Here is a 288,358-nt window from a genome sequence, read left to right as displayed (position 1 = left end):
AATTGTGAGTATAAGCATTCTGAAGTTGCATAAGACTGTTCTCCTGTTCCCCTCCTCTTTCTTCCTTCTTCTCTTCCCCCACTTTTTAACTTGCCTCTACACCCCCACCTCCCCTCCCCTTCAGATTGGGCATTTCATCCATTAATGTTCTTTAAATCAGAGGGAAGTAGGACCTGGCTTTCAGCTAGCGCTAACTCTCCCCCATTGCTAAAGAAAAAAGTGACACTCTTTTCACACCTGTGAAGATGGACCACCTGCCTCATGAACAAAACAATTAAGGTCAAGGCACTGTGTGCCCTATCTGTGCACATGTGTACATACACAGAAATTGTGGTGAAATATGTATTGCGTAACCTTCACCGCGCTCACCGTTTCTGACGTGCAGTTCAGTGGCAGCGGGCACATTCACATCATTGTGTAACGATGACCCCTGTCCCTTCTAGAACTTTTTCACCTACCACAACTTAAAGTCCGTTCCCGTTAAATAACAACTCCCCTCTTGCCTCTCCCTCCAGCTCTTGGTTACTGCTATGAATTTGATTATTGTAGGTACTTTGTATAAATGGAGCCGTATAATATTGGTCTCTTGTGTCTGGGGTATTTCACTTAGCATAGTGTTTTTAAGGTTCAGACATCTTGTAGCATGAATGTGAACTTCATTCCTCTTAAAGGCTGAATAATATTCCATTTTAGGTATATAGCACATTTAAAAACTATTTTATTTATTTTTAGAGAGAGAGGGGAAGGGATGAAGAAATAGAGGAAAAGAAACATTGATACAAAAAGGGAACATTGGTTGGTTGCTTCTCTCCACACCCCAACCAGGGCCTGAACCCACCACCTAGGCATGTGCCCTGACCAGGAATCAAATCGGTGACATTTTGCTTTGGGGAATGATGCCCAACGGGGCAGGCCTACTGCACATGTTGTTAAGTCATTTATCTGCTGATGGACATGAGTTGTTGTCATCTTTTGGTCATTGTGAGGATTGCTCCTACAGACTTTGGTGGACAAGTACCTGCTTGGGTCCCTGCTTTCAATCCTTTTATACCTAAGAGTGGAATTGCTGCATCATATGGTGATTCTGTGTTTAACTTTTTGAGAAACCCCCAAATTGCTTTTCACAGCAGCTGCACCATTTTATTTTCCCACCAGCAACTCATGAGATTTCCAGTTTCTCCATATCTTCACCAACATTTTATATTTTCTTTTTTTTTGATAAGTACCATTTTAAGGGGTGTGTGGCCATTCATACATTTTAAAGATTTTAAAAATGATACTTTGACAAAAGAAAAGTACTATTATGGTAATGTTTATTTACAACCACAATTTTTGGTTAGTTAGGTGGTTATTTTGCTCATTGAGAAACTGTATTCAGGAATGCAAGTTTGTAGGACCTCTCATGATCCAGCAAGAGTCCTCGACTCCATCTCTCTGCCTCAGAGCACTGTCTTCCTCAGTGTAGAATATAGAACTGGTCCAGCCGAAGGGCGAGTCCACCCTTGACAAAAATTCTGACAGCTTGGAAAGTATTTATTCAGTATTCTGTTTTATTTTTTATATTGCTTCTTACAAGCAGCAATTATTATATAATCTTATTTTTTTACTGACTTGTTGCCCGTGTCAGGAACCAGGATATAAACTTCTGGAGAGTAGGGGCCTTGTTCATCACGGTCAGGAATGTCATATCCAAAGTATCTGAAACAGTGTTGGTTGAATGAAAAATTATGAAGAGAATATGTACAGACTCCAGGGCAACAGATTAGTAAATCATTAAAAATAATTTTATTGAGCCCTGGCTGGTGTACCTCAATGAATTGAGCACGGGCCTGCGAACCAAAGGATCGTGGTTCCATTCCCAGTCAGGGCACATGCCTGGGTTGCAGGCCAGTTCCTGGCAGGGGACACACCAGAGGCAACCATACATTGATATTTCTCTCCCTCTCTCCTTCCCTTCCCCTCTAAAGATAAATAAATAAAATCTTAAAGAAAAACTTTATTGAAGAGATTAGGTCACAGAATGGACAGATTGAGTCCTTGATTAAACCTTCTCTGTCAAACACAGTAGTCAGTAGCTTCTACAGTTTTTAAGCACTTGAAATATGGTTGGTATAAATTGAGATGTTCTCTAAATGTAAAATACACGGCACATTTTGAAGATCCAGTATAAATACATAAAACATCTTGTGAATAATTTTATATTGGTTACATATTGAAATGATACTATTTTAGCTATATTGCATTAAAAGGGGAACCAGGCCTAGCTCTAAGCTAGTGTGATTTTAATTGATATTAAAATTAATTTTACCCTTTTCTTTTACTGTTTTAGATGAGGCTACTGAAACATTTAAAATTACATGTGTGGCTTGCGTTACATTCACTATTTCTATAGGACAACTGTAGGATTAAACACTTAGTTATGATGTCACGTGAGCCATGGCCTGGGCTTAGTGGTGAGCCCTCCCTGAACTGCTTGCTGCCCCTTCCACAGCAAGAGACTCTTCTAAGCAACACGGGGAATGGGTGGGCTCCAGCCCCCCTCACCTTTGGCACATTCAGATGCTAGTTTTGGTAAGAAGGAGGCAAATGCATTGGCTCCTAATGCTCCTCTACGCTTCTCTGGCATTGGGTATAGAGAAGGAGAAAAGGGATTCCCTGGGCCCCTTTCACAGCCCCTTTGATATGCAGGGTCAAGGTTGGGCTGTTAAAGCAAGCAGGGTCCCTGATACCAGTGTGCCCCCCCCAACCGCCCTGATGAGACCCAAAGAAGAGAAGTTGTTTGTTAGGACACCGAACAAAAACCTCCCACCTCTCTTTATAGCAGTACAACCTTTCCTGCTCTTGCTACTTTTCCCTAAACCCTTACAGTCATTTTCTCTAAGTCCTACCTAATTTTGCACATATTCTTAGCCATTCAACATCCACACCTATCATCTCATCAATGCTGGAGATGCAGCGTTTCCACCTGTGTAATTTTCAGTAGGAGAAGCCTACCAACGAGTGGACATTACATAATAAAAAAGTTTGCTTTTTAATATAATAAAGCAACTCAAAATGTGAACAATGGCAATATTCGTACATTTCTTCCAGTTCTCGAAAGCTGACACTGGTCACCGGCTGCAAAAGCCTTCAGCCTCCCTTTCAGGGAAGTTTCACGATGGGCCTGAGTAAGACCAGAGGTATTGTTCTTCTGCTGAGCGCTGTGGTTTGCAATCAGCGGCTTTATTCTCAGAGGCGGCCAGTGGTGAGGAGACTCCCCATTAAACGATTGCCAACCCTGGCTCTGCCTCAATGCTGGAAACTTGGTGCACTTGACATTTGCAAAATAGCATCAGTCAGCCTCCTGCTTAGGTGAATGTTACTTACTTTCATCTGGAAGTTCTACTATAGGTATACGTTCTGTGACAAGTATAATGTGTTTATGAGCATGTCCATAATAAGTTATTGGAAATAGCTGTGTGTTTAATTCTCCTTTAATATATAATGTTTGACTCCCGTCAGCCATGGGTTCTGTTAAAAATATTTCAAAGTTTGCTTACACAGTGGTCTGCGAAAGCCTTCGATGATGACCTAGTGGTCTCACTATGGAACTAAGGACGCAGGATTGTGGGAGGCCCCTGGAGGGTGACGGGAGCTGGGGCCGTGTAGGGTGGCACCTCATCTGTTTGTGGAGAGGCAGGTGTGAGACTTGCTCATGTTTCTCACAACAAGGTCAGGAGGCCAAGACTATTACATAAGAATAATAGGACGCTGCAACAGGACATTTCGATCTATAACTTTAGGGTTAAAGACACGGATGTTTAGCACTTACTTTATCAAGGGGCTTCCTCCATAAGCAATTTGTTAATACCCTGTGGGGGTTGGGTTGAGGGGGGCATGTATTTTGCACCAGTTTTCTCACTTCGAGAGTTGAAATGGCAACTGGATGCCCATGTACAACAGTTGCCCCTTACATCAATCTGTCCCCACACCAAACCTCTCCCTTATCCAGCCAGGGAAGCTCCCCTCTCTGCGGTCCTTCAGACCTGACCCCTGACACCTCCAGGGAATGGCCTGATCCCAACACGCATGGGGGAATGCACGCCTTTGGATGGCACCCTCTTGAATGAGCAAGTCAATGAAAGTGCCACTTGAGGGAATAGATTTATTAATGATGCTATGAGTCAATCCTTACGTACACAAAGTTACCTACAAAGTTTGCCTTCATTCTCTACAGGAAAGAAGACTAAACTGAAAAAAACGCAGGGATGCTTTCCAGCCACGTGGAAAATCCAAGTGTTCAGTACTTCCTGCCAGATCATTGCAATAACCTGCTGGTCGTCTCTTCACCTCGCCCCTAATCCCTGTCCTGTCCTTCCTCATCACTGCAGGAGAGAAAGGCATGCCAGGCCCTCCAGAGCCCAGTCCGAGCCCCCTGCCGCTTTTCTAAGTAAACTTTCCTTTCAACTAAATTTGTCTGTTATAGGTTTACAAATGTGTCGTCACATTCCTGCCCCTGCACCCAACCACAGGAGTAGAAGCTCCCTCTTCTCCGTCCACATTGTCTTTTCCCTTCAAAGCCCAGCTGTTTTCCAACACTGCTCAGCCTCCCACGCTCCCTTCTTATTTCCAAGGGGAACGGTTGTAATATTTAGTGTTCGGGTCCTGGTGGAGCATTTGTCATGCCCTAGCACATATCAACTGGAGACAGTTCTCCACAGGCCTCTCATGTTTCTGCACATCTTGCAAGCAGAGACACTGACTATCTTTATTCTAAGTAGTTATATAGTGAATAATCCTGAAATACAGGTGACCCTTAAACAACCCAAGGGTTAGTGGCACTGACACCCTGCACAGTCAAAAATCTATGCATGACTTTTGCTTCCCCAAATACTTAACCAATAATAGCCTACTGTGGACTAGAAACCTTACCAATGACATAAACCATCAATCAACACATATTTTGTATGTTATACGCATAATATACTACATTCTTATAATAAACTAAGCTGGAGAAAAATTGTTATTCAGAAAATCATAAGAAAAAATACATTTAGAGTACTGTATGCATTTATTGATACAGTAAGTCTATGTCATCTGCTTATAAGAAAAATTACCTGTCAGTACCTACATCAGTTTGCTCTTACATGATATAAAACATCATAGATGTTCTATGTATTACTAACGCTGGACATCAAAAAAGAAAATATAACATGAAAAGGAAGTAATTTATTTACAGGCAGAACGATTCATGCATTATGATCTTTTATGGTATCTGAATATAATGGATACAATTACTTCACAGGAATAAGTAAATCTCAAAAAAAATTTTCCAATATGTTTATTTAAACAGTCTGTCTAGAAGTGGACTCACAGAGCTCAAACCCATGTTATTCAGGGTCCACTGTTCTGAGACAGAAGTGGCAGTTAGTGAGCTCTCTGTGGACACGCTCATCCTGGCAGACGAGTCTGTTTAGGTCGCAGCCTTGCTCAGTTTTCTCATGCATAAAATGGGAATAAGAAAATATCCTCGGTACTAACTGCCTGCTTATTCTCAATCTCATCCTCCTTCGTTCCTCTGAAAAGTAGGATAACTGGAAGATTAGAGACTGTTGCTACATGAGTGGAGTCTTAGGGGATCAGTGCCTCATTTCTAGCATTTTTGGAGGAACAAGAACAGCTTAAAGCTGCCCTGGCTGGTGTGGCTCAGTGGATTGAGCGCGGGCCCGCGAACCACATGATCGCAGTTCGACTCCCAGTCGGGGCACATGCCTGGGTTGCAGGCCAGTTCCCAAAAGGGGACGCATGGGAGGTGATCATGCATTGATATTTCTCTCCCTCTCTCCTTCCCTTCCCCTCTAAAGATAAATAAATAAATTTTTAAAAAAAAGAACAGCTTAAAGCTGATTCAGAGACATTTCTTAGAGAAACAACTCTAAACATTTTGTTGGATGGGACTATTTTGTTGGATGATTCCAAAATTAAATAGAGGCAAAATTGTGAAGTAGGCAAAGTATGTTTATAGTTCCTTCTGTCTCCTAATTTCAAGCCCCTTCTTTCTCCTGATAAGATGTCCTTTCTTGGACACCAGTATCCCTTTGCTGGTCATGGATGCTCTGGGTAAAACCTTTGTCTTCTGAGAAAGCCCCATGACCAGGGCTGAGTCTGAGCTCTCATCATCTTACCTCTCAACCATCTTCATCAAAACTTCCTTAGCCCTCGCTGGTGTGGAGTGTCATCCCAGAAACCAAAAGGTCATGGATTCTACTGCTGGTCAGGCCATATGCCTGGGTTGTGGGTTTGATCCCCAGGCCAGGAACATCCAAGAAGGCAACCAATCAATGTTTCTTTCTTTCATCAATGTTTTTTTTCTTCTCTTTCCCTTCTTCTTGCTCTAAAAGCAATGAAAAAAATGTCCTTGGGCAAAAATAAAACAACAACAACAACAAAAACCTTCCTTATGCATGAAGCTACCCTCAGTTCTGACTCTTCTCAAAGATCTGATAAGATGATTTACTCAGAGCTTAAGTAGCTAGTTACATTTTTGTGTTACCCTATCCAAGATAATTTGTAGTACCTAACATGAGAGACTTTAAAGCCAAGATACCATCAAGAAGCTCTTTTAGTATCCTTTGCCAAGTTTTCCCATGTAATTGCTACCTGAAGTAGGTTGCCTGAGCAGCCAGCATAGAAGGCTTTTTGAGACATGTACAGAGACGTTTAAATACCCACAAGGCTTCAGAAATGATGCCTTGGTAATTTCTAGTCTTTAATTTTTTGAGTACAGGCTGGTATGGAATCATTTCTTTATAGTTAAAAACTATATAAATATAAATATATATAGTTTGTATGTATAAAGTATATATACATATATATTGCTATATATAGTTACGTGTGTGTGTGTGTGTGTGTGTGTGTATCTCCACCTGATCCATCTGCAGGGCTAGCTTTGTCATGGGAGACAGTAAGCAGATCAAGTAGAAGATATATTCACCACAAGACCCCAAAGGAAAGACATGGAAGCAGTGGAGACATATGTGGGAGGCTGAAGCCAAGAGGCTGGGAGCAGAACAGCTGGGTCTGCGGTGGGCAGAGACACAAAGACTTTTTGACAAGGGAAGCTATGTGCTGGGAAGCCAACAGACACAAACCAAAAAAAGATTCTCCATGTACACTCTGCAGAAAGGCCTTATCGCCCGTCACACTGGAGTATTTTCAGCCACACTTGCCTACAGGGATAACCACAGTGTCAACAGTATCCTCCTTGACTACAAAGGACAACAGTGACAAGTCTCAGGGCCCTTTACACTTGAAGATAGCATTGGTAATGACCGAATGTCATATTTTCTATTGTCAACAGAGCTTCTCAAGTTATTTATGATATAACGACTTGTATTAGATCACCCCCTCTTTTAGCTGCTTCCCTGCGGCATGTCATAAAGAAAGTGAGGCTCTTGTCAGCAGAAACTTGTCTTACATTGCCTGAACAACCGCCGCAACCCGCATTCCCAAACGTAAGCTTGGGACCTCTCACTCTGTTAACCTCTCCACTTCAGCCTGTCTCTCTGGTTTCCCCTGGGAACTTATCAGTGGCACAAAATGATATCTCATTCTTCATTCTGGAAACTCTGAAAACCTTCCAAAAGAATAAATCACTCTATGACAGTGATTTTCAACTGGTGTGCCACAGCACACTGGGGTGCCGCAAGAATTTTTATTTTTATTTTTAAAAACTTTAATTTATTTTTTAGAGAGAGGGGAAAGGAGGGAGCAAGAGGGGAAGAGAAACATTGATGTGTGAGAGAAACAGCAACCAAATGCCTCTAATGCAAGCTTCAACCAGGGAAGGGGCCTACAATCCAGGCACGTGCCCTGACTGGGAATCAAATTGTCAACCTTTTAGTTCATGGGTTGGTGCTCAGCCCACTAAGTCATACCAGCCAGGGCGGCAAGAATTTTTAATACATGCTTCTCAGGCTGGTGTGGCTCAGTGGTTTGAGAACCAGCCTGCAAAACAAAAGGTCACAGGTTCAATTCCCAGTCAGGGCACACGCCTGGGTTGTCCGCCAGGTCCCCAATTAGGGGCACACAAGAGGCAACCAATTGATGTTTCTCTCACACATCAATGTTTCTTTCTCTCTCTTTCTCCCTCCCTTCCCCTTTCTCTAAAAATAAATATATGAAACCTTAAAAAAATAAAAATAAAAATAAAGCATGTAATACCTATTTATTTTTTTCCAATCTTTTTTTATGTAATTATTTTTCAAGTAGTTTTCTCTCTATTACTCTCATCCCATCCCACCCCCCCCATGGTCCCCCCCTCCCTCCCATTTCCACCCTTCTCAGTTGTTGTCCATGTATCCTTTATATATGTTCCTCTAAATCCTCCCCTATTTCCCCTGAAATTCCATCCCCTCTCCCCTCTGGTCACTGTCAGCCTGTTCTCTTTTTCAGTGTCTTTGGTTATATTTTGCTTGCTTCATTGTTTTGTTGTTTAGCTTCCTGTTAAAGGTGAGATCATATGGTATTTGTCCTTCAACACCTGGCTTATTTCACTCAGCATAACGCTTTCCAGTTCCATCCATGATAATACCTGACTATTTAGTCAGGGGCACTGACCTCTTTTCCCTTAGATTGTCAAGTAAAAAATGACAACAGCCAACACAACAATACCATCCAGTGTGAATGAATCAAAATCATACCTATTTTTTTTCAGACTATCAAAAAACCCCTATTTTTTGATGTGCCACAGGCTTTTAGTAATTAGTTTATATGTGGCATGAGATGAAAAAGGTTGAAAATTGCTGCTCTATGAGCCTTCTTAAATACCCAGATCAAACCAGGCCTGTAAGGATTTTTGAAGAACCTGCACAAGGAGGTTATTGTATGTGTGTACAAACAAATGACACAATTCAATGGTTTAATACTATCTGCCAAGTTCAACTACTGCAGAGCAGCTGTGCACAACTGGAGGCCATAAATCAGCAGCAGCATACTTTCATCCAATTAAGAGAGTTAAATAAGAAAAAAAATCTACAAATTAAGATGTGTCCAGGACATGGATGACATCGTTAATTCCTCTCTGAATACAAAAATAAATAAATAAATACGTCTTTATTTTGCTGATGTGAAGACTGGGGTTTCTTTTCTAGGGGGGCAAGTTTTCCAGCAGGTCAAATCCTGGCATAAAACTGTGTTCTTAGGAGGGCCATTTTAGGCTCGTCGGTTTGTCTTTCTATAAATAGTAGGCAAAACAGAAGAGATGACTCAACCTAAAAAGCCGTAGTTCTTTAAAAGGATTGGATGGGTAAGCCAGGATCCCAAGGCTTTCCTGGGAAAATTATAACCATATTGTAATTCTGGGCCCCATACAGTTATAGTTCCTGTCTCCATACAGTTATAGTTCCTTTGTTTTCTATCTTGTTCATCTGCAAGAGAAAGGCATAGAGCACTGGCCTTAGGGCCGGACCTATGGATGCCTCCACCCAGCTGTGGTAGGCCTGGCTGATAGGCTTGGTTAGAGAACCCAGGTCAAACTAAAGCAAAGAAAATTTGCATTATAATAAAGTTGGGTTCACTGCTGGATAGAATGACCAGCCATCCCAGTTTTTCTGGGTCTTAGAGAATTCCCAGAATGCATGAATTTTAGGGCTAAACCCAGAAAAGTCCTGGGCAAACTAGGACAAGTTGGTGGCCCTAGTTGAAGCCTAAGTTTTAGGCTATTTAGGAAACCTGAATTATCCATTAATCTAAAGGAGCTGATCATTCTTAGCCTCTCTTTCGCTGAATGATATATCAATACTAACAACCTAGGCCCCAACAGGCACTATATACAGTGTTATAGATGCCCAATTAGTATTTATGGAGAGCTTTGCATTCAGCATTGTGTAATATACACAGTAGGGATAAAGAGGAAAATGCAATGAATGTCTCACTTTCTTATAATTCCCCTTCATAGAGAATGGCCAAGCAAACCTCTGTTAGCTACGACAGGATCTTGCAATTCACAAAAAGACTTGCTTTTATCTGGAGTCTGGGGTGCTTTTGTGGGTTCTGCCTCTGCAAGTGGCCCCATGGCCATTCTGAACAACTCACAAGATCAGTATCAGTGACCATGAGTAGCGTAAGCTGGCAGAGGAAGGGGGGAGAGAAAATGCTGTATCTTCATAAGATATAAAATTATTTTATTTTCTGCCTGACTCTCTCCATGGACAATTTTTCAATAAGCATTCAAAAAACATCATTTGAATAAGCATAGTCAAAGGAACTACTAAGAAGAAATATACCCGTTTGATTTGGGGATGTTTTCTGTTTAAAAACTTTATTTTCTTATAGTCAGACATATTGAATTCTTATATGCAACTAATAAAAGAAAAACAATGTTTTTTAAAGATTTTATTTATTTATCTTTAGAGGGGAAGGGAAGGAGAGAGGGAGAGAATATCAATGTATGGTTGCCTCTGGTGTGTCCCCTGCCAGGAAATGGCCTGCAACCCAGGCATGTGCCCTGACTGGGAATTGAACCACGATTATCTGGTTCGCAGGCCCGCGCTCAATCCATTGAGCTACACCAGCCAGGGAAGAAAAACATAATGTTTTTGATGACTGACACTATGCATGATGTGTGGTTAGAACTGAAATTTTATTCTTCCTGATGAGAAAAGCAAAACTTTTTATAAACAGACATATTTTTAAATTAAAAATACTTTTATTGTAGAGAACTTAGAAAATCCATGAAAATAAAGTAAAAATTGAATTAGCTAAGTTATTATTGTTATTTCATAAAGTTTCATCCTATTTCTTTACTGAGCACATTTATTTCTTACATAATTGGAATCATTATGTATTTCTTACATAATTGGAATTCATTTCAGTATTCTGTTTTTTACCCTTTGTCATTTGTGTTTCTGGTATTTTCATGTGTTGTTAAGAATTCTTCCAAATCAGTGTTTGGTTCTGGACCCTGATACAGTCTTAAATATGATTGAATACCCCAGAGAGCCTTTGTTTATGTTATACTTATTGATAGTGACCATATTAGCAATTCAATGGAGAAATTTAAAATATATATTTACTATTCATCTTATGTTAACAATATTCTTTATGAATATTGTTTTTTATGTTTTTAATATATTTCAAATATATCTTTGAATGTATTTTCAAAAAAATCAGGGAGGAGCATGACATTGTTTTAACAGCTTTCAAATTTTCTTAGTCTGAATGAACAGAAGACAGCTATATTCTCCTATCTTCTTTTTCAATCAGTCTGTTTAAATATATGAATAAAATCCATCCTCAAAGAGACATATAGTTGGAAAAGCGATGAGTATTATAATAGCCTTTTCAAATTATTGTACCTGTTCTCCTTTGACACTATACCACAACTGGACAAGTGGTAGTTTCTTTAAGGTTGCTTACAACGTGATATCTGAAACCACATCAATACACTTTGTTGTCCTGTGTCGCTAAGGTCTATCGATCTATCTTGTGCTTTAAATGGATCTCTTACCCATGTATGATTTTATAAAATTAATTAGTAACACCACTGATCTCATCAGAAATATCTCCAAGTATTGAGAAGCTATCAATCTCACAGCAGTGAAATGGATCTTCCAAAATAAAATTTTTTACTTGAAGGCTCTAGTTTTATCATTGTCAACATTCCTTGAAGTGAGTGATGTACTTGATTCCTTTTAGAGAAAATATCTGCCAAGATTCACTCTGAGTAACCACAGTCTATCTGTTAGTTATTCTTTTGAGTAAAACTGACATTCAATGAAAAAAGAGGCCAGATAAGCTCAACACACAAACAAGGACACAAGTGCTCATCTTCCAGACAACTGTTGGAGTTTGGTACACAGCAAAAGTGCTTTATATATGTGTCCAATTTGTTTCACAGAATATTAAACCATGTATACTCAGGGTTGAGAGTGGATCAAAGTAATCATTTTTGCTGATTCTTCAATAACATTTTTAATTGAAACGCACTATTTCTGGGTTCCTGTGAGTGCATGGCATTGATGGACACAATAATTATTAGTACAGTCGAATGCCATGCCCTTGTTTCATGCAAGGACACCAGCAGCTCTACCCACCATTGTCTTAGCACCATTAGTGCAAGCATCAACCCAATGAATACGGCAAATAATGCTCTATTATTATTATGAAAATGATCTCGACCTCATAGACCAATTGAAATATAATGCTTATATTGACTAGAATTAACCCTAAAAGAGAAAATAAACAGTAGTATCTTTAGGGGCATTCAGGGGGATCATTACTTTTACTTCTGTATTATCAGAATTTTAAAAAATGATCTTGTATGACTTTTGGAATTAATAAATTTTTTAAAAAATTGGCTTGGAAATGTTTCCATCAAAAAAGTAGGGGTGGGGGTAGTGCTGGAATAATGTCTCCAGAATTTATTATGTGGACCCAAATCTCCTTGATAATCTCTTCAAAGTCTGGTGAAATATCCTCTAAAAAATCCTAGCAGATTCTGTAACTTGCATGAAAGTTTTCTGTACTTTCTGCAGTAAACATAGTGTAGGAATTATAAGTGTCGCATGTAAGGTAAGAACATCATACAACGTATATTTTTAAAGTATTTTATTTTTTTAAATTTTTATTGGTGTTCAATTACAGCTGTTCCCATTTTTACCCCATTGCTGTCCCCTGCCCTGCCCATCCTACCTCCCTCATTCAATTCTTCCCTACCCCATTGTCCTTGTCCATGGGTCCTTTATATGCATGTTCCTTGACTTGACCCCTCCCATTCTTTCCCCCATTATCCCCATCCCCCCTCCTCTCTGGTCACTGTCAGTTTGTTCTTTATTTTCATGTCTCTGGTTCTATTTTGCTCACTTGTTTGTTTTGTTGATTAAGTTCTACATATAGGTGAGATCATATGATATTTGTCTTTTACCTCCTGGCTTATTTCACTTAGGGTAGTACTTTCTAGTTCCATCCATGCTGTCACGAAGGGCAGGAGTTCCTTCTTTCTTTCTGCTGCATAGTATTCCACTGTGTAAATATGCCACAGTTTTTTGATCCACTCACTTACTGATGGGCACTTAGGTTGCTTCCAGCACTTGGCTATTGTAAATAACACTGCTATGAACATTGGGTTGCATAAGTTCTTTTGAACTGGTGTTTCAGGACCTTTAGGGTATAATCCTAGCAGTGGAATTGCTGGCTCAAAGCATTTTCTATTTTCAAAGTATGTAAATTCTCCCCCACATGTTTCATGAGACACCTAGACAGAATGCTGGTCTGAGTAGAACACTGTTTTATCTTTCCTTGTGGCTTGGTATTCACTCTTTCAAGAGTGAGCAACATGTTGAAGATCTGCTCCAGAATTTTCCACTCATGGACACCAGTATTATAGGCCCTGTAAAGGAGATCCTCTAGGCTTCTTTAGCCTTAATTATTACATAAAACCATGGTTCTGAATACAAAGGTGGCATTTTACTGCTGTCCAACTTTGTTGGTTCAAGTCCTATATCGCATCCCTCCTATTCTGTGGTGCTTTCTCTCTCTCTCTCTTTCTTTCTTTCCTTCTCTCTTTCTTTCTTTCCAATTTATTTATCATATGTATTGGGGTGGCATTGGTTCACAACACCATACAGGTTTCAAGTGCACAACTCAACAAAACATTATCTACACACAGCATCATGCCCGTATCACACAAAGCAAAGTCTCTTTCATCCCTATTTATCCCCCCTTTGCCCACTTCTACCTCCCCCCACCCCCTTTTCCCTCCAACTATCTCCAGATGGTTTTCTGCATCTATGTGTTTTAAATAATATATATATGTTTTTTAAAATCTCTTCATTCTCTTGTTCACATGTATTACTCACCTATCAGAATGTCTTCTAAGGGCTCTGAAAGTATGGATGTTAAGAGGGAAAACTAGAAGCCTCAGTCCACTCAGGAAGATTGGCATTGAAAAAGATTATAAAAACCCTCACGCTAAACCAGAAAGAAATCCTTGACTACTTCTCATTATTCTCAAAATCAGCACTTTTAGGTACTTTTCTAAACTGATACTTCTTCCAATGTGCACTATTATACATCAAGCATTGTGTTAAAAGATAAATATTAAAAGGATACAAGAACATGAAGAAATATTTTTCAAATTCCTATCCCATCTGTCCTACAGGACTCCGTAGTTTGAAGTTTCAGTGATGACTTCCAATTTGTCATGAGTTTCACGAGGTGAAAACTAGATGGGAAGCAGTCACAGCAGTTTGAAGAGTTGTCATGGATGGATTTGCCCCAGCAGTGACTCCCAGCCATTAGCAGGGAGCCCTGAGAGACACATCTGAGAAATGGTTGCCTCCAGGGAGTTGCACAAAACAGGTTGAGAGTCAGAACAGAAGTAAGGCAAGATGGCAGGGATCCCAGCAGGGTTAAATACTGAGTTTCAAAGCTGACAGGACTCAAAGACTTGAGGAATTAAGTACATTTTAAAGATTCAGACAGGCAAGGGCCCTGAGTCCAGCTTTCAGGAGTTCAAGACTGGAAATAATATCATTTAAGCCTTCTTATTCAATTCAGCAAGTATTTCTTGAATAATTATTGTGTACAGAAGTTGTACATATCACTTAGGTTTTCTTTCTCCTCCTAAATGATTGACTTTTTGAGGACACATTTTGTATTTATCTTCTTAATCTTCTCCATACCTGGCACAGTGGTTTGCACACAATACACAAAAAAAGTTTTTGAAATGAATAAATGTGTGAATAAATGAATGAATGAAGTTAGTTCTGTTTCTGATGCAGTCATCTTTCATATTTCATTAAGAATGAGCATAGTCATACACCCAAAATCAGTGAAAAATGAGAGGCCTACAAGTGTTCCTAGTTCATAGGTAGAATAAGGTCAAGGGCGCTGGGATTACAGAGAGATTCTCGCACCAGGAAGTGTTAATGTGATAAATATTTAATGCATAGCCTCTAAACATTTCACAGCTGAGAATAAAGTCAGATTGCCTGGATTAGAGTGGTGAAGTAGTGCTTTGCCTTTCACTAAAGCAAATGTTTGAGACTAAATCTCATCTTAATTAAAGTAGTCACACAATAAAATTTGCTGTGTAAGAAGGCATTTTTAATCTATTTTATATGGTAGCATGCATGTTTAGGTGAAAAACCATCTATTTCAATTTCAACTTTCATTCACCCCTCCAAATGCAGCTCAGCTATCATCTCCTCTAGGAAACATCCTTTGATCATCTCTCTGACTTTCTGTGTCCTCATCTGGGTTAGAAATCTGTGCTGGGTTGTCCTCTCAAAATTACTGTCCGCCTGGAACCTGTGAAGGTGACCTTATTTGGGAATGTCTGTCAGACACAATCACATTAAGATGAGATCCAACATGATTGGTGTCCTTCTAAAGAGAAGAAAACTTGAGCCCAGGCCAGAAGAGAAGATGGAGGTAGAGATCGGGGAGATGCATCTAAAAGCCAAAGGATGATTAAGCGTTGTCAGCAAACACCAAAGGCTAGAAGAAGCAACAAAGGACTCTACCTGAGAATCTTCGGAGGGAACATGGCTGTTCCCACACCTTGAGTTTGGGTTTCTAATGTCAATTTCTGTTGTTTTAAGGTGCACAGTTTGTGGTCATTTTTAACAGCAGCCCTAGGAACCTAGAACAGAGCTCTTTTCCTTTTATATCTATTTTACATACAACCCTACCACACCATTTTGGATGTCTTTTCAACTATATGTGTCCCCTTCCAGATTATGATTTCTCGGAGACAAAAGCAGGTCTTACTCATTTCTGTGTCTTTATACCTAACACAATATCTAGAAAAATAAATGTTATTATAGGAAACTGATTGGGAAACTGACAATTCTAAATGTCCACCAAAATCCAAATTTCCCATGCCTGCCAAAATTTTAAACTCTCACTGTCCCATGTCAAAACCATGTCCCTTCCCTTAGCGACAGTTGCACCCCACTCTGCCACCTACTCCTGCATGAGAAGCAGGAGAGAAGTAAGAAAATATGGAATGGCATGTTAATAAAAGCCACTTAATAAAAGCCTTCAGTAGATTTAAAAATCTTACACAGAATTCCGTAGTGGACAAAAGCTAGAAAAGGAATTCTCCACAATAAACACTGAAAACCACTGGCCCAAGCCATAGAGTATTAAAAAATAAAAACGAAACCTGGAGGGTTTACCAGTTGTCAGTCAGCAAAACCAGGGAGAAAGTAAGCAGTTTGTTTAGGCACCCTTTAAAACCTACATCTCCCGATTTTGACAGAAATATCGCAATATATTTGAAGAATTATGGCTAACATCTCAGAAGCCCCTCTCTGAAATCTTACCTAGAGATGTTCATAGGTTGGCTAGTTGAACCAATAGGCATAAAGGACGTTAAGTATCCATATTAGAACCTAAGAGAAAACCAGTGCTCTGGAGAAAATGTCACATATTTTTCTTCCAAGCAAAGAAACAAGAATAAATGAGCACATCGTGTCTTGTCAAAGGCTCTCGTAGGAGCATTTCATGGTTGGGTGAGGGCCACGTGCCCATGCTGTTCCTGCCAGGGAAACGGGACGAAAATTATCCGTCTGTAGCTATAGTGAGAGGTAAAGGTCTGTCTCCACGTATCTGCCCCAAATAAGAAGGCTTTTGTCCGTTGTAGTGCTTTCTGTGTTATACGTATACCCCCCAAATCTTTAACACACACACAAAAAGTGTACTCCTCAATTACATGGACATTCCTGACCAGAGAGAAGTGTTTTTTCACGTTGTAATTTTGGGGGATCCAGTTTCCTTCTGAGGCCCTGCCATTTTGGAATATGGTTTCTGAAGGCCCTGCCTGTCTTTGCATTTTATCCGGCAGAAGAGGAAAGGAAGAGCGTGGAGCAGCTATCCTGGGAGGCTCTTAGGGGACTCGGCCCGGAAGTGTCCACACCACTCTGCACACATCAGCTCAATACTCAGTCCCATGTCCCCATCTAATTGGAGTGGGGGCCTTGGGAACCATGCATGTGCCAGGAAGAAGAGGAATCTGGTTTGGTGATAACTGTGGTACAGTAGGCCTATGGATCAACTGAAGAAAAGTTACATTCAGCACAATGTTTGCAACCGTTCTTTCCTTACAAATGTTGGCACAGCCTGGGTTTTTTTTTTCTGGGGGCAGGGGTAGGGGGTGTTGTTATTTAATCATCTGTGTTTCACATTGTCTTTTCCTACAATTAAAATTGTGGCAGCCAGGCAGGAACTATGTCTAAGTCATGTATCTTTAACACGTAAAAGGACAGATTGTCATCAACCTACTTTGAAGATATCAGATCCTAATTCAAACAAGATAAGTTTTTGGTAATTCCTAGCTTCTGCCATAGCTTTCTCTCCCCCTCTTTTCTTTCCAGCTAATGTATGACCCAGCAAGTTACCACTCTAATTGGCTATTATTCAGTCATCTCAAAAGTAGAGTTAATAAGGAAGACAAATGGGTTAATAAGGCCCTTTTGTTTTTCTTAACAAGTTCCTCACAATCTAAATTTTAAATTACAGACCATTATTACAAATTTTCCCTTACTTGATGACATCTGTGTCTAAATGTTTAGGCCTTTTGGAGGGTTTAAGTTATTGCATTAAATACTGCCAGACAAAATAAGTTGCTATATACTTTATTAAATGTGCCATTGAGCAAATGAGGTTTAAAAACTGCTTGTGTGAGTGTGTGTGTGTGCTGTCTTACTCTTACTATGTCTTAGATAGTAAATTGTCCTAAGATTACTCACTAATAGGACTGCATGCTCTGGGAAGCTGGGGTAGTGTCTGCCTTTCTTAAGTCAGTGGACAGAGTTTGTACAATAAAAAGAAGACAATGAGAGCAGGAGCTGATGGTAACAAAGACATAAAGACTGCCTTTTATGTCTTCCTGGATTCCATAGAGAGGAACCCCAACCTCATTACTGGGCAATGACCGCTTCTGGGTAATTTGGGTGTGTGGGCAACAAACAGGGAGAAGGGAAAGCCAACAGCAGGCTTGGGCTGCTAACGATTCTATTATAGTCTTTGGAGATGCTTAAATGAGTGAAGCAATTAAAATCAACAAGCCTGGGAAGCTGGGAAGAGAACTAAAGAGTACTTAATGAAAATCCAAGCATATAGTTAGTCGTAGTATCTATATAAAGCCTATGAAGGCAGTGGTCCAGCCAGGAATTAAAGTGTCTTTTAAGCCCTAGCATAATGCCAGATGCTCCTATAAACGGAAAAACAGAGAAGCACGCCTGCACACAATTTGTGTACAGCTGCGTACGCAGCATCAAGTTTACCCATCACACATACACAAATAGTTAGTGCATTTTTTATGGGCAGTATACATGTTGATATAAAAAAAAGAATGCAGAGAATGATTGTTTTGTTTCAGTGTGGAGGTGAACTTTGATGGAACTTGGAGCATTTATTACCATGATGAATGGCTGTCTGGGGAGTCATTTCCCTGCCCTCCCAGCCGGAGTATAGAGCTGCAGGGACAGCGCTGGGTCAGAAAGGGGCGGAACAATAGGTTCTGTGAGCTCGGGAAGCTGAGGTTGCCCTCCCTGACTGGGTGGTATGAGCATCAGTCCTGAGCAGCACATAATTCAGAGGAGTGATGGATTCTTGCGGAATGTGGAAATAACAAAGGGGGGAAAATAAGAGCAAATTATGAAAGCGCACTGGAATCACCCAATGTGCTGAGGATTTTTCGTGTCAACAGATTTCATTCTTGAAAAGCCACATGCCTGGTGAATTTCCTGATCCAATCCAGGACCCGCTATTCCACATGAAGCGGCCCAATGACGGTACTCAAACTGGACGCCATACGGTGACTGGCCAAGTGGATCAACTAGAAAACAAGTAGCTTTATCATCCCTTGAATTTTTCTTAATTTGTGTGTTTGTTCGTTCGAATTTTTAAAGTTTTCATACAGTTCGACCAGGGTGCCTGGTTCATTTCAGGCCCTTCCCAGCAGACCCAGGGGCAGGGACTGCCTCTGCTTCTCTCTGCCTTCCCTTCGCCCGGGGCGGCCAAGGGCAGATTTCTGCTGCACCCAAACTTACACTTCAAATCGCCCTTGTTTTTCTTGATCTTAACAGATTTGGCATCCTTTCCCCGGGCTGCGAGCGAAAGTTCTTGATTTCCTCAGTTGTGCAGATGCGATGTGAGGAGGCGTACAGGGAGAGGCCTTACACAGCCCAAGAGTTGCCCTTTTCACCCGAGTTTTTGAAAAAAATACCGAGGCTCTCCCTGGCTCTGTATTCCATTTCAAAGACACAAACCAAGTAGACAGATCCTGGCTGAAGCTAAAGGAGACTCTTCCCTGCTGCTGATCTTGGCTATGTTCTTTCATTTAGTTCGTTTCCATTTTCTTGATAAGCTCCTGGCAGTAGCTGTGGACACACATATGTGGCTGTTTCTTTAAGTCGGATGCTTGGTCCCTCTATCTTAGAGTCCCGGGAAGGTAGTGGAATAGCTCTACGCTGGTTGAGAAAGGCCCACTTCAGGAATCAAATTCCAGCGTCCCGGCAGCAGACGCCCTCCGAGCTCCAGCACCCAGGCGGAGATGCTGTCGCGGGGCACAACGCGAAGCAGCGGGGCTGCGGCGCTCTGAGGCCTGATGATTGGCTTTGACACTGGGTGGAGAGGATCAAAAGCCCCTCAAACACCAGCCTCCTAGGATATAGCTCTGCTGTCTTTTTTCTCTTCCAGCCCCGTGTTTCCCCGTTGCCTCCTGCCAGGAGAGAGACTGTCAACACCCGTGGTGCTCCAGGCTCAGAACTTTCATGGGAAAAAACAAAACACTGAATTCTGGACCTACGTTCTTAAAAAAAAAAAAACCTGAAAAGTTTTTATTCTATATAATAATGGGTCCTAAACCTGTTATTCATCAGAATCCCTTGATCACATGAGGTTTCCTAAAAACACCAGTTCCAGGGTCCCAACACAGGCAAGTCTGGCTCCCTGGGCCTGGGTCAAAAGCAGCAATTTATCTTTTTAATGCTTCCCCAGATGATGTGAATGATCAGCCATATTTTGGGAACCAGAGGCTTAGTGTAGTTACTTTTTTAAACCAAATATTTTAAAATGCACCTTTGGAACATATTGTTTGCGTTTTACTCCGAATTCCAATACTTGACCAACTCATACTACCTCCGTCTCCGAGTGGCCACGGTGCGGTTTTTTCATGTGGCCTATATGGCCCTGCAGGGTCCACTTGCTTCCATTTTAGTAAAGTGCTGAACCGGGGTGCCTGGTTCATTTCAGTGGATGGGAAAGAATTCAGTGGATGGGAAAGAATTCATAATTCTATTTTTATAACACCCCACAATACCTCCTATTATCTCGAGGGATGCTGTAAAATTCAAGTTGAAATTCCTTTGAGTTCTCTTTAATGTCTGAAGTTTGAAAAACTTGCTTTAGGCCCAAGGCAAGAATTCAAGGCTTTTCCTCCCCTACCTCCTCTACTCACTCACCATCCTCTCTCCATCTCCGAAGCCTGTGGCGGAGGAGCTCCCATTGGCATTCTCTTTCCATTAAGCCCAGTTAGGAACAGAGACACCAGGCTAGCTTTTTTAACAGAGCGAGTCTGATATGAAAAGTTGTTGCAGATGCGGGAGGGCTCTGTGAAGAAAATGGAAAACTAGGGTACCGAGAGATGGGTGGGGAGCAGCTCCCACTCAGGGAAGAGGTTGGAGGTACCGGAAGTGGGAGTTGGGTCAGAGGCACGTAGAGCTGGAGCCTAGGTCTCAGGGTGGGGCAGTGCCAGGCCCTTGCTTGTGCCGCAGGTGTTGGAGGAGAGGCCTCTTGGATCTGGAGCCCTGACCCACAAGAGGGGCACCACCTGGAGCCGCTGCTACTTCAGACAGTTGGCAGTGAGGTTCTGGGAGCACGGGGAGAGCGGAGGGCAGCAACTGACTATTGTTGCCCAGCTCAGAGCCATCAATAGGGTGACACCTAGAATCAGCACGCAAAAAGGAAGAAGAAAAAATGCCCTTCCTCCTTGCTGTCCAGTCCCCCTCAGAGGCACCCCAGTTGGAAGGCAGCTGACCCGAAAAAATGACCAGTCTGGACCCCTACACCACATAGCGGAGGAGAGAAGGGAATATTTGGAGCTGGGAGACAGGATTGAGTCAAACACAGCATCAGACAATCCTTTGGGTCGAGAGAGCAGTGAAACTTGCATTGGCAGGAACAAAGTTAAAAGCTTTTTTTCCCCACCACTATGCTTTTCTTTTTACAACTATGCTTTTTTGATGGTTAAATAAATTTTGAGAAGCTGTAATTATAATGTCATTAGCATATTAAAGTAGCTGAAAAGTCCTGCAGTAAAGGAACCTGTTTGATTTGGCTTAACTATTTCTAATATGTATTTAGCGTGAAATCCTTATTTTTTAAAAAGATTATTTATTTATTTATCTTTAGGGGGGAAGGGAAGGAAAGAAGGAGAGAAATATCAGTGTATGGTTGCCTCTCATGAGTCCCCTGCTGGGAACTGGCTTGCAACCCAGGCATGTGCCCTGACTGGGAATTGAACCGCGATCGTGTGGTTCGCAGGCCCACGCTCAATCCACTGAGCTACACCAGCTAGGGCGAAATCCTTATTTTTTATATTTAATATTCCTCAGAATGTGCAAACTGTGTTGTAAATGCTGTTCTAAAAAAGGTACTATTTATGTTAGTCTAAACTTAACCTGTTTCTAACCTATTAGCTTCTAAAGCTAGGAAGAAAGAATAAATCAAAATGATACGGAAAGAAAAATAGAATTTTATCTACAAAGTATTACCTGTAACTATTCCTCTTTCATGTTTTCTGTTTCTGGCAAAAGGGACACCCCGCTCTGCCCCCAAAGAATCCTTCACTCAGTCCTTAGAATACACCACGGCCTATCACACACAACCATCACCAGTGCCACAAAGTCCGGGACAAACAGGGAAGTGTTGTATGAAACGAGACGATTCATCCCGCAAGCCCGGGGGAGCCCAGCTGTCCTTAAACACAGAGGGGAGCTTGGAAATGATCCCAAGCTCCCTGTGGGGCACAGGGTGGCTCTATTTTTATTCAAGGAGATAAAAAAGTAACTCTATGCTTCTAGAACTTTTAGGACTATGATTATGTCTTCCCTCTTCACGCTGGCCTTGGGCTGGAAGAGGCATCCAACTGTAATGCCTGATACAGACTCAGCCCAGCTGAGGCCATCTCCGGCAGCTGCAGGTGAGTGGGCAAAACATGATGTTTGCAAAGGCAGGTGCTGAGGGAAAAAGGAACAGCCAGGATGGAGAGAGAGGAGAGGGAGAGGAAGGGGGTGGGGGGGTGGGAGAGAGGAGGAAGTAGAGGAGGGGGAGGAAAAGGGGAAGGGAGGGAGGGAGGAAGGAAGGAAAAAAATAACTGATGATATTTCAGCTTCCTGGGGTTCTGGCCGTATTTTATTCCCTATTACACATTTCACTTTATAACACCACAATGCCCAACCAATAAAATGTTCCCATTATGTTATGCTAATTGGAATTACCTTTGAATTGGAGTTCATTCATAAAAACAGCTGATTCCTATTTTGGAAATCAGGAAATTTCTTAAGCAAAAAGTTTGAATTGATTTTATTTACTTCTTTATTCCATTCCTAATCCTAAAAACAGGTACAAAAATGTTCCAAACAATTGAATGCAAATGAAAGCAACCATCATATGACTTCATCTTGCTTCCTTTCATCATGACCTGCTACCTGCAGACCTCACAGGATATTGCATTTATATTAAAACACATAGGCCCAGTCTGGTTCTGAGGACGTTCTCTGTCCCATTCATTTGGGAGTGGATAAGTATGGACAGAAGACTCTCAGAGTTTAGTCTCCAACACCCACACGACAAAGGACAGAAGTTCCTGGAGCAAAGACAAGAGTGACCAAGTCTGGTTAAATATGCAGAGTTCCAGAGATTAAAATCTTCAAGTTAACATCCTAGCAGACACAGTCTCTCTGAAATTAGATTTCTTTCACGGGATCTGGCTTCACTTCAGTTAAAACAACACTTTCGAAAGTTGCCCAGGCAGCTGCCAATCACAGCCTCCTTTGAAGGTGACCTTTAAAGGTTGCTTCCATTTGCACTGCTTTACCTTAACGAACCCCATATCCTCCACCTTCTAAATGCATTGGCTTTGCCTTGCTTCTCTTTCATTTGGTTCTCCCTCTTTCCACCATTTGGAAATTAATCAGTCTGCTTTCCAAGCTTGTCTTCAGCTGATTCCAACTTCCCTTTGCTGGAGGCCCACAACTGAAGGCCAGCAGTTCTGCTCACTGAACCCCAAGTCTGTGCAGGAGGGGGTGGTCTGAGTATAGCATGGGGGCCCTCTGGCCCATGAGCAGAACTCTGGCCCTGAGTTATTTCATAGGTAAAATGACACAAAGTAACCCCTTCAGAGACCTGAAAAATGACTCTTAGTAAATATTTCAGCAGTATTTGTTTGTTCTCTTTAACAATTTTGAATATGCTTATTTTATCATCTATTTCTGAAGATCTTAGGGTCTAACAATATCGGTTGTTCTTGCTGATGATTCTGGATTGTTTCTTCATGTAGTAGTTTGTAATTTAGAATCGTGAGTTCATGGTTGGTGGGATTTTATATATAGAAATCCTACGTAGGATTGAAAATATGTCTTTTTAGAGAAGGCTTTTAGTTACTTTTATTGAGGGCACCAGTATTGTTATGCTCCTGAGACCATTTCTACGCCACTTTGTTCGATAATCTAGGCTCTCCAAAGAGTGTAAATTCAAATCCTAAACTTTGAGTGAGGGCAGCTTGAGGTTCTCAGTTTTTTTCAGATTCTAGGAGTTTTTCTTTCCTTTCCCCTTCCCCAGAATAACCAAGTTTGTAAAGCCTCCCTCTGGGAGGAGATAAACGTTTTCCGTCCTCCCCTTTCAAAGATGTATTCAAGAGTTCCTTATATGAGGGTCTTAGATCCAAATTTCTGCGCTTTGTGGACCCCCAAATTTGTCACTTGTACCTTCACACCATTAAAACCTAAATCCACGGTTGACTAGACTGGCAAAAAATAAATCCAGAGCAGTTTATAGATCAATTTCTAGAGTATTTCCTTAACTTTCTTGTTAGCACTTAGAAGCACACTTGTTATATATTCAGTATATCTAAGCAATTTTTAGTAAGAGAGTTTACAGATTATCTACTCGGCAATATTGCTAGAGATGAAAGTCCTATGTTGTTATTTTCCATGTATTTGTACTTCTAACCTATTTGTTCTTGTTATTGGCCAAGATTCCTTTGTGTATAAAATTACTTCTGGAAATAGATTTGCTCCACCACTTTCGATCCCTTATAGACAGTCATTGAACACATCTCCTCAGGTAAAGTGAAAAGCAGATCCACGCAAGTATCTGCTGCCCCCCGCAAAAAAACCCCCAAATCCCAGTCAATATGGCGAGTGCGGCCCCTCCTTTTGTTCACCTTTCACAGCTACAGTTCAAAGGTTATTTGGTACTCCCCCAAACGAAACACAGAGTAGGCATGCTTCCTTATGGGAAAGGTTCTTCGGAACGAGAGAAAGAGAGAAAGCCAGACAAAAAGAGAGAGGGAGTGAGGGAGGCGGGGAGGGGAACAAGGACCTCATTCTCAAAGAAGTCTAGGCTCTTCCTAGGAAAATCAGGGTTTAGGCCTTACGTCTAACATATAAAGCTCTTTCCGTTTCTTTAGCTTGACTTTAATGGAAAACTTTGAGTGGGAAAATGCTAAGGCCATGCATTTATAACATCAAGATTAATTTTCAATTTGATCAATTGAATCAAACTTAACCATCCAGTTTTAAAAAATATATTCTTTTTATTGAATTGAATACTAGTAATAAGGATTATTTAGAAATGACACTGATACTAGAAAATTGGACAGAGTAATACAAATCTCATATGCTGGATAGAATACTCACAAGGCCTTATGATTTTTAAAAGCTACTCGCAATGCAATTTTTATCATAATTTTATAGATTTTCTTAAGAATTGCATTATTTAGCCTCTCTTATGTATCTGTTTTACTGATTCCCAGTACAGAAAGTGTTTGGATCTAGCCTAAATTCTTCCTTCTGCAAATCAAACATATTTCCTCTTGTTGTATTCCTAATGGAGACCAGATTCTTACATAATAACCTTTCATCTTCCTGAAGACCCACCCACTCGGCAATGCATTCCATTGCATCGTCTTAGTTACCCAGCCACCATCACGGATATCCTGAAGGGAAAAGTTCAAGATCAAACGAGATGTCTCTCTTCATAAACCAACAAATATAATTTCTTCCTTTTGAGTTTTATTAACAATGAGAATGTCTCTTCCAGTAACACACTGAAACCAAAGGTGCCACAGAAAAGCATCACTTTTAAACCCCAAAGAGGCTTGGAAGTGTTACTCTACTCAACAGTTTCCGAGTAACGCTGTTTGTGAAATAATTACAGTCTGAGTTTTTCTGTCATCAGAATCAAGTGGTTGGCTTTCTAATGACCCCTTTTGCTTTCAGAACGCAATGATCCTGACTGTTTCTGGCATGCATTCTGTTGTTTTATGGGGAGACTTTGATTTCATCTCTATCACTCTTTGACGCTGCTTTCAAAATGAAGTGACATGGAGTGTTAATTAATTCAAAATTGGTCAATCTGGATAATTAAATTTCATCACCTCTATTATTAACCACTTACCCTGTTTCTCAGCTCTTTCCCTCCCTCCTCCCCCTAACACATAAAGCTTTTTATTCTTATTAACTTTTATTCTTATTTTTATGTCCGACTTTTCTGGATATTTACACATTTCCCCCCCATATAGATCCTCTCTCTATCTATGTCCATTAATCCCAGAGTAACCGTGTATTGATAAGATTACAGAAGACAAAATTAATAACAAATGGAAGTTATTATTTATTAAGTACTTCTTATTTCCCAGGGTTTCTATTGGGTGCTTTACATACATTATAAATTTAATACATTAGCAACTTGTTATGAATTCCTTACAGAAAGATATGTTGCGATCCTAACTCTCAGTACCTCAAAGTGTGACCTTATTGGAGAGAGGGTCTTTACAAGGCTAAGTAGGTTAAAGTGAGGCTGTTAGGGTGGGCCCTAATCCCATAGGACTGGTGTCCCTATAAAAAGGGGAAATTCAGGTAGAAAGACACATATACAGGGAGAACCCCATGTGAATGTAAACACAGCCATCTACCATCCCAAGAGGAAGACCTCACAGCCCTCACAAGGAACCAGAAGGAACCAACTCTGTCAACACCTTGGTTTCAAACTTAGCCTCCCGAACTGTGAGGTAATACATTTTCACTGTTTAAGGCTCCCAGTTTGTGGCGCTTTGTTATGCAGCCCTAAAAAATCAATGCACAACTTTACAATCTAAGTCTCATTCTCTTTTTATAAAGAAGGAAACTGAGGCACTAAAAACCTTAACCGGAGACATATGGGTAGTAATTTGCAGGACTGTGATTTAACAAAGACTCGTTTTGTTCTACAGCCTGGGTGCTTTCCACTGTATCATGCTGCCTCCAAAATTAAGTCGTCATTTTTACCTGTGTGTCTAAGAAAGCACGCATTGCACTTGGGCTTACGGAGCACACCTATAATTGTACAAGCAGGGTATTTTTATGTGGTTTCTCTGTCTTGGGAGTGTGTTATCACAGGAAGTTCAAGAGGTGGGTAGATCCATTGGCCTGATCTGGGAAAGCAAGGTTATTTATTCCCTGGTACCAAGGGCAATAGTTACTTTGTCCTCATGCAGAATTGAAAAGCCGAAGACTGACATGTGGGAGGGGCTTGAGAAGGTGAAAGACTTTGTGCTTGTTGGCCTGACTAAGGCTGCACATGGGGAATGGAAGGATATTTTTCTGAGAGAGCATCCCAGCTTAAGTTGGGAGGGAGGCAACAAGGTACCCAGAGGGCAGGTGGTAACAAATAACAATGACAAACAAAAACAAATACCTAGGAAGAGAGAAAGATTTCCCAACTTTAAATAAAACTTGAATCCAAGGGCCAACAAAAGAAGCTATTACCTACAGAGGTGTGGACTGTTCATTCACTCCACAAAGGTACTGACCAGGGTGGAGAATGGGCCCTGAAGTTCAGCCTGTATTCCCCCTACCAAGCTGTGTGCCACAGAGCTGTGCTGTGCCTGGTCAGCCAGAGGTGCATTTTCTCCTAATTTACACAAAGGCAGCCCAGAGGCTATCTGTGGCCCTGGCCAAGAAATCGTTATCTCAGAGTTGGGGCATTTGTATCAGCCACTCAGATCATTCCTCTTTCTGTGGACCAGAGACCATTCATTATTGTACATTCAGAAAGCAGTACTTCATAGACGTGATGGTTTTATGCTTTTGAGATTTTTTATTTCCCTTAAAGTTTTTATTTACTTTCTGTTTCTATTGCTTGGTAGTCCTTCTTGCTGAACTAACAAAGTAAAGAAGTGCAATTTGTGTTTTTGCTTTTTTCAGATGGGGACCAAAGTTTGAAGAGAAGCAACACTCGGGGAGGGCAGTGTGAGCTAGCAGACCGGAGAAGGGCAGAAACTGGCAGCAATGAAGTGCTGAGATCCCCACTAGGCCCAGCCCACAGTGCAGAGCAGGCCAGCAAACGCCCTACGTCTCCTTTGCGTCACTGTCACACGGGAGCTTGTTCATTCACCTAACAAATATCTACCAGGTGGCTACTATGTGCCTGGTATCATTTCTAGGGCAAGGTCTGTGTTCTCTTGGAGATTAAATTCTAGACTGGAGTGGGAGGAAAGGGTAAAGACAGACAATGAGCTAAAATATATATAGAATTTAATGGATGAAATCTCCCCCTCCACAAAACCAGCAATAGGCATTTCTCTTTCGCATTCCTTGGTATCCTTCTTAGCCAGAGCCATCTATCTGCCAAGGAATGGGCAGGGGATGCAATAATGCAGTAGAAATGCAAAATGATTTAAAGATTTAATCTTTAGTTGCTGACATCCAAAAAGGATTTCCAAGTAAGATAGTAATCCTTGAAATACAGGTTATTTTGAACAAACCCTATGAAGAGGACTGACTGAAGATTTCAAAGATTTTTTTCTTTATAATTAGTTTTATTATGTTTATATTCATATTTGATATTTGAAATATGAATGTATGTCAAAATAGTTAATTTATCACGGGCCTGCGAACCACACGATCATGGTTCGATTCCCAGTCAGGCCACATGCCTTGGGTTCCGGGCCAGTTCCCAGCGGGGGGGGCTCACGAGAGGCAACCATACATTGATGTTTCTCTCCTCTCCTTCCCTTCCTCTCTAAAAGACAAATAAATAAAATCTTTAAAAAATAAAAAAATAGTTAATTTATAAAGATTTAATTATAGATGTTCCTTGTAACAAGTGCAACTTATAAGAAAATAAGTGATAATTAACCAATGTAGAATTTTAGTTTCTATATCTCCACTATGAAACTAGAAAAACAGATACTCTATTTCGTCTTTGCATTTGACCAAATATTTATATGACTGACTGGTCTATGCTAATTATTCTTTATTACTCATAGTTTCAGTAGTGTGAAAAATTTTAGTGATTTTATTCATGCTAGCAATTTAAATGGGTAAAACTATAGATCACAGAGTTTTGAGCATACCTGGAGCAAAGAATAGGAGGATATGAAGTGGAAAAAGGTAAAAGTCCAAGAAGTGGGGGAAGAAAGGAGAAGAGGGAGTCAGAGTCCAGTCTTTGTGTTCTCTGCCCCGTTTCCTGGGGCCCGACCTCAAACATCTGGGCGGGTGGGGAGAAGGGTGTGGGCGTTCGGCTCACTTCCTTGTGCAGCGCAGGGAGACTCCCAGATAGGGTCGTCAGATAAACTACCAAGAGCCCAACCAAGTTCGTATTTTAGGTAAACAACACATTCTTTTTAAAATATAAGTACCTCTCATGCAATATCTGGGACACACTTACACTAAAGTCTTTCTCTTGTTTATCTAGAATTCAAATTTAACTGAGCTTCCTGTTCTTTTGCTAAATCTGGCAACTCTAGTCCAGGGGACCTTTCAACCTGGGGCCCCAGGCCCCAGTGGCCTGGGAATGATGGTGCAGAAGTATCGGCAGGATTGTTGACAGCTAGAACTAAGGAAGGAAGCTGTTCTTAGGTGTTACCTACATCAATAAATATTACCTATTATAATCATAATGCTATTGTGAAATATCCTCTTAGGTCCCTGGAGAAGACGCAGGGGTTGGGGAATGCAGCAGGCCAGAAGAGAAGAAAAAGAGCTAATATTATTCCAGGGGTGTATTGGCACCGGGAAGGCTTATGTAAGATAAAAAGAAGTTGGTGAGGCATACTGGCTTAAGGAATGAATGTTCTGAGTCCAGCCCTCTTGTGCATCTCAATGGGCCTTGAGCCAATGGAATAAAAGAATACAGGGCTCTAACAGCACCAGCAACTGTATAGACTGGCACATACAGTAGCATGCTATACTTCACTTAGGGAAAACAAGAAGACACCCAATAGATGTGTGAGAGACACAGAAATGCACGTCATTTCAATTAAGTGGATGGAAATAGTATCACTGTGTTGGAAACCAGCTACCAATGAAAACAACCAGAAAATTCCTTGTTGTTGAATGAAACTCAAGAAAAGCAATCTTTGAACAGCTTTGCCTTCTGAGTTCATGGCTAAACCTTTGTAATTAGTAATGAGAAATCTTTTGGAAAGTGGGAAAAAATGTCCTAAGACCAAAAGAAGGAAGTCAAAATGGTGGTCATGAAATTGGCAACTTACTGATAACTGCTTTTTTCTCCCCTTTAAAATATACTCTTACTTCTGGTTTCACTCAGCCTTAAAATTTTCTTTTTTTTAAAGATTTTATTTATTTATCTTTAGAGGGGAAGGGAAGGAGAGAGGGAGAGAAATATCAATGTATGGTTGCCTCTTGTGTATCCCCTGCTGGGAACTGGCCTGCAACCCAGGCATGTGCCCTGACTGGGAATCGAACCGCGATCCTCTGGTTCACAGGCCCGCACTCAATCCACTGAGCTATACCAGCCAGGGCTTAAAATGTTCAAATGATGTTACAGAACTATGAAAGTATTCCCACAGCAGTAAATTCTTGTCCGCTGAGAAGTAGTAACGTGTATATGTAATTTTCTTTCTCGTTATTGGGCTAGAACTTGCGTAATTGGCAGAAAAAGATGATGACTGACAATTTCTACACAGCATGTAATCTGCTTCTGTTTGTAAACTCACTCAGTATGATGAGCTTTACCCAGTTGTGAGGCTCTGTGAATATAGACAGTGGCCTTGCATGTCGATGATCCAGAAGGTTCATCCCACCTGGGTTGCTTTTCAGAGCAGAGCTTTGTGCCAATCAGACACATCCTGACCTGACATAGCCAAAGGTTCCATTATTTGCGTTAGTGAGGCTAATGCAGGTCAGTAGAAGAAGCAGCTAATACGTTCTAGTGGCATGTGGACCCAATATGGAGATATCTCTTTGTAGCAGACTGAATTGTTACTGTAAACTCCTTACATCACTGGTTTTTGACTTTTAGAGGGAAAGGTACAATTTTGATTTTGTTAAGAAATAAGACATAAAACAGAATAGCTAACTACTAACAGTATGAACATGATAAAACACAGCAAAATAGGTCATTTATGCTGTGCTCAGATAGCTGAAGTTTTTGTGGTCTGCTCAAGTTCTTCCCTAAGAAATTCCCTCAGTATAAACTGATTGTATGTGAAGTTCTTAACAGAGGGATTGTATTCACAGCAAAATACTGCAAGGAGAATGTTATTAAAAGAGAAATAAAGAGAATCACACGATGTGAAAATATTTATTCACATTAAAGGAGAATACAAATATAAGGTTTTCTTGTTGATAATATGAACTAATTGTCAAATTTAGAATAATTTCCCCAAACTGCCTAAAATTTAACTTTCTTTAGGAAACATTTTTTCATCAACAATAAAAGTTAATGTGCTATGCTAATTAGGGAAGACTGGTTAAGGTACTGAAAAGGTTAACCAACTCTTCTTGGGAACATTGTTTTATTTCAATGAAAGAAAAAAGTGATGGGTCCAGTTGGGTTATTGACCTCTAGGAGAATAATGATGACTTGGATTTCCAAGGCTGGGATCAAGTGTTATCTATGCCTTAAAAACATCAGCAAAAGACTTTAACTAGGGCAACAATGATTTTACTTTAAGAAGCCTCTGAGACAACTTCAAGCATTCCAACATTTGCATCATAAGGATACCAGAAGGAGAAGAGAAAGAGCAAGAAGTTAGAAATCTATTTGAAAAAAAATAATGAAAGAAAACTTCCCCAATTTGGTGAAGGAAACAGATATGCAAGTTCAGGGAGCACAGGGAGGGCCAAACAAGGTGGATGCAGAGGGGCCCACTCTAAGACATGTCATAATTTAAAAGGTCAAAGATAAAGAGAGAATCAAAAGCAGCAAGAGGAAAGTAGATAATTACCTAAAAAAGAGTTCCCATAAGACTGTCAGCTGATTTTGCAAAAGAAACTTTGCAGGCTAGAAGGGACTGGCAAGAAATATTCAAAGTCATGAAAAGCAGGAATCTACAACCAAGATTGCTGTCCACAGCAAAGATATCATTTAGAATGAAAAGGCAGATAAAGAGCTTACCTGACAAGAAAAAAACTAAAGGAGTTCATCATCACCAAACCATTATTATGTGAAATGCAAAAGGGAATTATTCAACAAAGATCAAAACTATAAATAATAAAATGGCAATGAATACATACGTGTTGACAATTGAATCTAAAACAAATGAAGCAAACAAGAAGAACAGAGACGGAATCATGGATACGGAGAATATTTTGATGGTTGCCAGATGCGAAGGGGGAATGGGTGAAGAGGTGAGGGAATTAAGAAGTACAAAGAAGTAGTTACAGAATAGCCAGGAGATGTGGACTAGAGTATAGGAAATGAAGTAGTCAAAGAATTTATATGCATGACCCATGGACATGAACAATGGTGTGGGGATTGCTGGGTGGAGGGGTTAAAGGAGAAAAAATCAGGACAACTGTGATAGCATAATCTATAAAGTAGAATAAAAAACACCTGTAAAGGACTTTTACTAGGCAACAATGTTGGCGATTAAATCAAATGAGTTGTTAAAAATATTTGAAATTAATAAAATCGCTTTTTTAAAAACAAAGTTACAATTAGTACTTTAATAATTCAGATTTCCCCCCAACTCGTCTACCAGCATGATGTTCATGGTGGTTTCTTCTCTTTTTTGTGTGTGAAGTAAACCAAGATTGTTCAGGTCTTCTTGAAGGGGGCTCCAAAGGAGAAACAGGATCCTCTGAATTGGTGTGGTACAAAACAGCATACTCTGGCCCTATGCAGATAATCCAGACCTTAGATAATCTCTGACAGGCAATTTTAAATTGATTGTTCAGAGTCGTAATTATGGTGAGTAGACTTGACTTTTAAAATATAAAATAAAAATGCAAGATATTGATAATGATTGTATCATATACAGTTTATTTATGACTTATGACAAAACTTTATCAATTCAAGTCACTAGATAAAGCAAATGTCAACTGGTCACTTTTCAAATGTTTTTTGATGTCAGATAGTTGGAAACATATACAGAATCCTGCCCTAGAGAGGTCAATTAGTTAACAATTTAGAATCATCGTTTTTCATTATCCCTACGACAATTCTTCTCCCTTTTGACCTTTTCAGTTCTAGAGATGCATCTTCTAATGGCGATCCATGGAAAAGTATGGGTGGGGAGGGGTGAATTTATTGCCCACAATAGTACCAAGTGTATGGCTCTGAATACTCTCAATAAATTCTTAACAAAGTAGGGACTTGATCAATTTTTGCCTCCTGATCATTATCACATCTAATCCCAAGTTGCTGAAACCATAAAACCATCTGAAACTACCAGTGATCATAAGTTATATTTTAAAAATTAATGGGAGGATTAATGCTGACTCTAAATGCACATGTGCTTTATTATTCAGCCTCACAAAGCAGTTGAAACCCACAGCTGTTGATAATGCGTTTGATTTGCCAGATCTTGTAACAGTCCGCTTACTTTGCCTTGAACATGGCATTTGTACCACATTAAGGTTTGGCAAGCTTAATATTTGCTAACCACTGGCAAATGTGAACATGCTATAAAATATAAAAATATATTTCAGCCAAAGCCATTATCAGGTATACATATTTATTTGGATTTGACTAAGAACCTCTAATTTGTTCACGCACACTTGGCTTCTTTACATTCTGGGTGGTGAATTTACTTGCAGTGAGTACACTACGTGCCTAATGGTTCACTAAAGCTCCACGTGCAGCAGAGGAGGGAGAGAGAGGAAGAAAGAAGTCCTATTTTACTTCGGTTCTAGTGAAAGTGAACCTCCACGAACTCATAGAGGGAGCTCTTCCACTGTCTGCTCCGCTGCTCTCCATCCGCCCACCAACATGCTCCACACTAAAAATATTTCTGAGTAGTGTGCGTATCCTCTTTCATATCGTCACGTAAGAGAATCTACCCTTGCACTTATCTTGCTATAAACCTCAAAATATTGTAGAATAAAACTATGTTATCTAGCTATTCACCAACACAAAGATCAAGAAAATCATCATCACTAATACTCCCACACAGTGGAGTTCTTCAGTCTGGAAATCTGCACCACTCCTGGAGACAGAACAGGCGTAGGTAGTATATGGTATTGAGATTACTGTCCAGTTTTGTTCATCCACACATCTAGACAAAGACAGCCAGAGCAACAGGCGTAACAGGATGGAGTTTGTGACTCAGTCACACTCCCTCCCCCAAAGGGTCAGCATAGAAAAATAATTTATTAACCTTCTCAATTACTGCCTAACCTCCCTAATTAATCGCCCCCAAACCTCTCAGATATGGCATCCCATATTTATTTCATGACATGTTGTAAGGTAGAAAAGATAGGAATTATGGAATTATCATTTTCATCGTACAGAATCTGAAGGAAAGGTCAATTTCATGGCAAGACCAGAATTAACATCTGTTCATCTTCGCCCTCCCTCCATGGCTACCTTCCAGTGTCTGGTGACCGAAGCCATGTATTTTTTAAAGGCTTTATTTATTATTTATTATTAAAGAGAAGGGAAAGGAGGGAGGAAGAGAGGGAGAGATACATTGATGAAAGAGAGAAATATTGATTGGTTGCCTCTCATACATGCCCTGATCGGGGCCAAACCGGCAACCCAGGCATATGCACTGACCAGAACAAAACCGGCAATCTTTCGCTTTGAGGGACAATGCCCAACCCACTGAGCCACACTGGTCAGGACTGGAACTATCTTCTATGCATACTTTTCAGTGCCCAATTAAATGGACACATGAAATATATAATTGACACTGCACTGAATATATATATCTACATTTCAGGTTTACATTGAATTTAGTTCCATCAAGGAAATAAAATCAACCCTCTCAAACAAACCAAAACAAAATAAAGAAACAGATCCTTTTCCTAATCATTATTTACGCACTCACTCACTTACTCAGTGATTATTGAGCTTCTACCATGTTCTAGATGTTTTCTTGGATATTGTTCACTTCAGGGAGTGAGATAATATGTAAAAATACTTATCACAGTGCCTGATGTGTGGGAGGCAATCAATAAAATCAAATCTATTTTCCTCTCACGTGTTTATGCTTGAACTAATTAATCAATCTAAATCAATATTCAATCAAAAAATTATTTGCATAATTGGTGACACCAATTGGTGTCAGCATTCCCTTATACCCTCTATGTAGCTGTGTACTAAGACACTTAGTCATGAGCTGTTGAGCCAGAGCAAATAAACCACACTCAGGCAGAATCCAGGCTTGGGATTCTTGGCTTGCCTCTTTTTATTGTAAAGAACGAGAGCAAAGGTCAGTAAAGTAACAGACTTTACTAATAGTAACAGACTGCATCTGTAAACGAACACATACACACACTTGGGGGAGGCTGTGTTGTTAATCCAGGCAAAGAGCTTTGCAATTAAAAATAAGCACTATCTTTTCTGGTTGTTTGAATTTGACTTTTATTTGTAAGCAACTTATAAATTTATAGAAGTAGATACAACATTAAAGCCAATAATTTCTGGCTCATCCTGCCTCCTGTTTTCTATTCTGACTTGGTTTTTTTCTGCCTTAGTTCCCAAGACTAGGGCATCTCTAGAGGAGAAAGCAATCTGAGCCATTATCAGTTTTTACCTTTCAGCAATTCTCGTGATCTATGACAATTGCTACCACCGAACTGATGACGCGGCCATCCACATGAATCCCTGAGACATCCATCCAGGGTGAGTAGATCTGTACACACACACACACACAGAAGTCGTTACAGTTCCAAGATATTTAAAGAACTCATCTATGACCTCTACTGGTCGTGTTATTAAAATACAATAGCTACCATTTTTTCAGAAGTGCTTTCATATTTTCATTCACCCACTTCAGAAAAAAATTTTAGCACCTACTACGTGCCGGGCATTGTTTAAGGGATGAAAGTTAACAGACAAAAAAAACTTGCTTTTTAAAATCCAGCTGGGGAGACATTTAAACTATACATATGCATTACAAATAAGTTAACTGTATATTGGAAGAGAATAAGTGCTTTTGAAAAGAAAAAAAAGTCAGTCAAGGTAAAAGAAATCCAAAGGACTGAGCAGCAGAGCCAGAGCACCAGGCTGCGTAAGTAAAACCGGTGCTCAAGGTAAGTGTTAGTGAGAGAGGCGAGTTAAGGAAAGACTTGAAGGAGGTGAGGCGGTCAGCAACGGAAGACCCAACACACAGGTTCCCCCGTGAGTTAAATTAGACATCATCCTGGGAGTGAGGTTCTTTTTCACAGCAAGGCCCCAGACAGATCTAGGAGTCCGATTTTTCTGTTCAAAACCTGTATTGGTCAACTTTCGCTAGAACAAGAAACAACCCCAACTTCTCAATGGTTTAAAAAATGACTCATCTTACTCACATTTCACGAGGGCTGCAGGTGAACTGTGGGTCAGGTGTGACTCTGATGGGCTCAGCTTAGCTGACTTCAGCTAAAACCCTTGTGTGATCTCATTTTAGGAGCCAGGATTGAAAGACCAATCCCCCCTCTAAGGCGTGTTGTTCTTGCGGAAAGGGTTGGGGGGAGGGAGCCTAATCAAACCACAAAATTCAAAGCTTTGCTCGCATGTGGCACCTACAGGCTCATCCACAGTTCATTGACCAGAGAAAGTCAATCTGGCCAAGCTGAACCCAGGAGTACATATCTGGCCCGTGCACAGAAGGATGGCAGAGAAAAGGAGGGAATAAATCATTGTGAACAGATAATAGCTATAACTTGAATGAGTTACCCAACCTGTCTGAATCTAACTTGTCAATTTGTGAAACAGAAATAAGAACAAACTACCTGTGAGGAATAAATGAGATGTTTAGAAATGTATTTGGAATAATAGCTGGCTTATAATAAGAGATCATAAATCTATCTTTTTTTTCCCCAACGGTGGTATCATCACTCCGGCCCTATTCTTTGGGAGGCTTGCTTAAGAGGCTATAGGGATGTGATAGAAAATTGAGGAGCCTAGGATTCAAGAAATCTAGGTACAGTTCTTCCTCTAAATCCTGGGTAAATTACCAATCTGTAAAACGGGGCAGCGGTCTAAATACTCTCTAACGTTCCTTTCTAGTGCTAGAGATCCTTAATTTGCGGATAAAACATTTACTGTAGGTCCTTGTTTTTCCTGTAGAGCTGCTCTTTAGTTCTAACACCAGGTGGCGCAAGAAAACAACTTAAAGGAAAAGAAAAAGGCTTTTCTTTTGGGGGGCGTGGAAAACAGGAGGGTTCTAGACTATTATTAGTTTCTTCTTATAGATTGTCCTAAAGCAGAACCCTTGCTTATGATAGTTCCTCAGAAAGCACTGCTTGGATGAAATGGCATCCAAACATAAAATAAGCACTCTAGTCCTAGAACCTCATACTTGAGAGCACCTCGGGAACCCCAGGCAATTTCTAGGGTTTGGGTTTGGAAGCTTCCCTCTTTTTGAGCAGAAGTCCGAGATGATCGACACAGCGCTTTAGGATTACACAGGTAGTAACCATGTGATGGGAGCAAGGAGTGTTCGGCAAGGGGGGTGGGCAGTTGTTTAGTCCACATTCAGGGGTGAAGTATCGTAGTGGGAATGAGCACAGAAACGGTAAGATGTTGCAGCAACAGGATCTCTAGAATTTGGCAGCTATTTACGTAAAGAGACTCCAAGTAGGATAAGTCATTGTGAAAAATGACTCTTGGATAACTAGGAACACGTTAGAGCCACTGATTGAAAGTGGCAAAATGAGTTTGGAATGGCGGAATTGCTATTATTCCTACACTTCTCATATACACAGAGAAGAAACCATGAGAATTTCTGCCCTCTTGGGTACTGAGATCACCCCCTGGTGTGCAAATGCTCATCCTAAAAGGGCCAGAAGTGCCTGTTGAACTTGCCTGCTGTGCAGAGCATTGAAATGATCCAATATGACATTTGGTCTTTTCTCAAAAAATGTTTTCTTACACGTGATTTTACTGATGGTAGTTTAAAATCCCTGCGGCATTTTTCTGTTGAAAATGGGGAAGGCTATGCATGTAAGGTGCCAGGAGTATATGGAGAATCTTTGTACTTTTCATTTAATTTTGCTGTGAACCTGAAACTGCTGTAAAATAAAATTTACATAAAAAGTCCTGGAAGATTCTGGGAAGATGGTTGAGTAGGAAGCACTAAGAATCTGTCTGTCTCCCCTTGTAGACAACAAGTGGATTGGCAGAATCTGTCTGATGTAATTATTTTGGGACCCTGGACAGTATATTGAAGGTTTGCAACTTCCGCAGGAAGACTTGGACATTTAACGTGGGTCCGTGGGTCCGTTTCAGCTCTTAGCACTGTAGCGGCAGCCCACTTCCCAGCCCTCGCCACGAGGCAGGCAGCTGTACATACGTCCCTGGGGCAGCTTTTACAGCTCGCAGGAGCTGGGCTGGGCTGGAAGAACCCTGTCTTCCCAATATCAGGGATCTCTGCTCTGATCCCTGATGGCTGCTTCTGATCTCAGATGTGAAGACAGTGAGGCAGGCAGCCATTATTATTGCACCTCCCCCCACTAATGCAAGTCCTGCCCTATCTGGCTGGAGTGACATCCAGATTTAAAGGCGTCTGATCTTTTTTTTTACCCCCTTCACTTTTCTTTTTCCATTGTTGATAGTTAGACATTGAAGACTAGAATGTTAAAAAACAACTGCTTGTATGGGGAATATTAGAAAGTGACTGGGCATGCCCAGGGTTAGGCTCAGAAAAGACCAAAGAAGAGCTACACACACACACACAAGGCAAACCGTGGAAAGGAGAATCTGATTTCCAGAGTTACCACATTATTAAATTCAAGTGTTCAGTTTTCAACAACAACAACAAACACAAGGTGTAGAAAGAAACAGGCAAGTTTGGCATATGCAAAAAATCAATAAAAACTGTCCCTAAAAATGATCTGGTAGCAGAAATACTAGACAAAGACCTTAAAGAATGAAAGGAAGATTTGGGGGGAAAAAGCAAGAAAACAATGTGTGAACAAAATGGAAATAGCAATAAAGACGCCCTGACTGGCGTAGCTCAGTGGATTGAGCGAGGGCCTGTGAACCACTCGATTGCAGTTCGATTCCCAGTCAGGGCACATGCCTGGGTTGCAGGCCAGTTCCCAGCAGGGGACTCATGAGAGGCAACCATACATTGATAGTTCTCTCCTTTTCTCCTTCTCTTCCTCTCTAAAGATAAATAAATAAATAAATCTTTTTAAAAAAGACATAGAAAACCTAAAGAGAAATTCTAGAGCTGAAAAGTACAATAACTGAAGTAAAAACCTCACTGGCGAGATTCAAAGGCAGATGTGAGCATGCCAAAGAAAAATATTAGCAAACTTGAAAAAAGGACAATGGAAATTATTGAGTCTGAGAAACAAAAAGAAAAATGATTGAAGTGCACGGAGCCTCGGAGACTTGTGGGATACCATCAAGTAGACCAACATACACATTATGAGAGTCCCAAAAAGAGAAGAAAGAAAGGAACAGAGAGACTATTTGATGAAATAATAGCTGTAAACCTCTCAAACTTAATGAAAGATATGAATATAAACATCCAAGAAACATGACAAACTCCAAATAAGATAAACTCAGATATCCACAGAAAGACACATTATAATCAAACTTTCAAAAGTCAGAAACAGTGAAAATCTTAAAAACAGCAAAACAGAAGCAAATAATCACATCCAAAGATACTCAATAAGATTATCAAGCAGATTTCTCACCAGAAGGCAGTAGGCTGATACTGTCAAAGTGCTAAAAGAAAAATCTTGTTAACCAAGAATCTTATACTGGGCAAAGTTGTCCTTCAAGAGTGAGAAAGAAACTAAGCCATTCCATAATAAAAGTCTAGGGAGTTTGTTCTCTGGACTTGCCCTGCCAGAAATGTTCAAGGAGTCCTGTAAGGTGAAATGAAAGGGCACCCATAGCTATAATAGTAATCAAATATGTGATGAAATGAGGACTTCAATAAATGGAAATACATGGAAAATTATAAAAACTATTATTATTATAATACTGGCTTATAAATATAATTCTTTGTTTTCTACACAATTCAAAGACTAATCATTAAAAAGATAAGTAGTCTAAAAGTTACTGTTACTGTGATTTGGATTTGTAACTGCAAATCCTGCTTTCTATATTGAGACTAACGTGTTTAAAAGAATTCATAGCTTATGTTTTGGAACATGTTATGTACAAAGATGTAATTTTATGATATCAGTAGCTGAAAGGGATAGAGATGGAAATGTAAAGGAGCAGAGTTTTTGTATGTTATTGAAGTTAGGCTAATATAAATTCAAATTATAGTGTTATAACTTTAGGTAATTAAATGTAATTCCCATTGTAACCATAAAGAAAAGAAAATATACACAAAAGAAAATGAGAAAGGAATTTATACATTTCACTATAAAAAAATCAACTAAACACAAAAGAAGGCAGTAATGCGGGAAATGAGGGATTAAAAAAGCTATAAGGCATTTAGAAAACAAAAAACAAAATGATAGAAAGAAATCTCTCCATAGTAATTATTTTAAATATAAATGGATTGAACTCTCCAGTGAAAAGGCAGAGAGTAGCAAAAACGATAAAAATGTATGATGCAACTTATCTACAAGAGACTCACTTTAGATCCAAAGACACAAATAGACTGGAAGCAAATAGATAGAAAAAGATACTTCATGCAATAGCAGCCAAAAGGCAACTTGGGTGGATATACTATCGGACAAAGTAGACTTTAATTTGAAAAAGTTCACGAGTCAAAGAATGACATAGTATTTTTTAAAAAGCTTTGATATAGCAAGCAGATATAACAATTATAAACATATGAGTACCTAATGAGAGGCCATGAAAATAAATGAAGTAAGAACTGATGGAATTGAAGAGATAAATGAAACAGTTTTACAGTAATAGGTGGAGACTTCAATCTCTATTACAATAATACACAGAACAGACAGACGTAAGAAACAGACACTAATGCAATAGATCAACTAGGTATAACAGACATATACAGAGTACTCTACCCAACAGTAGCCTGCACATTCTTCTCAAGTGTACATGAGATATTTCCCAGGATAGACCATATGTGAGGCCACAAGTTAAATCTCAATAGATTTTTAAAAGACAGATGTCATATAAAGTATCTTCTCAGACCACAATGGGTGGAAGTTGGAAGTCAATAACTGAAGGAAAATGGAAAATTTTGCAAAAAAAACTGTTGAAATTAAACAATACACTTAAAAAAATAATGAATCAAAGAAAAATCACAAGGGAAATGAGAAAATACTTAGAGACTAATGAAAACCAAAATACAACATGCCAAAATTTATGGGATCCTGTGAAAGAGCTGCTAATGGGAAAATTTATAGTAAACACGCTAAAAACAAGAAAATTGGAGGAGCATGAGAGGTCTCGCTCCCTTGCATATGTCATCAGTTTGACTCAAATATAGTCTTATAAGAAAAATAAAAAGGATCTCAAACCAAAAAATCAAATTTATAATTTAAAGAATGAGGAAAAAGTAAAACAAACTAACTTCCAAAGCTAGCAGAAGGAAGAAAATAATGAAGATTAGAGCAGAGATAAACAAAATAGAATTTAAAAAATAGAGAAAATCAATGAAAACCAAAATTGGCTCTTGAAAAAGATGAACAAAATTGACAAATCTTTTGCTACACAGAGTAAACAAAAAATAAAAGAATCCAATTACTAAAATCTGAAATAAAATGATATTGCTATTGATTCTATAGAAATAAAAAAGATGTAAGAATATATTATGAACAATTGTATGAAAACACTTCTTAATGTATTCCATGAGGCCAGCATTATCTTCATACCAAAGCCAGACAAAGAAACTAAAAGAAAAGAGAACTATAGAGCAATATCCCTTACAAACATTGATGCAAAAATTCTCAACAGCGTAGTAAAATGGTTATGCACCATGACCAAGTGAGATTGATTGCTTGAATGCAAGGATTGTTCAATGTACAAAAATCAATTAAGGTAATATACCAAAATAAAGGGGAAAAACACAAGATGATCTCAATTGATGCACTAAAAAGCTCTTGAGAAAATTGAACACTGTTTCATGGTAAAAACATTATATAAAATAGGAGTAGATAGAAACTATCTCAACACAATAAAAACTATAGCTGTTTTTAAAAAGCCACAGCAAACATCATACTCAATGGTGAAAGATTGAAAGATTTTCTCCTAATGTCAAAAACAAGACAAGGATTCCCACTTTCATCACTTTTACTCTACCCAGTACTGGATTCTAGTCACAGCAATTAGGCATGGGAAAGAAATAAAAGCATCCAAATTGAAAAGGAAGTAAATTATCTCTACTTGTAGATTACATGATCTTATATGTAGAAAACCCTATAGATTTCTCGTAGAAAAAAACTGTTAGAACTAATAATGAGTTCAGCCAAGTAGCAAGATACAAAGACAACACGCAACGATTAGCTGCAATAGGAAAAGAAAAGTCACAAAAACAATTCCACTGATAATAGCACGAAAGAAGTAGAGTACTTAGGAAAAAACTTAACCAGGAAGGTGAAAGACTTATATAGTAGAAACTATGAAACATTGATGAAAGGAATTAAAGAAGACATAGTAAACAAAGCGCATTGAATGTTCATGGACTGAAAGACCTAATATTGTCAAAATGCAAATACTGCCTGAAGCAACCTACAGATTAAATTCAATCCATATCAAAATTTCAATGACATATTTTTTGCAGAAACTTTTTTCAAAAATTCCAAAATGTATACAGAATCTCAAGGGATCTTGAATACCCAAAACAATCTTGAAAAAAGAAAAGAACAACAAAAGTGAAGAGTCACACTTCCTGATTTCAAAACTAACTACAAAGTAATTGAAATAGTGTGGTACTGGCATAAAAACAGACTATATACTAATGGAATAGAATAGGGAGCCAAAAAATAAACTCTTGTGTTCATAGTCAACTGATTTTTTTTAACAAGGATGCCAAGAACTTTTAGTGGGGGAAAGAACTCTTTTCAGCAAGGGGTCTTGAGAAAACTGAATATCCACATGAAAAAAATAAGGTTGGACCTTTATTTAATATTATATATATAGATATATATACTCAAAATAAAGCAAAAACCTAAATGTAACACCTAAAACAATAAAACTCTTTGAAGAAAATATAAGTCAAAAGCTTCACAACACTGGATTTGTCAAATAATCCTTTGGATGTGACACCACGTTAGACATCACAACAATTTTTAAATTTTGTGCATCAAACAACACAATCAAAGTGAAAAGGCAACCCACAGAATGGGAGAAAATATGATTTGCAAATCACATATCTACTTAGTATCTTAGTATAATATATACTAAACTCCTAAAACTCAATGACAAAAAACAAATGGCCCAATCAAAAGTGGGCAAACACCTTGAATAGACATTTCTCCAAAGAAGATATACAAATGGTCAATAAGCACATGAAAAGATGCTCATCAACACTAAACATTAGGGAAATGCAAATTAAACCTGCAGTGAGATACTATCTCATACCTATTCAGATGACTGTTACCAAAAAATTAAAACAAGAGTTGTCCAGGATGTAGAGAAATCGGTACCCCTGTGTACTGTTGGTGGGTACAAATGCTATAGAAAACAGTAATGGAGATCGCTCCAAAAATTAAAAATTGAATTACCATATGATTTAACAATTCTGCTTTTAAGTGTATATCCAAAAGAATTGAAAGCAGGGTCTCAAAGAGATATTTGTGTACCTGAGTTCATAGCAGCATTATTCACAATAGATTAAAATGTGGAAGCAATCCATTGATGAACGGATAAGCAAAATATAATACATAGATACATGTAATATTATTGGATCTTAAAAATGAGGAAAATTGACAGATTTTACTGTAACGTGCATGGTCCTTGAGGACCTTATGGTAAAATAAGGTGGTGACAAGAACACAAACACTGCATAACTCCATTTGTATGAGGTCCCTAGAGTAGTCAAAATTCACAGAGACAGAAAGTACAATGGTGGTTTTCAGGGACTGGGCATGGGGGAGGAATGAGCCGTTATTGTTTAATAAGAATAGGGTTTCAGTTTTTCAAGATGAAAAAAGTTATGGAGATGATCGGGGGTGATGGTTATACAACACCCTAAATGTATTTAAAACCACTGAACTGTACCCTTAAACATGGTTAAGGTAGTAAATTGTATGGTATGTTTTTACCACAACTTAAAAAATTTGAACAAAACACACAGCAGCAAATCTAAAAAAGGCTAAAAAAGAAAGAAAAACTCTTGTGACACTTCTCTCGTCTCTTGTAAGTTAGTGTGGCGATGTCGTTACGTGGTACAGCAGGAGGAGCAGTGTCTTTAGGGTGTGATAGGCTGAGGTTTAAATCCTAAAGTCCAGCTCTATAGGGTTATCACCTCACTTCTCCTGTATAAACCTGACCAGAGGACAGCAGGCTTGTGTTGGCTTCTAAAGGACTCTATTGCCTTGAGCAAGTCACTGGATGTCTCTGAGCCTCAATCCCATCCATAACCTTGGGGAAATAGCATCAATCTCACAGATTGGTCATGAGAAATAAAGGTAGTGTCGCTGTAGGGTAAGTAATCAGTAAATGTCAATTCTCCTTCCCATCAAAGAAAAGTCCATTAGGATGGCCTTATGTGATTCTGTCAGACAAACTCAACATCAGCACAGTGACAGATATAATGGCCTTGGTTAACTATGGCCACTTTTTGCAAGAAATCCCGAGCTTTTATGATGTGAGATACTAAAAGTAAATTTATTAAGCTGGCCTGTCGCTTGAAACATGACACTCCCTGGTCCACAGTAATTAAAGGGGAAGAAGGAGTTACACAAGGCACCTCTGTCCTCATTACTCAATCTCTACCCAACTGAAACCTTGCTTCGTAAGACACCAGCCACAGCCCCTGAGAGCAATAAACATACTGAATTGCAAACCCCACTTTGCCATCTCTCAGAGCTTTTATAAATCTCAGTTGCAGGAGATGTATTTCTTATTTATGGAGTGATTATTTTGAGAGAATTTTTATAATAGTCATCATTAGTAGTCCTTTGGCCAACTTTCTAAATTGGGAGAAGAAATTTTTATGCAGTAATTTTTCTATTTTTCATTTAAAGGGAAGATAGTTTGCTTTTTTCAAGGAATATAAAGCAGTTTCTGGGATGAGAGACTAGCAGATAATGTCCACGGTTGGGTCGCTGCTGCTTCCACCTCATTCTGGAGGTAGGCACAGACTATGAGTCACCAAAAGACCAATGGACAAATGTCCTACAGCAAACAGATATGCAGTATCCACCAAGGGGTGTCAACTCTTCAGTGCCTAGGAAGGAAACAAGAAAGCAAGAGTAATGGATGGTGCTCCAGCTTTATAACATTCAGGGGTGAGAACACCAGAGCGAGTCACAGAAGCTCATATTCTCTCTGATGGGGGGAAATGGGCAAAGTTCTACGCCCTCCCATAGCTACTGTGAGCTCAGCCGACAGAAACAAGCACCATTCAGTCCTGTTCTGGTGGATGAGAACACTCCACCCTTCTTCGCTGAACTCAATCACTCCCCCTTTCACGCTACTTGATCGAAGGGTGCAAACTGTGTTTGATGGTATAAGCCCCCCTTTCCCACTGTGTGCTGAAGGACCCTTGGTACACCATCCATGGCCTCTGCATGACCCACTCTCTCCAGAAAAAGAGGAAAGCAAGGACCACAAGGAGCTTGTTTTGTTACTTGTGACACTATATGGTCACAGTGTGATTATAGATGCAAGCAATGCAAACTGTTTCCTAAGGGTCAGGGCTGTGAGACACTAGAGTGCATTACAGAGAAGATCATTGAGAATTACCCTGGGCTGATTTTTCAAAAGCAAGCAGGGAGATGATTTGGGGGGGTGGTTTGTGTTGAATTTAAAGAGAGGCACAGATGTCTGGGAAGTAGGCCCAGGGTGGCTTGGGTGGAGCCTCACAGAATGGCAATACAAAGGAGTGGTCACCGTGTCCTGGGGTCTGGCACTCGGCTGTGCAGGTATAATGGAGTTTGTCGGTAACTGCTGGGCAATTAGTTTGTAGGCTAACCTACACTAACCAGATTCTTAACAGACTGACATATCAAACAGAATACAAGTGTATTTATTTGTAAAAAGGTATGTAATAACTTTCCAGTGGCCTCAATCTTGCCCATTATCAGGGTAGCTGACAGACCAAGTTCATAATCAGGATGCTACTTGTTGAAGAAAGATTTGGAACAAAAGACCTGGACAAACTTAAGGGGTTTTTTATCCAGGTATTGGAAAGCCTTCTGAATGGAATGTATTTTCCAGGTGACCTGAATGTCGGTGACCTCCAGGAAAAGTATTCTGTCCTGTGGAAAGAGTTAGGTAATCAGCAACAAATTCTCTGTGCCTTGTCTCCCTTTTCCTAAACAAATGCAGATCACCTGTCTACTACACCTCCAAACATGTTAATCCCAGTTTTCTTCAGATGAGACACAATACAATTCTTACTGCTTTGTTTTATATTCAGTCATTTTCCTGAACCTATACCTGGCTCACCCTTACTATCACAGTCATCTCAGTCCCTCATTATGAACTCTCAGAGAGGGTTACTGATGGTTGATCTCTTTAATTATGTGTTGGTTCATATTACTTCCTCTGATGAAATGATTTTCAAGTTCTGGGAGCATTTTAATATCCATGTGATAACTTCCCACAAGCTGCCTAGAGGCAGAAACACGTCCCCTGTAGCCCTGCTCAGCACCAATTATTCCGTTCATCTGTGGAAAGCATTTGTAATGTGTTTTATTTAGTTTGTCTCCACACCCTCCCACCTTCCTAGAGGAAGAGGTAAATAAACCACCCTACTTCTCCCTGCAAGAAAGCAATTTTTCACCTGAGGTGGGCCATCTGTTTCTCCTAACACAGCCCTGCTTTGACTTGAATTGAATACATCTTGTCCCAGGCATCTTGCCAGCTGTAGGCTCCAGGAAATGGAGCAAAAAAAAGTGGTTTCCTTGTGATGTCAGACCTTTTTTTTTTTTAATGCAACTTACAGAATTAACCTAAAGGAAATTGTGCATCACTGTTCACAGGAATGGTTCAGAACGGAAAGTGTCCCAGAGTAACAACCAAATGGCATACGGATTCCCTAAGAAAGTTCATCCAGGCATGTTAGTGCATCCAGCAGTGGGCGTGGTTACTGCAGGGGAAACCTGAGTGCTTGCCTTGGACCCAAAACAGGCCCCTAAGCTAATGGTTCCCAACCCCTGATGCAGATCCAACTCACGGAGTTTTCACTCTTCATGCTTTGGTCCCACGAACGGGCTGCTTCTGATGCCCCGCATGTTGAGCACGATTTCCCTTAAGCCACTGGGGATCAGAAACCTCTTCTTAAGTTTCTAAGCTGTCGGGGGTGGGGTGGGGGGGGAGGGAATTACCCAGAGCAGAGTGTCAAAATGTATAGACTGCACAGCAAAAGAAATGATCCACAAAATGAAAAGACAACCAACAGAAGGCAAAAATAGTTGCAAATCATATATACGATACGGGGTTAATATCTAAAATCTATAGAGAAATCATACAACTCAGTAGCAAAAAATCCCCAAATAAACTCATTAAAAATGGGCAATAGGATTAGTTAGTTGCCCATTAGTGGATGCAGTTCCACTTCTGAGCGTGTATCTGCAGGAAACAAAAACGCCACATTGAGGAGCTCTCAAGAAGCATTAAGTTACAACAGCCTCATGAAAACGACCTAAGTGTCGCCAGTGCATGAAGGGATGAAGCAGTGGCATGTTAATACAATGGAGTACTCATCCATGACAAAGAAGGAAACCCTGCCATTTGTGACAACGTGGATGAAGGCCTTGTGCTAGGTAAAATAATCAGACAAGAAATCTTATTCGTGGTTACCAGAAGTGGTGGTGGGTGGAGGTAGGGGTGGAGGAATTGGATAAATGTAGTCAAAAGGTACAAATAAATAAGACAAATAAGTACTGGGGATGTAGTGTACACCATAACTATAGTGAATACTGCTGTGTGGTCTGTGTGAAAGTTGTTTAAAAAGAGTAGATCTTAAGAGTTCTCATCACAAGAAGAAAAACTCCTTTTTCTTATGTCCACATGAGATGATAATTACATGTGAGCTAGATTTATTTTGCCAGTTATTTTACAATCTATGTAAGTCAAGTAATCACGCTGTGTACCTTAAACTTATACAGTGCCATATATATGTCAATTACATGTCAAAACCAGTGTCAATTGTATGTCAAAAACCTGGAAAAATATTCACAGGCTTCATCCAGAAGCTGATGAACAGTGGAAGCAACGGTACTGAGGGTGGTGCGATGCTCAGGTTGTTTTCTGATATTGTTATCCAGAGACTCGGGTTTTGTGGTAAGTTCTCAGTTACAGAGAGAATCAGGCTCAGTTCTTAGTTTGGCAACTGCCAGCCACTTAGGCCAACAGAGGGGCACTTTATCCCACTTCAGCTCAGAGACAGAGCATCGGCAGGGGCAACACTACTTGAATGGCTTTAAGAGACAAAACAAAATCAGTTGCTGCTTCCAGGAATCGACATCTAAATATGGGAGCCATTTCGTGGAGCTGAGAAACCGAAGAAGAAATGGTAGATATCATGAGATGGCAGAGCATCCATACTTTATTCTAACATACGTGGGAGGAGACTTTGAGACTTTCTGGACTACTCAGAAAGGATTGGGCCATGGCTGATATTCTGCTAATGTACACTGGCATGGTGCTGCTACAGGTGAAAATATAGAAATACTGTCCTGATGGCTGGCAAATAGCTTGTTGGAGTACATGCCATGGAATGACAATATCCAATAGCCACTGTGTAGGTGGTGATGGGACTTGGGACTGGTGCATCCGGACATGGCGGCATAAGCTGAGCAGACCAAGGCAGTGGTCGAAGGGCACACAGTCCCTCCCTGCTGCTCAGGAGGGGTCCAGGACCGGCAGGAGGGATGGGATAGGCCTGGCTGGTGGCAGTGTTGAAGGTGAGTGTGGAAGGAAAGGCTGTCTGGGTACAGGCTGTGTGAGAAGCTCTAGCATCCAGAAAGTGAGGGCCAACCCACTTGCTCATCCTCCAGCTGCAGCCTGTGCCTGGCCCCAGATCTAATGGCCACTGATTGGATGGAGAAGTCTTTGGAAGGGTCTGGTGCAGTTTGCCCCTCAAAACTGTAGCTTAGAGACAAGCTGCTTTTAGTTTTACGAGAGCATATCAAATATAAAATCACACCAGTAACTGTTAAAATTAAATAACGATTTAGAAATTATTAGAGTGTTTTGACAACCATTTCACCTTGGATCATATGGTAAGCAGTTTCATGGTGTATAGTGTAGAGAATAGAAAGTATTTTAAGTTTTTATTGACAGACTAATTATTTTTATATGGGTTACATTTATTTATAAAACTTAAATTGCTGTACAAGTCGTTAAATGTCATGCTGAGAATGGGCAATGTGGAACTGGGGGGTAGTGATTCAGCCGGTGGGGTTTGAACTGGCTTCACTGCATCCCTGACCTCTACCCCAGGCTGGTCTGACTTGGGCAAATGTGGGCTTGCATTTGATTTACAAGTGAGATGTCTCTACTGTTCTCCTATTTCCTGTCTCTTCAGAAGGCTCTGTCCTGAAGCTGCAAGGGACAAACTATGCAAAAGAAATGACAATGCCACCCTGGCCAGGTGCCTCAGTTAGCTGAAGTGTCATCCTGTGCACCAGAAGGTTGCAGGTTTGATTCCTTACAAGGGCACATGCTTAAGTGGCACGTTCGACCCCCATTCGGGGCCCATATGGAGGCAACCGATTGATGTTTCTCTCTCACCCTTCCTTTCTCTCTAAAATCAATAAACATACTCAGGTGAGTATTAAAAAAAGAAAGAAAAAACAAATAAAATCAAGGTTAGGTTTTAGTAACTTTGCCAAGACAATAAAGGGCAGAAGTTCACTCATTAAACAAATAGTTGAGAACCGACACTGTACCAGGCGCATTCTGGGCACGGAGGACACATCACAGAATAAAACAGACAAAAACTCCCACTCGTGGAGCCAACAAGGGATCGCAGGCGGTGCTCATCATCCAAAGGCAGAAGAGAAATGGAGCCCAGGAGAGAGCTGTGGCCTCATTTCAGCACCTGCTCCTGAGCACGCCCTCTGCCCTCCTTGGAGTCCTTAGAACATGGTGATGAGCACCACAGAGTTGGAGATGACCATTCTAAGGCAGTTTGGCAGTCCTATGGTGGGCACCAGGAAAGGACCCCTGCTCCTTTGTCATGCCTCAGTACCTAAATCTGCCGTACAAAAAGCATTGTCCAACAAGTGGTTTTTGGAATCTAGTCCCTCAAAATCCTTAGCTAAAAAAGAAAGGTTCAGTGCCTAAATCAATATGGCAAACACTTCAGCTCTTAGAAATTCACAACGTACTGGCATATTAAATATAACCTGTATGGCTTCCAGGAGTTTTGGATTCAAATTCTGGGCATCTGTCTTTATTTTCCTAATTATTTATGCCTTCATACAGTACCTCTTAAAGTCTTCCCATTCCCCGAATTGTCCAGGAACCCTGGGAACTTACTGATTGCAAGAGAAGCAGTGTTGTCTCAAAGCGTCATGTGGGAAGAGCTGATTAGTCCATTGGACGTTCTGATTTTGATCACTTCTGCGTGGTGCCACTGCTGAAGGCTAGTTCCAACAGGCTCCGGTGAATGAGTCTTTGTTCTGACCCAAGGATGTCCTTTCTGCTGCAGAGCCCTGTGTAGGCAGGAGGGTGTCATTGAGGACATGGACTCCCAAGTTGACAGCTTACTGGAACTATGCTCACACAAGCGGCTCACTGTTCCCCAAACACGACAGCTTTGCCCAGGTAGCCAGGTATAGTGGGGTTTCTAGCCACAGCTACACACTGTATCTACAACACGCTGTCTTCCACAAACCTCGAGGCCCTGGTGTTGAGCCTAAGTCACTGAGCCAGACTTTCTCTCTTTTTTCTTGGAGGACTTTTAACATTTTTTTTTCTACCAGGTACCTCTTTCAGGGATCTCTCAGCCAGACAGAAAGGTCTAATTAAGTTGAATATCAAAAGGGAAGAAAATAAAGTCTTGATTCCTTTCCTCCTTGAGGATGCTTGGCCCCACATAAATTTAATTTGGCACATGTATTAAGTTTCAAATCACTACAAATATTTCGGAGTTGGAATACTTAAAAGTCATTGGTTATGAATAATTGGCCTAACTTGTTTATTGGATTTCTTTCTATTTGAGAGGTAGCTAAAATCTGGAAGGATATAGGGCATAATACTGATAAAGTTTCATGGGAGCAAAGGATAGAAAGAGATTCTAGTATATTGGAGGCAATTAAGTATCTGAAGGGTCCCCCTGTGACGTGGGAGAAAGAAGGGCAACAAAAGGGATAGAGGAAGATTTTCCCTATTGTAATTTTGTATATTAAAAGGTGCATTACCTATTTACAGAAGCAGTCTAATATAGCATTAGGTATGTTCTCCCTCAGAGAGAATTAGACTCCCAGGAATTCCCTCCTGAATTCATTCCAGTAGAGAACCCGAAAACTGTCCAGGCTTCTCAGTAAGCCATCATCTGTCAGTGAGCCAGGCTCCTAACGGAGAAGTCTCCACACCTTTTCAGTCAGGGAAGAAAACCTTTGCATTCACCAACATGGCTTTAAACGCATTAATTTCGGAGCACAAAGAAGGCCATAATTTCTATAGAGAGGCGAAATACATTGAACGAGTAGGATATTCTTAAACCTCTCATTCTCACTTGGACTTGGCCTTCTTCATCTTCTCAAACATTTTACATCAAGTGCCTTAAGACATAAAATAAAATATAGCATACACTCTTAAAGCTTTCTTGATTCCAGGATATTTTACAGTCAACCTTACAGGACCGATCAACGCAAGTCACTTGGACACCGTGGGAAAATAAAGTGAAGATTCAGTAAGATGGTAACAGTGTGGGGGCAATTTTTTAAAATCCAACTCCAAAGAAGGACACCAGTACTAAAGACAAAGACTAACTTGCCATTTGATAGAAGATAGTGTTATAGAAATGCTTTTTAAAAATAGAATCGTTCCGTTTTAGACTTCGAGGGACACACTTTCCTCCCGCTCCAATACGTACCATATCCTGTGGAATAACAAGTTGTTTTTTAATAGACTTATACTGCATGTAAAATACATCCTGTGTTTAGGGGTGAAATGTCCAGGGAAATATTTTCCATTTCTTACTATTTTGTGGCATTTTATGTGTCCTCTCTGATACGTAGGCACATGAAGGGAGCTGGTCTTAGTTACCCAATACCGTGTTGCATTTATTACTTCAACTTGCAAATGCTTTTATTTGCGTCTCCAAACATGTCATTTGTAACATGTTTTATTAGTGAGGGAGCAATAAAGGAACAGTTTTGCCGCTAAGTTAACACCCATAAATTTCCCTGTTTGTGATGTAAAAGAAATGGCCACAGCACACCACAGGCCTGCTCGTATTTCAAAGAATATTAAATGTAAATATTTCTAAAGTGCTCTTTACTTAAAGTTCTTTTGTTTCATAAAATATTTATGGATTCATTGTTTATTTTCTAAAAAAGGGTGCCTGACTCTGAGCAGATTTATTATGCAAAGGTGTTTATTATTTTTCTATAGCAATATTTAAGAAGCTATATAAAAACCGATAATTACAAATTAACAATTACAGTCAACCTGAAGGCTAAATGTTAAACAGATACTGGTCAACTTATTTGAACCTTATCTCTATACAAGACCTGCACGTGGATGTTTATAGCACCTTCAGTCATAATTGCAAAAACTGTGAGTAACCAAGATGCCCTTCAACACGTGAAAGAATAAAAACACTGCAGTGTAGCGCTGTCATGGAATATTATTCAGTGCTAAAAACAAATAAAATGATCACGCCATAAAAAATACATGGATTACTCTTAAATACAGATTGCTGAGTGAAATAAACCAGTCTATATAAGATACTTATTACTTAGTCCAATTATAAGACAGTTTAGAAAAGGTGAAACTATAGGAATGGTAAAAAAAAGATCAGTGGTTACTAAGAGTTTCAGGCAGGGGGAGGGCTGAATGGGCGACATACAGGAGATGTTTTAAGGCAGTGAGACTGTTATGCATTATAATGTAATGGTGGCTACTTGAATGGTAGCCACCAAAATGGTGTTTGCCAAAACCGATAGACCTTCAAAGCACAAAGACCGGACCTTAATGCATACAAATTATAAATATATATATTTTTAAGAGGTTGGGCATCACAGGATGGAACACAGAATGTGACAGGGCAATCTGACTGTATTACAAATGAAACCGCTTCACTGAAGGGTGTGGTGGGGGGAAAGGTGCTGACCTAAGTAACTTTGGAAATTGAACCTATAAAACAAGTCCAGAAACGATGTACTCTAATGGATAAAATTATTTTTTGCAGGACACGAGTTAGTCATTCTGATGCTGCTATACATGTATACAGGAATCGAACAACTAAATTAGGGACAGATGGTGGAAGACAGGCTTCTCAGTGCTGGAGTGAGGTCGCAGATAAGAAAGGGGAGGAGGGTAGAAGACCTCATGTAGTGATGGATTAGAGCTGGAGACAGTATAAACTCATAGCTCTCCCAATGCAGATATAAGTGTTTACGCAGAAATACGTATAGACATGTGCACATATGTACAGATTAGCTACATGAACATAGTTCCTTGCTCTGTCAGCTGAGATGGCACAGTCATAGCCATGAGCCCACCTAGTGCCTGGATCTCTGTTTCTGATCCACTGTCCAATAAAGGGAACCAGGGTTCCTTGGAGAAATGGACTCTAGGATTGGAACAGGAAATACACAAGAGAAGCTTGGAGCATCCTGTAGTGTTAGAAAGTAAGAGAGTGTTGGGGAAGAACAAAAATAAAAGACACTTGATGAGGGTATATATCAAAAGAAGACAGGCAACACCTAAAAAGCCACCAATAGCTAAAGCTGGAACAATTTGAGCAATAAAAACCATGCTAAATGCATTATTGAATTATAATCTGATGTATAAAATAAATACCCATGAGTTCATACTGATATAAATAAGCAAATGAGAAAGAATAGACAGACTGCACATGCAAAATGTATGCAGAAGGTCGGCCCTCAAGGAGGGGGAGCAGAATCTTCCACTTCCCAAGTGAGGGTGCACATAACAACTTTGTTCCCAAAAGTGCAGTGTGGAAAGGGAGAGGGAAAGACTAAGTTTACAGTGGACAAACCTGACAAACACTACCTCAGCCAGGTTATCAAGGTCCCTATTGTCACTGATAAGTCATGTTCGTTGCTGCACCCTTGCTATGATGTGATGAAGAAAGCACTTTAACTGTGGAGTCTTTTTCAAAAACACACAATCCAAGTTTAAATACTAGGTAAATGTTAGACACACTTCAACTGATGGATATTCCATAAACCAACTAACCAGTACTCCCTAAAACTTGTCAAGGTCATCAAAAATAAGGCAAGCAGAAGAAACTGTCACAGGGAAGAGACACCTGAGGAGACAGAACAAATAAATGTAATGTGGTACCCTGGAGGAAATCCTTGAACAGAAAAAAGGACACCCATTTCTCAGTAAAAACTAAGACATGATGGGCGCTAGTTGATAAGGTTTCAATATTGATTTATTAATGATAACAAATGTACCGCCTGACTGTAAGATGCTAACTAATAAGAGAAAGAAGACATAGGATATATAAGATGTTTCTGTAGTATTTGCAATTTTTTCCATAAATATAAAACTTTTCTAAGTGTAACCCTTTATTTTAAAAAATGATATTGCCCTGACTGGGGTGGCTCAGTTGGCTGGGCGTTGCCCCACAAAGCTAATGGTTGACTGTTCGATTCCAGGACAGGGCACATGCCTGGGTTGTGGGTTTGTCCCTGGTTGGGGGTATAAGAAGCAGCCAATCAATGTTTCTTTCTCGTATTGATATTTTTCTCACTCCCTTCCCCTCTCTCTAAAAATAAATAAATAAAATCTTTAAAAATTATATTGAGAGTCACACAGTCATAGAAATTGAGAAATGGAAGGAACCATGAAAAATCATTAATTAAACCCTTTATTTACAAGGGAGAAGACTGAGGATTTATAGTAGGATTTAGTGGTCTGCACTTTGGAGTTGGCCTTGAAGAAACTGGGGTGTCCAGCTGCTGAACTACATCTTCAGTGACACTACATCAATTGTAGCACATAGTAGACACTCGATAAATGTTGAATGGTGAATAATTCCCCCCGACCTACCCCCATCCAAGTATTTAATCCATTCACTTATTTATTAACTCATTCATTCATTTGACAAGTATTTACTGAGTGGCACTACAATTTGACTTCTAGAATTATAATCACCTTGAAACTCTATCCAAATGACTGACATTTTGGCAATTTTCCATATCTGACCTTGTAGGAAGCTCTATTTAGCTGTTTCAAGTTTGTAAGTGTCCAAGGAAGAATTGTTTCAAGCCAAGTATTAACAGAAAATAGATGGAGGAGACACATTAAGGGAGTGATGACTGTAAGAGGCACAGAGAATATATGGGGTTCATTTACATTCAAATTATAGGCTGATCTTTTTGAACAGCATTATTATTCTAGATTCTCCCCTCTCATACTACTACCTTCACCATCTATTGAAGAAAGAGTCTAAGAGCGTAGTTTTATTTTTCTTTCCAGTTTTAGCTTCACAGTTTAGGCCAAGATGCCTAATGTTTTTAAGCTTCAGTTCCCCCATTTGAAAAATTACTTTATAAAAGAATGCTGCTTGCATTAAATAAGCCAACATTTCTAATGTGTTTGGCATACTTGGCAATGACATTATTAGGACTAGTATCACTACTGTTAATGTTACCATTACCAACCAACCAGATGCTTGTACCTGTGAAAACACTTTGGGAAGCTTAGGGCAATAACTCAGGATCTACAAAAGAACGCATGTTGGCACACTTAACAATTCTTTTGATCTTTCTAGGTTAGATAAGTGGGTCATCTCCAACAAACCACAAAATTATTGTCAGGATCTAGGCTGTGATTCTATTTGCTGTCAGTCCAATGCCCCTTTTAGACTTCTAAGGAAACGAAAGGGGTTGTTTTCAAATTCCTTTCCTTCTTAACACACTTTGTTCCTGATGTTCACTTTATTAACCTCATTGCTATCATATTTTTTTAAAGATTTTATTTATATATTTATCTTTAGAGGGGAAGGAGAGAGGGAGAGAAACATCAATGTATGCTTGCCTTTCGTGCATCCCCTGCTGGGAGTTGGCCTGCAGGGAACTGGCCTGCAACCCAGGCATGTGCCCTGACTGGGAATCGAACCGCGATCCTCTGGTTCGCAGGCCTGTGCTCAATCCACTGAGCTATACCAGCCAGGGCTCATTGCTATCGTATTTAAGGACCATATTATTCAGGGTGCTCACAACCTCTATGTATAAATGCTGTGAAAAAATCCAGCACTCCCAGTGAACATCATACTCTCCATGCCCAGGTAAGAGAGGTCTTGTGTTTGCTCTTCCGACTAAAATGTTCTGGCAAGAAGACTCTCCCTGTAATCCTCCTTCTCAGGTGGGCTGGCTGGGAATCCAGCAGTTCCCAGTGCATTGCGCCTCTGAGACTGTATTCCAGTGTGAATGCTTATAGGAAACAGTTGTCACCAGGCAGTTGCAGCGGCATCAGCTCCACACCTAACACGAGAGCTCCCTGGTAGTTTGGGCGATGATCGGGTTTATCTTGTTCCACCCAGTTCCAAAAACCATTTTCAGCACAAATGTTCCAAGTTCAAAGGAAATCTTAAAATAAACTTTAGTTTTAATTTAAAAAAGGATACTCTTTCTGAGATCAAAAACAAGTTAATAAAACAGGTTGGTTTTTTTTTAAGATTTTATTTATTTATCTTTAGAGGGGAAGGGAAGGAGAGAGGGAGAGAAATATCAATGTATGGTTGCCTCTGGTGTGTCCCCTGCCGGGAACTGGCCTGCAACCCAGGCATGTGCCCTGACTGGGAATCAAACCAGTGACCTTTTGCTTCACAGGCCCATGCTCAATCCACTTAGCTACACCAGCCAGGGCTAAACAAGTTGTTTTTTAAACTAATTTTAAAGGAATTCTAAAAGGTAATTTTGTAGCTCAGTATTATTTTCACAAACATACTGTGAGTTAGTTTTCCATTAGCATAGTTGTTAGACATTCCTTTTGTCAAGGACACTCACATCAGAGGTCCTACCTCTCTCCTGGAAGAACCTGTGAAGGCTGAAACCTGCTGCTGCTCCTCCCCACACCGCCACTCTCAGCGACTCCACATGGACTTGAGCCTGAGGGAAATGAGAGAAAGGGGTCAAGTACGGAACCACAGGAGCTGCCGATTCTAAATCAGGTCACATGCATGAGCTCCCAGGTGGAATTAAGGGAAGAATTTATGTATTCCCATTATTCTTTCACAAGTGTAAGATGTCTGATGTCTAAAATTATTTATATCTAATAAGACATCTCCTGAAACTTTATCTGATAGGAAGGATTTGAAGGTTTTTGTTTGTTTGTTTGTTTAGGAAATCCTAATCAGCATGCTTTTCATATTTAATACCAATAGTTTTAATAGAATTAAAAGTTCTAGATCAAATGTTTCTCTGCTCATGAATTGTCTCTGTCACCAATGTGTGGGGATTTCCTATTGGTAATGAACCAGATTAGACATAAGAATGAAAACATATACCTGTATAAATAAAACATGCACACATAGGAGGGGGGACTCCCCCAAATGGAATTTATTTATAAAAAATTATGTATTTATTCTTACATGTTTAAACTTCAGTTACCTTCAGACTATACTCTCCATTTGATACCATGCACTCACTGAGATGTTTTTTCCACTGCTCAAAGTCAGCTTTCGAACTTTTTGATTTTGATGCCTTTTAGTGCTTCTGCCATTTTTTGTTTCACCTCTTCCACATTGGCAAAATGTTTGCCTCTGAGGACTTTTTTCATTTGGGGAAACAAAAAAAATTTGCTCAGGGTGAGATTGGGTGAATAGGAAGGGTGGGGCATGGGGGTCATGCCATTTTTTGGTCAAATACTGCTGAATATTCAGCACAGTGTGGGCAGGTGCACTGGTAAGTCACCCATTATGAGATAGGCAAACACATTGAAAGTGTCTTAAAAAAAATTCACTGACGCTGAACGCTGAACGCAGCCTTCCACAAACAACACCAGCCGGTGCACTGATACAAATGGGTTCCCAGAATATTCACTTAGTCGGGGAGGCCTATACTACAAGGGGTCTGCCAGCCAAAACGTAATTCCATTTTGGGGGGCCCGCCTTGTATACAGGCTATAACACAAAAGTACAGCAGGGCATGTTTTCTAGAAATCTGGACTGTATGTCTGAATAGCCTTAACTACTTCATATAAAAAGGTTTACTGTGGCTGCAGAGCTGTCTTAAAGAGATAGATGACGTCCAGAGCAACATAAACCAGAGTTCAACAAGAGGTCTGGGTAATAGGCCATCAGGAGAGGAAAAAAGCAAAACAAAATACCTACTTTTTTTTATACTCCTCACTCAAGGATATGTTTATTGATTTTTTTAGAGAAAGAGATAGGAAGAGAGTCATGGAAACATCAATATGTTGCCTCCTGTATGCACTCTGACCAGGGATTGAACCCATAGCCTAGGTATGTGCCCTGACTGGAAATCGAACCCACAACCTTTCAGTTTATGAGATGACACTCCTAACAAGTGAACCACCGGGCCAGGGCCAAAATACCTAACTTTTTATACATAAGAAAACAAACCGTTGTTTTAGATTTGAACCCCAGCTTGAAAGTCACAAGGGCTGCCTCTGCAATTGCAGGGCTCGGTTTGCAATTCAACTGCTTCCCAAACAGGCAACTCTGTAACAGGATGAAGAGCAGCGGGCATGTTTAAATTTAACAATGTTCAAAAATTCTCCCTTGAAATAATGGGAAGTCCAGCTAGTAATAAGTAAACGTTTGACACACAACAAGGGACTAAGAAGCCAAGATCCAAATGTGCTTTTTAGGAGCAATTTTTCCTAAGCCAAGTAGGAGCACAATCCAGAGGCACTAGACGGTTAGCGGGGAGCTGTTAGGCACCGCCTGAGGCAGGCATGCGAGAACCACGGTGCTGGGCCTGTTACTGCATGGATTTGAATCCTGCTGAATATCAAAAACGAGTCCATTATTGTGAACTATGCATTAACTACAGGGAACAAAATGAGCATTGCAATAAAGGAGACGAGAGAGGAATCAGACACACAGGGAAAGAAGAGTAAAACAAAGAAAAGAGAAAATCCACCTACAGGAAAGTCAGTCTGTGGTGGTGCCTTACTTCTGGCCTAGCCTGACGTGGAGCAAACAAGCTGGAGAATTCCCAAGATGCAGTGAAGGCTGAAGAGTCTCCCTTTTCCTCTTCATACTCACACATTCTACACACTTAAGTCATACAAATGAATTAACCCTATCTGTAGCATAATTGTTATTTAGAAAGTATCACAGGACAGTCATGTATAAATATACAAAGGAAATGTTGAGTCAACGACATGCATGTCTCTCATCCCTTCTCTTGAATTCCACGCTACTTTTTCCAGCTCTAGTAAAATAGAGACCAGAGACTCAGTCTCTGTCAGGGCTGGTAACTGCTTCTGGTTTGGCTGGTCTTCCCATCTCTCTATATCCCTCCAGACTGGGGGGTGCAGGTATGTCTTCTGCAAAACGGCTGTCAGCAGGGGTCTTCCACTCACCTCCATCCTTCCTGAAATGTCCTTCCCTTGACTTCCATGACAATATTCTCCTAATTTTTCCAGGACTTCTTGTTCTCGACTTAACCCTTAAATGCCAGTGCATCCTAGGATTCTGATCTCAGCACTATTCTCTTCTCACGCTATAATCCTTTCCACGAGGCACAAGGGTGAAGAGTCTAGACACTAGAACCACCTTCCAGGGGCTTGCCACTTTCTGCCTGTGTGTGTGGGATTCGGGGCACATTATCTAGCACCTGTGAGATTTCCTCATTTATAAAGTGGAACTGATGATAGTATCTACTTCATAGGGTCATAATGAGGAATAAATGAGTTCAGACATGTGGAGTACCTGGCACACAGTAGGAGCTTAGTAACTTTTAAGGTACAGCCGTGGCTTTTGCCATCATTTAGTTGAATACCTCTCTTATTTGGTTGACATTTAGTTGATTAACTCTAACTCTCTAGTCCATACTTTTTTCCTGAGCTCCAAGCCAATTGAATCAATTGCCTACTAAACACTCCCAATCACACCTAGGGCTCCTTAAGTTCAACATTCATTCCCTCCTGCTCCTGCTCCAGGCAAAACTGCTCTTTTTCTATTTTTTTTTCTCCAAGATGAAGAACAGCGTCATTCATCCAAGGGTCCAGACTTGTGAAATTTAATAAAGTTGCCTACTCTTCTCTCAACTACCTCTACCCTAAATGTGAAAACCTAATTGGCCATCCGACCTTTACAATTTCGCTTCCTGACCATCTTCTCTCCCGAATTACTGTGAGAGCTCCCCCTCTTCCTGCCTTTACTCTTCCCTCCCACATCATCTCCTTTCACACTGCAGTCAGGCGTCAACCTTTTTAATATTTTTCATAATCTTTCCATTCACCTTCAGAATAAAATCTAAAATTCTTAGTATAGTACATGAGGTACTTCGTTAACTTGTCTCTCTCTATCCCTCTAATCTTGCCTTCCACCATCTCTAGTTCCAGGACTCAAAATGACCTGTAATCCCCAAACTTGTTACTCTATGCTTCACCTTCACGCCTTTGTCAATACAACCCGGAATGACCTTCCCTCCGTTTTACATCCTTCTGTATGCACCCTGACCAGGGATTGAACCCACAGCCTAGGTACGTGCCCTGACTGGAAATCGAACCCACAACCTTTCAGTTTATGGGATGACACTCCTAACAACTGAACCACTGGGCCAGGGCCAAAATACCTAACTTTTTATACACAAGAAAACAAACCGTTGTTTCAGATTTGAACCCCAGCTTGAAAGTCACAAGGGCTGACTTTTATATTTCTATTATATTTCCACCAGCAGCAACACTATTCCAAATTGATTTAAAAAATGGAACTGAAGCACAGTTAGCAGTTGTTACAATTGCAGTACAGTTTACTCAACCCAGAGTGAAATTCCTTTTGTGCCTTTATTTTTGAGACACAGAATATAGTTCTCTTTTAGTCATTTTATTTTCTGATTTCCATTGGTGGGTAATGACAGTTGGAATATACCTTCCACCTTAATGCTATATAAACAAGGGACCTAGATGGTAAGGAAAACTTGGTGACAAAACACAAAGAAACTGTGAAAGAAGAAGAGGTATCAGCTATTTTCCTACATCATATTAGCCACTTCTCCTCCTCCTCCTCCTCCCCGTCTCTCTGTCCCTATGTCCCTGTCTGGCTCTGTCTCACACACATACGTGCACTCATGTGCACACACAGATTTCTCATGAGGTGAAAATCACTCTCTGTGTTCTTTTAAAATCCCTCGGGTTTTCATTTTATTGCTCCAGGTCTGCCTCCCCGAGCTTCTTGTATAGACTCGTTATTTCCCTCAGCAAAGAAGCTGTTGAGTTCGTCTTCGCCTGGTTTGTAAAAACCCTAGGGACGCAGTTCTTGCAGCCCGGTCTTCCACTCCCCTCTGCGCGAGTCTTGGCCGGGGCAGCCAGTCTGTCAATCCCAGGCGAGAGACAAGGCAGACAAAGGTTCATTTGTGAAGAACCTCCTCGCAGCACCTCCTCTCTGCTCCTTCTGCCCGAACTCACCCAGTGACTTGGAGCATTTTAAAGGACTCCTCTGCCAAGAAGACCAAAAGGAAAGAAGAAGAGGGTATGTAACTTTTTCTTAAAAATACTTTTGGGTCATTTATTGTGCTCCAAACTATTGCTATAGATTAGTATTCATGTGTTGAGTCACAAGAGATAGACAGACAAAGAGCTCTTCTAAAGAGATGATGTATGTGCTTAAAAAAATGCTTCTTAGGAAAAAGGAAAATAATCAGATTAAGAGAATAGAAAATGTCCATGCCTTGACTGGGCAAGTCACCTAATCATAGGTTTACGGGAGGCAGACCCTCTGCTACTTCTCATTAACGCACATGCCCACTCTGCATCTGGTCCCACACAACAGGATCTGATTATTCCACCTCTCAGGACTGTGTGAGAATGACGATATATGTAAGGTTTTTTCGTGCAGTAGCCATCTCTCTACATTATCTACTCAACATGAACTGCAAGGTTCAAGAAAGCAAATGTTTTTGCTTTTTAAAAACCCAGATTCCTAAAAAGAAACTGGCGTAAATGTGTGATACAAAGAGGGAATTCATTGAATTCATCCTTGGTGCCCCCGCCCCTCGCATGGATCATAACACAGAGTCTGTACTGTTAAGATAAAGGGATCCTTTTTCCCTGTTGGGGCTTATAAAAATTTCTCTTTAAAATTCCTTAACTTAGTTTCACAGTGTATGAAAAAGCTCTCCCAAATGCCCGTCCTTTTCTCCATGATGATCAACTGTGGCCAGGAAAACTAGGAGAATGATGCAAGACTAAATATTAATATCATCTTCTAGTATTCTCTGAGACACCTGAAGGCAGAGCACCTTCGGGAGGATGTGGACTTCTTTTTTTCCACGGATGAGCATCTTTTGGGCATTTAGGCTGATCATGTCTGCTTTGAGATGTTTGAAAGGCTTATCCACTTTCTAATGTCACTTCGATTCCTCTAACATACACTTTGAGAGGTTCCACTTCAGGACTCAGTCATTCTAACACAAACCTCTTCTATCACAGTTAAGGAGAAGGAGAGAGAATTAAAAAAAAATAACAGTGATTTTTATCCTCCAAGAAAAATGATGGAAAACATCATAGACTGGACAGCAGTTTTAATCTCCTCCAACTATAATTTTGATTTTAAATGTCAGGTTCTGGGCTGCAATTTTCATTTGCTTTTGCAGCTTTGCTTCTCCCTTGCTGTGTTTTGAAAGAAACCTGAAAATGGACTGCCCCTTCTGTCTAATTCATCAACTTTGTTTCATTCCGCTCTTTAAAAAAAGACCAGTTCCCAGAATTGCCATCAGCTGCCTCTATGAGCATTGCACCATAAATACCTCAACATTTAAACTGCACAGCCCTGTTAGTTTTGGCCATTAAATGGGATAATTTTTATTTGTATGTCTCCGTTTAACTCCAACCATTCAAAAGCCTGCTAGTGCCAAACACCCTCACACAATCAAAATTTGTAATTCCCTAGCTACAGGATGATGGCAATGATTTATTGCTTAATTGGAAACATTTTGCCTATAATTCTGTATGCTCTGCATTGTTCTTTTATTTTGTTTTTTAAGATTTTAAAATTAAGCTATGCTTTTAAAGGTTATGTCATTGATATTATGCCAATTTACTCAATTTGGGATAGGAAGTGTATCATACATTAGGAACAATATTAACTATATAAAATTAACTCCAAAAAACCAGTAGATAAATATTTGAGGATCTGTTGCTTATTCCTTTAGATATTCATTCTAGCTTTGTTTTCTTTTGTAAGTTGGATGTACTCCAGTAGGAATTTTAAGTGCATGTTCTTCAACTGAAAGAGCAAAAATAGAGCAATTTGCTTCAAACTTGCCAAAGTCATTTCATCTTGTTGGAACTTGAAAATATATGGTCTGGATGGATTGTCAAGGATTGAAATTGGTGTCTTCTAATGAAAAACAAAACAAAACAAAACAAAACAACCAGTGCATCACAGAAACATACTGGTTCAGACATTGTTCCACTTGCTAAATAAGAGTTAAAGCTATTTACCTGCGCTTACGGAAGAGGAGAAGACTTGAGTTCAAACTATAATTTCTAAAGTGTTAAAAAAAAAACTACCAATAAGTGCTTGCCAGCTGTGGAACTTTCCATGGTAGTGTGTGCCTGAGCCTGTGACAGAAACACTATTTTATATTTTGGCACGAACATAGTCCGGAGAGGTGTGCGGTATGGCAGCCTACCCACTTACTTTCTGCAATTTATTTTTCGCTCCTCCACTGAATGGTTTTGGAATACTTACTGTGAGCCTAGCATTGAAACAGACACTGCAAGAGAGGCGCGAAGGAAAAAAGAAAGAAGTCACAGTCTTTGCGTTTATGATGCTGGCATCTTCTCTTCCAGGGTTACGAGTGTTGGCTTGCCTGAGGCCTCAGCCCGTTGCCTCTTCTCTTCTGAGTCTGTACTCACAGCCCCGATAGTCCCACAGCCATAAATGCTACCGATAAATAACCCGATGACTCACATTCCCCTGCCCATCAACATCTTCACTTGGATGTCTAGTAGGCATCTCAAACTTAAGTCAGCCAAAAATTTGCTCTTGCATTCCTGCCCAATTGCCTCCATTCAATTCTTTCTCAGCTCAATACATGCCAGTAGCATCCGGGTGAAAAACCCAAGGCTTGTCCTTGATTCTTTCCCTCCCGCATCGTATCTGGCATCAACTCTCACCAGTAACCTCTTTCGTTCGATTTCCAATCTTTCCCCACCACAACTTCATAAAGTTAAAAAATGGTTTTTTAAAGATATAAACCATATCATGTTACTATTCTATCCCAATTTTCCAATGGTTTCCCAACATACTCAATAAAATCTAAAGCCCTTAATCATGTCCTATAAGGACCTTTATGATCTTTCCAGGTCTTCCTTTGTAGTTCTAGGTAAATTCATAAAATGACCAACTCACTATACGGCCAAATGGCTTTTGGTGAATTTCCCAGTTTTGACTGTAGCCATATTCTCCATATGGATAACCAGCTTATGAAAAATGCTGATAATGACCAGACATTATTTAGTCAAATTCACAGTTCTTGTAGGGACAATTTATCCATAAGTACTATGGAACAGACAGCAGGGAGCCGTTATAATGGCATAGGCTGGATCAGGGAAGGCTTCTTAGGAGAGACGAATTTGGGGTTTGTCCTTAATGGATTATTGGGTCAGATATTCATATAAAGGGGAGAGATTAGATGGAACAACAAGGAAAGGCACACGTGTAGGAGTGAAGGGATTACAGGTCTGACTGCCTTCTATCTAGTTTTGCCCTAATGAATGATTTGAGGACAAGTGCAAGGAAGACCTGAGGATTAGCCCTAAGAAGGTTACGACCTTCTAGAAAACGTGAAACCATTGTACACTCCTGCTCAGGACTGAAAATGTGTTTTTGAACAAGCATTCATTAATACTATAACATGAGCCAATCACTGTATTAACCACCAGGCATGTGGCGATTTAAAAAAAAAATAGACTCTTGTGAAGCTTCCTGTTGAATGGAAATGATAGATATAAAATGAGTAAACTCACAAATATATAATTCAGATGGTGATAAATATCAGCAGGGAAAAGAAGAGGACACTGTAAAAGAGTCAGGTTGAAACTACTTCAGACTGGGTGGTCAGGAAAGTCCTTCGAAGAAGTGACGTGTAAACTGAAACCCGAAAGTCAAGAAAAAGCATTTCTTACAAAGAGGGCAGCATACAGAAAGACCCCAATAAGGGAAGAAAGACTTCCTTTTAATGATAAGGAAGTAAATACTCTATACATCTTTGCTATACTTTTTTAAATGGGTGAGATGGGCTATTTTCTAACAAAATACAATTATCATGATTAACTCAGGAGGTAGAAACTAGGTAGTATTTGGCATATATTTATACTAAAAATTGTTCATTGTTTATCTGAAATTCAAATTTAACTAGGTACCCCATATCTATATGGCAACCCCATATTTTAACAATATTAAATATGGTGACCCATGTAGATCAGAGACACAGGATTATAAAAATGGTCATGGAGTGCTAGTGTATGGCTTTTAATCCATCTACTTGTATATAGCAGAGAGTAAAGGACACAGTGAGGAATAAATCTCAGTAAATACCCATCTTTGAGATGAGTTTGTCCAAACGTGCCTTGGCCATCTAATCACTTACCTTTCCTCCTTTTTTATTACCTTTTGAGCTTCAACTTCCTTATCTGTCTCCTTCACTGTTTATAACCTCTTTATGTGATTTATCTTCCACCCAGATCATAGCGTTTCCCAGCATCCTGCCCTGAGCCATCTCAATTTCTCCTTCTCAACCCCTTCATCTGTGATACCCAAAAGAAGCACAACAAAATGTTAACAGTCCTCTCTACATTGAAGGCATAAAGGAAATGCTAAAAAAACGTTTGTCACGTTGAACCAAATTACTCCTATTTTCCTCTCTCACACAGTTACTTAGTCACTTGATCAGTGAATCCCAGGTGGGTGCTATTCTCCAACTTCCACACTTTCCCAGCCGTGGCTGCTTTTCTCTGACTTTCACTGCCAGTCTGGTCTTGGTTATGGGCAGAGTTTCTAAGTCACCTGAGGAAGTATATGAAGATTTAGGGCTGAATACAAGAGAATGATTGCAGTCAGTGTTTTAGTAGCCCATTTCATCTAGAACAAAACATACAAGCATCTTTCCAGAAGCAGGAAGGGCAGCCTGAATGGGTCCTCGTTCAAATTGTAAGGGGCTTATTTGTTATATTTTGGGGCCCAATAGCTACTTTCCTGATTCATGAGACGGGAGTCAGAGGAACCATAATTCAGTTTGGGAAAGGGAGTAGAGGGAGGGAGAAACACAGTTCTGAGAATTGGGCTTCAGTAGCAGAATTACTAGAATACCACACAGTTCACTTTTAGAATCTATAAGATTTGGGTGTCTGTCCTTCACAGTCCTCAAAATAACTCCAAATAGTAAGAGTAATAGAGAAAGTTTTGCTTTGCTCAAAATGGAGTAACAAGAACCAGATTTATCCACTCCCTTGAAACAGCAACAACAATAACAACAGACAAAATCTGTGAAACAGCCTTTGCTAAAACACACTGGCTTTTAAGCAAGGTAGGATGCTCGTTCCTGAGAGATGAGAAACACACAAGGCGAGCCCTTCAATTTCCCCCTTGGTAGATGCATCTAACTATTGAGAACTTATACTAAAACTTTCTCTCGACAATACTGTTTTCCTTCAAAGCACAATAAACATATCCATCTTTCCCCTTTTTTAACACTCTACTGTAGGGAAGATACTTTTTGACACCTGTCAACAAGATGAAACCTGAATGGCTGTGGATTCTGATTCTGCTCCCTCTACTACCTTGTCAGCCATTCTTTACTAAAATAGCCTCTATTCTTTTTATGTTGAATAAGGAAGCTGAGAAGACTGATTATACAGATGATGAATATTTCATAATTGTACGTAAATACTGTACTTAAAGACTTACCTCCTGGAAGAGGAATGAAACTTGTTTGGTATAACCCCAAGAGTTCAAACTAGGACTGGTGGATAGTAGCTACAAAAAAATTTACAATAAGGGAAACATGAGAATTATATCAGTGAAATATGTTGACTTGGTCAATAACGAATTCCCCATAACCGTAGGTATTTAAGAACATGTTACATGTTTATTAGGGAAAATTCAAGCTACTGTTTTCAACCGAAGGTATGATGAGTAATCTATATAAGAATAAAAGTTCAGCAGCCCTGGCTGGTGTAGCTCAGTGGATTGAGCATGGGCCTGTGAACCAAAGCATTGCTGGTTTGATTCCCAGTCAGGGCACATGCCTGAGTTTCAGGACAGGTCCCCAGTGGGGGACCCATGAGAGGCAACCACGCATTGATGTTTCACTCCCTCTCTTTCTCCCTCCCTTCCTCATCTCTCTAAAATAAAAAATTTACTTCCGGTACTTAAAATGCAAATTCTGGGTCTTACCACCACCTCTTCCCCTCATCCAGCATTTCTCATTCAATATTTCTTTGTGCAGCCGAGGCATTTAATTTTTAACAAATACTCTAAGTGATTCTTATTGTAGATTGTCTTTAAACTATGCTTTGAGAAACACAAAGAAAAGATGAACTCCTTTCTACCAAGGAGAATGTTAAGAACTTTATGTTCAGGTGAATTACATCTTTAAAAAAAAACAACAAACACTGATACTTTTGATTTTTCTTCCATCTCAGAGCCAAAAGCCAAAATGAAATTTGTAGTACTTGTCACCGTTGGGCTAACCCTGCTGCTAGGAGTCCAAACCATGCCTGCAAATCGTCTCTCTTGCTACAGAAAGATACTGAAAGACCGCAACTGCCACAGCCTTCCAGAAGGAGTTGCCGACCTAACAAAGACGGATGTAAACGCCCAGGGTCATTTCTGGGATGGAAAGGGATGCGAGATGATCTGTTACTGCAACTTCAGCGAATTGCTCTGCTGCCCAAAGTAAGGGGATATAATCAATACATATATAATAACAATACATGAAATGTATTGCTGTGAAACACGTACAAAGATTCTTTTTTGACACCTTTCTAATGATTTGCTACAGATAATCACCCCTTTTAGTAAAATCCTATTCAAATATCTGCTATTTTCTAGAATCATCACCATTTTGTGTGGATCGGAATCTTTTCATTTAGAAACAGAATTTTGCAGATTTTAACAAAACAAAATGAAATCCAGAAAATCAATAACACTCCAATCTATTAAAGTCTAAATTCCCTATCAGATTTTTACCACAAAAAAAGTCTACCAGCAGCAGCGGTCAACTTCAAGGTTGATATTTTAAACCAATTTGAAAACTAATAAAAGGCTTTAGATGAAAGATTTGGGTGAACAGGATCAAGTAATTAACTGGACAAGAAAGGTTGGTAATGGTCAAAGAAAAAAATTCTAGCTCTGTGTATGAGTTAACTAGGAATAAACTAAATAAAAGTTTTCCACTGATTTAGAAAGTTGATATATTTTAATATAGTAGAAAAGTCAAATATTTCTGGCTCTTGATTTTAAAATTGTTTTCACTTGGTGACTGAGGAACCTTTCAAATACTATGATCTTGGCAACTTCATACCTAAATTAGCTTTTTCAAATTACTTTTAACATGTCATCATATTTTCATTTTTCTAAGAAACCTGTCAGGTAGACAGGGCAGGTATAATCATACAATCAAGGACAAAGTACAGAACAGTAAAATGACGGACCCGATCCCCCATAACTAGTTAATATCAGCACTTACACTAGAACCTAGGTCTTCTGATTTGGCCCAGATTTTTATTTTCTGTCAAGCCAGTTGGTTCTTGATGCGTGCTTCCCAGAATAGCTACTTCACGATCACCCGAGGTCTTGTTAAAAATGCATATCCATCCTCGGGCCCCAGGTGATACCTACTAAATCAGGAACACTGGACATGAGGCACAGCAATTATGACTTAACAAGATTTCCAGGTGATTCTGATGCATGATAAAGTTTCAGAATCACTGTAGTAAATGATGATATCAAGAGCCTGCATTAACTGACTCCACAAAATGACAATTTTTCCCAGGTCACATAAGTGAAATATCATCTAATATTAAAATACCATGTTTGCCTTTTTGTAAGACTTGAGTCTATTTTACAGAAATGTACTTTTGTTTATTTCGTGATATAACTTTGTGATTATCTGGGTTAATGGATGAGAATGGAAGTATAGATATACAAAAGTAATTTCTATCTCATATCAGATTACCCTTTTCTAAGTGGCAACAGATTTACCTTGCTAAGTATATTTCCTGTTTTTCCCTATAAACACAAATTTGAATTTGTCACTATTTTTATTTTATTGAGAGACATTTGACACATAGCACTGTATAAGTTTAAGGTATGTGACATAATGACTTGACAGATACATATTGAAAAATGATTAACATAATAAGTTTAGTCATAGTTAATATCCACCACCTGATAGTTACCAAAAATATTTTGTTTTTCCTTGTAATGAGAACTTTTAGAATTTACTCTTAGCAAATTTTCAGTATACTATTTACCAGTGCTAGCAATAGTTACCATGTTGTACATTATATACTAAGTATATTTCTAATGATCCATAATTATACTACCTTGAACTTATATACAATTTTATATTATTCCATGCATGTTTTCATTACCTTATATGATCTTTCCAACTAGAGTAGGGTAGCTTAAAATGCCTCCTTTCCCTATAAAAGCCAGAATTTATTGACTTTGTAAGAAATTTTTGATCTTCTGTGTCATCCATGTAAACTTCATGATCCATCTCACTCACATCAGAGAAATTATTTTTTGATCTGATTATAAGGTTTTGAAACCACCTAACCTCTCTTTTTCTTTATAAAGAAATGATAGCATAATACCAATAGCAAATGGAAGGAAAGTAAAAGAATTGATTACCTTCTTGGTCTTTGTTGATCCTGTAGCAAGTTCTCCCACTCCTTCTCTTTGTACTTTATTCACCTACAAAGATAGTTGAATCTGAAATCCTGGAAATCACTGTCCATTTTTAATCCAGAAGAGAATAATTCATACCTCAGCTGTTAGATAGATTTAACTGATGTTCTATTTTCTTTCAGAGATGTCTTCTTTGGACCAAAGATCTCTTTTGTGATTCCTTGCAACCGTCACTGAGAATCCTCATGTATTCTGGAGAACACCATCACCAATTTCCCAAAAACTGCACTATATCAGTGTAACTGCATGTCTAGTTTCTATCCAGTGCAATAAAGCAGATTCTATAAATTCTTACTTGTCTAAGACAAGTAAACTTGTGTTAAATAAGAAGTATTAAAAATTAATTCAATTTCATTTTTCTCTGTGGACATTGTTGGCACTTGTTAAAAATATTGGCTAGAAAATTTTCATCTATGAGGTGTTAACTACACCAATAAAAGAATTCTGTTCCCCAAATGAATTGCCATAATCCTGGCTCAAAGATTGAGAAATTTCAGTTCTTAGTTGACAGTTATCAACTACCTAATAGTTAATGGAAAGAAAATCATATATAAATTGAGAAATCATACATAAATCATATATAAATTGAGATTCTTAGAAGGGAAACTCCTTAGAAGTTTTCTAGTAAGAGGGAAAAGGAAGCCAATATTTGAGCATATATTATGCATGCCAACTTTTTTAAGTACATTTTTATTTTACTCTTTTTAAAACAGCAACAACAAAGACCTTCAAGTGTTCTTATACCTATTTTTCAGATGCTGACTCATTTATTTGTTAAAAATAAAGGCAAGAATTTGAACAGTCCTAATTGTAAAGCCCATATACTATACACACTCACACACAACAGCGGCATCCTTAAAACTCTGATGCATATCCCCAATATATAAATTTTTCTTGAAAATTGCACATATGTAACGGGTGAGAATTAAAAAGCCAAATGAAATTTAAAAGTAAATGAAACAGGTGCCTTCAAAAACATTTTCTGTTTATTAGAGACAGCTTTGGACTATTCCTCCATGTCTTAGGAGGTAGACATTGGCTAGTGGCCATTGGAGGTGATTCCAGAAAGTCCTTTATGCAATAAAAATCTATTAAATGCTTGCTAATTGCCAGCTAATATTAAGATTTGGATGTATATAATGAATAATAAGGACTGCCTCTTAGACATTGTATTTAAACAGGCATATAACATTTACAAATTATTATTTATAAATATGAAGCCCTGTATAGAAGAGAAGTGTAAGGTGCTATATAAATAATTATTGTGCCCTGGCTGATGTAGCTCAGTGGATTGAGCACAGGCTTGCGAACCAAACAACCGTGGTTCAATTCCCAGTCAGGGCACATGCCTGGGTTGCAGGCCAGTTCCCAGCAGGGGATGCACAAGAGGCAACCATATATTGATATTTCTCTCCCTCTCTCCTTCCCTTCCCTTCCCTTCCCCTCTAAAGATAAATAAAATCTTAAAAAAAGAATTATTGTGCATAAAAGTTTGAGAAGCACGTCTGTAGTAAACTTAGGAGATAACATTTTGTGAATAAAAGTGACATTATTTAATGGAAATAGACCCTTGGAGGTCCCTAATCTGTTTCTGAAGACCACACACAGATTTGTTCAGTAAGTGTTACTGTTCTGGACCAAACAGTTTTGATGTACTCAGAATTCAGTTTCTCTTAAAATCTGCACAAACATAAGTCACAATGTTTTCAGGTAGTGTGACATCCTAAAAAAATGTACGAAGTGCAATTGTTTTTAAAAATCAAATTCGTTGTTTTATCACTATTAGATAATTTGACTTGGCCTTTTTTCTTCAAATGAATTCACTGATATTACAATTGAACTAACTCAATAAAGTGTCTTATATCCTTCCTGGAAGGATACATAGAACAGGTAAATTGAAAAATCATCAGTAAACCAGTTTCATTTTCTACTTGGTATAATTCCTCTTTAAGGGAGAAAAATAGGCAGTAAGGATTCAGTATCTCAGCACCAGGGCATACATAAGAGAACAATGGCTTTTGAATAAGTATTTTCTTATTACTGTAATCAAAGTCTAATGAGAAAAGTATACTAGAAAACACCTAAATATTCAACAAATGGAATTTTATAATTATAATTATCCTTCATATTCTCTATTTTTGAAAATATCTTTGTAATATAAATTTCAATTCTATTCTTTTAGGAATGGATGCATTATAGAACCACACATTCTTCTTTAGACTACTAAATAAATGTAAAAGCATGTTTACACACTTACCTTATTCAACTTTTTCTGACAAGGTGAATATGTTTTTAAAAGCAAACATTTCATTCAATCATATGAATGAGTAGAACCTTTATTTTTTCAATAACTTTGAGCTACAGAAGACACCTAAGCTTTTATAAAAATTTACCATTGTTCTAAATACTGTCTGACAGCTGGATGAGGTAGATACTATAATGATCCCTGTTCTACGGCCAAAGTGCCAAGGTTTAGGGAGATTAAACAACTTCTTTAAGGCTACATTATCAGGGCAACAGAGCCATATTTTTAAACTACGGTCAGTTTCTCTCTAGCATCAACTAAGCTATTTTCTTTTCTTTTTTTAAACATTCTTTTTTTAAAGATTTTATTTATCTTTAGAGGGGAAGGGAAGGAGAGAGGGAGAGAAATATCGATGTATGGTTGCCTCATGCGTCCCCTGCTGAGAACTGGCCTGCAACCCAGGCATGTGCCCTAACTGGGAATCGAACCGCAATCGTGTGGTTTGCAGGCCCACACTCAATTCACTGAGCTACACCAGCTAGGGCTAAGCTATTTTCTTTTTAGGAAAGCAAACCTTTACTTGTATGGGACACAATTTTACATTTCAATTTTACATTTCAGATAGCTCACATATGCTAAATGCTTACTGAATAACAATTTCTCTATTTTTGCTCTGATTTTCTATATCCTTGTTCTTACTGTAAACCCCATGGTGCTGAGCACAAAGTGGACTATAACACTTACTAATAGCTCATCTCTTCTTGACATTTCTCTTCCTTGTCATAATCCATCGGGATTTCTTGAATATGTTTGTAAGGATTAGATACTAATCCTAAAGAATTATTAGATAATTGTAAGCAACATGGAGAACCAAAACGAGCAACAACTATTGGAGGAAGGGAAGGGCAGAAAAGAATATTCACAGATCATTTTGCAACTTTAAATTCCTTATAATTGCCCACAGGTACACATGAGTTCTTTCTATAAAAACCATTTTTGCAAAATATTATGGAATGTGCTTTTAAAAGATGAAGAATCCCATCAGTAAAAGCACTACAAGCTTTAAAATAATTTTCTTAAAAGGAAAAAATCAAGTTCAAATATGTATAAATCATCTTGCATTAACAGCCTAAGTCTAAACTTTTCTCCCAAAGATTTGAAGAGAAGCTGGTATTAGAAAATGATAGTAAGTTACACTGAACTAGCTTTCTCAATTTACTTTTATAGAATGGTATCACCCGTATGTGCTCATCTTTGTAGAGTGGTACATCTACAGAGAAATGTGTGGCATAAACGCAGTCAACATATTGTAAAAATTTTACAAACAAATACAGTAAACTTTCAACAACAAAAAAGAGCTTATATAATCTACATTTGCAGGGTATAATTTTAAAGTGATCTACAGATTTAATACAATCCTCATAAAAATTCTAATGGTTTTGGGGGGGCAAAAATGGAAGAACTAACACTCAAATTCATATGAAACTGTAAGGGGGCCCAAATAACCTAAACAATATTGAAAAAGAAAAAAAACAAGTAGGACAACTCACACTTACTGATTTCAAAATTTACTAACAAGACTAATGTAGTCAAGAGTGTTGTACTGGCAGAATAGAAATACAGACTAATGAAATAGAAGAAAATACTGAAATAAACCCAAACATTTATGGCAAATAGATTTTGACAAAGGTGCCAAAACACAGTTTCTCAACCAATGGTGCTGGAAGAACTAAATAACCACATGGAAAAGAATTATCTTGGACTTCTAACTCACTTCATATACAAAAATTGACTCAAAATGGGTCAATGACCTTAAATTAAGTTTCTAGAAAAAAAAACAAGTTAATTTTTATAACCTCAGATTTGGCAATGAGTTCTTAGATCTGATACTCAAAGTCTGAGCAAAAACAAATGGAAATACATAAAAACTAAAAACTCGCCCTGGCTGGCGTAGCTCAGTGGATTGAGCGCGGGCCTGCGAACCAGATGATCGCGGTTCGATTCCCAGTCAGGGCACATGCCTGGGTTGCAGGCCAGTTCCCGGCAGGGGCCAGTTCCCAGCAGGGGTTGCAGGAGAAGCAACCATACATTGATGTTTCTCTTTCTCTCTCCTTTCCTTCCCCTCTAAAGATAAAAAAAATAAAAAAACCCACTAAAAACTCTCCTGCATCAAAGATCATTATCGAGATTGTGAAAAGACAATTAACAGAATGGAAGAAAATATTTGCAAACTGTGTGTCAAACATCCAGAATAAAGAACTCCTATAACTCAACAATTAAAAAGCAAATCACCCAATTAAAAAAATTAAGAAAGAACTTGAATAGACATTTCTCCAAAGACAATATACAAGTGGCCAACAAGCAAATAAAAAGATATTCAACAATGGTCATTGAGGAAATGCCCATCAAAACCACAATGAGATGACACTTCACATCCAAATGAATTTAATTTTACAAAAAGGAAATACAAGTATTGGCAATTTGGAGAAATAGAAACTCTTGTACATTGCTGGTGGAAGTGCAAAATGGTACGGCTACTATGGAAAAAGTCTGAAGGTTTGTCAAAACATTAAATATAGAATTACCATGTGATTCCATAACTCTACTACAGGTATATAGCCAAGAGAAATAAAAACATGCCCATACATAAACTTGTACACTAATATTTATAGCAGCGTTATTCTTAACAGCCAAAGGTGAAAACTCAAATGTCCATCAATAAATGAATAATCAATTGTGGAATGAATATCACAATTTATATCACAATAAGGAAAAGAAAACCTAAACAAGAACATATATAGTTGAGTCATGAACATGTGTCGAATGGGTGGATCCACTTATACACAGATGTTTTAAATAAATACTATAAATGTATTTTCTTAACATTTCCCCTCTAGCTTACTTTATTGTTAAGAACACAATATATAATACATATAACATATATGTTAATCAACTGTTACCAGTACAGATTCTGGTCAAAAGTAAGCTATTAGTAGTTAAGTGTTTTGAGAATCAAGTTATATAAGGACTTTTGATTGTGGAGAGGGTTGGTTCCCCTTACACCTATGTTGTTCAAGAGTCAAATGCATTTCAAGGCTATCCACTATATAAACATCCTTATAAACAGTTCGGAATACTATCAAATTCTGTACTTCAGAAATGATTCATTATATATTATATAAATTGCATCTCAATTAAAGAGGGCTTCTGTAAAAATAGTAAGCGCCTGTTTTCTTAAAAATGTTTTAGGTACTAAGTTTTAGCTATTTCCCAAATTGTTCAGTAAAGTATTTACTGGACAATTGGACTTATTTCCTGAGCCTCTGCTGAATAGCTACAAGATCTTTATAAAGATCTTAATAGTTTTTTTCTCCTAACCCAAAGGCAGTGTTTCTTCTGATACCCTAAAATTTAAAAGTAACCTCTACCCTTGTAGAGATGTTTCCATTGAATTTTGGTTTTGATATACATAAGTAAACAGATTTACAGTAAATTCACAATTTTTAAAACCTAACAGCAAAGATTAAAAAATTTTATATAAAGTTGACTTTTATATTACACCTTCCTGAGTTCCTCAGTTTTGATGAGGTTCTTAAGTTCTCAATTTTTTGTTTTACATTGGTCTAACAAGAACACCCAGAACTCTTATTCACTCTTTACTCAGCTATTTTATGCAAATTAGTTATGTAAAACTAACATTGCTGGTCCAAGGTTATATTCGTAAACAGACACTTCAATGTAAGTAAATAATTTCAAGCTTTTTTTCACTGGAACGGGGTCCTTTTAATAGAAAAAGGTAAGCCTAACAGTTAAGTTTTATGAAAACTGTTAAGTCTTTGTAGGTTTAGGTAAAAATATGAAATTTGGAATACTTCATTCAAATAAACTACCACACATTCATGCAGTGGCCTTTTCATATAGCTAAGAAAAAAGTTCTCACAGTAACTGCTGGGATGCCGGATATGAGAGGATATGTGATAACTGGTAACACCAATTATCAATAAAGATAATTATCTGCTCATCAATAAAGAAACAAGTAAACCTTTAAATGGTCACAACAAAAACCCAGCGGCTTTTTCATCATTTTCTAGCTGTTGATACTTTGAGAACACACTTAAAAACAAACTCACTTTCTAATGAAACAGTACCTTGAATTAAAAAATTCAGCTACATCACTGGTGGTTCTTAACCAGGAATAACTCTGCCCCCCAAAGTATGTTTGGCAACGTTGACAGATATTTTTCATTGTGAATCTTCAGAATGCTACTGATACTAGTGTGTGGACTGCAACGATGCTGCTAAATCTGTAACACACAGGACAGCCTTTCCCAGTAAGGAATTATCGGACCCAAATGTCAACTTTGAGAATCCCTGAGCTACAATACTGGTGTCACCCATTTCCAGGCTAAAATCCAGAGCACAATCTCAGATTACTGCCCTGAAGCTGTTTACATGTACAAGATGTAAATCTGATTTGTAATTATAAGAACTTGGGTAAACAATACAATATCAAGAAAAGGAGAGGTTAAAAATATTCAGTAGATAACTGACAAAGAATGAACTGTAAAAGTAAGATGTAAATCAAGCCACGGCTATATATAACCAAAATTTAAAGATTGTTAAACTTTTAGATATCCACTTTATTAATTTTCATTTGCAATGTAAACAGTATAGGACATGATGGAAAATTAAGGGATATTGTGGGGTTCTTTTTATATTCATGTCATATAAGTACTTTCTATTTTAAGAAAAAAATTAAACAGCTATAACTAATTGTTTTTTTTTCAAATATTTTCTTTAATTTTTAGAGAGGGGAAGAGGGAGAAAAATCAGTGTGTGGCTGTCTTTTGAGCATCCCCTACTGGGGGAGGACCTGGCCTACAGCAACCCAGGCACATGCCCTGACTGGGAATCAAACCAGTGATCCCCTAGTTCACAGGCCAATGCTCAATCCACTGTGCCACACTAGCCAGGGCTAATTCAATGTTCTTATCAAACTTTCAGCATTGTGCTTATCTTTGATAGCATATTACATCTTCTTTGGAAGGAGGTAGGCACTAGACCGTTTTTCTTCCTGACACTTCATCAAGAAATAATAACTTTCTAAAAAAGAAAATAAAGTTGCATCCTAATTGAGCTCTATTTTTTAAATTTGTTAGCACTAAAAAGCACTTTACAAAATGTTATCCAGGATATTCTTAATTTTAGTAAGCAAATGTGCTACATTTGTTAGTTATCCTTCACCTGTTAATGGAATTAAAAAAGGGGGAGCAGGGGGTAACGAAATGATCTTTGTATTAAAATATCAATTGATACAGGTCCCTGAAAGTCAGTTTAAAATGAAAATCAAGTTTCACAAAATAAATACACTGAAACAACTATAATAGTAATAACCTTTATTTAAAATACTTGTTAATCTAGGAAAGCTCATTTTACATGAGTTTCCAACTAATTATTAGAATCAGAAACAAAGAAAATAAAACCAGAGAAAATCCTCTGTAGAAAAAATACACAGGAACATTTATTTCTACACATGAAAAACAGTAAACAGTCTTAACATCTGAACATCCAAGTCTTAGTCTCAATTCCATCTCTCCTAGTGAACACCACTATCAACCTTGAGATCTGATTTGTTCTTGTCATTCTTCACTGAGTAGATGAAATATGTTAAGGTGTCTTTTTCATTCACTGGAATAGACCTAAAGTGGCAACCAACTATCTATAAAGAAAAAAAATGAGGACATTAAATGATAGATATTAACAAATTTCATAAACAAGGTAAAAGACACTTTCATCAAAAGAAAAAAGTGCTATGTGATAACAGCTATTTCCTTTTTTTTTAAACATTGTACCAAACACCTGAGTTAGTCTGGGGACTCTCTGCAGCCCCCAGAGATTGTTTTTTTAATGTTTTTTATTTTTATTTTAATTATTGTTCAAGTACAGTTTTCTGCCTTTTACCTGGATCCCAGCCCACCACCTCAGCCCTCCCCACCTACCTATTCCTTTTCCACCCAGACCTATTTCCTTTTAAAAATAAATCGTGTTCAACAAAATGCCAACAGGGTGAAAAGCATATAAGATGTTATAAACAAGAGATAGTATCATTTCAAAGGCCCCTTCAGCCCACTCAATTAAATATACACTAATTAGAATGTGTATTTCTTTTTATTTATTTTTAATTTTATAACTGAAATCCAGGTTAGGAAGTAATCACTTACTTTTATTATTTTTTGCTGCTATACATTTTAATCAATGGTAATACAGCATAAATTCTTATCTTGACATTCACCAAAACAGTCACATAGAAAACCTGCTTTTTGTGACAAACTATAGGAGGCTTGATCACATTTAAATCACTGATAACTAGGGAGAAATACTACTGCAAACTGTATAGACATGACATCCATGAAAATTTTCCCAGTGCTTACTGTAATGCAATGCAATTGCTACATGGCAAACTAGTGTAGCATAGAAGTAAAAGCAAAACCCTAACTAACCAAACAATAAAAGCCACAAGTATAAACTATTAAACAGTTAACAAACCAAACTCAGTAATCAATTCTATCATTGGGTTTGTTAAATCCTGCACCTTGCAGTGTATGATTTAACTTTTACTTAATACAAAGTTTAAATAGTAGAGATTTTAAAAAATGAAACGGTTATGCTACTACAGTAACATACTGAAACATCCTGAAGACAAAGAAAACTAAATATCAGGATATTTGATAAAAATGACAAAATAGAAATGCAAATATACAACTTGAAATTCATGCAGTGTTTTATTGAAGAAAGCATTAAAACCAAAGAAAACTGGTACAAATGGCTTTAATGTAAATCCAGATTCACACTTAACTGTTTTTTTTTTACGTGTTTGAAAATAAAAGTTAAGATCCCATTAAGCCTAAAGCACTTTGGTAATTTTTAACTTTTAAAAACTTGGAATATCAATGAAATAGAATGTAAGAGTACACATTCATCATGCAATGTGTTTAGACCCTACTCATAGAAAAAGGGTAAATATGAAGTTGAAAATTTGGTACCATAGAAGCAAGCCATGAAATGTCTTACAAACATGTTTGCTACAACTTATATTCATCAGCAATGTATTTTTTAAATCTTTACTTCGTGATTTTAGAGAGAGAAAGAGGAACGGAGAGAAAGAGAAACACTGATTTGTTGTTGCACTTATTTATGCATTCACTGGTTGTTTCATGTATGTGCCCTGACCAGGGAGGGATCAAACCCATAACCTTGGCATATATGGACCATGCTCCAACCAACTGAGCTACCTGGCCAGGGCTGGCAATATCTTTCAGGTTTCTTGAATTTTTTTTCTGAATAAAAATTATAAACGGAAAATGAGAGGGGAAAGAGGGATGGATGTTCAGTCTACAATGTTTACTTGCTTTCTTGACTTTTCACGAATCCAACCTGTGCACTGCAACTACTAACAGAAGCACAGCTGACTAACCTGAGATGCTCAAAGGCATATCTAGATTCTAAAAGATGAAATGGGCTTCTTAAAGAATGCCTATCCAAATGATAATTGAGACTTAAGGAAGACGGTTATCTATTGCTGAAATCACTTATAAATATCCATATTTCTGACTAAATAAACTGTAATACTCATGGCTATTTGGATTATGGCTATTTCTCATTTTAAAATAAGAAAATAGCTCTAGAATTAATATAATTTTTTTAGATCAGATTATCAAAAACTTCAGGTTTGGTTTACACATTTAAAGAATATGTACATTTAAAATAATCATTTATTTGGTTTTCACTTGTTCCAAAACAGAGTACTTATACTCAATTAGTATTTGTATATTTTGATATAGTTTCATCATGGTAGATGCTATGTATATTTATGTTATAGTAATGTATTATACAATCCAAAAGACCAGATCTTTTAAATCAGATTTTTTTAAAAATTAAATTTTTGTTGCCTAGGCAAGAAGGAAGAAAAAATTCTGGCTAGGAAGTTAATATACTGGATCTTAACAATGTTAAAAAGCATTGCATTCTGCCAAAGAATCGTACCTTTTATTCGCCCTTTATCTTATCCAATATGCACATTTTAGAAAATGTGGGATTACTAAATTCAAGCTAAAGAACATGGGAAATGTGATTTATATACTTACAAATTTCTATTCTGCCTAGTAGGTTAACTCGTTTCTATTTTAAATGTGATTAAAGTATAAATATTATTTATATGAATTAATAAACATCTTAATACCATGCACAGAATTCTTGGTTCTATTTTTCCTGAGAACACACACACACACACACTCTCAACTTTTCAAAATTCACTTAAGTCCTATATCAAAGCAAACTATTAAGTAAAGCTTGGACAGTCTTTGCATCTTCTAGATTTGAAGCAAACATGGATGACTAAAATAAATAAATTCTGTCCCTGTTGATGGACAGGGACAAAGGACAAAGGACAAAATTCTGAAATGGCTAAATCAGAAAGTTGTGGAAATACTGCTTAAGGGCTTATTTGTAGATTTATTCCACCAGAAACCTAAGAAAAATTCTAATAAAGACATCAAAGTGTATTAATTTGTTTTACTATTCCTCAGTTAGATGTTCAATAAATATTTACTGAGTAAATAGAATTTTAAAATAAATTTCTTGAATGAGAATAAAAATTCTCACACAATATTTTTGAGACCCAATATTAGAGGATGCTTAGAAAACTATACATAATCCATTGATTAATTACATAAAGAAATTTCCTAAGAGGCAGACAAATATTTCAAGGTAACTAGATTCTTCCATAATAGATCTTTCAAATTAACTTTGATTCTAATTAAAATACATTGTTTTATACACTTTGTTAACAATTTCACTTGCATTTAATGACCCTTTTTTTGAATGAACAGAGTTCTTCAAAGTTTTAAAAAGTTAAAAATTCATAAATACCTCAACAAGTTGTGCTTTATTAAGTCCTGGTCTGGTTGGTAGTTTGAAGTGTCTTTTGTATCTCCTAAGTGTATTTACTTGTAATTGGTATAGATCAACCTAGAAAAAAAAAACATATGAATAAGTTCATCCAAATTGTTAAAAATGTACCTTTCAGATATATAACATTTTAATTATAGCATTATGAAATTTTCATTCTATTATTTAAAAAAACCTTTTACAGAATCAAAATTATAAATGTAGTAAACATTTTAATCCTTTGAGAATAAATATTAAAAACTGGGGAAAAAGTTGTAAGACAACGGAACTACAGAAATTGCCAACTGAAAATATAACAAGTTAAACTGTATCACTGTGTTAACTGTCTACATTTAATTTTACTTTCATTTTCAGATTTTTCAAATGTTTTAAATATTTTAAATTTGCTCATATCTTTTTTTATAAGAGTTTCAGAATGGGCTACTTAGGATTTACATGTAACATGCAAAAACTTTCATCTACCTCAGGGGTATCAATATCTTGAACCGGTGAATCTCCTCCATCATCATCACTCCCTTTTCTCTTTCTTCTGTTCCGAACACTCTGAATTAAGTTTTTATGATAATCACAAATGTAAAGATGCCTTACCTGAAACAGAAAAATTTCACAGACTACTTAGGTTGCATTAAAATGTGTCTATGTATTGGTGAAATGCATAGGCCCCAGTGAATCATAAAAAAAAGGGGGGGTGGGGACAGTCAAAACAGGGCATTGTTAAGACAAGGGCGAGCTTTTTTCTAAAGTCCTGCCAGTTAAAACACACCACGTCTGGCAATACTGTTAGGAGGGTTGGGAAGTGAGGTGGGGGAGGGGTGACAGTAAGGGGAGAAAGGCGAGGATAATGAGAAATTCCAACCCTCTAGATTTTGTCATCAAATTGCAGTTAGGGTGAACTAGATGAGTAGGGTCATACTGGTTTGCTAACAAGGGGAATGATGACGTTGCCCACAGTTTTGCTATTTGATAGTATTTTCTCTACTTACAGAGCATTGTTAATAGCATAATATACACTTCCTAATTTAATACTCAAATTATAATCAGATATAGAACTATTCATTTTTACAAACGAGCTATTGATTTTCATATCCTAACCACATTTCAAATTGGAATTATAAAGTTTTCTGAGTATTAAATATATATGTGTTTTCCAATCAAAGCCAAATGAAATTATTCAAGTCTACCTAAAAGTTTCTCAAGAACATGATTGAAAAACCTTTTTAAAAAGCAGAAAAGAATACAAACTTTCCGAAAAGTGAATCATATAGTCTGAAAGCTGTATAGTAACATTTGGAATCAGGATCTTTCTAGAATAAGTTACTTCTTTAAAAACAAACAAGCACGTACTGAACTAACAAGCTTTAAAATGAACTTTTAAGATAAGTGCAAGTTAAAAATAAGCAGGACATGTACTAGGTTCTGACATCTTGTCATTAATTTACATCTGCCAGAGCTCCGGAAAACGGCAATGGTTGTTTCTAAAAGTCTCACTGACGGTCAAAACCGCAGGCATGAAAAAGGACAGAAAAAGAAATCCTGATGGCTGCCAAGCGGCTCCGCACGCTCGGAGCAGCTGCCCTAGATGCTGACCTCGCCGCCACCGTCCAGAACCCAGGATCAAGGCAAGGCGCGGCGGGAGCTCGGCTTCCCCCTCACTCTTACTCAGGGGAAAAGAGACAGGATCTTTCTGGACTGCGGCGGCAGGTCCTTGCAGAATTCCACTTTCCCTAGACCGGGGAAGCTACTTCCTGGGGCCAAACGCCAGCTTGGGCAGCAAAACAAAGGCGCCTCCATTCCAGAAGGAGCTGCCGGGCAACAAGAAAACTACTCCAGCCACCCTCCACGCGCTTGTTCCCTTTGTTTCGTTTCCGGATCTAAGTGGAGGGGGGAGGAAAAAGACAGGGAGCGGGAGGGACACGGGGGATTGAAGGGGAGGGGAAGCACAAGGTGCTAGTGTGTGGCCCTTGGGGGTGGCAGTCGGAGTTGCTGCGACTTGGTTTTTTTTTTGCTTTCTACCAGAGACCTACAACGGGTTTGCACTGCAGCAAGGTCTTGGGGAGCTCTGAACCCCTGGCCCAACAACCCGTTTGCACCGCTCCCGGGGTCCCAAGGAGGCGGGCAGGGCAGAACTGTCCCGCAGTCACTTACGCTCTTATCCAGCTCGATCTTCACCTTCTTCTGGGAGATGCTCTTCTGGATCCTCTTGCTGAAGCTGGCGTTGCCTGCCGCCCGGCCGCACCGCTCACCGTCCTCCCGCAGACAGCACAGTTGCCCGGGGCCCGGTCCAGCTGCTCCTGGGGGTCCAGCCGCCGAGACTGCCCCGGCGCCGGGCATCTCAGTTCCTGCTCCCGCCCCGGCCCCGTTCCCCGCTGAAGCGGCTGCGGCGGCGGCGGCGGCAGCGACCACGGCGGCCACTGCAGCCGCCGCATCCCCGCCGCGGCTCATCTCCTCAGGCGTGAAGCCATTCATGATTCCAAGATTGGGGGCGCCGGCGCGGACAGAAATCTCGCCTCGCCGCTCCGCCTCTCTCTCTGGAGATTCCCGGGTCTCCGCGAGGTCCCTCAAGCACTTGCCCTGGAGTCAGCAGTTCACTCTATACCCCAAGTTCTATGGCGGTACGGCCGAACACCAAGCGTTCCCTGCGACCTGGTGTCTTTTGGCTCCGGGACAGTGGACAGTGGTTGCGGTCTGTATTCAGAGTCCGGCGGCTCCCGAAGCTGGAACCCAGCTCTCTATCACATGGAGAAGCTTCTGCAGTTGGACCACTGCGTCTCCGCCTCCCTCCAGCCCTCCAACATGCGCAAGCGCGACGCGCCTTCTCTCGTCCCGCCCTCTCCACTCTGCCGCAAGGCACAACGGGAATTGTAGTACTCTTTTGGGGACTCAGCACGAGCTCGGTTCTGACGCCGCGCTTTCAAGAGTTGAAGGAACTACTTATCCCAGCATACCACGCGGGAACGGGCCGGTTCCGCCCCCACCCCCCTTTAAAGCTCGGGAGAAACAGGGGCGTGTAGTTGGGTTTGCTCTGTTTTCTTGTTTCTAATCTCTCCTGGGAAATTGATTGGTTGGTGTTTAGCTCCTGGAATTTTGCAGAGCTGGCGTTCTAGACGACTAGGCCACTCAACTTCCGAAGCGAAGCACTAGACAAGGACGCCGGGTGTAGGCGGGGAGTGAGGGTACTGAAAAAAAGTTTTGGGGCCGTTATCGTATCTAAGATAAGAGTTTTCGTTGTGACCACGCTTTTGTGGTAAACCCAAACAGGGAGAACTATCTGCCGCTTTTCAAGTCCTAAAGGACCCCTAGCTAACACCGCGGCTGAAGGGCATTCAACGACGCAACTTAAGAGCGACTGCTTCAGCGCAAACGCCCATCCCGACCACTCGACGGCGACAATCTCGCTAATGCCTCACTTGAAGGTTTTTTCGAAATCTTTTGTGTGTTTCTGCAGCGATTTGTTTTGTTTTTAGGCTCAAAAATACTGCAGCTTCTTGAGGTAGGGCTAGTGACTGGTAGACTATAAAAGGCCTTTAAACCGCCACCCCCAACCTTTTATTTTTCCTGGAATAGACTGGAGAGGGCGGAGTCCAGTATCTTTTAAAAAGAGACGTGGAACCCTGTCAATTCCGAGTTAGCTTGAGTGCTCCTCACTTTCCAGAGGGGGGAATAAACCGTGTTTCCTGGGTAGTCTGCATTCACATGATGGGCTTAAAAGGTGTGCGTGTTTGTACATGGGTTTGTGCATTTGCGCGGACGTGCGTGCGTGCATGTGGGCGAGTGCTTTGTAGAGGGCGGGGTAGAAGGATGGGAGCGGCTAATAAAGCTGCACCTGGTGTAGTTACAGTTTGTCCTTAGCCGTAGATACACCTTGTTTAACAATCCATTGTTTAAACCGAAATACAAAGCAATTAGACTACCTGAATAAATATAGTCATCGATGATTTTTTTAAAATGTAAAATGTCATCTGACCTCAACTTCAAAGCCAACCAGTCCAACTGTGCACTTCCCTTCTAGGATATTGCAAAGGAAAACAAAAGAATTAAAATATTACATAAATTGGGTAGTGAAAAGAAAGATGGGAAATGGTGTTATAATTTCAGTCTGCACTGTCCAGTAGTGTGTTGGCTAGACGAACGTGGCCATTAAACACCTGAAATACGGTTATTGGGACTGAAAAATTGAATTAACTTTATGTTAATTATTTTCCATTTTAAAAACTGGCTTCAGTTATTGAAAAACCTTAAGTGTGTTTGCAACAAACCTGAATATATGACTATTTTTGCAACTTCAACTTTATGAAATCTAAATTCAGCATTGAATTGAGATGCTGAATTAAGATGTGCTCTAAGTCTAAACTACTAGTGGGATTTCAAAGACTTAATAGCAGAAATTTCAAGAAAACAATATTGCATAGCTCATTAACAATTTTTAATCAACTACATGTTGAAATGATAATATTCTGGGTATACTGGTTTAAAAAATATAACATTAAAGTTAATTTTACCTGTTTCATTTATTTTAATGTGGCTACTAGAACATTTAAACCACACACGTAGCTGATATATTTACAATAGATAATGCTGGCTTAAAGTATTAAAACAGAATAATACTACCTTGTTTATGGATATATTTTCTCAACTGGTAAAATGACAATATAAAGACCGGATGGTTACATTTCAACTTCAATATTGTAGTCATCTCTCAGAAGGGAGGCCAAAGGATAGCAGAGAGGTTCAAATAACTTGTACCTGAAAGATCAGAATCTCATTGCAACTTTTTTGGTGACAGCGCCCTATTCAGCTTCTTTAGATGTTTTAAAATATCAAAGTGAATATTGAAGAGGAGAGCATAGGTAGGGAGTTGGGAATACTGTGATCTTTCCTCAGAGGTAAATTCAGAAACATTAAAAGTAGTGTGGCCAAACACGTACTGTTTGTCTGAATTTTCTGATGTGTTACTATCTTAAATAATTTACTATAAAAAGAAAATGACTTGTCAATTGCTATGCAAAAATGAAAAGATGCTATTTAAAAAGTTATGAATCACTGACTGCATAGAACAGAATACCTGTTTAACAGTTTTATTAGATTATTTTTCTGCCATAATAAAAAGGCTGGGGAAGATGGCTCCTGGCTTCCTGAACTATGGAAGATGGCTTCCATAGTTCAACAACGTCAAGGTCGGCATGTATGATTTTCTTGCTTTTTCCTCATGCTACTCAGAGTAGCATTCTCACAATTGGTTAGAACCAACAAAAATCTATCAATAACATTCCTAATCAAGGTATTTTTTACAGTAATAAGAAAAGAGAGTGATTGTTGGGTGAGCAATTAACAGTTATCTACAATGGTCTAGATTTAAGAAATATAATAGAATAGAACAAGACTATGCTACTTAAAATTATTAAAACAGTTTTTTTCAGAAGTTACTGGAAATGAGTTATTGATTTTAATGAAAGTTTAAAAATAATTCCACCTTTGTAAACCTAGAAGCTATGTTCAGGTATTAATCAAATTGACAAATTCACTCAGTGACTATTTGAGCCAATGACATATGTATAGTACTGTACTTACTAGGTTTTCTGAGAGATATAAAACATGATACACATGCCCTGCCATCAAGAAACTTCTAAACAATAACTCTTTGTATCATACTTTCTACTTTATAAAACTCTTTTACAAGCATGAAATATTTGGAAATCATAACTGTGCAGAAGACATTTTCATCTAATAAATAAATAGTAGATCCTATAGATCCTAGTCTATACCTCTCTGGCTTTTACCACTTTAATTTTCTAAGGGCAGATTTTCAGCTGCCAGTGTCTGCATCCCTTTGACTTAGGATTTTTTCCTAAGGGTAGAAGCAAGTCCTATAACAGTGTAGTTTGGGCAATTCGGAAGTGCTTGAGAATGATCAGCCTCTCACTGTAGCACCCCTTATTCAATGTTCTATAGGTAATCTGGCTCTTTTGCCCCACATGGGATAACTTCAAGGCATGTATTTTATAATATTTCCCTGAGTTTTCCAGTAGTGGTGTGCTTCACTCTTTACTAGTAGTAGCTGACTTGGTAAGGCACCCTTTATTTACTGCTTTCCCTTCTTTATCTCACTTCCTCACCTCCCAACAGGTGCTTCCTGAATTCTCCTGATAAATTAATTAACTGGACTCAAATCCTTGCCTCAGGATTATAGTGGGCATTTCAACTAGGTTATTTCTATGTAGCCACCCCTTGGGTACAATGCAGTTCAATGGGTGGGTACATGATTCAAGCCAAGCCAGTTTGAATTCTTCCCAGGCAATTTTGTTCAGTCTGAAACAGGGAGAAAAGAGATCTCTTGTATTTGTATATATTATATTATATAATTATACATTATATGTAACCATATAATATACCTTGTATAACATAATTATATATATTTATAAATATATGTCATATATATTTATAAATGTATATGTAAATATGTATTTTTGTGGTGGTTGTTAAATTGGGACTTGAACTAGTGACCTTTCAGTTTGCAGGCTGGGACTCAATCCACTGAGCCAAACCAGCCAGAGATCTCTTCTATTTTTTAATCTCCCTTGCATTACTGTATTTCCAGTAGAACAGTGCCTGACACAAAGTAGGAACTTGCTAAATACTTGCAGAATATTTAACAAATATAATTCCTATAATTTTTCTGCTAACCCACATTTATGATCATTAATTTTTAAGTGTATGAAATACTCTTGTTATAGTATATCATAGTGTCATAACATTATCCATAGTACTCAGGGCCAGGTGCTTGAGAGTTAAACTGCACTTCCCAGTTGTTAGACTGTGTTGGTTATTTGTTGTCTTTCAGCTCCTTTCTCTTGCTCTCTCCTCTGTACTGCAAGGGTACTGGAATCCTTAAAAAAATTCCCAGACTCACTTGTCAGTTAGTCTCACATTCAGTTTTGCTAATGGGAGACCAAAAAGCAAGAGGAGGACAAGAAGGCATTTTTCTTCTTCAGGCCCCAGTAGCCTCAGCAGCACTGTGCTTCTCTGCCTCCAGGAGTAGGGAGCTGGCTGAAGTCAACTGGCTTCTTGAGAAGCAGGGAACCGTTGAATCATGCAACAGTTATGTTCTGAAAGCCTCAGAGGCACAGCATTTGCGGCTTTTGGATAACACCACTTTCTCTTTCGTCCCCCCAGTGCTAGGATGGTAGTTTTCTTGTACTTACCTCTAGATAACAATACCACCACCCTTTTGCTCCTTCAGCCCTTCTGTAAGGCTTTCCTCAATAGTAGAGGTAATAACATTCCCTCTGAAATACCCAAAGTGTTTTTCTTTTCCTGACTGGACATTGAGTGATACTGTGACCATGGGCTATTCTTTTTGCCTAATTGACTTCTTCTATCATATGAAATAGTATATCTATTTCATTGGAATTATTAGGAGAATTAAATGGGTTAATATTTTTAGAGTACTTAGAACAGTGCCTGGCACAAAGCAGACACTATGTTTGTTAAATAAATGGTATTTTTCATACTCTGTTTTTAAATACATATGGCATTAGCAGTAGAATTTATAAAAGGTAATGTCCTGCTCCATATTGCTGTCCCTTTGTGCAGCCTACTCAATAATCTTCTCGTTATCACTGCTTAACACTATCACTTCTGTACCTCTCATGCCTGTCTTATTCCTATTCATCTCTTTCATAAAACAGTATATATGTTTTTCACAGTAGCTCTCTCACTTGCTATAGATATAATATAGACATTTTGGAGGTCTGTAGGATTCAGTATTTTTATGAAATTATTGTATTTTAGGATGCTGCAGTGGTGAGAGGGATATGCTGGGTGGAAAGCAGCACCGAAAGTGGGACACAATAGGTCATATTAGAACCTGAAGATGAACCCAGAATCTTCATAGTGGGATGTCAGTGACCTCATGTAGAAGAAAGGCTTGAGAAATACAGATTCTTTTGGTTAAATTGTGTCTCCATTAAGACTAACTGTGTCTACATTAAGACCATCTTACATTTGTATGGAGTTATTTCATTGACTTCTGTTTTGGGATTTTGAAAATATACTTGATTTTGATCTCATACTCAGCAGGTAGAGCAGACTCAGATTTTAGAGCTCCATTCCCAAAATCCTGAAGACACCTCAACTCCCTGCCCCCAAAAGTGGAAATGAGATAGGCCTAGAGATTACTGAATAGACAGAATTCTGCTGTCTGTACAAGGATAGAACCATTGTCCAGACAATTGGTTTCAGAAATTCCTAGAATTTCTGTTGAAGTTTTTAATAAAGTAAGATCAGTACTTCAACTTTTACTGTCCTTTAATCTTTCAGCTTGTCCTACACAGTGTAAATACTTTTTATTAATTAGTCCAGTCTTCAACTATGCATAAATGTATTTTTAGTCTGATTAGACTAATTCTAGATTTTAAATTTAGATATTTTCAAAGTACATCTGAAAATCTTATATCATTTGTGAACACATTTTAAAATACAATGAAACTAAGCATAGTATGAAAATTAAGGGGTACAGTTATAAATGTTACCTTTATATTTATGCTTTATATTTTTCTTTTAGAAGATTATGGCACAATTCTCTATGCTCCTAGTGAGAATTCAGCCCATCTGTGTGGAAATTAGATCTTTATGTACGTTTAGGTGTCCTCTAGTTTCCAACTAATTGTGCTAACCCCACACAATTGCCAGACACTTGATAAATTCTCTTCCCCTTTCTGAAAGTCCTTATGCCTGGGCCTAGTGAGATTGATTCTCAGTTTCAGGCCTAAAATCTACAAATTGTTCCCCAAATCATCAGTACACCTATAAGGAGCCCTTCCCTGTCTGAAATTATAGTCTGAATCACTTTATGATTGCTTCAACAGATCTCCAATATATGTAAAAACAGGAATTTTGTAATTTGTCCTTTTTTCCCTAATTGTGGCAGTGGAGGCTTTTAGAAAGTACATAAATAACTTTTTGGGTGGACATTTTTTTAGTATATATTGATTCACAAAAATAGTTATCAGCTTTTTTTGAAGAAAAAACAAAAATAACTTGGCTTACCATTTTTTTATTGAAAATGCTAGTGGTAGATGAAAGGTATTTTTTTGTTTGATTTTTCTTAGCCTGAATTTTTATTTTTTCAGAAAAACATTGTTTAACTATATCATTAAATTGAATATCTGAAGTGAGGATGCAGTTAGGTTTCAGAACCAGTGAGGCCTAAGTGAATGTGCCCCACAAATGAATGTGTCTGTTTGATAATAATACTTCAATATGTTTATCCTCTTCCTCTCATTGCCTTTAAAACAACTTGAAAATATTAAATTTCAACATAAGATTTATCTTTGAGAAGCTAATATGTTTGCAGAGTAATGGTTTCAATTTTTTACATTATGCAAATTGAGAACAATACTTATATGTAACTAATCTTATATGTAATGCACTATATTTTGGCTAACTATATGAGTTAATGAATAATAAATAACTATTGAGAATTTATTTACTGTTCTGTGGCGGGAGAGTTTACAAAAAATGTATAATGATATTTTCTTTCCCTCAGGATTTTGCAATCTGGTTTGATGATCAGGCTATGAAAAGTCTAAATTCTTAGACTGATGGAGTAAATGATACGAATTTCAGTAGCTAGCAAAATCCAGATCATTTCTACACAATCCTGCTGTAGATAAATTCCAGTTTACAGAATAGCTATTTATACTTATAGGCTAGGAGATCTACTTTGGAAACAGCTTCAAACCTAACTCACAATTAGTTTATTTCTAAATATTTATGTTACAATCTGTGAGATACTAAATTCAGGCAAAGTTTGGCAAATAAAGTGACATATCAGTATCATCTTGGGGGGGAAACTCTGGTTTGATCATTTTACTAAAAGACTAAGATGACTGACCAATATTGTTTATCCAAAGTTTGTTCTATTACATTTGGATAGCTATAAACTTTTATTTCATTAAATACTGTTTTGAAATAACAGGGCCCATAACTAATCGTTATTCATAACCAAGGAATTTCCTAGAACCCAAGTTACTTTTTAAAATTTTAATTATCTCTTGAACACTAACAATTGCAAAGGTAAAAGATCCACATTATGATCACATATTCACAGAACGATAGAATCATACACCTTAAACCCTGAATGGTACTTCAGAAATTATCCTCTGAATGTCATTTTACAATTTCTCAATCAAAAGCCTAGAAATATTAAGTATACTGTACAAAATCACAAACCTTTGCTGGATTTTAATTTATACATTTTTTAAATGAATAACAAACACTTTCCTTTTTATCATCTTTAAGAAGATGTATCATTTTAATAAAAATAAACTTGGAAAATTATTTTTAGAATATATTAAGTTGATGTGTTTCTGAAAAGAAATGGTTCTAAAGTTGAGTTTGAGAAATACGATCTTATTTTCCAACTAGAAACATAACAAGATTAGAAACACCATAAGAAACACCTTTAGTATTACTTCTTTATAGGACATTTCAGTTTTCTGATAGCTATAATAGTAATAATTCATAATAGTGAATTATGAATTATTCATAATAGTAATTCATAATAGTGAACTAGGCTTCTTGTGTATTTAATCCATCTTTTCAGAACAACATTTCGAACAAGATTTTTTTTGTTTGTGGTATCAGATTCTATATATAATTTTTATTTTAAAAAGGGCTTATTCTATGACCAACAACTGTCTTTATCACACTTAAACCTTACTTCATTTATCACTTCACTGTGTATCTCAATGTTACTTCTAGAAGTAAGTACAGCACGAAGTCAGGTCAGGTCAGGAAGTACAGCATGAGAGTAAAGTCTTGACCTCAATGTTAAAAGTAGATTAAATATAGAAATGTTTTCCTGTCCTCATCTCTGATGGAGTAAAGTATGTAAATCGGTGTTGTCTGGGTGGGCTGTAAGGGAAGGATCTATTCCAGGCCTTTCTCTTTCCCTTGTAGATGGCCACCTTCTCTTTGTGTGTTTTCATATCCTCTTGCCTCTATGGCTGTATCTGTGCTCCAATTTTCCATTTTTATAAGGATACCAGTCATATTGGATTAGGGGCCTCCCAGCTTCAGTATGACCTCAACTAATTACATCTGCAATGGCCCTATTCTCAAATAAGGTCAGTTCCAATTGTGCTATAAAAGCACACAAAAATGCAAACTGACAAAATAAACCATACTACATTATTTAAATAGCAATAAAGAGATCACCAATAATTACACCTTTCAAATTTATTTTTAAATTCGGTAGCATTAATTAGGTACATGTATAATGGGGCTGTGCAACTAATGTCTTTCAAAGGAAAATACATTTAAAAAATCTAGTTTTCCTCAATAAACAGATTATAGCTGCTGCTTCTGAGGTTCTATTGAGTATAATTACTGATTACAAAACAAGCAAGAGCACACAGTCCAACAAATGCCAGTGAAGTTATTGTGAAAAAAACAGACTGTCTAAAATTTGCTGAAACCAACTATCAGTGCAACATATGGGCCAATAGGAAAAAAAAATAACATCCAAGACTAAATACAACACAGAAATAGCGAACTGTCAGTGAAACTACCCCTACCCTGGAGAAAGCAGTTTGTGACTCTAGAAAACACTAAGTTGAGGTAGTTCTGGTGCGCTCTCGATTGGCCACTAACTCGAAGTTAACTTAGGTTTGGAGTCTGTAAAATGCTGCTGCATGGAGCTTGGTGAATATGCAATTGGGGGTGCGGAGCAACGTCCATATTGCTTTTATGGGAGTCTCAGACGGATCTTTGACATTGAAAACTTTTTAAACACTACCACATTAGAGGGACAAGACAGGTGACAGCTAGGCCACCAAAGGTGGAGAGGTCACCAGGGCTTCGACCTCTACCTGCTGCGGTCGGATGGGCGGGCCCCAGCCCCGGGGCCGCAGCGGGGAATCTGGAACCGGACATTAGGGGTGGGGCTGGGGGGAGGCCGCCGGCCTCCGCCCCACGGGGACCCCGAAGGCTCCGTTGTTTACCTCTCAGCATTTGACACCGGGGACAAAGGGGTCAGGGAAGGAGGGACCTCCCGAAGGAAACTGCACCCTCAGAAAACGCCTTACTTTTTCAGGTCGATTTGTAACAGCCCCGGAGAGGCGAGACCAGCTGTCCTCCCGCGCCCTTTCCCGAGTCCCCAGCCTGGTGACTTCCTTGGGTTCCACCCCACCTTCAGCGACAACGGGCGGGCCTGGGCAACCCGTGCGCAGAGTAAGCTCCTCAGACTTTCCCCCTTTATTATTTGGACGGGGCACAGGAGAAACAGGACTCGGACAATGCACGGGGCAGGACAGGCTGCTTCTGTTTTCTCCGCAACAGCAAACCGAGTCGCCCCCCGCCCCCGCCCCGACCCGGAGAACGACCCCGGTGCTCGCGATTTGGTATTTTTAAATCTGGCGGGGCTTCTCCTCTCGGGCCAACCACTCCCCCCCGTTTATTGCCCTAGCCAGTCAGCGTCAGGCCCGCCATTTTTCAAACCCTCTTCCTGCCGCCAATCAAGATGGAGTAGTACATTCCTCTCCTGACCGGTTCTAACGGGTCTGGGAGTTAACGACCTGGGCGACCCACCGAACCTGCTAGGCTGGGGGTGGAGGGACGGACCCGGCGAGACACCCACCAATAGGAAACCTCCATTGAGAGGGGGCGGGGCTTATCAGAGTTTGAATACTCACCAGACCCAATCAGAGAGGCGCGGGTGTGGCCTGCGGTCCGGCTCGTCAAGTTGCCGTGGCGCGGAGAAGTCTGCAAAACAACAGCCTGAGGATTGGGTAAGCGATAAACCAGTTCACGCCGGAGCCCAGCGAGGGACGTGTCTCCGCCGGAACCTGCTACTTGGTGGGACGCTGAGGAAAACCGACTACCAGGCAAGAATCCCCTTCGACCCCGGGTCCGTGGGCCGGCTGCCCCCTTCCCGCACAGCCTTCTAGCCGCAGTGGGCGCTGGGCCCTCGGGTTCGCCCCGGCGAGCAGAATCTGGGTTGCGGGCCGGCGAGGGCCCCAGGGCTGTGGAGAGCGGGCGGGAAACTCGTCGGGACCCGGTTCCGGGTTTTTTTTTTTTTTTAATGCCGGTCACGAGGCGACAGTTCTGAGAAGGGCTCGCGACGTGGAAGCCGGGGGACATTTCTGCCCGGAAGGGGTTTCGAGGGCGCCGGCGGCGGCTCCGGCCTCCGAGAGGGACTTACTCGGGCGCGCGGGCGGCGTCTCAGCCGGGACTGTTTGGGTCGGGCCTCCGGGGCAGGAGCGTGTGCGCGGAGCGGGTGTCGCCGCGACCCGGGGGGCGGGGGGTCGGGGCGGGGGAGCCGGGCTGCGGCGGCTGCTCGCGCGGAGGGGGGGCGACGCGGGCGGGCGCGGGTTTGGGCGGGAAGCCGAGCCCCGCCGGCGCCCACCCCCGGGCTTTGGTCCCTCTAGGTGGACGCCGTCTGTCACCATGGCTAAAGGCGACCCCAACAAGCCGAGGGGCAAGATGTCCTCGTACGCCTTCTTCGTGCAGACCTGCCGGGAAGAGCACAAGAAGAAGCACCCGGACTCTTCGGTCAACTTTTCCGAGTTCTCCAAGAAATGTTCGGAGAGATGGAAGGTGAGGCGGGGAGGCGGCGGGGCTGAGGGGTGGCAGGTGCGGCCGCCTGGCGACTTGCGGCTCCCCCGTCCTGCCGACCCTCGGAGCTTTGAGTTTTAGGCAGACGAGGTGTTGGCTGCGTTGAAGAGCTTTCAATTTTGCTGAGGTTTGACCGCTCCTTTCGTGCCCACAGACCATGTCTGCGAAGGAAAAGTCAAAGTTCGAAGATATGGCAAAGAGTGACAAAGCTCGCTATGACAGGGAGATGAAAAATTATGTTCCTCCCAAAGGCGACAAGAAAGGAAAGAAGAAAGATCCCAATGCTCCTAAAAGACCTCCGTAAGTTCCTTTCCTTTTAAAAAATCACTTGAATTGCTCTTGACTTCCACTCAGTTTATTAACTCTGTTACTTCCTTTCAGATCTGCCTTCTTCCTGTTTTGCTCTGAACATCGCCCAAAGATCAAAAGTGAACACCCTGGTTTATCCATTGGGGATACTGCAAAAAAATTGGGTGAAATGTGGTCTGAACAGTCAGCCAAAGATAAGCAACCGTATGAACAAAAAGCAGCTAAACTGAAGGAGAAGTATGAAAAGGTACACTCTTTAAAGGCAGGGTTGAAATTAGGTAGACAGTTTCTAAGTAAGTATGTCAGAAGTAGATATTAACTGTAGAAAATTGGGAAGCTTAGATAATCTTATATTAATGGTTATCAGCTGTTTTTGAAAAGGCCTGATGAAAATTGTACACTCGGGCAATACAAGCTAATTGAGAAGTCTTTCTTTTTTTCTTTGCTACTTTATTGAGTTCTTTGAGGTGACATTGGTTAATAATTATATAGGTTTCAGGTGTGTAATTCTGTAATGCATTCTTTGCAATTGTATTGTGTTAAACACCCCAAATTAAGACTCTTCCTTTCACCGTTTATCACCCCCATAACTCTCTCCTACTTACTAGTGTGTGTAGCACTGGTAGGTTCTTGCATATGGATAGACTCATTTGTGGTTAGGTAGGTCCCTTAGTTTGAAAAGGTAGAAAACCAGGTGTATTTTATGTAGGTTTGTCTAAAATGTGAAGTTGAAGGGGCAGAGGAAGCTGGTGTGACACAAATAGATGCTTGATAGTGAGAGTACTGACACTGATCTAATACCGCCCCATCACTTTACATCATAGCTTTTTAAGGCCTAGAAGTAACAAGTGGTCTCAAAACTGAGTTAGACTGGATAAATTTTGAGAGTCACAAGGATTATTGGTCAATAATCTTAGCTTGTTTACAACTTGGTGGTTTTTAGTTGAGAAATTACACCGGATGCTGATTGTATTTTCTTGACAACATTTCAGGATATTGCTGCATACCGTGCCAAAGGCAAAAGTGAAGTGGGAAAGAAGGGACCTGGCAGGCCAACAGGCTCAAAGAAGAAGAACGAACCAGAAGATGAGGAGGAGGAAGAAGAGGAAGAGGATGAGGAGGAAGAGGATGAAGATGAAGAATAAAAGGCTATCCTGTAATGATGCGTGTGGAGTATGTGTGTGCTCAGGCAATTGTTTTGCTAAGAATGTGAATTCAAGTGCAGCTCAATATTAGCTTCAGTATAAAAACTGTACAGATTTTTGTATAGCTGGTAAGATTCTACGTAGAGAAAATACTTTTTTCAAAATGCAGATTGTAGCTTTTTGAGGGGGCTACTACATACAGTTAGATTTTAAGGCTTTGGATGTTAAATGTTTAAATATTTAATGGTTTCTTTAATTTCTTGACTTGTGTATGGTAGCACAGCAAACTCATAGGAATTAGTATCAATAGTAAGTTTTGGGTTTTTTTAGAATGTTGGCATTTTGTTTTATAAAAAATTTTGTAATAAAATTATGTATATTATTTCTATTGTGTTTGTCTTAATATGCTAACTTAACTTTTACTTTAAAAAATATTTAGGGTCTGGAACCATGCTTTTTTGTTTTTCTGCCTAATAGTTCTTAGACACACTTGAGTTAGTAAAATATTTGGCTAAAAGAAAATCAGTATGTTTATGTTCATATTTACAAACTGTTCTATAAAAATCAGATCTGGAATTTAAAGAACTTAAAAATTTATGCAGTTTTACAAAATGAATGTTCTTGACATTTCTTTTATTAGCTAACCTGTCCACCACTCAGGGGTTTTTTGTTTTTGAACCTACAGTTTATTTTGAGGGCAACTTTAATACGAGACAGGAACTAGTACAGTGAATCTATACCTAAAAACAAACTTAAAAAACATCATTAGTTGCAAGGTTTATATTTTTTGATAATGAACTAGTCAAGGTAGAATACTGGGGTGAATTTTGAGGTAAATCTAAAAATTAGTGGACTTGAGCTTTAGAATTCTGGGTCTCCTAAGACCTTTCTGTGATTGTGATGTTCTAACAAATTTCATTAGACTTACACAAGGGAATGATGGTTTGGGTTTTTTTTTGGGGGGGGGGGATGTTTGAGGAAAGAGTTGGCTTATATTTAGATAACTTTTGAATAGTTATCAGAGTCTTAGTGAAAGTTGACTATCTGTTGATAGTTTCATAGTTAAACCTGACAATCTTGGTTACCTATGAAGTTTTAAAATAGCCAAAATTCTTATCCAACCATGGGAGTCTTGGGTCATATTTGGGATAAGTATTTAGTAAGGGTTATTTTACAAATATATACCGAAGTTTTAATTAAAAGTGAGGTATAATGACCAGAGCAAATGGACTCAAAATCTTCAAACCTTTTCATGATTGTTTGCTGTTAATCATATAGAATAAGTATAAAGGTATTTTTGCTGATCATAAAATGAAAACTAATTTTATATTTTAAAGAATATTTTCTGGTGTTATGTGATTTAACACTAAAAAATTGGTGATGGTATTTTAGGGATACACCTAGGTCTGGATCCCAATTCCCAGCTGTACCAAATACCAGCTGCACGAACTTTACCTTTGAGCTTGTTTCTCCCCATTGGTAATAATGGAATTAACTACTTCGGTGTTTTAATGATTAAATGAGAGTGTTATAAAATATTGAAAACAATACTTAGACCATAGGAAGAATGTTAAATAGGAGTTTGTAAAATTGAAATACAGTAAAAGTGTTTCCTTAAGGATTTCTACATCTGTGAATTAGATCAATGAGGCAGACCTATTGGGTTCCTTGTCACTTTTTTTGGAGGTGGGATTTGTAATGGCTTTTATTGTGTTTTTTATATAGACTGTAAGTTTCCAAGCTAAGAATAACTCCTTTTAATCAAGAGCTGTTCCAGAATAAGCTCAGGATTTGAGATGAGTCTTCATGTTTGATATTTTGTAAGTAAATCAAACTTTCAAATCCCTCTGAAGGATGATTAGATCAGTAAGTTTCCAAGACCAGAAGACTTCAAATAGTATGACAGTTATATTGGAAAGCACTGAATGAAACAGGGATGAGAATGAAGTTCTAGCCCAGACCAGCCTGTCTTGGTGGGTGTGTTTATGAAAACACTCTTTTTTAAAGTAGGTGATAATGATACAAAATATAAAAGGGCTATGTATTGGATAGTTCATATTCTTGATTTCCAGCTATCTGGTCGATTCAGGACAACTAATGCAATAACTTATCCTTCAACTTAAGTGTGTGTACATCAGTGTTGCTTAAGTGGAAGCTTACTAGGTGTACTGTTGTGCCCCTTATTCTCATCATTGTAGAGATTGTTCTTTCATTCATTTGAATAGCTGCTTAGTACCCCATTGAACATTTATACAGTTTCCTAAAGTTAGGGTTTTTTTGCTTTAAGGACAATATTGTGAACAGCCTTGTATGTGATTTCAAAAAACTTAAAAGTTTGTACATTTTTAGATTTGCTAATTATTGACAGTCAGAATCCATACTTGCTATATGCTAGAAAACTGCCCTGATGCCTTTGTTAACGTACTGAAGTCTGCCAAAGTTTCTCTCAGTAGAAGTTGTACCTCATATAAACTCCATAGCAATGTTTTGGAGTGCCTATTTCCTCATCTTGGCAACATAATAGTTCTCAAACTTAATCTTTGCTATTCTTAATCTTTGCTAACTGCTAAAAGTGGTTCCTCCTATTAATTCAGCTTATTTTTGTTTAAGAGCCATTTGTATTTCCTGTGCTTTTTTTCTCATGGGTCTTTCTATTGGTAATCTGTGGGAATTAAGGAAAGTGACCCTTTGTGACATGCATTGAAAATATTTTTGTCTTTGATTTTTTTTACTTTGTTTATGATGCTTTTGTCATGCAAAGATTTGTTTTTATGTAGGCAAATTCTTTTTAGACCTTGGGAGGCCTTTCTTATTCAAAGATTATAAAAATAGTCTTCACTTCCTTTCAAAAATTGTTAAATTATTTGATCCATCTGTAATTAATTTTGGTGTAAGGACTGAGATAGGGGCTCAAATTTATTGTAGATGGTAGCCACTACTTTTGGTCTAGTAATTCAGGGGTCCCCAACCTCCAGGCCATGGACCTGTACTGGTAGGCCTGTTAGGAAAGGGGCACACAGCAGGAGGTGACTTGAATGTAATGTGTTTGAATTATCTCAGAACCATGCCTGCCCACCTCTCCTCCCTGCATCCGAGGAAGAATTGTCTTCCATAAAACATCCCTGGTACCAAAGTGGTTGGGGACCTCTGCTGTAATCTATAAAAATGGTGCTGAGTAAGAAGATCCTAAGGGCCCATGTATAGCAAAGCAGTCACTTGCAGACTTGCTTAATAGATGACAGTATGCCTTTTGAGTATTTTTGCTTTTAACAATGACATTTATTCTAAGTAGTAAATCAAGCTTAGCTTATGGTAGTACAAATAAAGTATTATCTGAAACCTGGCTTTCTATTACATATGCTGCTGAAAATGTTTTACAAAGCAGCAATGATTTGATTTTTTGTGAAATAGTAAGGAAACTAAAGGAGCTATGTTGACACTGCATAAGATTGAATCCTTTTAAAATAAAACATGTCTCTTAGAAATCAGCCATTTGTGGACTGATTCTCATGAGATTACTATTAGATGAGGTAAAGTGAGGAACATACAACCAACTAAGCTCTCTGAGGAGAGTTAATTGTTTATTTTTGCACATTGTGGTCGCTTACCTGTAGTTTCATTTTCCACTGTTTCAGTTACCTGTGGTCAAAAGCATTAAGTGGAAAATTCCAGAGGATAATTGATAAGTTTTAAAGTGCACTCCCATTCTGAGTAGCATAATGAAATCTCTTGACCCACCCTCACCCCCATTCAATCCCAGCTGGATGCCCAAATCATTCCTTTGTCCAGCATATCAACTAGTACATCTTACCTGCCTGTTTGTCACTTAGCCATCAGAGAGAGAGAGACCACTTTAACATAACACTATGTTATAACTGTTCTATCGTTAACCTCTTACTGTGCCTAATATATAAACTCATACGTATGCATTTACAGGAGAAAAAAACAGTATGTATATGATTCAGTACTATCTATAGTTTAAGCCATCCACTGGAGGTTTGGAATATATCCTCCACATTTAAAAGGGGACTATGGTACTATATACCTAGTGCCAGAAACAGGTTTTGTGCAAATATTTGTAAACAAATGCTCAGAATAGAGGAGACAGCCACTATTTAGCACAGTCCATTTGGATGGAAATGTGGGTCTAGGATTCTTAAATCTCCAAATTTTCAAAATATAAAATTTAAAAATATAAATATAAAATATTTTAATATTTTAAAAATGTAAAACCTGATTGTAAATATTAGCAATGCATTCAAATGTCCAATTAAAGAAAACATGTCTATTGGTAAGATTCTGAACAAGGGTAACCAATTTGCCACTTCTATTCCAATATAAATAGCATAGATGAGTATTAGATTATTAATATTTACTTGAGAGGGTTGTTGAGAAAAGTTGTGTATACCTTCCAGCTAAACATTGTTTTTGTTGTTTAAGAAACCCTTCCCCTGATTGGAAACTCATCTATCTTCTAATCCAGTAGTAAACATAAATACAGACATTGTTTCTGAGGTTGCGAGAGACTTTCATTGTACTCCTAGGCCTTTGTTTTACAGTGCAGACTTCTCTCTTAACTCATCCTGGGAGTTAATATCTGTAGAATATTGGTGTGGGAGCACAGTTAGGTTGCCACATTAAAAGGGTTGAAAAATAATATGTAGCATCGCATGTCAGAACTGGAAATGCTCATTATATATCAATTGGACCAGTCTCCCTTTTTCAGGAAGATGTGGTAGTTAACTAGGACAATGTCCTAGGGCAGCTGGTAAGAGATAATAAAACAACTCACATTTATAGGCTGTTTGATTCTCCACATTTTCCCATTAGAGATGGCTTAAACAAAGAAGAAATTAAAATACAAATACAAAAGGAAAAACAAGGTTATGACAAATTGAGTAAGGTGATGAAAGCTTTTATCTGGGAATCAGGTCAGAGTTGGGCTTCTTTTTGGTTTAGTAATATCAGACAAGCCATGTAACCTTTTACTTCCCTCATATATAAAAAGATTTTTTTTGAGGATTAAATAAGGCAATACATTTAAGACACTTAAGACCAGAAACAGTAAATACCCAATAAATATGAGTTAGAAGTATACATACCAATATATATGGATTAATAGTTTCTGTGATAAAAATATCAGATTCAACTTTGAAATTGACAGTCAAGGTGGGGTGGGAAGCTACAGTTACATAGAAAACGCATAAAAATTCCTCCCACAGGGTTCAGAGGATATTGAGTATTTAAGTTGTGTGTGATCTTGAATTCAATACTGAATTTGTGAACTTGGACAAATTATGTAACCCTCTCTAGCACATATAAATGTGTGACTGTTTAATTTTAGCTGCTTTTGATTTTAAAGAAAGTGCTGAATACATTCAGGAATTGCCTTTGTCCTTCAATAGTATCCTACTGACTTTATAACTAGTTCATTCATGTTCATTGCAGTATAATATAGTCCATTGTATGATTATACCACAGTTGATCCCTTCTCCTTTTGGTGGGTAGTTAGGTTGTCCCAGAACCTTTTGGTATTGTAAATGGCAGTGCTGTAAAAACTCCTGCGCAGGTCTTCTGGTATTGAAGTACACTTCCCTCCAGTAGCCTGCCTCGTCAACTCCAGCTGTGTGAGCGATCCCAAACTTCCCTTCTGCTTCCTCAGCAGTATCACTACTGTTTAAACTCCACTTTCCTGTACCATGTTTGGCTGACGGACATGGTAAACCTGGGGTTCACCTTGTGTGCTTCATTTTTCTCAAGTACCTCACTCTGCTTTGTCTATTTTACAACTGAAAATATCTACGCCATATATTTTGTCCAGTTTTACAGCTGTTTAGGGCAAGAGGATGAGTCCAACACTCTGTTATGTATGGTCAGACAAGTTATTCATCTCTGTTTTCTACTGAAAGTTTTGTTTTGTGCATTTAATCATTAATGCAGCTAGAGTTTACTTGCTCATGTCAGAACCCCAAGATAAGTTTCATAATTTAAAAAACACATTTTCAAGATGCACTTAGTTCTATTCAAGGGTTAAACTGGTCCACTGCGAACTACATTCTACACATGCTATACAAACGGGGTGAAGCAGGTAACAGTTTATTCCCTTATGGATAACCACTTCACCCCTAATTTAAGAAGAGGAAGTTTAACTTCTGAACATTTCTTCACTTGTAAAGTGGAGGTAATATCTCACATATGAAGCAGAGGTACACACACACATAGCCTTTATAGAAGATGTGCAGTGTAGCTGTCTTAAATCTGATTATTGAGAGATGGTAGCTAACATTTACATTACCCTGACTATATGCAAGAACTATTCTAAACATTTTATGTAGGTTAATTTACTCAATCCTAGTAACAATCCCATGAAATGAACACTATTATTACCCCCATTTTACAAAAGGGAAAACTGAGGCATTGAGGTTAAATAACTTATCCAGAGTCAGACAAGTAGCCCTGACTAGTGTGTCTCAGTGGATTGAGGGCTGGCCTGTGAATCAAAGGGTTGCCGGTTCAATTCCCAGTCTAGGGTACAGGCCTGGATTGTGGGCCAGGGCCCCAGTAGGGTGCGTACCAGGGGCAACCACACATTGATGTTTTTCTCCTCTTCTTCCCTTCTCTCTAAAATATAAAATCTTAAAAAAAAAAAAGACAAGTAACTTGTTGGTGGAACAGGGTTTCCAATACAGATAAGTCTACTATATCATACTACTACTTAGATGATCAGATTATAACATCAGTCTATTTTGAAAATTACAGAATCCTTCATCCCACCTCTGTTCAGATGTGGGTGCCAGGCTTGATTCACTTAGAAAACTGACATCCGCCCTGGCTGGTGTGGCTCAGTGGATTGAGCCCAGGCCTGCGAACCAGAGGATGGTGGTTCGATTCCCAGTCAGGGCACATTCCTGGGTTGCAGGCCAGTTCCCAGCAGGGGACTCATGAGAGACAACCATACATTGATACTTCTCTCCCTCTCTCCTTCCCTTCCCCTCTAAAGGTAAATAAATAAAAATCTTAAAAAAAAACCCTGACATCCAACAACACAATTTTGAGCATTTCAAAATTTTAAAAATNTGGTGTGGCTCAGTGGATTGAGCCCAGGCCTGCGAACCAGAGGATGGTGGTTTGATTCCCAGTCAGGGCACATGCCTGGGTTGCAGGCCAGTTCCCAGCAGGGGACTCATGAGAGGCAACCATACATTGATACTTCTCTCCCTCTCTCCTTCCCTTCCCCTCTAAAGGTAAATAAATAAAAATCTTAAAAAAAAACCTGACATCCAACAACACAATTTTGAGCATTTCAAAATTTTAAAAATGAAAATTCCAAAACAATTACTGAATTTAGAAGCAGTCCCTCCTTTAATCTCTAATTCCAGGGACACTTTCTACCAGATCATTCTGACTCTTGTCCATTTTTTTACAATAGATTGATTCTAATAAATAATATGCATTTTCATAATGCTCAATAGTTTTTAAGAGCTTTCACATGGATTAATTTTCACATACCCAAACTACTGGCCTACTAGATAGATATCTGGCTCAGGTCAGGTACTTGACATATTTTTCGTTGACTTATACGTGGATTTTTTTTCCCAATTACATTCTGTCTATAAAGAAAATTCATCCCAAGATTCCTTTGAGAGACTATCTTAAGAAATATGTGAGCCCTCATGTACTCCAGTCTGGAGGTATGTCACTTTTTCATATTTCTTAGGCAAAGCAGCTGAGAAGTGGAAGACACAGCAGTAGCCTCATCAGTTTAGAGTAAGTTTCCCAAATCAACGCAGTCACTTACTTGGATGTTAGTTGCCATATCTTCTTGAGATGCCTTGTTGTGCCACAGGGTCCTATAGCGTATTTTTAACTTCATTTCAATAGACTTCCCTTCTTTCTACTCACTTGGTCTTTAAGGAATTTTGACTTAAAAGAAATGTTTGCTTTCAACAGGCATTACATTGTAGAATACACTGTCAAGAAAGACATATTTATGTTGGTGAGGTTTTTAAAATTGGTAAGTGATGTTTAAAAAATTGCTATATGTAGGGAACGAGATAGGTAAGCTCTGAGTATTCTACGCACAGTGTAAGGAGAATTCTAACCAACACTCAAGCACATATTCAACATTTAACTATGGTTTATGATATTCTAGCTATTATGTTAGTTTATCTTATGAACAATAAAATCAACTTATTTCAACTGTACAGTGTTTAGATTTAGAAATGATCACAAGTACTAAAAAACCCCATGAATTAAAATACAGTATTTTATTTTTTCTCACCTAAAAAACAAGCAACCCAGAATTAAGATATACATAAACCTCTCAAATTTGTCCCTAATAAAATTTTGAATATTTATACAATTTCTACAGAAACATACAGTGTATCAAAATTTGCACAAATCAAATTTATAAAATGTGTAGAAATGCATAGTGATATTATCGACTTACAAAGCAAGGACATGGGAATTATTTCCAAAGCAGCCTACAGTAGAAAATAGTCATTATGGCAGCAGTTTCTGATGTTTTTTTGTTTGGTAAGGTTTCTGATTTCAATATAGAGAATCATTTTCATAGAGTATCTTAATGAATTGCACAAAATACCCATTTAAAATTTACATGCACATTTCATGTGCTACCTTTTTAGGTCTATGCATAGTTAACAAGGTTATAATCTATTCAACAAGAAAAATGGAGAATGTTTACCAACGCAGGTAATTAAAGTACCAATTCTCTTACTTTTTTATAGTTGATTTATTTGCAATTATATAAGCATATAAATGTTTTCCTTTTAAAACATCCCTAGAGGTGAATGAAAAGTTAAAATGATTGATCATAGATCAGTAGCAAAATACAAATTGACAATTCAAAATTATAAATAAAACTCTGTTTAGGGTGTTTAACTGATTCTCCAAATTTAAGGACTAAGCTTGAAGAAACTAATTTGTAGGCTTTGCTTTAACAAATGTAGGTTATTTTTTTCCTTTTCTGCCCTTTAATTAAAAATATTTCCCTCTGGCGGTAGTTTGTGAATTCCTTTCATTGTAACAATATCATGATTACAGGACCGAAAACGCTTCATTTACTTGCCATTTCCCACCTCATGTCATTTCCAACCCCAAATCAACACAGCATTTTAATATTTTGAGCAATAAAAAACTATTTATTTAGAAATTAAAATCTAACTGACCATTTGCAATATTTGGTTTTCATAAACTGTTTTAATAAATGTTTAGATCCAAACAAGCCTTTTCACTGGAAAAATACTAAAAGGAATATGCTTCCTAAAAAAATTAAGAAATGCTAGGGAAATAACATCTAATCTAACAGAAAGGAGTTTGTATTTGTTAATGAATTGTATTTTTAAATAGTTTTTTAAAAAATTTTTAAAAATGTGCAGGGAATTTCATTTGGATGTAGATATAACTGAAACGTCCACTCACTCTTGGCTTGAACGGCTGCACATCTTAGGTTCTCATAATGCACAGGAACTTCGTAAGGCTTAATCTAACAAGGGCTTGGAAATTCCTACCTCAGTCCGAATGAACCTTTGATGTGTTTGTTTACAGTGGTGTTTGTTGCTTTTATTACTCCCATTTCAAGATTTCAAAATGAGAATTATTTGTCGTTTTCTATAATGACAGGTATTGGGGAAAAGTAAAGCCCAAATGTCAACGGACAATTTTTCTCTGGTAGGTACACCCACTTGCTCTCTTAGGAGTTGGTATCAACAGAGGGCACCGGGAATGCCGGCAAGTGAGGGGCTTAATGCCATACAATCTCCAACCCCTGTGGACGAGTTGCGGGATATTTCCTATTGTCATTTTTTCTGAAGCCATATAACATGCAATTTCAGAACAAAGGGTAGTACTTAAATTCATTTCTGAGTAGTAAAAGTATTCCTCATCCCGGTGACAATTCCATTATTATCATATAAATTTCATCGAAAGCTCTTGAAATATATACTGAGAAATGAAAGAGGCACTAAATGTGTTGAAATTCACCTTTCAAAAAAGCAGCATGACTGTGAAGGAAGGCCACCTTGGCTAATAACCTGTGGCAGTGCTTCAAAACGATGTAAAATTAAATAAAGACAAACAGGTTGATAATCACCAAGTCATATACGCAAGTCTGGTTACTCCAACCTTTTTTCAAGTGTGTTAAAAAAAAAAAAATCAAACTGCCTTTCAGACCCCTGAGTGTAATCCCAAAGAAGACAACAATGCTTTTAACTCCATTCTAAACAGAGCTAAATGCACAAATGACCAACATCATCTTAAAACAAAAAAAGGATGTAAACATCTACAAAGTTTAAGGTAAAAGCAGTTTTGTAAACAGTAACTGCAGATGACAATGTTATTGTAAAATCACAGTTTCTCAATGTTCTTCGAACTGATCAGGAGGTTCTGGGTTTGGAGCTGTACAGAGTTAATAGTAGTTGCAGCAGGTTTCAGGCGGTTTTCAGTCCTGTGATAATTTACGCGTCAGTAGGTAGGTTATTGGTTTCTTCGACTCTTCTACACACTGTGGATGTTATTCATTTCCCACTTCTGAGTCATTTTACTGGAGTCACAGCTGGCGAGGAACACTTGATGTAGGACGTCGGAACGGTCCAAGCACTTTCCTGAAGGAATGTGGGTGAATCTGTGCAGGCTCTGGAAAACACAGGAAAAGAAGTTTTAAATGTGTACTTTTTTTGATGTCCCTGAGATTAGAAGTCATTATTCGGCTTTCATATGAAGTTAATTCAAATCAGTAGGCTGTCTTTTCATTTTGGTGACGGTTTCCTTTGCGGTGAAAAAACCTTTTAGTTTGATGTAGTCCCACTTATTTTTTCTTCTGTTTCCCTTGCCTGAGGACACATATCCAAAAAAAATACTAAGAGCATGTCAGAGGGTTACTGCCTATGTTTTCTTTTAGGAGTTTTAAGATTTCAAGCCTTACATTTAAGTTTTTAATCTATTTTAAGTTTATTCTTATATATGGTATAAGAAAGTGATCTAGTTTCATTTTTTTTACATGTATCTGTTTAGTTTTCCCAACACAATTTACTTTACAGACTGTCTTTTCCCATTGTATATTCTTGTCCCCTCTGTCATAGATTAATTACTCAAATAGGTATGGGTATATTTCTGTTCCATTACAAAATAGTCATGGGGATGTAAAGTACAGCCTAGGAAATACAGTCAATAATACTGTAATAACTATAATAACTATAGTACAAGGTGGGTACTAGACTTATTGGAGGGAATCACTTTGTAAGTTATATAAATGTCTAACCATTATGCTGTACAACTGAAACTAATATAATATTGGATAACAACCACACTTGAAAAATAAAAAAAAATTTTTTAAAGATAATGGATACTGCAAGCAAAATGGACAGGCTTCAACCAACCAAACATACATCTGACTTTGTATTTCTCAATTGCCATTCTTCGAAGTGCTTTTATTGTTTTATAAAAACATTTTATTTATTTATTTTTAGAAAGAGGGAAAGGGAAGGAGAAGGAGTGGGAGAGAAACATTAATGTGTGGTTGCCTCTCATGTGTCCCCTACTGGGGACCTGGCCTGCAACCCAGGCATGTGCCCTGACTGGGCATCAAACAGGTGACCCTTTGCTTCACGGGCTCGGGCTCAATCCACTGAGCTACACCAGCCAGGGTGCTTTTATTGTTTATACGAATGCATATGACTTATAAGTCACAGTGTACTGTTGGTACCAAATTCAGTGTAAACAAACCAGCATTCATTGTATTTCCCTCCAAATCTATTTCTCTAGTTCCTATTCTGACTAATAACATTAGCTTTTCCAGTCCTCAGGATAGAAGCATTCGTGCTGCACTTTCCCTCCCTCTCTCCCTCCCTTCCTGTTAAGAAGTCACGATATTCGCAATGTCCTTGGCCTGCATCCTTCCATCCCCACTGCACATGCCTCGGGATAGCCCTCATCATCTGTTGTAGGTTTCTTCACATAGTTCAGGGCTTCTCAGATGGGGGTACTCAGATTATCTAACATTCTGTCTGTAAGGTGAAAACTATTTTCATAATACAAAGATCCCATTTGTCTTTTTCATTGTATTGACATTTATACTGATGGTGCAAAAGCAACGGTGGGTAAAAGTGCTGGCCCCCCAGCATAAATTAAGCAGTGACACAAAACTGCTAGTAGTCACGTTCTTCACGGCCACACATGCCCAGTTTTAAAAAAGTCAGTTTCACTTAAGAATGTCCTCGATGAAGCAGAAGTTATTAGTTTTATTAAAACTTGACCCTTGAGTATACTTCAAATATTCAAATATATTGAGTATACTTCAAATATTGCTATTATTCATGTCTTTGTGGAAATAAATGCTCTGATCTTCAAAATTTATGTTGATTTTCTTTTTCCTAACTTGTTATTAAAAAAAAATCAGCACCTGACACATACTCACCTCTTCACAGTAATATACCTATGAATGTTGATGACTGGGAATATTAAGCTGGGTCATAATAACAAACCTGCATAGCAAACGCTTCCACAACAGAGTAATTATAAAAATATTAAATGAGTAAATAAAGTTGAGGGTTGCCAGGTTCTTTCAGTTTGAGGCAGCATTCCCAACTTTGTTTTAAAATGAATTTATTTTAGCCAAGTCTAGACTTTGAAAATTAAAAAATGCATAAAGCAATTGATATGTTGGAATTCTCCATTTGGCATAGGATGCTGAGTATTCACGGCTAAAAGAGAAAAACTGTTCCCTCCCAGAGCGTCAGCTAAATAAGTAAATATGACCTTTAAAGCATGAAACAGGCAACATTCATGGAACTTCTGTATTTTCTGAATAGCAGTAAGGAAGTTGTGAAGGCCTAGCTTTAAGTGTTATTAGTCTGTCTCCAACGCCACCTGCTGGACAACATGAAATATAAACACGGTATTTTTTTATGTTACATCTATTTATCCTCACAGATTTTCCCAGGTTACAGAAATTAGTGGGTCTTCGTGGACACCTTGTGATCTCATTACATGCAATACTGCACCAGAGAATAAAAGCGATGCTTCACTATGGAACAATGAGTCACTAGCGCTCTGGAAAATAAAATGGCTAAATGAGAGGGGAACACAAGTCAATTTGACTGCTGGTTTTAAGATTTATACATCTAAATTCTACATGACAGCTGTTATTAAAACCAAAGAGCATATACTTATTATTTCCTAAGCTGAACTGCAGAATACCTTGAAGTACTGCCATTCCTTAAATTCATTCAGGTTGCAGTGTGTAATCATGATTTTTGATCCATCAGGCCCCTTTGTCAAACACTGGTCATACTGCATGAGTTGATTAGCCTCGTTGATTCGGAAAAGCTATTAAAAAAAGAAGGAAAAAATAACAGGCACCTTCTCTGCTGGTATACAAAAACAAATACACTCAACGGCTATCTTACTTTCCTATAATTTTTTGTATGTTCAGAACCATTAAGTCCAAAGACAGGAAATAAATTCATTCTGATGTGAGCCAAAACCTGTACTCACACCTGAAGGATTACATTCGTTAGCCTTTCAGGTGTAAAATGGGTCATTAACACACATCTATCGTGTACCAACAATGTGAGAAAATAAAAAAGTGATAACAGACCTAACGTTCACAATCTAAATTAAAGGCAAGAAAAGTACATAAAGTAGGAAAATATATACTATTGGCATAACACTCCAGCATACTGAGAGAAAATGTGTAATACTGAATAATGTTTGCAAATGAAATTGTTAGGGAGCTCGGCTTATATAGTTAGAGTCTCACACAAGACTAGAGACAAGATTTGTCTGATTTCTTAGACAAAAATTCTAGATTCTGACTGCTTGTGTGAAAAGCAATACTGCCATTATCCCCTTGTTTAACAGAAAGATTTAGCATTGTTAGTTTCTTCACAGAATGTTTTGACGTTATTACTTTCCCAAACAAACGCTATCACCAAATTGAAAAGCAAAAGAAACCCCATGACCCATAGGCCTGGCAGTCCTCATTGAAGACGCAATTTCAACGTGAGAGGTTACTCACCTGATTCCCTCCCATCCGGTGGCAGGGTCCTAGCTCCACAAAGCCCCCGTTTGTCCTCCCCATGCTATCAATGCAGTAAACGGTTTCGAAGCCTCTGATCTAAAAAAAGGAACCAAGACCAGGAAGGCAGGTAACCGTTCAGTTCTTACTAATTCCTGACACGAGAGTAAAGAGTCCCACAGTGGAGATCTGGGTATGGGTAATGCCAGGTGATTAGTGTATTGTCTGTCTCAGAGGGGTTTAGAGGACGGCACTCATCTTTCAAATAATTTATGGTCTTTAAGTCGATATCCAAATGAGCTCCTTCTGACAAAGGGCATTGGACTATAGATTTTGATGCAATGCTACAGAAGAAAAGAAATTAAAAGACACTCTTGAATACAGTCTCAAGCTCATGATAATTCATGTGAGGGAGAAGCGGACAGTTACCTAACTGCAGTGGTCAGAGACACTGGCCCTGGAGGTCCAGACCACAACTGAGTTTGCCGGGTAACTCCCAAATGGCTACGTGGCACGTTCGGCCGCCGTCTCCAGGAACCCAGGGGGACAAAGTTCTGGGAACCGGATAATGTAAGTGAAAAGCTGACACAGGTTTCCACCTTAGAAATGCGCATTTTGTATAAAAACAACCTTTTTCCTTTTTGGAAATATTATATATCTCAATTATAAATTACCATAGTATTTGGGTAAAATGTTTTACTCATTCAGTCAGTATATACGGACTGAGTACCTGGGACAATATAAGAGCTTTAGAAGATACAAAGAGAAGCAAGTCTCCTGAGGACCCTCGGGTCTGTAGGGAAGCTGAGGGCTAAGAGTCAGTCAGGACTGAGGGGGGATGAACACGTGGAGGAAGGAGCCTCTCCTGCACCCATGGAGCAGCTGGTGGGGGCTTACCCTGGAATGTGCAGCGAGGACAAGGGGAAGTACAAGGTGCCGGGGACACAATGGGAAGAGGTTAAACCAAAGACATAGTCAGAGTGAGACTGTAAAGGGAAGGCAGAAAATTCCACCTTTATTTACTTCTGCATTTATTTACTCATCAAATATTAAGGGAGTACTGTGCCAGGTAGATTGTAGGCTCTGATATACCTGTGAACAAAATAAAGGTCCTTGCCCCAGTGAGCTTATATTCTAGGGAAGGAAAGACAGAATAGAAGGCAAAACTCTAAGTGGTATGTTAGTTAGAAAGGAACAGGTATTTATTCCCTGGCTGGTGTGGCTCAGTGGATCGCATGCTTGTCTGTGAACCAAAAGGTCGCAGGTTTGATTCCCAGTTACGGGGTGCGTAAGAGGCAACCACACATTGATGTTTCTCTCCTTCTCTCTCTCCCTCCCTTCCCCTCTCTCTAGAAATAAATAAATAAAATATTTTTTTTAAAAAAGAGAAAGGTGCCATGAACAGAAAAGAAAAAAAGCAAGTTTACGGGGTGTGTGTCTAGGAGTGTTGGGGGTAGCAGGGTGGATCTCTGTGAGAAAGTAACATTTAAGCAGACTTGAGGTATACATATGAGTTAGCCACACACGCAGAGGGAAACACTCCAGGCAGAGGCAACAGCAAAGGCTTCCCGCATTAAGTAAGGAGGTCGGAGGGGCTGGACTAAGTGAGGAGTAGTGGAAGCAGGTGAGGCTAGAGAGGAATGGGGCTGGACATGCTGGCCCAAGAGGGCGCTAGAAAGGACTGCCTTCCCTCCAAAGGAGCAGGGCTGTCACTGCGGGTTTCTAACACAGGAGTAACAGGACCCCTTCAAAAAGGTCACTCTGACTGCTGTGTTTAGAACAGGATGTAGGAAGGCAAAGGTAGCCTCAGCGAGATGTGGTGGCTTAGACCAGAGTAAGAAAGGGTTGGAGTCTGCATCTAAATGTAAAGTGAGAGAGAAGGAAAGGATTCAAAATAGACTGCACAGCTTCGGCCCGAGCAGTCTGGAGAGGGGAGACAGGGAGGTCAGTGCGGGATAAGGTGAGTGTGAAATGTGTATTAGACGTTCAAATGGAGATGCCAAGCAGGCAGTTGGATATACTTGTCTGAGCTCTGGGGGTTGACTTAGGTTGAAGGTAGAAACTGGAGTCACTGCTCGTAGATGGTTTTAAAGCCATGAGACTGGACAAGGTCACCGAGCGAATTCTCTTCTTTTACATAGAAGGCAACTATACTAATTAGGTGTTCTCGGAGGTTAAAAGATGATCAAAAATGGAGTCTGAACTACCAGGGGCTATGGTCTCGTAGCACACAGAAGTGAAACAAGTGTACAGGAAAAAAGGCAGTAAAACAAGAGGTGCAGAGAGTAGCAGAGTGTCCTTGGTTGGCTTCTATTCCCAAACTTGAGAAGTTGGAATTCTTTCGGAACGGATCCTGTCTTCTTTTTTCCATCTGTGTTTTTCTCATTCAGTCCCACAAAACAATCCACCCGGTGGTGGCTCCAAACATACATCCTTAGACGCTATCTCGGGCGTGCGTCCCGGGTGTCAGTATCATTAATACACAGCTCACCATCTACAGGATGGCCCCGCCCGGGCCATTCGCAAGTCCAGAACATCAAGAGAGAGCCTGCTGTCCTCACTTGTTATCTATCCTGAGCGCAGATCAAATCATGCTGCCTTTCTGTTTAAAGCCCTCGTATGATTTTCCATGACACTTAGGATAGCAGGCCCCCTCCTCACCTGCCTGCCACTTCACCCGATTTACTCTGCTCTTTTCTGCTTATCAAACATGCAAAGCATTTCCTGGCTCAGAGCCTTTCAAGTCACCATTTTCTTTACCTGGAACACTTTCCGGGCTCTTCATTATTCGATCTCAGATTATAAATGTCCTCTCCTCAGAGAAGCCTCCTCTACCCAGTCCCTATGTCTTCTTGAACATCGACTGCTTATTTCCATTACAGCCCTTACCTCCACCTAGCATCATCACAAACACGTTTTCCCTGGTTTTTTTTTTGTTTTTGTTTTTGTCTCTCATCCACTAGCATGCAAGGTCTCTGAGGAAAAGGACCTCATTCGCCTTGTTTTCTGTCTAGAAGAGTGACTGGCACATAGTAGGTCCCCAACCAGTATTTGCTGGACACAAAATTAAATAAAAGAACGTAGAATGGAAATTTCATGGTATGTTTAGTATAATTATGAGGTAGCTCCTGCAAGGGTGGATGAGTGAGAAATGCTCCCACTTACAAAGGAAAGTTTGAAGAAAGGACAACGCAGATCAATGCCATTGATTTTAATTACTTTCAATTACCGTTCATTGACTCCTTCACTTGGCAAGCATTGTCTGAGTGCCTCCTGCCTAGGGGGGCCTCTGCGTTAGTTCACTGGGACACAATGGTGAACAAGCACTTACAGACCAGCTGAGAGAGGGGTGGTTTTGTGTTACGAAAATTCACGAAAAAATCACAGTACTGAGACTCTCTGATGGGAGTGGGAAAGAATAAAAAAGGCTTTTCAGGACTGGTGATCTCCACATTGAGAGCAATAGGGTAAGTTGGAATTAGCCAAGGAAGGGAGTCAGAGGGGAGGAAACAGAAGCGGCAGGAGCTGGCGAGAGAGGACAGTGTTCCTTCCCGACTAGGAAGACCCACATGCAAAGGCTGAGAGGAGGGGACGTGGGGCCGGGTATCAGGACAGTTGTCACTGCCTGGTGGAAAGGAGGGGGAAGTTACCAGACAGTTTTTACCCAAACTTTCCTCCAAGAATTCTTCTCTTTCACTCACTTCCATCTCTCTCTGCCTTCCCCCAAACTCGGTCTCCAAACACACACACTTGGAGATCTGAATACTGCTGATACTTACTTCTCCCCAGTCAACATTTTTGGGTGGCAAAGGGTAGTGTGAGGTGATGTCATACGCAATTTCTTCCATGAACCATTTGAAACTCTTGCAGTTGTGATCTTCTCGAAATTTTTTCAGCTCAGAGATGTCCCCATAGGCTAACGCCTTTGATTCAGGACGACTAGCATAGAAGTAGTCTTTGTACTCATCCCACCAAACCTCCACAACTCTGACATAATTCTGTGAAAAAGAAAGTGACTGCCATGAGACAAATAAAAATATTTGTAACATCATAAAGAGCTTATCTTAGACATAGGGAATATGACCAACAGGAAACAAACTTATTTCAGTAATTCCACCACGAATGCAGCTGAGCTAGTGACTAGAGTGTGTCGACAGCCAAGGATAAAATCATCACGCATGTTCAACTAAAGAGTGACAGACACAGACTCTTGGCTGCGAGAGCATATCCAGCCTCAGAGAATATACTGCATCCTGCTTCTACAGGAAGAAGCGGATACCTAGGGAGGGTTTATGACTGGCCGACTAGACGCCGATACTCCTCCCAGAACTATCTCCATACTACTAGTATACGTAGGGAAAAATCCCATTTCAGAAACCATCACGACAAACAATAGCTCTGTTTAATGCAACACGTTTTTGTAAGTGGCTTTGTTCATCTTCTTACCACCATAATAGGATCATTTCACCATAACCCGGAATCAACTGGGTATTTTCCACAGTTAGTGCAAATCAGTCGACATTGTGGTAACTGGCAAAGATTTAACTTCTAAGGTTTTACTGAATGCTGCCTGTAGGCATACATATAGATGGCAGATTTAGTACATGCTTAGTCTAGCCCCTTGGCCTTCTCTGTCATGCATACGCAAACTTCATGGATAAAGGGCCAGAGTGTAAGCATTTGGGGCCTAGTGGGCCTACAGCCTCCGTTGCAACTACTCAACTTGCTGAAAAGGTAGCCGTAGGCAATGTATACACAAATGGGTGTGGGCTGTGCCCCAATACACCTTGATTTACTAAAAAGGGCTGGATCTGGCCCATCGGCTATAGTAGTCGACCCTGTTTTACATCAGCAGTAGGAAAACCTAGTGTTCTTGTTACATATTTTTCTGGACTACAAGATAACTTTGAAAGGATGAATATGCTCTTGTAAAAGCCAGTGGCTTCAAGACAGTTTGAAGCTGCAGTATCCTAAAAAGAGCATGAGATATTATAGCTAAGTATTTTGAATCCTTGTAAAGCCATCCAAAATTAGACATAGTCCATGTCTTCTAGATACTAATGAATGTGAAGAACTAAGCATATATGCATAGGGTTACAGCATCAAAAATAAGAAAACATTTGTTTGGGGTGGAGGGGGCCAGAGAGGCACCATGGGGGGATGCTGGATGGCTCAATCGAGAAAAATGGTTAGTTAGGTGAGAATCAAATAGGGGGCAAGCAGAAATGCAAATGAAGAGTCACAAGTCAAGGTGCATTTGGACTCCTCCAAGTGGTTTTCCATAAATGGAATGCAGGGTTCAAAGGGAAAACTTGCCTCATTTTCCTCATTTTAGTATGAGAATCATCATAGTCTTTACCTTATGGTGCGTTGTAAAAATTAAAAAAACTTATGGAAAGCATTTAGATTTGTGCCTGGTACCTAGTAGGCAATCAACAAGGGTTAGCAGTTATTGTTATTTATATTTTATATGAGAGGCAGCAAAAGGTTTTAAGCAGGTAACAGACATCAGATTTAATTTTCAAGGGAGTATCGCTGGTGGGAGTGGACGATGGAGAGAAGGACATGAAGTTGATGGCAGAGAGCCACATGGGAGGCTGTTTAATATCCGTGGGAGAGATCTGAAGACCGGCACTAAGCACAGTAAGCAATGGACTTAAGAGGTATGTCTAAGGTAGATTTATCAGGGCTTCGTAAGGTGAGAGGTGAGTTACACAACTCTAACATGCCCCCTACGTTTCACTCATGGGAGAACAGAGAATTCACGGGAGAATAGAGAATATGGGAAAAGGAATCATTTTTCAGGAAAAGTTTAAAAGTTTGACTATGTTGACATTGAAATATCTAGGGGGATAATTTTAGAAGACAACTGATTACGGTCTGAAGCTCAGAGAAGACAAATGGGCTGGGGAAGCTGACCTAGGCCATTGGCACTCTGGTGACTGAAGTGCCTGGCGCCAACATTGGAGAAAAGAAGGTGCCCGGCACATCTGGGGCACTCACTGAGGGCCTGCTGAACAGGACATCCACTGAGTAGTTTTCATGAGAGCTACATTACATTTTTAGAGTGGGTGAGTATTTCCTTCTCCTCTTTTCCTTTTCCCATCAGCATAGAATCATCTGCTTGAATCACCTGACTTTCATCAGCTCTTCACGATGGTGGATCTGACTCAAAGGTCAGGTTCTTTTCCTGCAGTGGCAGTCAGGTCGGGTGTTGATTTGGTGCATTGTTGTTTCTATGTGGGGATGCTAGTCTCACCCCCTGTTGTAGCTGGGGCGCTAGTTCGTCCCTTCTAAGATAATTTGGCCAGTTAGAAAGCTCTGTGTTTGTTTGTAAAGGCTAGCTACCTCCACCTCCATCACCTATTCCCCTTTTAGGAACTGTCCCAAGTTGTATCTACCGCCAATAACCATCTTCCTTCTGCCCTTGACGTGGCTAAGGACTCCAGGCAAGGAAGGGCACCAGAGTTAGAGGGTCCCAGAACTTAGACACTTTAAAGTTGTGCTGTCAAGGACAGGGGCCGGCAGCCTCCAAGCAAAGGAACATCTCGCCTCTCTTGGAAGCTTCCCTGGTTTGTCCTTGGTCTGAGGGACAAAACACATGAATCTTTTGCAAGCACTGTTCAAAATTTGCTTTTGCCTACTACAAAAATTCGATATGATTAATTTTTTTAAGGCAACAAAGTAAACCCCACCATCCAGCACAGTACATTCTGGGAAAATGTCTGTAGTACATGTTGCTGTGAAATTAGGTCTTGCAGGATACAGCTGTTTGCCATTTTTATGTATTTAAAATAAATATATATATTAAAAAAACATTTTACTCATTTGTGACTCATGGAAGCTGATATTTTTTCCTTTCCACTGCTTTCCTACAGGGTGTCAGTGCTTTTTGAATTTATCTGCATTGTCCTCGTGGAGAACATTCAATACGGACTTCTTACTCCGAGTGGGATACAATGAAAAATCTCAAAGAACAATAAGATGTTTCATGAATAAGTCTAGCCTAAGGTACACGTGAGGCCGTGTTGGATTGCTTAAGAGATGTTCCCATTCAGTGAGCTGATATTCACTTGACTACCACAGCATGTGGTACATACATGTCAGTTCCCTAACCTTCTCCACTTCCAACCAAAAGACTTACCTTCAGAGTCGGAGAAGACCCAACATAAACGGGTGGAGGATTCCCTTGCCAGCCCTCAAGACGGTAGATATGTCCCACCCGAGAACAGGGGACAAACAGTAATTTGCCACCACACTGCCATATCTGTCAAGGAAAATACATATAAAAGTTGTTTCAAATGCCAAAATAAATTACAGCTGAAAATTCATCTTATAACTGGGAGTCTGAAATCTTTATTAGATACGGCGTCCACAGGGATTTATTAACTAAACAAATCTTACAGTTACTTGCTTGTTTTCTAAACTCATATAATACCAAAGGAGGCAGTAAGGAAAGCAGTAATATGCTGCTGCTTACGAGCCTCCTCCTATGTAATGGCGGCTGCAAGCAAGCCTTTTCCAATGTAACCTTGTCAAACTATGCAGAGTCTCCATTCCTAACATCATTCATCATTTCCATTGCTAATATATTTTCCAACTGGGTGATTATTATAATAATCTCCTGCCTGGCTTCTTCACCTCTGGCTTCTCTCTCTTCAATGCTATCCTTATTTATAGCAAGCAATTATTCTAGCCAAAGAGGAGCTTTGGGTCATGTTATTCCCTTGCTTAATATCGTCAATGGGTTTCCACTGCTTATCAAATTAAGTAAAAATCTCTTAGCTCAGCATGAAAGGCTCTCTTCAATATGGTGCTAACGAACCTGTCCACTTTATCTTCTTGATGTCCCCGTCTCATTCATGCTGTCGGATTCTGCCCAAACTGTGTTCCTTACTATATCCCGAACACATCATGTTTCACCGTTGGACCTCTCCCTATTCTACTTGCTTGGAAGACTCCCTGCCCTGCCTTTATCTCTGCTTATTGACGCCATGCCCGTCTTTCTCGTTCTGCCTCCAACTCCACCTCCAGCAGGATGCTATTTCTTAATCACACCAACCAAATGGCATTCTACCTTATCATCATACCATGAATTTGAGTATCATTCTAATCTCTTATTGACTGTGAGTTCCTTGAGAGCAAAGACCGAGTTATTCTCCTTCCTCACAGTACTAAGCACTGGACATTTAAGACAAGGTAGTGCGTATTTGTTTAACTCAAACTGTGATATACGGTAGGTTTTTGTCTCTCTTTTGGGAAATGGGGCGTGGAAGGCATTATGCTCCAGTGATGGGGGCGCTGCAGAAAGGCAGCTCCACGGTCAGTCTGAGGACGCAGAGTCGTCATGGGGATCTGCTTCTGCCCTGAAGCACGTCCTACAGTAATAAAGGGTAACTAGGCCAGGGGATGGTCAAATGTGGCCCCAACACATGCAGATTCTCCAAAGGGCTTCTATAACAAAAGGCTCCAAGTACAGAAAGCCTCAGACAGGAAGTGAGGAGGTGTGTTTTATGGCTGAAGCTTGCTGGCCTCAGTTTTACAACGGAGCCATGTAAACGTGTAGTAAGTCTGGAGCTTGCACTCTGCCCTATTGTCCTTCAAAGGCATACATTTTTGCTAGTCATTCCTTATAATTTAGAGAAATGCTTTTAGTAGTTATTCCACCCCACCCCCACAAAGAACCCCGCCTTATCCGAAAGTCACAAAAGTCAGCCACTACTTAGAAAACATCATTTGTTTAAATGAACTGTTACCTTGTATGAGATCTCAAAGTTTTCACCGCCCCAGATCTGGAGACCTGGATCATACAGACCCAGTTCAAAGAAGAACTCTCGTTCAATGGCAAATAATCCACCAGCCATGGCTGGGGACCTAAAAAAAGAAACACTTCAGTAACTATTGAAGACAACCCCCTTCACCAACAGACAGCAAGCTTTTTTGGAATGCAGTCTAACTAATGCATAGAGGGGACAGAATGATGGCTAAACATTAAGAAACTATAAAGCTTTTGCAAAACGATCTTTTCATATTTCCTTAATGAATTTACCAAAACTTCTCATTGAAATTGAATTATAGAGCTCATTAAAAAGTAGAGCATCACATCATTTCACCATTAGAGGGAGCCTTGGTTCTTTTGTTGATTTAAATATTAAGCTTTTAGATTTAGTCAAAGTAGAATTTTCTCTTTCACAACTAAAAATCCTAAGCCACTCAAGTCCTGGTCTGCTAACTGCTCCCACAATGATTCACGAGTCATTATGGGATGGGCAAAACTGTACACAATGGAAGCAGTCTGTCATTTTTAAATTTTATAGCTTCAGGGCTTGCCAAGTGAGGGTGTAATTCATCTCAGAACACAGTCCATTCAGAGTTTGCAAATGTAGCACAGAAATGACACGGAAGAAACAGACTGAGCTATTTACTAGGCTAGGAGGCAGGACTGCTAACTGGTAATCTGTAGGGCTTCTTGAATGGAATCTTGAATTTGGTACTTTTTAGGGACAAGGGAAAAAACATTTGGTAGCTTTTTAGGGACAAGCCACTCCTGTCATTAGAAGTGAGAGGAGAATAATTAACATTCTGTTGCCTGTGTCCCCCACGCTGAACAATTATTATTAATTCATCATGATTCTTAAGGAGATGCCTCCATTAGAGTACCTTCTACATCATCACCTATCTAATATTCCATTTATCACTAATTCCGCTTAATTCTACCTTGAAGATATATTTTGAATCTGTCCACCTCTTCCCGACTTCACCACACTGCCACTGCTTGGACTGCTGCAGTAACTTCATAACTTGTGTCCTTAGTTCTATTCTGCCCACACCCAAGTCTACCTGCCCAGCAGGCAGAGGGGACCCAACATGGGTCCCCTGCTGCCAGCCTCTCTCCACTCTGAGGCTCAGCTGGCTCCCTCGTTCTGAGTTCTTCGCTGCTCTCCTGGTGCCTTGAACTTGCCATACTCCCTTCTGTTTCAGGGCCTCATCTGTGCTGTCCACTCGCCCGAAATGTTCTTCCTCCTCCTCCACAGGGTTGACTCCTTATCCTTCAGGTCTCAGCTCCAGCGACACTTTGGCAAGGGGGCCAGTCTGGATCTTCCAGGCTGGATGAGGCATTTCTCTTCACACCACTTATTGCGGTTGCTATTCCAGAGTTATTTGTGTAGTTTTCTGTTTAATTTCTGTCTCGTCCACTATATTTTAAGTATCACTAGGTAACTGATCTTTTAAAAACTTATTCCCAGGAAAAACTGCCTGGCACATAGTAAATGCTCATTAAATATTTGTCGAGTGGACAAATAATGAATCAAGTAATATATTCAATGTTAAACAAAAATCACATTGTGGCCAAGTTATTCTCTTATTCCCTTTCTTCTTAACACATACTGCCTAACTCACAGAACATTAGCACTATTACATTTTTGGCTATATTTCTTTGTCATATTTCTTTAACTGCTCCTTAAAATTACTCTATTATAACTTTGCCTTTTTGATCTTTAAATACATTCCCACTTACCTCAGCATATATTTGAAAATGAATCTTAACATGAAAACCAGTGAGTCTTTTAAAGAGAAATTTTCCTTAAATTTTTCTAGCCCACTGGGAAAAATTTTCTTTACTAGCTGATGGAATTGTCAGAAATAAAGAATATAATCAATACCTCTTTTTTTCCTCCTAGAATTATGTTAGTCAGGTAAGCGAGTAAGCAGTAAGTTCCTGGACTATTTTGAAAAATAACTTCAAAGAGAAATTTGGAAAATGTCAAATTAAGCTTAAAGTTCTATAATTTCTTTATGTTTGCCATCATGACATGCCCAAATCCCACCAGCATTTGCATGACATTGGAAACACCTTCCAAAAACAGAGTTCTAACATTATCAATAGTATAACAGGGAAAGAGAGACCAAAAGCAGAACCATAAGATCGGAAACATGAAATTAGACATATTTAGAAGCCTATACTAACATTTGACAAGCATTTCCTTTGGAGTCACTCCTTTGGGATACAAATGTTCCGGATAAAGGACCCCAAAGAATACAACAGCATACATTGTTCTATTTGAAGAGCCGCACCAGGGGACAGAAGCTGATTCTGGAATACGGTTTCATTTTAATCAAGTGCTCTTCTGAGAAGGAAGCAATAAAGGAGCCTAGGTAGCATTTGCCAAAATCCTGTATTTTTATTCACCAGATATAACTGATATAAAATTAGTATGTAAGAGTTAGCATGTAAAATAAAAGGAAGAACCACCCCCCCAAATCTCTTGCTATTGCTTTTACTGCTAACATAATACCCAATGCATTAAAGTGGATATTAAACTTGAATTACAAGTCATTTACGCATTGTAAATTTACAGAACGATTGTTCTTTTTTCTCTTGTATTTGGAATTAGTGCCTTATAATATTCCCCCTTTCCTCCAAAAAGTGGAACCTGCATTTAGGGAGAAAACAATCACAAAGAAGCTAATGTGAATTTAAACTGAAACAGTGCAGGGAAAGAAGTCCTCAGAATCTAAACAACATCTACAGTTTTAATAACAAGTGTTTTGGCTTAGCAAGAAGTTAATAGGTTAGCAGCAACAGGAGAAAAGAAAACATGTAAGTGATTTAGTGGTTACCGATATGGTTCGGTTTTTGTCTTTCTCATTCTCTTCTCCTGAGGGGTCAGAGGCACCCGTTTCCAGAGCATACTCCAATCCCATGCTCCTCGAGCATACCCATCTTCGTCCCCACCCCCTTGGGGCACAATTTCGTACGTGTTGCCACTTATGACATCTATGATCGGCACAGTGCAAATGGTTCTGCATGGTGGTGATGATGGCAGCCAAGATGAAATGGAAGGGTGTGTATGGACCCACATATAAATACAAGTACATGGGGAAGGAAAAAAAAGCACTTAGATAAACATTCCAGGTAAGAAAATAAAGGAGTAATGTTTACCGATAAGGCTCAGTTTTATGTTTTCTTTTGGCCTTTTCCTTGTGGCTTAGAGGAATACGTTTCCATAGTAAACTCCAGTCCCAGGCCCCTCTGGCAAAACCATCTTCATCCCCACCTTGCTGTGGTTCAATGGAATAATCATTCCCATCTATGTAATCTATTAGAGGCACAGTACATGTAGTTCTGAAACATTTACAGAAAATGAAAAAGCATTTAAGAACTCAAAACTGACTAGTTCGGCATGCCTCGCTCTATTTTCTCGTTGTCATTGATTTAAATTTTTTTTTTTGTTTTTGGTTTGTTTTCTGCACTAGGGGACTTCAACATCTAATGGGAAGTAGAAGTAAATGAATGTTCTATAAAAGTCAAGGAGCCTGCTTTCACAAGGAAAAGATAGAGAAGACTTATCCCTCAGCTTGCAGACAAATATCAGGGACAAAAAGCCATGTCTTTTAGCTTAATAGTGTTTTCTCATTTCCACATTGGTCCTACCTACAGGCAACTTTTTCTTGGCAGTTTTTTATTGTTCACAAGATTTTCCTGCTTACTACTTTCACTCCTTAACCCTCCATTATAAAACAAGTTTGTGTGTGTGTGTATGGGGGGTGCACACCTTTATGCATGTGTCTGTATAAAAAGATAATACCCGCTCTATTTTTAGCAGTTCTCCCAATTCTTTGTTGCTTTCCATTTCTTTGGGAGCAGTTATTATAAAAATCTGTTTCTGTACTTCTTTTTCTTGATCTTTTTTTCATATCCTGTTCTATTGCAAAAAAAGCAGCTTTCATTACAAAAAAAAAAGAATTCTGTATTGTATTCTTGGTGAGGAAAAAAATCCCTTAAAACCTAAAGAACTCAGGTGTAGCTTGAGAATTTGGAGCAAAAAATAACATCCATTGTATCTTTCCTGACTTCAGGAAAATGCTAGTACTATACGACTAATTGGGTGCAGAGTCAACTCTGCAAAGATAATTCGGTCCCCTGCTTGTTCCAGAGCTCATCTTATCAAGATGAGAGGAAATGCATTTGCTAAAATGGAGGTGGCAGCGTTTCATAGTCACGTTGAGGTGTTTTTTAGATATTTAGAAACCAAGGACAAGGGGAAATACACGGGGCTTAAAATTTTGATATGGTGGAAGTGGATTTGAGAAAGCTGTGTTATTCCCTCTAGAATAGTTCCCGCGGGACAGTTGACGGTCACTGTGGGGTGTGTGAGACTGCCAGGAAACCCTGTGAAAAACCACTGCTTCCCCAGAGGACAGCCAGTCTTGGAGAAGGTTTTCTCTCTTTCCTCACTTCTCACGAGTCTCAGATTTCTTAAGGAAGGGTGTAGCGTTAAGGTGTCCTAGAGAGATCTCGGTTTGACAGCTTATTAGCTGTCTGATTTGGGGCAAATTAATTAACTTCTCCAAGCCTCAGTATCCTCTTCAGTACAATAGAGATAATAATGCCTATCTCGCAGGAGTGCTGTGAGGATTACACCAGACACATGAAAAATGTTTATTACAGGCCTTCACAGTAAATCCTCTGATGATTAAATCTTCCAAGGTCTTTCTCTGACACATGCCTCTCACCCCAGGGTGATGTCTCATCTGCCTAGATTCTGAAATAGACCGAATTCTGGACTAAAAGCAAAGGAGGCTTTTGGAACTGCGAGGGGAATGCTGCCTTCCCTTGCTTCAGATATTTCTGTAAACTTCATGGGGATCACATTTCTATGGTATAGTTGCCTGTTTCTAAACTTTAAAGTTTCTAGGAACCCCAAACTCTGGCACAAGTAACAACGGGTCCTTGAAGTGATAATTAAAAAGGACACCAAAAGCCCCAATAGTTAGAATTTCAAACATTGCTCCTTCAAACCTTTGAAACCGTTGCCATGGCATAGAAGGAGCAATTAATAATTACTCTTAGCTGAAATAATTACTCTTAGAGTTAGCTTTTGGAGCTGGAGGAAGTGTCTCAACCACAGATCATTCTTGAATCAGACACCCTGGGCTTATCCCGAGCGTCCAGCTGCCTGCATCGGAATCGGCCCCAAGTACCAGTCTACCCCACCCCAGGAAACAACTGGCAGCGTGATAGTGCTCCAGACAGAGCACTTGACAGACTGCACGGACCTGGAATCAGAAGAATGAGAATGTTATGTGTCCTTCTAGAACGAGGGTTACTTTTCAACCAGGAAAAGCGAAAAAGCAAGGTGATGCTGTTACCTGTCCTTAGAAATGGGAGCTATGAGTGGGGCGTACCAGTTAACCGCCACCTCGCAGTGGGCGTCAAGGTATATCAGAACCTTAAAAGGAGAAACAGAGGCAGGGTGAAAGAGCACTTATCTGTGGTACATCATATATTATGCACAATTTAAAATTAGCTGCTCTAAGTTAGCATTAGAGTCAATTTTGACATTAAAGTTTTTTTCTGTTTAGGCTCACATTTTCATTTCAATCTAAAAAAAAGAGGTACTTAAAATGTATATGATCGTTTAGTTATCAAATCCAAAGTGATGATATTGTAGATGTCAATAGCATGAAATGTTTCCTACCTGTCCAAGTTTAGCCTTCTGGGCACCAATACTTCGTGCTTGAATTAAACCTTCCCTCCTCTCATTTCGAAATACCTTCACTAGGCCATTCCACAGCTTAATATAGTCATCTAATTTTTCCTTTAAGTGTTCTGTGAATAAAAATTCAATCAGCATTATACATTTTATTTATATATATAACCAATGAAACTATTATTTTTCTCAAGAAACAGGGTGAGGGGAAGGTGCTTTAGACAGTCAGTGATTTTACACAGACCAGACTAATCTGGTCTGTGTCAGAGAGAAGAAAGGCGAAGGTTATTTTTAAGTTAAATTTCGAGCTTAATATGCCTACAGAGAACTGGTGAGCCTGAGAATAATCAACCATCTCTCCAAACATTAAATAAATTTTGACTATGTCAATGACATAAAAACACAAACTTTTTAAATTAAAAATTAAAATTCACATGCTAGCCTCATATCTACAAGCTTTCAGGCATATTTTGTTTGCTTTTGGCAGAAGCAAGAGTCCAAGATTTCTGAAGACACGTTGTATGACTTCTTTGGAATCCACAAAGGACACAGGTAAACATTGGCTTCTGGGCCACCTTTCAGAAGCACAGCCCGTGTCCAGGTTGTAGTCTTGGTGTAATAAATATACTTCCCATCACGCTGGCAAAAATATAACCCAGAGATCCCATTTTCTTTGCATTTGAAGCATCAACAAAAGTAGGTATGTATGTATTAATGTGTGAATTAGTATTCACATATTAATATAAATATATAACATTCATAATACATACATAAATATTTGCAATTTGGTAGAGAAAATTCGTGTTATAAAAACAAGATACGTTTGCAGAATGTATCTTTTTCCCATCTTGCCTTCCCGGCTGCAAGAGAACAGTTTTTGTTTGTATCCCTACGAGCCTTTGGCATTTGGCCATCACAGCAGCTCCTGGGTCATTAAAGGTGTTTCTTGTGGACACAAAAATTATTTTTAAATTGTTTAAAATTTTGGCCCACAAACACGAAAGCATAGCTGTATTTAGTGGTTAAATGGGCAAATCAGACTGTACTTAACACTTTACTAATTTTTAGGGAACTTATAAATGACCAAGACACCCACACAGGATATTCAACGTTGAGAACAAAACAATTTTGCTTTTTCTATTCTGGCATCCAGTTTTAATGACAATTATAAAGAAAATCCTCATGATAATTATATTCCCTCCCCCCCCAAATCTAAGTAATTTTCACTTTCTTAAAAAGCTCTTACCTTCCTTATTACAGCCCAATATAGTCCAAGTTTTTCTAAGCCCCTTTTGAATTGTACAAAGTGCTTTTTTGGATACGTAACTTAAATAAATCATTAACAAATTTTTATGGCCAGAAACAAGCTGATGGCCTGTTCTTCAAATTTAGGTGTTTAGTAAAGGTGGCCCCAAAGGGAAGTTGGTGAGTCAAATGCCTTCTGGCTGCTTTGGAACCTCACACTGTGGCAGACTGTACTAATGTTCAAGATATTCACTGCCCTTCCTTGGGGGGTGATTATCCTCCCCAACCCACTGACGTCAGGCTGAGCCACGTGACTTGCCCTGGCCAATGAGAAGGGGGCGGAGATGACTTGAGGTAGTACTTGTAAGCAGAGCTGTTCAACTCCCACCAGTGCTTCACCATGTCCTTCTTTCTCTCTGCCTCTTAGGCAGGTAATGTCCGAGATCAGGCTTCTGCTCTGCCAGCCTGGGCCCTGCAGCGAAGATGCAGGATGGAGCAGAGCTGACCAGGAGGGAACATGCAGCATGAGCAAGAGGACCGCAGTGTGAAGGAAAGAACCCTACGATAGCCCTTGGTCGATAGCCCTTGGTCGTTATATGAGAGTGTGGGTTGCATTTTGCCCTCACCCCAAGCAGCCTCAGCTGGTGATGCACACACGAACAGGGGTGTGCTCTGTTAAAAGGCTCCAAACCTTGTTTTGAGAGGATGCTCTAATTTCTAGAAACCCAAGTATTACAAGCAGCCAGCTCCTTTGTGAGGATTCAATGTACATGAGCAAATGATTTTATCTCTAAAAGAAAACTTGTAACTCATAGTTCTACTTTCTGAATCCACTGGGGGGAAGAACACACCAAATTTTCACTCCAGGCAGATTTACCAAGACTATGTACTTTTACTCAGGATGGAGCTGACAGATTGTAAAGTAGTTCTGAAATTGGGAAAACGAGTGAAAGATCCCTGTGTTTGTGTACTTATGAATGCTGTAAGCTAAGCAGATCCAGCAAGTGGTTAATTTTAAAATATGTTACAAGAGACTAAATATTAGAGGTACGTAACAACAAAAGGTCTGATCACAAAAACTCAAGTAAAATGGACAAAAAAAGTAAGTCCAAAATTCCATTCTTCTTTTCTTAGGGCCAAGCAATTACTTTTGGATGGCAGATACCTTTTGGTGTGCCATCATATTTTTTAAGAATATGCTAAGATTTTGCTTGTGTTAAATAGGATAGGGCTTCTTAAAATCAGAAAAAAATCATAGACATGGGAGTTTTCAGTCATTTTTATAGATTTAGGTTTTTCTAAATCTAAAGTATTTTTGGTATCAACAATATCATGTAAAACATTTTAAATATAAGATGGAGCAAAAGTAAGGTTACAGTTGTGAGTATATGAAACACAGAGTTTATGCTTTATTAATTATTATGTTATTTTCCATATGAACAACTGTAAACATACTTTTGCCCCACTCTGTATTTATCTTGAGACAGGAAGTGTGTTATCTATTTTTTTATTGTTACAGATCGTTATTTATTTATTTTTAAAGAGAGGGGAAGGAAGGGAGAAGGAGAGGGAGAGAAACATCAGTGTGTGAGAGAAACATCGGTTGACTGAGCCCCACTGGGGACCCGGCCACAACCCCGGCATGTGCTCTGACAGAGAATGAAACCAGCAACCCTTGGCTTTGAGGGACAATGCTGAACCAACTGGGCCATGCTAGCTGGGGCAGGAATAGTGTTTTTAATAAATACATTCCTGTCACAGAAAACTGCAACCCAGGTAAGATGTCTAGGCTAAAGGAATTTGATATGACTAAAAAAGTTAAAGTTATGCAATTTCTAGTGTAATTAAAAATGATCAGTTGGAAAAAGTGATTAGTTAAACAAAGACAAAGGGTAATAAAGAAAACAGACCACATTCCTATTTATTCTCCATGCTAACAAATGTCTGCGAGTTCAAGATCTGGTCATGTCCTTGCATAAACAGTAGAGATTTATCCAGACTGCAAGAATTCTAACTTAACTTTTGGAGGAAACTTTTGTAAAGCCATTTCAAATGGTATTTTCATGTTACTTATGTTCTGTCATATAGTCAGTGGTATTACTACTTGTACACAAAAATTGTCTGCAAACTTATTTGAAAAAAGCAAATATCCTGTCTTTAGCCAAGTTTCAAAGGATTCAATTTAGCTTTGTGACCAGCAAAGAAGAATAAATACCCAAATCTGGGTTTCAGCCTCACATTTTTATTCAGGATGCTGGTTTAGAGTCTGAGGGACAGCATTATCTATCTTTTTATAATCATGTCATTAAGAAGATATATTCAGCTTACAATAATTTATCTATTTGAAGAAAAAAATGTTAACTTAAACCCACTTATCTGGAAAATCAATGCTCAATTTCTCTCTTACCAAGCTGAACCAAGACTAACCAGTGCCTCCCTACATGCTATAATAGCTACCTCCTTAAAGAAAATAAAAAATAAAATACAATGTCCTTGTATGCAATACATGAAATCAAATACAGAACAATATAAACTTCAGTAGGTACTTTCTATTATAAATAAAAATAGTCCATGGCCTCTGGTCAAAGTGTATCATCGTTAAAAGGCAAAATACAGGCTATTAAATATGTATATGGGTTTCTGTGTGACAAGTATGGATGGAGCAACAGGGGCCATTACAATATACATGCATATTTTTTTCAGTCTTTCAATAAATTACCTCCATGATTAAATTTTTGCAAAATCCAAGGCCCCCCAAATTGGTATAGTATAAAAAAGTGGTTAAATACACAATAATTAGCCTGAAGCTTTGACTTGAGCCATTAATTACCATCTCTGTGCCTGTCGGTCAGTTACTTATCATTTCTGAGCCTCAGGCAAAATGGAGGTAATAACAATATTCACTATAAGGGTTCTATGGTCAGGACTAAATAAAATAATGCACACAAGATGTTTGGTATAGTACCAACTTGCTGATAAGAGATGCTACCAATGGACGCTAACTCTTAATTTTTAAGGAGAAATTATTTTGAAATCACATTTTGCAGTTAATCATGATTAGCTTATTTCATGGACAAAATGTCAATTCCATAGCTGTTACCTTTATTGCTGAAATCATCAATTAACACAATTTCTGCTAAATACTTCCTTGGAGTCCTTTTAATCACACTGTGGACTGTTCTCATGAGGGTCGACCAGCCTTCATTATGGAAGACGATGACCACGCTGGAGGTGAGCAGGTTTTCATCATACTGCCAGTACTTGCATCTGCAAAAGGACATTTTCACCACATTTACTTAGAGGTCATCTGTAATACCTGCTTCTGAGCTTGTTGCGATTATGTTTTCTGATTGCAATAAACATGACTGACTGAACTAAGGTAAGTGAATGAAATGCAACATTTTGTATTTTAACAGGAACAGTAGGTAGAAGAGAGAAGCTGCTATGAGATGAAGTTGTTCACAGACAAAGTTGCTTCCTTACCACTGGCACTTTTTCTGTGACCAGAGAACCAGTTTGTGAATTTATACTTCTCAGCTGGGATGCTTAAGATATTACCTACAGATATCAGGTTTGTTTGTTTGTTTTCCATGATTTAGAGCTCAGTATATTTTCCTTTTTAAGACTTGAGCTTCTGGCGCAAGGCATTTCATTTCACTTGCTGCTAATAAACCACTATATAACAGTGTTCGAAAAGTATCCTATCAATAATAAGGCTAAAATATTAAGAAAAAAATTTAAGGTTAAACTGTGGCATGTAGCAGGCATTCAAAAATTAACTTGAATAAATAAAGATCTTATATTATTTTAGAGTTGCTCAATCCACTAAAGAAGGATCTTTAGCTATTCAACACAGAGTTCAAGTTCAAGTTCCCAGAAGCCTTTTTCTACTTGGAAGGAAACTCAAAACAGAGCCTAAAGACTCAAGGAGCCAGGGAAGGCTCAGTGAGTTTCACAGAAGTGTGATGCATATATGCACATACGTACACCTATATCTCTCTGTGTGTCTCTGTGTGTATATCTTATGTGTATGCATATCCACATATTATGTGTTTTTGTTTGGTTATGGGGGGAGAACAAAGTAGTAAGAACAAGCTGGACAAATGAGAAAAGTTTGAGACCCATGTTCTTTTATAGGAGTTAATTTTGCACTTGGAGTCTATTACATTCTCCTTGATAAGTGGAAAGAAAAGCTCCCCACCCTGCCCCCCAGCCAAAACTTTCCATGAATTAGTGAATAAGCTTATTCTAAAGATTAAATTTAAAACCATAAAAGCAGCCCTGGCCAGTGTGGCTCAGTGGATTGAGTGCTGGCCTGGAGACCAAAGGGTCGCCGGTTCAATTACCATGCCTGGGACACATGCCTGGCTTGCAGGCCAGGTCTCTCGTCCCTAGTAGGGGGCACATAAGATGCAACCACACATTGATATTCCTCTCCTTCTCTTTCTCCTTTCCCCTCTCTCTAAAAATAAATAAGTAAAATCTTTTAAAAAACCCATACAAGCAGTAATTCACATTATCAGCCTGATAACCTATACCATCATTTAGAATAATAAGTGTTATCTATAATAGGGCCTGGCCCAAAACAGACGGAGACAACTTTCTCTCCAGGTCATTATTTTCTTCTCAAAATTGTTCTCAATCATGTTCTTAGATGCCGTTTTTATAAAAGCACAGGCTGAACCTGGTAATCCATCTGCATTTTATCACTAAATGAGTAAGCAGTAGGTACCTACTCCACCCATGCTCTGAGCTGGGCACCGGAGCCGCAACATCGATAAAGACACTGCCCTTATGAAGCCAATAGTCCTACAGGGGTCATGCGACATGGAACAAATATTTATACTTTCTCTGAATGTGTTGGTGGGAAAGCCAGGGTGTACATGACTGGTGGACCCCACTTAGTCACAAGACATGGGTCAGAAAGGCCTCTCATAGCTGGGCTGGAGGGTGAAAACGAAAGGATGATAAAAAAGAGTTTTGAGACCAAAGAAGTAGGGAGGGAGTTGGGAGGAAAAGATAAAAAGCACAAGAATGAATTGTGTGTATATGATTCAGAAATTATAAGAACTTTAAAAATAAATAGATGGAAGATCTATATCTTCCATTAAACTATGAAAAATAAACACAAGTTAAAGAGAAAACATTATAAGAAAGGGCATTTGCTGTATAATAGCAAATAACAGCAAATACTTATGTCCTAGGCACTATTCTATTTACTTCACTTTTATTAACTTATTTAATCTGCCAATACCACTATAAGGACAGTGCTATTAATCTCCCTATTTTACAGATGAGGGAACGGACGCTCAGAGATAAATGACTCGCCTAAGATTACACTAGTAAATTATGAAGCCAGAAAATATACCTTGGCCCATATCGAGTTTATAAGAATTCTTGTTAAACATGAGCAAGAGGGAAAAAAACTAGCTATGTCTATATACAAGTGGTTAAAAATTGATGTAAGCACTGATACTGACACTGAATATTAGTTCCTTACTAGGCACCTGTAGAGCTTATTGTTATGTGACGAGAGCACTCTTCCCTCCGCCTCTTCCTGCCCTTTTTTGCCAGGAGACACCCCAGGAATGGGGAAGGAATGGTGGGCTATGTTACCCTTCAACAACCAGCTAAGCTAAGAGGGTTTTCCAAAGCTGAGAGGGGCCAACTGGTCTTTCAGAATAACAAGTCAAAAACATAGTAGTGGAGGAATTCAGATCAACTAACCTGGGCAGAGCAAGGTATGTCTGATTTTTAGATGGGTAGGGTAATAATCCCCCTCCCTTCCAAATAATCTGTGACCCATACGGAGCCTTAGGCAGCATTTTTCTGATTTTCTGTTGTGAAATGAGGCCATTGGGTAGAGCACACAGTAGAGTTTACCACGTACAAAACCTTGATGTTACAACTTAGTATGGAAAGAAGCACCCACAGTATTGAGGTAAACCCCCCCTGGTTTTCATCTTTTCTCTCACTTTACTGGCAGAAAATTTGTAATAGGATCCTAAAATAGAAGGCCACATTCCAACAAACGGGTTTTGGTACAGACTTTTGACTAGTTTCTGCTCTTTGGCACCTCATTTTCCAAGAGAGCTTCAAAATCCTCTAACATCATGGACAGTAGTGTCTTAGCTTCATCACAGAACTGCTCTGGTTGCAAACAGCCACATTCAGGTTACAGGCCAGCAATGATTAAAGCCATAAAACTGTTCTTACAGTAATTTTGCCAAACACTTTCATGGTAGCTGTGTGGGCCAGATGCTTGGTATCAGAAAAAAAGATGAGAATAAAGACTTTTCCTGGTTACTTTTCTGTAACTGAACAAGTAGATTTCAAAACCCAAAATGAAATGCCTGTGAATAATTTACTTGCTTTCTCTCTGTGCCAGCTATATTTTTATCATCTGTAGTTTGATTTAAAATCTTGTTGTATTTAGACTTTATCAACAGATAATTCAGTAGACTATGAAAAGCAACCTTTTTAGGCGGCAAGTTCCTGCACTCCACATGTACTATCACTAATCTACAGTGATGTGTGTGTGTGCACACACTTGCACATTTTTGCGTGGAAGCTACTCATCTTGCCATTTAAAGGCTCTATCTTCCTTCTAGATCATTGCCTGAGAGTCTCCATAAAGAGTCATTTGGGAGTCTGTTCTTTAATTCTGCTTCTATCATAAAGACTATTCTTTAGGCATAGGAAAGAACTTCTCAATCTGGGAAACACTGATTTATTTCTAAACTACCTGTTTTTATTTTGAAATAAACTGAAAATCTTTCCTGTCTCCATGTAAAAGCACTTTTACCCATTCTCATGATAAAAGGAAGTAGAAAATGCTTACAACTTATATGAAGCAGTGCTGACACCCAAGGGATCAATAAATCAGTAATACAGAATATAAAATTTAACTTGGCACCCAGAAACCAATATATATGTTCAATGAAAGGAGAATTATCGCTGTTAAACCCATTCACTAAAGCTCAGTGGATTGGGGGGGGGGGTGGACCTCACCCAAGTATTCAGTTCCTATGCAGTTTGACTGGAATGATTCAAAGTAAGCACCTTGAGGACATGGTACGGTTGATTTTATTCCTTACAGTTCATTACACACACAGCAAAATAAAGACCCTGAGCATCAGAAAAATTTGTAAATTAAACTTCCTGATCATCTGGATGTGCTCCACTTTGTCAATGTATTTTCCAGAAAAGGTTGTTATAATAACTCATAACGTTGCCAACATGACAGGACAAACTATACCCATTAATTAGTCTGGCTATATATTCCTTTGAATATATAGTTTAAAATTACATTGGCCCTACATTGCTTTGCAACTGTATTATATCGCTGCTCGCAAGTCCCTGGAACCTATCTCTTCAAAGTGTTATTAGGCCCAGGGTTTCTCGTTTTGTTCTTTTGCGTTGAATTCAGCACAACATACCATATTTACATTTATTGGTGGTTTAGGAGCATGTCTAGCATAGTTCTGCTCTCTTTGATAATGTTGTCAAATTGTGAATATAACCATTCCTCCCAACTTTCTATGTGCTCAAAATTGGATCAGTAAGGTTGCTGTCCCTGTATCTACTGTTTACATGAACAAATATGAGGTCAAATATAAGCTTTACAGTGATGTGTCATCCGTTTGCTATCACATTCTTCAATTTCGTCTCACTCCGCTATCACTCACAGGACGTTTCTTTATCTGTCCACAGGGATCTGAAGACTACTCAAATATCCTGCTAAATCAAGATGTAGTAGGTATCGCACAGTGCCCTGATCCACTAATGTAAGCTCCTGTCTTTTTCTAGATAGTTACTTAGTTTGGTTTGTCTCCTTTTCATAGACTGTGCTGGCACATAGCGACCACTACTTTTCACATATGTATTAAGTGACGCCCCCCCCAGCATTGTAACAGTACATCAGTGTCAAGTTTCCAGAACCAAACTTTCTCTTTCCCCTTTGGAAAATATGAGGCAGTATTTCCCCATCCCCAGTTTCCTACAAGCTCTCCTCTTCCCCACGGTGCCTCTGGATTACTGACAGCACTTTCTCTCTAACACATCTGGTATGTTCCTCAGTATCTAGTCCTATGAGAAGCTCTAAAGGTCTCAACAAATTTAATGTACTCGAGTGCTTTCTTATTCTGTGCCCATTATATTTGAATTTAACTCCCTCTTAGTAGGTTGGCTATAAAACTTTCAATATGGAGATCACTCCTGCAGAGAGCCAAGAAAGAAACAGAAGTATTGTACATAGCTGTTTTCTCTCATGTTAAAATATACTGTGCCCTAATAATCTGCCTACTCTGCCTTTTCCTTATTTTACTCCAAAGAGATTTTTATTTTTAATTTTAATTTTTATTTTTTTAAAGATTTTATTTATCTTTTAGAGGGGAAGGGAAGGAGAGAAGGAGAGAAACATCAATGTATGGTTGCCCCTCGTGAGTCCGCTGCTGGGAACTGGCCCGCAACCCAGGCATGTGCTCTGACTGGGAATCGAACCGCGATCATGTGGTTCGCAGGCCTGCGCTCGTCCACTGAGCCACACCAGCCAGGGCCAAAGAGATTATTTTTAAATGCAAAAAACTTTTGTTATCTTTGGCAGACACCACTTGGACGCATGTCTGGAATGCCTTCTGCTTCTCTGAAAGCTGCCCACCACTCACGGTGCAGCCCAGGTCCCCTTCTATTTACACCACAGTTACTGAGTAGAAGAGACCAACTGCACATTGTCATCTCTAGTCCAGCAGTATGGCCTAGCAGTGGACACCTGCCCAAGCTGGGCCAGTCGGAGGCCCTCTCCTTGGGCTTGGGGCTTCTGAGACTCGAGCTGGTTTCTATTGGGCTCTTTTTTTTTTAGTTCTGTTTCACTTTATTTATTTCTTATGTTTTTATTTTTTCACATTTTTATTGTTTTTTTATTATTGTTCAAGTGCAGTTGTCTGCCTTTTCCCTCCACCACTCCCTCCCACCACAGCCATCCCCCTCCCCCGATTCCATCCCCCCCTTGGTTTTGTCCTTGTGTCCTTTATAGTTGTTCCTGAAAACCCTTCCCCCTTCCTCCCCCATTATCCCCTCCCACCTCCCCTCTATTTGGCTCTTGAATGACTGATCACATGAGGCAAGGGCTGAGCAGCTATTTTTATGGAGAAGCAGAGAAAGAGAGAAGTAGAGACGAGAGTTAATAAACTGTCAGAGAGGAAGAGCATATGACTTTGGTTCTCGATGTTTCATTTCCTGGTTCCTGACCTTGGGTTTTATGAGCTACTCCTACATCCTTTCTGCTAGTTGTCCATAACCCTCCCCCCACCCCTTTTTAGCTGAGTAGATTTGATTCTGGCACATAATCCATGTCTAGCATGCTGCTTTTCATATTTTTGTAAATTTTAGTGTATTATGTGTATGTCCTCATAGAATTAAACTTAGAGCTTTTCATCATTTTCAATCAATAAATCTATTGAATGTATTAAATAGTAACAAAAAGGAGAACAATAAGTCTTTAACTTCTGCTGTATTGGGGTTGAAGTCAAAATTAAGGAACACAGATCAATGGTTGGTTCTGCAAAAGTTTTGCAGGTATACCACCTTTCAGGGTTTAACTAGGTAATGGACAGAGTACCGCTGTTTGCCACACCTGTTTGGGAGTGTACTGGATGGGGTATGACTGGGAGGCAGGAGACCGGAACAGCTACGAACACATGGCCCATTGGTGGCTTTAGCTCATCATGCCCATAATCTTTATCAGCTCCACCCTCTCAATTGGCAAAATCTAAATGAAAACCAAACACATGCTCGCCACCTGTGCAATGTTTTAAGACAAATGTCCCTCAGTTGCAACCAGGTTGCCGCACCTAAACTTCTCCTGGGATGGTTTTCATTGTCTGAGGCAGAGAGTTGAGGTCTAAAGGTTTATTTCATGTCCAAATAATCAATGTGGTGGAGGGAAGGGGGAAATTCTTAGCAGAATGGTCAGGACCAGAAACTCTCTGGCTCACCCTGGCTGACTGCTAAGGCAAGAAACTACAAAAAGAACTGAAAAAAAAACACTGCTTTATGTAACAAAGAATAGCACAATTATCTGCCTAGACCACTTGTGTCTTCCTGTGACCTAAGGCTCTGTGAAAAGCTTATACCTGTATTTATTTCCACTTTCTCCAGACTTCTCTGAGGTAGCCGTTTCCTAGCAGCTGCTCAGTGAGGGGGGAGACAGCTGTCCAGTTGTTAGTCGTTAGCCGTTAGCCAAGACAGCTCAGCTGTCAATGATCTTCCAACACAGACACAGAATGGTTGGAATTCTCAGCTCCAAACAGCCAGAGGCTTCCTAAAGGCTCACCCCATCCCTGGGCCACTCTGCTTGCACTTTCTGCAGCAACCTTAAATAATGTGCATAGACTCTGCGGTAGAAAAATTCGCAAGCAGCTTTAGAAAACACCTCCATCTCAGCTGTCCTGCTGAGGCTCCTTTCCATCTGGGGTCCTGCCAAGCCAACCAGGTACAGTCGGGGGTGGGGGGTGTCTCTATCTTGAGCTACTAGACAGAGGGAGGAGAGAACTTGACAGTTGACAGGTGTCAAGAGTGATTGCACAGGGATGACAATATGTCCCCTGGTGAGGACATTAGTGGCATCAGGGACCTGAGGCCCAGGAATTAGTGAGCACCTGTGGTGTGGGCAAAGTGAAAAGCCCACTGTAGTGAGCCACAGAGAAGGAACCCAAATGCCTGCCCACAAGGAAACAGTGAAGACAATGCACTCTCAAGTCCATGTTCAACAATCCCGGCTGACTTCCAGAACAAGTTGGGGAAAACCTGAGGAGGCTACAATTCTAGCAAAGGGGAGCCAACTAAATGGTGTCTTTGCTATTATTCATTGTGTTATCATTTTATCCAAGTCTGGAGAGACACAGTGCTAAGAGCTGTGAAACACATTTGAGTTTCACGGTAACTCCATGAGGCAGGTGGACCAGGCATCGGTATTATTTTATATATAAGGAGACAGAGGCTACGTTAGGTTATGATTTACGCAAAGCCACAGTGACAGAGGTGAGATTTAAAATTAAACCTTTAAATGCCTTCCCCTAAACCACTGTTTTACTAAGAATTACTGACAAATAATGTGCTTCAGTAAAATAGGAAAATGAATTCCTTATTTTCACTCGGTGCCCAGGGAATACACGGCCACCAACACAGTAACTGCACACAGCTCTGTGGACTTCTGCCTGGCTTTAAGGGTCAAGAATACTAAATACCTTGGGGGCAAAATGAGAATGTTGAACTATGTCACTGGATTGCTGTCTTCAAATATCCTTTTTTTTAAAAAAAGGAAAAGATACTCAGTTGCGTCCACTTTATGATTTAAATGTCAAACCACAATTTAGAAAAAAACTCTGGCAGGGTATCCTAGGACCGGACATACGTTCTTACACATTTCTCCAAAACTCCCTGGGAAAGTAAAAGGAACAATTCATAGTATGAGCCATATGTTTATAGCTATATTGGACTCTCATTTCAAATGAGCTTGCATACGTTTTACTGAAGTACCAGATTATCAAACACCAATACATTTCAGCTGAAACAACAACCACTAACAGGATTAAGGATCAAAATTAGGTGTCATGGCTTAAATAAAACAGAATGAATCACTACAGGTTTGCGTCTGCTATGGTTATTAATTTATGCGGCACCTTATTCCACGAAGGACTTTAGGCAATTTACAGAGACACACAGAATGTCACAATATTACAAAAAGTGAAAATAGGAGGGGAAATATGGGTAAAGGAAGCTTGAGGAAATGAAGGAGGTAGTAAGAACGAGGTATTAAAAATGCACTCCAGCCCTGGCTGGTGTGGCTTAAGGGACTGAGTGCCAGTCTGTGAGCCGAAAGGTCACCGGTTCTATTCCTGGTCAGGACACATGCCTGGGTTGCAGGCCAGGTCCCTGGTTGGGGGTTTGTGAGAGGCAACTGATCACCGTTTCTCTCCCTCTCCTTCTTCCTCCTTTGCCCTCTAAAAAAAGAGACATCTTTAACACACTAAAAATGCATACCAAAGAGCCAAGGACTCTCGTGTGCAGACTCTGGGGCACCACTCACAGTGACTACACTGAGAACGGCACCATCCTGAATTGGGCAATGCGGTGGCCTTGGGTGCCCTCTGCGTCCACACTTATTATGGGTAGGTCACAATTTGGCGTCAATCTTCTGACACGGAAACGTGGTCAGGGCTGTATTCAAAAAACCAGTTGTTCAGAAGAAGTTCAATATTCTTGGTGTGAAAACCAGATGGGACTTTTTTCTAGGGGGCTTCCTTATGGTAAATGCAATCATGAGTTTCACGGGGCTGTCTTTCACGGAGGCTGTCAAGGGAGACCAATGGCATCATACCAAAGTATAAGTCAGTAAAAACACTTGTGCAGCGACCAAGTTGGGAATTTAAGTTCAACACAGATTTGAAAATCACACTTTGCAAACATTCCTTAAAATGTTTACTGAGTCATCTCCTATTCCCTGTTTCACCACTCAGTGAGAGATTATATGCCTTCTCAATGCATTCTCATTACAATAAGGAAATCATACTGACCCTATGGAGAACTTGTATTTCCAAAAGCAAATTTTGACTTTGGAAGCAAAGGTATAAACTTACAGTGGTAGTATAGTAGATGTGGCTTGGAGTTAGTAAATAATTTTCTAGCAGAGAATTACTAGATATTGAAGGTGTTACCAATATAAGCTGTATAATATTTACTTATGGAAGTCTTAAACATCCACACGCTTCTACAAAATGAAGAGATGTACTAGATGATTTTTTGAAGACTCTCCACTGTAAAACTCTGAATATAGATGTGGGGAAGACTTCAAATCTGTAATAGTTAGCATTTATTAATTCAAAGAATAGGCAATTTCTGGTGCTAATAAGAATGCATTAGCCCTGGCTGGTGTAGCTCAGTGGATTGAGCGTGGGCCTGTGGACCAAAGGATCGCGGTTCGATTCCCAGTCAGGGCACATGCCTGGGTTGCAGGCCAGTTCCCAGGAGGGGACATATGAGACGCAACCATACATTGATGTTTCTCTTCCTCTCTCCTTCCCTTCCCTTCTAAAGATAGATAAATAAAATCTTAAAAAAAATACATTAACTATGTTGAGTAATTAATCTTATTACAAGTGGTAGGAAGGCAGGTTGCTCATTTAGCATGTAACCTAATTGATAGAGATGAGATGTTCAATAAATATTGCCGAGGAGAAAAACGTGGTGATAGCATTTCAAGAAATCGTTAAAGCAGTCTACCTCGTTTCTTGCATTAATTGAATTATCTTTGCTTCTCTCTTACATCTTTGCTTCACTGTAATTTTCCAGAAAATCAAATCCTCTTGAGGCTAATGAGTCACAAAAAGTGAGTTGGGGTTAGTTATCCAAAAGGTTATGGCCCCAAAATGGGACAGGACTATAAGGTGAGAATTAAAAGAGTATGTTAATTCTTACCCTGAAGAAGGCAGATGCCAGGAAATCTCAAATTTGGAAAACATTTTAGTTCCTGGAATATGGCAATGAATGGAAGGACTGAACACGTGAGCATTATAAGGGAGGTACAGTCAATTGTCATCTTGAGACAGCATAGTATCAGTTTGTTACCTTTTTTCCACAGAGTCCCTGGGTTTCCAATGGGTCTACAGACAGGCTGCATGCAAGGGAGACTCTCATTTAAAAAGAGAGAGAGAGAAAAAAAAAGAAAAAGGGCAAAACAAGTCGGAGGTGAAAGCTGACAGGCCAGGCCGGACCAGGGAAACGGCGGACAGCAGAGGATTGACTCCAGAGTCAAAAACATACCAAGTAAAAGGAAACAGTATCTCATCCTTTGATCTAGCAATTGCACTAGAAGTCTGTCCTGTTGAAATAAGCAATGGTGGTCGCAGACTGAGCCACGAGCTTATCACAACCCCGCTTACAACAGTGAGGAACTGGAAACCAGTCAAATGTCCCTAAATACAGGACTGGTGAAATAACTGTGGTCACCTATGCTGTGGAATAGCTATGTAAAAAAAAAAAAAATCCTACTTCGGTGATAGGGGGTTTTTATTTCCGTCTTTAAAATGGTCTGCTAAACACAAAAATAAAATAAAAATAAAAATAAAATTAAAATGCTACTCAAGTCTGCTGCAGGTGAACAGAACATTACTTGGCAGCTTCACAATCAGCAAACCCCTGACACTTCTTTTCTTATTCAAACAATCGTAGTAAGGCTTTCCCTCGAACCAGAGCCTCACCTTCCCAACACAATTAGACCAAACTCTGGCATTCACTTTGTCGGTGCCTTTGCCTGGAAGCATGTATTCTAAGAAGCTAAGGGCACATTTTCAAACAACATCACTATTTATAGCCATTCTCATTTTGATTCAATAGTAGGATATTTGACACATTTGCAAATTATACTGAAGGTCTCTGCATTTCATTTCTGCCAGTTTTTTTCCCTCCTGATACTAGCTTGTTATTCCATCTAATTACACGACCCTTCCAGATAGTTGCCATGGTGTAACACTGACGGAGCAGGTGCCTGCAGTGAGCCGAGTGGTCAAGAACGCTGCTATTTCTCAGGGAGCTGAAGCAGCGAGAAGCAACGATAAACGTGCTCAAGTGGCAAAGGGAAACGCAAACAGAGATAGAAGAGCTCTACTGGAAAGATCTTTTATGAGGGCCAGTTGCCAACTTTCGGAAGTTTATAGATCCAAATAGAAAAGCCAGCTCTTCTGGGCTCCAGTATAATGTTTCCAATGCTATTATTGTGTTTAATTATCACCAGTTTAGAAATAAATAAAGTATTTCATGGAGTGGAAAAATTACACCTCTTGAAAAATTTCCAAAAGCTATAGAAATCCTAGATATTCTGAAGCAGCTTTTCAAAAGTCCAGACATTCTGAAGCAATCAGGATGCGTTCAATTACGTTTTTCAAGAGTAAAAGGTTTAAATTCCTTGAAATAGCTGTAAGGGGACATCACTACGTGGCAATCTAAAACGACCACACAGAAACCATACATTGAACTGATTTTTGGGCCCCCTGCTCCCCATGTGCCGCTCTGATTCGCCATCACACCACGTGCTGACAGCCAGCTTGGGGCAGTGCCTGACGGCCCCAGATCAGAGTGACAGAAAGGACCCGCATGCTTATCTTTTATACGAAAGGCTTCAAGGGAAGAAGGAAGCTGTTCCTGCAGCTCCCTCATTACCGGAGACATTAGACTGTAGAACACTTAAAATTTTTATTCACAAAACATTGTCAACAACAACAATAAAAGGCTTTAAAAAATCAAGTTGCTATAAACTCAAGACCTCAGGAGCAATTTACTCGATCCCCTGGCTACCCTGAAGCCTTGTTTTCTTGAGCTGGTATCAATTTGTTACACCCTTGATCCTGGGGAGCACAGACAACTGAAAGGGTCACTGTTACAGGGGGAAGAGAGTTTGCTTATAGTTACCTCCAACTATTTCCACTTTAGTTTTAAAGTTTTCTCCATGAAATGACCCACATCCTTACACAGTGCCAATCATAGTCGCTCTGTGCCTCTGCAGAATTGTTAAAATTGTGGCTACACTTTCAAGCACACTTTATTTGCACTTTATGTTTCCAGGTTCCAGAAATACGCACACATTTTTATCATCTTGCCCTTTTCTTCACAGGACTCCTGTAAACAACTTCCCCACTATCAGCTGCAGAGTAAGTATCTCTGGCTTTACTGATCCCAAGAGCATGTGAAACCCCCCAGTAGCATGCCCGCAACTTTTGATTGCAAACCCCAACTTTTGATTGCAAACCCCAACTTCCTCAAACCCCCTTCATTTATTTTCCTGCATTACTCCAACTGGACTTTCTGGCCATGGTCTATTAGGCTTTGTTTTACGTTTCTTTGAGACCAAGATTGTAGTAAGAAACAGGTGTGGCAGTCTTTCGTGTATGTGCCACCTGGGGAGAATTTAAATCACCCGCCTTGAAAAGGATGCCACTCTAACTGTAATAACTTTGTGATTTGGCAAGACAAAAATAAATGCAAATGTGAAAATTAAAAATAAAAAAAAACAAAAAAGTCACTTCTCTTGAAGAGGAGGGGAGACAGAATCTAAAGTAGTAAGGGTTTAGTAAGGAACTATTAACATAGTTAATACATTATTTTCAGATGAGAGTCTAGTTAGCATGAAATTAAACAGATTCAATACAGCATCTAACCGTTTAGGTAAGGTGATGAACTTGAGGCTTGAGTATAAGGTACTATCACATTTACATGATCATCAGGACCTTTGAAATTCACATTAGGTCTGCTAATCAACAGAAACTATGTCAGCACTAAACCTAATAAATATTCCAACACAGCAGAAAACCTCCTGTGTTGCATCGGTCACGCCGCCGACTGCAGCAGCCTCTGCTGAGCACACCTTGGCTTGATTCCAACACCCTCCCAAACCCATTTCAGCAGTAAGACATTGCAAAGGAGGCAGGGGGTGAGGCCGGGAAGGAGAGAGGAAAGATGAATTATGGGAGTACACTGAATAATAACCAGGCCAGTTTGTTTCTGTTCTTTGAATGGAAACACTTAATAGTCTACACTTTTGGGTCTCGATATTTCTAAAAGCCATTATCATATTTTCTTTTTTGGCATAAATTAACAGGTAAAAATATCCTGTCTATTAGAATTACCATTTTAAGTGTTACTGAGATCTGCATTTACTATAATGGGATATTGGACTATATAATGGGGTATTAATTATATACCGAATATTCCTGTGATTAATCTGCACTCCATATTCAAATATACAAAAATGCAGCGGATTATTATTCATGGGTTCTGTATTTGTCTACTCCCTGAAATGTATCTGTCAGCCCTGAGTCAATACTTGGGACAGTTCTGCAGTCATTTGAGAAGATGCACAGAGCAGAGGAAAACGTGAGCCATAATCTGAGTTGCCTGTGTGCAGGGGCAAGACGATGCCCCTGCCTTCTCGCTTCCACTCTGACGCTATAAACAGTGTCCTTTTCATAGTCGGTTCATTGCCACATATTTCTCATTTCTGTGCTTCTGGTTGTTGGTTTCGCTGGCTCCAAGCCATAGTGCTGAAGTGCTGCCCAGTGTTCCTAACCATGAGAAGAATGTGATATGACTTACGGAGAAAACAGGTGTGTTACATGGGCTTCCCAGGTGTGAGTTCTAGTACTGATGGCCAAGAGTTCAGTTACGACTCAACAATTTACATTAAATATGGTGTTTAAACAGAAACACACACAAAACAGGGATGTGTATTGATTAGTTGACAAAGACGTGACCAGAGACTCACAGGAACCTAAGCCTGTACTTCGCCGAGGGGTAATGCTTCTGCATTCCTAATCTAGTGTTCATAATGATTTTACAGTAGTTACTGGTATTTCATCAGTAAGAAAGGTCAGCTACAAAGTCTGCACCCTTTTGGACTGCCCACTATCAAGGGTGAGCACGCCAGGGGGATGAATTTCTACTCCAGGGGCAAGGGCTTCCTGGTTTCCGGTATAACCTACAAGATGTAAGAGAGACACCATCACGTTCTCTCCACTAAAACAGTTACTATGCCAGAAAATGAAACTTTAATCAATAAGGTCATAAAAAGTCAGGGCAAGTCAGGAACGTTCTGTCAAATATTCAGGGATGGCTTGTATAAAAATGTGCCTTGAAAACTACAGGAAGCTGTCAACCCCCACCCCAAACCCCAAAACAAAGCAGTGAGAGTATGAGAGAGAGAGAGCGCGCACGCGCGCGCTTCATAACTGGGCAGCAGCAGTAACCAGGAGCGGGCCACAGAAAATGAGTCCGTTCCACTGACAAACCTCCCCTTTAAAGGCCGACGTGGTCTCTTGCTTCGATGTCAGTCTAAGCTACAAAGATTCTTAGAAGAAATGTAGGGTAAAATTGGAAAACAGATGTATATTTTTATAAATGACAAAGGTGTTTATTACTATAAAGTATTTGTTTACGTACTAAACACTACAGTCCTAATGTATCTTAATTTTTCCCTCGCTTCTCTTAGTGATTCGAATTACAGACTTAGTCCAGTGGGGCCCACGTTCCCCACTGTTTGGTGAATATTTGCTTTTATTTTCTTTATCATGTTTCACATTCACAATGACTTTATGAGCCAAATACTACCCACATTTGTCAGAAGATGCAAGCAAAGCTCTCTAAATGTTAGTTACCATTCTCTTTCCAGCTGTGTGGGATCCCAAGGTATATACCTCATGTGCACTCAGGAACTCAGTGCCCACAGGGACCACATAGTGCCCCCCTGCTGCAAAGGGGCCTGTGATGCTGCGCCCACTGTTGAGCCTATTCTAAGGCAAGGCCACTGCCGTGATGCTTGCCAGTCTGTGCCACAGCCTTGGTTTCCTGTCGTTGCAGAGCCCACTGATTGGCGATCTGCCACAAGTTTGACATATCCTCAAGTGTGGAAAACTGCCCTCCCCGAGTCAACGGGATTTTGGTAAAATCTCTTTCACAGCATCTCCTTAGCATCCAAGTAAAAGTTTCTGATGCTGGCCCGGAGCATGACCTAAGTAACAGGCATAAATGGTAAAATGTGTCCACTCCCTTAACATCTGCCTTGGGACCATACCTCCGTGTCTTTCCGCTCTCTTCTTACAGTGGCTCTTCACAACTTCGATTTTAGCAGTGGCCCTTGCTACAAACAATTGGAATTTTGAGTGATCACATTTAAAGAGAGAGTCACTTTGGGACTCTCAATCAACACACTTCTTGTGCTATGTAAAATTTTTATTACTATAAAAACGTTTCATGCATGCATACTACAAATATTACATTTAAAATGACTGCTCTGGTAAACATACTTCCCTGATCTTTTCGCTCGTCTGATGAAAGGCCTGGAAGACAGGGACTCACTCCTGGCAGTCACAAATCCTGGAGAGTCACTACTCATTGGACTTGAGGTTCTGTACCTGCATAATAAAGCCGTAGTACTAAGTGACTGCTCTAAAGTGGCCTGCTCTAAGTGGCCCCTTTTAGCTCTAAAATTCTAGGAGTCTAAGAAATATTTACTATATTATAAGTAAGGTTTGTAGTGGGTAAGCCATTCCCATTAAAATGGCCATGCAATTCCAAAAGTGCAATGTTACGCCTCTGGCCCCATCCATCTGATCAGCCCTTTATCTAAGCCATTTGAGGAGTGAGAGGAAAGCAAAGAACTGGACTCAGAGGATGGCAGTGGAAGAGGCAAAAACTAGGAATGGGACTGCAGGAAGAATGCAAGGCGATTCTAGACTGCTGGGGAGAGGAAGCGGGAGAAGAGAGCAGAGAGGGAGGGAAGCGCCGACACCACCATCCCCGCTACACACAGCTGCATGTGCTTGCTGCTCGCCAGGTGCCAGCAGAGGCTATCCATGTCACCAGCCTTACAGCACTTAGAAAACAGAACACATTTTTATGTTTTAAAAGTCATGAATATGTGTATACAAATGTATAAAAAAGCAAATGGCAAATATTCACCACAGAGTAGCTGTCCCTGGAAAGGGAGAAAAGGATCTTTGAATCCTTGGGTGACGTGGCCAGATGGGTTTCCTCCACCCTGTGCATCGGGTGTATATAAGGGCCAACAGGAGACATTCTCAGAACAGGATTACATCCTGAAGATGCTAGAAGGGTTGAGCTTGGCAATGTAGAACAGCTGACTGTCTTCTAGCTAATCCATCTCGGTCCCCTTCCTGCTTCTGAGAAATCAAAGGAGGCTGAGCCTGGGATCCTGGCAGCCAGTCTGCTGTTCTGTCTGCCAGGTCGGGCACAGGCTTCAGGGTTCGGGGTCTGGACTGGACACCAAGCACGAGTTTTGCCCAACTGCATGTTGCTGAAGAGCTGGAATCAAAGTGAGGCTTGCCTCGGCACGGACATACATAGTGAAGTTAATAGACATCCCATCCATTGTTACTTTCCAGGAAGAGCTGTCAGATCTGGCACAGGCCCAGGGGCTGCCAGGCCTCTCAGTCCTTCCAGGAAGTAGGAAGAGGCAAAACCCAAACAGAAAGCAGTCCGCTGAGCCAGAGGGACAACAGCTGCACACCAGCTGCATGCTGGCTGGTTCTACTCAGCTCTTGTATCTAGATGAACACTGTGGAAGACCCAGGGGGTAAGACAGAAACATAGAAAAAATGAATTTTAAAATGAAAGAGACCTTGGAAGACACCTAGTCTAGTGTTTTCCAAACTGGGTTGAGGAGCCAGGGAAATGCAAAGAACCAAAGCATAGAGGTCGCCTAGGAAGTCACTTGAAGACAGCTTTCTGGGGATTCTGTGGCTAACACAAGTTAAAAACACTGATAAATCCCACCTCTGTTATTCATATTGTGTTACAACCCCTCCCCACAATACTACCTTAATTGAACTTTTAGAGCAGTGATTCTTCATTCATCTGGGGTGATTTTGCCCTACAGGGTGACACGTGACAAAGTCTGGAGACCTTTTGGGTGTCACAGCCAGGGGCAGGGAGGGTGCACGTGTTACTGGTATCTGGTGGGTAGGTTCCAGAGATGATGCTAAACATCTTACACGTACAGTCATCACGACAAAGAATGCCAATGCCGAGACTGAGAAATCCTGTCTTAGAGACGGGAAACGATTCTACAACAATGAGATATAAAGCCTTTGCCTGTTACATTTCCTACTTTTGATTTTCTCTTAACAAAATTAAGATCCTGGAGGGTACTGTAGCATGCCCCTTGGCCATTAAATCCCGGTGCCGCCGGCTCCTAGTTACATGAGTTTCAGGTTATCTACTGCTCTGAGCCTCGGTTCCCTCATCTAAAAATATGATGAAAAAGATATGTGCTGTTTCAGTATGGATTAACTATTGGAGATGGTGTATTACAGAACCCAGCACACTGCCAGACACATAGTAGGTGCTCGGTAAATGGACAATGATGCCATTGATCCTTACTGTCATTTACTGAGGACCTTCTGTCTTAAGGGAGACAAGCACCACCGGTGACAGAGCTAATTACATGGAAGTGGATCACTTCCGTGGATCACTCCTACAGATCACTTAAAAGACATAGCTTTCCCCTCATTTACAGCAAGCGAGAAGTATGTCCCCCAAACCATATAAACAAGTGTAAAAACTGCCCTAGGGCTGGAACCTGCCTTTCTGTGTCATTTTACATCTATAGGATAGTTCTGGTACACCCTTAATTGCAGCCCTTCCTCCCCCAGCCCTAATGCCTGGCTTATGACAGTGAAGACAGAGACTAGCACCACAATGACAGAATATGACAGAAGGTCAAGAAACAGCCAAACCCTAATCTAGGTGTTTTCATTTTCTGCTGAGAAAATAGATGATTCTTTGGTTTAAATGAGAATATCTGATGCTACTTTTAGTAAGTTATGGTAAGTAAGTAAGTAAGTCATGGCTCATTCAGACTTCAAACAAACAAACAAACAAAAACAAATAAAAAAAGCTTTCAGGAGTTTCTCTCCCACTGTCTCATTCAGAGAAGAAACCAGGACGGCCCGGCGCCAGCAGGCCTGCAGCTGACCGTGTTTTGGCTCTGGAGGGAGCTCCTGCCTCACAAACAGAGAGACGCCGCCGCACCAGCGGCTTGTGCACTTTCTCATTCACAGAAGACTCTACAACTCTTTCCTTTCAAGTGACAGCCGTGTGTCTCCAGGGTCTTCAGAACTCGTAGTTTAGATTCTCAAATCTTCCTCCAGAGCCCCCTACCCTGGGTTTTGATTTGCTCCCTGGGACTTGCTATTCTGGAGAAAGCACGGATGGTTTTCTTTTGATTCAAATAGCAGAGCTTATTCTAAAATAAGTTACTAAGTTATTAAAAATGTGATTTTCTTCCTACACATTAACTACAAGATTCAGTGAAGAGGAAAGTGAAACTATGACCCATTTCCCAGTGATATACCGCAAGAAATTACTGTACTTTTTAAGTATGTTCACCTTATGTCATAAGGATGATGAGTTCTGTTTATTACCCATACTAAGTGCGTTTTTCAAATATTCAGCTTAAAATGAGCAAAAGTAATTATAAGTGCACTCAAGAAGTTTTACAAGTTATGCAAATTACTACTTCCACAATCGTTGGGTGAGAAGATCACTTGCAGTGATGACCCTGTGTTCCAGCGCCTTCCAAGGACTTGCCTTTCCCCTGGGCGAGCCACCAAACTGCCCCAGAGATGGAGGTGTGGACAGCAGCTAAAACGCACACGGCTCCCGAGAGGAAGGATGGCTCTGACCTGGTTCATCCACATGTAAAGGCTGCTCTCTCCACCTGCCCCCCACCAATTCTACTACTCTCTGCTTTTCTCCAAAACCAGTCCTTCCGCCAGATGTCCCAGAGAGAAACATCTACCAGTATCTCTGTGGAAGGGAGGAGGCTGCCGTCCCGGGTTTTTACAGCCTTTTATGGCAGAAGTGAGGCCTGGCCCCGCACCGGTGGGTTTATCCTAGACACGTGGCCCAGTGTGGTTCTCACCTGCTAAGTGCTGCCTACATGTTAGAGCGGCTGCTGAGCTTCTAGAATAAATGGAGGGGTTGGGGTTCTCCTTCTTTAGTGTTCTTTTATGCGTGGCTTAACAACTAACCAGCAAACCAGTTTCACATGACTTACTAATTTTTAAATGTGGAGAACAGCTTATATTACGAGTTTGCAGTCACACTATGTCCAGTGCCCAGCAGTCCGGCTTAGGTACCCTTTAGGTACAATACAGACACTTTTGCTACCATGCCGTAAACAATTTTTGTTCCTGATAAACCTTCTCTTTTGTTAAATCATGCTTTTAAAAAAGGAAAGGAGGAAACCAGTAGGATTTGGGGGAAAAACAGCGAGCGAACCAGACCTCTCAAAACGTAGGGAACTTTGGGGCCAGAGCCCTGAGGAAAATCAATCAGCATAGTTAAAATCGCCCCTGACATGTGCAGTCTGCACCACAAACCTTTAAACCTAGGGATTTGTGTTTTCCTTTTTGTAGGTCCTTGGAGACATTCGCTTCTAATGCTGAGTAAGTTTACCAAAATTAAGAGTATGATCCAGAGAAAGCTGTTTTCATCAATCAACTGCCTCTCTGCTTCTCCGGACACTCTGGCAGCTCCCCACACAGCTCAGCATAGTGGCAAGCGCGGCACATCTTAAAGCCTGCAGACCCCTTCCATTTCTTGCACTAAAGTGAAATCCTTCTGCAGGACTGTCCGTGTTTTTTCCTTAGTCTTCATGACTATATTGCTACGGAGGTCACTTGAACTGCAAGAAACCTGGCCCCTGACCACCTCCACATACCTGGCCCCTGACCACATACCACACACACTGACACACAGGAGGAAATCTAGGAGCCACAAGGACTTCCACACTGACTTGATACCATTTCCCTGGTCACTATACACACAAGAGCACCAAGCAGACACACATCAGGTAATAGGCTGTGTCTAGTGGCCCTGCCTTCATCTATTGGCTAGGCTGAGTTACCAGAAGGGGTCATGCCAACCTTCTGCGGGAGGGGCTTGTGTTCTGACACCCACGTGGCACTGTGGCATGTCTGGGTTTACTGGCAGAGGCTCTCTCTGGTGAGGAATGAACAACCTTTGAGCAGAGAGCAATGAATGACTAAACACCCTGAGACGACTGTTAGCTCCGAAACTGAGATGCTCCTGTAGGAGAGGGCACAGAACCACACCCTTTCATTTCTGTGTCAGTGCTCCTGATGGGTGGGAAACTCAGCCCGAAAAAAGAGTCAAGGTTTTCCTGAAATTGCCTGTCACCGGTGTGGGACTTTGCAGAATAATCTTGTGGTGTCCTCATAAATAGTTTTCTAACTAGCCTCCAGGGAACTTACTCTAAATTCCTGGCTGGGGGAGAGGGGTGGGGGAAGGACTGCTAAACAAACAAACAAGCAAACAAACAAACAAAAACAAAACGCAAATTAAACAACCTGAGTTTCTAATTTTTTCCATCAGTCATACTTATGTTTTTATAACATCGGTGGTGGGATTCAGGGGGTGGGGGGGAGGGAAGGAGGGGAAATGAAGCCAAGTGTCTTTTTCATACTACAACTCAGGAGATGACTGGAGACGGGAAGGACCTTATTGACCACACGAGGTCTCTGCATCAGAAGATGTTTCCACCAAGGGAAGTGAGCCACCCTGAGACTCTATCAAGGAGAGAGGAGGGTTCGAGGTTGCTGCTACTTTCTAATGGTGGCTCAGAGGAACGAATGACCTCTAGTTCCATTTTTTAGAGGCTTACTCTATGAATGCAGCACCCCTATAAACTGCTGTGGAACTTGGTGTGACACAGTGCAATCCCGAATTGTAATGTATGTGTGTGTGTGTTTGCGTCTATATGTGTGTTAAGAAGAAAGAAGAAATTAGGCATCAGAACACAATTTTTCTTTAACGTTAATCTGGAAAACCTCTGAACTCACAAGAAGTAGCTTCTAAGAGTAAAATTTTCAGGCCAGTTGGAAAATAATAGTTTTTGGACATAAGAGAAGCAACACATCCATTATGGGTCATCTGAAACCAATTTCAAGTGTGCTTCCTACAGATTACATCTAAGGCTACCAAATTGTAGTTTGAAGAATGAGACATATTTTGGGCAATCTATGAGAGAAAAGGATCTCATGTCAGTAATTGTGACCAGTGTAGTTTGGATGGAGTTATATAGAACCACCATTTTTTCAAAGATTTTATTTATTTACTTTTGGAGAGATGGGGAAGAGAAGGAGAAAGAGGAGAGAAACATCAATGTGTGGTTGCCTCTCGAGTGTCCCCTACTAGGGGGTCCTGGCCCACAACCCAGGCACATGCCCTGACTGGGAATTGAACTGGCGACCATTTGGTTCACAGGATGGCACTCAGTCCACTGAGCCACACTGGCCAAGACTGAACTACCATTTATTCTGATAATAGAAACTGGGACAAAGTACTGAAATATTTAAGCATATATGTGATTCACGTATGTATGTGTATATATGATGTATATATTATAATGACTTGTTTTAATCTTTTTGAGAGGTTCCTTAGAGTTTCAATTAGTTCTAATTGAAACCCATGGGTTAGGATATGTAGAAACTGAAATTAAAAAAGAATCTATAGCATTTCAGCTAAATCAATGTTTTGAAAATAGCATCTATTCTATAATTACAGCATTATTTTCTAAACAAAGGAATCAAAGACAGCCTTTAACATGGATAGAGAAAGTAAAAGGCTCATTACCATAATTCACCTTAAATAAAATTAGAGTATGAAAATCAGCATTTTGGAATCAGGTAAAAAGAGAATTACCTAGTATATAAGCCATAAGTGCAAATGTAAAATATCTTCTTTGTTTGTTTTTTATTTTGAAAGATTTTATTTATCTGTTTTTAGAGAGAGGGGAAGGGAAAGAAACATCAGTGTGAGAGGAGACACCGACCAGCTGCCTCTTGCACGCCCCCGTATGGGGACCTGGCCCACAACCCAGGCACATGCCCTGACCAGGAGTCAAACCGGCAAACTTTCAGCTCACAGGCTGTTGCTCAATCCACTGACCGACACCAGCCAGGGCTTAAATGTAAAATATCTTAAGAGAAACACCTCGATTTCCCATGGGCAACTTTAAGAAAGTTATTAATACCTAATCATGTTAATATTTGCAGAGCTCTTAGATTTTTTTGAAGCAGCTTAATGTCTATTATTTCACTTTGAAAGTGCAACTAAGATAGTTTTCTACAAAATAGAAGTGTAATACATATGTAGGTAGGAGGACAGGTTAAATATTACATATTAAAAGCAGGTGAATTTTTTTCAGCAAGTCAAAATACTTAATTCATGTGTTTGAGGCAAAATTGTTGGGATTATATACCTCTGACTATCTGTCTTCTGGAGCCAAAAAAAGGCAAACATAATTTCCATGCGTTTGCATCAGCAGTTGGTTCACAGTAATGGAAATAAAATCCCAAACTTTATTAGAAGAAAATCTAATATATTCACTATTAGAACTTCCCACCTCTTCTCACAAACAGGCTCTGTGTGAACTCACCTAAAAGCCAGGGAACAAACTGATTCAAGGAACGACATTTTGGGCCGAGAAGCTTGTTCCATTCCATCCACCCTATGTCTGTTCATGGCACCATTCTTCCTGTTACTGTGCCTCAGAGCTGTGGACTGACCTCTAACTCCCCCTCTTCTTGATCAGCTGCCAGGGCCTAGTGATGCTGACCCTTCTGCTCCCTCATTTCTCTGGTCTGTAACCTTCACTGAAGCTCCTACTCTAAGGCTACCAACCCCCGATCAACTCTAGGTATCTCTACCACTCCAGTAGGCCTAAAGTTCCCTTTATAAGGTCCCAGTGGGTCTTCCCTGACTACCAAATCCAGTTCAGGCTCTGTAAATGGAACCGTTGTCTTCTAAACATGATCCTACCTATCAGCTTTGCTTCTCCACACACACGTCCTGATCCAAATAACTGATACCACTTGCTTTCCTCTTAGTCAATGCCTATCTTCGTGTCTTCAACACTTGTAAGCTCTTCCTGGGGGAACCCTATTCACCCTTCAGCGTTTAGTGCCCCCTCCATGAATCCTGTTCTGGCTCCCCTGTAACTCCATCTGGCTTCCCATTCTCCTGAACTATGCCATTTTGCTCATGCCTCTCTAATAGCTCTTTCCCTTCTCTCCAGGGGCAGATGACGAGGCCCTCAAAGGCAGGGGGTATTATTTTCTCATGTTGCATCTGCTGATGGGCTAGCACAGTGTCTTTTGTATCGGACATACTCAATATCTGTTGAACTCCAAAGAAAATCATGTTAGGGTTTTTTAAATGGAAAATAAGTGTGAAGACAAGTGAAGTAATTCTTGGACCAGGTCTTTAAAAGAGAAGTAGGCCTCCAGTTCACTCAAAATACTGTTACTCACTCTTAACAAGTAATCAACAGCCAGTAAATTACTCAGCCAGAGAATGTAACTCAAAGCTGTAACATATATAACTATGAGTCACGCTAGCAGCTGGGAAGTTCTGTCCTGCTTGTAAGGAAGAGAACATTCATCTGAAAAGATGATGGAACAGCCACAAAAACGGACGAGTTAACCACAGTGTCAGATGTCACAGCTGGACCAACTGTCCACAGCAGTGGTTTCTAAGGATGGCAGGTGGCTCATTTACATGCCTGACAGAGGCAAAGAGAACAAGGCCGGTAAGGCAGCGGGGAGAATATAGATTCTAAAGCTTCAGAAAGTCAGCAGCTCCGGCCAGTCCCTGCTGGGCTCCTTGCAGCACATTCTCCATGAGGGATGAGCAGGAAGGAGGCCAGGTGCGCGAGTGACATGGATGCAGCCTCTGTTGCCAACATGTTGCCAGTAAGAGCAAAAAAGTGCTGATATGCATATTAGATAACGTGCAAAACTTAGGGGTGTTTTCTTTGTTGTTGGCTTTTTCTTTTAGAGAAAATTTTTATCATTGTCCACATTCTAGTTTATGTATAACTCTTCATGGAAATTGTTCATTCATCTATACTGAATTTTAAGTGATCAAAGAGGAATGAAGCCTATTCCATTTTTTAAAGTGCAAGGAAGGATCAAGTTTATAAAATAATCTGGATTCAGTTTTTGAAAAGTTTCTGGGGGGTTATTATGTTTGACTATTTTGAGGTATAAATTTTTTTTCTCCCTAGAACTTTAAAGAGGTTTAAGAGCATCTGCTAAGATAGTCTTGGGTCCTTTTATTTGATTGGAGACACATACTTATAGGAATGATACCCAAAAAATATGTAATAACTCTATATCTAGACACTGATACAGTTGCACAAGAAAAAAGGCATGGAGAATGCTTGGCAAGGCATGGGAGAAGTAAGCAAGGAATGGAAAAGAAAAAAGGAAAGAAAAAAGGAGAGGAAGAGAGGGGAAGGGGAGAGTAAAAGGAAGAGAAAAAGGAAAAGGAAAGAAAGAAAAGAAAAAAAGGAAAGGAAAAGAAAAAAAGAGAAAAGGTGAAGAAAGCCGACATGCTACTACTCTCAGAAGCTTATCATCTAATAAGAAAGGTAGTCAATAAACAACTAAACAAACCAATATCTAATTATAAAACTTGATACATACTATGGAAGAAATGGCCAGAGGACTATAACAGAAAACAAAGCAATACATTAGCAAATTAGCAGCATGGTTAGGGATGTTTGACTAGGACCTAAAGGATGGAAAGGAGCCAGCCAAAAGAAGGGAAAACTGTTCACTGAGGAGGGCACAGCACGTGCAAGGACCAGGAGAAGCCAACACAGCTAGCGCACTGTGGGCAAGGAACATCACAGTCAAGGAGGTTGGTGAGGCAGGGAAGGGTCATGGAAAAGGGGCTGCTTCTGGTTAGGAGTTTGGGTTTTATTCAAGTGCACTGGCAAGGCACAGTGGTTTTGGATAAGTTGCATTTGTGGGTTCAAGCACGATACTGGCTCTTGTGTGAGTCAGAAAGCAAGCGTAGAGATGGAGAGACCAGAAAAAAGGCTCTTGCAGAACTCCAAGAGAGCTGGTGGCATGGACTTGGGTGGCGGAGGTGGAGGTGAACAAAGGGCACTCGGAGGTGATCTGAGACCTACTTTGGTGGTAGGACCAAGAGGCCTTGCAGAGAGAGTGGATGTGGGAGGCAAAGGAGAGAGAGGCAGAGAGGATGACTTGAATCCTGTGCACTGCTCTGCCTTGAATGTCATTTGATTTTCTTGGCATAGTTCTTATATCGAAAAGTAGGCTAGACTTGTACTGGTATTTTAAAAGACATATCTTTTATAAATAATTCATGTGCTAAAATCCCAGTTTCTACATGAAGCTCACCCTGTGACTGTAACACTGCACTGAGGTGTGTTGACATAGCTGGAGGTGCAGGGTGGGGGAAAGAGAAGGGGCTTGCACAGCAAAGCCCCTCAGGCTGAATCACAGCTTTGCCATTCTGCTAGGCAAACACAATGAAGGCACAGTTCTAAGCCTCAGACTTCACATACACAGGTAAGAACTCTCTCCCAGTTTGCTTGCAAGAATTAAATATGATAACTTTATAGTAAGTCCTGGTGCACAGTGGTAAGTCAACAAATGTTAAAGTCCCCCTTTCCCTCCTTCTGTTACAGCGATGAGAACGCCATCAATAGTTTCTCAGAGAGCCAGCCTTCTGTAACCGAGATGAGTGCTGCGGCTGAGCACTGTGTTTTAGATACCTGGGACACACTCCGGAGGAGGGACGCAGACCTGCGATGGGTCCCTCAGGACACCTGCTTGGCGGTTCTAGCTGTACGATAACTATCTTCCCGCTCCCAACTAGAAGGGTTGCCAAAGAAAATACAGGACACCCGGTTAAATTTGGATTTAAGATAAACGATCATTTTTTCAGTATAAATAGGTTCTACTGTAGACTATTGGGGACATGACTTAAACTAAATAAATGTTTTTCATTTTTCTCTGAAATTCAAATTTAACTGAGCAGTTGCTACTTTTATTTGTGAAATCTGGCAACTGTACCACTGGGAAAATGTCTACTTTGATTAGGAACAAACTGCTCCAAGATTCTTCCTTCACAGTCCCTTGAGATGCTCTAACCCTTCTCCGTATAAGAGGTCATGCCTCCCGCCATTATGGCTCTATACTTCTACACCTTTTTTTTTCATGTATTTCCTTCACCCCCTCTCACTCTTACCAATAAACATATGCGTGTCCAAAGGCTACTGAACAGCACTATATCAGGTAGAGAGTGGATTGAACAGCAGAATTTCACTTTGTGGTTGTGAAGAGCGCTGCCGTGTGCACACATGCACGTGCTGTGTTAACCTTTACAGTAAAGATCTTTTAATAATGTATCATTAGAAATACATTTAGAGAGTTTTCTAGTAGCAGTGAATTAAATACTCATCCACATTAATGGATACCATTTAGATCCTGGAAGAGTAGAATCGGTTATTGAATAAACTGAAAGAGCAAGGTTTTGAGTTCATTCAATAATCACCATCTATCCAAAGCTGAGATTTAGATATCCTTCATTTTAAATTAAACTACCAGCACATGAAAAGAATTTGAAAAGTTTAGGCCACAGTTTTACCAGTCTGAGTGCTCTTTTGCATACTCAGGAGTTTTAGTGTTGAGGAAAAAAATGAAAGGGAATCGAAATATCTAGTTAATGATATGAGATATCTAGAGCAATGTTACTATTTGCTATTTGTCCACCAGAAAAAAAGGAGCTAGATCCAGAATGCAAAGCATTACACCAAGAAAATTTTGTTATGAAGAAACAGTTTCTGGAACTAAACAATTTAACAGTTAGCTGATTTACTTCCTGGTGCAGCTCATTTTCTAACTGTGGACTAGTAACAAAGATTCCCAGCTTGGTGCTGGTCTGGGGAGCAAATTTTGAGTAGGGCTCGGGAAGATCCCAGAATCTTATGCCACACATTCAACATCACAGCACAAATGGAGAGATCTCTTCCTTCTGGTCATTTTGCAGACCAAAGATCCTCGGATTTCCTTAAAATAAAGGCATGAATATTTTCTCCACTCTAAGCATCTAACTAAACATCTACCAAAACCATAGCTGCCCCGATTTTAGAAAGAAGAGGATGTGTGCTTACTCTTCTTGTCGTAAGTCATTGACGCTGCGGTCCAGTGAGATCATGTCACTTGCCACCATGTTAAATCCAAACTCTTTAATGCTGGCTTGAACTGCTTGTTTGAATTCTGGTCCCAAAACCAATGGCTTGGCTTTCTCTCCAGGGCCACCAACCACTCCAGGAGGCTCAGGTTCTTTGGGTTCAAAGTTACCAAGGATCCCTGGGCGGAGCACAGGATCACGGTAGGTGAATGTCTGTGGCTTAAAAGTGAGATACTGCCTCTGCATTATGTCTTTCTGGTTCTCTCCTCCAGCATGGCGCTCTTGTTCATTTTTGGCCTTGTTTTTTCTTCTAATAGACTCTAAGTCCACTTCTACTCCTTCAACATGAGGCCAGGGTACCACAGGTTTGAATCTGTCATCCCCAGGAACTAGTCCATTGCCTCCACGGTTAGGCATGGGGTTATTGACACCTCTGTCTTCCTATACAAAAGGGAGGGGGATATACAATGAGTACATGAAGGCAAAGCACGGCAGCGTTTATTATGATACCAATTTTCAGGTTTTCAAAAAGGCGAAGGCAACAGTAAAATGGTTTAAAGCATCGTACAGAAGCAGGCCAGTAATCAGGACTTTCCATTAGAAGGTATCTGTCAGGGAGGGAGGAGCATGCCAAGAAGTAGACTATTTCCAAAAGAAATGAATGGATGCAATTGTTCCTTCTCCCCTTCTAAACCTAACTCTACCAGAGACTCTTAATAAAGCACATTATTATGGGTGAGAGCAATGAGGTTCTAGGACCTTTAACGAAAACAGACATTGAATAGGTCATGTTGCACAATATGTGGTTTGCCCAGCTGCCCGGTGTACAATAAATATAGCTTTGTGTCAGTGATGTAGCCATATGGTGGCAGTGGTATTAGATGTCACCCGTCACTAGGCTGGCTTCGTGCCCCTAATGGCAGAGAAACAAGGCAGAGATATGCATTCAATGGTTCCAATTTATTATATTCTATTCAGTAAGACCTCAGCTGAATGGAGAGCTATTTTTAAAAAAGCTGTAATAACTGTAACCAAGTCAGTTTGGGCTTTTCAATCATACCCGAAACCTAATTTGCTCCATTCCAGAGGGAATTCAGGTAAGAACAGATTTTGTGTGTAAGGGGACTTGGTAAAGTCTGCCCCCTTTTCTGCTTGAACCCTCCTTGTCATGTAGCAGATCTTTCTGTCAGAGATCCAGAGTGCTTTTGCTCCTGAGGTATTGATTGTATGTGGAATTTTTGCTAAACCTGTACTATTCTCTGCTTGAAGCAGCGTTCTCACCATAAACATCACCCCAGTGGCTTTAAAAAATAATGATGTCCCATCCCTAGACTTTGTGATGTAATTGGTCTAGGCATTCATATTTTTAAAAGCTCCCCTGGTGATTTCACCATGCATCTGAACTTGAGAATCTCTCTAGTTTAAAGGGAGAGTTGCCATAATTAGAGAAGGGGATTACTGCTTAGTCCAGCAAGAGGCAAGTCCAGCAAGAGGCGAGGTGAACTACTACAGAATAGGCTGATGCGTCTGCTACCTCACTCCACACTAAGAAGATGGGATCCTTTAAAAGAGTCAAAATAGAATTAGTGCCATATGACCAAAATGTTTCTATAGTGATGGAACTAGCTTCAAAATAAAGTTTAAAACTTTGTTTTAAAAAGTACAGAAGTAAGTCTCTAGGTGTGATGTTGACAGTTTATTTAGGGGTAAAAATTTCTTTTTAGAAAGTCAAGTTAACTCAGAGGTGAATTTAGTTGATGTTGACATTTTGTTAAGGACTAGCTAAGAACTGATTTCAGAGAGTTCAGAAATGAAATTTAAAATTTTATCTATTTATTTAGTTAGTATAAGCATATGATAAAAAATTCAGAGGATTCAAAAGGGCAGAGAGTAAAAAAGCAAATTGTTCTGCCTTCTCTTCTGTAGAGGCCGTCATAGCCAGCAGTTTCCTGTGAATCTTTCTAGACGTTCTTAATGTATGCCTATATAAACACACGTGTATATATAACAAGAGAATTTTTTGTGGACATGGGACATAGATTTTAATTGATGGGAATCCATAAGATGTTACAACTGGTCAAAAGGTAAATTCAAGGAACAGACAAATATATAAATGTCAAGAATACTGCAGAGAAGGAGTGTTCCTAACCACTTCTGGTCTGGTGCTGCCAGATTGGAATAGATGTTTGGTTAAGCATAATCTTAAAATTTTAAAAAAATACTGCAAAGAATTAAAAACAGACAGAGAACTGGTAAAATTATTTGCTATCCAGAGGGCAGTAACCAACTTCATTCCCCAGTACACAGTTTCCTTTTCAGTGGACAAGAACTTCTGCATTACTGTCAGTTTCTATTACTTACAGGACCGTAAAACAGTCAGAGATGATAAAAGTGCAAGATAACCTAGAAAGCTGAGTCAGAGAGAACATCCAGTAATCCTTTTGGTCCATTTCAAAGCTGCTCTACAATTTTCCTCCAATAACACATAATGAAATATAAAATGCAACACTTAGCCTGATTCTTTAAATACAATGCCTTTCTGCGGGCGTGTGTTGTGAGTAGATATGGCTTTTGGATCAGGACTTCCTGGTCTGCACACCCTCCAGGAGACACTTAGCTGGAGCCTGACCTGTGAGCCCTACTAAGGGTCACAGGTGAAAAGGTACAAGGTAGTCCTGCCAGAAATCTTGTAGTCATGAAGTACGGAAGGTCATCATGAGCATTAACTCATACTAAGGTGTGGAAGCCAAGCATGACTGTCCAGTCCAAGCATGACTGGACTTGCCTCTTGCTGGACTAGAGAGGTACGTACCAAAGCTGAGAAATGATCATAATCATGGAAAAAGTATCCATTTCTACCATTTATCTCCTGGCTATTTCCAAAATTATACTCACTTATGGCAGTGTTGTAAACCAATTAAAATAGAGAAATCATTATAAAACTCAAGATATTGGACCCAGGTTGTTGACTCTGAATCAAATATAATACAAAAAGGAGAAACACATTCTCCCCAACTTCCATTTTTTTCATCAAGGCTGCAGTGAATCAGTAACTGGGGAGGTGAAAAATGAGGGAAAAGAAACGGCAAAAATATATAGAAAAGTAGATCATCAGATGTCAGCATCCAGAACCATGGCAATCCACTACGTAGCCTAATATTCCATACAGAAAAAATTACATATTGGAAGGATATGGAATACGATAGCACATGAAATCAAGGTAGCCAAATTGTGAATACACAGCATGGTGTAGGTGGGCCTATGCTAACATGAAAATTGCAAATGCAAGTATTTCTCAAATTCTGCCACCTCACAGAGAACATTTAATGGACTCAAACTTCAAGCTTATCGTCCTCCAAAATTGTTTTGATCTTTTCTTGACTTAAGGGTTCTTTGTCTAAATTTTAACTGTTGGTTAAAATTCTCAGTTCTGTTAAAAGTCTACCTGTTACTTTACTCTCATTCTGGGTTATCTCATTCTCTTCCAAACCAGGTGACCGATTTGTACTTATTATTCCTGCATCCATTTCCTCAGCCCACACCACACTTCTGTGCTTTGGACCTTACAGTCAGCTGCTTCCTGAACATTTCTACTTATACCAACCTGGTACCTCCGTTCAGGACACCCCAAACTGGACTTATCATCGACCCCACATCACAAACCTGTTTCAATTACTGTCCTTCCTATGTCGGGGACTGGAGCCACCATCCACTTGACGGATCAGGTTGAAACCTGCATTTCACCGTCACTTCTTGTTACTCTTTTATTTACCCTGCTGACATCCAACCACCCAGTAACTCCTGTCAATTCTATCACGGGTGTAGCTCCTGAATCTGACCACTTCTCTCCACCACCCTGACAGCAACTGCCTTAGTTCAGACCACGCTCATCTCTTAACAGGATTCCTATATCAACAATAACAATGATGATAATTACAAACATTATGGTCTAAGTGCTTTGTATGCTAATTTATTTAATCCCACAAGTTAGGTTCCGTGATTACCATCCCTATTTTACAGACACAAATTCAGAAGAAAAGGGAAAGAGAGAATGAAGAACATGAAATGGGGAAGACGGGCTTAAAAACCTTCCTAGCAGAATTATGAATTCAGCAAAGGAATGGGACATAACTTTGTATTCTGCTCACAGTACTGTCCCCTTAATAATGCTATGCAATACTCACTAGAAAAACTGAATTTGCTCACTTCTCAAAGCCTGTATGTCATTAAATTGGAAAAACCAAATATGACAATTGTCTGTCTAGTCCCAAGTCAATTAAGAATAATCATGTCAAACCTTCATGTTATACGATTTGAAGAGTAGCTGTAAAGCAGTATAATCCCTCAACTCCCCCGAGAAGGAAAACCCCTCCTTCCTGAGAGTGAACGAAAATGTGCAGATGCCTTTCTGGCTCACTGGTACTGCGATACCTCCCTAAGCACCAACTGACTTACTGTGCAGTTCAAAATCAATGAATCACTGGTGACTAGGAATGGAAAGGAGAATTGGTAGATAATCTAAGATCAGTATGTTCATAAAGGTGGAAATGTACTGAAAAATACAATCACTTACCACCAGGTGGAAATAGGGGATTATCAGAAATTGGGTCAGACTACTCATTTTACATCTTACAGTTTACTGAGGTCCTCCCTTACCTTGATATCTTACTTATGAGTGGTGTTTGTCCAGGAGGGCCATGACTTGGTGAAAATGATACGAACATGAAGGGATTTAGAAAAATGGTCTTTAGAGTAAATGAAAGCACTACAGGCTTGTTTGGATTTGAAATTATAGGTAAACCCTGGAAAACTAAACTCTTAATGATAAGCTTCTGCAGTTATGTGATCTCTTAAGAAATTAGAATTTAGCTTCAGGATGTGGCCACTGCTAATAAGATGTACACTATTTGGTTATCATTCTGCATGAGTCACAAAACGTCAAGTCATATCCAATTCTATGACTTAAAAGCCCCCTTGATAAAAAAATGAAATCTTTACTTAGAAAAATCGTATCAGCGCCCTTTCTCTAGCTGCACTTATTCACCTTGAAGGAGAAGAAGTGGGCAAAGAGAGCAGGGACAGAGAGGGTAAAAACAAACAGGTGCTGGAGAAGAAACCTCTTTGCTTCAGAAGAAACAGAACGAGCATGTAGGCTGGGCCTCCCGGACTCTTAACAAACTGCGGCAGGATGTGGGTGGGAGCACGGGGAGCTCTAGCCTCAGTACCTTTGTTTCTCTCTGGTTACCTAGAGCTGGATTCTGAGCTGATTTGTCTCCTGCTGCCTTTATGCTAAAAACTGTCTGAAGACCATCTTGCTCCTTTCAGAGGGCTGAGAGTTAGTTGACAGCATTGGGAGTCAGTGGCCCTATCTGGCATGAGAGGAGGGACACAGGTCAAGTAATTCATCCCTGCTTAATCAGGGTTTAAAATGGACACACCTAAGATTAAACAGACTTACCAGTCCTTGAATAGTTAGGATGTCCTCCCTCATGGAAAAGGACCCTATTCCAAGTACATTTAAAGACCCATAAACTAGAAGAGATTTAAGGCCAGGGCAATGTCTCTATCGGCAACTAGGGTAGAATTGAAAATAAAGGTGTGGGTTATCAGGAAGGAAAAATATTACACTCTCATAGAAGAATTATCTCCTGAAAGAAATAGACTCAGGATGAACTCCTATTCTTCTCATTTGTTTCCCTAGGTACCAGACCCGTAGATAAGCCAAAGGGTAACAGAATGGAGAAAACAGCGAGGTTGACATCACATCAACAGCTCCACCAAAGGAAATCAGGTCAGCGACTCCAGTGCTATATGTTAGACTCGGGCAGAGTAAAAAAACCAGTCCGCGGCGAAGCACTACACAGTAAGCCAGCCTGACCCAGATTTACTCCAGGGACTGAAACACAGAGACTTTGGACTGCAGAGAGCTGCTCTTACATAACAGCTAATCAAGACTCCTTTTATTTGTTTTCTTTAAAAACTTAGGATATACTATGGCAACCACAGTCACAAATGGATAAGTGGTGCACTTTTAACCATCTACCGGAAACATTTTACCAGGTTCATAAAAGGGCACTTTGAATCAATTAAATGCCACCCCTCCTCAACCAAAGAAGCAAAGTGTAAAATACAGGATATAATTCAGATCTATCCTGTACTATTGTGAATAAATGAATATTACTAGGTGTCTTCCTTAAAATTTGACTATAGTTCGCCAGTTCAATTCCCAGTCAGGGCACATGCCTGGGTTGCAGGCCAGCTCCTCAGTAGTGGGCGTGTGAGAGGCAACCGACGGATGTTTCTCTTTCTCTTGCCTGTCCACTCTAAGAAATAAAAACAATTAAAAAAAACAAAGAAACCCCCCAAACCTCTTGAAGGTGATCTAAGGTTATCTCCCCTCTCCGATGCCTGGAATGAGCTCTGCTGCCTGGAATGGAGGTTTATCCTGGTCCAACCACCTCTTTGGGCCTCTGCCTTGGGAGGCTGTGAATCCCTTCGAGCAGAAGGCAAAGGCCTACCCTGCTAGCCCAGCAAGGCTTTTTCCTCCAGGGAAGCGACAAAATCTGGAGGCTTAGAGGGAAACACTGATTCCTTCCAAGCATTTAAAATTGTCTAAGAAACCCAACAAGAGTTCAAAGGTTTCTTCCCACCAGGTTAACTTATTTTCAATTTAATATTTATTAAAATACTGAAACCTGTTTCAAATGTTCTATATTTTGACAATAATTATGCATTGATGGTATCTGAAGTTATAAATTAGTGAGTCTAATTTCTATGGTCATTTCTATGTCAAGCGTATAGAAATTACAGTAAGTTTTTGATATTTAACAGCACTCATGTTATTGAAGTTTATATGTATTAGTTTTCTTTTTATCTCTATGGGAAGGCATCTTTTCACTCAGGGTTCAGGAAAATTACTCAACTGACAGGAAATATTACCTTTATTTTACTAGAACCCATACTTAATGAGTACGTATGAATTTCTTCATAGTATATGCATTTGTTTAAAATGCTTCAGAGATAAGAGGCTATACTAAAAATAAAAACTTCCAAAGTATGAAGATATTCTGGTTTTTATGTTTGATCTTTTATACTGAAGATTATTCCAGTGATTAGGTATAGTTTAAAAGTGGTTTTGACATTATAAGCATGAGTAATAAAGTCCATTACATTTCCTCAGAAGAAACGGTATAATTAAAAAAAAATTTAGTTCACCCAACCTGAAGTGATCAAATTGCTTAACATCATGATAAAATTAAAAATGTTTAAAAACCATGTTAATGCACTGCATTTTTTAAAGGTATCAGGTTGTAAACTGCAAATTTCTTGGTAATAAAAACTCAATTTTCAACATATAAATTAAAATTACAAGTGAAATGGGGAGATTTCACACAAATTCCATCTCTGTATTAACACTATAATCTCAAATGTTCTATTTTCAACAGTCCAGTGAATATTTCTAGCACTGCTCTTCCCACACTGCCTCAGTATCTGTTTAAACACTTCTCCCCAGTTGGACTGAGGACTCTTTGAGATGGTGACAGTGTATCACTTATCTGTGTGTCCCAAGCACCGAGTAGACAGTAGGCACTCAGAGTGTATTTCTTTCTGGACTAAGGAGATGCAGAACGCCCAGCTGGGGGTCATCTACTATTACCTTGGGAATATAAACTGACTTTGGATCCACTGTCTTATGTCACTGCTTGGCTTGGTTTAAGTTAGCATTTTGGGAATCCAAATAAGATGACTAAAACACATTATTCTCTCTACGAATCTAAAATTTGAATAATCCTTTTTTTAGTTTCTTCTCTTCTTCACATTTGGATAAACGATGCGTGTCTGCAAGTGAAATTTAGAACATGAGCACTTTATTTAAACATGAGAAAGTAAATCTTCGGGTGTTAGTCTTGGTCTTCTAGGCCAATTTATCTTGCAAATGTTTTTCTACTAAATTTGGTCCTTGTTATAAAAGTTATAGGATAGAAATTCTAAGTCAGGTCAGAAAAATATCAGGTAATACTTATGGGAGAATAAATTAAAAGAAGAAATGGATCATCAAAGGACCAAAATACAGGTTAATGTCCATAGTAGGGAAAAAACACCAACAAATTGATTATTCTTTTACAAAAACTTTTATTTGTAAGATGGTATAATTGTCCAGATCAAAGTTACAGTATTATCATAGACAGCTAACCAAAAAAAATATATGAAACACACGAAATTTGAACATATTTATCAAATGCAAATAATTTCTGTTTTCCAGTTCATGCCGCAGCTCATGCACTGAATCATGTATATACTTTACAGGTTGAAAAAGTCTTTCTTATTGTGAATATTTAATATTAAATCTTTAGCTGATCAGAAATGAATTTTAAGAATCAAATATGAGGCCCTGGCTGGTATAGTTTAGTGGATTAAGCGCCAGCCTGCAAACCAAAGTGGTGCCGGTTCAATTCCCAGTCAGGGCACATACCTGGGTTGCAGGCCAGGTCCCCAGTAGGAGGCACACAAGAGGCAACCACACATTGATGTTTCACTCCCCTCTTTCTCCCTCCCTTCCCCTCTCTCTAAAAATAAATAAAATCTTTTAAAAAATAATCAAATATGAGTATAAAACAAATGATCAATAAATAATTTTGTAGTATATTTCAAAAGGTGATGAAGCTTATTTGTCAAACTGATGCTGTTATTTCACTGGCGAGAGCACGGATGTTAAGACGGCATTATATGTACAGGGTACACCAGCGTCATTTGCAAGCTCCATCTCCCACAGGTAGTAAAAGGCAGATTATAATACTTGTAAAATGTATGAAATATATCTAACATAGATATTTTTAAATATATCATAAAAAGATATAGTGGGTAGATCTTAACTTGCTCTGTTTGGGAGCTAAGGAATTGCTGGATTTTTAAAAAGAAAGCTCTGAGTGTTATTTTCATTCTAAAAAAAAACCGTTAACGTTACACAAACTATTTTAATAAAATTGTCAATATTTTGTAATAAATACTCTGCCTGGTTATTTCTACTAAATGACCTGTCTGAAAATAAGAAATGTATTGGAGAATACATGAGGAGAAATAAATAGGAAAGCAAAGCAATGAAAGAAAGATTATAAAATAAAATCTGTGAAGATTTTTAAATACATGAATAATTTATATATGCATGTATATTATGTATGCACATGGAGAGAGAAAATATAGATTTTAAAACCAAAAAGCACTGTGGGATAAGAAATAAGAAATTAACCCTGCTGAATAAGAACAATCACAGCATTTCATCAGGTGAAGAAAGAAGGAACTACTTAAAAGCTGAATTCATTGAAAATGAGGTCCCATCTGCTCCTCTTCTGCCCACTCACATAACATTGTGGAACTTTCTCCCAGCTTGTGCCAATCAAGTCTACTTTCTTAAAAGCTAAAAATCTCCTTCTTTTCTAGATCATCTGTAAAATATTTTAAAAGAGCAATCCCAACATCAACCCTTGGGTCCAAAGTGTTAACATAATACAAAAACAAAAACAAAAAACGCTGGAGGAAGTGCTTATTTAGTCCTACCCTTTGAGTTCTGTTTCCAGTAACAATGCCTTCCACAGTGTCATCCCAGCCAAAGCCCAAATGTTCAATTCTAATTCTGCCTCACATCTGGCAATCCCAGTAAAATCACCTAACGATTTCCAAAGCTTCCTGAAAACTTTATCAGCAATTACATCACCAACAGAATCATGAATAATTCTTAGGATAGTAAGGAAAAAAATGTTTCACTGAGTGAGAGCAGAATGAGGTCAAATGCGGTATTTGTGTTGGGAGCGAATGTTTGTAATACCCTTTTGAAAGCTGAAAAAGCAATGTCCTATTATCCCTCTAGGGGAGAAATTCTACAATGAATACATCACTCACTCCTACATGAAATGTTACTCCCTTTTGCAGCTGGAAATGCATGAACCAGCTTTTCCTCTAGTGCTTCTTTGCTTTGCCCTGAAGCTTGGCTTTCATAACAGCTCATAAAAAAAGTATTGCAATGAGGGGCTTGGAACACATACATTTTGATGGGTTTAAGAATCCCTTGCCAATCTAAAAAGAAAAAAAAAACCCACCTCGAAAAAAAAAATTCCTCAAAGTTTTCAGGACAGATTCATCAATTTTAAGTGTGGAGCAACATTTTACTACAGAGTCATGACTAGAAACCCATTTTAGGAAGGTGTGACAAGGAAACATAACTATGTGAGACAGAAGAAACACATTCTGCGAAGACCGAGGTTATTTATGTAATAAACTTGACATTTTACTGTTCAACTATCAACTTGCCTGATCTCTCTCTCAGGAGCGTGTGCTTAGCCAGCGACAGATACTCTAGTTTGCCAAGAGTGTTGTTTGGCATTCAGGTCAGTATTTATATGCATTATTAAAAGATAAATGTACTGCCCTTTTAGTCATCCGAATAGCTATTACAGGTTTAATATCTGCAGGTACTCTAAGTTCTGTGATAGGAAAAGGCCCTGCTTCTAAGGGAGTCACAGCCTGGGGGAAGGGATGCTTGAGGAGGAGGCTGTGATATGATCTACATTTCAAAACCAGCAGACACTCCCCAGCACAGAGATGATGGGAGGGGTTGGTAGGTAAGGACATAAGGATGGGGGTTTGGCAGCCATTCTAGACTGAGGCAAAGGCACAAAAGCATAAAAGAACATGTAATATTCGGAGAACTCCAAATGGTTTGGTGTAACAAGTACAGGGGACATATGGGGACGTGGCAGTAGATGAGACTCGAGATTCTGGCAGTGCCTCAGAGTGCTTCTTAAGAAATGCCAGGAGGTTCAGACTTTATCCTCTTAGAAATGGGAGCCGTGAGAGGGGAGCGTGCCAGATCAGGGCTGAATTTTGGAAGGAGTATTCTGATGGAGCAAATGAACAGAAAGACGAACTGAGATGTTTTCAGAAGGATAAGAAAAATATTTGGAAATAAAGTACTGGGAAAGCAATGTGGGAGAGAATTTCAAGAAAGGAGTGGTCAACAGGGCTAAAAACTGCAGGCAAGTTGTTAAACTAATGAGAATTCCAAGGCCTGAAGGTGTAGGCAAGGCAAGTATTTTGGTCTCATCTTCGCAGCATGACTCACTCACCAGCTCTGTGCCACACACCAGAGGAGGCCCTGAGAACATGGGCCTACAGGGGCCTCGGGACTGCTCACAATGAACTCCTATCCAGCTGGAGCGAGAAATAGTCTTCAATTTTCTATCACCTAGAGTGCTAGAGGCATTTCTGAGATCCTCTTGTTCTGCCCTAGGCATCTGAAAGGAACGTCTGACTGACGGATTGACAAACATGTATTGAGCACCTTCTCTACGAGGCTACAGGGTTAGAGGGATGAGCCAATACATCTCTGCTCTCATGGAGCTCTCTGTCAGTGGGAGCAACAATAATCAAATAATCACATAAATATGGTGCTGTAAAACCCGTTCAGGGGGCAGATCTCACCTAGGGATTTAGGGAAGGCTTTCTTGAGAATGAAGGATTACTGAGCAGAGATCTGAAGCTCAACTAGGCAGAGAGGGGAGGGGAGGTCCGGGTAGAGAACATTTTGTGCAAAGCCCCTACAGCAAGAAGGCCTATGGTAGGATTTCACTCATGTGGACTATAAAACAAAAAAGGGATGAATGCTCTAACAGAACAAAATGAAACAAAAAGAAACTCAGAGATTCAGACAACAGAATGGTGGTTACTAGAGGGGGTAGAGGAAGGGAGAGGGCAAATTGGACGGGGCGGGGCATAGGTGTGGTAATGAAAAGAAACTAGACTTTTGGTTGTAAGCATGCAATGCAGAGATCAAACTATAAAGTTGTTTTCTGAAATTTATATAACATTATTAACCATTGTCACCACAATACATTTCATTGAAAAGAAATAAAGCCCTTGCTAAACAAAAACAAAAAAGGCCCATGGTAAGTAAGAAGGACTCAATGTAGCTGGGGAGCAGTCAGGGTGGCCCGGTGGGGGTAATGCTGGGGCTAGGTGACAGCCACACCAAGCAGGGGCTGGTGTTCATGGTAATGCCTGTGGTCTTAACAAGAACAAGGAAAAGCCAGTTCATAGTTTTAATGCTCTTGGAAAGGACAGGGGCATTTTTGAAAAGAGCCTACTGGCTGAGGAGTCAGAGAACAGACTGGAAGGAGGGCAGTGGACGAGGGCTGATTAGGAAATGATGAAATTTAATGATGGACATTATTAAATTTCCTGGTGAAAGAAGGAAAGGTGTCAAGAAGGACTTTAAGGTTTCTAATTTACACATCTGGATGCTATTTAAGGAAAGAGAAAAGACTGAAAAAGGTCGGAATTGAAGATGACAAATTGCTTTTCCGATGCTGAGTTTGAAGTGCTTCTGAAATGTTCAAGAGAAGATGGAAACGTATATTATGTATCTCAGTGAAGCGGTCTGGACTGGAGAATAGAAATTTGGCAGACATCTTGGTAGCTAATAACTGACATAAGGACCTGGATGAGTCTATTTATGGAGACTATAAAGTGAGAAGAGAGGAGGGCCATGGACCCTGCCTTGAGGACGACAATGAGACTACTAAGGAGAGAGAGAACTGGTCCAACATGTTAGAAGAAAACCCCAAACCAAAACTGTAAGTTTAAGACACAGGGACCAGTCAACAGTGTTCAGTGCTGTTGAGAAGCCAAGTGAGAGAAGGACTGGCTGTGGTTAGCGGCCGCTGACTGCTAACTTCAGTGAGCGCTGTTCTGATGGCACAGTGGGGTCAAGGGCCCAACAGGAGTGGGTGCGGGTGTGGTGTTAGGAGATGTGGAAGTGGCGCAAGCAAAAATAAGCAGCATTTGTGACAACTCTGCCTGTTAGAGGGAGAAGAGAAATGGAGAGGTACCTGGGGGAAATAAGGTGAAGTGAGGGAATTGTTTGTTTGCTTGTTTGTTTGTAAAAATGAGAAAGTCTTCCTCATTTTTAAAGAAAGGCAAGGGCTAGGTATTAAAATCCACGTGGGAGAAGGAGCAATCAAAAGCAGAAAGTTCCTGAGAATGTGGGGTGGGAAGAGCCAAAGCAGACATGGGAGTGGCCTGGCCAGGAGGGCAGTCCCTCTCCTGAACAGGGAAGGGAGCCGGTGCAGACGCAGGTACTTTTGTCTTCCGTGGAACCCAGACTCTCACCACTGGTGTCTGAGCTACTCCAACAGTCTCTCCCGTTTCGACTACTCTACATAACAGTCAAACACTGCTTTCACAGTGTATGTTAGGGACTTCTTTTTTAAAAATGGACAGGCTCTGCATCTTTTTTCTAACACATCAGATTTCAAATCCTTTGCGTGGCTTTTTAATGTCACCCATTTTTATTCACTCAAGCTGTTCCCTGGACTCTAGTCAGACAACCCCTCAGGAGATCATAAAAAAAGCATTCTCTGGCTATGATCAACAAGACAAGAAATAACAAGTGTTGGAGAGGTTGTGGAGAACAGGGAACCCTCATACGTGGCTGGCAGGAATGCAGACTGGTACAACCACTATGGAAACCAGCATGGAGGTGTCTCAAAAACTAAGAACAGAGTTTCCAAGTGACCCTGGAACCTCTAACCCCAGGTTTAAAATAATCTATTTGCAAAGATATATGCAGCTCTGTGTTCACTGCAGTATTATTCATGGTGGCCAAGACAAGGAATCAACCCAAGTGTCCTTCAGTAGATGACTGCATAAAGAAAATGTGGTCCATATATTCAATGGAATACTACTCAGCCATAAGATGGAATACTACCGTTTGTGACAATATGGATGGATCTTGAGAGCATCGTGCTAAGTGAAATGAGTCAGAAAAGGTCAAAAAGCATATCATTTCACTCATATGTAATATATAAAACTGAAAGCAATAAACAAACAAAAACTCAAAAACACAGATAACAGTATGGTGGCTACCAGAGGAAAGGAGGGGAAGAGATCAAAGGAAAAGAAGGTTGAATATATGAAGACAAGGAGACTTCACTTTGAGTGGTAAGTACATAATGCAATAATACACAGATAAGGTACTGTAGAACTGTACACTTGAAACCTCTGTAATTTTATTGTTACCCCAATAAATTTAATAAAACTTTTTAAAAAGGCATTCTCAGCTCTGCCTCTAGAGTTTGGCTCAGGTTGCCAACCTCAGCCCACGGCAATGCCCTGGCTTCCTCCTCTCTGTTCTTTCTAGGTTCAGTTCCCATTCCTTTATAAAGACTCAGCCCCTGCCATCTGTTCGAGTTCCAGTGATACTCTCCTTTTATTAATTTCTCTTCCTTAATACTTTTATAATCCTCTAATTATCCTATGTGTTACTTTTTTCTTCCTCAACCAGATTAAAAGCTTTAGGTGAGGAGACTTTTATATAGTCTTTTACTCCTTCAAGAGTTTCTAGTGTGTATCTTCTTTTCTACTATTCTCTGCCATTTCGATTTCCCTTATTCCTACACCCATATACAAAACAGTCATACCTATTCATTATGATACATGATGTCTCCTGGGCTCCATATCCCTAAAGGAGAGTAACTTAAAGGCACTTTAAGTTACTTTTTTATCTGTATCTCAGTTGTACCACTATGGCAGCTTTGTGTGACTGAGGTTTGTTGGAATGTGTCACAGCGACTAAACTTAGCAAGTCTGATTGACTGGCTTCCCTCAGCTAATTGATAGAATTGCTTCCTGTTGCTCACCAGCTGCTATGGTTCCTTTTCCCAAAGTGCCAAAAACAGGTTCTGGAAATAAAATGATCTCTCTGTTTATAAGGTATTCTAGAAGGAAAGAAGGAAAGTAATTATGAAACCAGTTCTTAACTATTTCCCTCTCTCCAGAGTGGGAGGCACCCACAAGTTTTTCATTACTTTTAGATATAAAAGTGGTAACTATCCTTAAGATTTTTAAAATGCAAAAACATAAGTATATTCCTTATAATCCCTGTTAATTTCAGTAAGTTCATTTCAATAAAATTTGCTTTATTTTCAAATCAATACAATGCTATTAACTAGAATGAGTAATAAAATAGTTCAGAAAGGGCTAGTAATAAAACATTCAGAAATGGCTAAACTTCTGAAACTACTACACTTCCAATTAGGATGCCAAAAACTAGTGGTAACTCACAATGAGGCCCACTAGTCTAGGTAACTATCAGGATATAAGAAAATGTAATACCTTAGAATGGTATACTCATCTCATGATCTTATTTCTATAGAGCAAAATAGCAAGTTATTTTCAGTTAGTCACTTTAGCATATGTAAATGTTACACTGAGCCACTATGCTGGCTATTCTTATTTCACAGAAACACTGAATGGTTTTCAAAAATCTATCTGTCTGCCATTGGCAAACCAAGTAGTAAAATAAAGTTTTCAAACTGACACTAAGAAAGAGGTACCACCATTTCTACTCCCTGAAGCACCTTGGTATTCCTGAAGGGCATTCTCAGTTGTGATCACAAATAGGTCTCATTACGGTCACATTTTCAACACATTTCTTGCTCTTTACTGCAGGCTACGCTTGTTGCTAGGCTTATAGAAAGATAAATGGCAGGATGACCTGAAGAAACATAAAAGCTCTTTTTATAAACACACATCAGTGGTTCTTAACCTTTTCAGAGTAACAACAATCTCGGACCCTCTCCTAGGGAAAAAAAAAGTACCAACAGCATAATATTGGTAGAGTCCTTTGTAGAACCGCCTGGCCGTATGTATCAAAAGCCTCGAAAACATTCATTCCTTCTGATTACACAATTCCAAACTAAATGGCAGGATGACCCCAAGAAACATAAAATCTTTTTATAACCACACATCAGTGGTTGTTAACCTTTTTGGAGTGACAACGATCTTGGACCCTCTCCTAGGAAAAAACGGACAAACAGCATAATGTTGGTAGAGTCCTTTGTAGAACCATCTGGCTGTATGCATCAAAAGCCTTGAAAACATTCATTCGTTCTGATTACACAAATTTCCAAACTGGAAATATATGCTACGGAGATCATTCTAATTACAGAAAAGATATTATGCATAAATGTTCCCTGCAGTACATACACACCAGCAAATAAACTAGCTACAAACAAACTGTCTATAGTAAGAGAACAGTCAAGAAATTTATCCTATACTTATACAACTGAATATTACAGAGCTATAAAAATATTTAAGAAAAATAATTCTTGGGGAAAATCCTTATGATATAATGTTAGTTTTTAAAAAGCAGGATGCACACATTGACTATATATATTGGTTACACTATATGATCTCAAATATGAAAAAAAGGCATAGATATGACTAGAAGGAAAGAAAGTTCAAAGTAGTACTTGCCTCTGGCAGTGAGATTTTAGAGGACAGTTTTTCTTATCTCATGGTTTTCCTTATTTTCTATATTGAGCACAGTTATATGAAGTTTTTAAAAATTGTTAAGCTTCTTAAACTTGTTTCAAAAATTACCTATTGAACAAAATGACTATTTAGAAAGCAGTTTATGCAAGTGGAGTTTTTTTCCCCACAAGGTTCTATATCACAGTAAGCTGTACAGTTTGCTGTCTGCTGAAGAGATCGCGGTACACCATTAATGATAAAACAAAGAGAGAATAAACACCAAGCACAGCTGAGAGAAGGCTCTGTGAAATAATACTTAGGATCATAGTGAATTCAGCTAAATGTTCAAACACAGGGAAGAACTAGGAATATTCTTCATTTGAGGACATAACCAAATTTTAAGTAATATTAAAAAAATAAAACTCCAGATTTCACTAAATCTTTTATGAAAGATACCAAAAAAAAGCCTACCCCCCAGAACGCAGTGAACTCAAGTATTAATCACTCAACTGCCAATTATCAATCACTTAAAAGCAGAGTGGATTTCATCTAAAATAAGGCCCTCCTGCAGGGAGGCACAATCCAACCCCGAATAGTCCTTTACTTGAAGATGGTCATCTTTTCGAAAAATTGACGATGATCCTGTGTTCTCTATTCATCTCTCCTACTTCCACCTGCTCCTGGTTCATCTTCAAGATATTTCTTTAAAAGGAGTTAAATTTAAAAAATTTTAAATTAGATTAAAATATTAAAGAGGTTAAATTAAAAGTCCTTATATCTTGATTTCTCTCCAAAGCAGGTAAGTATTCATGGCAAATTAGAAGAAGAAATTAAAAAGAATGGTTGGATTTTAGCATTAATTTTGAGGTCATTTAAAAAATTATATTGTCTTTTAACCACATTAAAATATATTTGACGTGTATCTAATTTTAAAGCATTTCATTTCTGGTTTAGACAACATTATAAAGCAAAAAAAGTATGTTGCTGGCTGCCAAAATTCAGTGCACTGAGAAATGATCAAATTTTAAAAACTATGCAACACTGGGCTGGGATGGGAGAAAAAGACAGAAAACTGTACTTGAACAATTAAAATAAATAAATTAAAAAAAACTATACAACACACATACTGGAAGTATTTCAAGATCTTCCAGGAAAAACAAAGGCCAGAGATATATCTTCAAAGTAAGACAATAACAAAGAGTATGTTAATGATACACAATTCAAATGGAAAAGAAGCAGGCGTTGCTTTTGCAGAGAGCACTCATCCCCTCATACAAGGGATGAGGGTCACCAGGCAGAAGGTACGTGGCATCCACAGATCCAAAGGCAAGGGGGAGTACATCTCTGTAGTCCGGGGCGTGGGGGGCAGGCAGTGACAGAGCAGGCATCCCTCTGCCTCCTCCTTCACAGAGAGGACAGACCCTTGGGACAAGTGGGGAGGAGGCCAAGAAAGCAAGGACCTTTCTTTCTCTGATTCCTCAGAGAATCATGGGATGAAGAATGGATGCTGAGTGTTAAGAGTGTTTTAACAAAGAGGGTTTGAAGTACAACAGTTCCCAGAAGTGATTTACAAGTGCTGAGGCTCGGATAAAATTTTCGTTAAAGGATGATTCTCACTGTGAAAAAATTTTTTACCACTACTGTTAATAAAAGATCCAGAGCTAAGCCCTGGCTGGTGTAGCCCAGTGGACTGAGCCCAGGCTGAGAACCAAAGGGTCGCTGGTTCCATTCCCAGTCAGAGCACATGCCTGGGTTGCAGGCCAGGTCCCCAGTGTGGGCCATGTGAGAGGCAACCACACACTGATGTTTCTCTCCTTTGTCTTCCTCCCTTCCGCTCTCTCTAAAAATAAATAAAATCTTTAAAGAAAAAGATCCAGAGCTAGAAACTAGCCGTCTGGTGCTTTGACCTTAATGGCGATTTTATTTAAAACACTGATGGAGATGTTCACAGTCCTAAAAGAGGAGTCAGGAATTCCAGTTCCAGCCCATGTCTTCCACTAATTAGCTCTAAAACCTCAGAGAAATCACAATTCACTCCTTGGTAAAATGGGAGAAATAATAAGTATCCAACCTCACTGCTGTCAAGAGGATCAAGTGAGATAATGCCTGGGAGAGCATTTTGCATGAAAAGACGTACTTAAATATAACAAATTTAGAAGGGGTAGGGGGTAATTTAAAATTTCTAAAGAAGTGTTCAGCAGGTAAAAAATTTGACAGTTTCAGATCCATAATTTTAGAAAATCGCTGACTTTACAAGAAACCAATACCAAACATGAGTACGGGACATAGACGACTACAGCGACGTTGAGATCTTCCCTGTGACACAGAGGCTCCATTCAGGCAGATGTTTATAGAGGGACGGCTAACCCTCTGCTGGCGCTGCCCAACGGAGTGACCGCAGAGCGCGTCTCGCACGCTGAACTCGAGGAGGCTGATCCAGAAGGTAAAGGCAGCACTTAAAACCTTTAAAGCAATCCCATAGCTTAATTTTGTTTCTAAACCAAATTAACGCTTGTATTTTGTATGTTTTTAACATTTTCATTTTTTCCCATTACTTCACTTGTACAGAAGTATTGATCTGTGACTGGATAGAAATAAAAAAACTAAACACAAAATCTGTGGTACCTCTGCACAGAGTTTGAGAACTGGTACTATAAAGCGTAAAGCAATGAAAACAAAGTGTGTGCCTCTTTTACGACTCTTGGTAAAATGTAAGCATATCTCTCACTAGAGCAATCTCTTTGGACAGTAGTAATTAAAGAGTGCGAGGAGCCAAAAAGTCTGAATGACACAACACTGAGGAAACCACAATTAATTAATATCCTTGCCTCTATAACCAAGTCTGATGTGACAGCAAAACTCACCAATATTGGAGTCACAGCTGCATTTTAAAACTGGTACATGCCTTTTACCTTTTTCAAATAAAGTTAGTCAATTTAATAGCTCTTTCATAGTTAATACTATTGGATCGTTACTGAAATATTAAAGCCCTCAGTAAGTTAAATGCTAAGTAAGAAATCCCCCACGTCTGAGTCTAGAAACTTCTTTAGAATGCAGTTTTGTTATTTCCATTTGCAGTTCCAAACTTCAATTGCTCTCTTAAAAATCAATTTTCTTACAAAAAAATCACCGTTTCTACATATATAGAATGGACTATTACTCAGCCCTAAAAAGAATGACATTTTAGCATTTGCAACAGCATGGATGGACCTAGAGGGTATTATGCTCAGTGAAATGTCAGTTAGAGAAAGACAAATACTATTATGATTTCACTTATAAGTGGAATCTAAAGAAAAACATAAACAGACAAAATTGACACAGGCACATAAATACAGAGAACAGACTGATGGATGTCAGAGGGGATGGAAGTTGAGGGGCTGGGTGAACAAGGGGAAGAAATTAAGAAGTACAAATAGGTAGTTACAAAATATTCACGGGGATGTACAGTACAGCATAGGAAATACAGTCAATAGTATTTTAATAACAATGCATGCTACCAGGTGGGCACTGGAAATATTGGCGGGGCACTTTGTCTGACTGCTGTGCTATACACCTGAAACTAATACAAAATAATTTTGAATGTAAACTGTAATTTTAAAAAAGCCATCCTTCCCAATGGAAAAAAATGGGCTAAAGACCATAACAGGCACCTCACCAAAGAAGGCATATAAATGGGAAAGAAGCACATGAAAAGATGCTCCACATCATATGTCACCAGGAAAATGCAAATTAAAACAACGAGATTCCACAACATACCTATTGGAATGATCAGAGTCCAAACACTGACAACACCAAAGGCTGGTGAGGGTGAGGAACAACAGCAGCTCGCACTCACTGCTGGCAGGAATGCAAAACGGGGCAGCCACTTTGGAAGACGGTTTGGTGTTTCTACCTCCCTCCCTTCCTCCCTTCCTCTCTATCTAAGGTGGTTTCTTATAAAACTAAACATATTCTTACCACATGATCCAGCAGTTAGTCTTTGGCATTTACCCAGAGGAGTTGAAAACTTATGTCTACACAAAAACCTGCACACAGATATTTATAGCAGCTATATTCACAATAATTGTCAAACTTGGAAGCAACCAAGATGTCTTTCAAGTGGGTGGGTGAATGGACAAATAAATCATGGTACATAAGGACAATGGAATATATTTCCGTACTAAAAAGAAATGAGCTTTCAAGCCATGAAAGGACATGGAGAAATCTTAAATGCATCCTACTAAGAAGCCAGTTAGTTGTAAAAGGCTGTATGACCCCAACTGTATGACATTTAGGAAAAGGCAAAACTGCAGAGATAGTGAAATTGGTGGTTGCTGGGGTAGGAGCAGAAAGGAATGAATAGGTGGAGCACAGAGGACTTTTAGGGCTGTGAAAATAGTCCATGTGATACCACAATGGCAGATAGGTGCCTAAAACTGCTCTAAAAATTAAAGTCCATTTTTTAAAACCCTGTAATTTTATTTCATTTATTAATTAGTCTCTCACCAAAGGCTTATGTCCCTATACTAGTATGACTGGTAGCTCTACTCTATTTGAAAAGTTCAGCTCAGTATTGGTTGCTGCTTTACTTGATTCATGTTATATTTTATTACTGGGCTAGAGAATAACTTCATAAAGCAAAACACTTTTTACATCTTTGTATTGCTATAACTGTAGGACCTAACAGATCTGTAGGAAGACAGATGTTGATGAAAAGAAGTAAAAGAAAACAACCCAAATGACCTAGCATTTGGAAGCCAGTGGCTCTTGGAGAGAAGGGGCCAGGACTCATTACCTTCAACTACTGAGTACCTAGCATGGAGTTACAGTCAGCAGGGGTCAGGAAATGCTCACTGAATAGAATGAGTGAATGGGTGAGTGAGTGAGTGAATGAATGAATTGGAGCACTGGGCAACTGCCAGAATTTAAAAGTACACATATTTACAACGAATTCTGAGCAGAAAAATGTTATTTTATTATTATTATTTGTACTGGATACTATCAGTCCTTTTACAATCAAGACAACGGAATAATACAGCTCAACCTAAAAAGAAACAGGAAATATAAGTGGCTGAGAAACTTGTCCAATTGCTCTTTTTAGAGTAAGTATATAGAATTTCCTTCAAATAACCCTCCACTGAAACACACTCACATCCTTCTCAATGGCCACTGCTGGATGTTGTTTCTATAGCAAAGGAAACAAAATATTCCAGCAGGAGTTTAAAGTATGATACTATCTTGTTCTCCATAGTAAAGCTTTTTAGCTTACAGAAAACCTTTCTCACATTTAGTCAATTAGAGAAGTAGTTAGAATAAAACTATTCACTGAACGCCAAATCCCAACAATCTCATCTAAGCCTGGAGCAGTTGAATAAGGTTCGTTCTTTTTTTAAATATCAGAAAACGTCTATGCTAAGACTTGGGGATAGACCAGAATCCATAATCTATCTTTATTACAATTTAAACTTTTTAGGAAACTCTGCCAAGCCCAATGAATAGCATTTAAGTTATTGGAATTTAATTTGTCTTCCTACCATGTCTCTAGAAGCCAGGAGAAAATTTAATGAAGTGATTCAGTTAGAGAAATTAAGGTTATTATGAAATTTAATCAGAGAACTCTCAAGAGCCTGATGATGGTATTTTATAAATGACTGTTACCACCCTTAGCCATTTCTTTTCCCTTTAAGACAGAGCATCTAAATAGTAGGGGCAAAGTTAATTAACAAAATCCTTAATGACAGAATAAAGCCCAGCTGCAAAATATCTGTGCCTCACCAAATCTGCATAGAAGTTCATTGTGTATTAAATTTCTTCCTTGGTCCTGGCTGGTGTGGCTCAGTGGATTGAGTGCTGGCCTGGGAACCGAAAGTCGCGGAATGGATCCACAGTCAGGGCACATGCCTGGGTTGCAGGCCGAGTCCCCAGGTCGGGGCATGTGAGAGGCAACTGACTGATGTTTCTCTCACACATCGATGTTTCTCTCCCTCTCGTTCTCCCTCCCTTCCAGTCTCTAAAAATAAATAAATAAAGTCTTAAAAAATACACAATTTCACTTAAAAATGTTAATATTGCTGTGGGTCTTGAAGTACAGATGAGTAAGTATAGGTAGAAAGGTCTAAGAAAAAAATACAAATGGCAAAACCACTTCCTTCTATCATTTAAGCAAAGAAATGTAGAAGACTACACTCGAAACTTTAGGAAATGCAGATATTAAATCCAACTGAAATAAGAAGGTCATGCAAGGTAATTTTGGTTTTCTTTTTCTTTTAGAAAAATTGTTTTAAAATGTGTGGCCTAGCCCTGGCTGGCGTAGCTCAGTGGATTGAGCGTGGGCCTGCGAACCACATGATCGCGGATCGATTCCCAGTTAGGGCACATGCCTGGGTTGCAGGTCAGTTCCCATTAGGGAACTCCCGAGAGGCAACCATACATTGATACTTCTCTCCTTCTCTCCTTCCCTTTCCCTCTAAAGATAAATAAATAAAATCTTTTTAAAAATGCGTGACCTAAAACATTTTTTTCACTTCGATCTTACATTCTTGCAGATGTCAGATATTTACTAGTTAGTAGGGCAAATTAACAAATAATTGCCACAAGAAATAAAAACAATTAAAAAAATTTTAAATAGGGTATACTGGGTCAGGCAAAAGTAACATTATTGAGTGTGGTTGGTAGGGTACGTGAATGTCTCCCATGAGGCAGACAGCAATGTGAACAATTCACCTAAAATGTCATGTGGTACGCTCCAGTGTGATTTTTATGTTACAGAATTATATGCCAATAATTTTGTAACCAAAGATTTTTATGTAATAAAAAAGGGGCGTTGTTTGCGCTGGACCCTGTATAAAACTTCATTTATTTAAATTCTACTGATTTAGAATTGTTTATTACCTATGAGTTTTAAGTTCACCTTTGTGCTTTTTATAAAGTGTTTGCTAAAGTAAATCAGTGGCTGGAAAAATATCATAGGAGGGAAAAGTTAACACACTGACCCATCGTACTACATAGAAACAACATGTGGACATCATTCTCAGTAATCATTAAAGCCAGTCTCAAAAAACTGAATGTTTGTAAACATGCAGTTGATATTGTCTAGCCCAATGCTAATTACTACAAAAGAACTGTAGTAATTCTATTTCAAAAAAAATTGTAGTTTTTATGTGGTTCTGTAACTCTAACATTTCAGTAACTAGAAATGAACTTCACAGGTTACAGTAATTCAAAGCGGTAGAGTTTTACCGTGTCACATACATGATGAAGCCTTGAGAGTGGCACCTTGTTGATGACAGTAAAACCTAAAGCACTATTCAATTTCTGTAATAAAATGACCTTGCTTCCTGATTTTTTATTCTGGATTTCGTTTTCATGTCATTTTATCTTTCTCATAAGTAAAGACTGAAGGAATGTTTTAGTTTGATGCCTTTTGTAAGGTTGTCCAAACAGATCCACACCGGCTTCTTAAAATTGTTTTATTTTGCTTGTTGTTTTAAATGCAAAATTACTGCCTTTATAGCTAGAGAAAGACACTAATATTACTGCTGCTGCACCAACTCTAGAAATTTCTTTCGGGCCCCAAGAGTTGAGTGCCCAAGGGGTTGTCAGAATGTCCCCTAGAGAGGACTCTGTGAGCCCAGTAACGTTGCACATCCAGGACCTCCCAGGTGCTGGGGCAGCCATGGGCCCTCCCCCAGTGAGCAGCTCCGATCCCCACTCAATCCAGCTCCCCTAGGACTCGAGGGTATTAAACCGAAAAACTGGGATTGGAGGGGACTGCTTCAGAACCTCTTGGATAGATGGATTTGCTCCTTCAACCTACCTTCTTTGTGCACCTGGTGGACTTACTCTGGAGACAGCAGAGACAAAACCATAGCACCTGCCTCCTAGGAGCTAAGATTCTGGTCTGGGTGGGAAAAGAAAGCAGGCAATTATGATAGGGTTACAGAAAGGAATGGGTCCCACGCGTCCAAACCACAAGTTGGCTGCGTGAACTGGCATCTGGCCATCACTGAGACAGCCAGTGTATTCCTGAAGTACGACTTTGGGCTCAATGCCAGGATGTGCTGGTACTGCCTCTGGTATTAGAGAGGTGTTGAATAATATTTTGGAAAATGCTCTCCAACTACTGAGGCTGGAAGGAATGTAATGAAAAAAAAATCCATAAAGCTGTACGCTTGGAGCAAATGAAAGGCAAGGGCGACAGGTTATATTACTTGATTCCGTTAAGGCATCTACAAACACTCGGCTGCCAAGTGCCTGTAATCTGACTCTCTATCAGGCTTGAGAATCTGATTTGGATTCCTGGTTGGAGCAGCTCTACTCAGAGTGTACCATTATGTGCACATGTACCAAGCATTTCACCTTTCCTGAGGGCTCAACTGGGTCCGTCTGACCCTTTTTTGTTTGAAGATTTCTAAAAATCTGGTATTTTCTTTGTGCCCTTGGCCTCCTGGAGACTCAATTTAATCACACTGGAATTGTACTCTTTCTCCTGGAACAATACTTTGTGTCTCGAGGGGAAAGCTATTAGAGATAAGCCTGAAGCTACTGTGACCTTACCGGGTGATCTGGGTCAAATCGTAAGTTAATGACTTCTCAAAATAAAGCTCCTTAGGTTATCAAAAACCAAAGGCTGAAACACTTATCAGAACATGCACTCTTTTATTAAAGAGTTTTTAAAGAGCCTTGTATTCATCCTGTCTTTTGAAGTGAACTTTATTGTTCAAAGGAAACAACACCTGAACTTATACTAAAATATCAAGATTAAAGAATACAGTCTAATGATCACATCTTAGTTACATCTTGCAATGACCCACCCCCCCGAAAAAACACTGTGTCGTATGTTACTGTCAGTGGTATCCTGACCGTTTTGCACACCAGATACTGTTTAAGATTTAGCAAATTTGCCTGGAGCAATAGAAAAGCCCCTAGATTCACTTCATAAAGTCAAACATACGACATCAGGAAAGTGCAGGGGCCAACAGTTCAGAATCACATGATGGAATAATCCATTTCAATTCACCTAAGAGTCCTCAGACTAAAATCAAAGTTGCTACAAGAAACTATGAAGAATCCTTTTCAGGAATAATAGATAATGTTTAAGTAGTTCATATAAGGAGAAAAAAGGCTTTTAAAGCTAAAGGTGGTAAATACAACAGACTTGATGTGCTATATGCTTACTGGTGTTTTAGAATTTATTGGAACAGTTGCATTTTTATAATTAGTAAGACAACTTTATTACAAAGTTTTTGGTTGACAGCCTTTTAAAAATTACTAAGAGATAATCACCACATAGTTATCAAATTATAGTTTTCAGGATGTGTGAAAACAGGCCCCTCCTTTGACTGTAAAGTACAATACATAAAAACATTAATCTGTCACTCTTCTAAGAAAATGGATAGTTATTCATGTTTGTCCATCACAACCCAACTGTATTGGAGACTACTGCTCACTGCCAGGCCAGTTTTATAAACATTGCTATAGAATCCCAACTCTTTTTTTCGTGCCAACTTTCAGCCTAGTCATCCTTGACATTCTCAAATGGCCAATCCTCAGCACCTCAAAAACTCCCAGGTGTATGGGGAACCGTTCCTCACGAGGGAAATCTGAATAGCATACAGAGCTGAGGATCAAGTTTATCAGTTTTAATTCTGCAATAAAAATATTGTCCTGCAGAATTGTCCTGCCCTTGCCAGTGTAGCTCAGCTGGTGGGAGCGCCAGCCTGTAGGCCAAAAGGTTGAGGGTTTGGTTTCTGGTCAGGGCACGTTCGAGAAGGCGACCATTCAATGTTTTTCCCTCATATGGATGTTTCTCTCTCTCTCTGTCTCAAAGCAACAAAAAAATATGTACTCGGGTGAACGGGAAAAACAAAACAAAACTGTCCAGCATGAAAACCCCCCAGTGGATTAGAAGAGAAAGGGTTTTTGTTCTTGTTTGGATAAAATACTAAGAATACATCAGAGCATTCCCAATAAGAAGTCTTCTGTTCATCATTTGGTCAATTTAAGATTATTAATGAAATATGTACATTTTCTCATATATTTAATATAGCAGAAGTCAATGAAGAGCAACCTACACTACAACCTACATATGTATATAACCTACATATGATTATATACACTTACCCAAAGTATAATTTTCCCTGAAGTGATCAAGTATTTGCTGCCAAGTGTAGTGTTTTCCATAAAAGGTGTTTTAAAAATTCAGCTACTGTATTCAGTCATAAGGAACCAATTTTGAAGAAATAATTGTTCTCCATTTCATGCCCACTGATAGACAAACCGAAGGAAATACAGATAGCACTCTGAGACATTGGACTTGGTGTGCTGCTGTCTTTGTGCCACTGCACTTATAAATCCAGCAGACAGATCTCCACGTATTTTTAAATCATTTTCTTATAGCCTATCACATCTTAATATGCAATACATTCCAACAGAGAAGTCAGTGCAGCCCGTGAGAAAGAAAAGTCAGCGCAGTGAGTCAGAAGACAGTGGCAAACCAGAAGGAATCTCTACGTGACCTGGAGTTAATCCCTTGATCTCTCCAGATCTCCACCTTCATTTTTCATTGTAGGATAAGAATGACTGGCAAAACTGCAGAGACAGTAAAAAAGATCAGTAGCAAAGGAGATGAGAAGGTGGAACACAGAGGAATTTTAGGGCTGTGAAAATACAATGTAAGATGCTAAAATGATGAATAGATGTCATTTTGTATGAGTCCAAATCTGTAGAAGGTGTAACACTGAGAGTGAATTCCAATGTAAACTTGCGACCCTTGTGCAGGTTTACATTGGAATTGGTTCATCAACTGATGAACCTGCATTGGTTCATCAGTTCTAACTAATACATCACTCTGGTAGGGGATGTTGATAATGGAGAACCTGAGCACGTTTGGAGGTGGGGTGAGTAGGAAGTATATGGGAAATCTCTGTGCATTCCTCTCAATTTTGCTGTGAACCTAAAACTACTGTAAAAAAGTTATCTTTAAAAAGAAAGATAACCTAGATAATCTAAACTCTAGACTTAAATGGAAGATATATAACCATCCTAATTACAGCTGAAAATCTGTTTAAACAGTCTGGAACTTTAAAATGCTTTTAAAAAGTGTAGTGGTTATTTGCAGAGCACTGTGGGTGCCATTATTTTATTTAATAGGCCTTGTGAATTACTCAAAATTTGCATTGACTTAAACTGACTTTTAATAAGAAAGGATATCAATGAATGAACTATGAAAATATTTTATTGTTAAATTCATCTGTCTTAAATAAAACTGTTGGATAATCCTTTAAGTTTAGCCACTTCAGACAAAATTGGTGTTAAAAAGCAAACATTTTTTAAAAATATATTTTATTGGTTATGCCATTACAGTTGTCCTATTTCCCAACCTTCATTCCCCTCCACCGTGCACACTCCTCCCTCACTATTCCCCCCCTTTAGTTTATGTTCATGTGTCTTAAGTTCTTTAGCTTTTACATTTTCCCATACTATTCTTACCCTCCCCTTGTCTATTTTCTGCCTGCCATCTATGCTACTTATTCTCTGTACCTTTCCCCCCTCTCTCCTCCTCCCACTCCCCTGTTGCTAACGCTCCATGTGATCTCCATTTCTATGGTTCTGCTCCTGATCTAGCTGTCTGCTCAGTTTGCTTTTGTTTTAGGTGTGGTTGTTAATAACAAGCAAACATTTTTTTAAAGAAAGCAAACATTTTTTTCTCCATATCTTCAACTCATCTAAAATAATCCTGGCATTACCTTTGGGTGACCTTGCTGAGATTTATGATTTTTCAGTGCAGCACTGTGCAATGCTGCCCCTGTCAGCTGTGTGAGAAAGAAGCAATCCGCTGTGACTCACCCTATAAAGAATCCCCATAAAATTACAGAGCAGTCAACCATACTGCTGCTGATATCTGGCAGGCTTGTCATTAAAGATATGAAATTTTAACCTGAAAACTCAAGAGCTGAATGTGTTTTTCACACTTTAAAATTGACAGGCTGAAGAACTTTTATATTAGGCCATGATGTCCAGAGATACATTCAGATCATCACAACAGACCTGACTGTTATTTCAATATAGATTTTTAGAAGCAGTTTCAAAATAGTAGCCTGTAACATTAGAGACTAATGCTAATGTCTTAAAAGACATCCAGAGAATGGAAGCCACGTGAAGCCCACAAAGGCATGCCCATCACAACGAAACTTCGGTTAACAAGAGTAGTCAGACAATGTGTGTGCACGGCCTGCACTTCTACACACACCATTACGGTATTTTACATTTGATTTCCTGGTAACCTAAACATTCCTTTTGTTGCCAGTTCCCTTCTTGTTACTGAAAACCGATGTACAATATTAGCATTCTTTCTTACCGAGGAGGTTAAAAAGGGATCATGAGCGTGATACAGCATAAAGGAGGCCGGGTTTGTCGCTGGAAGACTCAGGTTTGTGCCCACTACTGGATGCGTTCAGTCATATGTAAAATGAAAAAACTGGACTAGCACTGTGGTTTTAATGACAGGTATTTACTGGTCAGAATCACCTATCTACCTTCTGCAAAACACACACGCACAGCCGCACACAGAGAATTTCGACCTCGGGAGACCCAGTGGGGGTTCACACAGGAATGTGTCTTTTGGAAAAGGTTTCCAGGTGCTCTTACACAAGCACTCCTAGAGGTAAGAACTTCTAGAGCTAGTTATTTCGGTACAAGGACGAAGTAAGATAATCCAAAATTTACAAGTAAGATGACCTCACATGTGGCTATTGAGCACCTGAAATGTGGCCTGTCCAAAGTGAGGTGGTGTAAGTATAAAATACAAACCAGATTTCAAAGGAAACACTTTAAAGTCCTTCAATATTTTATATAGAATACAGATATTGCTTTGGATACACTGGGTTAAATATTTTAAAAGTTAATTTTACCTGGGGTTTTAAAACTTTTTAACGCAGCTACTAGAATTTTTAAATTACATATGTGACCTGCATGTACTTTTTTCTGTTGGGTAGCACCAGAATGGAGTTTTAGTAAAGTATCTTCTATAGAAAACATACATTTTTAACACTTTAATTTTTTGTTGGAGAATTTTAAAAAAGCATGTGACTAATACAACAAATGCAAGAGGAAAAAAGAAACAATGTGAGTGATTTTTTGCTATTCTTGGCTTCCGATAGATTTGTGCAAAAGTGACTATTTTTCACTTCCCTCTTAGTATGTTCACGAGGGAGCCACTGCAGGTGAGTTTCCGGCAGCTGAAACCCTCCCCACCTCAAACACGGGCTCTGTGCCCACAGAGACTCCAAAGCACAGGTCTCCTGGCACCCTTCCTGCCAGGAAACAAGGACTCATTCTTCTGGCGGGAATGAGTCATGTTCATGCTGCAGTGTCTCTGTGTAAATCTAACTAAATAAGTACTTCTTGAATTGCTAGATGCCCCGCTCTGCCTGAGCACTGAGGTCAGGAGCTTTCTGTGCTCACACCGTGGAAGGGAAGGCCAAGGATGGCTTGGCAGATGGGGTGGGAAGGGATCTGTGGTAATGGCCTCAAGGGCATCTACGCACTCTGAGGGAGGCAGGGTTGGAGGCCGGGGAGATTGCCAGAGATAAGGAAAGCAGATTAGGTGCCCGGAGGTACTGGCAGGTGCCAGGTGGTGGAAGCACACCTGCAGTGTTGATAGTGAAATCTGGCTAAGTGACCACTTTCCTTCTGGCTCCAAGTCACTACGCAAATATGTCAGTGAAGGTGTATGTTCACAAAATCAGAAAGGGTTACAGTTATTGGCAAGGCGCTGTGTTTTTTAATCTTAGTCTTGGGAGTGAGTGACATCAAAACCTAGACAGGAGAGGGAACCAGTGTAACATGGAAGTTCAACTCCTGCCCAGTGGGGAAAAAATACTGAAAAAGAGCTAAGACACGGGCTGACCTAAGGCAAACCTCATTCAAAATGTATAATAATGCAAAAAGAAATGTTTCTTGCAGAAGGGAAGTGAGAACACAGTATCAGCTCAGAATATTTGGGAAAAGGAAGAGCAGTGACGGGCAGTGGGGGAGAGACCTGTCCTCCAGACATTAAAATAAATTCTGAAATCACAACAACTAAGTTTGCCACCAGTGTAGATTAATAACAGGTCAATGAAACAAAGCTCACAAACAGGCATGAATATTTGTATTGATAAGAATCTAGTACTTAGTAAAAGGCAGGACTTCAAAAGTTTGGATTACTTAATAAATGCTATTGGAGCAATTGGCTAACATTGGACAAAAACCAGATGTCTAACTATTCCACCTACCAAAATCCATTCTGGAAGTTAACTAAGATTTAAATGTAAGAAAGAATTCATACAAGTCCTGAAAGAAAACAATCTTAAACTAAGGACTTTCTAAACATGGCACCGAAGGTAGAAGGCAAAAAATCGTCTGTAGGTTTGATTGCAGAAAAAAATGTTAAAGTCTGTACGTCTAAAGCCACCATAAAGTTCAATTCCAAATGGCAGGCCAGGCAGAGCTGCCTTTTGCCTTCCTGGGTACCCACTTAAAAGACAGGCAGGAGGAGGAAAACCTGACATAGAGAAGAGAAAGCCAGAGAGCAGAAAGGAGTCTTTCTGGAAGACGGGAAGCAGATGTGAGCTGGCTGGCAGGTGAGCCAGGCTGAAAGAGAGGCCACGGCGATGGGTCCTAGTCCTGTGCAGAATACGGAGGGAAGGGAAGCTTCTGGAAAAGCTCTGAACTCAGGAGCTTCCAGGTGCAGACTGGCAAGAGAGGGTAGAGGCGCTAATATCCTCATTTTATAAGACGGGGGGTCAGGAGATGCTGTTGAATCGTAACGAAATGAAGGACCAGGAGCCTCATTTCAAGTCCTGAACCTAAAGTAAGAGAAGAACTTTTGAACAATTTCAACTATTAGTTGAATGAGAGGTTAACAACAGAAAAGGGTAGGCCAAACTTGCACCTTTCACATCATGGAGTAAATAGGAATTTTCTATTGTTAAATCAATAGTAAGAAGTACGTATTTTCCAGCTATAGCAGACTGTAGTTTTTAGTTTTTAGTTTTTTAAATCTTCTATAATCCTGAATCATATTTTAATTTTAAAATATCACAAATAAAAGACAAAAAACTGGGGGAAATATCTGGAATGTCTATAGGAACCCAAGTATTAATATTCTAAAATACCAGCCCCACTCCACCCCCAAATTTCTTACAATTCAGTAGGAAAAAAATAGGCATATGTATGAAACGTAAGAAAAAACAGACAGTAAATTTACAAAAAATATTCAACGAGTTAATAAGTGAATTTTAAAAGTGTTTGACTTCACTAGTAATTAAAATATTAAAAAACAATGAGATTTCTCTCTTTACCTATAAAATTAATGAAGTCTGAAATGATAATATCCAGTATTGGTGACATTTTCAGTTACTGGTAGAAGAGTAAATTTATATAGTCTTTCTAAAAAGCGAATGATTTATTAGAATTTTACATACCCTTTGACCCAACAATAAATATCCTGCAAGCCCATCCTAAGGAAATCATGAGGCTATCGATGATGGGATAGGAACAACTTAGTCATTCCTCTTGCATTACTTTAAAAATAAAAAAGAAACCAGAAAGGGGCAAATGCAGTGTGTAAGAATGCACACAAGGAATTCGCTACGTCTCATCTCAGAAGTGTTTACAACCGCGGAGGTGGGAAACAACCCAAATAGAGGTTTGGCTTAATAATTTCACTACTAAATGATGTGGAAAGTATTTAATGACATGGAAAATAGCTTTCAGAGGAAAACTCAGACTGCTAAACTATAGGGGTAAAATGAGCCTTCTCTTGAAAAAAGTATACATGAAAAATATATGCACAGATGTGGAAAAATGTTGGGAGTGATATATACCAAAATTTAGCAGGTTCTCTTTAGGCAGTAATTTTTGTATTTTTATTCATTCTTGTATTTTTAATAAAATTTATTATTTTTGAATTAGGGAAAATTATTTTTGATGGGTATTCTCATAGCAGGATCGCTGACCTTTTGGGGTAGCACACGCATGAAGAGCCCCATGACAAGGATAACAGGCCCCCTTTGGAGAAAGTTCTGGAGTCCACTACACGGTCCTAGGCTCTGAGAATAGTTATAATTGGGACAGGGATGGGAAAGAAGTGAGGAAAAGGCAAATGATCCCATTCCAGATTCAAGTCAACACATGAGGTAATACAGATAAAGACACGGCCACACAGACTCCACTAGAGGGAGGGTAGGCCCCAGCAGAGTGAACAGGAGGAGCAAGTGGAGAAGCTGGGGCTGGTCACAGTGACAGAAAGCAAAGCACCCTCCTTCCAGAGAAGGCCCAGGGAGCAACCGAGGCAGTCTCCAAAGACAGTAGCAATCAGAGACAGTGTCACATCGTGCCTGCAAGCTGAGTTCTGTAACTCTGAAATCACTCCAGTGGGAAGAAGACTTTGGACTGGCTGCTAAGGACACTCCTTCCTTGCCCAATCACCCCCCTCTCCCGCCTCCCCAAGCCAGAGACCTCCAAGGAACACTGCCCATGGTACAGATGTGGGGACAATTCCCCCTCATCCTCCAGTGTCTCCTCCTGTTACCCATTTCTTAGAACATAAGAGGAGGGAGAACGCACTAGAAGACCCACACAGTGACCTAGGTTTGAAACCTGGCTGTATGACTTCAGTTTTGTGATGGGAAAGACAGTGAAACTTTCTGAACCTCAGCTTCCTCATTTTGTGTATTTAGGATAATAATGGTACCTCCCTCAAGAGGCTGCTGTGAAATAAAAACAAACTCCTGGTCTGTATTCAACAAACGGATAGGAAGTATCAGACAGTATCCAATCAAGGGCCAGATTATGAGATGAAACAAATGCTGTAAAAGACCAGGAAAAGGAAAAAATCATTGTGAGCCACAACAGAATGATTAGGCAAAGTTTCCTGGAACAAGCGGAGGATGTGAACTAGACTTTGACGGCCAAATAAGGATTGAAGAGGCAGGGAGAAAAGTGAAGAGAGTCATCCAAGAGAAAGCAACTGCATGCAAGATCAAAGACTGGAGGACAGACCCCGCCCGCAGCCACTGCAGACCACAGGAGGAATCAGCTCACAGGCTCTCCTCCCTCCTCCGTCCACTGACCCTGGGGAGAAGTCCGGGGGTACCTGACGTCTGTCATGTCTGGTGTGGGGCTGGACCCTAAAGGATCTGTGCTTCCCTTTCAGAGAACTCTCATTCGCCCTGCATGTCCGGGTAGCTTTCTTTAATGCCAGGCCACACTCCCAACACTGGGAACCAACAGGAAAAAGCATTTTAAATAATGTCTACTTTCCAAGTTTTCAGAAATATAGAAATGTTACCCTTTGACCAAAAGAAGTATACAGTAACAAGCTTGCTATGACATGGCAATAGTCATGATCAGATAGAAGAAAAAGCAATGAATATTATGAACAAAAAAATTAGACTTCCTAATAAACGATTCGTAAAGATAACATTTTCTTTGTGTGTGTTTTTTTAAGAATGACTTTCCTGTCTGCTTCACTTTATAAGATCAGGCATCCACTTACAACAAAACTATCCCTTTTCTCAAAACTTCACAAGCCGCTCGGAGACAAAGACATTGGAAGGCTCTGTACCTTCCTATTAAGGAAAGGCGGCCAAATGGCATCCTACTGGGCGTCCATGGAAAGGAGCTTGTTGGGTTCTGGACCACCCGGCGGAAGCACTGGAAGCCAATGAACATGGAAGGTTGTAACACACAATCAGTAATGACTAGAAAAAGGGTGCTTTTTCTAAGATGTCCTCTTTAATATCACGTGTTGGTCATCAGCCTGAATGTGAGCTGGCAATTTCACTAAGTTAATACAATGTTAAACAAAATCCTATAGACTATTCTAGTTTGGCTCAATATAGAAACAGAATATAACCCAATTCTCTCTTCTCAAAATAGACTATATTCTAGTCATACAAATAGCTGTGAACTCATTCAAAGTACTTAGACTTTTCTCTTTATTTTTATCTGGATTCCATAAGGCGGCAAGGTGCATTGGGAACAGCAAGTACTTTGCAATTAATCATCTCTGGGTTTATATTAACACTTTTCTCTCCCATTCCCACTCTGACCACATCTGTAATGAGTTAATTCACTAATTTAATAATCCTAGCTAGTACTGACAAGAATATGAGGTGGTCTACCTAAAAACTTATGGGAAAAATCAAAGTTTTAAAATATCAGACAGAAAAGTGAAATAATGCAGGAAATTGGGGAAAAGAAGATAAATACAAAATTCATTCTAAGAGGTATGATACAGAAACCAAAAGTAAAAAATTGGGCTCTGAACTTTAAACAACATAAAAAAAAATCAAAGTTAATTTACAAAACCATTAGGGAAATACTTAATCTGAACACATTTATTTGAGGTGGATAGTATCATAGATCGTGAAGGTGTACTGTAAGAATTAGGTCTTCTGTGAAATCCCTACCACACAGCTGTCCCATAAATGCTCACTTTGTTCCTTTCCCTTGAGCTTTTCAATGCTACATCTCTCTATTTTCAGCTGTAGCTCCAGTGATATTTGAGAAGTGCTCTTTGAATCCTTTTATCATTCAGAATATTAATTTTATCTCACTGAAATTAAAACCAAGATTCAATATACTCTATGATTTAGAATCTCAGGATCATAGAATATTTGTACAAAAAGTGGAAATAACTATACCCTGCAAAATAATTTGCTTCAACATCCTTTATGAGAATACACTCACCTCCCACTCCTTACCATACTCTAAAGACCAGATAGCCTTAAATAAAAAAAAGGATAATAAAACTGCTATCAGCAAGCTGTGGAGAATATATGCCATTCAAGTAACTAGAATAACAGTCTTGCACATGGAATCCTAAAATAATATGTAGGAGGTTGCCAGCTCTGACATTAGTGTTTTAATTAGGGAGATCCTAATTAACACACTAATATGTCAAGTGAGATAATAATTTTTTCTTTTTTTAAAGATTTTATTGATTTATTTTTAGAGAGGGAAGGGGAGGGAAAAGAGAGGGAGAGAACATTAAGGTGTGGTTGCCTCTCATGGGCCCCCTACTGGGGGGACCTGGCCTGCAGCCCAGGCAGGTGCCCTGATTGGGAATTGAACTAGTGACCCTTTGGTTCACAGGCTGGCAATCAATCCACCCAGCCACATCAGCCAGGGCTCTTTTTCTTTTTTTCTTCCTAAAGTAGAAACCTACAGATTTTGGAAAGCAGTCTCCAAGAACAAATTAGTTTTACACCATGGCAGCACATATGACATATAAGGATAACTGAAAATAACTTTAAAACAAATTAACCTGAGTGGCTTTCTTTCTGCCTTAAATAATCAACAGAAAATCTGGACTGCCATAATGGAAAGACCTGACATTTCGTTCTCTTGGCATGAAACTGTCATGTTACAAAATGTGAGTGACTTTCAATAGAATGCAATTAGACTAATTCCAAAGGGCTGCTGCTTAAGTTACATATATAGATGATCAGCTAAATGGCTTCTTCATGTACAAATAGCATTTTAATATTTTCTTCAGCTTTATAAAAATCTTATTGTATTTATCTAAATGGTCAGGAAAAGAGTTCTTCAGGTTTTCAGTGTTTGCAGCAACTGAGACTTTCCTTTTCTATATGTGGATTGACAATTTTCTAAGAATTAGATATCCATACAATGCTGTAACTGTTCCAGATTAATTTTAACTGTCGTTGACTCTGAAGGAACTAAAAGGAACTAAATGCCGCAAGATCACTTGGAATAATCCACTATTATTGCAGAACCATGATTCCCATCTGCCAATGGCTGGTGGCAGACCCTGATTTGGTCCACACTATCCTCAACCCTATTAGCACCTCTCTCTCCTTGCTCGAAACAGAAGATAATCAAACGTAAGACTTATAATACATTCTCAAGGACTTTTTTTAATTAAAAAGTTAATTTGGGTAGAAAACAGATCAAGCAAGTTTTAATGTCCTTTGCGGGGTAAGGATAGTGCGTATATGGTGGGTGAGGATATATGAGACAATCATGAACAAACCTGGGCCCCCTTAAAAGAGAATGAAAGAGAGCCAGGCATCTGGACTGTGCTCCGGCCCTAGGCAGTCTTCCATGATGAAGGTGAGGATGGTATTACCTTCTGATGAAGGTAACAGTGATCATGATAATGACTGTGACAGGAGTATCATGCCACCATCGTCTATTTTAGCAAGTGGTGTCATGTTCCAGGTACCGTTCTAAGGCTTTTGTACTATCAGGGTCCCTAATACTTAGTCACAGAGGTTCAATAACTTTGCCCACAGTCATAAAGCAGTAGGCATAGTTGGTCCGAAGGTTGTAGGTTATTGTTAAGTATAAAGCAAGTGTGCGGCAGAGTTGAACTTGGGCAGTTTGGCTCTAGTCTCAATCACTGCACCTGGCCACCTCCATCATGTAGCTCCTCACTTGTCCCTGAAATGCTGCTTCTTTCTCTTCTGAAAGATTCTGTTCTGCAAAATCTAGCACATAATGCTGAATAAAGATGAACTATATATAACATATACAAAATCCAGACAAGGAACTACTTCCTATACATGTGCTCCTTTCCCATATTTTCCTCTGTATCCCCCAGAGAACACAAATTCCTTTTCTGTTTTTCTCTCTTCCTGGAAGGTTCTACTCTTGGAGATTTGGGGAAGCGCAGTTCACTCGTACCAACTTGTACAGTCCCAGTTTTTCACATTCCAACACAGATATTACCCATCCAAGAGGCCTTTTATGACCATCCAATTAAAACAGGTCTTACTTCTCACCTACACCATGCACACTGATTTACGATAAAGTATTCATCACTACCTGAAATCAGCACTGCAATCTTTTTACCTCTCACCACCTCCCCCAGGTCTCCCTGAGGCAGCCCATAATACAGCCTACGACATAGAGCAAATTTGCAAACATTGTTTACTAAAAATAACAGGATTAAAGTTAAACAAATGTCTTCAAGACTTTATAGACTTGTGAATACTTAAGATAGTGATGTAATAAGCAGGTTTCACCAAGCTTATCTGGCAATTGCTTATACTTTTACCAGAGCCTCTCACACCAGAACAGTCTGAGAAGGGCCACACAGAGTGATTCTGTGGGCACTCCGTTCAGAAGGGGTCTTCTCCCAACCCTTTCTTCTCTGAAGACACAGATTCAGCAAGATCACTGAAGGACATCAACAAACTGCAGTGTTAGGAAGAGAACCCAGGGCCACAAGGCCCTGATTTGCATGTTAGCTTATTTGCATGCCTCCCACTTGATAAACTTCCCACCTTCCCTTAGATAGACTAAGCAAGACTCCTCTCCTTTTTCACATTTTTATGAGTCCAAAAACTTAAAATCAACCCTGCCCCCCACACCGGCAAAAAAAAAAAGAGGAGAACAAATAATAACAGACAGATGCAAGAAAGTGTTTTACTCTCAACTAAAAGCATTGGCTTTTATACGCTGCTTCTCTTCATTGTATCACTTTCCACAGTTGTGATGTTATGGGAAGTGGGGTTTATACTCCGGGAGACCACATCTCACTTTCCCCCTTTCCTTCCTCACGCAGAGTCCTCAGCTGCTGCTAGGCCAACTCCATCTGCTTCCTTCTTCCTCCAACCAGTCCCCAGAATGCAATGGGGGTGAGAGAGGCCAGGAATCTAACATGTAAATAACTCATTCAACTCCACTTAATCCTCTTGGCAGCCCAGTGAAGGTGGCAACATCTCCATTTTACATATAAGAGGAGGGTGAGGCTCTGCGCAATTCACTAGGAGCTAAGAGGGTAGATCAGGGCTTAAATTCAGAACTTTCTGGCTCCAAAGCTGTCCTCCTCCCACTGTTGTACACTCCACTTCATCCCCCACCTCCTCTGCAAGCAGAGCCAGGGCGTCGGGATGACCCCGAGTGAGGAGAGAGGTGTGGCTTAGCCATCCAGCGCACCTCTCTCTCATCTGTTTGAGCTCCTACTGCTGCTGGTACAATTCCCAGACAAGAGGAAACTATGGTAAGAGGTCTTGTTCTCTTTTTTAATATTTAAGAGCTTAGATTTGGAATCTAAGCTCAAAACAAAAATAAGAACATCTCTGATGACTAAGTTGTATAATCATTTTTTCATCTCCTTACAGGAGAGATTTGAGAAATAAGAGAAAAGAGTTTTTCACATTTCTGATTTAGGAAATGAATTATTTTTACCATAAATGTCTGGTCCAGGGTTTATCAAAGCCATCCCTAGCCTTTCTTTTTTCCTCATGTACATGAAATCTCTTTACTGTTCTATGAGAATATGATATAATAGCCTGCAGATGCAATATAAATTTATTAAAGTGTAGGTTACAGAAATCCTGCATAGCAGTACTGTTTTCTTTTTTTATTTTATTTTATTTTATTTTATTTTATTTTATTTTATTTATCTAGGAAGAGAAACATCAATGTATGGTTCCTTCTCGTGCATCCCCTGCTGGGAACTGGCCCCTGCCGGGAACTGGCCTGCAACCCAGGAATGTGCCCTGACTGGGAATCAAACCGCAATCATCTGGTTCGCAGGCCCGCGCTCAATCCACTGAGCTACACCAGCCAGGGCGCAGTACTGTTTTTTTTAAAGACAGGAATATAATTTCAGTGGTAAGAGTCTAAAATTCTGGGGTTATTTTCCAGAGTTTGCCAAAAAAAAAAGTCATTCATGATATTAGATCCCTACTGCCTATATCTTGGATAATTCTAAATGGCAAAGTTCCTTCTGTTTCCCGGCAAAAACACACAGAAAAAGACGATCTAAAACAATTCACCTTCTCTGAAACACGAATACCTCTCTAAAGCACCTCTACATGTCTGGACAAAGAACCCAGCTTCAAGATGCATTGATCTGGTGTTTAAATAACTGGAATGCATGAAGAGAACAGCAGGCAGCAGAGCAAAGTCTGCAACGTGGACAGGGCTCTGCAGTTAGGTCCGCGTTAGACCGCTGCGCCATGATCGCCGAACTGGTTTGCTTTCATGACAACCAAACAACGACCTTCCAATTACCAACAACCGGTGCCTAGCTCTGCTCCAAATTCCAGGTTCTTTTTAGAAGGTCTTGGGGAACACATACAAGCTTTCATTTTAAACAACTTAAGTACATTCCAACGTCAGCTTCTCTTTATTATTAAAATGTGAACCAGGAAACGGTAATTTTGTTTTATGTAACTGAATGCAATGAATTGTCCAAGAGTTCATGTTTTCCTATTAGTTAGGGAATTATTACATAACTATAAATATCTCATTCATGTCTGAAAGCAAGTGCAGGAAGCAACTGGGGTAATTAGTAATTTCCATATTAACTTGAAGGCAGCTATTCTTGGCACATTTTAGGTTTAGGGTTTAAAGTAAAATGTCAACATAAGCCACACGGTGATGTGTGTTCTTTTCCCTCATTATTAAACCCCACATGGTATTTTTGAAAGCTCCACTGGACTCCATGCCAGATCTAGTGTTATTGTCTAAGAGATTGATTACACGTCTGAGAAAACCAAGCGCAGGTTCCTCTTCCTGCCATACAAGTCATCAACTTATTTGAATAGCTGTTTAAGAGGAACAACAATCCTAGTAAGCCCAGAATAAAACAGAAATTCTTAACAGTGATTACAGACTGTGCAAAGAGATTAATCAGGGTAAGGGCATGGGGAAGCGCAGGGGTGTTTTCACGCCCCTTTCGTTTCTCTGCAGGGTGAACCTGAGATCCTGGAGAACCACCGCAGCACTCGAAGGTCTTCTGGAACGGAAAAACACGGGACTCGGAGCACTGCTCCAGATACAAAACTCCCGTCAAAGTGAGCCTTGGACCAGAGCCAGTCACTCAGACCCCCTCCCACCTTTGGAAGACTGTTCCTACACTCTAAGAAATAAATAAGTTTAGTCACAACTAGTTAGAGAAGAGGCAAGTTTGAAAAGCACATTTTGTATTTTGGCCTTAACATTAAAGGAAGGAAATGGCTTTATAAATACTCCATGTGTATGTGAAATAAAACCTTATGGATAAATTGAGTTTTTATTATTAAACCAGCACTGAAAATTAACATACGCCACTGATTCACTGGTTCTAGGTTGAAATTGAGCTGAGAAAATCTAAGCCACAAGTTTTCAGGCTTCAAGGCTCAGTCTGGGTGCCCTTACAGCTGAAAGCCAGACCACATTTATCTCCTGTAAGATAAAATCCTAATCAAAGACTCACAGGAAACCACCTCCAAAAAAGTGCTCAGACTGAAATACTGATATTAGTTTCATTATAGGCAGACATCATCTCTCCCTTGTTTCTGAACATAATAAATTTTTAAATCTACAATGGAAGCCACAGAATATCACTGTGATTGTGAAAGTGTTGGCAAAAAAAGTTGCCAACAGCTTTGCAAACTTTTTTGTAAGCTGTGATGTGGTATATACTAACCTTGGAGCAGTGAGACAGACTTTCCAAGTTGGTAAGTAAATAGCCTTCTTTAAATTTAAATTGTCACTTTAAACAACCCAAGGCATGTATAAAACATGACTCTATAAATACTGTATATTAACATGTTACATTAAATATGACAATAACTCCAATTAATTTATATCATTAATCCCCTTAATGCTTTGAACACTCTGTACCCTACCTAAGTGAATACCACAAATAAATAATAAAGTCATGAAGTAATCAGTTGAACCATTAAAGAAATACTTAGATGGTTCCTAGACTATCAAAAAGCAATCCATTTACAAATAGGAAAGCTGAACACTAAGTCTAATTGTTTTCATTCTATAACTTCCTACGCATATGAAGAACATTTATATTAACCAAAAACTCAGAGTAAATAAGGCAACAAATTTTAAGTATTGTTAACAAGTGAGTATGTTTAGCCTTTTTGAAAACTAAAGCTTCTACAGTTTTTTTGGTACAATCACCTATTTTATAAGACACTCAGATATCTCCTTAGTAAATGACAGAATTACATCCAACTCATCAAATTCATATTCTTTAGAAACCAAGTTAAAATACTTTTCCTTAACCAATTTTTTTTTAAGTTTTGGGTCTCTGGTTAAAGTAAATGCACTACTCATGAACAAAAATGCCTACCATTTGAGGTTAGTAATTCCTTTTCTCTATTTTGCTGTCTTCTGTGTTATCACTCATTTACATAAAAATTCCTACAAGTATCATATTATATATGCTACATAAGGTCATAATGCATATACAGTTAATGATTCTATTTTTTATTTTTAAAAAATTATTTTAATGATTATTGTCAAGAAATCAGAAAGTCAGGCATCTTTAAAAATTATAGAAAAACCTAATTTGCTTATACGAAAACACGCTTCATCTTCTTTGAGGTGGGCAGACCAGACAGAGGTAGCAACAGGAGACATAAAGGACCGGGCAGCAAATTTCTGTGTGTGATGTAAGGGCCCTGCTCAAAAATCGTCCTCTCTGGCTCATATATGACATTACCATGACAGTACTTCCTTTAAGCTAAAGCAGGAGATTATTTCTCTATGGGGTGTATGATACTCTAAAACAATTTGAGTATTAAGTTACAGAAACCCATTTAAGATAGCTTAAGTAAACTGGTATTTATTATAAAAAATTTTTAAAGATTTTTAAAAAGATTTTATTTATTTATGTTTAGAGGGGAAGGGAAGGAGAGAGGGAGAGAAACATCAATGTATGGTTGCCTCTCATGTGTCCCCTGCTGGGAACTGGCCTGCAACCCAGGCATGTGCCCTGACTGGGAATCGAACTGCAATACTCTGGTTTGCAGGCCTGCACTCAATCCACTGAGCTATACCAGCCAGGGCTTATTGTAAGAATTTTGCCAAATGTCACGAAACCTAACTTGCAGGAAGAACAGGTAGGCCTTATAAAAATTAGAAGGCCCCCAGGCTGAAGTAGAGTCTTTCTGTCTGCCTGTCCCTCTTCATAAACACCTTTCATTCCTGCTTTTGGAAAGAAAGACCACCTCGTTCCTTTCTCTGATGACTGGTTTCCTTGGAGGGACTTTGAGATTCTCTTCCCCCATCATTTAGCCTGGTATGTAACTCTGATGCTTAGGAGCTGCCTGACCCTGGTGCTCTGTCTACAGACCAACTGTACACCTGCCCTAGTGGTCAATGTCACCTAAACCAAAAATCCCAGGACCACAAATATGATTGACCTAGCTTAGACACCCCTGTTCCAATTAGCTGCATCCCTGGGACAGGGTTACTCCTCCCAAACCACAGACCAGGAAGGAGAACTGAGACCAAGATGTGGCTTAAGATGTTACAAGGTTCCTTAAATTATAATGTTATACATAGGATAACATTAAGCACTGGTACCAACAGGAAAACTAAGAGAGTAAAGCTAAGACAGTTGCATTTTTATTCTTTCCCTACCATTAACTATGCTGCCTTTCAAGGCAATGATGACAACTGAAGAATTCAACTATACATTTAGAAGTGACATGACATGTCCCCTTCTTGTGGTGTGGCAGCCAGGACAACTTTCATTGTGTGTCGATTCTCATACCTCTCAAGACAGCCTTTCATATAAGTAGTGTGGTGGTGGTGGGGGGGGGCAAAAATAGAAACCAGAAATTGTTCTGTGAGGGTCAACTAATATAAAAACAGGAATGAGGCAGCTTCAAATTGAAGTAAAAAATAATAGTACTTATTTACTTATAAAGGTGACTTATCTCAGCAAGCATATGGCTAAAGTATAGAAAATCATACCGGACCAGAGTGGAAGGGAGGATGCTTAATTCTGAAACAGGAAGACTCCCATGAAGTCAAAAAAGAGGACCTTTTAGGGCAACTAAATAATCCTTCTTCCTTCAGCAAATGGTAAATATAGAGTATATGTCACCGTAATAATTATCTCCTTTCCTCTTAAATTTGTAGTTGCTACTTGCTGCCCTCCCCCACGATTCACACCCACACACCGGCCAAGTCCTACTTTAGAAGACGACCCCAGAGTTAATCCTCCTCCCTGGGTCTGCTCTTTTCCACTTTCCAGGAACCGTCCGTTCTGTTTTAGTACTTAATACATAACACCAGCTTCTTCATGTGCACCTTCTATCACGGACTAGGTGGTCACCTCCCTGAGGACAGAGCCTGCATCTTAGTCAGCTTTGTATCCTCAAGGCCCAACACAATGCAAGACACCAGAAAAGTCTAAGTGTTTTTTTTTAAAATGAATCACAGACACTAGAAATAAACTAATTCAAGGAAGGCTTGAAGAATTTTATGAGTGGTAGTTTCGGAATGGGTTTTGAGAAGAAAGGCAGGAAAATCCAAGCTGCCTCCCTCACCTACAAGGATGAAAGAACGGAAGTCATGCTCTCATGCATAGAAATAGCTGCGGCACGGGTACAAGACAGAATGAATACAAGATCACTGGGCAGGCCACTGTTCTCTCACCAAACTGCTTGACTCAACCTTCCAACACAACCTTTCCAAAGGAAAACCTTATCTCCAGCATGGTGTAGGGTATTAAACTCTTCTCTCTCAGCTCCTAACCCACCCTTCTATTGTATATTCTACTCTATGGCCTGGAACTCTGCAGACATTTCTCCTTTGCCGACTGCCTGCCATTAGGCTTTACCAATAGGGGCTTCTAGAGGGAGATGGGCTGGCAGAAGAGATCATTGTTCTTTGTTCTTGACTGTCAAAGTCAAGGCACTTCACTATGGCAGTTGGAGTGGTTCTAGTTTCTAGCATTTACCTAACCTGGTTCCATGCCCCAAACAGCCTCATTACATTCTAGCGATGCAACTGGCAACTGGCTAGGGTCCTGGCTAGGACCTTTCCGGGCCATCCCCAGTGATCTGACCCCCAACTTGCAGGGCCCTTCCTGTGAACTTCTAAACTCTAATAATCACAACCTCTCCGTTTTCCTACCTCCGTCACCCTAAGGGTGGTAGCTCTTCTTGCAATCATTTTCTCTGTTTCCCCAATATTCCCATTCTTGTTTCTTCAGATCTCCAATACATTCTGCCCGCTGTGAGACCTACCTCTTAATGCAGCTCTGTGAATCCAGACTTTTGCTACCTCCTCCAATGACCCATAACCCTTTCCATGGCCCCTTGACTGTTAACAGTAAAGGAGCCTGAGAAGGATTTCGTGACACCACATCTTCACCAGCCGTGCAATTCCACATCCCCTCTACGATTCTGAGAGTGGATAAGCATCCGATGCAGGCAGTAGGAATGGTTCCAGGTGGCAGAAAAAAAACCCCCAAGAAACCACTCACTCTATCAACAGTTAAACAAAATAGACAGAATTTTAATAATCCATCATAATTCCATGTGGTATAAATTTAATGAATACCTATGTTATAAAGCACTGCTTGGTGATAAGGGGTACGTAAGAGAAACTTAAAACCTGGACCTGATGATGTGAACTCAGCAAACAAGTCTGAAAAGAGTTTTGGAACCACTGGTTAATAAAGGAATACAAAAATGAAGAAATTACATGTTTGGGTGAGACTACAAAACCTACACCAGATACAAAGATTGTGCTGATCTTTTTAGAAAAGAGGAACCAAAATTTGAGCTAATGTGACTTTTGACTCTTGCTTTTTCAACTTCATCATTAAAAAACTTATGTGCTATTACCTTGTGGCCAAGACTACTAGTTCTCCAAATATCATTTCTCTCCTTCTCACTCATTCTCAGCAAACACCCCGTTTCCTTCCCACTGCAGGAGTGTGGACAAGATGGTAAAGTCTCAGACCACACAGATGAGAGCAATTGCCTAGGAATGACAGAATAACAATGGAGAAGGGGCATGGATCCCTGGTGATGCCATAGTCGTAAGAGGAAAAAAAAAACTAACTTTTTAGATGTCTGTTATAGAAGTGAAATTTATATTTTAATGCTATAAACCCCAAACATCTAGTTACCACCCCTTAACATTCACACACAGTCAAAGAGCCCACTGATCATGGAACTATTGGGCTGCCCTCTCTGTGTTTCCCCAGGGAAAGCTAGGGTGGGGGTGAAAATCCTCTGTGTCCTAGCGGGTACCACACAAAGACTTCCAGAGGCACTGTGCACACTGAAGGTGGCGTGGAACCACTCAAGACAGATGGTGTTCATTTTCTGCACAGAAGTTCCTTTGAGCAAAGGAAGAATATCCATGATTACTGCAGGGAATTTCCAAAAGAAAAGGTGGCACCTTCCGTGTAAACTTTATTAGACTCATATTTTAAGAAGCTTCACTTAATCTTGCCTATGCAGAAAAATGTATCCATGTAACATACAAGATATGGCTTTGGTGTTTTATGCGCCTGCAAAGTGTTTATTTGGCTTGGCAGCCCTGTTTGGAAATGAGTTTCCAGTACCTAAAATGCAATTTAAACACTGAATATCTGTCTATTTCTGTATGAATATCCACCCAATAGCTATTAAAGCCGTTTGTCTCACCACCGAAGTCAAGGAACCACTTTGTGGTGATTCTCTGCGACGAGAGAAAACTTCTGAGGTGTCCTAGATTAAATTACAGCAGACCAGAGAGTGAGAGAAAGAGACCAGAGCTATGGACCAATTACAATAGACTGATCACATCCCTGGAAGTATCGGCGCCTTGAATCAACTTCAGGCGGCTAATGTAAGACAAGCGGTTGACCAACCCCGGGATGCCACCATCACACCCACGCAGGAACCTGCAGGACTGCTGCCTGCCACCGAGCCAGAGCTGTAAATATTTCTTCCTTATGGACTGTGCTTCTTCTATCCTAGAACGGCCCCTGCTTCACCTTTTCCCACTCTCATCTGTAGTCAGCGGAAATTCTTTCAAAACTACTTACATCTGCCTTTCCAAACATGATGTATAAAAGAGTCCATGGACTCCAGGCAGGCAGACATGTTGCCTTCTTCATCTAGCCTTACTGCTGCTGGTGGGCTAGTCTGGGTGACCTTTTTCAGGTGAGCATTTGGCTCAATAAAACCCTTCTTTCCGAAAAGCGCTTGGCCTGTGAAAGATTTTTGTTTAACACCTGTATAAAAGAAATTCCTAAACATAAAAGCATATGCACAGGGGCAAGATATAGGGGGCTGCCTAGCAGGGGCTGTTCTAAGAAACTTATTTTAACTGACCAGTAGGAATTTTCTATAATTGTGAAATACCGTGTATGAGAATTTGCAACAGAACAGAAATTACTTTTGATGAATCATACAGCCAGATCAGAGACCTCTGTCCCACTGGAAAGCAATAGGGGGCGTGATTACTAATGTCAGTGTTTTGTACACTGATTACATGAGTTGCTCAACTCGAGGGATTAAGAATGAACTGTAGGTCTCACTCTGGGGGGTCATGACCAAGAGACAATGAGTATTTGTCAACTGAACAAAAGCCACTAGAACTTGAACCTCTATTCTCTAGGGTAGTAAGACCAGAGGCTAATCAGCAAGGGTCCAAGGGAGTAGCTAATATAGGGCCTGCCTTCCAGGAGCTTAGGGACCAACTGGGGATGCAGCCAAGTTCTAGAGCGTATTACAGCTATATATAATCATGCATCATAATGAGGAACCTTTCTGAGTCTGGAGATAATGGTGTGGTCCGCAGTTGTTAAAGGAAGCTTCGGAGAAGAGGAAACTTGGAAGGACGTGGAAACAGGAGAAGATTTAAGAGAGCTCGGTGATATGCCAAACAGGAACACAGAGTTAACGGCCTACAGGCAGAATTTGGCAAGCCCAGGCAGCTAGACACCTGCTCTATCATCTCTCCACATCTGTCCACAAAGCACAGCTAGTAACATCACCCAGGTCACTCCCTCACTTCCATCTAGCTATTAGCAAACTCATTTCTCAGGGCAACTGAATTCTTTGAAGTCTGAATCAGCGACCGAGATTGGTTTGTGAAAGATGGGCTAAAATCTTAAGGTTTATTTTTTGCAGGACTATTCAGAGTTTTAACATACCCATGCGCACTGTGAATCCTTGAAGGGTTGATACAGCACTCAACACTGCTCAACCTTATTGGCCCAAGAACCTTTTTTAAAGTAATTCCTGCTAATACATCTTGGTTCACAGAACACAGCTCGGGAAGTGCTGCTGGGGTGACGAACCCTGGCTGAGAGAGGGGCTCTGAGGTCGGCCTAGGTTGGAACTCTGACTCCATTACCTACAAGGCCAAGTGACCTCATGTGGCGGACCCTGGCCAACAGAGTCCACCTGCTGTGGCTGACAACGAGAATGAAGGCACAGTGACAACAATCCTGTGGAGAAAAAAAAGGGAATGGCAGACTACTCTCTCAAGGGGAGAGTGCCTATGGGTGCCTCGGCCACATCCCCAAGAGGGGAGCACCCCAACCCTTGCCTAGACAGGCTTGTATTGTTTTCCTCGGGTCTTACATCAGAGAGAGATTTATTATCTATTATATAGAATATCATTGTCTACATTTTAGGTACAATCAAGAAAATAACATGCAGAGGGGAATGGCGATGAGCTGATTAGCTCTGTCCTTGGGAGACCTCACACAGGCTTTGGAAATTAGCTTGAAGATAGACAACACACATTTGTTGTTTTAGACCAGGGTGACGGAGTTTTAGCAAGAGCAAGCCATACAATCTGTATGCATATTCTAGGCCTGATTCCCACGGGAAAGCCCGGTTTGAAGGTCTGGCTCCTGCCCACCACTTCGCTTCTGTAGGTTTTCCATACAGAGCTGAGTCATATTTGCCAGACTTAAACAAACCAGTCCCCTACAACCTCCAACAACGCATTTAACTTTCTAAGCTGCAAATTTCCTTAACTGCAAAATGGCAGAAGATGAAATTGAGAATATAAATATGCCTCGAGGAAGGCACCATAAGAAGTCAATAGAAGTTCCTTCCTAGTATTTGATGCTTACCCATCAAATTTCAGACTAGAATTTGGCTCCCTTCATGGGTAGAAAGAAACAGTGCTGATCTGTTATATTATCATTTATGTGTGTAAAATAATATGAGAACAAAATGTGTATGTGGACTTAAAGTAAGACTCATGGACACAGAAGTCACCTCATTGTGCCAATAGGTATAGTCCAACCATGCAGTGACTAAAAGAAAAGGCATAATTTTCATTTTTATTTTTTAAATGTTTATAATATAGAGAAAAATATTTGGGACAATACAGAAGTGGTTGAGTTCAATAAACAGAAAGAAAAATTCTTCACAACAGTAGGAAAAAAATGAATGAATAAAATTAACAGTGTGTTTACCGTGTAGCATAATTAACCCCCGGACAGTGACTTGGATATGTGGATACTTAGTCTCTAGGCAGCAGTTCAAAAGCTTGGGAGTGTATAGGAACCTCTGCTAGGGCAAAGGATAGGAAGAGATAGTGAAACAGTAACAGCCAGGAAAAACTGGTCTCCCAGCGTTGCTCTCCCTCACTCAGATCTCTACTGTTTTCCTCCACCTAAGTGTTGGTCAGGAAGCACCCCAAGCTAGTTCCAACAGCAACTTTTATAACCATCTTATAAAACTCAGACTCATACTGTGTGTGTTTTAAGAAGCAGGTAGAAAACTATTTTGCAAATGTGTTGTATGCAACAGTTTAGGATTTCTTTTTCCTTTAAATCATCCCAATGCTAAAATTGCCAGATATTAAAAGTTTACAAAACAGTATGTATTCTAGAAACAATATATAAATTGAAGTGTTTCTACAGGAAAATAAAAAAGGCAATCCACAAAGTTTATGGGTTACTACAAATACTTAATGACTACATGTACTTAAAGTTGGGCAAGTAATACACCAAACAGATCATGGTTATTTGCTTTAAATAAGATGGATTATAGGTGATTTTTAGTTTCTAATTTGCTTTCACTTTTTAATATTTTCTGCAATGAGCATACATTAAATTTAGAAAAACAGAATATATATTTAAAGCAAATACATGACAGCATTATCCTCATTCCCCCTTTTAGAATATTGGTGTAATAAAGGACATAACTTTTCAGGCAAATGCCTAAAAGTCCAGGAAAAAATATGCCTCCCCTTTTTACTTATAGTTCAAAATAATGAATGCATAACAAATTTGCATAACTTAATTATTTTCACTTTTTTAACCATTCTTGAAATGCTGTACAAATTATCATGCTCATCCAAGAAGGGAAAACGACACGTGTTAAAACTGCAGGTGAAGCGCTGTCCCAGGAGCCCTGACAGACAGTCTGACGGAAGCACAGGGACATCGCCAGGAAGTACATCTTTTGTCTACTTTACAGGCAGGAAAATAGGCCTGGAGCAGTGAAGTCACCAGGTGAGGCTCACTAAAGCTATTCACAGTGCTTACACCAGGATTTTCGCCTGTGTCACGAGTCCATGTGTACTTTCACCATGCAGTCATGTCAGCTTTTATTTTTAATCCACCAGGTTGTCCTTGGGGAGCTATATATCACACAGCGAGTACATTAAACATCACTGTAATTTCCTCAGGTTATTTAGTATTCATGCGGATTAATATTCAGAATTACCAACCCAATTATTTTTAAAAAGAAAAAGCATGTATGTGGTTTAGATCCGCTCATCCTTCCTACTCCCTCCCACCCCAACACAAATGGTTAGTCTAAGTGGTACCTTGTAATACGGCAACGCTCCTTCCTCTAGAGAACACCCATCTTCCTCTTCCTACACTCAAGCCCTAGTAAAGAATACTACAGTCATCTTCAATGTACCTTCCCTAGGAATCCTTTTTATTAATTATGGACATATTTAGGGTTTTCAATCTCTCAATAAGAAAGACAGTGACCAAAAAAAAAAAAAACCAACAAAAAAACCCCACCACTAAAATATCAGATTATTCTCAAACCATAAGATCGCTGATTTCTTGAATTTAAACAGAACGTGTGTCTCTTACTTGACTAGCATATAATTTACATAACCACAGACATTATTAGCATGGACACAACAGCAGCAGAAGCAGGGGAAGGGTAGGCTCAAGGCTGACAGGAGGAGGAAACAGCAACTTCCCCAGCAGTCCAAGGTTTGACCTCTACTACTTCCTGGTAACTAGCCCTCAGTGAAATTCTTAGTTCAGTATTCCGGAGCTGTAGCTTATGTTAAATATATAAAATATTTCAATTCATTACGCTGACTGGGACAGGAAGCATTTAAAGCAGCATCGCCAAGTCATCCAAATGTAGTACTGGTATTCCTAAATGGATCATGGGATTCACTTAGTAACTAGAGTAATCCAAGTCCTAAATGATACGAGCTTTACCTCCTCAAAATGATTTTTTTCACTTTTCTTTTTGCAACTCGCTGATCTTCACTCCTAGCAGTAGGTTAGGCATTTAATGGCATTGTCCTTTCAAGATTCCAGGTGCCACTGGTGTACCAATCACTCCTTATACACAGTTAAATGAGGTCATGCCCACGGCAACACGCTGCCACAGAGCAAATGAAGAGAATTCAATCAACCTAAGGCTTCTCCGGGCAGGAAGCTGATTTCCAAATGATAATAAGCAGACTGCAAGGCAGCACAGTGTCCATGCTTTTTGCTTCACCACGTACCAGTGAAAGCACAGCAGGTTTTGTTTTGTCGTTTTATTTTCTTGGGTGTCAGTCATCTGTTACAAATATTTTGTTACAAAATTTTAATTGAATTTACTCTTGGGGTGACTATTGGTTTATAAAATTATACAGATTTCAGGTGTACAATTCTATAACCCATCAACTGTTTACTGTATTGTGTGTTAAACACCCCATATCAATTTTCCTTCCATCACCATTTATGTTTTTAAATGTACATTTGTGAAATCCTAAATGAAAATGGCGAGGAAGATCAGTATTGGCCCATGGATTCAGTACATAAAATAAGTAAATCAAATATATATCTAGATGGAAGGCATTGGAAATAAATTAGGAGCCTGACTTAATAAGGCACCGTACATTTTCTCATCGGTGTTACCCCTTTGCTCTGAGGAGTGAACCAGTGATCGTCACCTGATAAGAGGTGGTGGAAACAGAGAGGAGATTAAAAGTTCAACTTTCAGAATTTTAACACTTCAAAGTAACACTTCTAAATCTGTTGCTCATTTTTCCAAAAAAAAGTTATCGGAAAAACTTTTTACTTAGTCATTTAAATTGATTTGATTTGCCTCATCACTGCATATATGAGGCAGAATTAATTTTAAGCTGTCTGTGCCAACCCAGGAAAACCTGCAGTCCTTTGACAAAAGGCAGCTCGGGCAAGAAAACCAAATCTCTTTCTTCCATTCCTAGTCACCACTTCACAGGAAGCAATAGCTCATTCAAAGCGGTTTGTTTACAAAGTGAAGTCGGTGGGAGGAATTGTGGGGAGCGGATACACAGAGAGCATCAAGTTTTAAAAAAGTCCATTATACCTAATCTTACAAATGAACTACTTCATTTCGTCACAGAGTCATGCGTATGGCAGAGGACTGTGAAGCTTCAATGAACTTTACAAAAATGAATTGAGTATATTCAGAAAATGCAACCTGTGTGTTAGGAAATTTTGAGTAAGCTGCTAGCCTCATCCTGCAAAAGCTACATGCTGTGTGTCCAAATGGCAGGCTTGGCTTATCTGGCTACGTCGGTCCACCTGGCTGCATGGCCGGCATTTTTAACCTTAAAGGAATCATTCTCACACTTAGCACCCACTGGGACCCAAGGAAACTGACCAGCCACTCCACAAATATCTCATAATGGAATCCTCTGTTCAGAGGAAGAAAAAAATAGTTAAATAGATTGCAGTTATTTTTATGAAGTACTAAAGGCATAGTAGGAAAGGTATTGCAGTTCATTAGAAAACAAAAATATTGAAAAAATGATCTATATATTATCTTTGTAGTTACCTTAAGTTTCTCATTTTCTACAGTATTAAAAACCTATTCCTTAATCGCCACAATTTCCTTTTAGCTACTTTCTGCATTTTATCAGCCCTTCCAAGTCATAAATTACCACACAAGACACGTTTACTTTCAAACACGAGTACCTGACAGTATTTAAAACTAAAAGAAAAAAGTATGTGCAAATCGGAATACGTTTCAAGCCATTCACTTAACAGCCAAAGTGATTTCTGTCAACATATAACAAAGATTTTAACATTTACTTTTCTCTTGGTGTTACCAGTTAATTGAGCAAGGGTTAAGGATGATAACTGCCTCTTAAGAAACACGATTGCACCACTGTGAAGCTATTAGACTATCTGGCTGCGATTTTCTTCAATTTAGTCACCCATATAAGATGCTCAAACCAGAGTGGCTGGCACGCTTCTTGCGGTAGTAATTTATGGAAAGTAAAATGAAGCCATATTCTTTCGAACATTCCTCAGACGTCAAAGAGGATGCTGGGAAAAATAATTGCAGCAGACTGAGGTAGCATACACATATTTTGACCCATACTTTGGATGATACCAGTTCTTTCCTCGAGATCAGGACCTGGGAAAAAGTGTAGTATTTTGGGCCCTATTATCTTTGAAGTTTTGATAATCGCTCTTCAAAATTTCTTAACAACTGTGCTACATTTATTTTAAAATGTGTGTCAGGTTTTAGAGTCTAAATGGTAACTAAGAAAGGAAGAGTAAGAGTTATCTTCATTTCTTACAAAAGATGTATTTCCATAAAATACCAAGCGATTTGGAAATCACCCTATTTTAGCACAATTTTAGAAAGCAGATTTTAGAAAACTATTTGCTAAAAGTGTTTTTCTCTTTACCACCCACTAGAACTTCCCTGGACTGTAAGCAAATTTATTTTAATTGACCACCACAGTAAAAACATTCTCCTCCAACCTGCTTTAACGAATACTGAACTTAGAATTTCCTCCGAGGACATCATGCAGAGAGCAACAGTTAATGAAACTGCATGCTTTTATTTCCAAATTCTACCAGTCTTTGCTTAAATGTTAAAATGTAATTATATATTTTAAGTGAACAAAATTTTCAATCTTGACAGTGATATTTCAGTTTAAAAATAAAACACCCCACCATAGGAGAAAAACCTACATATGTAAAGTAGTAAGATTTCACTCATTTCCAGACCATTACATTAAAAAGCACTTTGTAGTCATTTATTCTGTACCATAATTGAGAGCTTATTTGCCAAAAAATGTAATGGATTTTTTTATTCATTTTAAATCACCCTGGCAAGAGCTAGCAGACTTTTGAACAGTAGGTTGTAAACACTTTCTTTCAAAAGAAAAACCTGTAGTTGGTTAGAGCATCATTTCAATACTCCAAGGTTATGGGTTCAATCCCTGGTCAGGGCAGACACAAGAATTAACCTGACAGGTGTGGCTCAGTTACTGTCGGGACATGGTCCCACAAAGTGAAAGGTCACCGGCTGGATTAACAGGGCTCATGCCTGGGTTGCAGGTTCGGCCCCCAGGAGAGGCAACCAAGTGATGGATGTTTTTCTTCCACATCAATGTTCTGTTCCCTTTCTCTCTCCCTTCCCCTCTTTCTAAAAATATTAAAATCTTTTTAAAAAGTCAACCAATGAATGCACATATAAGTAGAACAACAAATCAATCTTTCTCTTTCTTCCTCTTTCTCTTTCCAAAAAAATAAAAAAAGAAAAGAAATCGTAGAACCCTGCAAACATTATAAACACAACAAATACTGATAAGATTTGCATAGGACACCTTGCTGTATTAAAGATTAAAAGACTAATTTTATGGGATTCATAAGGAAATAATGATCGGATTGTTTGATACAAATTTCCAGAAGAAATATTAAGGGAAGGTGTTGGGTTTAAGTCATCTCCAAATAAGCATCATTAAAAACTATACTTAATAAGCCAAGTACTTTAGAAAATGTCTAGGTTAGGTATACTGGATGATATTGACAAAAGACTTCAGTATAACATATTGCATTGTAAGTTTTTCTTGGCAAATACTTTCCATCACAAATGCCTATTTTTATAGCAGCATTAAACAATCAAGCAAATAAAAAAATTTTAATTGTATTTTATTGATGCTATTACAGTTGTCCTGACTTTTTCCCTTTGCCCCACAATCCTCACACCATTGTTCATGTCCATGGGTCATGCATACAAATTCTTTGGCTACTCTTTCCTATACTGTAGTTTACATCCCCATGGCTATTCTGTAACTACCTATTTGTACTTCTTAAACCCCTCACCTCTTCACCTATTCCTCCACACCCTTCTCGTATCTAGCAACCATCAAAATGCTCTGTATCCATGATTCTATTTGTTTTTCTTGTTTGACTGGTTTGTTTTTTTAGATTCAATTGCTGATAGGTTTGCATTTTTTTGCTGTTTTATTGTTCATAGTTCTGATCTTTTTCTTAAATAAATCCGGTTAACATTTCATATAATAGTAGTTTGGTGATGAGAAACTTCTTAATTTTTTCTTGTCTGGGAAGCTCTTTATCTGCCCTTCCATTCTAAGTGGTATCTTTCCTGGGTGGAGCAATCTTGGCTATCAGTCCTTGCTTTTCATGACTTTGAATATTTCTTGCTAATCCCTTCTAGCCTGTGAAGTTTGAGAAATCAATTGACAGTCTTATGGGAACCTCTCTGTAGGTGACTAACTTCTTTTGCTGCTCCTAAGAGTCTCATTTTATCTTTAACCTTTGCATTTTAACTATGATGTGGCTTACAGTGGGCCTCTTTGCATCCATCTTGTTTGGGACTCTCTGTGCTTCCTGGCCTTGCATGTCTATTTCCTTCACCAAATTGGGGAAGAAGTTTTCTTTCATTATTTTTTCAAATAGATTTCCAATTTCTTGCTCTTTCTCTTCCCTTTCTGGCACCCCTATGATGCAAATGCTGGTTGTCCCAGGGGCTGTTTATACTACCCTCACTTTTTTAAAATTCTTTTTTCTTCTTGTTATGATTAATTGTTCTTTGCTTCTTTATGTTCCATATTATTGATTTGATTCTTGGCTTTGTTCACTCTACTGCTGTTTCCAGGTAAATTGTTCTTCATTTCAATTAGTGTGTCCTTAGTTTGTGACTGAATTTTTTATGCTGCTGAGGTCCTCACTAAGTTCCTTGAGCATCCTTGTAACCAGTGTTTTGAACTCTGCATCTGATAGATTGCTTATCCCCATTTTGTTTCGCTCTTTTTCTGGGGTTTTGACCTGTTCTTTCATTTGGGCCATGTTTCTTATCTCCTCATTTTGGCAGCCTTCCTGTGTTTGTTTCTATGTATTAGGTAGAGCTGCTTTGACTCCGTGTCTTGGGAGTGTGGCCTAATATAGTAGGTGCCCTGTAGGGTCCAGTGGCACAGCCTCCCTTATCACCCAAGCTGGATGCTCGAGGTACACCCTTTGTGTGGGCTGAGTCCACCCTCCTCTTACAGTTGAGCCTTGGTTGCTGATGGCAGCACAATGGGAGGGATTTACCCAGGCCAGTCAGAAGCAAAGGTTGGCTGTGACTATTTACCACCAACCTCCACCCTCCATGGAGGATCAGCTGTGTAGGAGCAGGATGGTGGTGTTCCAACATGGTCCGTAGTTGTCCACTGGGTGCACTGGCCTGGTCACTGGTAGTGCAGGCCAAGGTCAACTTCTACCTGTGTTTTGTCCAGGGCCACTTGGCTTGAGCTATAAAGCCATTTGAGATGGCTGCTACTTGTGCTGGGCTTGGAGTTTTCCAGGTGAAGCCAGGCTGAAAATCTAGGCTGGCTGCTGTGAGTGCTGGGCCTGGGACTTGTTTGATAGGATTTAGGAAATTGTGAAGCATGAGCTGAGACCAGCCATTCATACTGAAAAGCAACTTGGGTGGTCCCATAAGTTGGGCAGGATGGAGTCTCTGAGGATCTCCAAAGTGGGTTGAACTGTGTTAGCCAGGTTTATGGAGTCTCAGATATGGCACCAGCTTGCCAGCTCTGTGGGAGGAGGGTTTAGAAAAGGGATAATGGCCTCTACTCGCCCTGATGCCAGACACTCTGGTTTCTCCCTGTTTACCACTGGTGCCTTTTGAGCTGCTACCCTGGTGCTGGAGCTGAGCGGGAGTGAGTCTCAGTAGGTAAGTCCATATGTGGGTTCTTTAAGAGGAACTGCTTGGGGCTCCAGCAGTTTCTTTCAGTGACTCAATTCCTGCTGTTTTTTGCAGAAGTTGTGGGGACTTACCTTCCTGGCACTGGAACCCTGGGCTGAGGGGCCTGGTGTGGGGCTGGGACTCCTTGCTCCCAAGATATCCCTCCACCACACATGGGTGAGGGACCAGCCTGTTCTGCATCTGTGCCCCTCCTACCAGTCTGGATGGATGTGGTTTCTTTAATTCTGTAGTTGTCAGACTCCCATTCAACTCAATTTCTGATGATTCTGAGTGATGGCTGTTCTATATTTCAGCTGTATATTTGAAGCGGCTGTGTGAAGAGGTGAGCCATGTCTGCCTACACTACTGTCTTGACCAGACCTTCCAAATAAAAATATTTTAATTGATTTAACCCCAATAGACTGTTCTTCAGTCATTTTTGAAAGGTTTGTACAACTATTAATCTATAAATCTAAATAGAAATATAATCTACATACCATGCTCCTCCCTTCCAGTTTTCTATATCTAAATATCTTTGTCCAGATTATCTTTGATATATTCTGGCAAAATGAAATGTGTACGACTCACTTAAGCACACTGATCCTTTTGTTTTGTGCTAGAACCCTAGCACAAAAATAGGGAATTGTTTTTCCATAATAGATGTTAATAAACTATAAATGAAATGTTTACTTCCAACAGACTAGAATTATTTCAAGTGCAACAGTAAATGATGACAAGTAACAAATCTTCAGAGCACTTCAAACACCACGGCTCAGGATCTTCAGTTTTTATAACAGTACAATTGTACCTTATTATTCTATTGTTTTCTACTTATCCTTTTTAAAGAATTGTTCAAAAACATTCTCACAGAAACATAAAGATAGCGCACTGATGTGACAATATTACTTCTTAACAAGCGTTCATCCTTAAAATTCTGTAAAACTGTTCAGAAGCGTCTCATACTAAGATGCTTGAGAACCTAAGTCTACGGTTTCACTTCAATAGCAAAACTCAATGAGTCAGATTAAAACAAGGCTTCCAGCTGGAAAAGGGTTAGGCATTCACACAGTTGTGAAAGCAACTTGCAAACCTGCACATCAAAGAGAATACCTTGTCATGGTTCTTAAATTTTTTTTATATTTGGTGTTTTTATTAAAAAGGACAGCCAAGAATCTAAGGATACTTACAGACTATTTAATAAACAGAAATACTGGCATAGCCACTTTTTCTGTGACAAAAGTTTAGGCAGTTTCTCAGTTAATGTCTATTTAAGACACACTTACTCTTTACTTAATTCCAAATATTTTATAAAGTGTACACATACTGGTGAATATATATTTTCACAGTAAGTACCTCCACAGTTAAGCACTACAGCATATTATGAAATATCTTATAAAGAACTACAAATGCTAAAACAATGTTTAAGCCAAATAATCATTAAGCACGTTAAGTTTACTCTTGAAGAGAGCAGCATACTTCTTGAGGCCCCAGTGTATTCTAAAACCTGGGGTCTCCATAAAAGATTAAAGATGAAAAAACTGATTAGGTCATCCATCTACTCTAGTCTCAAACAGAACTGCTCCCAATAGTATGTGATTTAATTTTAATTCATCCAGTTTAAAATATCCTTGGTAATAACCGATTCCAATTGCTTTGCTTGGAAGCCTCTTAGCAAACGAGTCGGTATTGATGTAATACTGCAGCTAATTGCACCTTCTAGGTTTGGGGAACCAGGGTGCTTTGCAGCAAGTCTATAAACGTAATTAGATAAGGCAAAGTTAATTTTTTCCTCAAGTTTCGGTGTATCAGTTCTTATACTTGGTGAACTCAATCAGGTCTCCCTGTTGACATGTTTTAAAGAGAAAATGCTTAAAAATGCAGTGAAGACACGGAGGCCCAGAAGAGGATTTACAATGGAGTCGACATGAGGACATTTCTCATTTTGAAATATTCAGGATTCTTAGCAACGGAAAGTCAGTTCTTTCCTCTCCAGAAAAGATTAAGCCCTGGGTAATTACAGCTTTGCTTGTCTCAGTGTTGCTTTCGGGATCACTGTTTGATCTAGACCTTGGCGGCAGACCTCATTCGTTAGCTCACATCACTGAAGGGTTGAGCACACTGCTCTTCTGGTTTTTCTTTTCCAACTTCAAATATTCAAGTGTTGTTCTAATCACAGCTTTACAAGTTACTGGGTTTCAGACTAAGAGGATACAAAATATGCCTACTGTGTATTATAAGCATATTTTAATATAATGCCTACATTACATATAGTATATATTATCTATTATCACAACTACATGATTATGAGTCAACTTAAAATACAGACTGGGGCAAAAGTAGGTTTACAGTGTGAGTATGAAAAACAAAGAATTTATTCTTATATTATTATTTATTGTACTCTGTTCCATACAATCAACTGTAAACCCGCTTTCATCCCACCCTCTGTAACATATGTATTTACTCACACACACAGAGTGGTGGGTGTGGGGAAGTGAAGGCAGTAAAGATATAACCCCAAATGGGTTACGTTCCTCTTCAATAGTTACTGTTCCCTAATAAAACCCTTCCTTCACCATTTGAACTTCTGTTTCACATGACCCAGTTTTCCTAGGTCCTCTTATTTCCTGAGATGCCGATGAAGATGCTACCGAGGTCCTTCTCAGGTACCACTGCTTAGTTTGGCAGGCAGGTAAACTTGCTTCCACAGCCACTTGCTGCATCCTTAATTCTTCATCAGATCTTGCTCAAATGTTGCAGTATTTGAAAGTGCTGCTGGTCCCAGCCTTAAATACCTTTTGCCCATGTTTCCTAGGGGGCAATGCTCTCTAATGCATTTCACTTCTGCCTGTGCCTTCTTTCATCTCTCCCTTCCCAGCACCTAAAATAAGGTGCTTTCCAGGTTTCTTTTTTCCTGCCCCTCTCTCTCTCCTCCAACTACATGCACTCCCTTAATCTACCAATCCACCCCCCAAGTTGCAGACATCATGTTCCTGCCAATGTGCTGGACCCTTTGCATCCAGTACTGATTTCTATTCTGAGTTCCACCTGCTAAACACCTTCACTTAACTGATCTGTGGTCTGTGAAACACCATATGCCCCAACCAAGCAATTTTTTTGTTTTGCAGCCTCCAAATCCATACGTTTTTGACACCAGTGCTTCTCAAAGGGTGATCCCAGGACCACTAGCATCAGCATCACCTGGGAGCTAGTTAGATTTGCAAACTATCTGCCCCACCCCAGGCCAACTGAATTGGAAAATCTGGGCATGAGGCTGAGTAATCTGTTTTAACACATTCTCTAGGTGATTCTGATGACTGATGAAGTTGAGAATCACTGCTTCAGACAGTTCTGGTCCTTCTGACAGCATCCTTCCCTTCCTACTCCATCCAGTAGGATTCCTCCTCCCATCAGCTACACTGGGTAATTCTACTTTTACACACTCTCTCTCTTCCCATTCATTGTCTTGGTCCCTCTCCTGGGTTACTTAGGTCTCATCACCTCCTACAGAAACACTGCTCCCCTCACTAAAATTTAGCCTGCACTTGATTCCAGATCATTCCTTGCACCCTGGCTCTGTCCATTCACAGTGTTCAGATTCTATTATCCTTTCTAGGGTCCTCTCATCCATTCCTCCACTCCCCTTTCTAATCTTCCAGCCTTGCAGTCCCCAGGATTTGCCTCAGTCTTTCATGCTTTTGCTCATAGCACTTTCTTCCTTCCCACCCGCCCTAACACGAGCTCTCTGAGAGCACCAAGCCCTGCAGACTAGATGCTGCTTGCTCCATGATCCCGCAGGACCCAGTCGTCTTCGTTAATACAGTTTTTGTCTCTTTATGTGTGCAATTGCTGTGTGTGCATGTGGCCCACAAACCTGTGGCCAAAAAAACTTCCTATCCAATTTGTTTATCTAAGACCGTCTCACAGAGTGAGATGATCACGTAATTTGTCATCCAACCCAAAGCCCTGCCTACATCTGCAAGCTCATCAAGTACCATATTCCCTCCAAACTCACCGTGCTTGTCACTGTCTTTTCTGTTCCTCAAACATGACAGCTCCTGTTACAAACTCAGGGGCTTCACACTTCTCCTTCCCTCTGCCTGAGACACTCCTCCTCAGCACTGCATTGCAGGCTTATACTCTTTAGGCCTCATTTCAGCGATCACTTTCCTTCACCTTCCCTGCTGCCCCTTTGTCTTTCACATTATCCTCCATTGTCTTCAAGTGATTGTTGCTATTTGGAATGACCTCTCTATTGTTTCTATGTCTCCCTTTCAATGTAGTCTATGTTGTTAAAAACTATAGGGTAAGCCCTGGCTGGTGTAGCTCAGTGGATTGAGCACCGGCCTGAGAACCAGAGGATCTCGGTTCGATTCCCAGTCAGGGCACATGCCTGGGTTGCAGGCAGGTTCCCTGCAGACCAACTCCCAGCAGGGGACACACAAAAGGCAACCGTACATTGATGTTTCTCTCCCTCTCTCCTTCCCCTCTAAAGATAAATAAATAAATAATAAAATCTTAAAAAAAAACAAACCAAAAAACCATAGGGTAACCATAGGGTATAGGGTAGGGTCAGAGAGCAAAGCTCTGGAGTCAAAACATCTGAGACGACTCCTAGCTCTACCACTTCCTAAATAAACGACTTGGGGCAAAGAGTTTACCTCTCTGTAACTCAATGGCCTCATCTACAAAGCGAGCACTGGATTTAGGGGGTTATTGTTACAATTAAACAATATAATACATGTAGAATGGTTACTTCTTTCTTGCTTTAACAAGCAATCTATCATCCAAGCTATGTTCATTGTATTCTAGAAATTTTAAATTCTCTACGGTGTGGCAAAAGTAGGTTTACAGCTATGAGTATCTGAAAGAGTTTATTCTTGTATCATTATTGATTATTGTATTATTTTCCATACAATGACTGTAAATCTACTTTTGCCCCACCCTGTATTTAACTCTTTTTCCCTTCTTTCAGATTATACACACATTCTTCAAGAATGAAAATCAGCAAAATATTAACAAAGACAACAATCTCAGTTAAAGTTGAAGATTACATTATAATCTTTTCCCTACATCCAATAGCCATTCAAAACTTACTTACCAACTCTTTTTATAACTCTGAAGTTCGAATTTACAAATACTCTGTTTACAAATGGCCTAAGTCAGAATTCTGATTTTCATTCATGATGCATTATTTTCTCTCTCCGTTTCCAATTTACTATTAAATGATCTCATGCAGCTTATACTGAACCCAAACTGTTGCCCACACCTTATCTCCCATTCCACGCAGCTAGCCTAATCACAAACTAGTTACCCAAATTCGACTGTCCAACAGTTTTCTTTCTTTCTTTACTAGTTATTGTGTTCTCCCTGAGTGGATTTTCTAAATCACCAACTGGTTTGCCTATCAATGCACCATATCCTCCTGGTAGCTCTCACAGTATTTCCTTATACTGCCAGGATTGAGGGACAGGAAAGGAACCCAGGCCACGTCACGATTGCATCTTTTTCTTCAACTGGATGTAATCCTTTGAGAGCAGGGACTTTTACTGCAACGGAGTCTTTGGAGGGAAAGGGGGAGCAGTATGGTGGTTAACAGGTCTGTGCCTCATTTTTCTATCACCAGGTAGAAAAGAACTTCCATAGAATCTACAGACACAGCAATTCTCAGGAATGTTTGCATTTCCAGGTATCCTGACCTATGAGAGAGTCCTGACTGAATGGTTCATCACCTTGGAGATGAGAGAGATACTCCATGAGCAGGAAACATGAATCCTGCCTCCAAACAGCTCAGTTTACAGGCACCTTTAAGAAGCACAAAAGCTTCTGAGTCTTGACCCAGAAGAATATACATGTATATAAAAGTCTACATTAGGGGAGGGGTGGGGGAAAAGGCAGAAAACTGTACTTGAACAACAAAAAAAGATTTTAAAAAAGGCTGCATTAACTTTAAGAGGGCTACAAATCTTGAATTTATTAGACTTGGTAAGGGGGAGTTTTTTCTTTGTTTGGTGGCTTTTTTTGGTTTGTTTTGGGTTTTTTATTTGTTTGTTTTATTGTGGGGTTGAGGGAGGACAGCAAAACAGAACAAAAACCAAGCCCAGGCATTTTGCCTGGAGAACCGAGGCCAAAGTGACCACTTCAGACCTCAGACACTATATTCTTTTGCTAAGTGATAGCTCCATCTGTAATAGTATAAATGGCACTTCCATTTGAAATAAAATGTCATGGTCAAGGGCAGAGTTTTTCAGGTTGCAACCAATCATTACTGAATTAAAACGGCTTTCGTAAGGTGGAACTTGACTGTGGCAGGGTAATCAATACACACACCCTGGTTTAAGTAAGTGATGCTTCTTTCAACCCGTCTTAGCTTGCCTGTCACGTAAAACTCCTCTGCTTAAGGATGATTCCGGAATCAGTCCTACCATGTATGCTCTGAACCTAAGGGCCGCAATGGTTTGACTACAGTAGCAAAGATGCAGAAGCATCCACTTGCATGCAGCTTCGCACCAGTACTGACTCTGCTGTAACAGAACCACTGAAGATCTTTCAACACTTCCATTACAAACCTTTACTTCCAGAGGCCTGTGATGTAACTTTAAACACTCACTTACGGATAAATCTGGGATACACAGTCTGGGAGATACTATAATGTAGTTAATGAAAGAAACTTTTTGTACTTTGCAAGTGCTAAGCAGATGTTCTTAATAAATGCTGACCTTAAAATATCCAGAGGACAGAGCCTAAAAAAATAAACTTTCCCATAACCATAAAATATGACATAAGAATGTGTGAAATTTGCCTTCAGAACTTCCAGTAATATAACAAGCAATCTATCATCCTAAGCCTCCTGAGACTTTCTTCTCCTTCACTCCCACATTTAATCACCTAGTCCTGTTGACTTTGCATCTTTAAACTCTTGAATCAATTTACTTTTCTCACTTCCGCTGTCACCCTGCCAATCTAAGCAACATCACGTCCCGCCTGAACTACTAGAACGTCCAGCAGGAGTCCTACTATCTGTTCTTGCTCCAAACCAAGTCATACTTTCTTTAGGCAGCCAGAGCGATCTTTTCAAGACACAAAGCTGATCAGGTCTCTCTGCTCCTTAAAAATCCTTTAATGGCTTCCCCACTGCTTAAGGACCTAATCCTGACGAAGGTGTACAAGACTCACACTTAGCTTTGCATCCTCACTCGACCTCTCCTCTCACTCTCCACATTCTAAGTATGTTGATCTTCCAGTGCCTCCATTCACCATGCTGCCTCCACCTCAGGACCTTCTCCCAAGCCAAAACTCATTCTTTAGTGACCTCTAATGACCAAGCTCCTCCATTTTCTTAGCGCTCTCCCCTGCCATGGTTTTTTTTTCTTCACAGCATGCAGCCCAGTTTTTACTGATTTGTAAGGTCTTGAATTAGTGTCTCCCTGCCATCCCCCACCCTGACTAGACTGCTAGATCCTTAAGGTTAGGGGCAAAGAGGTTTCTTCAACAACTAGCACAGATACACGGTAGGCACTCAAACATGTCTTGTGACTATAAAAATTGTACACAGCAGAGTACTACTTGAGCAGTAAAATCATTTTGCACATCTTTCACCTCAGTGAAACAGAAAGAGGGCCAGAGATAGAAAGAAGAAAAGAAACATGTTTTCCTCATCTTGACCATGGAAAATGCATTTTGCAATAGTGACTGGACCGATCTACAGCAAGGAAGTAATCCAGTAAAAAAGGACCAGGTTGCAAGAGACTTTCGTGCCGAGAACACTGAAAGTACAATAAAAGTGGCACAGGGTGGAACCATGACTGTAAGTTTGCTAGAAGAGAGGCAGAACCTGTATTTGATAAACTGAATTTTCTATCCCATCTCAGGCCATTTATAGGAATCCAAAAAAGTCTGTGTGCGGATCAGCATTAAAGGAGAGGCAGGTGTCTCACAGTGGGTGTAGGACCTGCAATCGTAATCAAAGCACAAGAACCAGAGGGGCAAGGGAACCTGGGGAGTCAGAATCTCAGTACTGGTCAGAATGTTCCAGAAAGAAGATACTTTTCTAATCTTTTATCTCAGAAACTCTTAGTTTAGTTTTCATTAATGGGAGGCTATAGTCCTTTTATTTATGCTCTTATGACTTATATATTCTATACCTTAGTTACTGCTGCCTACGAAGTTGATAAAAGGGTTTGGCTCTTCTGATCCATAAGCATTCTTTTCAGTATTAATTATGTTCGAAAGTCTTACAGCTAGCCTCTGTCTTTGGCAAATGAAATTACATTGGAAACACTGACAAATTTTATGAGGGAGAGCCTTGAACTGCTTAATGATGAATGAGGGTAACTTCTGAGAAACGTGTCCATATGAGATTTCATCACTGTGTGCAAACTAGGTGGTACAGCCTATCACACACCTCGGCTCTACTTCAGCAAGTATGGTATAACCTGTTGCTCCTAGGCCACAGGCCAGCACAGCATGTTACTGTACAAAACAACAGGAGATTAAATCAAGCCCAAGAGAAAATGATGTGATCAAGAGACACGGTAAACAGGAGATGGATACTGCCGCTGCCAGCTTAACACCACCTAATGTTTTTGGGCAACATTTTTTTAATAAGTCAAAATAGTACACTGTAAAATAATGATAAACAGTGTAGCACAGTAGTACAGAAACCAGTAGTACAGTTGTTTATTATCATTACCAAGTATTGTGTGCTGTACATAATTTTATGTGCTATACTTTATGTGCTATGTGACCAGCAGTGCAGGTTTGTTTACTCTGGGATCAAAAACACAGGGGTAATGTGTTGTGCCGTGACATTACCATGGCTGCCACGTCACTAGGTGACCGGCTCCATTATAATTTTGCAGGATCACTGTCGTACATGGGGTCCCTGGTGGACTGCAATGCCATTATGCAGAAGATGACTGCAATTTAGATGAAAAATCAAGCTATCACCACCTCCTACAGTTATTAAACAGGCACAATGGCTCAGTACTTACATATCAGCACAAATAAAATGTGTTCAAGGGTTGGGTATTGGTGCTGACGCTCCACCACCGCTTTAGAAGACTTGCCATCTGAACATAGTTTTGACAGTTCTCCTCAATTTCTCCCTCAGAAAACGGGGTTTGAACATTTTTACCTCTTTGTTAAAGGCCATTTTTCCCACAAAACAAACTCTCAAGTAATTGTAATATTCAATAGTTTTTTGTCAATAAATCATTTTTAAAGTAAAAGCATAAAAAGGTCACCACCACTCCATGAGAACTGAGAGGCTTAAAACCACAAACATGTCGAAAAGCAAAAGTTGGTACTTTTTAATTAACTTGAACCTAGATGACTTCAATGGGAATCCACCGCCCCCCCCCTATTATAAAAATATTCCACTGCTGTAAAAACTTTGATACTAAAAGGTAAGACTATATCCAACACTCACACTGGCAGGAACTGATAAGAAAAATTTTTCCTGGGATTCCCATTCAAGAAAGGAAGTCTTCTCACTCAACTCCCTGAAGCTAACTTTCCAGAAGGAAAGTTAATCAGATGTAGTGCAGAAAATATCTGAAAAGGGCACTTCACAACTGAGCACAACTCTTCCAATGGCCCCTGGCCTCTCAGTGGCCCTGCACTTCTCACGCCCTCCCTGACCCCCAAGGGCAGCGGGCCCAGGGGACGACCCCAGGGTCTCGAATTAGGAGGGAGGGGTGTGCAGCACATTTAAGGAAGTGCGGGTGAGGCTGCTAAGACAGGCGGTACGTGGCCAACCTGCTGTGACCAAGCAGTCACCGAGAAGCAGCAGTACCCGCGACCCCTGGTTGGGGCGGCTCCCGGTTAACCAATATTCCGATTCCGAGAAGCCTGGCTAAACCCTTTAAAGCCAGGGAGTGTGGAAGCTAACACACTCTTCTCGTTCGGCAGACAAATGCATCCCAGCGGAGCCGCGGGGAGCTCGGCGCCCCTCAGCGTCAGGCGGAGAGAGCAGGCAGCCGGCGCCGGCACAAGTTAGTTTTCCGGCCGATCAGCCCTGGCGCAGCCCGGTAAAAAAGAACCGGTTTCACATCCCCGGGACAAGACGTCGTTCCCGGAGCAGGGGCATCCCCCCGGAGGGGTGGGGACTCGACCGGAGAGCCAGCCAGGGACGCTCCTCTGCCCCCCACCCCACCCCCCGCCCCGTCCCCACCGCTCCAACCGCCCTCCCGCAGCCGGGAAGCGGGAGGAAGGGCTAGTACAGGGCGAGGCCTCGGCCGCACGTCTCACCCCGTCTACCGGCCGCCGGAGTGGAGGGGGAGGCGGCGCCGACCGTAGGAGTCGGAGGCGGGGCACCATCTCCCTCCTACTACCCGGCGGGCCGCAGGATGGGGGAAACCCCGGGCTGCGGACACCCCCGGACGGGCGGTGGCAGAAGGGAAGGCTGGACCGAGGGGCCTGGTCCGGACCTGTAGTGATGGCAGCGGCGACACATCTCGTCTCCTTTAGGCCTGCCCGTGCCACAGGCCGCAGCCTGGACCAACCCCGCGTCCCCCGGCCGTGACCGAAGAGGTCCCAGCCGGGTGGAGACCCGGGCTGGGCGGCCGCGCCCCCCCGCCCGCCCCCAGGGACCCCGCTCTCCTCCCGCTCCGCCCAGCAGTCCCGGCGTGGAGCCAGCTGCCGGAGCCGCATCCGCAGAGCGGGGAGCGGCGGCGGAGCCCGGGGCGGGGAAGCGCGGGAGGAAGGGGCGGCGAGGGGGCGGGCCCGCGGCGGGCAGCCGGGACAGAGTGCGTGGGGCTCGGCGCCCCCGATCCGCCCGCGCTGCGCCAGCACCACCTGCGGAGCTGCAGCGCCAACGCCGCGCCCGACCCAGCCGCCGCTCCCGGCTCCCGCCACTCGCGCGCGCAAACAAAACAAGTTGCAGGTCGCCGCCGCCGGAGGGGGCGGGCGGGTCACTTACCCTCATCCTGCTCTGCGGGCTCGGGTCGTCCAGCCGCGGGGACAGGGAAGACCAGAGGACCACAAGCCCCAGGAAGCTCCCCACCACCAGCAAACTGCGTAAGATGAATCCAATCTTCAGCCTCATCTTCCTCCGGCGGTTAGAGACACACAGCCGGGCGCAGCCGCCGCCACAGCTCTCCCCTCCCTCCTTCCCCCTCCTCCGGCTCTCCTCCTCCTTCCCCCACCCCTGCCGCTCAGGCTGCCGCCCTCTCCGCTGCCTGCCCTTTCCAGCTCCAGATCCGGAACTCCCCTCAGCTCTACCTTCCCCCGGGCCCTTCCGTCCCCCCCTTCCCTGCGGCCCCGCGCCTCGGACCGCGCTCCGCAGCCGCTGTACTCCCCCTCCTCCGGCGGCCTCCGCGGAGATCCAACCGACCCGTGCGTCTCGCTCTTCTAATCTTCCTTCTGTCTACCTGCCCTGGTCCAGATCCGCAGTCCCCTTCTTCTCTCTCTCACTGTGCACACGTATCTCCTTCGCAAGCCCCCGTTACCTTGTAACTAACTTATACTTTCTCCAGGTCTAGTCCTTAGCTTTAGCCTTTGCCCCACAGCTCAGCTCTTAAAGCTTCCAGATTGCCAAACTTTTATTGTAATTCTGGGCCATAGCTCTGTCCTTAACGCCCGTGTCCTGCAGGATCCCCCAGCCTGACGCCCCCTCCCGCGGTCCGGGAGCTGCTAGGACTGCCCCTCTCTCTCTTACACCCTCTCCCCGAGCCTCCCGCCGCTCGGCTTGCAGGAAGCAAACCAGGAAGTCGGGGCTACCGCTGCTGCCGCAGCAGCTCCACGTGGCTGATTTATAGCTGGAAGGATTTTTTTTTTCTTATTGATTGTTCTTGCTTTTTCACACGGCTCTTTAAGGAGGTGAATTTGTAACCAAAAGGCCCAAGTGGGATGTGCAAATATCACTGAAAGGGAGGAGCTCACTTGGAATGCTCTTTCTCTTGAACTGATGACAGGAAAGCCAATATTTTGGCAGTGAGCTATATCAACCTTGTTAATGGGCTTGTAAGTTTCTGTTCTGAGGACCTGCTTTTTGCCACTTGATGAAGGTTCCTTGATTCCTATTTTTCAAACGCTTTCTCTGCCTGAGACATCAGTTACACAGGAAAGGATATTGACAAATGATTAGCCAAATGCCGCGCCCCAGAGAAATAACTTGTTCCCACAGCTCCCAATACAGATGTCTTTACTGTATGGCCAAGTGTATGTAATTACATTGTTAGTGTAATATAACCTAAACTGCCTAATTTAAGTTAAACAGAATGTTTTATATCTTAAGCTTCAGGATGGTGAAAATTGATCCTTTTTTCCTAATATTATCTCATATTTGCAAGTACTTTAAAATAAGTATACCTTTAAAATAAGTAAATAATCTAACTTATTTGAATGAAATAGAGAATTTTTTCCTTTTTGTTGAATTTATTGGGGTAGCACTGGTTAACAAAAAATATACAGGTTTCAGGTACAAAATTCCACAACCCATCATCTGTACACTGTATTGTGCATTCACTACTCCAGTCTCTATCCATCACCATTTATTCTCTCTAGATCCTCCTCCACCGCCCCCATCACTTCACTGTTGTGCATGCTCATGACCATGAGTTCCTTCTCTTTTTTTCCTTTGCTCTTGAATCATCAAGATGAATAAAGAATAGTACCAAACGAACCTCACCAGTTTCTTTGTTTGGGTTATACTACCTTTGCATATTGGAGAATTCTGTAAATGCCATAATTTAAAAATTTCCACAAAATACTTGAGGGGATATCCTCATGAACAACATGGGGAAATGTAGAATGGATGACATAATTAGATGTAACCTTGGTTGGCCGAATAACTGTACATAGTATTTCATGAAAGCCCAACATATAGAGAGCACCTGGGGGAGGAGGGGATCCGTTACCCAACACAAATCATGGTCTGACTCAGCATTTATATCAACCACTTGTTAAAAAACAGTTACTTTTAAGTATGAGTTAAGGGAGACTTTGATAACCTTTTTTTTTCTGAAAAACATCTGGGATGTTTTACTGATAAAGTGCTGGGTAATAACAAAAGCTCATGCCCCACTCCTGGATGATGACTCAGGTCAATGTCAGAACCCAAGAATCATCTGTTAGTAAGTACTCTGGTGATTGGATCCAGGTAATCTGGGCACCCCCTTTGGAGAAACAGAGTGGAAGGGGTACTTAGGGAAAGATTATATAGATGATATTAGAAGGCAGGAATAAGGACGACTGAAAAGTACCGTAAACAGACTGGGCTTGAAACAGAAGACCTTCAAGAGGTCTTATTCTGATCATGTGAGGGAATAATTGCATTTGAAATCTGTAGCTGAAGTTCACTGAAAGTAATTAACATTTTGTTTGTGCCTTCGTTTTCACAGTCAGAGAAGACAAATTTTCACTGATAGGAAATAGGAAGCTTTAGTTTTCCATTTGTGAGTGTGGTTGGGCAGGTATGAAAGGTGAAAATGGTACTTATCACAAAAGCGATTGGAATTGTTCTTGGGCAGAAAATAAATAGTATTTTGGGAAGAGTCTGCCACCCCATTTTGTTTTATACAGAAAAGTTTTAAAATGTGTGATAGGACACAAAGTTAGACATTGAGGAATGGTTACATAGTTGTAGAACATTATGCTTCTCTGAGTCCTAACAATGTTTAAAAGAAACTTAAAGTATAACAAAATTATGCCTGTTGCAACATTTTACTAGGAGGCAGCCTCTGTAGAGTTGGCATAACTTTGTTTAGAAGATGAGCTACATTCAAAACCCAGGTCAGGGTCAGTCACTTAACCTCTATGAAGCTATGACACTCTTCTCCGCCGCATAGTGATTGCAATACCCCAATATTGTCAAAAGGAATAATGGAGGGCAAGTATAATATACATGCAAATATTAAGTACAGAAAATGAAATGAGCAAGTCTCATTTGTGTATGGTATAATTTCTTTTTTCTTCATGAATGCCTCAATTATCCTATGGCAGGGATTATGATGCTGGAATGCTTCTGGTTTCTCTAAACCAGGGTTCATATAGGAAGAGGGGAGAGACTAGAACTGAACTGGAGGCACATAAGAGATGGCCAAGAGAGTATCGTCTTCTGCCAGGTTATGTATGGGGTCACATGTAGTGGGTGGTGTCCAGGTGCCTTCAGCTATGAGTCCAGCTGTGGGCTCAGGAGCAAGATAATGGGAGAGAAGAGACTTAAGTGCCTAGGGCATGAAAGATGCTTTATATTTGTTATTTTATTTAATCTTTACATGACCTGAGTGAGGTCTGTATTCCTTTTTTTCGAGCTGGGATACAAAGCAGGCTTTTCTAACCCCAGAATTCTTGCCACTACAAATATACTTCTTGCCAGGCTGTATTAGCTTTCTGGGCCTGGAATATAAATAAATGTACTCAGGATGCAAAAGGTCAGGGCCTAAAGATTTTTTTAGTTTTCCCTTCTCTCCTTCACCTGTTCTGTGGGAACCCCACCAAAAGGAACTGTGCCCAGTCCTGGGTTGCGGCCTAAAGGTGTGGTGCACGCCCTGGAGCTCTCGCCGCTCCCTTCTCTGCGGCAGCCAAGCTGGACTTGCGGGTTTCTGGCCCTGTCCTGAACTCCTTCGCCTTCAGACCTCTGTACATGGGAGTTCTTTTTGCTTCGAATGACACCTTAACAAAAAGCTTCCCACCCCCCCAACCCCGTCCCCATTCCCCATGTCTGTCCCCACTGATATACTGGGATAGTTACCCTGCTGGGTGCTTCCTTCTCCTTCCCTGATGGTTACCAAAACCGTGTAATTGCTTAATTTTTTTCTACTCCCAGATAAAAGTACACGAGGGTAGCACCGTGTCCATCCAGTGTATCACTGTATCCCTACGTTTAGTGTATGCAAAAGTTCAGTAAGTATTTTTTGATAAGATGCGGAATAAGTCATTGGATTGAGACTATGAAGAGAAGATGAAACTTCCAAGAGGGGTTGGGGCTATTTCAACTACTGTTTCTCCTTATTTAATTAGAAAATTGATTATTTTACGTGTCTTCATCATCATGACCCTGTAGACAGTTGTTTCTTTCTTATTCTGCATCCTACTATGGCGACTCAGGATTGGGAAGAAAGTGGTTGGTAGATTTAAATTCAGATTTTTGTATTTACTGAGGTTTCAAACCAAAGAAAGAAATTGAGTTATATTGAAATGGGAACGTGTAGCCTTGGGCAATTACTGTCTGCAACCAAATATCCATTTTAACTATGTCTGGTTGCCAAGAGCTCTGGTTAAAATAGAATTGGTGACATAGAATTTAACAGTTAAATATTCTATAAACCACTTAATCACGTATTTTAAAGAAGAACACCAGTAGTAGTATTTTCAAGCTAAAGATGTATTTTGTAGTTTAGAAAAGTATCATCACTATTTAGATATTTTTAAAAAGTGCTTGTAGTTTAAGTTTGTTAAAAAATATATTGATTTGGGGATGATCACGTCATAATTTACATAAATGTCTAATCACTATATTGCACGCCTGAAACTAGTATGTGTCAACTAAAAAATTTAAAAAACATATACTGATTTTATGTCATGTTTGTTAATCCTATTACTGCATAACAAATTACCCCCAAACTTAGCACTTTAAAAACTGACTTTTAGCCCTGGCTGGTCTAGCTCAGTGGATTGAGCACGAGCCTGCTAACCAGAAGATCGCGGTTCGATTCCCAGTCAGGGCACATGCCTGGGTTGCAGGCCAGTTCCCTGCAGGCCAACTCCCAGCAGGGGACACATGAAAGGCAACCATACATTGATGTTTCTCTCCCTCTCTCCTTCCCCTCTAAAGATAAATAAATAAATAAAATCTAAAAAAATAAAAATAAAATAAAAATAAAAACTGACTTTTATTATTTTACCCAGTTTCTGAAGGTCAGGAATCCAGGACTGGCTTGGCTGGGTGTTTCTGGCTCAGAGTCTCAGAGACCCTGTCACCTGGGTGTCAGCTGAATTATGATCACGTCATGGCTCAGTAAGCCTGAAGAACCTAATTTCAGGTTCATTTCCAAGGCTAACGGGCAAACCGCAGTTCCTCACTGGCTGTTAGTGGGAAATTTCTTGTCATGTGGGCCTTTCCCGGGGCTGCTCATGACATGGCTGCTGGATTCCCCCAGAGAGAAAGATCTGACGTATGAGGCAGAGCAGAGGAGAATTCAAGACAGAGGACGTAGCCTGGTACAGTGTGGGAGGGAGTGCACAGGGTACGAATAATACGAGGTGGGAGTCATTGGAGACCACTGTCTGGGTCAGGAAACTCAGGTTTTTAAAAAAGTATTTGTAGTAATTCACTTACCATTATAATGTATTCAAGTCTTTCAGTAAGAACTTAAATCTGAAATAATTCTGTCTGATTATCTTGCAAAAAATATAACTCTGTATACTGTCTTCATCTGTAAGATGAAGGAGTTGGACCAAATGACCTTTGACACGCCCTCCAATAGTGAAATTTTGAGATTGTACTATGATGCTAATGCATGGTTGGGACTTTTACATTTGTACTTGTGTGGAGCACAACAAAGTCAAATTCTGCTTTTGTATTTTTTTCCCCTGACATGGGTGTCCATTTCTATCAAAAGCTTACGGGATGGAGAATTCCCAAGTTGTACTTATCTGGAATAAAAGACTCGTCCCTTGGACTTCCATTTGATTAGGTAAATGATCTCCTCTAATGTTTTGAAGGCAAACAATTTATTTTAAAGTCCTCTTAGATTTAACATTGTAGTACACTGCCTCTCATAATTCAGCACTGTTTTCAGACTCCCATAATTCAGAAGCGCTGTTCTGATTTAATCATTTAAGAGGTGATTGAAACAAATTTCATCTCTCACTACTGTTGTTTGGAACCTCTTCAGCAGCTTCCCAGTGCTCTTAAAATGAAATCCGAAGTCCTCTCGTTCTTACAAAGACCTTTGTGAATTTGCTGCTGCTTTGCTCCACAGCCTCATGGCTGGTCAGCCACCTCCCCTTTTCCAACTTAAACTACAGCTACGTTGGCCTCTCCGTTTCTGAAACAGGCCAAATTCTGTCTCACGTCCAAGCATTCACGCATGTTATAGTCATGCACAGTGTAGCATCTCGGTCAGCAACAGACCGCGTGTACGAAGGTGGTATGAACCTCGGTGTGCAGTGGGCTCTCCCATCTGGGTCTGTGTAAGTGCAGTCTGTGATGTTCCCACGACAAAATCACCTAGTGATGCGTTTCTCGGAACATATCCCCGTCATTAAGTGGCACGTGACTGTATTCCCTTACCTGGAACTTAGTTTCATCAAAAACTACCCCCTACTGAACTCCTGATCATCCTTCAGATTTCAATTCATGCATCAATTCTTTCAGAAACCCCTGATTCTTTTCAGACCCCACCCTTTGCTAGTTTGGGAGCACTTGCTTCCCCATCTCACATCGCCCTGCCTACACTTTTTCTCATGGCCTACAGAGCTCTGCGTTGTAATTGCTTATTCAATAGCCTGTCACCCTCATTAGACCAAGTTTCTTAAGGGCAAGGACCATGTTCTTATTATTTGGCATGATATTCCTAGATACTCACAGCTTGCTCAGTATTTGAGCATGAATGAGTAAAAATATATTCTTTATGTTCACTCCATGTTTTAAGCATAGGCAAGCTTGGGAGGCATTTTGTAATACAAGATGTATTGCATTTAATGTACATAAAGAGAAAATGTACATGCTCATTGTTTAGCTGTTAGAAAATAACTAAAGAAAAGGTGAAGTTCCCGGGAATCAGCAAGCTGATACATGATAATAGAAAGTATGATAATAGAAAATAGATAACAGTAACTGTGATAATAGAAAAATAAAAGGTTTGGAATTATCCACTATCTATTCCCTGTCCAACCTCTAATTCCTGAATCATTTAAGATAATCTCTCTGCAGATCTCGCCACATTCTGTACCTCATTTTATCTCTATGCAATTCTGTTTATTTCCTCTGAAATGTCTGAAAAGGCTTCTAGGCACAGTCCATTGCTAAAAATAACTCATCTTTTTAAAAAAAAATAACAAATAAAAAAATGTCAGGTTGTCCTGTCACTAAAAACCAAAAGTCTTAGAAACGGAAGCTCCCTTCTTGCTACACAGTTGCCCCCACTCCACCCCAGCCATGAAATTCTTTGCCTTGGTTCCCTAATCTTTATAATTTTAATGTCTTTACAGAACTCGATCATGTGTATAGGAGTGGAGATACTTTTTCTTCCCCGTGCTTTAATAACTTCAAATTAACAGACATTAAAAGGCGATAATATCTAAATGGTTTACACAGGCATTTTAGGGGTAGATGGCTTTGCCCTTATTTAGTAGCTGGGAAAGGAAGGTACACTGGTCCTCAGTGTCATGTGACCAAAGTGAGCACTGGGATGTCTAGATAACAAACGGATCGCCGAAGCAGAGATTTATGTATGCACCCATTGTAATAGGATTTATAGTAATACCTTGACAAATTTCAGTTATAAAGACTTTTCTCAGGTCACTTAACCACACTCTGCTGAGAACTTGAGTCTTTCTTCAGTGAATTTCATACCTTAATTTCATGAAATTTCAGCACTGGAGGGGAAATTAGTGTTCTGTTAGAAGCTAGCCACATCTCTCATTGTACATGTGCCAGGTCGGGACCTCTGCCCCTCACTGCCATAACCTCTTTCCATTTAACCCCTGTTGCATCAAAGTTCTGCTCTAAGAGATGATCAGTATTCCCAAAACAGACCAGCTTGTCTTGAAGGTATCAAGTTCCCACATTAAAGAATGTGAGATTCTGGGCGATGCATTTTGCTGAAGCTCCGGCATGACCACGATGAACAGAGCTGGAGAAACAGGACCTGTGGGGGGGGGGGGGAATGTGAGGATGTGCAGCCCAGAAGGAAGCAGCCAGGCTGGAGCGACATTCTCCTGCTCGTCCAAGGCAAACTCGACAGCCCAAAAGGCACGTGACAGGAACAACAAAGGAGTACTTTGCAGATCTTCTAAATGTTCTTTGGTTAGTTACAAATAAGGTTGGATTATTTTTAGTAAGGCACTATGCCGAGAGGCCCTTTCAGACACTTCAGAGGAGAGAAGCAAAGTTGCATACAAATGAAGTAACTGAGGTGCAGACTATCCAAAGAGACTATTCTACATACTCTACAATTAGAGTGTGTAGGGAGAACTAGACAGGAACTAGGGAGAACTAGAATTAGAACTAGGGAGTAGGTAAGCCAGCCATCTCAAACCTCAGATTTTCCAGCACTGTCATGCTACGTCTTGCTGATGCCTGGAAATTTTCCTTGGTTATTTTCTAACAGCTGAACAATGAACAAGGACATTTGTCTCTTTATTTGAATGTGTGGCTCTACGTTAAATAACTATTTGGAGAGTTACACCAGGGAAATGTGTGCCAAGAGTGCTGCTCTTCAAAGGAGCTCAAAGGACTGTCATTTAGATAAATGTACCTTTTGGGATGTTGCAGAGAGTTTTGAATTTGAACTTGAATTGCATTTATTTTCAGAGGATGGTCTTTGAGGACCTGGTTTTATGGGATGACTTCTATTTCTTAAACTACGTAAAGTGATTTTAAAAATGGAATAATTTTCTATGGTCTTTTATTGTGTATAGATATTTCTATTTATTTAACATATTTTTTAAAACTAGAATTTTATTGTTTTAAAGTTTTTCTTTGTTTATTTTTAGAGAGAGGGGAAGGGAAGGAGAAAGAAGGAGGGAAACATCAATGTGTGGTTGCCTCTCGCACACCCCCTGCTGGGGGCCTGGCCGTTGGCCCAGGCATGTGCCCCGACTGGGAATCAAACTGGTGACTGTACAGTTTGCAGGCTGGCACTCAGTCCACTGAGCCACACCAGCCAGGGCTTATCTAACGTATTTTGAACATGCGCCATATGCTACCTATTGCTCTATGTGATGGGATACAGAGGTAAACTGAAAGCAGAAATTCCTGCCTTGATGGAGTCAGACAGTATATGTAAATTACTGTTACTGAATGAACAGGTGAATCACTTATGTGCCAATCATTTTTCTGAGTTTACAAAGATTAATACATTTGTTTAGATAGCATTGTATAACAGAGGGTAATGCCATGGGGTGAAATAAAGCAGGGGCATAGGATGTGGATGCTAGGTAGAAGTGGGGGAAGATTTCAGTTTTAAATAATCTGAGAAATTCTCATGGAGAAGACGATATCTGAGCAAACCAGAAGGGATGATGGAACAAGCCAAATGGATTTCTGAGAGGAGATGGCTCCAAGCAGAAGGAGCAGCAAGAACAAAGGGTTTAACAAGAAACATTCCTGCTTATTTTAGGAAAAGCAAGGACACTAAGGACAGCTATAGGTGCTAAAGTGAGGGGCGAAGGATCATTGGGGTGTAGTAATGACTATGGCTTTAATTTAGACTGAGGTGGGGAGACATTGACAGTGCACAGGGGAACAGTGTGCACGACCTAGCTTCTGTCTAAATAGTATCACAGCCTCTGGCTTCTTGGCTTGGTACAGAAAGGAGCAAAGGGAAAAGCAAGAACTAGTGAGGAGCTTATTTGAATAGTCCAGATGGGCTATTGTGGTGGCATGGATGAGGGCTATGAGAGGGGAGGTGGTTAGAATTGGTCAGAATACGGGTATATTTTGATTATTCTCCAACAATATGGTTCCAAATAATTGATCTTTTTGTTTCGCTTCCATACTCTCCATAAGTAGTTAATACCCTGTAGAACAAACACTTAGAATGCCCTGGCAGCACACGTTATTTTAAGAAACTGTGTAAGTGATTATGCGGCAATTTGTTGTAGAGTATCACCTACAATAGATTTTCAAGTGGAACAACCTGTACTTGGAAATAAAGCCTCCCATGCAACAATGGAAAGTTAGGCGCCAGGATCAACTGATCTGATGAAAAAAAAATGGAAAATGCCCGGGAAAACGTTTCAAATATTTCTGGACGTATCCCTGGGTAATAGGGAAGTAAAGAATACTAATGTCAAAAGAGCAAGTAAAGGAGTAAACTGATCACTGAAGCTGGCTTTTGCTTTAAGGGCTTTGGCCAAACCTGAGGTACCCGAGGATCATTTATACTCTGACGCTGAGGGTTTAGGAACAGAAAACAAATTCAGAACCCACCCCCAAATGGGAAGTCTAACAGGACTTAAAAATTCAGAATCCCTAAAGGGCTCCAACCTGAAGGTGAGAGAGAATGAAAATGGACCCCGTTTCCTTATCTCCTGAAGAGGAACCTCCTTCTGCACGCACCGCATACCATCCATCTGAGATGTTAATGACCATAAATTGGCTGTCGTGCTAGGTAGCCGCCAGAATTCACACAAGCTGGAAGGCTAGAAAACCATCAAACCAAGAATTTAGTTTAAAGCAGTTCCAGACCAATAATGTCACCTCTGAAAAGCAAATACAAATCTTTTTGGAAAGAACCCTCAGCACTTGGCACTTTAGAAAATGTTCTGTTCCTGTGAACCCTAAGAAAATGAGTAACTCACAGTTAAAAATTGCTGGACACCCACGAGGGTATTCCTGGCCCCACGAGAGTGGGGGCAGCAGAAACAACACACTGCAAACTTGCTGCATTAAAAAATGTGGCCATTAGAATTGTTAGACACGATGTGAAATAATCATGGTTAATGCATTTCAAGATGTGAAGAACTCTGAAGAGCTAAGTAAAACTGAGAAAAGATCTAATTTCCAGAAATAAAAAATATCAATAATTTCTTAAACGTTATGGGTGGGTCAAATAAAACAGTAGAATTGTTATTAGAATTTTCTCATCTCTTGGCTTTCGGGCTCTTGGTTCCCTTCCTGTCTTTCAGGCCCCTCATTCTCAGTCTCTGTCACCGATTCACTGATTCTAGTATCTAAAAAGACAGCATCATTTAAAATTCAGTTCCAGTTCTTTTCCTTCTCCTCCATTTTTATTCTTTGCCAGGATTGACCTGTATGCCAGGCTTTGACCGTGCTAATAATTGCCATGCTTAAACATCCAATGCAGAGTTGTTTTCTGAACATTGGACTGCGAGGCGTGTCCTCCGTAGACATTCTATTGATACTTCAAAGTCAACACTTCCAGAGTGGAATTCATTTATTTCCCCACCAAATCTTCTCTTCTTCCTAGGCTCCTGATTTAGCCATTGGCACTTAAAAAGAAATTTCTGTGACGTCTTCCATGATTTCTTTCACTTTTTTCTTCCAGATTTACTTATTAACAAGTCAGGGCCACTCCATTGTGGACATTTCCTTTTGCAACAACTCCCCCTGCTACGATGCAGGATCCCTTGCAATTTTTCCATCACATTCTCACCTTCTACTCTCTGGTTTCTTGAAACTATTCTTACCACGACTAAAATTATTTTTCTAACATATATGTCCAATTGTATCACTCCCAGAGGAAAAACCTTTAGTGGTTCACCCTTAAAGGTGGCAATTCATTGCATCCTGGAAAGTATAATCCCCTCAAATAAAGCACTAAAGCACAATGTGAGTGACCTGCTGGGAGTCCATCCTGGAGGTTTTAGGCTTCATGGACTTTTCTAACACCGAGTGTTAGAACACTAGGTAGGTGGTGAAGGAGAAGATTCTGCAGCACCTTATTAAGTATGTCCTTGATAGCACATTTGTCTTATAAGACAAAATCATGCGCAGCAACCTACCCCCCTGCTTTAGATTTGCAAAGTGGCTCTAAGTGAAATCAAGTACATTCACACAACAGGTTGACCGGATACATGACCTCATTGGAAATTAAGTAAACTAAAAAAGTCAGAATCAGGCCCAGAGAAAAGTTGCTACAAAACAAGGGAACAGGAGTTTGGAAGTTTTTAAGACTTGGAGGAAGATCATAAATAAATCAAGGTAGTGTCAAAATAATTGCTCTGACAAACAATGACAAACGGCAGGGGCCCAGTTAGTCCCTTACTCTCCATGAGCGGGTTGAGGAGTGGGGAAGGCACGATGCCCCGCACAGGCCTTCGGGAGCCCAGGCCCTTCCCATTCGGCGTTTCTGCCATTCCCGGAGAAGTCCAAATCCCCCACTGGATTCTTTGCATAGAGCTGGCAATGTCGGGGTAAAAAGAGCACTGTACAGGACCTCCAAGGAGGTGTTTTAAGAACTCAGCCACATCTCCATTGGTAGGCAAATAGTTAAGTAGTAATTGGATTTTTCAAATCATGCTTTAGAAAATACGGGGTGAGATTGGCGAATGGAAACAATAGGACGTTACATGGGGAAAAAACAGATACAAAAGTAAATGCCCTCTGTTTGTAACTCTGTTAATAAAAGAAGTAACATTTTCATTTTTAAAAGACTGTAAGGAAATAACCTATGAGCATCTCGATCTCTATTTGAATAGTGAGAGTATTGGAAATCTCAGTATTTTTCTTATCTAAATTACTAATAATCAAAGAGTTACTTATTAAGGTAAACGTCATCAAAAACTTTCAAACAAAGTGACGTGTTTTTAAAGGATTTTTATATTCCTGGAAATTACCTATCAGAGGCCTTATACATGGTAGACATTTAATACATATTCATAATTGAACCAATCTGACTGAATAAAATAATCAAATGGAAGAACCCCAAGAACAAAATGTTAAGGAACTCTTATTTCCTTGTGATGCTGTTTAAATGTGGTAGCTGATGAGCCATGTTACCACATTTTATTTTTAATACCTTGATTTTGATTTTGTAACACTTAAATCTTATGTGATATCAATACTAATGAATTAAGTATATTAGTGTTTCCTAAACTTTATTCATCTTTCTATCAGTTCTACTGTTTTTAGTCATATCTACAGGAGTGCATATATTCTTGCTTCAATATTTTTTCATTAAAATCATGTACTTTTTATAAACTTAAATTTAGCTTTGCACTAACAATGGTACTAGTCAAATCAGAGAATTGTGGTATTAATTTTTCTACACATTAAAATAATTATCAAAATTGAAAGTATTTGCATTCTACTTAATCATCCATTAACCCCATGTTTACTGCAGTTTTGAAATAACTGACCTATGTGTTATATTTACCTAATTTAATGTTTTAGGTTCAAGCTTCTCTGTATGTTTGGGGACCATGAACTATGCAGGTTTTGCCTACTTGACAGAATATCTACTTTTATAATTTATGATATAGTTTTTTGATTTATGTTCATATGCAGGTATGAAAAAGTGAGTGTTAGTAGGTGCTATATTCAGACTAAGATACTTTTAAAAATTAATTTTTTCAAGCAGTGATTACTCTGTCTCCCCACACCCACCCATTTTTCAGTGGAAGCCCACTCATATGACACAGAACTTTTTGTAGTAAAACATAGTAAATTAATTCATGTATGAAACTGTTTGAAATGCCAGAATTCTTTGGTTTGCACGGAGCGTGAATGAGTAAAATAGAGAAGTAACTACTGTTTCTTGAGACCATAATCCTCTTCCTGGGGATGATAAGTATCAACAACAAAACCTGGTCATTAATGTTATGCTTGGATGAAGGTTTCTTAATGTATGACAAAGAAAAGACAATTTTTGAGTTCAGTGATACTTAAAGTTAAAAAAAAATACAGAGGGAAGTGTAGAACTACCTCTGAGGAATTCCTTAAAATAGGGATCTGTCTGGGATGATTTATGTGTTGGGTAGAAGGAGTAGCATGACTCCGTGGTTATTTCTGGCTTTGTGGTTATTATTCGTAAGTCTCCCTTTTTTTTTAAAATCCAAGTATTAAAAAAGGGGTGGTAACAAGACAAAGTGAAGTCAGCAAAATAATAAACGAGAACCAGGGACGAGCAGAATGGGTTGCATTAGCTAGCTTAGGGTGAAAAACCTACGTGATTTTCTTTTCCTATGTTTTTAAAAGAAAACAAAAATCCTCAGCACAAATCCCATCTGCAAAGATGCTGAAGGCTCTACCTCACAGAACCACAACTGAATGATGAACACTAGCATTCCTTGTGAGGCATGGCCTTTTGGAATAAGCCCTTTCCTGAATACTGATGACCATAAACACATTAGCTGAGCTATTTGTTATGATCACAAATTAGATGTGACTGAGTTTCTATTACATATGCTCATTCCATCATATGATTCATCCATTGGGTGGATTTTAATTATTGAACCAAGAAATGAATAATTGGAAAGGAGGACACTAAGAAAAAAAATATCAGTCTTTCCGCATTGTCCTACTAGTGTGGAACTATGAATTGCCTTTCTTTTTCCTTTTGATATCTAACAAGAAATATTCTTATATCTACAAGATAAAGGTAAAGAGGAAAAAACCAGAGGAATGAAACATTCAGGATTGAAGGCCCATGGGAAATCTTCTATTTACCCTGCATTTCACATGCTTGAACTCTAACCCCTATCATATGTAGCTTCAGTGATGAAACATCCTGCTATCCTGTTCTGCCTCTCCTTTAAGAGTATCTGATCTTTTCTGTCCTTAATCTATGATTTAAACAGCCTGTTCATGTGCTCCTCTAAATGCCTCATCTTTTTTCAAGTGGCATATAACCTATAAATAATAAATGGCAAATTTGGTCTCAGTTTTGACCAACCTCATTAGACATTAAACGGGAATCACAGAGACCCACAAATGCACATTTGAGTTGTTTTGGTGCCGAAGCATAATGGCTACAGTTCATAAATAAAATACTAGAAATGATTCTCTCTTGCACGGGCCGCCAGGGAAGCAACAGACAGAGGTTCCCCTCGGCTCGCTCTGGCCAGTAAGCGGGAGAAGTCGCTGGGCTGTGCATCCCCACGAGGCGGAGGTACAGACTGGCCTGTTCACCCTGTGACGGTTCCAGCTGCACAGCCCAGGGCAGTCCTCGCACTGCCGTGTGTGATGCCTGTTGTTTCGCCGTTGGTCTTCGCCGCGATGGTACATAAATAACAGTCGTCTGCAGGGGCACCAGAGTACCTCTCCTCAATTTATCCTAGTGTAAGACTCTCTTAGCTTCATAAACTGTGATATGAGCACACTACATTAAGCTATTTTCTTGTGTCGTGGGAAGAGGGGTACCAGGACAAAGTGACTGTGCTTGTAATAAGATTTGAACCTATTTCTACACACTCCCAGTTCAGGCTTCCGTTTACTCTGTGCAAGGTACTATTTCAGGAATCATGAAGACATGATTCCTTTGATCAATGTAATTAAGTAGCTGTAAACTGAGCACGGGCCCTGGAGATACAGTGGTGGACAAGAGAGAAAAGGCCTCTGCTTTTAGAAAGGTTATAGGCCCAGAGGGAAGGCAGACATTTAGTTATATGACGAGTATTGTAAGAGATTCTTCAGATCCAGTACACGATGCCGTGGACACACCTAATGATACCTAATCTAGTTCATCAGAAAAGGCCTCCTGAAAGAAGTGGTGTTTAAGAGGAGACTGACAGACTGACAGACAAATAGGTGTTGCCCCATCAAGGAGGTAGCTGGGAAGGAGAATGTCCCGAATGCCTGAGATGAGATAAAGGAATAGAAAAAAGTCCCTGTGGCTGGTGTGAATGTTCCAGGGTGGGTACCAGGTAAACCAGGGATTTGGGAAGTAATCCTAGGGACAGTGGGAGAGGGTGGAAACCAGGCTGTCAATGAGTGGATCTGAGAGCCACAGAGAGACTTAGCATTGGCCAGAGTATACATGGTTCAGCTTAGAGTCACACACCTCATCTTATCTGATAATGGTAAGAATATACATGCATCTATTTTCCTAAAAGTGGAGTGGGAGAAAGAGAAGTCAGTACTCTCCTGCTTGGTGTCATCCTTCAATTTATTCAGTATCTTTCCATTAAATAGCTGCTATATTCAAGGGCATGTAACACCTTATACTAGGCGTTATTGAAGAATCAACCAGCAAGTAAACATGTAATGAATGTCTGCTTAACTGTTACACTCTTCAAGTTGTGGTTATTGCAGGGCCTTATTTGTAGTAATCTGATGGGAAGATAAGACAAAACAAAATTAAACAATGGAAACTGTCTACAAACATATTACACTTAATGTTTCAATAAACAACCAAGTTGATATCAGGATTAAAGCCAAAGATAAGAGAATTTTTGGTTTATTTTTTTAAAAAAGATTAAGAATAGCCCTGGCTGATGTAGCTCCATGGATTGAGTGTGGGCTGCAAACCAAAGGGTCACTGGTTCGATTCCCAGTCAGGGCACATGCCTGGATTGTAGGCCTGGTCCCCAGTGAGGGCCACAAGAGAGGCAACCACACATTGATGTTTCCCTCTTTTTCTCCCTCTCTTCCTCTCTCTCTAAAAATAAGTAAAATAAAACCTTAAAAAAGATTAAGCATAAATATCAGTTTTATGCTACCAAATTACTTTCTGCTTAAAATATGAGTGCATATCACCTGCCAGACATGATACCAGGATACGAACTGAGGATTTTGTTGCTGGCCTCTGAGGAGCTTACAGGCAAGAAAAGACATACTATATTTAGACCTATGAACTATAGATTTCTGAGCTATAGGCATATGAGCAAGTACATCATCGTTAGATGTGCTGTGGAAAAGGAGTTAGAGCAATGTGGGCAACTTTGCAAACCTATTTAATTTGTTCCTTCACACTGCAAAAAAGAGAAATGCTTTTCTTGCATTTTCCCCCTACTGACACAATTTTAAATAAAATGGTTGATATCCAACACATTCCTATTTTCTTCTAAAATTTTCTAAATAGAATAAGGTGTCTGATAAAATTATAAACATGATCAATCATTTCCAGTTTGGGGACTTAATTTTTTAATCAGAAAAGGAATAGGTAGAAAATTATACTCCCCCAAACTGTTTTCATCATTGGGTGACATATTTAGTGTAATGAGACAGTTTTCTATTAGCACAGATTAAGGAAAATCAACCAATGGATTAGGCCCTGGAAAACATCATCATGAGAATGTCCAGTTTGCTTTCTTTCGTTAAAAGACTTAAATAACCTATTTATAGTTTTAAAAGCATCTGTACCACTTTCTTGAAATGGCTTCTAGTTGTATTTGAAACATGCAAAGGTATTATAAGTCTCATTACGTATGTGCTTTTATTGATGTATTCATTCAACAAATATTGAGCGACTAATTGCCAGACTGAGGAGACCCAGTCCTGCTCTTGGCAGATTACTGCCTGGAAAATCTGAGTGGAATCATTAGTGGTAATTGAAAGTGTTTCTTTTGTCTGGCCAATTTCCTCACTACTACCTTGAACAAAAATTTTAAGGTTACGTTTTAAAGTAAGTCGTTTCAAATATCCTTTTTTTCCCTAGTGGAATTGTTTGAAAACACTTTTTCTGAGCGTCTTCCTTTGAATGTTATGCAACGATGGCTCACATTATGACTTATTGAGGAGATACACTGCCATGGCAAGAAGGAAGGAAGGAAACGTCAATGAACATAACTGCCAATGAAACAATAGATAATGCATAACAACCACCAGACATTTTGGGGAGCAGCAATTTGGGAGAAAGAAGGAAAAGTGAGATTGTATATAGAATTGTACAACAAATCAGAATTAGTTTTTTAATGAAAGCTGGAAAAAAAAGAAGTTTAATAATTCATCAGTGCAACCTAAGGAAAAATCCTCAATTACATAAGCTAAGAATTAAGAGCTTAAATTGAATATGTTATCAAGAGGAAATAACTTACTGCAATCCCTTAATTCATCATTAAATGAAATTTCAGCCACTAATTTCCTTGTGAAGTATACCAAGTGACTAAGAACCCTGCCTTGCCAAGAAACAGGGCAATTAAAGAAATGATTACAAAAATATGTAATGTCTTATTTCATGAGTCATTCACTGCTTAATAACAAAAACAAAGAAAATCAAGGAAAAAGTAGTTCAAATCTATTGAACTAGAGGTTTTAGACTTATTTTGCTTCTCTAATTTTGAAATTTCAGCATTAGAAATCAGAATTTTTCATTATACTTCTGTTATTTTCAGTTTTGGGTGACAGTGGATTGGATTCATTATGTTATATATGGAGATTTTAAAGTGAAAATTGTTTTATTTCCTGCATTTTTATAATAAAATGGTGATTGCACAGATAGAAGGTGCTATGAATAAGAATTTACACCTGTGTACACGTAGGCGTTTTTAAAAACAGTACATCATTTTAAATATGCGTTTTCCTACTTCAGCATCAGTGAGCTGAGAGAGGAGCTCTGCCTTTTGGTGTTTCCGTAACCTGCACTTACTGACCACTCAGGGTTCGAGCACAGGTGGTTTTCCTAGTACCACGGCCTTGCTCCATGACTCCCCAAAGCTCCAAAGTAGTCCTCTGCCTGCCATCTACCACCCAGTTCAAAGCTTATTGCATAGTTGTAAGATTTGTAAAGTCTCTTCTTATTTGTATGCATTTAAAGAAGAACTGTGTCAAAGCATAAAATGCAGGAAAATTATAAAGCGAAGAACTGAATACTAGAGTTTTGTGGGAGTGGTCATCGGAGCTCACACTCCTACTCCCCACGGAGACTAACGGGAGTGCTACGTGTACACTACTGTGTGTTCACCAAACTCCATGCGCTTTTCTTCCTGGGCACATGGCTCTATTACATTACCCAGATTCTCTTATTGGGATCACGTGCCTGATTCTGGAAATTAGGCACACTACTTGCGGACCTGGACCCTAAATACCATTTTGCACAGGCCTTCAAGTTTTGTCTTTAAAAACAACAACAACAACAAAAAACCATCTTCAGAATTCAGGGGAAGATGGAAGTTAAGGGAATGAAAGAGGCTCTCTGAGGAAGTGTGTGGAATAGTTTCCCCTCCTCCCTCCCATTGCATTTACATTGCAGTGTGACTTGAACAAGAAATTAATCTATATTATATTATACCCGTAAGGTTTGGGGTCATTTATGATAACAGTTAATACACAATGAATAATTCAGTGGGTAAAAGAAGATGGTAGGTAGGAGAGTGAGAAAGCAAATATTCTTGCTTTATAGTTTGCCACTAATGCCAATATTACTCCACATGGAATGAATATGGCAATGGCAAACCCACATATTGTAAGTGCCAGATATAAACAGGAAGTTAGCAAACCAGTGGAATAAGCTTTGCCCCAAGCATACAGCTGCTAACTTGCCCTTGGGAACCACTTGTTCATTTCTCCCACTCAACATTTCCCCCTTGATTATCTACTTTTACTAGCCTGCGTTCCTTTTCCAAGTCATTAAAATCATTTTCTGTTTTTCATAAATTGTTGATAATCACTTCTGTGAAATTAATGAATTTGCAAGGGGAGGAAGATAGACGCTATTATTTCAACATAGAAATAAAAGCCAGCTTTAAAAATTGTAATTTTGTTATTATAAAAATGAACATTCCCTTCTGGGTTTTTTTTTCCTACTAGCTATTGCAATGTTACAATGCTATGGTACTCAAAACCAACACAGTGATGGTGCTATAGTACAATGGTCAATGGATTAAAATAGAAGACCCAGAAGTATGTTCAAGAAGACTCAGAAGTATAGATAGTATATTCAAGTAACTATCATTTTTCATACACTATGTTTTTATATATGTGTGCATGTATATCTACATATAGAGAGAGAAATATAGATGGATAGATTTCTGAGCCTTCTATATCAGTGAACGTCTTCTCCCTATATTGTTTTATTCCTTCCTCTTTTTTAAAAAAATGCCAGACTATGATAGCAAAGCCTCCAAGTGGCTCCCAGGGTTCCCCACCTCCTAGTTCCCGCCCTGTGTGGTCTCCTTCCACTTCGTACTGGGGTCATGAGTAGTACAACGCAGCGGAAGTAACGGTGTCATTCGATTATAAAGACCATGGTTTCCATCTTAGACTCTCACACCCTCTGTCTCCTGAATCACTCACCCCGGGGAAGGAACATGTCATGTGAGAGGACGCCCAAGCTGCGCCACTCGGAGTGAGGCATGTGAGATAATGATTGTTTATTGTTTTAAGCTGTTCTGTTGAGTTTTAGGTACTGTGTTACACAATAGATAATTAAACCACATAGCATATACACAAAAGCAATATAGGTCAATGATTAGTGAATTAGATGATTTGACAAGTTTTGACATTTGTTTCATCTTAATTGTTTTCCTTGAATTAACTCCTATAGTAAAATGTGTTAAAAGTGGTTATCAGCAGGACATTAGAAAAATTACCAATTAGCTTTAGGAACTAAAGTGTAACCACAGTATTTTTCTTGTTTTATTAAACTCATTAAACAGTATTACAGTGTATTTGTTTCTATTACAAAACATGTTATTGGACTCTTTGGGAAAAAAAGCTACTTCAAATTAGTCTGAAAACTCTTTTTTTTTTAGCAATGTGTAATAATTATAATTGCCTAGTAGAAGTTCCTGTGAGATGGGCTGACTTTAAAATGTACTTAAGCATAACATTATAAACAAACAAGGTTTTTTCAGTACTTGAAAATAGTTTCAGGTAGTTCCGTCTTGTAAACATCCTCTTTTATCTTACGAAGATTGTTTACAATCTCTGCCATTATTCTTGGTATAAAAATAAATTTTAATAGCATACCTGTATGAATTCTAACAATATCTGAATTAGTGAAGCCCCAAATAAGAAAGCTGTATCATGTACAAGGGAAATGGAAAGGCTAAAACCCCAAATGATGAGTCAGGGGACAGTTCCAAGCCGTTGGTGACCCAACCAGGATGACACCGCCACGTTCTCCACGTTCCCCTGAGGCTGAAATCCAGCTTTTGGTCCTGAATTGTCTTGGTCTTGGCCATAGCGGCAATCTCACTTTCTCACTCATTTCCCCTCCCCTGCAAAGACTAGGGACAATTGATTTTTTTCCTTCTGGAAAAAGAATGAAAATGGATCCCTATTTCACAACATTAAAACAAGAAATAAAATCCCAGATGAATCCCAGTTTATATATGTAAGGCAAAACTCTAAGAATTTTAGATGTAAACATAGAGATTATCTGTATGACCCTGGGAGAATTTCTTCATCAAAACACAAAAATTGTGAATCACGAAGGAAAGGATCAGAAAATATGACCACATTGTGAACTCTCTCTTTATCTCTGCTCTTAGATAATATATTACTGATAATTTTTAGAGAAAGCAATATGACTGGTAAGTTTCATTGTTTTTGCAATCTTATAAAAGCTTTTATTTCTTTTTAGAGAGAGGGGAAGGGAAGGAGAAAGAAAGGGAGAGAAACATTAGTGTGTGGTTGCCTCTCATGAGCCCCCCACTGGGGACCTGGCCTACAACCCAGGCATGTGCCCTGACTGGGAATAGAGCTGGTGACCCTTTGGTTCGCAGGCCTGTGCTTAATCCACTGAGTCACACCAGCCAGAGTGCTGTTTTTGCAATTTTTGTGTGAACTTTAGAAACACAGAATCAGAGATCTGGATATAAATCAATTTTTTTTGTTTGTTTCTTGGTTTTAATGGTAGTCATATTCTTATTTTTCTCATTCATATGTGTCTTATATCCTGAATTGTCTCAATTATTTTTTGTACTCTAGTAGCTTTGTAAGTTCTACTTCAAAACTAATGAAGTAGAGAATAAATAAATAAATGTTGGATAAACCATTAGATTCAGTTTATACTCCCAACAACTAAGTATTTATAACTTCAGCCTTCAAAAAATTATGAAAAATTTTTGTAGTAAACAACAAAGAATTCATGGGGACTTTATGACAGTAATAAAGCAAATATGGGCAAATCTCTAGCCAAATCCATTCTGGAATATTTGACCATCCTACAGTCTCAGAGACAGAATACCAAATCTATCAGGAAGAGATAATATTTTCTAGTTATCTAAGGATTCCATTTGTCAAATTATCTTATTAATTTCTATCAGACTGTGTCTTATATTGCCTGTGCTAAATTGGCAGAATAACGCACTCAGACGTTACCCGAGCTCTCTGGAAGCCCTTTCAGAATACAAAGGAGGCTAAGGGAACAGCTTTTGTTCTTCACAATTCAATTTTGTTATACGATGCAGAAGTTACAAAGCTTTCATCAACAATTACTGACTACTTTCATTGTCGTCCCGATGTGGGAGTTCTGAAAGACTGTTTGAAATTCATTCAAGTAACAGAGGAGAGTGCACAGTGCAGCCTTCTGTGCTGAACAAAGAAATAAGAGAAAAATACTCACTTCTATCAAAGGTGCAAGCAATAAAGCATCAACACAAACAAAACAGGCACAAACCAGAAAGCCTGTAGGAAGCCATGAAAGGAAGATCAGAATCAGGTTCTTCACAGGTGAATGGTATAAAGGAAATGCAATATTATTTGCAACAGAATTTTTCTCAAAGAAAGATGAGCCCGAATAGGCGATTAGCCAGATCCTTCTTCACCAACTGAGTTCCAGACAATGGTTTAATTTACAAGGACTCCAATGGCACCATGTAACCACGGAGAAGAAGAGTTCCCAAAAATGTTCCCCAACATGTTCTGCCACTGTCACGTTCAGGCCAATCCAAAGCATCCACAATCAATAAATTCCTGAAACTTCATTAAAATGAAAAGCCACGAGCGTCTCATATTTTTCCCATGAAAATATGGATGCGATGGATTGTGGGTGAAGGCATGAGGGAAATATTCCAAAGATTGCTTAGTAATCACTCATTGCAGTTAATTAATGTCATCTCAGCGGTCGAGACAAACCAACCCACACTGTTATCATCTTATTCACACCCTCAGAGGCCTAAATAAGTATTTTATGTCAATATCCCTCCATTACCAAAGCACAAAATGATGTATGTCTTTAAAATAGTGAAATGTCTAATTAAAGAATGTATTCAAGATTTATAATGACACCTGACAGATAATATAAAAACTTCCTAAATTTAATGCATTATCATAAGTTGTTCAATGGATCATATTAGCATAAATGTCAAAGTAAGATTCTGAACACCTGAAGGGAATATTACTTTGGGAGGGGAAAATATACTTAGTGAACAGTGATCCTGTGGTAACCAGTAGGGTGGTTCACAAACAGCAGGCTGTGTTTCTCCACACACGGCAGAGTTGAATTTACCCGTGCACTTGGAATTGGGTGTGGCAAGTGATTTCTCTGAGCAGAGAAAGTGAGAGCTCCACGAGGCAGGGGTGTGGCCCCCCCCCCCACATCTTATTTCCCTCCCACTTTGGGATTGACAATATTTAGGATGGCAGCTTCTTGGCCAGCTGGGACCCTTGAGGGTCTCTCAGGGGCAGACACCTACTTGCTCCCTGCAAGAGAAATACAATGCGAGCAGGAAGTAAGTAAAATGTGTGTTGTAAGCTACTGAGACTTGGGAGTGCTTCATGGTGTCACAACCCAGCCTATTCTGTCCCAACACCATACACAGGAGTATAAAAGAATACATCTTTGGATACATCAACATCAAGAATGAAATACAGGCAGGTTTCCAGCCTCAATTTTGTTTTATAAAATAAAAAAGTACCAGTAGTTGTGAGGAGAAAGATACCCCAGACTGTGTAGATTTATTTGAATTTAACAAAGATGGAGCTGGGAAAACAGGGGGCTAGATGGTGCACATTACAGTACACAGTAGCTGGGAGAATGCTGGCCATGTCCGGCAGCCTTCGAGCATTATTCTGCATTTAGTTATATCAAATTAATAGGAAAAATATTAGGGAGTTTTTAAAGTAATTTATTCCTTCTCCATTTGGATTGTGATATTTATCCTCCTGACTAGAAATGAACCAGGGCAGCAACGTGGGAGTTCCTTGGTTAACTTATTATTAAAATACAAATTCTTTTGTAGATACTGCTGACTTTATTGAAAGTTTATTATTCTTTTAATGTTATGAGGGGAAAAATCTTGTTGATCCTGTTTAAAGCTATGTCCTGAGTATTTAGAATAGTGCCCAGAATAAGTAGGCCAAAAGTATTTTTTGAATGAATGAAAGAACTGATATTTTTGCTAGTTTGCATCAACTGCAAGGTCAGTGTTAGTTAACAGTCTGGTGTGGCTCTCCCAAACCGCAATACCACTTTAAACTGCAATAACAGAGGTGTCAGGTCTAGGACAAAGGAAGAATATAATTCATTCTACCTACTTAACCTTCTGGAGGATAATATTTAGTTCATTCTAGTACCACACACCAAGTAGTCATTACTAAATTCTATTGCAGTGTTTCCTTAACTTTTTTTATAGCATGGTGACCCCAAAAATGGTACTTGTAGGATACAAGTGGGTAAAAAAAAGGCCTTGCTGGGCCACTCGTAGGGCAGAGGGACTGAAATGCTGTCATGTTTCTCTTAGAGAACCCTTTATTCCTAACAAAAGTTGCTGTTTAAATGCTGATAATGAAAGAATATTTATATGACAGAGGAGAGAGATTAAAAACAGAAAAAAAACCTCTAAATCCTGCTGCAGTCCACAGGAAAGAACATGGGAACTGATGCAGTGCTTTCGCACACCCTGAAAGCCATGACACTCACAGAAGATAATAATATTACAATTTGGCACACCTGTAACACACTTTTTGGGAGACTCTGGTCTGCTGCATGAGAAGAAAAATGTCTGGGATGGGGGGCTGGAAGCCACACTATTTGTGAGCATGTGAGTCACAAGTAATTCAGGACCTCCAAGGTCTGGCACCTTCATGCATTGAACTAATTCAATCCATTAAACAAGCATATGGGATGGATGTTATTTCTTCTACTTTTTCCTTAAGAAAACTAAGGCTGCCCTAGCTGGTGTAGTTCAGTGGATTGAGCGCGGGCCTGCAAACCAAAGGATCGTGTTCAATTCCCAGTCAGGCCATATGTCTGGGTTGCAGGCCGGTTCCCAGCGGGGGACACACAAGAGGCAACCATACATTAAAATTTCTCTTCCTCTTTCCTTCCCTTCCCCTCTAAAGATAAATAAAAAATTTAAAAAACACCCAACCAAACTGAGGCTTAGGGACATTTCATGTCATTTTCAGGTCTGTGGAAGGGGTAAAATCTGGCTCTACGCCAGATTTTGATGCTAAAACTGAACCCAAAGCCCTTGTTTCATCTGCAAACAGGAAGACATAAAGGGCTTATGTGTACAAAACTGTCTTCAAATGTTAAAGGGCCCCATGTGGCCGGGAGCGTGGAAATTTCTGGTGCTCCAAGAGGTCAATCCAGGACCTAGGAGTGGGATCCTGAAGGAAGACAGACTCTATTTCTGAATATGGAAGCAATGATTATCTTATGAAGGTAGACTTTGCCACCCCAGATGGTATTCAGCGAGTGATTACATCTTAGGGAATTTCAGAGGAGACTCCTGCTGGGATGATCTCCGCTTTAATTCCAGCTTCAAGTTCACGTGATCTTATATAAAAAGCGTGAGAGGATTCGGTTAGAAACACTGTTTGTCTTACACAAACTTTTCCAGGAGGGATGTGTGTTTTAGACTAACTGCATGTGGCTAAAGACCCCATTTCCAAGAGACCTGGTTCAATGGTTCTCCAAAGAGTTTACAAGTGCCTTCTTAGAAGACTGCCCTCTTATTTTGGAGCTTCTAGGACCTGGTCAGTAATATGTCCATTCTGAAAAATCAAAACACAGCCTCAAACCTCCCCCGTCAGCAGCACTGGAATAGGACAAAGAGGATTTATTGCTGTCCTCAGTCCTTCCCAAAGAAGTACATGGACACCAGTCAAGAAATCTCAGAATCCATAGATCGTCCTTTTTTGCAGAATCTTTTAAGTAACTTTTATTGTGATATCATTGGGGGGGTATGTGTGTGCATGTGTGTAAGAGAAAGCACTGTATTTATTTTCAGATTTCCTCCTATGTTCTACTTTATTTAAGGGGAAAGAATACACCTTCATTTTCCCACCACCTCTTTGATAAATATACTTCCACTTTCTGCTTTAGAATAGCAACTATTCGCGTGAATTAAGGATTCCCTAAGAAGAATATTTTTGTCTTGAGAGGGCACGTGAGGATTAAAATAGAGCATTTTCCACTGACCAGCATGGAGGAACTGCAGAGCCAGGCAGCGTTCCTGCTGCTGTAGGCCGTTGTCCTTCTCTCTGCCTTTGCCCCTTTCCTCCCTTTCTCCTCTTCCTTTAGGCAAGGGCGGTTGGTGCCCCGCCGAACTGCCCGCACTATGAGGCATCTGTGGTGACTCTGGAACTGCGGCTGTTATCTCCTTGGTTCTTCCTTCCCCACCCTGAAGGTGACTGAGAGAAGAACCTAAACCATCACAGTGAAGGAAGTTCTAGACAGAGACATGATCTTTTTAATTACTTCCCAAGCTCTCCCTTTTCCTTGGCTATAGGTATCTCTCATTTTAAGGAAGAAAGAAGGATTGAAGCAGAGGAAAAATCGAGTGGGTCTGAATTCCAGCTAATTTTGTCACTGATAGCATTAATCACTTGTTAAATGAAGGTGAGCACATCCATATGAATACAATTTGCAGAAAGACGTCTACTGAGGTAAAACGTCTATATAGCTTATCTTCCGTTCCATCCTTCTTATCATTTACAAAATGCAGGTATGTAGGAGGTGATCAGTAAATGCTTCTTTGATAAGAAAAAGATATATGATTGGGGGATCACTGTAATTTTACAGTCTTTGATACTCATATATTGAGACAAATGCTTCACAAGGGAAACCATCTTAAAACCGAAGTCCTTTCAGTTCAGTAGATCCATTGGTAAGGATCTAAGACAGACTCAACAGGTACTTAATTTTATTTAATAACAAGAGGGCTGGTACTTTCTTCTTTGATGAGCCCAGAAAGTAATGCAGTGTTTATATATATTTATATATATATATATAAATTCTATATATTTAGGATTCAGACTGTTGGACTCCAGCTCCATCACTTATCAGCTCTACCACATTGAACAAATTTCTTATCTAGTTTCCCTCATCTATCAGATGGGGATAACCCATAGGACTATTAGAGGGACTCAAAGGGATAAATCTTGTAAAGTACTTAGCACACTACCTGACACATAGTAAGTATCAAATAAATGTTAACTATTATTGTTATCATCAATCTATCATCTATAAAATAAAGGAAATAGATAATATAGGGAAGTATAACACTTTTAAATGAGAAGGTAATTTAGCTGCCTTCCTTATCTCTGCACTTAACGGTTTTTGAGATTTTTTAGATTACTACATATTTTTTTTATATCTGTACATGCTTCAGTACATACAGGATAATATTACCACTATAGAGAAATACACACCAAATGGTTAAATTCTTTGTCAAATATTGTAAAATCTTAAGGCTATTACATTTTTTTGTCCCTCAGAGTAGGTTTTATATTGCAAACACATATGCTGCCTTTAGAAAGTGTGGTCACCGTCCTTTATTCAATACTAAAACCTCTGTTATTGTGAAGTCTGGAGGCATCACACCGTGGCAGTTTGTAAATGGATTGAGGTGTTTCTAAGAAGCATTGGCAGAGATCAGAATATTATCCTAGAAAGTAAGAAAAGAACTCTATGTAAATAGAGTTGGAAATCTCTTTGTGTAGAACCGACAGTTCAGTACCTTCACATTAACAATCTTCCACATGCTGACGTTGTTCGAGTTCAAGACAATCCCTGCTGAATTATTTCAATTAGCATGATGTGGGCTGAAGAGCAAGGTTACATACATCCTCATCAAGAAAGCAATGTCATTTTTATTAGTTTTCAGATTCCTTCAGTTAGATTTCCACTGGGGTATTTTTTAAACAACATTTAAATTTAACTTCTTGTTCACCTTTCTCCCTACTTGTTTTTGTCTAGCATAATTTTATGCCTTCAGGTGCATATAAATTATGTATGTATCCATATGATTTCCTTTCTACATCTCCGTGCTGTGTTTTAAGTGAAGAGTTATGAAGGAATATTAAATAAGATGAGAACAAAACCAAGGGAAATGCAATATAGTTATGTGTGTTTGATAATACCAGCCATCAAGTATTACTGGACTCAGCTGAAAAAAAAAATGAGCCATTCTGTAACTTTCTTCACCAGTTGCTTATTTCAGATCACTTTCTGGCAAGATTATTTCCTTTCCAAGAAGACGTCATTCTGTAATATAACCTTTTCTCACCTCTAATCTCCCGAGCCCCCTTGCTCCCAATACCGGGTAATTTTACTAAATCATAACACAATTTGTTAGCAGGATGGGAAACAGGACTCAATGAGTGTGGGCTCGTCTATTATGCCAGTGGATACATTGCCAAGTGCGATTTCTTCATATCAAATGCATTTGCAAATCAAAACCTGCAGCGGCTGCAGAAAAGTAGACATCACCAGACTCATGTTTTACATTCATTTTAAGTCACGAATCTTTAGAGTGTCTTTTAAGTCCACAGATACAATTATCCGTCTCATTCCATTCTGTTCCAGAGAGCACGAGAAACTGCCAAACTTGCACTATTCTATCTAACAACTCATATCTTCAGCACACCTTCCTCAATGACCCATCTCACCCTTAATCTTCTCCAAAAGCCCTAAAACACATGCATTTTTTTTAGATGGAGAGAAGGTTTTAGTCTGAAATCCCCAACTTTGCATTTTTATCTTCAACATCTTCTCTCCTTAGGGAGGAAACCCTTTTCTGGCATTCAACTAAAAAAAAAAAATAGAAAAGGTATTTCAAGTCTAACTTCATCTTACATGTCATTTTGTGACCCAACACCTGTTTCTCTTTTCTATCCTCACAGTTGGCCGTACGACTTTTGTGTTAAAAATTACACTTCATCCATCACAGAGTTAGAGATCAGAAAAAGTGCCCATCAAGGGTGTTGTGAAGGAAACCATCTGCCGACTCGATGTGTCTGGCTTCCAAGGAGGTGCAAAGGAATACATGTCAGTGGCCTGCAGCATCGAGAGAACAAGACCATGGGGAATTAAGTCGACTGTAGAAAATGATAAGTGCTTTTTTTTCCTCTAAGACCTCAACCTACTCCTGTACTTCTATTAGAATCTTTTATCTCTTTTTCTTTGGCAATGACAGAAAACACACTCTTCTGTAACAATTACCTGTAGAACAGCTGTGCCGTAATGTGGTTAAAGTGGTATGTTTGGAATCTGAAAATCAAGAATAAGTAATGTTTGTGATGTAATAAGTAAATATTTTCAAGAATATTATCAAGAATATGTAATGTTTTACATGACAATCTTTAACAATTCTCTTATTCTCTTGGTGTCCTGTGAGTTGATTTATCTTTCTGTAAAATATACGCTACCTTACAGACCACTGCGGTAAGAACAGAAAAACATCTTTGAGATGTCTCAGCATAGTGTTTTTTTGTGTATATGAAAGTTTTAAAGGTTTTTTTTTAAGGATCGAAAGTTTATTTACTTGCAGTTATCAGATGTCCCTGTGTGTCCACAACCTCAGCTACGGACATCACTTCATATTATTTTTTGTCACCCATACAAAAAACTGGATCTTGAACAGCCACTGTGGGTCTTCGTGTTTTTCTTTAAACCTCTATTACCAGCAGTTTCACTTCTTTCCTAGATTCTTTCCTAGAGTGTACTCTCTAAACTCTTCTCCAGTGATGATAAAACAAGCTGGTGTTGATAAATCTTTCTTTATACAGATGTTCAAGACTCTTACTGATCCCCGGTGCTTTCACGACAAAGGAAGAATTCAACTGTCAGCTCTCCAAAAAGACCACTTGAGCTCCAGGCCTGAGGAGGCTGGCCAGCCACTGGGTGGTGCGAGACAGCTCCCCTCTGCAGACGACCAGTTATGTGCCCACTTGGGGACAGCAGCCTGAGCCAGTAACCTGTCTGAGACTGACGGAGCTCTGCGGGCCCTACAGGTCTGTGCCGCTAAAGCGTCCCGGTCACTCTCACGGAAGTCCTGCCACCAGCCCCACAGGTCTGGGGCTCTGACCCAGTGGTACAAGTGAAGGCATTTTTTTGTCCCTCCAGAGACAGACAAGAAAGGAAAAGGAAAAGTTCAGTGTGTGTTGATATCACAGTTATATTTTGAGATATATATTTAAATTTTTTTTAAATTTTCACCTAAGGAAATTTTTTTTCATTGCTTTCAGAGAGAGGGGGGAGAGAGAGAGAAACATTGATGTGAGAGAGAAACATCAATCAGAGTTGATTGGTTGCCTCCCATATGTGTTTGGACTGTGGATCAAACCCATGGCCTAGGGATGTGTCCTGACTGGGAATCAAACCTGAAACCTTTTGGTTACAGGACAACACTCCAACCAACTGAGCCACACCAGCCTGGGCCTGATTCATATGTTATTAATACCATGATGGGAACAAGTTACTCTGGGCAGATAGTGTTTTGGCTTTGACAGCTGAGGCTCTATGGTTAGATCCCATCAACCTTCCCTTCAATCAGTAGAGATCGAAATACTTCTGCAAATACTCCAAATTCACTCAATTTAAACCTATTTATTTAAAGAACACTGTTATGGTAGAGAAAGCACAGGAATGTGAAAAGGTGATTGTCAGGGCTTTCTTTTTATAAGCTGACCCCAGCTACGAAGGCGGTAGGATGCAATGAGGAGACAAGGGGAGGCGAGTGGCTTGTTTCTGCTTCCAGTGGCTCCCCTTTCCCTGTCTCCCCGCCTGTGTGCCAGTCTGTTCACGGGCATCGGGCTGAGCTGGAAGCAAGTGTAGCCACATAAGTGATGATGGGGAGCAGGGTTTTTAGGAAATGAGGACGGTGTAGTGGCAACTGAGGTAAACCCTCTACCCAGCAGAAAATTTCCATTTGAAAAACGTAGCTTGCTTCTCTTTTCAAGGTTTTAATGAAATTGTTCGAGGATTGACTGGATGAGTTTCTTAGTTATTTTTTTGTTGGTTTTTATGAGTATTGACCTTAGGAGCTCAAAGAGCTGGTCTCTTCTGTAAAGCACTGAGAGATTATTCCCATTGTCTTTGCGTGTAGTTAAGTATTTTGTAGCAAATGTATGCACGCAGCTAACAGAAGGGATAGTCTCACTTTACATTTGTGTTGTCTCTTAATGCTAATAGTAAATGCAAAACAGGCACTGAAAAAAGCCTAAAGCACTTATAGCAGGGGTGACACATCAGGAGTTGTTATAATGACTTAATAATTAGGGGTTGGCTGAGAATCCTGTTGAACTCAGGAAACTGTTCAGCATCAGCACCTTTAAAAGTTCAGCAGTTAAGCTGACTTGCTTTATCACGTCTTGTCCAGAGCTGAAAACCCTCCTTCAGTTCATGTTTCCTTGTTCCCAGCCTGCTCATTTTACCAAAGGACATGATTATGTGACTCTGGCAAGTTTGGACTTGCCTTCTGTTAAGAGGTTGTTTTTTTATGTGTTTTCTATTAAATGCCTTTTGCCCCCAGCTTAAGCGATCAATGAAGTTACAATTTTTTTTTATAAAATAAAATGCTTAGGTCATAGAGGTCTTTGTTTTATAAAGTTATATTGACCACATCTACTGTAATTCTTTTTATTATCAGCACTGAATTACTATTTGGGAGGAAGTTAACAAAACAGACTCAAACTAAGTTAAAAATCCTTCCAAACACCCAAGATGACAAACCAATTTTACCGATACAAATTTACAGAAGGCTAGAAGTTTAATTTCTTCTTCCCAAAGCTAAAATTTCAGTTCACTTCTTTTATTCTCTCCTCTCCACCTTTTAAAAAATTTGCCTTTGATACGATTTCCAAGCCACGCGTACTATTCTTGCTTGCCCTTAAAGGCTATAATTAAGTCTTTTGTTTGTTCTGACTGCAATTCATTCCTGGCAATGGGTAAGAGCTAAGAGAGTGCGTCTGCGGGTTCTTCCCACAATGAAAGGTGAAGGTAACAGCAGAAAGATTACTAGCTTTCCTAATGTGAATCATAATACATATGACAAAACAAACTCACCTTAAGATAAAATGGGATGTAGAATTTTATTTCATCAGCCACCTGTCAAGCTAACGCACTAATAAATTCTAAAATGTTTTAATCTTTGCATTGATGTTTCCATTTTCATTCTCAAAAAACATCACCGTTTGAATGACACATTCTTTCTTGGGTTGCTGTGTACTTTTCCTTTTATAAAGCAATTACTAGACTGTGTTACAAATTGCTTCATTTCTTCCAGTCTGTTTTTTTTTAAGGTCAGAACTAGGGCTGGAAAAAACACCCTTCTTTCTGCTTACGTCCATGGCGTGTCGAGTCATGTTTATTATGAAGGATTACATTGATCACTGGGAAAAATAAAACTGACCTCATTGTTTTAGGCTTAGCTCAAGATTAGGTGTCTAGTAAATATCTAAAACAAATCTTTAGCCACCTGAACAACAACAAAATATTTATTTTTAGATGAGTGTTATTTATTATGAACTCTTCTGCAATTCGGCAACCAAGAACTAAACTTTGAGATCTTAGGATTATAAAGTGGGTCAGGAAGTGGGCATGAAAGCCCGCTTCACACCCTTTGTTCCGTGTTTCACTGGCCAGATGAAAAAGTGGGTGTAGCCTTTATCTTAAAGGACACAGTCTCTCCATTCAGTTTTTCTGGGATCGATCCCACAGACTTCACAGTTCTCTGCCTGCGATTGAAGGCCCCTGCGATGTGCCCTTTGCTTATTTGAACTGATTTACTTATACGTGGCTCTACTTCAGTCAGCCCTTCGTGAATGCACAGTGCGTACCGGGCGTTCCTGTGTATTTGCCGAGGCGCTGCCCTTCCCCCCCACATAACGCTGTCTGGAATTCTGCTTCCCACCGTTCGACGTGCCTTCCTTTAGAGTTCAGCTCACATCAATCTCTTCCTCCTCTGAACTTCAAAACATATATCTGCACTATTTTATATTTTTAGACTTGGTTTTAATATGACTTTATGTTACATGCCCCTTATGAGTGATATTTTATATTGATACTTTTATATCCACCCAAAGCAGCACAATTGTTTAAATGTCTTATTTAAGTGAAAGGTCAAAAGTGGTAAATGGGCTTGTTTTGTTCCTTTGTCCATCACCCCGGTTCTGGTGATTTGAATTGGAGACTGTTGGTGCCTCGCCCCACCTCCCATGCACATGCTGAAGCCCAAACCCCCAGGGTGATAGTATTCAGAGGTAAGCCCTATGGGAGGGAGGTAAATAGGTCATGAGGGTGGAGCCCTCATAAGTGGGATTAGTGCTCTTGTAGAAAATACTGGAGAGATGTTGCTCTCCACCCAGTGAGAATATTGCAGGAAGGCTGCTGTCCGTCAACCAGGAAGAGCTCTCTCACCAGCGACCTGACCTTGCTGGCACTCTGATCTCAGACTTCTAGCCTCCAGAAGTATAAGAAATAAGTATTTGTTGTTTAAGCCACACAGTCTATGGTATTTTTGTTATACAGCCTGAACTGACTAAGATACTAAGTAAATGAGTCGGTCACATTACAGCCAGATAACCTAAAGTATACGGTTTCATAGAAATGATTTAACATGGGGAACTGTTTACAAAGGTGCCAAGAGAGAGAAAGGCAGACAGCAAATAGTGAAGTCACATATTAGCAACAGCAAGAAGTTGCCAGTACCTCCAGGGCTGGAGGGACAAAAAGAGGAGGCTGTTTTTTACCAGAGTTTAGGGGCTGGGGTTTTTTTGGCCCAAACTGAGGCCACCAAGGGTTGGGCTGTCCTGGGGAAACTGGGGAAACTGGAGGAGACAACCACCCCTGGAGACAATGGCCAAAGTGAGAAAAGGAGAGGAACACTCTGTCTTCTTCCCACTTCCTTATTCCAAACTCCTGCCAGTGACTCTTATTGGCCAAATTAACCAGAAGCCAACTGGCAGAGAAGCCAGGGCCATGTGATTTGCAAAAATCAACCCACTGAGTTTCAGAACAGCGTGGGGGGCAAAGAGAGGAAAGAGGAGCAAGAGTAAATGATAACACATCATAGGCCAGAACTGAACAAATTAAAATCTGTTTTACATGTGGTGAAAACTACAAAGAGTTCAAAATCAGTCATGATTTGTTTCCAATATCTTTACTAAAACTCTTATTTCTGAATGATTGCAATAATTTAGACTTCTTAATTAACAATTTATAATTCATTTTATTTTATTATAAATTATTATCCAAGTCTCCTTTCTATCTTTGGTCTGTTTCAAAAGATTGCAACTATTCTGGCATCTGTTACCTTTAGAGTATAAATTACAAAATATATCTCCTAAAAATCTGGTCCCCTAAGTTCTAGCTGCTCCCCCACTTATATCTACTACATGAATTTTCCATCTGTTAACATGTTGAAAATTAATGTCATTCTTTTCAAAAATTTTATTTATTTATCTTTAGAGGAGAAGGGAAGGAGAGAGGGAGAGAAATACCAATGTATGGTTGCCCCTCGTGTGTCCCCTGCTGGGAATTGGCGGGCAACCCAGGCATGTGCCCCGACTGGGAATCGAACTTCGATCCTTTGGTTCGCAGGCCGGAGCTCAATCCACTGAGCTACACAAGCCAGGGCTAATGTTATCCTTATTAGCAGAGATTTTTTGTGTGAAAGTAATAGAAATCCAACTCAAACTAGCTGAAGCAAGTAGGAAATGAATTGGCTTAATATAATTCGGAAATCTAAATCTTGTATTTCAGGTGTAGTGGGGTCCAGGAGCTTAAAAATCACTTGAAGTCTCTCTTTCTGTGTGTGTGTGTGTGTGTGTGTGTGTGTATTCGTGTTTCACTTGCCTTCATTTAATTTAATTTTTAGACAGGCTGCATGTGTGACAAGTGTAGAATTCTAGGAGGAACTCTGATTGGTCTGCTTGGATCACGTGCTCACCTAGAGAACCATTCATTGAGGCTAAACCTACAGTGGGTTCTGATTCTCCAGATCTAGATCAGGAAAATGCCTCTCGGATGGAGTTGAGGGTGTGACCTTCTCCATCCAAACCTCATTGCAGTTTGAGGAGGTGGTTCTTTACAAAGAAAGGGAGGCTGAGAAGATAAAAACCTCCATTTACTATACTCTTTCTATCTCCTAATATCAATTTCTTTAAATGTTTTTGGTTTGGCTACTATAATTTTGTCAATCTTGCCTGGTAAAAACTGCCTGCTCCCTATCTCTTGCCTCCAAGAGATTTGGTAAATCATCAAATCTTATCCCTGATTCTTTGACAATAATTCTATTACCTGTACTTTGCTTTTATTTTCACGGTCACTACCTTAATTTAGACCAGATTTTCTCACCCATGGCAGTGTTGACAATGTGGACTGGATGATTCTCTGCTGTGTGGTGTTCTCCTGTGCACTGTAGGATATTTCCTGCATCCCTGGTTGCTACCTAGGGGATGCTATGGGCCTCACCCTGTGTGACAACCCAAAATGTCTCCAGACATTGCAAATGTCACCTGGAAGGGCAATATATCCTCTGGTTAGAACTTTTGATTTAGACACTTGTTATATTACACTCGGGCTGTTGTGATAGTCTTTTCACTAGCATTCCTAATCCCATCAACCATCCTTTGTATGTTCGTTCAGTATTGCCACAATAGTATTATTAAAGCACAACATTGATTATAAAAATCCTTCAAAAGTTTTTCTGTCAATTTGTCTTTCCTGTTGACTGAATAAAGACCAGATTCTGACTTCCATAGTAAAATCCATAACCTAGTACTACTCAGCTAAATGTAAGAGAATATGTTCCACTCAAACTGGACTACCCATTGTTCCCTGGGGATGCTTGTGTCTTCAAAGTTGTCAGTCCTGCTGCTCTGTAGGCCAGCAAGGTCTTCTCTTAACTCAACTTGTCAAACTCTCAAATTCCTTGGTGTCCTGTCAAACCCATCTCCAGTGCTATCCTCTCTTCTCCTCCAGGAAGTCTTCCTTGTATCTTCTTCCTGGTCCCCGGTGCAACCTTATCCCCATCTGCTCTCGCCTGTTACAACACTCATTGCATTTTTGGCTTTTGCCACCCATTTGACTCACAACATTGTTGTTGTTTATGCTAATATCATTCCTATTGAAGGAAAAAGATTGAAATATGGGATACTATCCCCGATATTACTACTTAGATGTGTCTTAGGGCAAGTTATACACGTTCCTGCGTGTTATTCCCTGATAAGTTTAATGGAGACAGTCAAGCTTTTCCAGCCTAGCTCACTTGTTTTTTGAGAATAAAATAAATACGATGAATTCATCTCATAGAGATAATATAAAGGACTACATAGTTCTTATTGGAATCCTCATAAGATTCATTGTGACTTGCTATATAGATGGTCAGTATACATTTGGTAATGGGTGGGGAAGTGAGAAGAATTATTTGTGGATAGGACCAGCATAGAGACCAGCCTGGTAGTTCGTGTTTTCACTTAGGATTGTCATAGTTATAAGGGAGGTAGAGAAAATTGAAGGGGTCATGGGAAGGTAAATAATGTGGGTACTTTAACAAGTGGTCTGGTAGTTTCTCAAATAGCTAAGCATAGAATTACCAGATGACACAGTAATTTCACTCCTGGGCATTTACCCCAGTCCACACGAAAACTAGTCCAAAGTGTTCGCAGCAGTATTATTCATCTTAGCCAAAATGTGAAAACAACCCAAATGTCCATCAACTGATGATTGGATAGATAAAATGTGGTGTGTTTGCTCAACAAATTATTATTCTGCCACAGAAAGGAATGAAACTCTTTATATTTGACGGTGTAGATCAACCTCATTATGCTAAGTGAAAGAAGACAGTCACAACAAATCTCATATGACTGGTGTATCTTTTCATTTATAGGAAATGGCCCAAACAGGTAAATCCATGTAGACCGGAACTAGGTTAGTGATTGTTAAGGTTGGGAAGGGTGAAGATAAGGGACAAAGGAATGCTGTTTCAAGGGTATGGGGTCTCTTTTTGAGGGGATGGAAGTGTTCTAAAATCGACTGTGCTGACGGTTGCACATAGTGTAATATACTAGCCCCCACTGAATTGGACACTGTAAATGGGTGTGGTGTATGCCATATAAATTATATGCCAATAAAGCTGTCATTTAACAAAACAAAACTCTAAAACCAACTATCCAAAAAAAGAGGAGCCCACAGCCTACCAACATCTGTTCGGATTTTGAAAATCAAATCAGGTAGGTTAATCAAAGACTAAATGTTAAGCCCAGGAGTTGTGCTATCTTCGGTACTAGTCCTTTGTTTGATCCCAGTTTGTTCCTACCTGGCAGAATCTGTGTTCTGCTTTCTCTGTGTCTGTCTTCCTACTTGACAATGAACTTTGTGACTTACAGATTCTTAGAATCCTGTTAACTTGCCAATACTAATTCTGTTTTTAACTTAGCTATGCCTGGTTGTCAAAACAGTTTTCCTATAAAGGACTATATTCATAGTAGGATACGACTATAGAAGAGAAAACCCCATGCTTCCAAAGCATAGGGAACACTTGAATGGCATTTATTTCTGGCAATGCACTTGAGCTGGGGCCAAACAGTTATACACAAGAAAATTATGCGGACCATGGACTTTTGTTGTCAGACTTATCCTCTCTTCTTTGCACACTCAGACACATGCTAAGACTACCACTGAATTGCTGAAGAAATTTCATTCTCTGTGTAATGCATAGATTGTTCTACCCAGATGCAATTTCATTTTTCTGGTCCATTTCCTTCTCTAAGTGTAACAGGAATGCGTGAGCCTCCCAACCCTTCCCCGTGGGTGGATGTTCTAACCTACACGAGTCCATTAGGAAGTTTGGCCTTCCTGCCTCTTTTGTAAATATCCTTTCTGGGATTGCTGACCTTCTAGGTTTCTTGTCTGACATGCTGGTCTCTGTGTCTCAGTACTTCTTTCTCTGCTCTTCTTTCTCTTGGCACCAGAGAGAATGGGAAGAAGAAGACTCCTTTACTTTTCCCCTTGCTCCCTGGACCCTTTAGCCTCTTCAGTCAGAAAACATCAGGTGACGTGGCATATGTAATATTTATCAAAACTGGAAAATTAACGCCAACATTTACTGAGCATGGTGATTCACCATGCACCGTATTGGCTACCCTACTGGATCTCAACAACTCTGTGAATATGTACCATCATTGTGCCTGTTTCCCAGGGGAGTAAACCAGGTTTGAGTCTGATGAAGCCACTTGCACAGGTAGAGCTAAGGATTTAATTTAGGCAGTTTCACCAATGCCTTTAGCTACTGCCAAGGTTCAAGTTCTAAGTGGTTTGGGATTTCGTTTTTTATGTGTGAAGGAATGACCCTATGAGGCAGGCTTTTACAGCATTTGTGCCCGTGTGCTGGACGTCTGTTGATGCTACAGACTGCCTCTACATTTCTCCACTCTGCTTTGTACACCCAGAGATTGACCTTGGACTAGGTCAATGGCTCCCTTACGCTTTGCCCTCAATGGCAGCATTAGCAGGAGATGGGATGGAGGAAGGGGAGAAGGGCCACCTCCTTCCTGCCTTGTCACTGCCCACTGGCTGAGTCCCCTGTATCAGGTGCCAAGCTCCTGTCAAATGGGTCTCTCCACTCAGCCCTGTTGGTCTCTGGGTTCTGGTACCATTTTCTCCTTTCCTTAGAGTTGGTAACACCTGCTGTATTCTTCTTAGCACTTACCTCTTGTAATTTCCCTACCCCCCACCCACACCTTTGCAAATAGGTTCTTTATTAAACTCTCCTTGAATATCCCTGTTAGGAACATGCCATTCATTTCTGGGATCCTAACTGATCCAGTCCCTGTGGGGCTGGACTCCCCCATCCCCGACATGGTTCCTCCTTCAGTCCCCCCCGCCCTGGGCACTCTGTCACTTGGCCTCTGGGTAATCTCTGCTCTGAAGCTTCCACAGAAGGAGAATGTTCAACTCTGGTTCTTTCTTGAGTCCTGCAGTGTCAGCCATAGGCCTTATTAACTAATTACACCTCTCAAGGACATACAGTAATTATTAGCTCAGTGACAACATGGCCTAACTTAATCTGAAGAAAGTTATTTCTCTTATTACCAGGGTCCTGGCTCAGACCTGCAGAAATAGTGGGTCTTCATTATTGTGCCGAAAACCGTCAGGTTAAGATTGTTTTCTGCTCTCTTTCAGGCCCTAGAAACATGAACAGAAGCCTATAATACCGTTTAGTGGCTCCCAGGAGAATGTTACCAACTGTGATACAATTATTTTGATTTAGACTTTGGAGGTGGGGATTTAGAGAGATGCTTACCATTTTTTTGTCATTCATAAGTAAATTGAGATGAGCAATTTGGCTTCTCCGGTAATGTCTTTCTGCTTCATCTCCCCCGCCAAATTCTGAATATAAGAGTAAATACGCAGTTCTAGGAAAGATCTTCAGAGATGTATCTAATTCATATTTGAAGGGTGAAAAATCTTTTTTGCAGGAAGTTCTAGGTGACGGCCAGAGGTTTCCTTGGTGGAGGGAACAGTTTGTGCAAAGACACGGAGGCAGGAGAAAGCATGGGGAATGTGGAAACCGAACACAGTCCTGCATGAATCCCAGGGCTCATGCAGTTCAAACATCCTCAGATAACAAGGGTGAGAGATCAGATATGGTGTCAGTAAGGCCGCATGGGTTGGACAGAGCTGACATCTGTTTTGGTTGGTTAGCGTCAGCCCTGCACTGATATATATGCACGCTCAGTTAATGTATGCTATGTAGGTATTTTTGTTCCGGGGCCCTTGCTTTACAAGGTTATGTCTTTAATAGTACTCCTGCTCTTCGAGTTCTGGGTTTCTACCTTGATTACTGTATTCTCACGAACCATTTAAGATGAGCTCTTCTCCCCTGGCAGTCTAAAGTGATTTTTCCATCCATGTCATCTCTGAGGCTTCTTGAACCTTCCTTTTCAGCTGTCAGAATGAGTTCCCCTGAAGGATCTTTGAAGAACTCTTCAGACTTTTCCGCTTGGAGGAAATTCCTTTTAAGTTTCAGAAGACGGCTGGCTGTATTAAAGGAAGCGCTGGACTGTTTGAAGGCTGTTCCAGAATCTGTGGGCTCATTTTAGTTTTAATTTTAGCCCTTGAATTACGCCTGTAATATACACCAGTTCGCAAGCCTAGCAGATATCCCAGCTGATTTCTGTGGCAGGCGGTCGTGTTCTTCCTATCTGCTGCTCTCTGAGCCAAGCAGCTGTGCTTTGAATCTGCTCAGCAGGCACCTGCTGTGTCTGCAGCCCCGTAGAACATTTTCCCGCCTCCATGCCACACCTGGGAGCCCAGGGCGTCACTGGACAAGCCAAACTGGGTTGGTGCGTACCACAGAAAGGTCTGTCATCACCCCTTCCCGGACACACCTGGGACTCACAGACATCTGTAAGTGATTTGCCAAAGGAAGTCTCTGTTGAGTTAGAGGTCTGAGACATGTCTTCTTAATGTGAAGATTTAGCTATGTTTGGAAAATTCTTTCTTTGTTCCAGGCTGCAATACTCATCTATAAGTCTATGAAGACTGAGAATTATCCCGAAGCTTGTATCATCACCATCATCATCATTTTGGTTTTTTTAAAACAAGATTTATTTATTTATTTTTAGAGAGAGGAGGGGAAAGAGAGAGAGAGAGAAAGAGAAACATTGATGCGAGAGAAAAGCATTGGCCAGTTGCCTTGCATACGCTCCCCGGGTCGCAACCCAGGCACGTGCCAATTGAACCAGTGATCTTTCACTTTGCAGGATGACGCTCAGCCAACTGAACTGCACCAGTCGGGGCCACCATTATTTTCATGTTGATGGAAAATCAGCCTTGGAACCACGGCAGAATGAGCAATTGCCAAAGTTCATGTTCCAAAGAGTGCCTTTCATGTTCCGCTCTTGTTTCCAGAGTCACAATTTCTGTGACTTAGATTTTGCCAAATGCATACCAAGGAAAAAAGCTAGAAAGTTAGCTCTGCTTTTGCATAGTCTACCTGATAGGCATTGATGAGTTAATTCAACAAGTATTTATTGAGCCTGTTCCAAGTGCCAGACACTGGAGATACGGTCCTGCCTGGGCTGTGACTAGTTTCAGGGCAGCTTGGGGGGATATTGGAGAAGGTGTTGGTCCGCTGACTTTACAGATTTGTAGGTTTACCCCCTTTTCAGTGATTTGAGCAGAAGACTTAAAGAGCACTTCAGGTCAAGAAAAAAAAAAAAACACAGCTACTTTCTTTCCATGGCGCTGTAGACTTTGGGGGTTTGAAAGGGATTTGGCAATCCCGTGGTCATACTTCCTCAGAACTGTCTCTTTTTTTTCATTCCCATGGACTTTTACGTATCTGAGGTTAAATATCACAGTGTAAGCTCTTGGAAAGTGGGCTGGGACATATCAGTTGTAGTAGTTGGTTTAGTAGCAATGTGCTATAAATGCTCAAAGTTAGTTGATAAATGATTGCCTGAAAGAATAGTTTCAGAGAAGTAAGTGATTTGTTCAAGGTGAAACAATGGTCACAGATTAAGTCTCAGATTCAAATTCTCTGGCTGGTTGAATCCAGTGCCTTTTCTGCTTCGTTATTTGTATTGCACTTAGAAATGGAATACTCAGGTGAGTCTGAGCTAGCGTAAGAGCCTACTTTGAAAGAGACTGGAGTGCGGGGAGGCTGGGAAGCAGGTAACAGAGGTAAAGTGAAACAAAAGGAAGTGTGTTAAACTTTAAAAATATCCACATGGAGACTAGGGTTGATAGTACCTAAATTTTATTCCTTAACAAATAGAGATTTATTTCCTCCTATAAGCTAGGCATGGGAGATAATTACACTGCATTTAATTTTCAGTAATTTTCATCATTTTCAGTAATTTCCAAAATGAGATATTTGATTAATTGTGATTTTCTATTACTTAACTTTTAATCAAATAATTCTTTTTCTGCCCTTGTAGTGGAAGCCTCCGAGGTAGGTTCTCAGGGTCTTTGCACTACTTAGAGCACAACGTGAAAATTCTTGTCCACCCAATCAGTTTTTGGTTCAGAAACTGAGACTCAGAGGTCCTGGTCACAAAGATTATGGAAAACAGAACTCAAGAAGATCCTGAACTTGGTCACCAGCCAAGTTCTTTTTTCTGCAAATTTTAAGATACAACTTAAAAGATACTTGCTGTGCCATTTCTGTGTGTACCTTGTTAATATGTAGTTAGAACCACTTAGGCCCAGGAATGAGAAAGCCCAAAGGGTAACAGGCAGGTACAGGCAGATCAGCTGAATCACCGTGAATTACTGCCTCCTCATCATGAAAGCACATAACACATTGAGAATTTGTGGGTGGGGTGAAATAAAATTAAAAACAAATGCTTGGCATAATATGGGAAAGGCTCAGGAAGAATTTTGAAAAAAATAAAAAGAATGTTCTAAATTTTTCTGTTGAGAAATTTAGGGAGAAGAATCTTGCTAATCTGATGAAAACGTTCCTGTTATGATGCCATTTTTTAAAAAAACCATTAAAGGCACACATACATTGTGAAAGGGTACATATACCGAATCCTTTATAGAGGTTGTCTCAGAGGGCAGAATTATAAGGCACTCTTGTTTACTATTTTTAATTTCTATTAATTCCTCTTTAAATGGTAAAGACCACAAAAGTTCCAGAAATGACCAACAAACAAGTGTTGGTGAGGATGTGGAGGAAACGGAACCCTCATGCACGGTTGGTGGGAACGCAGATGGTGCAGCCGCTGTGGGAAACAGTATAGAGTTTCTGCTCCCCCCAAAATAACTGCATTATGACACAACAGTTTCAATAAAGAAACCCACACACTAATTACAAAGAATATATGTGCCCATATGATCATTGCAGCATTGTTTACAATAGCCAACATACAGAAGTAGCCCAAGTGCCCATCACTAAATGAGTGGGTAAAAAAGCTCTGGTACATTTACACAATGGAGTACTATTTGGCCATAAAAAAGAAGGGAAGCTTACCTTTTGTGACAGCATGGATAGATGTAGAGAGCACTGGGCTACGTGAAATAAGCTAGTCAGAGAAAGACAAGTACCATATGATTTCTCTTATACGTGGAATGTAATAAACAAAATAAACTAACAAAATAGAAGCAGACTCAGATACAGAGAACAGACTGCCAGCTGTCAGAGGGGAGGGGCTTGGAGGGCTGGGTGAAATAGGTGAAGGGAGTAAGGGAACCGCGCCCCCCCCCCCCATAAACTCATAGATTCAGGCAACAGAACGGTGATTGCAAGAGGGAAAGGGAAGTTGGGGGAGGTGGCAGGGGGTAAAGAAGAGATAAATGATGATAGAAGGAGATGGCTCTGGGTGCTGAACACAAAATACAAGATACTGATGATGCATCATAGAATTGTAAACTCAAACTTACATAATTTTATTTTATTTTTATTTTTTTGTCAAAGTAAGGAAAGTGATTTTATTTTATTTTTTTACATAATTTTAATTATTTTTATTAAACTTGAACCACACAATGTCACCTCAATAAATTCATTAAAAGTTTTTTTAAATTCCCCAAACAATAAATTTACTTAATTTTAAATTTTGTTGGAGAAACTTTAAAAATAATGATAACTTTATAAGAATTTTATTTAAGCAAACACTCACAGGAACACCTATTATGAGCATAAACTCAGGACAGTGTGTGAAGGAGAGTCATTAAAACCTGTCACGTACGAAAGAGGTGCATAAGTATTGTGCTGTGAGAATGTAGGGCCCAGTGATGGCTTCAGGCCGAAGGTAACCTTGGAGCAAAGACTTGAAGCATGAGGAGGATTTCCTTAAGAATCAAGCAGGGGAGATTTCTCCCTCCAGCTCAAGAGAACAGCACGAGCCCCATGAAGATGTGACGGCACACAGTCTTTTGGGGACAGAATTGCAGATTCCTGTGCATGAAGCACATTCTCTCGAGTGAGAAAACAAGTGCTTGATGTAAAGAGCTTTGAATGTTACGCTAAAAAGCCTGGCACTTCAGTAGGGATCAGGAAGCCGTAGGAAGCTTCATGATGAAGGAAAATGATACAATTTTACTTGTATGTTTGAAGACTAATAATAATTATATATGTATACTGTTTTGTTATAAGTCCTTTTAAGCAAATGTTTCCTAAAACCTAGAATTTTGACAATTGAGTATTCAAAGGTAAGGGGGAGACCAACTAAAATACTGGTTTTAAATTTTAAATAACTTCCTCCATGTTTCCAGTCTTTTTAAAATTACTCCAAATCTTTCTATCACTCTTGAGTGATCTTACATTCCTGGTTGCCTTCCACAGCTCAGAATTGTCAAATAGTTCAAATTTTGAGAGAAGAAAACCCCGCTGTATGTGGGGAAAAATTATTTGATATCTTTGCAGATATAGGTATGTAGTATGGACCAAAAGGAGGATTTGGATATCTAAACATTGTTTCAGAAATCTACATTTCTACCAAAGTAAAAGGCCCCAGAATGCTGTGTGTTAGGACTCAGTTAATTTAATCATCTCCTGAAGCCAAACCACTTAGAGTTTTCCCAAAGTAGCCATTGATACCTGAGCAACCCAAACAGGAGGAGAAGGCCATATATATAGTTTATCTTTGTCTTATAACCTGTTTCTCCGTTCTGCTTCAGAATTTATTTTCAGGCTCAGGCACACAAGGACATGTAGTTTTCAAGATTTAAGTGCTCAAATCCACTTCATACTGTTTTTAGAGTGTGACTCTCAATGCATGAATGCATTTAGAAGAATTACTTGTATGTGTATATCAAGATCATGAGGACATTAAATATAATACACGCATGAACATGTCTGCCTTATTTTAACCTTGAGACTTTTCTCCTACCTTATAAACAAAGCAGGCTTCCTTCCTCTGAGTCTCCTTAACTTAAATATTTCAATGTGTTCTGGGGTTGTCTTATTCCCACTACCTGTCATTGAGTGCTGAGCTCAAACTCTGCCTATTTTAAGCTCTAACTACTTTAACTTAAATTTGCAAGTAATTATTACCCCCTTGAACTTGAAATGTACATTTAAGTGCAAAAATCACACTCAAGTGAATCAACTTATGTATAAATATAAGCAAACTTACAGTAAAGGAAATCTAAACTAACCAATCTTGTATTAGCTCTAATCTGAACATATCACACATATATTTCAGGCTGCAACATTCCTACTATAATGTAACAACTAAAAACACTACCTGTGTGCCTGAGGATAAGGGATGATCATTGTAAGAACCATAATTTAAACTTGATGTTTGTGGACATAAATCTTAGCTCTGTTTCTGCCTAAGCCATAACTTCAACAGAAAAAAGTATTTGCATATTGTAATAATAGCATTTGACCTGATTCTGAGCTATTAAAGGCCCCATCTATTTTTCCAGATATAGCTGTGTATCAAAATGTTCCCTAACATAGGACAGCAGCTAGACAGAGTGGCCCCTAAGCCTGAGCATTGTTTGACTGCAATGTGAATACACAGAGAAAGACAGATCGAACCGTCACTGATGCATGAGGATTTTCAAGGAGAAAGAAATGAAGAAAGGGAAGGAATAACACCTTGGAGGTGTCTGTGCACTATGTGTATAAAATGGTATTTATCTTGAAAACAGCTATGAGCATAAACCATGGTGGCTTTTTGTTCTATTTTTTTTCCAGAATTCGAAGCATCTAGCTCTGGCCCTGGGAAAGGGGTTCAACTTCTCACAACACCAGATTCCTGAACTGTGAAATGAAGGTAATGATGCCTTTTAGGGTTTTTGTGAAGACTGAATAATATAATATGGGTAAGATCCTTAGCACACACCTCTGCATGCCACACGTAGGTACTTTGTAAAGGATGGTTAGTATTATTGAAGAAACTGAATGAAAGCAAGAGAGTAATGATTACAAAAAGAGATAGAAGCCTAGTTCGGGCAGATCCCATGTGCCTGATACATTAGACAACGCTCTAAAGAAGAATTCTGAGGCAAAAATCACATTATATATGTGTGTGTTCATATAAAATATATATAATATATAATATATTAAAGGAAAAATCACATTAACATATGTATTATATATATAGTCATTCTCTCTCCCCCCTCAGTATGTGTGTATAGCTAACTATATATATATATATATATATATATATATATATCACTTGAGCAATCACTTTGTATTAAGCATTATATTAGTATATTAGCTATCTACTGCTATAGATACAAAACTTAATGGCTTACAACATACTTATTATCCCTTAGTTTCTGGGGGCTAGAAATCTGGGCAATGCTCAAGTGGGTCCTCTGCTTCAAGGTCTTTTACAGGCCACAGTCAAGGCATAGGCCAGGGCTGGAGCCTCATCTGAAAGCTCTACTGTGGAAGGGTTTTTTTCTAAGCTCACAAGGTTGTTGGCAAAATCCAGTCCTTGTGGGTTGCTGGACTGGGGATCTCAATTCCCAGTGGTTGCTGGCTGGGACTGCCCTCAATTCCCTGTGATGTAAGTTCTTCAATGTGGCAGCTTGTGTGTGTGTATGTGTGCGTGTGTGTGTTTAATTAACACATGCAAGCCAATGAGGCAGTAGAGAAAGGCAGAAATCTCAGTTTCCTGTAACCTAATCATAGGGGTGGCATCCATCACTTTTGCTGTAGTTTATTGGTTAGAAGCAACTCACAGGTCCCACACTCACTCAAAGGGAAGAGATTGCACAAGGTGTGAATACCAGGAAGTGGGCATCCTGGGAGACCATTTGGAGTCTGCCTGCCATAGTAGCTAACATGGAAATAACAGAAATTATAATTAAAGAAAAAAATGAACATAGTATTTACCCTGTGCCACGCACTTCGACATTTATTATTCATGAATCCTCCCAACAGCCCTATGAAGTAGAAGTTATTATCCTTATTTTCATAATGAAGATACTTGCCTGAGGTTACACAGCTAGTGACTGGTGGTAGAACTAGGGTTTGAACCTTGGCATTCTAATCCCAGTGTTGTTATTCTTAACCATTACTCCACATTGCATATACTCTATAGCTGTATAACATAAAAATTATAGTTAATACTTTATTGACAAACATGGTTGATTTTTGTTGATTTCTTATTTTCTATGTTTTTAAAGGAGTTGTCTGATTACTAATAATCTGACATGAAATGGAAATGTTCTGAGTAGAAGAGACAATGTTTGTGCCGCTGGGTCTGTGTTAGTTTTCTCCCTTCGTTTTTGCAGCTGAGTTGGGCACAGCAGAATTAGGGTAGCATGCATAGGGCAGCTGCCGAATGATTCAAGATTTAATTCTGTTTCCATATTACTAGTTTCCTGAGAACCAAGAATGCTCAGAAATATTTGCTGGGAGCAGAACAATATCCCCAAGCTCCTGAGATGATATTAGAATTTTTGCTTTCAGAGTGGCACCCAGATACATTTGAATAAGCCATTGGCTTTGGGTGAATGGTTTTCAGTGACAGAGTGAAGCAGCATTTGTTTAGAGAGGGATTGTTTTGGTCCCTATTAGAGCTTAGTTACAACCCTCTGAGTTACCACTTGGTAAACTTTCTGTATTTAAATCAGCCTCTGCATACTACTAAGAGTCCCCTTAGTTTTCTGCCAGCTCTATTTACTTCTGTTATTTTAAGGCCAGTTTCACGCTTTTTGTTGTGCAACCTCCCCCTTTACTGAATAAAATATCAATAAAATGGAGATGTCTGTATGACTCCAATAGAACATCTCTTCCTACTCAATCAAAAGTGTGTGGGGGTTGTGAATTATACTGTTTCTCCCCACAGGACACTTGATTTATTAGAATAGACTGTTACAATAGTCCTCTTTATTTCTAGGTCCACTCTACATCTTCATTAGTTTCGAGAATTGAGAATTGAATATACATGACCAGAGATTCTCCACCTGCATAGACACATGAGACGTAAGCAAGGAAGAGAGGTCTCACCAGAAACGACACTGCTGGCACCTTGATCTTGAACTTCTAGCCTCTGGCACTGTGAGCAATAAGTGTCTATTGTTTAAGCCATACAGTCTGTGGTCTTCTGTTATGGCAACCCTAACAGACTAATGCAGATGCCTGTCCAGTTCAACTCTCCATCTCCCATAGCAGTGTCCTCACTGCCCCTTTTCTCTAAGTTGGTAGCAAGTGCGCCACGAAACCCTGTCCCCTAAGCACAGCCATATCCCTGCTGTTTACACTTGATTAAAGCTTGTCCAACAGATTCACTCTTGTGGGAATTCGAAACAAGGCCTCAGAAGCTCTGGTTAATTTTGATGAGATGACTTAACAGAGAGAGAATTTGACACTTAGGCTGTGGTGACCTTGTACACACTGACCCAGAGAAAGTAGGTCCTTTGGGAGAAAGAAAAAAATAAAGCTGATGTGAAGAGAAAAAAACCCAAAATTAAAGAGAGTGATCTCAGAGAGAGAAGAGTGACCTTGTTTATGGACTGTATAGTTTTGTCTTTCAGTTTCTTGAGAGATCCTGCTCAAGCTTTGTACTTGATTTTCATGACATACTTTTGATTCCTTATAAAAATTCCTCTTTATTCATCTATTTCTAGGCAGCTTCTGTTTCTTACAACCTAAGGATTTCTTAATAAGACATATGGGAACATGTATAATTAAGGCCTTAAGCATGAATTAAGTAGAAATCCCATAATAAACAGAGGTCAATTCATTAAATTTTCTAATCATTCCCCCTTGCTGTGAAAATAATAGGAATTTTATTTTTAACCCATGACAGTTGTAGATCTCTATTTAGTTCAGGTATTTTGATTGCTTGTTCATTTTCTACACTATAAGTTTTTCTAAAGAAGAACCTGTCTGTGATCTATAAAAAGAATAGGGAGAATGTATTCCATTTATTCATTTTAAAAAAATTATTGAGTATGTACTTTGGAGAAGTTCTGGACTTAATCTTGGGCAAACAAATTTGAATTAGACCTTATTTCTATGTTAAGTATTTCATGATATCTGGTGGAGATAGACACAAGGCACCCATGCAAACTGGTACCACATGCAAACGGTTCATTATGTAACTCCAGCGGGCACATTACTATGTGGGCAGATTACTATGAACAGTGCTCCCTGGAGTATGTAATACGCACCATTCATAACCAAATGTGGGGCTCTGAAACAGCTGAGCATAAGGTTATGTGATTACTGCTATAAAATGTATGAACAAGTCATGTGGGTCATAAGTTATTCTGCCTGGAAGGGGGAGAAGATGAAGAGGTCAGTGAAGTTGATACTGAAGTTGAGACATTTGGCATCTGAATACAGCACAAAGAGAGGCCAAGAATGTTTCTAGTGTGGGGGGATAACACACATAAAGGCATAGTGGCGTCAAAAAATGCATGTTGGGAATAGTAGAGTAAGGATTTTTGAAAATCTGCTTATCCATAAAAGCAAAGAGTGCTGGTAAAAACCAAATTAACTAAAAGCTTGGAACAACCCAAGGAGTGTCTAGTCAAGAAAAATGGTAGAACTTGAAAACAAAACCAGTAAGGCCTGTGACATTTTTACTTGCCTTAATCTCATCTCCCTCTCCAAGCCCACTGTAGCCTTTAAAACCAACAGTTTCATAACTATTTTACCTGTGAAAACCAGCAACATAGCAAACACTGGTGAGGTGGAGTGGGCGGGGTGGGGAGAACAGCTTTGGAACTGCCCAAAACTTCATCCCCAAAGAATTGTCTCTACTTGACTTGGGCGGCTCACCGAAGAGCTCCATTCTCTGGGCTGGTTTTTATTTGATCTGACTCAGAGCACTCTCTCTGTGTGACGATTCCTGCCCACAAGGCAAGTTTAACTCACAGGATGAAAAATAGTCAATAGATGTTTAAAGATGTAATACATATATATATATATATATATATATACACTATTATATATATATATATATATATATATATATATATACACTATTATAGAAGATGAAATACTGCAATTTGTGATAACAGGGCTGGTTCTTGAGAATATAATGCTAAGCAAAATAAGTCAGAGGGAAAAAGACAAGAACCATATGCTTTCACTCATATGTGGGATACAAAGCTGAAACTCATAGACATAGGCAGCAGTATGGTGGCTATCAGAGGGGAAAAGGGGCAGGGGAGGGAGAAAAGGGTAAAATGAGGTTAAATATTTGATGATGGAAGGAGACCTGACTTTAGATGGTGAACACGCAATGCAGTATAGAGATGATCTATTGTAGAATCATATACTTAACTTTTTATAATCGTATGAACCAATGTCACATCAACATTTTTAATACAATTTTTTAAAGCAGTCAACAGAAATTACCCCTAGAATGCAGACTGGTGCGGCCACTGTGGAAAGCAGTGTGGATATATCTCAAAATATTTAAAATTGATCTGCCTTTCAACCCAGCTATACCACTTCTGGGTATATATCTGAAGAAACCCAAAACACTAATTTGAAAGAACATAAGCACTTCTACATTCACTGCAGTGTTATTGACAATTGATATAGAAGCAGCCCAAGTGTCCATCAGTGGATGAATGGATAAAACAACTGTGGGACATTTACATAATAGAATACTACTCAGCCACAAAAAAAGAATAAATTTTACCCTTTGCAACAGTATGGATGGATCTGGAGAACATTATACCAAGTGAAATAAGCCAGTCAGCGAAAGACAAATACCATATAATTTCACTCATATGTGGAATCAAATGAACAAACTGAACTAACAAGAAAAATGGGGACAGACTCATAGATCGAGAGCAGGCTGACCGCTGGATGGGGGAGATTAGAGAGTAGAAGGATTGAGCAAAAAGGAAAAGGGACTCATGCATGTGGACAAAAGTGCGGTGACTGTTGGGGGGAGGGAAGTATAAGGGGACTAAATGGCAATGGAAAAAATACAATAAAGATTAAATTAAAAAGGAAAGAAATTGCCCCTAGTAAGTTCAGATGTTGGTCTTACTAGACAAATACTTTAAATCACCCGTTATAAATACAGAGTGAGGCAAAAGTAAGTTCACAGTGGTGAGTATGTGAAACATGAGTTTTTTCTTATATTATTACTTATTTATTATATTATTTTCCATATAAACAACTATAAACCTACTTTTGCCCCACTCTGTATGTTCAAAGAATATCCCTCATTTAGGATATTATGAATTATTATGAGAAACAAAATAGGCCAAATAAATTGATGAAATGATAGGCTAAGAAATTTCTGTGTTGCAGGGCCTATTCGTACCTCTCTTGTGCTAACAAACATTGTGACTGTGCAATAGTGGGGCATCACAGGCCTTTTCCAAACTTCTTTGACTGTAGAAACAAAATGTCAGGAAATACAGCTTATGAGAACAGTATTGATTCTTCACACATAGTTCAAGAAATATAGGCCTTGACTATAATCTCCTGTAATAAGGTAATTTCTAATGTAGGAATACTGTCTTATCTAATTTGCATGTTGCTAATACAACGCCCTGTGGATTGTACATGTTCTGTGATTGTTTACTGAAGGAATAAACCTAAGAAGAGAGGCTAGAGGGAAAGAAACAAGTTAGAGGAAGAGTTCTTAGCCTGCTTTAATAAAATTTTAAAGACAAGTGATAAAGACTCTTCCTTACCCCTCTCTTCCCCTTACCCAGTCTGGCTACCCCACTTCCCTGCACCTATATCATTTGCCATATCCTTCCCACCTCAGGACCCAACCCAGACCTCACTAAAGCACTTTGAATTTCAGCATCACCCTTCACTATTGCCTATCTTCTGTTGCTACCTCAGCTAAATCCTGGTGCACTTGAAAGTCTTATTTAACTCTCAGGTGGGATGTGATGCACTGACATCTCAGTTCAGGTTTCTAGTACTTTGCTAATCTCAACCCTGGAAGTTCACCCTGAAGATGCAGGTTTCCCTCCACTTCTTTCCTCTCCGTGGTACTTCAGGGAAGGAGGAATTACTGTGCCTGGGCAACTCGAGCTGTGCCACCGAGACACCTGTCTCAGCCTAATTTGAATATATATTTCAAAGAAAGGTTTCTGGATTAAACTGCTATAGATAATATCTCTTCCAAATACTTGTACAATTGACTGTTGAACAATTCGGGGATTAAGGGTGTGAACCTCTCATGCAGTCAAAAATCCACGTACAACTTTGGACTCACCCAAAACGTCACTAATCGTCTATTGATCGGAAGACTTACCAGTAACATAAACAGTCTATTAGCACATTGCTTGTATATTAGATGCATTATATTCTGTACTCTTACAACAAAGTAAGGTAGAGAATATAAAATGTTATGAAGAAAATTATTAAAAAGAGAAAATATATTCATAATATTTCTTTTTAAAAAATAGGCGTAGCCTGGCTGGTATAGCTCAGTGGATTGAGCTCGGGCCTGTGAACCAGAGGATCGTGGTTCGATTCTCAGTCAGGGCACATGCCTGGGTTGCAGGCCAGTTCCCATCAGGGGACACACGAGAGGCAACCATACATTGATATTTCTCTCTCTCTCTCCTTCCCTTCCCCTCTAAAGATAGATAGATAAATAAATCTTAAAAAAATCTGTGTATATGTGAACCTGTGCAGTTCAAAGCCATGCTATCCAAGACTCAACTGTGTGTCAAGTTAGTGTCACCTCTACTCCGCACCCCTCTTCCTTCCTGCACTCTCCTGTGCAGCCAAGGTTAAACTAAGTGGCAGAACAAGAGAGGGAATCTTTTAAGACAATATTTAGTGTGAGTAGGATGAGACTCAGTAATGGAAGACATCCTAACTAGGGCACCCACCCTAGTCTTAGAAACAATATAATATTATGTTCTAAAGACGTCATCCAAGTATTTTTGCTGACATGGGGAGAGCACTGAGGTTTTAAATAATTCAGTGAAAAGAAAAGGGTAAGAAAGTAATGCTAAAAAAGGAAAATATGAAGACATTGAAAGTCTAATAGTTGTGATGCAAATCAATCTTATGTAAATGTAGAAACTTACTACAAGTTCTTTAGAGCTCTCTGATAAGTGTGCATTTAAGCAACAATAGTCAATTTTCTAGGAAACATCTTTATAGTCTATTTTGAAGCAGACCTTTTGAATAAGACAATCACAAATGTTTGTTCTGATAACGAATAATAAGATTGCAACTTGAAGAAATCAGCAATTGAGAGGGAGCAACTTGACCAAATCTGAAAAGATAAAGAGAATTCCAGTGGTTTGCTTTCACTGACAGAGTATCTGGAACATTTTAAGGGCGCTGTCGAGAGAGCTATTCTTGACATTTAATTCAACTTCTCAGCATGTGCCCCCCTCTCTCGGGTGCTCAGGAGAAACTCTCAAGGTCCAGAGACTGGTTGGAGTGAAGTCATTGGAGAAGAGCAGAGAGTGGTCGCTGATGATTGACAGGGCAGACAGCCCTTCTCCCATCAGTCAAGGGTGGCCGTTGGCTGTTCTTTGTCCTTCCAAGAAACAGGGCAACATTGATCAACTTCAAGGGCAAAAAATACACCTCCCAGTGAAAAACAGCATGTGGAGGATCTCAAAACTCAAAGTTAGGGAAGGTGCCAAAAATATTGAGGCAACAATCACAACCCAGTTAGGAAGGAGTAAGCAAGCACTGGGCAGGAAGCGTGGGGACAAAGTAAAATGAACCAAATCTGGTGAAAGAAGACAGGAAGCCTGGAGAAAAACATGATGATCATAAAGATAATACAGACCCATATGCATCCAATTTCCATTTCTGCATGTAAACATCAAATTTGACAGCTGTTTGCTGAACAGCAACTCAGTAAGGGATGTGTCACTTCTGAAGGGTGTGATGCTTCTGGTGTCCATCCCAGCTGAACTTGAGATTATAATTGTGCATTACTGAACCTGTCTCTTTAAATCTGCATAGGATTGTGAACTTTAAGGACTTACTTACATTTGATCGTCATAGGGTTATTAAATTTAAAAGGTTTACATTGCTTTTCCCATCACTACATGAAACAACACAATTTGCACTTCCTTTCTGCTATGTCCCAAACTGCGAGGGGTCCAAGCTGTTACTCTTCACAAAAACCAAGTTAGCCTGCCCCAGTTCTATATCCATATATTAACAGGAGGGCACAAGACCCTGGGCCAGGGAAGAAGGCCCTTGGTTACAGCACAAACAGAGACCAGAGGAGTGTTCTGTATGGCTGCCCCCACCTCAGTCCCCAGGTGATGACGTGATGAAGGTCAGATGTTACCTGTGCCTTCAGTGAGAGTACATCATAAGAAAAGAACCCCAAATTAGCAAACTCTGAGCTAAAAGGAATTGCCGGGCCCTCTTTCCATTCTCTCCACTATATAGAGAGATATTTGCTATCCTGGAAAGTAAGCAAATGTCTCTGGGTGGAAAAGCAAATGTCCCTGGGTGCCTCTGGCGAGGCACATGCCTAAATCTCTCCAGATGATCGCACTCTCTGTAGCTCCCAGGCTGTCTGCTCCTCACAGCTGTCCTTCACTCACAAGGCTGAGGCCTTGCGGGAAAGCAAGAAATCCAGGGAGACTTGTCTCCCAACACATTCAACTTCTCAATAATTGGGTTGAATTGGATGTTTTTCTTTTAAAAAAAAGTTAAGATTTTCTTAACTTCTATTTCTTCTTGTCACCATTTTTGACAACTTCTTCTCTTCACACTTACAAGTGTTCATATTTTTATTGTACAGTTAAAGTCTTTCCCCAAGACTGACTCTTTTTGTATGTTCTTTGATTTCATTATTTACTGACTCTTAAAAACATTATATGTCTCTATATGATGCCATAGAACAGTCAACCAGTATAACAGTGTATAAAACATCCTTCAAAATCCCACTGTCCAGTGATAACCGAGTACCTAAATGCACTTACGGAGATACAGTATTTTATGTTAATGAGGTCATTACCCAGCAGTTCTGAAATTTTTTGTTATGCCATTGACTTAATTTTCATGTCAGTTAATATAGAATGACAGCATACTGTTTTGAATTTCATGTTTGAATTTAACTTGCCATTGATACAACCCACTTTTAAAATGATAGTCAGAAACCAACTGTGGAAGACAAAGTAGGCCTCGGAAATTGCTTCTTCGGTCTAAAACTGTTTTATAGTAGTAAGTTAGCTGCCCCATCTTTAAGAACCAAAGCTCTTCTACAAAACCTGGTACCTCCCCAGGCCAACACAGGAGACTTTCCTCTTTGTAGGGCTTAAGCATAAACGAAAACTAAGGACCTACATTTCACAAGGACTTAGCCTTCATCTTTCATCTTTGCATCTCATGAGGGAACAGCTCGTGGGTTTGATAGAGCCCCCTGGCGTATAACGTAGCCCCTTCCCCAGCTTGCTTCTTTGTTTCTCTTAATTCACTAGCAGCTCTGCTTCAGGCCCTGTTGGCAGAACACTGTGCTTGGTCCATCATCTTTCTACCATACGCATCAGGCTTTATACTATGATTTATATAAAAAATTTATTAACAGTGTTAGTGGCCTCAAGTGCTTCTTTCCTTTCTGTCTTTGACACTTCATTTACAATATACTTGTTTCTTGGAACTATTGACTTCTCTAGCATATGACATTAAAAACCAAAAGTTTTCTCAGAGAATTTTTGAAGTTTCCAAGTACAAAGCCATGAGGATATAACCACAGAACGTCTTCCCCTGCTTAGTGTCTTATTTATACCACATGCTGTAGAGTGAATGTTTGTGTTCCCCCAAATCTTATGTGTTGGAACCTAATCCCCAATGTGATGGCACTTTGAGATGGGTGTTTGGTAGGAAATTTGGTCCTAAAGGCAGATCCCTTCCGAATGGATTAGTCCCTTATAAAGGGGACCCGAGGGAGCTCCGTTGCCTCTTCCTCCATGTGAGGTCATACCATTTGAGTCTGAGAAGACACCGTTTATGAGGAAGCTGGTCCTTACCAGACACTGAATTCTTGTGTCTTGGTTATACGCTTTCCATGATCCAGAACTATAAAAAAATTTTTCTGTTGTCTATAAGCTATTTAGTTTATGGTATTTTGTTATAACAGCCCAAAGAGATGAAAACACCACTCATTTTTAAGGTCTCGTATAAATTCATTTGAATAAGCAAATAAATTTATATTGAAGAAGCAAATGAATTTATATAAATAGGTCTATATGTTCATATAAGCGATTCATATAAATAAATCACCTTCCTTCACAGGTTGGATTCTCAGGAAAGCAGACTAAACTGGATTTTAGTGGGCAGGATATTAATGAAGAATTGTTCCTAAGGTTGGCTCCTAAAGAGGGGAGAGGGAGGAGCAGGATAGGGTGACCGAGCCGTGATGCTGATCGAGGGCAGTCTCACTCAGTCCTCGGGGCACCGTGGCACTGGCACAGCCCTTCAGGATTGTCCTCAGGTGTGTCGAGGCGGCTGGCCTTTTTTACATTGAACTACCCCTGGGGATAGGCTGCGGGCTACCCTGGGTGTGACTGTGGGTAAGGCTCCCTTTCCAGCCAAGGCAGTCCCTGAAAAATCCGTCGGCCGAAGACCCACAGCACTCCCAGCAGCTGAGGCTGCTTCACTGGTTGCCAGGGATCTGGGCGGCACAGCATGAAATCCACCACCACTCCCTTCGAATTAGTCCTTTCTACAACAATACCCTCCAGGACCATCCATGCTGTTGCAAATGGTAAGATTTCATTCTTTCCTCTGGCCAATAACATTCCACTGTATATGTGTACCACAGCTTGTTTATCCACTTGATGGGCTCTTGGGCACAAACGCCACATGATTTTACTTATTTGTGGACCTAAAGAACAATATAAATAAACAAAACAGAAACAGACTCATAGATACAGAGAACAGACTGATGGCTGATGGAGAGGAGGTGGGTTGAGGGTCTGGGTGGGAAAGGTGAAGGGACTGAGGAGTACAGATTGGTAGTTTCGAAATAGTCACGGAGATGCAAAGTGCGCATAGGAAACATATGCAGTAATATTGTAACAACTATTTATGGTACGGCTCGGTACTGGAAATATCAGGGGGAACACTCTATAAAGTATATGATTGTCTAACTAATACACTGTGCACATTAAACACAAAATAATATTGAATATAAACTGTAACAAAAAATTTAAAAAAGAATGACTTCTTTCTATACATTGTTCTGGAAACAATTCTTTGAAATGCTCCCTTTAAAAATGATTTTTTTCTTTTCTTGTGGAAAGGAAGAAATTTCAGTCTATCATTATTCCTATGCCTCCCATCCCCCTTTATTTTCTGCTTGCATCCTTCAAATGTGTGTAGAAAATGCCTTCCATCTTGCTTGCTTTTTACCTTCTCCTATCAGTCTTGATTCTGCTGATAAAATGATTACTTGAGTGTTGTCTTTTGATATTTTTACTACAGGACTTTACTTTTGTTTTTTTCTAGCTTCTCCTTGAGGAATATCCTAGCTGCTGGGGATATTTACTTTGCTCTTTAAACTCTTTGGCTCTGGGCTTTCTGTTGAGCGTTTTCGCCATATCATGTTTTAGTAGGTCCCCTTGCCTCCTGGCACACTGAAGGGACAGAGGCTCACCCCCTTCCATCACTTCTCTTACATTTTCAGTGTCTTCCAGTCCCGACAAGAATTTTCTTGTTTTGCATTGATGAAACTCCCACTTCAGGAAGTTTAGTAAATAAATGAAATAGAAGTCTTTATGTGCATATATTCTGGAATTCAGACCAGTCTGAACTCATGGGTTGGGCTGTAAGAAGTCCATCTGCATGAAGTGACATAGAGGCATTTTGCCCTGTGCCCTCGGGAAAGGAATGGGAGGGGATGGCTGGGTCTGTGTCTTTGATTTGTTAGAGTGACCCACCCACGGATGAGTTTTATAGAGAGAAGGGCTCCAAAGGGAAGCTGAAAGAGCAAGAATCACAAGGACACTGCTGGCCCTGCTCTGGGGCCAAGGTCCCAATCCCCTCATCTCCTCAGAACGTGACCTTATTTGAAGATAGGGTCATTGCAGATGAAATCGGTTAAGTTAGGATGAGATTATCCTGGAATAGTGAGGTCCCCTCCTCAATGTCACTCAGGATATTCTTCCACTGCAGACCCACAATGCTTCTTTTCTTCTTTCTCTATGACTTCTTTGAATGTTCTCACCTCATTTCATTCCTCTTCTAGCAGTTGCAAAGCTGTTTCTTTTGAAGTAAATATGTTTTGAGTACTTTTTTTTGGTAAATATTGCGCTTGTTCATCTCTACCCATTTTATTCCTTTTCACATTTTCACAACCTGAAGTCCATTTAAAAATTGTAAATAATCTACATCTCCTCTGGAAATCCTTTCTTATGACTTTCTTCCTTTGGACACTTTTTGTTTTTATTCTCACCCTTGAATGTAACAGTGTTAGGCTTGAGTCTTCCATCTCCCTTCTCCCCTCCCCCCACTTTTTAATGACAAATTCACCAGCATTTTGCATGACATGTCTTCTTTGTGATCAAAGGTTCTCATGAATATTCTCTTGCACAATTTCCCCCAATGAACCTAGTGAAACAAATAGGCAAAAACCAGTAAAACTATGGCTTTGGGGGAAATCTTACAGTTTGAGTTTTTCACTTTTCACTAAGTAGTGTTAGTTTAATGCCAACACAGACTATCATGTAAGTCATACTGATTAGCCATTAATGGCATGTAGTAAAAACAAAATATTAAGACTTTATTATTTTTCAGTATGGTGCAGTAATATTCTTTAAAGTATTACCAAGTTCATGGCCTCAAGATTTACCTCCAGAGGAACTTTGTACCTCATGATGGCTTTTACTGTTAGTTTTACCCCTTATCTCAAAAAATTATCAAGCCACAGTGGAAAGACTAGCTTTAAAAACTTTTACTCTGATCTTACATTTTATTTTAATGATCTTAAACTTTTTTTTGAAAGTTTTGCAGGCATCACAGTACAAACCAAAAGGCTTGGGAGGCTATTAATATTTTAGTGTCTCAAGTTCATGTGGGAATGTTAATTCCACTTACCAAAGAAATGTTCATTATGACTCATTATGATTAAGACCTTGTAACTGTGGAGATGTGCAAGTGAGAAAATATGCTATTATAGACATATTGAGAATCAAATCCAAATATACCAACTGAATAGATTGTGATTATGAGTCTCTGAATAATTTCCCTTGAAAGTCTTATTTTAAAAGTTAAACTTGGACATGGACTTTTTCAAAAAAGTGGAATGCTATTCAAATTTGCTTCTGAGATTATCTGGCTAAGTTTGTAACAGGTGCTTTAACTATCTTAGAGTAGAGTTTATTAAACAAAAAATGTAATCTTTCAAACAGTAAACTGACCTTATGTTTTTGAAGACATGATTATGTCATCTCAGAGGATCTTAATGAAAGAAACGATAGATTTAGAAGAACAAGGGAAAATGGCCTGGAGAGGAAGAAGCTGAGACTTTGGGATTGCCTTGGGGATGGAGCTCTTGGGGGAGGGGGAGGTCACTCACTTTTTCATAACTATGTGCCTCTGGGATAAGAGACAGCACTGGTGTTTTCCTTTCACCTCATTCCTGCTTCTGTATCCACAGTCTTATTGAAAATCATCCTTCACTGAGACACATGTTTTTCAGCTAGTCTAGCCTGTTAGGTAAGTTCTTGAAAGATTTGTTGTCTACACTGACTCTAGCCACTTCCTTACTCCTCAATCAACACACTTTGAAATTCTTTCTGCTCTTTTGTAAAGATGACTCTTATTACCATCAAAAATGACCTTTTGTGTCTCTAATCCAGCAGGCTTAGTTTAGTCCTCTCAGAAACCTTGGCTTCTGTGAAGCCAGTTTTCTGATTTTCCTCTTCTCTATCTTTGCTTTCTTATATCACATTCTCTCCTTTGATAATCTCATCCATTCTTAGGTCTTCAGTCCCAATATTCCGATTCAATACCATTATCTCGCAAATCTCACTTACAGGATAAATACGCAACTTTCTAACCATTATATACACCCAGTCTCCAAAGTACCTCAGATTTAACATTTCTAAGCTAAACACCACCACCACCACCACCACCACCACCACCACCACCACCACCACCAACACCCTGCCAAGCCTGTTCACACTAGGGTTTTTCCTCTCTCAGTGACTATCATCACTATTTATTTATTTATAGAAAGAAGCTTAAAATGAAGAACTCATCCTTGACACCTTCATCTTCTTTATTATCTGTAATCTAAAACAGAATTAAATCTCATTAGTTTCATGTCTATTTTCTTCTGCCTCCACTGCCAACATCCTAAATCTAAGCTGTCCTTATTTCCCTCCTGAGCTATTACTGTAGCCCCATAACCATCTCTCTGTATCTACTTCTGCTCTTCTCTAATCTCTTCTCCAAGCTGCAGAAAATGTGATCTTTTAAAAATACACATCTGTTGTCATTGCTTTCCTGCTAATTATCTTTGAGTGATTCTCTGTTGCTTTAAGAAAAAAGATCAAATCGTTAACATGCACGGCATCTAGCATTTCTTCGGCCTCATCTCTCACTCCTCTTGTCCCTCTTCTCTCGCTGCAGTGACTTCTTGTGCTCCTCATATGCTCCATGATCCTCTTCTCCCCGAGGGCGTTTTTCATCTGTATTTCCTGTTCTTTGGATATTCTTCCCCATTCCTCATTCTAGCTGCCTTCATTAATAACTCACTGGGAAATGTCTCAGAATAACCCTCTCAGAGACCTGAAGGCCTTCCTTCTCTGCTATAAAAATATTTTCTTCTAATGAAAAACAGATGGGATCCAAAGTGTCCACTGTCTGTTGCTCTTAACAAGTTATACCAAAATCTGTAATTCCTTTCCCCAGAAGAGAAAATGCAACGCCTGCAGAATGTCTTGCTTAAAGACATTCTTTTGCTTGTGTTCTTATTTTTTTGTGTTAGAGATTACCCTCGCTTGTGTTTTATTAGAGAAGGCAATAAAGAGAATCAAAATGCCTTTTCCATTCCTCCCTTTTGTATATATAGCCCATCAGCACTGCAGAGGTGCAGGCATTTGCAGCAATACCCCAAATCCTACAAATAATGGAAGTTTTTCACTTCCATAAAGAGAGCTGAAAGCAATGGAAATAATATCATTTTTGTTTGAGAGGGTACAAAGGGACTGTAAAACCCTTTTTACTGGTCCCTCTCTCTCTTAGGGCTTTGACACTTTCATCACCTAATCTTAATTTTTTAAAATCATGCTTAAACTGGCAGATCCTAAAAATACTTCCACTCACTTTTGGGAACTCAGATAAAGTGCCATTTCTTTGAGAAAACCTTTCCCGAGTCTGTAGACAAGATCAGGTTCTCCAATGCACGCTCCCCTAGCACACAGTGGTTTTACTTTACAGCAGTTATCCCATTCGTTGTTATAAAATTCTGAGATTCTTTGATTGATGCCTGACTTCTCTATAAGAATGCTAGTACCAAAAGGGCAGGAACCATATTCGCATGGCTCACCACCGTTCTTCCAGGGGCCGGAATCGTGTTGGCTAAAGCTGGGATCTTGATAAATATTGGTTGAATGAATGAATAAATGAATCAATGAATGTAAAAAACAGACAAGGCCTTTTGTTCATTATTTATCTGTCCAGGTGAGTAGTTTTAGAAATGTAGAATCATAATCTGAAAATCCTGTTATAATTTTTTGATAATAGCTGATTTATACTTAAACATTTTAAGTATACACTTTGGGGAAAGCTCCCCAAAGACAGAAAGCAGCATTGAAATAGAGAACATTTATTTGTGGCCTTAAAGCATAATTATTTAGAGATGCTCTTTGTCTTTGGTTCTCGTTCTGAGTTATCCCTTAAGAGAACTGGACCCTTGGTGTTATGTGAACCTGTGTATGCTTCATGCTGTCCTTTCCAGAGTCTACCTATATGGATTGAGCTTTGTTGGTTGTGCTCACTGTTTGTAAAACCTGCTGTTCTCTATCTCTGTCTCTTTTCTCGTGACAAACATCTCCTGTATTCACAATGATTCACTTTCTTCCAGGTGCTGCTATTACTTCCCAGCACGTCCCGTTGCTGCCACATGGCCTGATTTTGTGCTCTTAATGTTCCTTCTGCGGACCTTGTTCTGTCTCTACTCTTCGCATGACAAATGCCTGCTCAGCTGGCCTCCTCCGAAGTGGGCTGCCTGCAGCATGGCAGCAGGACTTCTGAACACGCTGCATTCCAGACTGATGCTGAAGAGCTTGCCCTTCCATCTGCTTTAGGGAAGAAATGTACAAATGTGAACCTGACCTTGAATTCCAAAGGAGCATTTTGGAAGTCAACAAAATGACTAGGTATTTTTTGCAGCCCAGTAACTCTCTCACTAAGGCCACTCAGTGCACGCTAACAGGCAATTTATTTAATAAGCTTTTACGTCACCTCATCCAGTTTCGCACCTTCCCCTCATTTGTGCAGCACTCAGCATTCCTCCTACATCGTGAAGAATTCAATAAACTACGCCTTCTTTTTTCTTCCTATGATTCTTGGTTATTCTCCTTTTTAAAAAATCTCATGTTCAGCCCCTGAACTTGACACACCTGTTTTTGTTGTTCTTGTACTAACAACTCGTATTTCCTCTTCTGGAAATTCTCTCTTCTGTTTTACGTGCTGGGTAATTAATTTCTCCAGTGACCTGCTTGGCTGCCGGGACAGATTCCACGGACTGCGGCTCCCACTGGCTGCTGCCCATTCCCACCAGCCAGGCGTATCCAGACAAGGATCGAGCCAGATTAGTTTTATTTTTCTCCCAAGAAATTGCAAACCAAACTTTCATGGGGGTTGACATAGTTTGGAACGAGTAAGTTTTGAGAATGAGTAAATTTGGGATGTTTGTTGCGCAATGAAAGACTTTGACTATCATTGTTTTACTTTTTTTAGAACAAGAAGGCCAACATTCAAACATTTATATGAAGATGTTCATTTTTAGCAAGATATTGTGTTTGCTATTTATATTAATATGGGTACTTGAACACCTGTCTGAACCCCTAGATGTTTTCATGGGCACTTTCTTTCTCTCTTTTTAAAATTTTAATTGTTGTTCAAGTACAGTTTTCTGTCTTTTACTCCCAGCCCAGCCCACCCCCCAGTGCTCCCCACCTCCCTCCCATTTCCACCCCCCTTAGTTTTTGTCCATGTGTCCTTTATACTCGTTCCTGCAAACCCTTCCCCTTTCCCTTGAAATTCCCTCCCCTCTCCCCTCTGGTCATTGTCAGCCTGTTCTCAATTTCAGTGTCTTTGATCATATTTCAGTTGTTTGTTTGTTTTGTTGATTAGGTTCATGTTAAAGGTGAGATCATGTGGTATTGCCGTAATAAACAAAGCAACAAACAAGAAGTGTTGGAGAGGTTGTGGAAAAAAGGGGACCCTAGTGCACTGTTGGTGGGATTGCAGACTGGTACAACCACTGTGGAAAACAGTATGGGATTTTTCTCAGAAAACTAAAAATGGATCTGCCTAATGGATACTTTCTTAATGTCACATGATACATTTAAAATTCTATAGCAGAATAAGAAAAATGGCAACCTGGTCTCCACCTAGCTGCAAATGAATAATTTGAATAACATGTAGGTCCCAATGTCGCCTCACCTATGACCCATCTGTGGCTGCTGTGGACCTGGGCAGAATCTCTGACTCTCTTCCCCCAACTCCCATTGTAATTAAAGTGTGTGCAATGGCAGCTACTTCCTTTGTTCACCACCGAGCACATCCTCCTTGCCACTCTCCTCCTCATACTACCATTCCTGTCAGCACTAAGGTACATTGAAGTAGAGGTTGTTTTGTAACAAGCAGAATCTATATCTGATTGAGGCCATTTTGTTACCTTGTAATATGTGAAATGTTCTCACAATTTTCCTGAAATGCCCCAATTCTTTAAATGTGTTTTCTTTTATTGATTCTAGAGAGAGGGGGATGGAGGAAAAAAGAGAGGGAGGGAAACATAGATTATGAGAGAGACACATAGATTAGTTCCTTCTTGCATACGCCCCAACTGGCGACTGAACTGCAACCCAGGCATGTGCCCTGACCCAGAATCAATCCTGTGACCTCTTGGTTTATGGGACAACACCCAACCAATGGAGCCATACTGGCCGGGGCAAAATGCCCTAATTCTTGTCATTCAGGTTTAGTAAGTAATCAGATTTGAGCTGCCCACTGTTTCAGCTAAGATATTGGGCTTACAAATTGTTTGTCAAATTATTCAGTTGCAGCTGGGTGGAGACCAGGATGTCATTTTTCTTATTCTGCTATAGAATGTTAAATTTACCATGTGACATTAAAAAATACCCATTAAAAATATCTACCATGGATGTTTTAGACTTTACTGTGAACTATTGCTTACAAATCCACAGTGACATCTTTTCACAAAAGTATGGGTTACAATTAGTCCGCTCCCCTTTAAATTCAGGGACAGCATAGTTGTGCAAAACAGGAAGGCAGCTACCCAGAAGTCTTCATCCACGATTCTCCAGATGCAGCAAACATACAATTCTACCTTGAAACATCCTTTAGACCGTGTAACCATGAACTTGGAACATTTCATTTCAATTCAGTGAGGTTGGAGCTAAAGAAAAATTGCAACATTTTCACTCTTTAATCAATTCAGAAACTGCATATTTTAGGTTCCTCTGGAGAATTAATTAAATATTCAGTTATTTTAAAGCTGGATTGTTGAAGGGAAAATTGTGATTAAATAAGACTTTTGCTGTAAGAGACACTCCAAATTTTCAGTCTAGAATATATCATGTAGGAGGAAGTGTAACAAGCAGTCTCTCACCTTCGGGCTTCTGAGTTTCTCCAGATGTCTCCTGTGCTCGTTTTCCCCCTGGTAATTATATTAATGTTTGGGGAAAGATGATCTGGTGTCAAAGAC

The 288,358-nt window shown here is 39.8% G+C and overlaps 4 protein-coding genes across 6 annotated transcripts; 2 read left to right on the top strand and 2 right to left on the bottom strand.

Annotated features, from left to right (window-relative positions):
- Nucleotides 1-61,098: 61,098 nt before the first annotated feature.
- On the top strand, nucleotides 61,099-70,273 carry SCRG1 (stimulator of chondrogenesis 1). Its single transcript, XM_037042149.1, has 3 exons — nucleotides 61,099-61,522; nucleotides 67,702-67,954; nucleotides 70,096-70,273. The coding sequence occupies exons 2-3, from the start codon at nucleotides 67,716-67,718 to the stop codon at nucleotides 70,148-70,150; spliced, it is 294 nt and encodes a 97-aa protein (XP_036898044.1). The 5' UTR covers nucleotides 61,099-61,522; nucleotides 67,702-67,715; the 3' UTR covers nucleotides 70,151-70,273.
- Nucleotides 70,274-77,717: 7,444 nt separating this feature from the next.
- On the bottom strand, nucleotides 77,718-84,998 carry SAP30 (Sin3A associated protein 30). Its single transcript, XM_037042148.1, has 4 exons — nucleotides 83,331-84,998; nucleotides 81,648-81,773; nucleotides 81,147-81,245; nucleotides 77,718-77,937 (listed from the first exon to the last, which is right to left on the bottom strand). The coding sequence occupies exons 1-4, from the start codon at nucleotides 83,649-83,651 to the stop codon at nucleotides 77,815-77,817; spliced, it is 669 nt and encodes a 222-aa protein (XP_036898043.1). The 5' UTR covers nucleotides 83,652-84,998; the 3' UTR covers nucleotides 77,718-77,814.
- An 8,980-nt stretch (nucleotides 84,999-93,978) lies between these two features.
- Nucleotides 93,979-96,410, top strand: HMGB2 (high mobility group box 2). The gene is made up of 5 exons (XM_037042147.1): nucleotides 93,979-94,069; nucleotides 94,613-94,781; nucleotides 94,954-95,099; nucleotides 95,181-95,355; nucleotides 96,101-96,410. Exons 2-5 carry the CDS (start codon nucleotides 94,632-94,634, stop codon nucleotides 96,251-96,253), a joined length of 624 nt encoding a protein of 207 aa, XP_036898042.1. The 5' UTR covers nucleotides 93,979-94,069; nucleotides 94,613-94,631; the 3' UTR covers nucleotides 96,254-96,410.
- Nucleotides 96,411-103,511: 7,101 nt separating this feature from the next.
- On the bottom strand, nucleotides 103,512-224,001 carry GALNT7 (polypeptide N-acetylgalactosaminyltransferase 7). Of its 3 annotated transcripts, XR_005065899.1 has the most exons (13): nucleotides 223,787-224,001; nucleotides 156,609-157,069; nucleotides 129,129-129,295; nucleotides 124,772-124,902; nucleotides 124,443-124,522; nucleotides 121,911-122,093; nucleotides 119,045-119,162; nucleotides 117,433-117,555; nucleotides 114,068-114,286; nucleotides 110,289-110,387; nucleotides 109,469-109,597; nucleotides 106,535-106,906; nucleotides 103,512-103,526 (listed from the first exon to the last, which is right to left on the bottom strand). XR_005065899.1 is itself a non-coding variant. In XM_037042146.1 (12 exons), exons 1-12 carry the CDS (start codon nucleotides 223,910-223,912, stop codon nucleotides 106,769-106,771), a joined length of 1,974 nt encoding a protein of 657 aa, XP_036898041.1. In that variant the 5' UTR covers nucleotides 223,913-224,001; the 3' UTR covers nucleotides 105,243-106,768. The 3 variants fall into 3 exon arrangements, 2 of the variants coding, with proteins under 2 accessions (XP_036898041.1, XP_036898040.1); XM_037042146.1 differs by lacking the exons at nucleotides 103,512-103,526; nucleotides 121,911-122,093 and adding an exon at nucleotides 122,233-122,415 and having other exon boundaries at nucleotides 105,243-106,906; XM_037042145.1 differs by lacking the exon at nucleotides 103,512-103,526 and having other exon boundaries at nucleotides 105,243-106,906.
- Nucleotides 224,002-288,358: the final 64,357 nt, after the last annotated feature.

Source organism: Sturnira hondurensis, unplaced genomic scaffold (assembly GCF_014824575.4).
Source record: "Sturnira hondurensis isolate 20B ecotype Veracruz unplaced genomic scaffold, ASM1482457v3 Scaffold0003693, whole genome shotgun sequence".
NCBI lineage: Eukaryota > Metazoa > Chordata > Mammalia > Chiroptera > Phyllostomidae > Sturnira > Sturnira hondurensis.
This window is presented reverse-complemented; position numbering and strand designations above follow the sequence as displayed.

Excerpts from the sequence above, each read along its gene's own strand:
- SCRG1 (XM_037042149.1), top strand. The coding sequence starts at position 67,716 with ATGAAATTTGTAGTACTTGTCACCGTTGGGCTAACCCTGCTGCTAGGA. Across the intron at positions 67,955-70,095 it reads GAATTGCTCTGCTGCCCAAA|AGATGTCTTCTTTGGACCAA; the intron begins GTAAGGGGATAT and ends ATTTTCTTTCAG.
- HMGB2 (XM_037042147.1), top strand. The coding sequence starts at position 94,632 with ATGGCTAAAGGCGACCCCAACAAGCCGAGGGGCAAGATGTCCTCGTAC. Across the intron at positions 94,782-94,953 it reads AATGTTCGGAGAGATGGAAG|ACCATGTCTGCGAAGGAAAA; the intron begins GTGAGGCGGGGA and ends TCGTGCCCACAG. Across the intron at positions 95,100-95,180 it reads AATGCTCCTAAAAGACCTCC|ATCTGCCTTCTTCCTGTTTT; the intron begins GTAAGTTCCTTT and ends ACTTCCTTTCAG.
- SAP30 (XM_037042148.1), bottom strand. The coding sequence starts at position 83,651 with ATGAATGGCTTCACGCCTGAGGAGATGAGCCGCGGCGGGGATGCGGCG. Across the intron at positions 81,246-81,647 it reads AAGATATTGATACCCCTGAG|GTTGATCTATACCAATTACA; the intron begins GTAGATGAAAGT and ends TTTTTTTTCTAG. Across the intron at positions 77,938-81,146 it reads ATAAAGCACAACTTGTTGAG|ATAGTTGGTTGCCACTTTAG; the intron begins GTATTTATGAAT and ends TTTTCTTTATAG.
- GALNT7 (XM_037042146.1), bottom strand. The coding sequence starts at position 223,912 with ATGAGGCTGAAGATTGGATTCATCTTACGCAGTTTGCTGGTGGTGGGG. Across the intron at positions 157,070-223,786 it reads GCCCGCAGAGCAGGATGAGG|GAAGACAGAGGTGTCAATAA; the intron begins GTAAGTGACCCG and ends CCTTTTGTATAG. Across the intron at positions 129,296-156,608 it reads AATGACTTACGACAAGAAGA|ATGCAAGTACTGGCAGTATG; the intron begins GTAAGCACACAT and ends GTCCTTTTGCAG.